The sequence below is a fragment of the Bubalus kerabau genome, chromosome 2 (assembly GCF_029407905.1).
Source record: "Bubalus kerabau isolate K-KA32 ecotype Philippines breed swamp buffalo chromosome 2, PCC_UOA_SB_1v2, whole genome shotgun sequence".
Classification (NCBI taxonomy): Eukaryota; Metazoa; Chordata; class Mammalia; order Artiodactyla; family Bovidae; genus Bubalus; species Bubalus kerabau.
In genome coordinates, this window is record NC_073625.1 from 177,065,986 (window position 1) to 177,354,343 (window position 288,358).

General features: G+C 41.8%; 4 protein-coding genes, 1 long non-coding RNA gene and 1 other non-coding gene across 19 annotated transcripts; 3 read left to right on the top strand and 3 right to left on the bottom strand.

Annotated features, from left to right (window-relative positions):
• Positions 1–204: 204 nt before the first annotated feature.
• Positions 205–110,546, bottom strand: ARMC8 (armadillo repeat containing 8). Of its 8 annotated transcripts, none has more exons than XM_055569574.1 (23): positions 110,281–110,536; positions 77,936–78,012; positions 65,990–66,061; positions 64,501–64,643; positions 64,299–64,396; positions 60,910–61,002; positions 56,989–57,069; positions 54,315–54,390; positions 54,128–54,218; positions 52,441–52,501; positions 49,912–50,112; positions 46,663–46,758; positions 27,301–27,383; positions 26,908–26,989; positions 23,101–23,187; positions 20,730–20,822; positions 20,340–20,381; positions 18,174–18,323; positions 16,682–16,777; positions 12,860–12,955; positions 8,291–8,363; positions 6,844–6,937; positions 2,606–2,780 (listed from the first exon to the last, which is right to left on the bottom strand). In XM_055569574.1, the coding sequence occupies exons 1-23, from the start codon at positions 110,323–110,325 to the stop codon at positions 2,747–2,749; spliced, it is 2,064 nt and encodes a 687-aa protein (XP_055425549.1). In that variant the 5' UTR covers positions 110,326–110,536; the 3' UTR covers positions 2,606–2,746. The 8 variants fall into 8 exon arrangements, with proteins under 8 accessions (XP_055425548.1, XP_055425554.1, XP_055425553.1 ...); XM_055569577.1 differs by lacking the exon at positions 2,606–2,780 and adding an exon at positions 8,014–8,099 and having other exon boundaries at positions 6,877–6,937; positions 110,281–110,537; XM_055569573.1 differs by lacking the exon at positions 6,844–6,937 and having other exon boundaries at positions 205–2,780; positions 110,281–110,537.
• Positions 110,547–122,512: 11,966 nt separating this feature from the next.
• LOC129644140 (uncharacterized) lies at positions 122,513–124,065 on the bottom strand. 3 transcript variants are annotated; one of them, XR_008710757.1, is made up of 3 exons: positions 123,928–124,065; positions 123,205–123,300; positions 122,513–122,684 (listed from the first exon to the last, which is right to left on the bottom strand). It is a non-coding gene; the product is annotated as an uncharacterized LOC129644140 (long non-coding RNA). The 3 variants fall into 3 exon arrangements; XR_008710756.1 differs by lacking the exon at positions 123,928–124,065 and adding an exon at positions 123,553–123,912; XR_008710755.1 differs by lacking the exon at positions 123,928–124,065 and having other exon boundaries at positions 123,205–123,910.
• Positions 123,924–135,674, top strand: DBR1 (debranching RNA lariats 1). 3 transcript variants are annotated; one of them, XM_055569581.1, is made up of 8 exons: positions 123,924–124,261; positions 125,110–125,234; positions 127,144–127,224; positions 128,983–129,068; positions 130,173–130,397; positions 133,844–133,924; positions 134,175–134,320; positions 134,789–135,674. In XM_055569581.1, exons 1-8 carry the CDS (start codon positions 124,065–124,067, stop codon positions 135,480–135,482), a joined length of 1,635 nt encoding a protein of 544 aa, XP_055425556.1. In that variant the 5' UTR covers positions 123,924–124,064; the 3' UTR covers positions 135,483–135,674. The 3 variants fall into 3 exon arrangements, with proteins under 3 accessions (XP_055425556.1, XP_055425558.1, XP_055425557.1); XM_055569583.1 differs by lacking the exon at positions 130,173–130,397; XM_055569582.1 differs by lacking the exon at positions 127,144–127,224.
• A 48,429-nt stretch (positions 135,675–184,103) lies between these two features.
• Positions 184,104–193,540, top strand: A4GNT (alpha-1,4-N-acetylglucosaminyltransferase). Of its 2 annotated transcripts, XM_055570374.1 has the most exons (4): positions 184,104–184,223; positions 185,957–186,394; positions 190,035–190,197; positions 190,426–193,540. In XM_055570374.1, the coding sequence occupies exons 2-4, from the start codon at positions 185,984–185,986 to the stop codon at positions 190,647–190,649; spliced, it is 798 nt and encodes a 265-aa protein (XP_055426349.1). In that variant the 5' UTR covers positions 184,104–184,223; positions 185,957–185,983; the 3' UTR covers positions 190,650–193,540. The 2 variants fall into 2 exon arrangements, with proteins under 2 accessions (XP_055426349.1, XP_055426348.1); XM_055570373.1 differs by having other exon boundaries at positions 190,035–193,540.
• A 6,108-nt stretch (positions 193,541–199,648) lies between these two features.
• Positions 199,649–257,130, top strand: DZIP1L (DAZ interacting zinc finger protein 1 like). Of its 2 annotated transcripts, XM_055569585.1 has the most exons (17): positions 199,649–199,984; positions 203,082–203,158; positions 224,003–224,584; positions 226,639–226,723; positions 230,106–230,227; positions 230,866–231,027; positions 235,042–235,170; positions 238,811–238,873; positions 240,196–240,336; positions 242,786–242,816; positions 244,183–244,236; positions 247,492–247,625; positions 249,515–249,707; positions 252,642–252,858; positions 253,286–253,473; positions 254,521–254,660; positions 256,203–257,130. In XM_055569585.1, the coding sequence occupies exons 3-17, from the start codon at positions 224,084–224,086 to the stop codon at positions 256,362–256,364; spliced, it is 2,322 nt and encodes a 773-aa protein (XP_055425560.1). In that variant the 5' UTR covers positions 199,649–199,984; positions 203,082–203,158; positions 224,003–224,083; the 3' UTR covers positions 256,365–257,130. The 2 variants fall into 2 exon arrangements, with proteins under 2 accessions (XP_055425560.1, XP_055425561.1); XM_055569586.1 differs by lacking the exon at positions 240,196–240,336 and having other exon boundaries at positions 199,650–199,984.
• On the bottom strand, positions 220,785–220,857 carry TRNAW-CCA (transfer RNA tryptophan (anticodon CCA)). The gene has a single exon. It is a non-coding gene; the product is annotated as a tRNA-Trp (tRNA).
• Positions 257,131–288,358: the final 31,228 nt, after the last annotated feature.

Here is a 288,358-nt window from a genome sequence, read left to right on the forward strand (position 1 = left end):
AGTGTGCACCTGTCAGTGGGAAAGGGGGCTGCAGACGGCTGCAGAGGCTCCCGGAAGCCACAGTTATCCTAGGGTCCTAGCTCTGTCTCTGAAATGCAGTCACTTCCCAGCCTCTAAATCATCAAGAATCCCGGGTTTTGAAAGTCAGTCCACATCATCTTCTAATGTTTCCTACTGTTCTAGATATTTGGAAAACAGACTCCTTTTTAGAAGTTGCATGCTTTTTTCTTGGCTTTTATTAGCATGTGTTAAAAATCATATTATCCAAACACTACCAGAAGAACATGTATTGTTCTGCATAAAGTGCTTAAGGAAAAAAAATGCAACTTATTAAATTGGACATTCTTTTCTAGTTCATAAATTTTGGGTTACAATCAGGGCACAAAAGGAGAAACAGAATGCAGTATTAGAGAGAGCGAGAAGCTTAGTTAAGAACTTGGGTGGAGATACAAGCCCACATTCCATTCCCCCCACTTCCTTGCAGACAGAACACTGCATCTGCATAAAGCAGCAAACAGCTTTGTTTTAATAAATACATTTTCCTTCATTCAAATCAGAAAAGTTAATTATCATAAAGCACTTTTCCTCTGACCATCTGTTTATAGCCACAGGCAAGATTTATCCACAGAGTTTAAGTGTCAAAGTGTCATTTCATTGGGCTTTCAGCTTTCTAATGCTATCTGGGTTCAAGATTGTCTCAGCAATTCATTACTGGTTTATTATATTTACCTGGTACTTAAAAATACCAACTCTATAGTGTTTTGTGTTACAAATGCCAACCAAGGATATTTTCTCAGTACTAGAAATGTCAGTGAGTGGGCCTAAATAAGGCTTTTACCCTCAGAACACTCCATTTTCTTTAAACTGGCTTCTGCACATTAGCACTCTGATGGTTGCACAAAACCCAAGTCCCTGTTGGGACAGATTTTAAAATCATTAATGTTCTGAAAGAAAAAATACAACTTGGAAATCTCTGTGTTTGAATCTTGGGTGGTCATGTTGAGAACAGAAAAAAAAATGGCATTAAATACATTTTAAAAACATTCATTTGCAATCAAACATATTTAAATCTTCCAAGGAAGGAGCAAGTTGGTGATGGAGTGGCTGCACCACCGGCAGCTCTGTCAGGAATGGCAGGCAGGTTTGGGAGCCCATCAGGTGCACAAACTCAGGGCAAGCTTCTGAGCATAGACCCTGCTTCCTGGCCACGATGCCTCTGAACTTCTTATAGCCAAGGGAAAAGGCAGGTTGGTTGTACCTTCAAACAGTCAGGAGTAATCATGTTGAGTTCACCTTGAAGCTGACCCAGAAGTTGGAGCAGGTACCAAGCTAAGGGCTGCCAAAGGGCAAAGCAGTCCTGACTGGAAAAAGCTGTCATCTTCGGTCCTCCCAAGGGGACCCCTTTCCCTTCTCTCAAACTTCAGTGCTTTGGGCTTCATGCAGGAAAAGATCTTAGCCACATCATTTACTAAAATTTCCATCTCACTTTACGAAAGCACACTGAATAGCAGTCCTGAGTGACAAGTATATAGAATTTGCTGAGTACAGCCGAGAGAAAAACAGCTTTCTAAACTATTCTGTTCTCTGCTTCTTCCTACAGATGCGTCTGTAGGACATTCTTTAGTTTCACAGTGATATATGCTGTTTCAGGAAGCACAAGGTGATTGGACGTTGTTTCCAGGAAGCGGTGACCTACTTCCGCTGGAGCACAAGTTTCCATGACTGGATCTAAATCCTGCCATCTATTGCTACACCAGTGACAGGGTTTAGGGCAGCTGGGAGGCTCCTGGTGCCCAGTTCCTGCCGAGCGGAGTCCACCAGTCGTGGCTGGGTTTCACTATCAGTAGTTACCTTTCCCTTTGATGTCTGTATTTGTCGCCTCACTCCACTCCAACCTGTCCATCTGACTTGGAAGCCTGAGAGCTTATTGAATTAGTCTGAAAAGAGGCTCTGTACCTGCTGATATTGACGGCAGTAAGATGCTAGCTTACTATTTTGCACAGCACCATATATCATGCCTGTTACTCAGGCCAACTATAGCCAACCTTTTCTTTTTAATTTTTTTTTCTTTTCTTTTTTTTTTTTTTTTATAAAGAAAATCTATGTAAGTTGAGGTTCAGAAATGCATATATTTTTTTACTTACAAATATTCATCTGACCAAAGTTCAACATAACCTTTATGGAACACTTAACAATTGTTTTGTTTTTAAAATAACATTTCATTCAAACTGTATATAATTCAGTAAATTTTTTTTTTTTAATACAGCAAGCAATGCTTAAACCCTGGAAAATCTGTAGAAAAGAGATTTTCACACAAAATAAGAAAAGAAAACTCTGAGGTATCCCTCACACACACACATTCATTCATTCTGACCTTCATCCACACACGCGTACACACACACACATCTGTGTGTGTGCGCAGACATACATCCATTCTCACTCACAAAGTGGCTGCAGCATAGGCAAAAAACTGTAGGTCCAAAGGAAAATAATTGATTGTTCTAATAAAGAGTCCAGGTAGCTCAGAAAGAAACAAAACAAAACACAATAGTCCTCTGAGGAAATTACTACCTCAAAAAAATGTTCTCAAGATGAATTTGAGATCTAAGCCTACCAAATTGCTTTTGCAAAACAGCTCCCTGCAGTCCAAGGTGACTTGTGCAAATAGAAGGAATCAAATGAGGCTAGTTCCTGTACTTCCTTTATCAAGGATGTGGGATGCCCGCAGGTGCCCCGGGTGTTCTCATCACGCCAGGTACTGCTGCAGTGCCGTCTTTGCCCTGGAATCACAGAGTTCCTGTTAGCTATCATCTCAGAAGTGTAATCAAGGCTCAAAGATGGCAGCTGGGAAAGTAAAAAAATAGGTTCCCCCAAGGGAACTGGGGTGAGCCCAGCGGAGTGCCTACTATATAAGGGACAAAGATCTGTGGTCAGCACACACTGCAAACTCATGCTGGCTACATCCCCTTCCTGTAGTCCTGCTCTTGTCCTTACAGCTGCTGCAACTCACAGACATGCTATAGTTCTCCTCTGTCAAACCTGACCTAGGCAGGGGTGAGTAGGTGCTGATTAGAAAGTGCATGGGAGGGGCCAAGAGCTCATGGGATGAGTCTGTTGCATGGCTCAAAACTGTGGGAGGTAGGTTACGATTTTATCCTGTCCTTCACATCATGCCTGATGACACTGACTGATGTGGGTTGTTATGGTGACTGGGGAAGGTAGCTAGTTGAAGAAGAAACTGTGTGTGCAATGTAGGCCATGCCTTAACCTGTCCCAAAGAAGTGCCCTCCTTTGGCCTGGGACTGAGAAGGCCTCCTTTACTCTCCCATCATGCGCTTGGTGAAAGCTGCACCTGTGGAAGTCAGGTTTTAGCAATGGTCTCTTTCCCCTTCTAAGTTACGGGAAGAAAAGGCTAAAATTTTCTGTTACTATTAGCTACATACCAAAGCAGACAGGGCATGCAAAAAGCTGGACTTAAGCACAGTTTCTTTGGTGGTGTAATGGATACAATCTATAGTCTTAAAAGGAATCAGCTCAGGGATACTCCTGCAATTATTTAAGACTCTATAAAGATGATAGTTGCAAGCAGTCCAATCCATTAGAACAGAAAGCTCCATAAAAACCGTTCCAAGTTATGAGCGAGTTGGGTTCTATGAGGTCGTTTTCCTAGGAAACAGTTTCTGAATAATGCCATAGGCTACCTCTCATTGGCCATAACTTCACAAACCCGAGGCCCTCTGAGCCTGGGGTGGAGAGGTCTAGTTGGCAATAACTCCACATCTGTTAAGTGTCTGAAAGTCAAAAGGTCACACAGCCTTGACTACAGAAAGAAACTTAGAGATGTTGCTGTTAGGTCACAGACTGTGCCATGGTGGGAATGTCTACATGAGGGTCTTGATCAAAATTCTGCATTACTCTTAAAACTGCCAAATCAGACTCCTTGTGGATCTTTCCAAGGGTTTGGCTATATTGGACCTCAAAGACTGTGCCCCCGTGATCTTTCTGCTACCTATGACTATCTACGGAGCCTTTCCAATGGATGGCTTTAAGGCAAGGTCACCTTTCCTTAAATGGACTGAGGTAGAGTAGCTTGGACCTTGATTCTTTTCATGGGGTTTAAGAAATGCTGAAAACATATGTGCCATGCAGATTTTGGGAAACAATACTGCTGCTGCTGCTGCTGCTAAGTCACTTCAGTCGTGTCCGACTCTGTGCGACCCCAGAGATGGCAGCCCACCAGGCTCCCCCGTCCCGGGGATTCTCCAGGCAAGAATACTGGAGTGGGTTGCCATTTCCTTCTCCAAGTAATGTTAGGCCAGAACTTAAACCTACCTCACTTCGTGCTGGTGAGGTCTCTTTTCAGGTCGTTCCAGAGAGGGTTTTAAGCAGAACTATTTTAATTTCTGAACAAACACAAGAAAAAACCCTGGGAACAGCCTGGCTTTTGGCCAGAAGAGATGGGCTGACAGAGTCTGTTACTGCTGCTGTGGAGGTGGAGGTTCCCGCTCTCAAGGTGGAGCTCAAATCCCGCCTTCAGCATGCGCCGCCCTGACTTCAGTGTGCCTTCGACAGGACACTCATCTGAGCAGCAGTTTGGGGATCTGTTTTCTTTAACCCAGTGGATAGCAAGCTTCAGGAAGGCAGGAGCCCAGCTCTGTGTGCTCTATCTGGCCCAGCCATTTACTCGAGGAGCCATTAAACAAGTTCCTTCCCTGGAGCAGATAAGCAAGCTGACAGCCATGACACAGTGTGGTGTGTCCTCTGGGCGCTATGGGAGCACAGAGGGGTCCCTAGCAAAGTCTGGGGGCCAGGGTGGACAATGGATCTGGCAAGACTTTTCCACAGAGGTGATAACCTGATTTGAAGGATGGATGGTCACTGTCCAAGCGTTCTCTGCCTTTGCTTTTAGGACACCTATGTGCCCAGGTCTCTGCCTCTCCCAGTGGTTGTTCTTTCTGACCTTTTGCTGGACATTTTTCATTCTCTTCTAAATGCTGGGGTGGAGGTGGGGTATCCCAGTCCATAGTCCTTAGCCTTCTGTCTTCTCTCCTCTTGTTTATTCTCCCTAGGTGACTCCAGGCAGCTCCATGGTTGATATACTATCCCAATTCATATCTTCAGCCCCTCTCCTCTGAGTCCCTTGGACGGCTAAAAGCATCCAAAAGCTGGCACACCAAATGACAACTCTTGATTCTCCAAGACTTGATTATCCTTCTCTTCTCTTCTTCTTGGCATCTTGGCAAATGACCTTCTTGGTAGACCTCTCTTCAGTTGCTCAGGCTAAAACTCTAGGCATTTTCCTTTCCTCTCTTTAATATCCTACATCGAATCCATGAGCAAATCTGTTGGCTCTGCCTTTATATTAAATCTTGAATCCAACTACTTCTCAATACTCCCATCACTACCTCCCTCCCTTCTCACCTAACACAACTGCAACAGCCTTGACTGGTCTCCCCGCTTCCATTCCTGCCCTACTGCGAACCATTCTCCACAAAGCCACCAGAACCAGCTTCTAAAAATTCACAATACTATCTCTTCCATTCAAAACCCTCCAATGACCTCCTATTAAACTGAATAAAAGCCAAAGTTCATGCTACAGGCTCAAGGCTCTTACTGCCTCCCTGCGTCTACTTCTTCTCACTCTCCCGCCCATTTATTTTTCCCCATTCCACTGGTCTTCTTGCTGTTTCTTGAATGCTCAAGCTCACTCCTGCCTCAGGACCTTGAACCCCCTGTCCCCTTTGTCTGGAATACTATTCTTCTAAACATCTGCTGGGCAGACCCTCTCATTTCACCGAGGTCTTAGATCAAATAATGTCACATCCTCAGAGAAGCTTTTACTGACTAATCTATATGACAAGAAACTTTCTTACTTTCCATCCCTTCATTTTGGTTATACCTTCAGTACCTCTCACTATCTGTGATCACATTACATATTCATTTGCTTATTGTCTGTCTTCTGTACTAGAATGTTAGTTCCACGAGGGCAAAGACTTCATCAATTTTATTCACCCTTATATCTTTGATGCCTGAAGCAATGCTTGGAAGAGGTCAGTATTAAAAAAAAAAAGTACTTGTTGAATGAATGGGAAGTCAGAGGAGAGAGGCCTGGGATGGCAAATCTGGTGGAACAGAATGTGTAAACACATGAAGGTGTGATCCTATAGAGGGCAGGTGTGGCTGCAGCACAGAGTAGGCATGGGGGCAGGGGGGCATGAGGAAGGCAGGGCCAGACCACGGAGCACTCTGAGACCTGCTCAAGAGTCTGCAGGATGAAAGTGAGCTGGAATGTGGAGGCTGTATTATAAGTGTTCACAGCCAGAAAAAACATTCTTGGCTATCTAGAGGTTAGAGGGGTCTCAGACTGTACTCTCGCCTCCTCTAGTAAATGGTGAGCTCACTAAGGACAGGGACTCCCTCCTGGTCACGGCTGCAGCCCCAGCAGCCAGGCTGGGCTGGCACAAGGCAGGCACTTAGTGAGGTTCTGAGCTAATGAATGCTTTTATAATTGGTCCTCATTTCTGCTCTCCAAAAGGCCACATGCTTTTCTATTCTAAAGATCAAAAGACTGAAAGGGAATGGCCTTAGGATCCTTTCTAGATTCCCATGACGGTGGTCCAGGCTCACATTCATTCACAGTGAGATGAAAATCTTTAATAATCTGCCAATTATTGGTTTATCTCTTACTCAGATGTCACACAGTTGGCTCACAGATTACTAAAAAGGGAAGCCAAGAATCTAAAAGACTTTTGAGTTTGACCCTGTGGCTTACTAAGCAATTTAAACTCTTTCAACAAGAGAATTCAACACCACAAAGCAAGGACCTTTAACTTTGATACTCACTTGTCACAAAGATTTGAATCTGGTGACTGACTCAGTTTGTGTAGAATATCTACGATGCCCATGTCTCGTAATTTATCCTGGCGTTCTTGTGAGCCTGAGAGATGAAAGCTAGCAGGTTACTGGGAATATTACCCAGGCCATTGCTCTCTTTAATGTACAGCCAACAGTCTGGAGCCTTACCAGTGTTCTTGCCCCCTCCATCCCCCCCAAACCAGCTCCCCCAGTGTAACCCAATCTCCTCATGCTGGGATTCTCTAACAGTGTTCTAACTGGTCTCTTGGCCTCTTGGACCCTGCTCTCTGGGTTCTGCTGCTGGATCAGTTTCTCCACAGACCACAGGGTCAAGGCCAGAGTCTTCAGCTGGGCACAAGGTCCTGCCATCAGGCCTCATTTTCATCATTTTTTTTTCTGGACAGACTTAGCCAGGCTCTTCCTACTCCAAACCAGTCTCATTTCCCACCCCCTCTATTCCCACCCACTCTCCTCTGATTTCCCAGCACTTCCTGCTGCCTCTCAGACCATGGCACCTCCAACTCCACATTGCTTTGTCCCATCTTCCAACTAGATTAGGACCTCCTTGAGGGCAGCTTGTTTCCCTGGCATCTGGGCCCGCAAGTGGTCTCTTGGCCCACACACTGAACCCAGCTCCTCCTCTTTCTGCTTTGTTCTGGACCCACTGCAAAGTGTTAATTCCTCCAGATTCTCTCCTCCTCACTGAGGCGCTCACAGTGACTCACTCATGCACTGACCTCCTTGAGACTCAGTGAACCAGAATCTCCAGGGGTGGTGCGCAGAAATCTGCATTTTACAAAGTCCCTCAGGTGATGCTCATGCAGCCAATCCAACACTGAGGCCCACTGCGCTCCTCACTACCTTGGCTGTTCATTGGAATCACATGGGGAATTTTAAAAACCCACTTATGCCTGGAGCCCGCCCCAGGGATTCTGACTTAACTGGCTGATTCGAATGCACAGTCAAGGTGGAGCGCTGTAGAGGCCTGCTCACACTCACCGCCTCGCCAGGCACGGTGTAGTTCTCCCTTCTCACCAGCCACCCTCTTCTCCACCGAGCTTACCTGCCTGTGGTCCTTCCGTGTGCTCCCCCTGCACACAGTGAAAGATCAGCCCTCCCGCCCACCCTCACCTCTCATCTTCTTCAAGTGCATCTCACCATCCTCCTCCTCAGCTCTCAAGGGCAAGGGCTGTCACTTCTCTAGGGTCTCCTCCAATCCCCACGCTCAGTACTCCGGAACAGTGCTGACTCCAAGGTAGGGACTCCATGTTAGCTAGGCCAGCAGATTCTCATTCATACCTAGGAGACTTTGTTGGGTGCTTGGGGCCCAATGAGTGGTGCCTCTACCCAGGATTTTGAGGCAGTTGATGCCATTCCTGTTTGACACCTTCTTCTCCATAATTTTTTTTCAGAACAAATCTCACCAATCTCTTACCTTCCTCTTCATTCCATACGAGGTTTGATATACAAAACATAGCGGCAAGTTGCAACTTGACATGTGAATGACCCTATTTGATGCAGAAACAGAAAAAAAAAAAAAAAAAAAAAGGAGGTACTCTCATTTGAGGTAATTTTTGTAACATACCACAGACAATTCCAATGAGGCAGGGGCCTCAAATCCAAATGTCTTAAGGGGTACAAAGTTAGTGCTAATGGGTGAACAGGTTGGGCTAAAGACAACAGAGAGTGGTGGGAAATCTGGTACACTGGGGAGTGAAGGCTTGCCAGGACTCCATACTCAAATTTTAGAGACCCTGGGGCTGGCCAAACAAAACACCTCAAGGGCCACGGGAGCAGTCTGCAAAACTCAACCCATACACACAGGAACACTGGCCTAGGACAAGTCTATGCTTCTGACTATTCTCTGTCTACATCAGGAAGCGTTCAGGGCCAATAAACTGGATGGATGTGCACTTAATATTTATCCCTTTGGCTACTGATTATCTGATTCAAATTGCTCGTTTCTTTAGGAACAGCATAAAAAACTTGACTGAGTCTCTACTATTATTAAGGAGTCTCCTTATTCTTCTAAAACACAGTCTCATTTATTTCTCTTAATAATGTACTGAAAGTACAACCATTTTTGCTTGTTATTGTTTATCCATATAGAGTGCTTTTTCTTAAATGAAAGAGGACCCTAAACATCTTTACAGATGATTTTTTTGGCTGCACCATGTGGTATGTGGGATGTTAGTTCCCTGCCCGGAGGTCAGATCTGCAACCTGCACTGAACACATGGAGTCCTAACCACTGGTAACCACTGGACCGCCAGGGAAGTTCATACAGGTGATTTTTCAATTGGTCAATTAAAAAAATAAAGTTCTCAGTACACTTAAATAACTCATGCATATCTGGGAAAAAACATGACATAATATATGCTCAACAGTTTCTTGAAGGCTAGGACAGACTCTTCTTGCCACATAAAACTGTATCTGAACTAAGCAGAGACAAAGGATATGGTTTCCTTCATTAGAATTCTATGGCTGGTGATTCTTTTTCCTTCCTACCTGCCAAGGCTTTTACACAGCTGTCCAGTTTGGGCTCCACTAAGACAAAACAGAATAAAATGCACCATCTACTCCCAGCATCAGGCCATGAATGAGTATTTGTTGAATAAACAAACTTATTTATATTGCAACACTAAGTATTTACATCCAGCATTCACTCAATGAATTTTTTTTGAGAAAACAAATTGCTTGATAGAGAAAACTGAAGGGTGAAGTTTTCACTAATTTTAAGTGAAACGTACAGAAAAGATCTCTTTAAAGGAGGCAATACTTATGCAGAGGAAGAATAAAAAATAGGAAGGTGCCAGGTATACAAAGATCAAGAGGCACCAAGAAGAAGGAAAAGTTACTGAAAGGGTTTGAGGTAAGAAGAAATTGTAAAGCTGTGCATATTGAGAAGGAAAAGCAGAGTAAAATGTGGAGAAGCAGGCATGGCTAACTGTGGGCCCCTGTAGGCCAGAGTAAGGATGGATTTCACTGAGTCGACAGGAAGCCCTGAAGGATTTAAGCAGTGGAGGGACAACATCTGATTTACATTTTTAGAAGATCATGCAGGCTGAAGGGATTGGAATGACAGTGCAGAGGTGTCTAGGAGGCTATCATGGTCCACAGGGCATGAGTAGCTGTGGCCTGAACTAGGGTGAGGGTTGTGGTCACAGAAAAAAGTCAACAGCATACAGATCGGTCTTGGGGAAGGCTAATAGGACCTACTGACAAACCGGATTAATGAGGTGAAGGAGCTGGAGAAATCAAAATTGACTCCTAGAGGTGAGCAACAGGGTAGATGGCAGTGCCACTGTACCAAGACAGAAAAGGTCAGGAGAGGGAAATTCAGGGTTAGGGGAAATACTTAAGAACTGATTTTTAAGCATCAATGTCAAGAGGCTTCAGACAGCCACATGGAGATGCAGAGGAGGCAGGAGGATATGTGAGTCCTGAGCTCTGACGAGAGGTCTAGGCTGGAGGTGTACCCTCCATGTGGGCCTTGGATCTTGCTCCCCTCATGAAGAAAGAACCAGCATTTGTAAAACTGTAGACACCATCGGAGTAGCTTCTTGTCAAGGCTTTTGAAGGCCATGTTGTGTTTTGCATTGCTTGGTATCAATGTAAATACTATAATGACTATAATACTATAATGTCAGTGTAAAAACTATAATGACTAATCTATCAGAACTGACTACTGAACTGGAGCCCAGAAACCAAACAAAGAACAGAGATGACAGTCAAAGCCATGGGAGTGGATGAGGTTCCCTAAACCAATGGTTCTCAACTCTGGTCAAACATAAGAACCACCTGGGAGTTGGTTAAAAAAAACACTGATGCCCAGGCTACACCCCAGAACTATTAAATAAATCAGAATCTCGTGAGGAAAGGGGCCAAACAACAGTCTTTGCAAGCTCCCTCCGCTATGCAACAGAGGCACTGAAACATCAATCTCAGGACCATACGAGGAAGAAGAGAGAAGAGGGTCCAGGGCTAAGAAGGGAGGCATAATGTCATGGAAACCAGGGGAAAAGAATGTTTCCAGGAGGAGGAAACAGCCAGCTGAGTTGAAATCTGCTGTGAATGAGGTAAGATGAGGAAAGAAAACTAGCCCTTGGACTTGGCATCATGGAATCAATGGTGACATTAACCACAACAGTTTGAGTTGAGCAATGGGGGCAGAGGCCAGATGAAGTGGGTTAGAGAGTGAATTTAGAGGTGAGGAAGGAGGGAGCACATTCAGAAGATGCTCTTGAGAAGTCTGGCTCTGAACAGCAGCAGAGAGACAGGTGTCCTTGATGGGCGTGGGAAGTCCAGAGAAACCTTTAAAAGATTATGGCGATCCTACATGGATCTGGTATTGGAAAGGTAGTGGAGTTCCTGGTTGAAGTTGTACTTTTCTATTCATCGAACACTTACCAAGCATATACTTAAAGGCTAGGCACTCTACAGGTGATAGATATACAATTATACACAGAACTGACACAATTATTGCCCTCGTGAAGCTTATGCTCAGTAGGTTCACTAACAAACAACTATAAGGGGTGATAATTGAGCTAAGTGCTCTGAAGGGAATAGGATGCAGTAACAAAGAATAACCTGCGCAGACAAGAGTCCAGAAGGAAGTGTCAGCTGAGCTAAGATCCAACAGGTGAGAAGGAACCCCATGAAGGAATGGAGAGCAGAGTGCTCCAGGCAAAGGGGCGGGCATGTGTGATGGTCCTGAGGAAGGAAAGAACTTGCACGGCCTCTCTGAAGAACCCAAGGAGGCCACGCTAGTGAACAAAGGTATGAGGGGAAAGAAAGGAGCTGGGGGCACAGATGAGCCAGGTCATGCAGGACTTCACAGGCAGCAAAAGGTGGGGGGAGGATGGATTTTATTCAAGGTGTAATAGGCAACCACTGAAGGACTTTGGCTTCTATTTCCTTCATAAAAAAAAAGGTGAGGTCGCCCCTAGGAGTGATGAAGGAAAGAGAAGGTGAGGTCTAAACCATGAGAAGGTAAGAGCCTATTCTTGTGGAGGATGGAGGTGCCAGCATGCTGGAGAAGCAGAGGGGACACTAAGCAGTTCTGAGTGCACATGTGGGTGTGCATTTAACAAGAAACCAGTCCGTCTGGTTTTGTGCCTTTCTCTATAGTTGTTAACTCCACCATGCAGACAAAGAAAAGACAGGTTCATCCACAGTTAGGGTTTCCCTAGGAGACACTGCGGAGAAGGCAACAGCACCCCATTCCAGTACTCTTGCCTGGAAAATCCCATGGACAGAGGAGCCTGGTAGGCTGCAGTCCACGGGGTCGCTAAGAGTCAGACACGACTGAGCGACTTCACTTTCACTTTCCACTTTCATGCATTGGGGAAGGAAATGGCAACCCACTCCAGTGTTCTTGCCTGGAGAATCCCAGGGACGGGGGAGCCTGATGGGCTACCGTCTATGGGGTTGCACAGAGTCAGACATGACTGAAGCGACTTAGCAGCAGCAGCAGCAGGAGACACTGACAGAATGAAGAGAGGAAGCATGTCTAACTTCCAGATTTTGGCAAGGGGCAGTTTCTGGTGATGACAAGATCCCGGTAAGGCTTTGGCAGTACATAGCTGAGGTGTCTACAGGTAGGTAGCAGATTATGATTGAAAACAAACTGGTCAAAGAATAAGAGCCAGAGGTACCAGAGACTAGAGGGTTCATCTGCACAGGATTGAAGCTTTGAGAGGGAAGACAGGATTAGGGGCGCTGAGAGAAGGCCAAGGGCCCAAGTTCTTCACTGCATAAGAAGGCTGCAATCAGGTGACAGGGTGAAAAATGGGGTGATGAGTGAGAACACTGCCCAGTGGTACAAGCCTCAAGGGCTTGGTGTTGTTTCAGTTTTCAGGATGGAAGAGGATTTCTGGGATTGGTTACAGAGGACTGTATCCTTTGTTTAATTTCTGCACAATTTGTTTCGAGCTAGCAGCGCTACCTGTCCTCGCCTTCTAATGTGCAGCTAGTGTAGAGTCATGCAAGGGACAAAGGCCTACCATATAATACTTGATTTTCTGTAGGATGTCATCATTGGTCATAATAAGTTCTTTTGCTGTTGTCCCATCTGCTATGTTGGCTAAGATGCACAGTGTCTGGAAAAGAACAAAGGGCGGGAGGAGGTCAGGAAAGTTCTGAAGTCCCCAGACTCAAGCTCTTTCAAGAACCTGGGCAATTTCCCACCTGCAGTACATGTTCCTGATTCTCACATGTTCCCCTGTGAATGCCCTGATTTCTTATCCCCTAACATCACTGCCTAGAAAAGTAACCACACCTAAAAAAGTCTGCCTTAGGTAGACGAGAACCCAAATGCTTCAGAGGCTTCTTTCTAGGCATAAGCCATCACTGCTAGGCAAAGGCAGCCACGGTCATGTTATCACATAAATCAAAGGGAAAATGTAATTTATTATTTTCTTGAAATTTTCATTTTTAAGAGGCGCTCTTACTACTAACCCACAAGGTTTCTTCAAAGCAGTAGTCTCTTGAGTAGAAGCTTTGTAGGTGTTATAATTCCTCCTACGCCTCCTTCTAGATGCTACTTATTTCCAAGCCCATGACCTTCTAGATAAAGACCTGACCCTGTCCATTAGCCTCATGAGATGAGGACCTCTTGACTTTTTGGAACCCTACAAGAGGAACAGAAAGGGAAGCACAATGTGTGCAGGAGCTGGTCCAGGTTGGCCTAATGTGCAGGGTGGAGGGAGCCTGTGCCAGCTGGCACTCTTGAGGACAGTGCCCACCTTGGTACTGGAAGAAGAGCCTGCTCTTGTCAGCTGTTACATTCTCACAGCCAAACCAGCAGGTAGCAGGCATTAAGGTAAAGGTGAAGGGCCTGTGGCAGGAATACTGAGCCAGTGCCAGCCCCAGCAATTCCACAAACACTGGCCGAGCACCTGTAATGTGCCTGAACTCCGCCCACTCCACTGGGCAACAGGCTGAGATAGGAACAGGACACACTCCCTAACTCCAAAGGCGAACACACAGTTACATTTCACTGTGGTGCAACTGAGGTGAAAACAGAACTGAGAAAGCACCAAGTCCATCCGTGTGACAACACAAAGGCAGGGAAGGGCCAGGGAAGGTTTCTTGCAGGAAGTGACACCAAGTCCACGAGCACAGTGAGGAGTCACTCAAAGAAAAGGGACCAGAGGCGGGGACGGGATCTGAATTCAAATATATTTTCTCCAGTTTTAACCTTTTTCTTTGCTAGACTTTAGTTTGTTAAGCTTACAGGTTATAGCTAATTGAAGAGGATGTTTTCTTCCTATGGCCCAAACCCTCAAATATCTTAAAGGGTATATGGTCTTATTTTTCCTGGGTTAACAACACCACAGTGATTAGACTGTTAAGGAGTGAGTACTGAGGTTGTCCCTAGGATACAGGAAACAGAAAATGGACCATTTATGATCCAAGGCATTGGGGGACTATTATTCCAGGGTGCTTAGATCATAATGAGGAGACCCTGATATGCCCCACAAGTGGGAGAGAGATGACCTGAGGAAGATGTCAGATTTCAGTGACCTGAAATCTGGTACATGGTGTGTCTGTCAGAAGTGTTGACAGGCACAACATCCTTGAATTTTTCAGGACTGAGGAGACAGCAAAGAGGAAAAACAGGATTGGACTCTTGACTATGGACAAGAATTTAGACTCACCTAGGGAAGAACTACCTCTCTCTTACCTACTAGGACAAGGGATAGAAGGGAGGATTTCATGAAACAGCCCTCAGAATAGACTAGGCCAGCAAGATAGGCAAGTGATTCCCTTTCTTGCAGGTTAGAATACACCCATGCATCCTCAGGCTTGTCCAGCATGGCAGAGTGAGCTAGAGTTCTGCTCTCAAGCCCGCACACTCCTCCTGTGAGTATTCTGATGGAGACAAGAAACCAAATCTTAAAGAGACTAAGTTAGTTCTTGGGCCAAGCCTATTTAACACATGAGCTAGGGAGCAGAGATAAAAGCAACACACACACACACATACAAGCTTTCATGTGAACAACTGGAAATCAATGATACAGAGTAGTAATCGGCAAATTATGGACTGTAGGCGGAATCCAACCCAACCCAATACCTGTTTTGGTAAATAAAGTTTTACTGGAAGACAGCCACATCTACTTGCTTACATAATGTTTATACCTGAATTCAGGTTACAATATCGCAGTTAAGAAGTTGCTACAGAGACTGTATAGCCTGCCAACTTAAAATATTTACCTTGCCCTTTGTAGAAACAGTGTGCTAAACCCCTGAAATGAATAATGCAGTTTTAGTATGATGCTCAATAGGAGAGGTTAGAATGGACCACTTGTGTTCCTGTTTTAAGGTCAGATATGTTCACTATCTTGATCACAGTGATTGTTTCATGGCATATACATATGTCAACTTATCACACTGTATGCTTTAAATATATGTACCTTATTGTATATTAATATACCTCAATAAAATAGAAAAAGAGAATGTATCTTTGATTCTTTTGAGAAGAATGAAACGTCTAGCTAAAAAGCAGGCAGTTTAAGCCTCCCCATAGTCACCCACACTTCCCATTACCCAAACCTGTGTGAGTAGGTATCACTGGATTCTACCAAAACACCTTACTGTTGTTGGTCTTTTCTTTTGCCCCCATCCGAATCTTGCCTCACCTTTCTACCTTGCTTCGCTTTTCAAGTTAGTGGAATTCTATCTAGGTGAGCTGTCTTTACAGACAAATTTCTATGCTCTCCATGTAGAATAGTTTATTTTGACCACTGACTGCGTCTTTATTGTGTTCTAGAAATGAATCTCATTTACACTAACTTCAGTGATGCCTACAAATCATAGTTTTTCTGTGTTCAAATTTTGTTCATCATAAAACATAGTTGTTCATTACTGAATTTCAATAAGAATCACCTAAAATGTCTGTCTAAAATCACTTTGTCAAATCTATCACCTTCTTTGCTCACAAATTCCAACAGAGCTCCCAAGTCCTACTACTCTTGCCTCCTGGACTGCTCTTCTGAAGCCTGATGAATTGCTTTAACTCAGGAACACAGAGGGTAAGGAAGTGGGCCCAACTCTCCACAGATGATCTTGGGCAAGTTTCTTCCATATATGTAAGTGTAGAGCTCAATGAACTGTGAAATGAACACACCCATAGAGCCAACATTTAAGTCAGAAAGTTGAACATTACCATTATCTCAGATCTTGTGTTAAAAATATGTGTGCAGGTGACTTTTTCTTTTACGACAAAATGTCATATATACTATGTTAAAAATCTTGTAATAAACCCCAGGAACTAGAGAAAAGTAATTCCAAAACTGTTCCCTAATGAACATACAGCCTCTGTACTTTCATGTCTATCCTAAACTTGCCCTATTGAAACACAACAGAAAGAAGGGGTATGGGATAGAAATAAGGAAGAGGGATGTATGAGAGTAAAGAAATAAAAGATGTCTTCAGCATAAGGGGGTTTTCATCAGGAAGTTGCAGGAATCTGGTTCAGAGCATAGTGATACGGAGGGCTAGAAATGTGAATCCTGGGAAAAGGATTCATTCTAAGATGGTCAGAGGCATCCATCCCCATAGTGACAGACAGTGTATATAGTGCATGACACAGGGTAAAACTATAGACTCTGCTCATGTCTTCTTCCATTCCAGGAGGAGGAATTCTTGAAAAGAGTTTCAGGGATGGTGGAGGGTCTTTTCCTTCAGACCCTTCCTGTGTCTACAGCACTTCTGAACTCAGCACTGTCTTTTGCAACAGAGTGACTCAGGAGGTTCCTAACTACTATTCCTCTTGGTACTCACACTCAAAAGATATTCCTCAAAAAAAAAGGGGGAACACATACCTGCTCTTTGACTTCAATGTTATGCTCCCCTTCCAAAATAAGAGTGACAGCTTGCATAATTTGCTTTCCGTGAGTGCTCATTATTTTATCTATGTGCTGCAAAACAATGGGAAATCCACAATTATCATCTGGAGAACAAAGAAAAAGACAATAGGAAAGAACAGAAGGCTTCTAAAAGTTAAACATTACAGGGCAGTACACAATTGCTTCATAGAGAACACCATGAGTATAGGACCAGAGGCCACAGAACCCTGTTTACAAGTATGTTGTTGCTGTTCAGTCGTTGTGTCCAACTCTTTGCAACCTCATGGACTGCAGCATTCCAGGCTTCTCTGTCCTCCATTATCTCCCAGAGTTTGCTCAAATTCAAGTCAATTTATTGCATGCTGACGATATATTGTTTTTTTTTTTTTTTTTAATAAAAAAAAAATTGAAGGTTTGTAGTAACCGTGTGGAGCAAGTCTATTGGTGCCACTTTTCCAACAGCATTATTTTTTAATTAGGGCATGTTAACAATACATTTTCTTCTTAAGACATAATGCTTATTACATGCTTAACAGACTATAGCACAGTGTAAATGTAACTTTTACATGCACTGGGAAATCAAAAAAATTCTTGTGACTTGTTTTATTGCAGTGGTCTGGAAACCAAAACCAGCAGTATCTCCAAGGTGTGCCTGTATTATGTTGTGAAGCTATATTTTGCCTTCAATTTTTTGCTGTTGATGACTTCAAGATGAAGATAGCAGACACTTGGCCTGACAGAATATAGAACTGCAATCACTGAGGATTCTTGAGCCCAAAGATACTAAATAGTAAGGAAGCTAAAAAATGGATTGGGGAGGGGGAGAAGCCAGGGACCTGGAAAATATGGTGTAGATTTACTAATACGCTTTTGGGGCACAAATGTACAGAAAGGACTCAGAACAAAAATGATGCACACAGAAGGGAACCACCCATGTTTATCTGCCTGAAGGCCACTGACCCTGCTGCTTGGGGAACATTAGAGAACAGCAAGAAAGACACCACAACAAGGCTCAGCCTCTCCTGCTCTGACATATGCCCACTGCTCTCCAGGCTGACACCTCTAGAGGTCAGTCCAGTCAATGTGGCCAAGGAGATGGCACTGAGGAGTCTACCAAGGGACAGAAGCTCAGGCCCCAGAGATTAAGAGATTTAGGCAGATGAGAAAACCCATTCTGGCCGGCAAACCAAGTCAGAATAAAGCAACAAAGGCAGGCTCCCATCTAGCATGTAGGACCAAGAGGGGGAGACAGGACAGGCAGTGCAGGAGTGGAGGCCACATGGTGAAGCAGCTCCAGAACATCTAGGAAGGTGACAGGTCTAAATATCAACTCCTGGCCTTTCTGGCAAGGAGCATGCCTTGGATCATAACTTCTGGGCAGATATTGATGGGAGCAGAGAGGCAGGGCAGTGCTCTGTAATGTATATGCCAGGCTAGTTAATCTGGAAACTAGGGTGATTTTACTTACAGGGCGAGTAGAGAGTAGGTTTCTAAGAAGTCCCAATGTCTTCATCAGCACATTCAAATCTGAATCTGATAATAACCGGAAGAGCTGTTCAGTACTCAAGCTTCGCAAAATATCTGCTTTTATTTTTTGTTCAGCCTGAAATGCCATATTCTGGAAGGATTAAAGAAGTTTCAAGAATCACGTCTACATTTGCTTTATTAAATTATATTTTAATAGTAATTCTAATAATTTTCAAGTATAAACAGAATCTGCAGAAAATCCTTAAGGATAAGCCACATTATTTTTCTAATTCCTGTTAATCACCTATAATTCTGTCTGTCAAGAGAAAAGTTAACTGTCACTCCTATACATACTCCTCAATGAGAAATACAACCACTTTCTGACATGGCATCTTCATGTCTTAAGACTTTTCCAATAAATACAAAACCTACTATTATAATTTTTAAATTTTCATTTACTTAGTTCAATTTATTTAAACTACAAAAACAAAACAGTTCACCCATTTCTCCCACCCCCACCCCCACCTCTGGAACCACCAATCTGTTCTCTGTATCTATGAGCTTGGTTATTATTTTCGAGAATACCCTTCTGGCTATCAAGTTGCTTTCCGTGTACTTCAATAACAAAATGACTGCTAACAACTATACTGTGACAAGTACTTTGAGAAAGACTTTAAGCTACTCCTCTATTATGCATGAAATAAACAGCAGGTTTTGTTAACTTTACTGGCACAAACCACCTACTGCATTCACAGTTCTCCGGTACTGCTGATATGGCTGGCCATACCATGCAGGAGGTTCTCAGGGGCGGAGGGGAGAGATGTACCCAAGACCAGCAGCCCCAGATGGCCAGGAGCTATTTTGCTCCTTTTTCTCCTTTCTGGACATATTATAGATTACCCTAGCTTAACCTGAAGCAATAACAACATGTCTGAAGGAAAAAAAAAAAAAAAAAAAGGCAAATTCCAAATAATTCATAAATCAACTTCTGGTTTAAAAATCGCTTGTAACTTGAGCCCCACAGAACACACACACACACACACACACACACACACACACACACACACACACACAAAATCTCTTGTAAACTAGAGACTTAATATAATATGTGGTTATTGCCCTCCAGGAACTTTTTGAAATTAAGGATCTAAGACATATGAAAGATGAAATTCTGAATATAGGCAACACGTCAGAGCAAAAAGAGTACTGGGTTGGGTGTCAAGAAACCCAGGCCAAAGAGAATTCCAAGGGTTTATATTCTGTGAACGAGAACATAACAGCTGGTAATAAGGAGATTGATGAGAATAAGACAGTTAATATGAATTTGAAGAGTGGGGTAAGTTTAGTTTTCAGCATTAAAACTGTACTTGTCAGAGAGCCCTCAAATGAAGTCCCATTAGCCACTGAAGTGACAACCTGGGAAACGGAACAATTCTACCTGGATATGCATATTCCAAAGCAACCTCTTCTGTGAGGGGAGCTGAAACCATGAGCGCAGATGAAGTCCCTGAAACTATAGTGTAAAGGGAAGTGGAAACTGGGAAACGAAACTTGGGGGAGTGTCTCTTGAGAAAAAGCTTGAAAAGGAGGCTGAGTACAAAGTGAGGGGGAAAAAAATTCCTGGGAAAGAGTTTCAAGAAAGAGAAGTCCAAAAGCTGTTAAGTTAAGAAGAAAAATAACTGAATCTGATACACTCAGTGCTTTCCTGAAAGACGAGTATTTCCATCCCAAAATTTGGGTGAAAAGACAGCAGACACAGCACAGTACCAGAGGATGAACACGGGCCGGGGACAGGCCCAGAACCCGTTTCTAGCATGTATTAGCTGTGAGGCCTTAGATGATTCATTTACCCTCTAAATTCCATTTTCTCAATTGCAAGGTGGATCAATACCAATATAATGTAAAATAAAAATTACAGATAGCAAATATAAACTCTTAGCTTAGTTTCTGGCATATTGGATTGAATTATTAACTGCTATAATTATGTTTTAAAAACTCATGTAGAATTATGCTTTATTTTCAATTTCAATAGATTTTATTTGAAAAAATTTTAAGGAAAAATGGTTTTCTGACTTCATAGTTACACAGTTTTAGAATTCAGATTATTACAAGTTATTCACTAGACACTGCTAAGAAATTATTGAGCATGTATACCTAACTCTCTTACCTTGGGCAAGCTGTTCAACCACTCTGTGCTTAGTTTTCTCATCTGTAAAATACGTATACTCTAGCTTACTTCACAAAGACGTTTTAAAGGAGACACAAAACCACCCTGCAAAGTACGTAGCTCTACACAGATATCAATGAGTTCATGATGAGGAAAACTTTTTCCCCCAAATTCTACTTTTCTTAATAAATAGGAGAACCAAGGAACACAGTGGCCATGAAACTTGCTTATATTCAAATCTGAAAGGTGAATGAAATCTTTTAGGTCCTAAGTCTTTATAAAACTGAGCCAAAAGAGTTAAGATTTTAAAAAAGAAAATTTCAGACATTCCAAATAAAACATTCTTTAGAAAACATTCAGTAACTGCTTTCTCCTCTTTGTGAAACATACCATTAAAGCCCAAATTCCATTCACTCGTAAAGCAGGATTTTCACTTTGGGTTAGTCCACAAAGTAGCTCTACAGCTCCTGATTCTAAAATTGGCTGCGATTGGAAAGGAGAAAAAACAGTTTTAAAGACAGGTTTGTAAATGAAGTGTATATAATAACACAGCCTGGCACTCTGCCTACGATTTCTTTCCTCCTGTTACCAATTCCAAGCAACCTTCACAAGGCAGGGAGTGAGGTGGCTACAAAAATCACCTTGAGAAGGGCAAGTGTAGGGACAATGACTCTGTCACAGATCCAAAAGCCAAAGTAAAGCCTGTTGTCTCCTTTTTCCCTGTAGTCCTGAGAGTCTCAGGAGATATCCCACTTCTGTGTATGTTCACTCTTGCCCTTATGATCTGTTACCTAGTTCCGCACTCTCCCTGCCCTCCTCTGAGACAGCCACTCCCTGCTCTGCTGCAGCATGTGTCCCAGTGTTCCTCACAAACTGTGACTATGAAGCGACATGGTTGGTTTAGAACAGAACTAACTTCCTTCCAAATTGTTAATCTTACTCGTCAATGTGCTGCAGAATTCAGCTTTTGGAACTACTTTCAGGACTACCTATCAATTATACAAGCAAAATACTCTTGTACTTTTATAGTCAAGTATAAGTATAAATATTTAGTCAAATATTTTAGGTATTAAATGTGATACATTTTATACCTAAAATAGCATGCGTTAGTCTGACGACTTGCTTTATTTATGATATTTGGCTGAAAATAGGTTTTGATAGTTTCTAAAAAATTCAAACCTTAGAGGACTGATTTACCATCACCAGCGAATGCTTGAAAGGTCTATTTTTGAAGTGGGTTCTAGAAATGTCTTAAGCAATTCAGACTTGCATACCAAGACAAAGGTCAGTGCCCTTCAAGATGACATTTTTGAAGGAAAATACACTTTACTAGAACAAACTGTACAGTTAAAAAAACCATTTTATTTTAAAATAAGTTTAAACTTATAAGGTAGCAAGACCAATTTAAGGAACTTCCATATATTCTTCTCCCAGATTCACCAATTTTTAACATGCTGCCATATTTGTTTTATCATTATGTCTCACATTCTACACACCCATATCCACATTATTTACCCTTTTACTGAACCATTTAAAAGTAGAATGAAAACATCATGCCACTTTACCCTGAATACCTCAATGAGTATTCCTAAGAACAAGGATATTCTCTTAGATAACCATAGAACAGTTACCAAATTCAGAAAAACTGAAAGTAAAACAATACTTTTATTGAAACTACTCCATATTCCAGTTGTGTCAACTAGCCCAATAAACGCTTATACCATTTCCTTCCCTTCCAGTTAAGAATCCAGTTTACTTTTAATACTAAAAAAAATCAATCATGTTAATGACTCTACACCAGAGCCCATCTACCTTCCTTTCTAGCTAAATATTCTGAAGGTAGCTGTTCAGGATGATTAAAAGTGTCACACTGACTGCAACCACATCATCCTCAGCAGAGACAGGCGCTCTGGTGCCCTATCCTGCCTCCCCTTCTTTCAGAACAATTACCAGTCTCTCCACTTTGTCCCAAGATTTCCGCTTGCTGAATGACGGTCTCTGAACCACCACCTCATTACTAATGTCTTCCTAAACACCAGTCAAAAGCCTGAAGTATTACAGTGCAGGAAAGAAATTCACCAAAATGGGACACTAAATGCACTTAATATCGGATGGTGTCCAAACCTAGCTCATGACTAGGCAGACCATAGATATTTCAACACTGTAAAACTAATTCTATCAGGTAACCTCTTCCCTTTATTAAAATTTATTTCCATTTTCTCTATCATAAAAACAATGCATGCACAAACAATGTATAAAATGCATATAAGGTGAAAAAAAAATCCCAAATGTAAACCCTCCCTAAATAAGTACCATTAACATTAAAAAGATTACTTTTCAAAATAAAGCTTAAAAAAAAAAAAAAAAAGATTACTTTTCAGTGCCAGCAGTTATCTCCTTGCAATGCCATGTAATCTTGGTTTACAAAATTGGGTCTTAATTCATTCTTTAGTAAATATAATTTGAAAATAGTCTATTACTTGTGTAATTATTTTCTATATTTACAATTTTAGACATTCAGATTGACTATAAGCTATAGTCTCTTTAAAATAAGCTGCATATGCCAGGCAGAGAAGGGCTAACAGGGAATGACAACTATATTTTAAAATTAATTTAATGCCCCCCAACACCCAACATCCAAACAATTCAGAAGTAGTGTTAAACCCCAAGCCTCAAATTTTAATGTCAACTACTGTGAAAATTATTTAACTAAGCTCTAGACTGGGCAGAAGTCATCTAGGAAGAGAAAATCAACACTAACCTCTTTGCTTGGAGAAAATTCAAGAAGGAGATTACATAGCATGGACGATGCTACTACTAGGATTTCATCTGGTGCATTCTGTAAAACCTATGGAATTAAAAAAAAGGATACTATTAATAGTTTGCAATTGTGCAGGTGAGATCATCAGAATCAATGAGAACAAAAACAATTTATCTTTTAATCTGATTTCTCATCTTGGAGAGACAGGAAAGATCCACCTGACGCTGAGTGAGACTTCACCTAGTGCTGTCATGATGACTGACAAGGCCCTCAGGTCTGTCTTGCTGGAGAACTACAGCTCACCACTACATGGAAAAGGAGACAGACACGAGTCAGGGATGGGGTGCTCTATGCAAAAAGTCTGAAGACCAGAGAACTGCTCTGAGGCAAGTTAACCCAATTGATTCCACCACATCAGGCACTTAGGAAACCACAGAACTGCCCGAGGGCCTGAGCCTTTCCGTTGCTTCTGGAAGGACCTGTCTGAACAGGAATGTGGATGGATCAAACTATGACACAGGAAGAGCAAGGTGAAGAACTGGTTCTCAGGACTGGAATCACATGGTCCTGACCGTCACTCCTCCACTTATTACGTGTGAAAATGTAAGCACATTTCTTAACCTCTCTGAGACTTCACAACACTTCCTGATAGGAATATTTAAGATTAAATGTCATTTGCTGAATAAGGGAAGTGGCATAGCATGGAAATAAGAATGTAGAATGCCTGAATGCAAATTTCAGTTCAATTACTTAATAAGTTTATGAATTTCTTGCCTGTAAAATGAGGATAATAACAGAGTCTGCTTCAGGGATTTGTATAAAAATTAATATATAAAAAGATTTTAGAGCAGAAACTATCACACAGTAATGGCTACATAAAAATAAGGTTTTAAAAAAAGGTAACTCCTTGCCATAATTGCTATTAGGCACAATATCAGACTCATACAAGTTATACAGCAAACTATCATGGACTCTTGCTGAACTTAGAGAAGACAACACAGCATGATGACAAAGGTTAATTGCTGTTAGCTATTATCAGAACCCCTTCCTTCTAGATTCAAAGAGAGAAGGCTTCATAAGCACCACCAGTTATATGCCATATCCACTTCAGAGAAATCCTTTGCACTTGGAATCAGACCAGGATCAGGCTTATGACCCCAAAAGGAATCCTAGGAGTTCTAGTTACACAAAATGAAAATGGATCATTAAAAAAAAGAAAAAATTCAGAGAGTTAAATGATTATCTGCTTTCTTCAGCTAAATCAAGTCTGAAGTTCCCATGTTAAGAATAAACAAGAATTACAAAATCGAAGCAATTCTCCTAAAATACTGTGTTTTAAGTCTCCTGTGAATTTTTAGCTGGGTGATAAAGATCAAATCTCATATACTATGCTGGCCAATCTCTGTGTTCGCCATAATCTACTCTAAGACTCTGTTCACCCTTCCCTTCCCTTGCCATGTCCTTCCTACATCTCTATCCATGCTTTAAAGTCATCTTCTTCCAGAAGCCTTCTTGAAGCCCTTCCAAAAAGAAGTCATTCTATCTTCCTGAATCCACTGCTATTGTCTGTGACCTCTCTTAGGGCCCGTATTACTGTCCACTATTCAAATTCTTTGTGCAGCCCTGCCAATCTCCTTTCCTACTTACAAACTAAAGCTTTTTGAAAGAATAATCTACAATAATATCTATAGTTTAATTTATCCAGGCCTAAGTGGCACTGCACAAAGTGGGCACTCAAAGAATGCTTATGAATTAAGAGAAATAATGATTTTCCAAAATTATACTACTTAGAATCATTGGTTGAAATAAGTGAATGCCAAACAAGGCTTTAAAAAGTTGCTTTGTTTCTTGTCTATGTGTTCAGGAATTTACAATAATATGAATTCAGGGTAGTGTATTTTGGGAGGAAGGGACATTCTGTGTCTTGTTAAGAAAAAAAAAAAAAGACTTTCAAAATGTGTATTTTTTAAACAAGAACCATTAATAAATAGTTACTACTTGTTTCACAAAGTTGCTTTACTTTTATGATTCATTTTAAAAAATATTATTTGTTTTACAGAGATTCATGTGCTTTTACCAAATTTTATTCTCAAATTAGATAACACTAAATGATAAAACAGAAGACATGCTAGAAAAATTCAAGAAATTCTTGAAAGCATTTACTCAGTACAGTATCAGATATAACATACGAAATTTAGAAGCTGACATCCAACACTGACCAAATAGAATTTCACCAAAATAAGAACAAAAAATAATCCACAAATGAAAGTTTTAGTTAAAACTGAATGCCTACTCTTCTACAGTTTGCTAATCAACATTTAAAAACACAGACAAGAAAAAGGGGGAAAAGAATCAATAGATATGCAAGCAATCTCTGAACTAAGAAAAACCTAAAAGTACCTGAAATAAATCACTCATTTACTTTCAGGGATTTAATACTATACTTTAAATGTGCAAACACAGTAATAGTTTGATGGTAATTATACCCACATGTACCCAAGTGCACAAATCCTTTTAGACTGCTCACCCAACTTGTGCCCAGGCAGAACTAGTCAGAAACCACTTCTGATTCATATGATAGAGGGGTTCTGAGCTGAGCAATCAGAATGAGCAATGAGCAATGGCTCCAGAGAAAATATCTGGAAGCTATTTTGGGAAATAGGAGAGCACTTAAAAAAAAATCTTGAATGGACAGAATCAATAAACTAAGATGAAGCTGCTACAAAAAAAGGTGCAATCTAAGAACAAGAAAGAGTGGCAACAGTAAACTTCCTTTCCTGGGGAAGGCAGTGGCCCAACCCTTCCAGCTGGTGCCCGCCTTCCACCCAGTGCCCACGGCGCACCCTCCACCACAGTCCTGAAGGCGGCTCAGTCCTCCTTCACACACCACACGTAATGTTTCTGCTCTTCAGGCTATTCCTCTCTAGGAAATCCTCCTGCCTTCCTTCTGCCTTCAAAGTCACTTTATAATCTGACAGAAGCCTCTCCCAATTATTCTGACTAAGTCTACCACACAGAAGCCTCTACTGTAACCGAGGCTTTAAGCTGAGGGCAAGAGCTCCGTAGTACAAATTTTTGGTAGACTTACTGTGCCCGGAGGCTTTCACAGTAGGTACTAAAAAGCAAAACAAAAAGCCAAAAACTTAGACAAAAAAAATCTGCAGATCAAACGCAAAGTATACAGTTGCTTAAAAAAAAAAGAAAAAAGATGGTGAGACCACAGTGACCTGTGGTTCTGTAATGTATGAGGGATAACATTATTAGCAGAAACCTGATGCATATTCTAAGTCTCAATTCAGATACTTCTTTGACCTAAACCACCCTTTTTTGTGTGTGTACCCTCAAAGGAAAGACCTTTAGGTCTTAACAAAGAAGTCTTTCTGGAATGGAGAGGCAGGAAGTAGCAACTTTTTAAAAATATTAAGGGAGTGCCAAAAGACTAAGAACAGGTTATATCTGTAAATGGCTGATTCCGTTCTTTTTTAACAACTAAAAATCACAAAGATGACTCTGGATATAAGTCTAAAGTATAATACTAGTCACAAAGGAAGATCAGATGAGTAACTGAAGTTTTATTTCATGAAAGAAAGCCAGGTGTGTACTTCCCTTGTCACACATGAGATGCTGACCTCAGAAACACAGTCCGCGTGTTCTAAAGAGGCTTAGAACATCAGATCGGAGGAGATCAATGTTCACAACGCTTTAACATAAAAATGAGACACACTCCTAGATCAGGGAGAGCTGTCAGCTACCTTGCCCACTAATGGCTCTGCGGGAATAGGTGTGGACTTGATGTTTTCTTCTTACCTTCATTAAAGGTTTCCACACGGCATGATCCTGGAAACTGGTTCGAAGCTGCTGCACAGATCTAGATAAACTGTGCAAACATCTACAAAGAATAATCAAAATTAGCTTCACAAGAAGCCAAAACTTTTCTTTTTAAAACACACTGCTGGGCATTGCACAATTACTAATATACATTTCAAGTTTATCTACACACAGCGTTAATTCAACTACTTCAGGACTTCATGGGCTTTTCAAGCTAGTTTCTCTGTTAAATAGTGTTACACACTGTATGAATTCACCTGAGAATACTGTCAAGTAACATTTGGATTCTGTGCTTACTTGGTGAAGGTCCGGAAAGGAAAAAGGTTAAACACATGGCAAAGGATTTTTATTCAGGCCATTTAAAGCTCATACCTGACGGCAGCTAACCGCACCTTGACACTAGACTCAGACAAGCCAGTCACAATTCGGTCCATCATATTTTCAGTGTCAATGATCTGGAGAAAAAGGTTAATGCTGCATAAATAACAACACGAAGATGACAAACTTCACTGCTTGTAAATGCAAGTATGTTAATGTCCATTTTACGTTTAATGCTGTTTTTAGCAAGAGTTTTGGCCTCTGGAACAATCACTTTGCAGTGGGGGCAGACAGCTGATCAGAAAGGTGTGACTACCCCACCAAGGAACTGCCAGGCGGAATGGTAGGCGTAAAGGGCAGATTATGTTTTCTTTATTTTTAAAGACACTTAAAACAATAATTACATGTGATAAATATTGTGGTGGTGTTGCATAAATAGTTTTGAGAAAAAGCAAGATATAACTGAACTACCATTGGGCAGGTTCCTGCCAGAGTGAATTTCTCGAAAAATTATGGTCCACACTCAGTCCTTAAGAAATCTGTGGGTTTCTGACAGAGCCATCCTGTGGCCACTCTCTTACCAAGCAAACTGAAACTAAGCTAAATATTTAGAAAAGTAATCTTTGCCAACTTTCACTGTAGCACTAAGTCCTGCTACTTGTAATTATTACAGTCATGAAGCTTTATTATTTTTTAAATTTAGGAAAAAGAAAGCCTATGATTGTCCAATGTAGAGGCACAAAATAGTATGTGGAAGAAATTAATTTGTGTGGTCCTATGAAAAAACAGCATATTAGAAAAAAAGCTAATGCAATCACAACACAAATATTAACAAAAACAACTATTTGTTGAGCACTTCTATGTGGCAGGCATTGTGCTAGTAAGTATGTTACATTCTGAGAATTAAGCCTTTTGTAGGCATTATTATTCCCCATCAGCACATTAGGAAATTGAGGATTCTAGATAACTGAGAGTTCGCCTAGCATCACAGAGCTGAGATAGGAATCCAGGCATCAGACTCTGGAGTCCTCATGCGCAGCCACACTTGTCATACTGCCATGGTTAGAGAAGGGCTGGGTCTGTGCTCATCAGGTAGCTCCCAGTGCGGGCAACACAACTGGAGTCATTATTTTCACCCGGGAGAACACCCGGTTGGGCAAACATGTACAAAGATCACCTGTGGAGTTTAACAAATTCCCAGGCCAATTAAATCGGATTCTCTGTGCTGGGCCCAGGCACCCGTATGTTTTTAGAAAGCTCCTCAGAGTCCAGTGTGCAGCAAGGTTGAGGGCCACTGACCTAGGCTAAAATGAGAGGCGTTAGAAGCCTGACCTCAGAACAGGAGAGGATGGGAAATCTCAGGATGTTCAAGCCAAATGGGACGAGAAGAATTGAAATGAACGGTGCCTGGGGGAAATCTGAGGATGTTCAAGCCAAACGGGAAGAGAAGAATTGAAATGAACAATGCCTGGGAGAAAGACCATCGACTATTTAAGAACAGGCAACCACACTGCAGTCATAGGGCAGGAGGAATGCTCATTTTAAAAAAGAAAAAAAAAGTAATGATTTGCAGGTTCCAAAGTAGCTGATGAAAACTTACATGTTGATCTATTTCTCAGCCTAGACCAAACCTCATCTCATCCTTTCCTTTGTGCACATCCGCCCTCTGTCCTCCCTGTCATCTCCAGCCCCTGAACACCACCCTTCTCACTGTCTATCAACCTGACCCTCATATATCTTCTCTTTGACCTGGATGTCATGCTCAGATACTCCACATATTAATTAGACTCCTTTCCACTGTCCTCCCACCACTCAGTTCTGTTGCAGATCCCAAAATGCTGACTATTTACAATAGCTAGGACATGGAAGCAACTTAGATGTTCACAGAAAGATGAATGGATAAAGAAGATATGGTACATATATACAATGGAATATTACTCAGCCGTAAAAAGGAACAAATTTGAGTCAGTGGTAGTGAGGTGGATGAGCCTAGAGCCTGTTATACAGAGTGAAATAAATCAGAAAGACAAAAACAAATACTGTATATTAACACATAAATATGGAATCTAGAAAAATGGTACTGATGAAAACTATTTGCAGGGAAGCAGTGGAGATGCAGATGTAGAGAACAGACTTGCAGACACAGAGAGGAAAGGAGTGGGTGGGACGAATGGAAAAAGTAACACTGACATATACATTCTATTATGTGTAAAACAGATTACTAGTGGGAAGCTGCTGTATAGCACAGGGACCCCAGCCTGGCACTCTGTGATGGCTGAGAGGGGTGGAATGCGGGGAGGAGAGAGAGACTCAGGAGGGAGGCGACTTATGTATACTTAATGGCTGATTCTTGTTGTTGTATGGCAGAAACCAAGAACATTGTAAAGCAATTTTCTGCCAATTAAAAATAAATAAACAAAAAACCCTGCTGATATTAGAATAAAAAAACCACCAAGCCTGCCTGCCTGGTCCCAGGGCATGCCACCCTGCTCACTGTGGGCCCATGAGCCTTGCACTCTGCTGCAGGAGACACCGTTTTTCTCACAATGTTTCTCTCCTCCTTCTAGTGCTTCTATTCTCCCTGATCCCCTCAGTCCATCTGCGCTCACCTCATTCTCCAGGGTCACTGCTTTCTTTCTGGGACACAAGTTGCCTTAACTTCCTTCTTCTCATTAACATGTCTCCATACTTTTCTTCACTCCTGTTGAGGCTGGGTACTTCCAGCTCAAAGCCCTTCTCGCTTCTCCACTCCTCTTCTTCAATCTTTACTCTGCTCTAACCAACTGAGTCCCCTTCCTACGTCTGCCTCACTTCCCATTCCCACTTCTATTTAAAAGACTTAAGTGCCCAAACTTTAGACTTTTCACCCCTTCCCTTCCTTAAATGGACATGCATCCTAAAGTTCTGTTCATTCTCACTCTACATAAATGAAAAGGCTGGGACTTTGAAATCAGCTTGATATGGATACTTCCTTTTCCTGAACTCTAGCTTCATATTCCTAACTGCCTGCTCAATGCAAACTTAGTTTCCATGAAATCTAACCCATTATGTCCCACACTGAGTTAATCTTCCCTCCTAAATGTGCTCTTTCTCCATGTCTGTCTCTGTCACTCTGTTAAAGGTGTTATTATTCTCCCCATCACCAAGGCACTACATTTGTTAATTCTGATTTCATCTCTTCCTGAACACCCCATCAAGTGATTTTGCACTCTACACCTTTTATTCATCCTCTTACTGATCTCACTCCAATAAACTTATTAGGACCTTATTATTATTTCTTTGGGATTACAGCCTTTCCCAAGTTACCTAATCTTCTGTGCTACAGCAACTGTCAAAGACTGCTTGACTGACAGGTTCCTTCAATCAAGCACTAGCCATTGTTCTCGAAAAAGGCAAGGCCAAACCATGGGCCTTCGGCACGGGAAGGAAATTAAAAGCTGGGGCAAAAATCTGGGCACTGAATAGCTAGATGCAGAAGTCTGAAAGCTCCTCCATGACTTGGGAAATAATTCCTACTTAAGAATAAGAAGGGATAACTTGGGAGAAACAGTTCCCTGTATTGAGTGTAATCACATTACCAGAAAATAAAGTGTTGAGGGCTAGGAAAGGCACAGGGGCAGGGACACCTGATTACGCTCCAAGACCTGAGAAATACTATTAGACTGGCTCTGCTGCTTAAGAAACCTGGGCACAGTAAATACAGACATGCAAGAGGCTCCTGGACAATATTTACCGGCCACATCCCACCAAAGATGGAAATCTGCCAAGGCACAGGACAGGTGTAGTAGTCATGTAGACATACAGATCCATTCCTGCGTCTGAGCAACTCGCTTGACCTCTCTGGGCCTTCAGGAAAACGAGGGGATACAGCAATAATTATTTTACTTCCAATTCTTTGAAGTCAGGGAAATAAAAATCGTGTAAGTCTGTCTGGGCAAAACTGCTGTGATGTTCAGAAATGACATGGGGAGCCAGGTTGGTTAGAAGAGAATGGAGATAGTGCAGGACAGGGGGACAAAATCAGGGAGCAGGCAAGGAAGGGCAAACAGGACACAGCTCCGATTTACATGCCCACATTTATCTATTCAGCAAATATCTGCGTGCCCCCTGAGTGCTAGGCATGGTGTTAAAACTTGAAGATACAGTAATGGAGGAGAGAGAGCCCTTGTTCCCAATAAACTTATAGTGTTGAATAAGCAAGTGCAATCAACTATTTAATGAGTGCTATGGCACTTGAATCTATGTCAGTAAGAGCACTTTAGGAATGACACAAGTCATGGGGCTAAGGCAAACAGAGTGAAATAAGTACAAAAGGTAAGTAGGAAAAACGCCCATTCTCAAGAGTGGGAGTTCTATTATCAACTGGGAAGTGGACATTTAATTCAAGAAGAAAATGTTCTGGCTCAGACCAGAGAACACTGGAGAACTGTGCTAGTGGTCAGTCACTGAAACACAGAGTGGAGCTTTGAACTTTCTTTCAAGTTTCCTGGGGGGTGTGATGGCTAACACTTCGGGGATAGAGGGGAGCTATAAGGTAGATGGAAAACCTCGCTCCTGATTTAGGATATCAAGTAGTAGAACTATCTGGAAGTATATTCCCTTCAGACTATTGGTCATATTCTATCAACATGTCTGCAGTAGGAGGCCCAGATTTGTAACTAAATTCATCATAGCGGAACCCTCCTAGGGTTCCAGAAAGCACACTACTTAAGTGTCTGATCTACCTTTTCCATTAAGGTATCAGTCGGGGAGCAAGTGGGTAAAAATGATGCAAAGTCAGAATGTGAATGAATTTAGGTTTCAAACCCCAAAGAGTGCCCTGAGAGGCTACATGAATGAGCAACAGGATCTAACTGCAATTGTAGCCTTGAGCAGACTGAGACATCTATGCAGGGATAAAAGGAGCACTGTAGTGAATACACTAACCAAAATGAGGATTAAAATGTGATTCAGTTCAGTTCAGTTGCTCAGTTGTGTCTGACTCTGCAACCCCATGGACTGTGGCACACCAGGCTTCCCTGTCCATCACCAACTCCCGGAGCTTACTCAAACTCATGTCCATTGAATCGGTGATGCCAGACAACCATCTCAACCTCTGTCACCTCCTTCTCCTCCCACCTTCAATCTTTCCCAGGATCAGGGTCTTTTCCAGTGAATCAGTTCTTCGCATCAGGTGGCCAAAGTATTGGAGTTTCAGCTTCAACATCAGTCCTTCCAATGAATATTCAGGACTCGTTTCCTTTAGGATTGACTGGTTGGATCTCCTTGTTGTCCAAGGGACTTTCAAGAGTCTTCTCCAACAGCACAGTTCAAAAGCAACAATTCTTCAGCGCTCAGCTTTCTTTATAGTCCAACTCTACTGAAAAAACCATAGCTTTCACTAGACGGACCTTTGCTGGCAAAGTAATGTCTCTGCTTTTTAATATGTTGTCTAGGTTGGTCATAGCTTTTCTTCCAAAGAGTTAAGTGTTTTCATTTCATGGCTGCAGTCACGATCTACAGTGATTTTGGAGCCCAAGAAAATAAAGTCTGTCACTGTTTCCATTGCTTCCCCATCTATTTGCCATGAAGTGATGGGACCGGATGCCATGATCTTCGTTTTCTGAATGTTGAGTTTTAAGCCAGCTTTTTCACTCTCCTCTTTCACTTTCATCAAGAGGCTCTTTAGTTCTTCTTCACTTTCTGCCGTAAGGATGGTGTCATCTCTGTATTCGAGGTTATTGATATTTCTCCCAGGAATCTTGATTCCAGCTTGTGCTTCACCCAGCCTGGCATTTTTCATGATGCACTCTGCATATAAGTTAAATAAGCAGGGTGACAATATACAGCCTTGACGTACTCCTTTTCCAATTTGGAACCAGTCTGTTGTTCCATGTCTGGGTCTAACTGTTGCTTCTTGGAGGTAGGAAAAAGTTTGGAATCAAATCCAGAGAAACAATTTTCAGGTCACCTGGGAAGGAGCCGGCAGTGGCCACTGCCACAGTAGCTCTCTGACCCACGTGAAGTCTAACAGAGCACTGGATAGCTTCTCAGATGTGGGGCTGGAAAGCCAAATACAATAAAACACATTCTCCAAGGTGTCTTTCAACAACCCTAGTACTGTGCTGTAAAGTTAATAATGATGGACAGCCAGTCCTAGTCCCTGCAAAGGATCTTTACGTCTTTCCAGGTATAAGAGCAATGACAAGTGGGGTCTGAAGTTGTTCTACCCCATGGTTCTTGGAGATTCCTCACCATAGCTCAGCAAATATGCCCTGTGGCATAGCTTGTTGAATCTGCTCTAAGAGAGAGATCACAGACATTGCGTCTGGCCAGGAGGAATATTAGTAACAGACTGAATTCTCAGAGTGGAGTCATCTCTCTTTCCCTGCTCTTCAAGGGGACTGGTTTGTACCTTTAACTACAGAATTAAAGCATATAAAAAATGCTATACCCCAAACTGACCACATTTGAGGTCAGTGGGCTAGGTGCTATGTACCCTCTGCTGGTGTCTTCATCACTACATGCTTTTGATAAGCTTTTTGTCTCTGACATTGGAGCTCTCATAGGGACGGATGAAGATCTATTGGAATAGCATGTGAGGCCCCTGTTTTGGGACAGGAGATCCCTATGGCCTGGCGGAGAGAAGGGGTCAGCCTAGAGGGTCAGGGGGAAAATGTGGAACCCAGGTTATCCTAAGGCAGAGGTGCATGGCATACATGGGAATATTACTAAGTTAAAGGTGAAAGTAAAAGTCGCTCAGTCGTGTCAGACTCTTTGCAACCCCACGTGGCCTTGGCTTAAAAGGGTATTCCCCAGCCCTCCATGAGCTCTAGTGGATCTATGACTTAGTTGTGGCCAAGTCATAAACCACCTCTTTCTCAGAAAACTGAAGAACTGAAGGGTCAGAGAGCTAAAAACGAAACAAAAACAAAACAAGACACAGCTACTCTTCCAGCACGATCCAGGATGAAACATTTTCCAAGTACTGCAAACTTCAGAGTGGACTTTGAACTTGATGAAATTAGATGAAGATGTGGAAATGGAAACCAGGCAGATTCTTAGCGGCGTCACCAAACTTCTTAGACAATTCAAAGCAGGTGGGCTCAGTTATTTATGCTAATGTGCACAATGGCCAGATAAACACAAGTTAATTCCAAATGGGCTTCTGTTAAAGGTTCCTAGAAAGAGTTCCAACAGAGGATAACAAAACAGAACTGTCCAGAAAGAGTGAAGACTTGGAATCAAACTTTAAGTCAGAAGACACTGCCATCTAAGATGATAAAGTATCAAATCCAGAAAGTCTAGTTAAAGCAGCAAGGACTAAGCAGTCAAGCAGACTGTAGCACAAGGAGGTCAGGGAGAAAAAGTAGGTCTGGCAAGGAGAAAGGATCTACAAGAGCCCTGAACCTGCTATGTCAACACTTCAGTCTCACAAGTGTCAGTCTCAGGGCACACACTTGGGCCTTCCTACTTGGGGCCATTTACATAAGGTCCAGCCCCTCATCTAAGTTATCTTTTTAAAAGATGAGCCCTGTGAACACAAGATCAGATGACAGTGCAGTTGGCTGGCTTTGGAAATGAGGTAAAGGCTAGGAGGATGAAGAGGGGTTAAGAGATAACAAAGTAAACACTGGAGTGAGGTAAGTACAGCCAGCTGATCTGGTAGACTGAGTAGCATTTGCAGCGGACTGGGGAGGGATCTATTCCTACAAGTAGAAAATCAAACTTTTCCTAGGTTTTAGGATGTGAGCATACTGATTTTGCCACAGAATACTTAACTAAAGGATATGCTGCCATGCATATCATGGAAATGCTCGAGCACTTAATATTTATAACTCCTGAGTACATCCTCATGCCATTACTCCTTTATTAAAACAAAGCAAAACAAACTAAATCCCCCAACAGTACATGGTCTTCCATGAATCAAGCAAGGACAGCTGCAATGCTAGCTCTTAAACAGGTTCAACTGGAAACCCAACCCTCTTACTGAATTCTCATGGCATTAATGGCAGCAGACATAACTCTCTGAAAGAACTAAATGAACTTATGGCTGTTAATTTCTACTTGAATAATATTCAAATCTACACAGGTTTTGGAAATAAACTCTGTAAAGGTTTTAAAATCTACAGAGGTCTTAGAAATAAACTTCTTTATTGACAATGAGGTCTTCAAAGTTCAGAAAGATTAAGTCACTGATTCAGGTTCTCTAGGCAAATTTGGGGCAGGGCCGACAAGACAACTCCACCTGATTTTCTGGCTTCTAGTTTGAGGGCCTTTCTGCTCACTGTGCTTAAGGATGAGATATTTTCTTAGCCTCAGTTATGAGGTTGAGGCCTGAGTTTGAAAATTAGGAATGAAGAGAACTTAAAAGTCTTCAGGGTTGTAGGAACTACAGATTACCCACTGACATTCTAAGCCAATAAAGATTAGTATATACTACACAATGCAAGAGAGGGCATTGCTAATAAGCTAGACAAAGATAACAGAAAAGGTCCAATTCACAACACCTACATGAAAGAAAAATGACAAATCATTCAGCCTGGGTTGGGAGTATAAATGCCAAGGGTCAGAGAGGTTGCAAGTCAATGAAGAAAAGTTAAGAGAACACTGAAGAAACCACAAGAGTGAGTTGTACTGACTGTGAAATTCAATTCCCTTATAACCTGCTCTCCATTCTAGAAGCAGGACCCAGCTTCAGCAGATACCAACCAAACGGACTAATATTCTACTGTTCTCAGGCTGCAAGCCCTTAAGTGCTCTGGATGAGACCTGCAGGTTTTCCCCAACTACAGCCTATTCTGTCATATTTTTGCCACTGCTCCATACACGATTTTCTGACATTTTCCTCTAGCAAATATTTAAAGAATAAAGGGTAATTTTTTTACCGGAGACTTTTTTCCTCTAAAATATACACAGTTTCAGCTCAGATGGTAAAGCGTCTGCCTACAATGTGGGAGACCTGGGTTCGATCCCTGGGTTGGGAAGATCCCCTGGAGAAGGAAATGGCAACCCACTCCAGTATTCTTGCCTGGAAAATCCCACGGACTGAGGAGCCTGGTAGGCTACAGTCCACAGGGTCACAAAGAGTCAGACACGACTGAGCGACTTCACTTTCACTTTCTCTAAAGACAGATTACTGATCAAAACTATATCCTGGAGTCTCAGTAAACATTTTACAAGGCATTTCTTCCCTTCTCTCAGTCTCCCATGGCTCTTCATTTCCACATTCATACCAAACTTCTCTAACCCCACAATCTTGGGAGACAGGGGGTTGGGGGAATAGTATACGTCCTCTCAGCCAGAGAAACTGAAAAACCAAACATCATAAGAGTTGACCTGCAGGGCCTCCTTTTGGTCCTTTCTCTTGAAGGCATTGAACTAAATTAACATCTAAGCTCTCCTGCAGGTCCAAGCCTGGGAGCAGTATCACTGCTTTAGGAGTGGAGGACAAAGAGGAGGAGTTCTTAGGGTGGGCCTTCTGTATTTCATTCTTGTTTTTAAGCCTCTTTAAGTGGCATTTTGTAATTTCTACCTCTGGACCTTTTTATCTTCTTAAAGTGAAAGTAGCTCAGTCATGTCCGACTCTTTGTGACCCCATAGATTGTAGCCCACAAGGCTCCAGTGTCCATGGAATTCTCCAGGCAAGAATACTGGAGTGGGTAGCTGTTCCCTTCTCCAAGGGATCTTCCCAACCCAGGGACTGAATTCACGTCTCCCATACTGCAGGCAGATTCTTTATCGTCTGAGCCACCAGTGAAGCCCCAGAATACTGGAATGGATAGCCTATCCCTTCTCCGGGGAATCTTCCCGATCCAGCAATTGAACCAGGGTCTCCTGCATTGCAGGCGGATTCTTAACAGCTGTGAAACTTCATTTATGTTAAGTGTTTAAGAGAAACACTCAAAAGTTCTAAACTTTTCCACACTGTAGAGAAGAAAATAGGAGAACTCTCTTGGCCCAAACTGTCCTTCTCTTGAAACCAAAAATATAAATACAGCATGTGAGAAATACTTACAACATCTAAAAATCGATCAACACTTCCTCAGTTAAAAACATAATTCTCTATACGTAAGAGTTCAATTTTAAAAGTTCAACCACTAGCTTTATGGCAGAACAAAACCTAAACAGCTGCTGAATTACACTTTTATTTTAGCATATAGACAAAACCTTTATAAGTGACTATTCAAACAACAGAACTAGAAACTTCCCCTCCATCTCCTACTGTTTTTCAGGGGTCTGAATGACGTGCTGTCCCAAGAACCATGCAACACAATGGCTTGCTCAGCCCCTGCTCCTCAGCACAAAGCTGTGCATGCAACAGTCTTAAATATCCTACAGGTTGGCTGGCTGACTTCTGATGTCCAGACATACACAGTTTACTCAATAAATACAAGCACAGTTATCTATCAAGTACTGCGTTTATGGAGCTTACATTCTAGTTATGAACATTATAGCTTGATAAGAGATAACTACTAAAAGATTTCAAAATGCTGCCTCAAGTTCAAATCTATTCCATAAGGAAGCCATCTACAAAATAAAATTCTGAGATGATATCATTAACTCTGGATGCTTCCTTTCCAGAATATTAATTTACAGTGTAGTCATATCAAGATAGTGGCCTTAGAAACTAACATCTTCAGTGGATGCAGAAGGAAAACAGATATGGAGATCTTTTATTTCTTAATATCTTAGAAGGAAAGGATGAGAATGCTTTTAAGTAAACTTCTTTATAATATATAAATGGACTTCAACTACAGCCTTATTTTAATCATATCTAGGTAGATCACAGCAAAACTGGCTTTCAATGCAGATGAGACTTTTTACACACACGAGGCGCTAGAATTACTACACAGCAATTTAGTGTCTCGTTCCTTAACTGCTTTAAGTTGTAGGCTCCCATAAGCTACATACAAGTCTAGTGCTTTATTCTTGGGAATACAGGAGGAGGTATACCATAAATGCCACATGAATAAATGGATATGATTAATGCATCTCATTATTCACTCTGTACCAAAAACTATGTGAGAGAAAAAACACATTTTCTGAATCTTATACTTTGCAACCACTTAATACAGATGATTAAGTTTTCTGAATTCATAGCACTTTTTTTTCAGACTATCACATATCTCCCAGTGAAATTTCTTGCCATTTCATAATTTGGCTCTAGTGGGCATTTAATTTTAGATGAGTAAAGTAATGAAGTGGTTAACAGCACAGGCTTTGGAGTGAGAGAGACTGGAACACAATTTAGGGGCTACCACTTATTGGCTGGATGGTCTTGGTCAAACCACTTGTTTCCTGATCTGCAACAGCTTACCTTACAAGGTTGTATAAGGTTTAAGGGAGATAATGTGCTAATGCACCTTTATCAGCACAGTGCCCAGCACACAGTAAGTGCTCAATAAATGGTAGTTCTGCTAAGTTTGGTTTCCCAAATAGATTATCTCTTGATGTAAATATCTGAATTACATGATTTTTACATGCCCCGTACCACGGTGCTGCAGTCTATGGTGTCGCAGAGTCAGACATGACTAGGTGACTGACCAACAACACCTAACACAATGTTTCATATGTAGTAAAGGCTAAATAGATATTTACTTAAAAATGGAACTGGATGGACCTTAATTTTTCTCTTTGACAAGGTGAAAAATCTTATTCTGACAACTCTGCTAATCAATACACAGAATCTTAGGTTTCCTATCATAACCAAAAGCCGTAATTACCATCCAATTTGTCTGGGATCTGTCACATGGCAAAATCATTCAAACAAGGGAAACAGCATGTAGGACAGCATCCAGTGGCAATGTCATACTGTCAACACTTGACAATGCCACTCTTTCAGGAAGTCAGACAACTGATCTCCAAGTCACCCCCCCACCAACCTCCCCGCCTCCCCTCTGGTTTTGGTAGGGCCCCATTTCTTTCTACAGTCCAGTATGAAGAGGAGAATGAGAAATACAGTTTTTCATCAAACTGGTTTATGGGTGTTTCTATTTAGCTATGCACTTTTAGCACAGGGTGAGCAAAGTTTTTCTGCAAAGGGCCAAATAGTAAACTTTAAGGTTTTCTGGGCCATGTGATTGTGCAAAATAGCCACAGGTAATGCATAAACAAGTCAACATGGCTATATTCCAATAAAACTTGATAGATATTTCATCAATTATACCTCAATAAAGCTGAAAAGAGATACAGAGGAAGAAAAACTTTATGGACACAAATTAGAATTTAATTTACTTTTCATGTCAGGAAATATTACTCTTCTTTTGGTTTTCTTCTTCCAACCATTTAAAACTGCAAAAACCATTTTTAGCTCACAGGCTACAGAATTATTACACAGGTGATAAGTACCCACAGGATATAGTTTTGCCAACTCCTGTGCTAGTATCAATATAGCGAAGTGTGTAGCACTGATTCTGGTTCTTCATCACAAACTCAATCTTCTCAAGGTCTACTTCTGCACAAATATTTTATCATCCCAAACAATTCATTCATTGCTAGATAGAACATTCTTGAAAATCAAACCAAGTCACTAATTTTAGCTCTACATAGACCATAATGTAATATGGTCTTTAATATATACCATATTTTAGCCAATTTCTTGGTTTATTAGACATCTGTCTTAATTATATTATAAACAACTAATGAAACAACCAGTTTGTACTTCTTATGAAAAAAAAGAACAAGAACTGTAATTCAATGATTTATGTAACTACAATACCACAAAAACAGTATAACTCTCAATTTTATGTCTCCATTTAATGAAAGTCTAAACTATAAGTTCATTGCTTGATTGTATAAATACCTCTATTCTGTATATAGCATTATCGCTCCCAGGTTTGCTTCTTTCAGTATGTTGAAGGCCAAGGGTCTTAATACTGTGGGCAAGTGGCAAAACCTGGTCCTGTCATGGTGAACTCTTTAAAAATACTTACCATCATGAATCAGTGTTGCAGAGTTCATTTAAAATTCTTTAGTAGATTAGCTTTCAGATGATAACTAACAATTTAACCACAGATTAAATCAAGTAATTCTGAATTCTGAATGAATTGTTGTTATTCAGTAGCAGAACCAAGTCCTGAAGGGTGCTATTTCTGTGATACCGTCGAAAACCTTCAAAATGTTCAAGGCATTTGTTTCAACATGTAGACTAATGCTTAGAAAGAATTCTCTGCATCTGCCTGATTTCATGGCAGAGACAAATACAGAATTTTGACAGTATACCTTTTAGATAACCATTTAGAATTACTGAACTTCACAAAATATTTAAAAATATAAACTCATGATACAATTATACTGTTACACAGAAGACCAATAATAAAATAAAATAAAGCTACAACAAATGAGTAAAAAAGTTCAAAGTGAAGTGCTTATTAAATCTTTGAGATATTAAAAAGATAGTAAGAAAAACTGGCCTAAATTTACAAATATACTTTAAAATCATATAACTTCAAAAACACAGAAGATTTACATTTGTTCAAAATTTGAACATGTGCATTTGGGATATGGTTTCAGAAGAATGATGATTCTTTGGAGAAATGACATCTATGGTAATCATAGACAGTAATAATTAATACTTAGATAAAGTTAGATAGAATTTGGTCTCCTTACTTTGCTCAAGACATCTACTACCTATGATTTTAACCAATTATTGATTTATATTGTGAATTCTATTTCACTCCAAGAAAAACAAAAGTGTTTTTGTGCTTCAGAGGGCATGGTATAGCAACAAAAAGGTTTTGAAAATGAGTATTTTAAATATATTTTAAAATATAAGAGTAGGAAGACAACTTATTAATAAAAGATAAACTAAGGAAAGACCTATGCTTCTGAATTATAAATATTCTTTTTACTAAAACAAATAACTAATAGTCTTGGAAATTTATAGTACAAAAGCAGTCTTCACTATAAACCTTTTTATTTATGTCCCAATAGCATTCAATTTTTTTCCCTAATACACTTAAAAATATATTTATCTTTAATCTTCAAATAAAATTATTCATGGAAGGTATTCTAACAAATGCTTCCATTTATTGAGCACCTACATGCACCATGCTAGATATTTCAAATACATTGTATCTCAAACTAAAATGTCCCTGCAGATAAAACTTCCTCTGCTAGGAAAAAGAGGGTATAAGACAAAGTCTCAATCTTCTTTTTGCTTTCCTTTCCTCATTTTTCTCTGCCTATACTTCTCAAAAAAACTGTCCAAGAAAAAAAATTGCTCAGTTAAAAAGAAAATATATCTCACCCTTGGCTACCTTCTTCACATGTGTTATATAAAAACCACTGTGACTAGTCTTTTTCCCCTTACAAAGAACAGAAACTTAAGATTTCATGTTTTTGATTCTTGAAGATAGAACAGGCATTTAGAAAACATCAAAATATTAAATTATTCATTTCCAAATTGATTCAAGGATAGGTCCACTGGTATCACCATGTCTACTTTAATTGGTTCCAAATAATTCTTTGAGCCCCTTGCAAATTCTTACTGGCATTTCCTTACTTTTCTCTGACTTACTAAGGTTTTATTATAAATTCTGAATATTAAGGCTGTGTCTTTACTTCTCTTTATCACACCTGCTGTTTTCCCCCCTCTCTCCACCGATCTAACATTATTTATACAATGTGGGCAGTTCAATCAATCTATGTAGAATTAAATTACTGACCTTCATTAATTATGATTTTCATAAAAATCTGACATTCATTAATTGGGAATTATTTTATCCAGTTGTATATCACTTTACAGAATAGGCTGATTTCTAAGAGTTGGGCTAATTTCTATAAACCAAATCATACTTTTATCCCTAGGGGAAAAAATTGTGCAGATTCACGTTTGCGAGTGCTATATATCTTTAAAAATCACACATTTAGAAAGGAAAAAACTAAGAAATGGTAAAAAATTATTTCAAAATTAAACAAGTACCATATCATAAAACATATTCTCTTTGATCTGTATCAAAGTAAGTAGAAGACATGCCCTTGGAATTGTTTGCCTCTTGAAAATAGAAAATTCCTATATCCCCTCTATGCTAAGTATAGTGAAACCCCTTGACTATATGATCAGATGTAGGTTTTCTCTATTTTAAATCTCCTCTTCACATACCCGTAGAATTGCTAGTAAAGTTATGAAAGTTCTTAATGCAGAGAGGTCCATTTATAATACAATTAACAGTGCTTATCAATCCAATTTTGCAATATGGTTCAATTATCTGCTTGTTTTTGTTTTTGTTTTCCCATTCATCCATTTATTCTTCAAATACTAGTTAAGTGTCAACTATGCACTCAATAGTATTGTAGATGCTGGGACTACAGTGAGGAACAAAATATTTTAAAAAATCCCTGCCCTCGTGGGGCTTACAGTCTAGTTCCTTAAAGGGGATCTCTAACTAAAATAAAGGTACTCAAAATCCAAGAGGAAAGCTTTCTGAAAGGCTCCATTAGTCTGATATCTCAAAGGAGCAAAGGCTACAATAAGTACTACATTAACATTTGTAACATGTTTTATCAAAAATAAAAACAACATCTAGTTAAGTTTATTAATTTCCTTAAATTTTAATTTATTCATATTTAATATACTCCTAATTTTCCTCAATTTACACTTCCTAGCTATTTCTGATAAATTCTATAACCTCCTTGAAGAAAGTAAGAGAGACAATCCTTTTAAATTTCCAACCTAATTGATGATCAATAGATACCAATCAAGAGATGGTCTTCAAAAAAGCAGTTCTTTGTTATAAAACAATGGACTTCACAATTACAGGACTGTTTGCCACTGCTGCTTCTGCATGACTTAACCAACTGACTGGGGTTTTGATTGGGATACCAGTACTTGAAATAATTTGTTAGTTTTCTAACTTGTTTGTTACCATCCCATTAACTGAACTTATACTTCTTAGTCAGCATTACTATGTGGTAAAGAAGAAGGCAATGGCACCCCACTCCAGTACTCTTGCCTGGAGAGTCCCATGGACGGAGAAGCCTGGTAGGCTGCAGTCCATGGGGTCGCTGGGAGTCGGACACGACTGAGCGACTTCACTTTCACTTTTCACTTTCATGCATTGGAGAAGGAAATGGCAACCCACTCCAGTGTTCTTGCCTGGAGAATCCCAGGGACGGGGGAGCCTGGTGGGCTGTCGTCTCTGGGGTTGCAGAGTCAGACATGACTGAAGCAACTTAGCAGCAGCAGCATGTGGTAAAGGTTATCATTAGAAACTAGACTTTCCCCATGGCAAAGATTACCTGGCATTTTACTTCATTTTTACCTGGCATAGTTGTCAGTGCAGGCACTGCTATTGTGCTCTGGACCCTTCTTTCACCGAGCTCTCAATTCCTACTCTGCCCTTGCTTTCTCTAAACAAAATCGTGAATTATCTAAGTTTAATATGGCCAGTCCACATCTGCTGTCAAGCTGAGCGGTCCTTCATCTTTTCTTGGGCTTCTTCTCCCTCTTCACGTCACAGCTAATGGTAATGGTTTCCACTTTCACCGCAGGACACTTTCCACCCTCTTTCACTGACAGGACACCACAGGAAATCAGGAAATTTGTAGGTATGCCACAGAGTGATAACGGATGCCAAGCTAGGAATAAGGATACCGACTTTGCTCTGCACAGGATACCAAAAGATCCAGAGGTATTAAAGGAAATGTCACTCTGCATATGATTTCTGCATTTTCATTTCTATATTTCTCTCTCTATATATTCATTCAACAATATTCATTGAGTGCTTATGAGGTTCTGGGACTGTTACACAGTTACTTTTAATGGGAACACACCAACACTGCTTCAAAGCAGGACTGGTACATCTCTGACCTATAGATCATATTCAGTCTTCAGCTTAATTTTGTGTGGCCCAGAGAGAAGGTATCAAGAAATGAAATCACAGCAGGCCTTAAGAGGTCTTTAGAAGCAGTAAGATAGAGAGAGCCATAATTCCATGAAGAGAGGAGGCCTGTAACTTTCTCCTTTACTTCTGTGTATACCTCTCACTGTCTCTAGTTCTCTGGTCTAGTTTTCTCTTCTTCATTCTGCCTCATTTCCTTAACTGGTCATAAAAAGGCAATGGGATATATGTTACTTCCTATATTTATTGAATCGCATTCCTATCTTCAATTTAAAGGGCAGACCAATTGAACACCTCTTATTTGTATCCTGGAGCAAACATAAAGCCTTTTTGTTGCTTTTATTTGGGGTGAGGGAAAAGGAGGGGGTGGAAATAGGTCTACAGTCCTTGAAATCTCTTTCAGAGATTACCCACTCATTAACTCAGTAAACTAAAATTCCATCTTGGCATGTATGAAAATTGCATCAAAAATAAAACAATAATAAACATTGTACTTCAAGAATCTACACCAAAAAATGAAATACAATCAAAGCTCATTAAGGCATAAGTGCAAAAAGTAAATAAATATTTCAGAGAGAAAGTAAATAAAAATCTATCCAAATAATTATTTCAACAAAAAATAGAATAGAAATAAATGCATTCAAAGGAAGAGTTATCATTTATCATTTTTTATACACTGAAAATAAGAATTCTCCACTAGGAACTGTTTTCATGCAGATTTTATCACAAAATTATTTTATATTTTTCAGTTTACAATTTCTCTCTTCAGTAGTTGCTATGAACTGTAAATTATTCACTTAATTCCCCAGAAGTTAAATATCTTCCTAAAAACTCTATAGAATCCCCATTACATCAGCATACCACAGTATCTTTTCTTCAGCACACACAAAAAAAACTATAATAATTATAACTTATTCTTTATTTGTCATCTTTCTACAGCAATTATCAGGATTTAGCCTTACCAGGAAATTATACACATTATAAATACAAGTTTAGACTACTAATCACCAGACTGTTATGTTGTATTTCTAGAACACGATATCACAAATTAAAGTCATTAATTCCAAAACAATAGTTTATTAACAAAAAAGTACAAAGAAGTACAAATGGACATCCTATTTCCCCTCATTATGGTCCATCTATCTATCTCCCTTTCAGTCCATGGCATGGCCTTCTTGAGCTAAAAGAATGGGTAAAATACTTCTCTTTCCATTGGGCCCTACTAAACCATCCCCAAACAAATCATTATGTATTTAAGTTACATAGTCCATGTCAATTTTTAAAATGTTTTATCTATATGAATTGCCATAGAAGCCTCTCCCCTTGGCAACATACCATGTTCCTAAACTGAATGAAACATATGAACATCAATATCCATAAATCATGCTTAGACAGAGGGAATATCGTATCACTAGTATGTCTGCCTTGAAGTAACAGTTTACAAATTAAAGCTTAGAGGTGTTGAAAAGGATTTTCATAGATATTTACTAAAACATATCAAGTCAAAAACATCTTGTTAACTGAACTAAATTGAGGTACATGGAAAACATTCAGCTTAGTTGTGTTTTCTGCACAGATTTTAAATCAAAGCTACTTATATATCTAATCTTACTGCTATTAATTTCAATTATCTCCAACAGTGGTCCAATTTATTTTAATAAACCTATAGTTAATTACATACTTCTCTCTCTACAAGCCCAAATTACCTCTCTAAATCATGTTAAAGTCCCAACACTTGTGATTTCTTTCTCAGGGCTCCTTAAAATACCAATATACAGGATGGGAAGATTGAGTAAACTGCCACATTTTGCTTTCTGCTATGGTTCATCAAGACAGAATATATGAATTAATTTACTGATGTTCCTAAAGTCTTGTGTATAATTTATTAGATTATACATTATTGTGTGTAGTAAGCTCCAGCATTTTGGTCTGCAGAGGGAGCCAGATCAGAGCTTACAATACTTTACTCCCTGCTTAGAACTATTCTCATGAAGAACATGAGCTCAGTGTTGGACTAGACTGCAATAACATAAGGTGCTATATCAGTGATACATTTTTTGGGAGCTGGAAAATTCAGATGACCACTCACTAAACATAAAATCATTATTCCACAAAGATTTTATTCACATCAAACTTGCACAGTAGCAAAAAAAATCAAAACATAACTAAGCCACATATCAAAGAACAATATACAATAGAGATATGAATTTCTCAATGGCATTGGAAAGGATTTCCATAAATAACATTTACAATTCTAGTGTTAGGTCTTTCAAGGTATCTGAAGCTTCACAGTGCTAGAACTGGTTTTTATCAGAACACATGCAAAAATGTGCAACATAATAATCCATATTAATGACACAAAAAAGCACGCCGGTTATTTGTCATTCCAGCACGGCCATGCCACTCTATGTTCTAAAAAAACAAACAACCCCCCAAATCCGGGTCCCATTCATTCTTCAATTATGCCTTTAGTCACTCTGTTTTATTATATTCAAACAGTCACTGTTAGTGCTCTTCACCACGACTTTCAGGTTGACGTCACTCCCTGCCTGCTGGCTGTCAGGACTGGGGGACGCCCCTCTCCCAGACTCACCTTCTTCCGGATGTCTTCATCGTTTGCTCCAAGAGAGGCATAGAGCTTGAATGCAGCCTGGCGAAGTTCATGAGCATGCTTTAAGTCATGATCAAGCTACAGGAGGAAAAAAAGATGTGTTCCAACCCAGTCCACAAATTAAATTTTCAATAAAACTAATAGAGTTGAAGAAAAAAAAAATGCTTAACAGCTACTAACATATTAGTGCTGGTTATTTTGGGGTTTGGCTCACATATGACTAAGACCTTGCTGGGTCTGTGTCAGGAAGACCTGGAATTCTTGCAGTTTGCTTCTGTCTAAAATGTGATAATACTGGTATATGAAAAACCTTTGTGATCTTTGAGCCCTAAAAATTCAGTGTTTCTTTAGTGGCACCGATGCTTGCTTGCACCAATTGGTTTTTTTTGGCCATGGCATGTGGAATCGTAGTTCCCCAACCAGAGATTGACTCTGTGCCCCCAGCAATGGAAGCGTGGAGTTCTAACCACTGGACAACCAGAGAATTCCCCACCAGCTCTTTGAAACGCTCTCACCAACACGGCACACGCAGGCCTTTCCAGACCTAGAACACAGCTGATAACTTGAGTGCTGCTGCAATCTTTGAGAAGGTTTTCCCAAACATTAATAGTGCTAGCCAAATTTCAGCATTTATAACGCTTTTTAGAAGCAGGAAAATCTTTGTAAAAATACTTAATAAACAACACAAAATGGTAATCATTAGTATCTGTCTATTACAGCTATCTGAGAGTTGTTTTCAGGAGACTTTTTTGGGATACATTTATTAAAATTACTGGTAAGAAATAATTAATGCTGTCTTTCACATGCATAACTGGCTTTCTCAGTTATCAGTTCTTCCAAATACCTGATTTATCACCAAACTACCAAAAAGATAAAAAAGAAGTATGTTCTTAGGACACTTTCAGTGACTAAATATGAACCAGTAAATTTATAAGGCATATCAATAAATAATTTCACAACTAAGGGATATAACTTATTCATCCAAATGATGGCAACTTTTTCCAAATAAGTTGCCTTGGAAAACCTCAGCCTTATGCAAAGATATAGGTGTTGTTCATAATATTCTGAGACCCTCTTTTGAAAATTCCTAAAGAACTGAATGGCATACTAGCAAGCAAATCTTGACAATAACATATTTTCATCAACTAAGAGAGTTTTAATTGTCATTGTGTGTGAAGTTGGAGAAACCCAGCTGGGTAATGTCATTTAGAGTAATAACAACAACAAAAACTCCACAGTAAAAAAAAAACTGAAACTCAGATGGGGTGGTTCTAAAGGCAATTCTTTTTTTTTTTTTTTCTAAAGGCAATTCTTAACGTAGCTCCAAAAATATCTTGATCAAAGCAGGCACAGATGGTTTATGGGAGGAATCTCCCAATATACAATATTCATTTTGATGTGTAAGTTCTAAAATATGTGTTCTTATGTCTTAACTACTTTCCAGTCATAACTCACTAGAATACTGACTTGGACTTAAATAAAGTATTGTAAAAATCACACATTTATTAATATGCAAAAAGTCCCTTTTCGGTCTAGTATGCACACTTCTATGTCAGAAACCATTGTATCAAAAATAAAGATGACAAAACAAACTAATACTCAGGTTTAGGAGATTTTTAAAAGTCATTATTATTCCAGTTTTACTGTGATGGAAAAACCCTAGGAGAAGGGATAATCTATATACCAGTTAGTTTTGCACATACGTAGGCTAGAAGTTCTTATAACTGTTTCTTCACTCTCGTATCCATCAAAGTGTTCTATTTGCCTTGCTGGGATGGTCAACTAAAGGGGTTCATGAGGCTATAGTTAGGACTTGCTCATATATGTTTGTACTGAGAAGTACTGTGTCAGTTTGAGCAAGTGGTCAGAGGGAAAACAGACAAGGCAAGATGGCTCAATATAACCTACCACTTCTGCCAGAAAAACAATACTATTGAAGGGAATGAAAGTGAAAGTGGCTCAGTCGTGTCCGATTCTTTGCGACCCCATGGATTATACAGTCCATAGAATTCTCTAGGCCAGAATACTGGAGTGGGTAGCCTTTCCCTTCTCCAGGGGATCATCCCAACCCAGGGATAGAACCCAAGTCTGCCATATTGCAGGTGGATTCTTTACCAGCTGAGCCACAAGGGAAGTCCAAGAATACTGGAGTGGGTAGCCTATCCCTTTTCCAGCGGATCTTCCTGACCCAGGAATTGAACTGGGGTCTCCTGCATTGCAGGTGAATTCTTTATCAACTGAGCTATACTGAAGGAAGGGTGGGCACAAAACTTTAATATATAAAGGGAAGAGTACATTAATACAAATATCAATGAAAGTTATTCTAGGCCCTTTCTGAGACAGAGAAAGGTATACCCTTAATAGTTTGTTTTATTTTTAGTGTTAAATGCCAAAAGAACAGTTGCCTACCAGATGAAGTTTTTTGAAACCCAAGGGCAGGGGAGAGGTCAAAAGAATAGTTTTAAAAATTTACCACTGGGACCAGTGGCATTAAAAACACAGTCACATATGTGAAACAGTACTGGTTACCATTTAAGAGGCAATGCTCTCTCTACTATGACCTCCTTAAATAAACTTTCTCTAACAGAATGTTTATCTCTCCCGCTTAGAGAAGTGCATATGACAAACAGGTTGAGAAAAACAAAGCCAAAAAGAACATCTACCATTCTAAGGCACTGATAGTTTGAGAAAAAGTTAGCACAATTTGGTCTTTGATGCTTTCAAACTAGAGGTTAGGTGGTGCTTTACTGTCAACTACCAGGCCCAAAATACAGTATGAAACTGCAGAAAAGAAAGAGGAGATGGCAAAAATTAGAAGAAAAGATAGGAAAAAACAGTGGCAGAGAGTAAAATAAAGCCACTCAGTCTCCTGGAACAGAAGATTATCTTTGTTCTAAAGAATGAGAATATAGCAACAGAGATGATTCTGGAACCTTGAAAAGGATGAGGATGTTGATATAATGTCAATAACCCTAGCTTAGAGACCCTACTATTTTGGGGTTAGGTGGGAATCAGGGATGAAATTTCTTGATTACCTCCTTACTAAAAAACTTAACAGACTGAATTCAAAAATTCATAAAGCAACATCATCTTTCTTACCAGAAGTAAAAGATTTCTTTATTTATAAGGGCTTTGAACTGTAATTTATCAAGTGGTTCAAAGTAGTGAACAGTAAGAAAATCTTTTTAAAAATCCCTCTCTCGAGTTGCTGAAAAGGAAAAGAGAACATACCCTTTTAATATCAGTGATGGCACTCACAGAGCTGGGATACTTGAAGTAATCAGCAAGCATGGCAATGAGGTGATCAGTAATGCTAGCAATTCTCTGCAGCTCAACATCTGGTTCAATCAGATAGGCGAGTGTCTCAGCTCCTTCAACTCTCTCCTCTAGTAACCTCTCCTTACTGCACATTCGAACCAAACAAGGCAATGTCTGGAAGGAGTGAAATTAATTATTTGCTTTTTTGGTAAAGGGAAAAAGCATGATGGAGATCATACAGTAACTAAATTAACCCAATGGTTTTTACTGGGAGTCATGTTGGTAATCAAATATTTCAATAAAGACTTTCAGAGAATAAAAGGATTTGTTTTGGAATGTAAAAACAAAATTCAGTGTGCATTAATCATTTACACTGGCACACTAAACTCACATATATTCAAAGCACTTTAGGCTTTTGTGATTGATGAGACTGAAGCTTTATCATAAAACCTTACAAAAGACATTCAAGAATCCCTAATATATCACTGCTGATGCTTCTGCCCTGTCTATGTATTTATTTACCTAAAATAATTCAGCAGTTTAATTAGGAAAAATTTTGCCATAGAAAAAGCATGCTATCTTTTCCTTGTGCTCAGTCGTGTCCGACTCTTTGTGACCCCATGGACTGCAGTCTGCCAGGCTCCTCTCGCCATGGAATTTTCTGGGCAAGAATACTGGAGTGGGTTGCCATTTCCTACTCCAGAATCTTTTCCTTAATGAGTGTGATATGGCTGGGATGACTTTCAATTTTTTGTTTAGAGATTACAAAAACAAAATACAGCTTTAAAAATTCAGTGATCTTCCCAATTGCTCAGATTCTACCAGTTCTCCTCTAATCCAAGTGAACTGTACCAATCACAGTTCCTTGGTTCTCCAAAGAACTCCCTGGAATGACTGTGATATCAGTTTTACTTCTGAGGTCCTTTGAAAATCTTGGCTTGGTAATTAACCTACCTTAAGATAAAGATAAAGATAGTGCTAAGTCATGTCCAACTTTGGCAATCCCAGGAACTGTAGCCTGCCAGGCTCCTCTGTCCATGGGATTCTCCAGGTAAGAATACTGGAGTAAGTTGCCATTTCCTTCTCCAGGGGAACTTCCTGATGCAGGAATTGAACCCAGGTCTCCCACATTGCAGGCAGATGCTTTACTGACTGAGCTACGTGGGAAGCCCTACATTAGGTTCTCACTAAAAATATCCCATGTTTATATTTCTAAGGCTGAAGAATTAACTTTAAAGGTTGATATGGAAATAGAAACTGAAACATTAGAATTATATGAAGCTTTCCTCTACAGCCACAGTCAACTATGTTTTGTTCTAAGTTCCTATCATAGCTTTACCACAGAGTTCAGCACTTCATTGTTCACTACTGATCTCTTATCAGGCTGGTTCCATCTTTAAGATACAACCCTAGGCTTCCAAGAAGAAAGCCTTATTCTTATTTTCCTTTGAATAGTTACCAACATTTTCAATACCATAAATTCATGGATTATTGAATTTAATACTCACAACTACTATCCAAAGAAGATACTATTAAACAAGTTTATCAATGAGAAAGAAAAGTAGGGATAGAGCAGTTAAGTAAGGATGTGGAAGCCCTCAGTGCTCTATGCAGGGCTACCTACTTAGGGGTCCTCAGATCTCATTACATCAACTGTCTGCTTCACCAAAGACTAAAGGAAACATTAATCTTCTTAATGGTCTTTTATCCTTGGGTTCATTTTGAACACAGATAATGAGAGATTTCACACTCACAAAATGACACACTATTTACAGCTATTCTGTTCTTTAGAGTTAATAAGAAGTTTAATGCATTTAATGTATTATTATTATTATTCTCAACTCTGTGGGATAGATGAGCAGGAATTATTGCTCCCATTTTCATAACTAGGACTCTAAAGCACCAAAAGAATAAGGGATGTGCCCAAGGCTACCAACCCAGTCACTGGTGGAAGTGCTAAAACCAGAATCCAGGTCTTAGGACTTTTAGGGCCAGTCTTTCATCTGGGCTTTTCTGAGTTCTAGTTGCATCTGACACACCACAATAATGATGATTGCTTTCAAGTGTTATTTTCTTATTCTTTCTCATTATGTCTTTTTATTATCTGCCATTAGGGTGAAATTAAGTCTTCATCTGAAGAGTTAGCAAACTGCTTGCCTACAAAACTGTGTTGAAAACAATGAAAATCAAGTATTAAAATATATTTTCTATTTAACGTGAATCTTACATATTTTTATAGTATTTACATCCTTCTAATTACCATAAAAGTGAAAAATTTGACACGTACAGATTTACTTTGACTTTCAAAACACATCTAAAACCCATTTCTAAAAACTACAAGTCATCCCATTGAAGAGCGTTATGTTTTAATATTATTTCTTGCTGTGTTCAAATGCCGTAGTGATAAATATGTAAAAGGAAAAAGGAATATCAATATTTACAGTCAACGCTTAAATAGCTGGGTAATTTTCACATGTTTTTAGGAAGAATCAATTAGCTCACCTTTAATACAATACAGTTGTCATCTGTCCGAATTGCTCCAGCTCTACACATGTAAGTTAAACTGGAATAGGATGGCAGAAAGTAAGTTTTTGCTAGTATTTTAAAATTAAAAAAAAAAACAAAAAAACTCTACTTGCTTTTAAGATATTATAGAGGAGAAAAAAAGACAACTACTCTTAGTTATTGTGAGGGAGAAGGTTTTGACACTTTCTTACCTGAGATTCTATTAATTAAACAAAACTATCTGATATATGCAGACAGTAAGCCAGATACTTTTTAAATACCTACAAAACTGTTTCAAAATTAAATGGCCAAATGAGTGGATAAACATTAAAGCGAGGTGTTGGGCACACTTGAGTCCTTTATACCTTTCTCTATACTTCTTATGTTTGAAATTTTCCACAACAAAAAGGAAAAAATTTTTAAGTAAAATATAAAGTCAACAAAGTATCTAAGTTTAAATGAGGTTAAATTTGGATATTTCAAATCCAATAACAGTAGAATTATCACAGAAGAAGCATTTAACTTGTAATACTTACAGCTCTCCCTAAGATATTAACTAACTAGTCAGATGCTAACAGTAGTGGCTTTGAGAATTAGTTAATGATTTGGTTCTTTTGAAAAACAATTTACCTTCACAATTATATCTGACTTTGAATAAGAATAAAATTACTTTCTCCTCTCTAAGCAAGTACGGAATATTAAGCACTTAAATTAATGAATGTCCATTTTGAATTAGATTCCTTTTCAGGAGGGAAAAAAATAAAATAAAATATCCCATGTTATGGCTTTGAGGGAAAGCTTTAAACAAATCAGTAAAATTCCTTACTTATATTGTAGGAGTTAAATTCTTTATTACTGTTATCATTATCTTAAGATTTGTTACTGCATTGTTGTTTGAAGCCAGTTGCATGAGACCATTACCTTACTAACAAAAAGGCAAATGCTGCTTTGAAGACAAAAAGCAGATGAACAAAAAATACAAACCACATACATAAATAGAAAACAGAAAATTCATGATGCAAGGATGATTCACTGAAAATTCCTCATCTGGGCCAAAATATTAGAGCCCTAGCTTCTTAAATATTGGAACTAAACCATTCACTTAGCACAGAACCCTACACAACAGGTATTAACTCTATCTGGTAATGAATTGATAATTACAGAATTAACATGTATTGAATGCTTACATGAGCCAGGAACTGTGCTAATAAGAACTTTAAATAACTATTTTATAAATGGTCTCTATGAGAATCTTTGTTTTGTTTTTCTAAAGAGAAAGAAGTCACATTCTCTGAAATCATGCCTTGGTTATCAACTTCAACTAATTCTGTTTCTTTATATTCTCCTGACAATACTTAGCATAATCTGTGTTGGTTAAATCTGATCTAATTCTGTCTTATTTCAACTGAAATACAAGGAGAAGGGAATGTACTGAAGTAATTTCCTGTAGGCAATCTTAGATGTTATGAGAGTTCTTGTTCTGCATGCAAACTGAGTACAAAACTCATAACCATTTAAGAAGATGACATAATCCCATGACTGTCGAACTTCAAAATCCCCAAACAAGATGGTGATTGAGAGTGAGCTGACTAGGCCGTCCACAGTAGACAGGTAAAGCGCTGTCTCTCTCCCCACAGTAGACAGGTAAAGCTGTGTCGTTCTCCCACACCATCTTCACTTTTACCATTTTGCCGATGTCAGCTGCATCTCAATGGGCTTATCCCTCTGTAACATCTTCACAAAAATCTGTGGTAACAACTCTCCATCAACCAAAACTAGAAATAGAACAAGTAACAAGGAGTAAGGAATTTTTTAAATCTACAAAGTTCATAAATTAAATCATGTAGGTGCCACTGAAAGTTCCAGCCTACCATTTACCAGGGTCATCGATACCTGGGGGTTTTCAAAAGCTAAAACTGAGAAGCATTTCAGTGCTTGCATTCGAACCTATAAAAATAAACAAAGTATTTATTTTAATTTTGCAAATATGAATTTTAATCTTTCAGATTCTAAACTCTTCTGAAGAAATAACTATTTAAATCTGCTTAGAGTACTAAAGGAAGGGTTTGAGGGAATAAAAATAAGACTTGTATACCTGAAGAGTACAGTAAATTAAAATTAATTATAAAAAGTTAAAATTAATTTTGAAATAATGGTAAAGAAAGAACAGGAAAGAAGTAGCAACTAAAACTGAACTAGATAGATCCCAATCAAATTTAAAAAGAATGCTGTAAAAAATACAATGTTGATAAGGCAAAGGGAACTTAATAACAATAATAACTAATTGCTTTTCAAGTGAGACATTTCTTCTTCCCAAATTGCAAACCAGAGAACTGAAGAGAAGACCAAAAAAAGTACTCTTATAGTTTGAAGTGGGGGAAGAGAACAGGAAAGAAAGTTATAAAAAAGTTCAAAAGAGGACTAATTCAACTTTAGAAATACTTATGATTTGTGTTTTGTTGTTTTTGTTTGGTTGCTAAGTCATGTCCGACTCTTTGCGATCCCATGGACAGTAGCCTGACAGGCTCCTCTGTCCATGGGATTTCCCAGATAAGAATACTGGAATGGGTTGCCATTTCCTTCTCCAGGGGATCTTCCCAACTCAGGGATCAAACTTGTATCTTCTGCATTAGCAGGTGGATTCTTTACCACTGAGCCATCAGGGAAGCCTGTATGAATTATGCTGCTGCTGCTGCTGCTAAGTCGCTTCAGTTGTGTCTGACTCTGTGCGACCCCAGAGACAGCAGCCAACCAGGCTCCCCATCCCTGGGATTCTCCAGGCAAAAACACTGGAGTGGGTTGCCATTTCCTTCTCCAATGCATGAAAGTGAAAAGTGAAAGTGAAGTCACTCAGTCGTGTCCGACTCTTAGCGATCCCATGGACTGCAGCCCACCAGGCTCCTCCATCCATGGGATTTTCTAGGCAAGAGTACTGGAGTGGGTTACGATTTCCTTCTCCATGAATTATGCTACTATACCTCAAAACTAGGTAATTGGTCTGGGATGACACCAAGGCTCAAATTTTTGACCATACACAACATAGTTTATTAAGTTGTTAGTTTTCATTCTTTCTGTTCAGTTTTCACCAAATGACCTAATCCTTACTTCTAAGTCTGACTAAGGTTTTTCTGTGGAGCCTGAGAGTGGCAGGATAGGTAGCTGGGATGTGAGGAAGCCCTGTCCTTCACTTGGGTGATGCTCTGCAGCACAAGCACAAGCCCACAGGTGGAACCTAGAATATGTTCATGACACTTTGTCAGTGGAGCAAACCTTGGCAAGAGTAGTTATCAAAACCCTTTTCCTTCCACAACCTGTAACTTGTCGTAGTAGATAAGGAAGTCTAGTGTGGAAAAGAAAAGAAAGAAATGGAGGAAGAACTAGGGGAATTAATGAAGCTAGAGGATGGAAAAGACGAGCAGTAGATCACCACCCCAGCAACTGTTTGTTGATGTGTAAGTGCTGACTGGTCTCAGCCTATAATGCTCTGTGCAGAGCAGAGGAAGCAGTTCTAGCATATACTTCTTCCCCTTGCCTCTAGCTAGTTTCAAGCTGGTTCCAGTCCCCATTCCTACCCTTGCGAGATCTTCACCAAGATCTATTAATAACTTTGGATGTCTGGGGTAGGGAAAACACATGTTAGCAGGCCATACCTTCAATAAAGCTAAGGACCACAACAGCAGACTAGGATCAGCATAAATGGATAGAAAACAAGAACGACTGCTTCTCTGCTCTAAAAGCAATTCCTACCATACTTAGTTCTAATGTGACACAAGAAAGACAACGTCCCAATATTTGCTACAACTTACCAGTGGGACAATAATGAAACGATCAAAGTTTTAACTAAATGCCTGACAGAGTATCATGATACTGCTTACCTGTATATAAAAGATAGTAAAGAAATTAACACACCTGAAAACCCTTGATTTTTTTTTTAACTCAAAATAAAAAATAGAACACATTTTAAATGTTGATGTATATGTGGGTATATGCTATAAGTTTTGGAGAAGGAAACAGCAACCCACTTCAGTATGCCTGCCTGGGAAATCCCACAGATAGAGGAGCCTGGCAGGCTACAGTCCATGGGGTTGCAAGAGTTGGACATGACTTAGCAATTAAACTACCACCACCATGCTGGAAGTGTGAGTCAATGTGGTTAAATAAAGATTTAAAATAGGAAATCAATCCAAAGTCTTTCCTAATCTAGCAAGTGAGCCAGTGCTCCTACATATTTCAAGGTACATGCAACTTTGGCACTGACACCATACCAGAAGAGATTACTAATGATCACAAGTAAAACTCAGTAGCAATTTATACCACAACCATATCCTAAAAAAAGAAAAAAAAAAAAAGGAAAAGCAAGGTAGATTGCTTTTAAAAGCATTCTGTAGAAAAAACAATGCCTCACAACATTTTACTGGTAAAATACGATTCTTGATCACAATATCTATCAAAGAAACAACAAAATATGTGGGCCTCTTTCCAGACCAAGACTCTAAAAACCAAAAATAAAACATAAAAATCAGGCCATAATTTTTAACATCTTACTTTGTAAGATACTGAGGTTAGTAGGTGAGCAATATTCTGAACTGCACCATGGTTAAATAAAATTGTTTGATGATCTGGACCCTGTAAGAAAAGAGAAAATACATTAAGAAGAGTAATAATTCATTCCAATAATACATTTACTTAAAAGGGGAAAACCACATTCATTGCAATGTAGGATTTTCAGTTCTACATTTGTATAAACCCATTCCCAAAGAGCAGGGTAGACACTGTTTTTAGTCCTGCAAAGGGCTGTCACAGTTTACCTCTCATCTCAGTTCTCTAGAACGGCTCGCTGGCCCCTTACCTCCCCAGAATAAGGAAGCGGGCACAGAATATTCTGACGTTGGCCCTCATCATTACAGCAATAGAAGCACTCCAAATTTTGCATTTCACTTGCACACCCTTATCCCCTATGCCCAAGGAGACAGTGTAGTCATTCTTAAAACTTAAGACTGATGACTTAGTCAGAGGAAGTCTAAAACTAATCAGCTGCAAGAGAAACTGGACCAGAGCCCAAGCTACCTCAACACATCAGGGAGGTCTGAGCAGTGGATGGTGGGAAACAACACTCTGTAACTGGGAAGTAAACATGTTTTAGTTCTCTTTCTCTCTCATTTCTTTTAAAATTACTACTTCTTAGAGTTAGTAGGTGAAGAAATAGGAAAATTCAGGTATTTTATTCTTTACTGACTCTGTTTTCTACTAATCAATTTATTGAAGATCTTCAAAGTGACTAAAGGTTAATGCAAGGCTTCAATTTTCCCAGTACTTAATTCATTTCTTTTATATCCCACCCATCCACTCAAATAATGAAAAGTCAATTAAAGCCAAACAAGGATGGTATTTCATGTTTATCATTATTTAGGAGATAAAAGTGTAGCATCAAAAAGTAGGCTATCTGTCTGGATTCAACAGAAGAAACCAGTTCCTAGTGTAGAAAAAGAGCTCTTAAACTAGCTTCTCTAATTCACTGTTTAGCTAATAACGATCTTACAGATGCTCATTCTTTCTTAGACCAAAATATCCATCATTTGAAGTGGAAAGATTAGCATTTTCTTACCTCTGAGTAGTAAAAGAGCCATATTCTATTTTATAGGCTCCTAAACATTTTATCTATTATTGCTGCTGCTGCTACTGCTAAGTCACTTCAGTCGTGTCCGACTCTGTGCGACCCCATAGACGGCAGCCCACCAGGCTCCCCCGTCCCTGGGATTCTCCAGGCAAGAACACTGGAGTGGGTTGCCATTTCCTTCTCCAATGCATGAAAGTGAAAAGTGAAAGGGAAATTGCTCAGTCGTGTCCGACCCTCAGCGACCTCATGGACTGCAGCCTTCCAGGCTCCTCCATCCATGGGATCTTCCAGGCAAGAGTACTGGAGTGGGGTGCCATTGCCTTCTCCGTATCTATTATTAAGAGTATTTAAAAAAAACAAACAAACAGCAATTTCTGTCTTAATTTTCACACATTTAAAAAATTGAAGTTTAATTGATCCTATATATTTTCTAACTTCTAATCACCACATAATATTCCACAGTTTACTCATGCAAACCCCCATTACATATTTTAAGTAGTTTCTAATGTCTCACTATTATAAACAATGTTTTGTTGAATATTAGTAAAGCTACATCTCAGTGCAGATTCTTAGGGTATGAGGACAAATTCCCAGAGTACAACTTCTTGATATTATTTATCAGTATATATCCACTCAGAACAGTACAAACTTGCTTTTATAATAACTGAAAATACTGACATTCCCAGGGCACAGGCTTGAAGTGTATTCTTTTCCTACCTCATTCTCACCCATGCATCTGCAGTTACAATTACAGGCACTCCTTATTGGGTACCTGCTACCTGTGGGGCCCTGCTCTAAATGCTCTATTTGAATTGACTCATTTGAAACATGAGTCTCTGGCTTATTCATTATAACGGTAGTGGTGGAGACTACGATGGGGAAGCCAAAGAAAAGAAGGGTCTTCTAAGAATCTGATCCATTTTTTTCTTACCTATTAATAAATACATTACTAGAATAAATTATGAAGATAAGCCTCAGTTAGCCTTGGCTTACAAATTTTAACATGCTGACTTATATACAGGTAATGTTCAGCAGAACAGCTAAGTGGGCAGGGGGCTGCCTTTACTCCCTGTACTTCACTGCTCTCCCATTGTATTCAGCCAATCTGTCCCCGCTTTCAGGTGACCTAATACTTATAGATTATTTTATACTCTTCAAGACATTTCACATCTATACAAACAAATACCCAAGTATATTCTTTCCCCCATTTTAACACAAATGGTAAACTAATACTATATATTTATATATAAAAAATACTATATGTAAATACTTGTTGTATAGTTGCTAAGTTGTATCTGATTCTTTTGTGACCCCATGGACTGTAGCCTGCCAGACTCTTCTGTCCATGGGATTTCCCAGGCAAGAAAACTGGAATGGTTGCCAGTTTCCTTCTCCAGGGGACCTTCTCAACCCAGAGATTGAACCCGTGATGTCTACATTGGCAGGTGGATTCTTTACCACTGAGCCACCAGGGAGGCCCCATATAAATACTACATATATACACAGATAGTTAGACATTTAGATTGTTTTCAGTCTTGGAGTTATGTTTAGAAATTATGGTGAAACACAAAGCAATTCTCTGTACATACTGTTCTCCATCACTTACAAGATATTGTACCTTTTAATTCCTCACATTCTTTGTCCAAATTGCAGCAAATATGTTACAAAAGAACCTCTTCCTTCTGTGGTTGTAGACAGGATTGTGTAAAAACAATTACAATGAAGGAATTAGTGGCTGAGCCAACCAAAGAGGAGGAACTATTGTTCTATTCTTTTTAAGTCTCTCTTGAATCTCTCCAAAGCAACCTGCATGAACCTGGAGTTAGTGAAGCAGTCTCCTCAAGGTAGGAAGTACATAAGCCCTCATGTTCCTAAACTAAACACCAAATAATTGGTCTCAAAATCTGAATAACTGCTTAGGAAGTGGCAACAACTTAGAAGTTAGGGTTTCAATCAATATTCTTACTAGCCTTCTTTTGCTTCTTAATAAATCAAGGAGAGACTTTCAAAACTTTAATGATGATTAGCTTAGAACACAAACGTTTTAGAAACCTCTTTATCTCCCCTGACCAAAGTATGTAAATTTATTTCATATTGATACTGGTATATGCAAATTTGTAGATCAGTCTTCAAATGCTATTACAAATCTTACTTCAGGCTTGTATGTAAACAATACAAAAATAAAAAGTTTTTATAATTAATGACAATACAGATCATCAGATCAGTTGTTTTCAAAGACACATGTTGTTAGTGTATCAGTAGGGAAATCAATACTGTATTTCAGGCTATTGCTATTGTCACTGCTACATGGGTTTATACATGCTACAATGTTTCCTGAAGTCTAGTTATAGTTAACTATTTAAACTGATGGATAATCCTGAGCAGAGCTAGCAAATGCTACTTATCAGGCTAAAAGAAAGCTGAGTTCTGTTAGTGGCATGAGGGTGCTTGTGAATTATAAAAATGTCTTGCATACAGGGTATTTGCTGCAGCACTGACTGCACAAGACCGGAAACAAGCTAAATGCCCAATGGTAGAAAAAAAGTTGAATAAATTATCGTACATCTATACAATAAAATACTATTCATCTGTTTTTTAAAAAAGAAAGAGGAAGCTCCTTATGTACTGATATGGAACATCCCTCAAAATGTTAAGTAAAAAATGCAAGGTACAGAACAGTATGTATGGTCTGTTACTATTTGTGTCAAAAAAAAAAAAAGAGGGGAAATTATATACATAGGTCTGCTTAAATGTGTATAGATTAGCTCCAGGAGGACATACCTAGAAGGCACATCTCCTGAGGGCATACAAGTGTTTACATTATAGAGAACAGTTATCCTGGTTCTTACTTTACAGCAGTGTGAGAAGATCTGACAGATGTACTCCTGGGTATAGCGGGACCTGCTAAGCAGCGCCATGAGGTGCGGTATCACCGTGGCATCCTGCAGTGAAAGGGAAGCAGAGCAGAGCAACAGGGAACTCAGACTTGGTGAGTGTCTTTAACACTGATTTCCAAGGACAGGTACACATGTAAGCCTCTTATCTTAATGACAGTAAATCAAGTCTGTTTAAGGAACATAGCAACACAAAAGCAACATGTAATCAAAACTGTCTAGGCAAAGGACAAGGAAAGGGGCTTCAATTTTCATGCTTGATAATAAAATACAAGAACAAGAAATTCTCAATCTCTCTCCCATAAACATCCCCACAATAAAACAAAATCATTTTAATAAGACTTGACATAATCTATTCCAAAATCAAAATGTGACATAATTAATAAGATAAATACTTATTACATAGCTTATAAGGAGGAATTACTGTATTAAAATAAAAGTTCACAATTTTGAAGTCTGAGACGTTATGGTAAGTATCAGTAACAGATTAACACTTCTAATAACTGTAGTGAGCTAATTTCAGTCTTCACAAGACAAGACAGTTTATATAATAGCAGCTTCTCACTTACAGCCCACTCTCTGCCTACTACTGACACTTCACAACATACATGATGGTACAGAAGAAAGAAGAATCCACCCAATCTGCCTCAGGGCTCTCAAAAAATCTGCTCTTTCATGATTTAAACATGAGAGGATATTTGGCCCAAACCACAGATGGAAAAGGAGACTTAGCTTGAGTGCCCTAGTCAATGCTGTTGTAGGTCCTGCAGCAATGCTTTTCAGATATGAACGCACATTGCAGGTATGTTCTCAGGGGATATTTTGTATGTATAGACTGATTCTGTAGGTCTGAAGTACGACTTATGATTTGGCATTCTATCAATCTCCCAACTAATGGTTGATGTTGCTGGTCCACAGACCACACTTTGACAAAAGACAACAGAGAGCAAGGAAGGAAACGTAAAAGAATACCACTGTTGGGATAAACAGGGTTTGGGGTTTCCCTCAGTATGAAAAGAATGCCCAAGACACATAAAAGCTAAGTAGGAAAACAGTAGGCTATTTTTGTAGAAGATGCCTACAAATAGAATCTTTTCCCCTTGCTTGTTATAACCCTGTGTTGTCATAAACAGTTTAAACACAAAATGAGGGAACTTCCTGGCAGTCCAGCGGTTATGACTCAGGGTGTCCACTACTGTGGGCCCAACGTTCAATCCCTGGCCAGGGAACTAAGATACTGCAAGCTGCTGTGTTACATATCTGCAGTTTCTGGTTGATTAAACAAGGCAAAGAACAGTTACATAATTTCCCCCAAAGTCACTCATCTTATAAACAATTTAAAACTAGACATTCTGCCCTCTTCAACAGGATTGTGTGCTTGTTAGTTTAGTGCCTGAGTTGCTATGGCAGCTGGTCTCTATACAATCCTACCCACAGATGTCAGTTAGTTACACTGAAATACTACTCTCTGTCATTATCCCACCCAACATTTTTCAGTCTCCACGGTCTCTGAGGCATAAAATTGTTTCATAATTTAGGTATCCTATGAAAGTCTCTTAAGTCCCTGTGTCTTAATTTTTCTTGCAAAAAGAAGCTAAGTTTGTATATAACAGCATTCTCCAAATTATGCACCACAATCCATTAGTAGATCATGAAATCAATTTAGAGAGAGAGAAGGAAGGAGCTGAATAAGTTGACCAGGGTCAATTCCTTCCCATTACTGGGCTGAGGGTTGGGGAAAAACTTCTAGGGTAAAGAAGAGGAGTGATTGGCTTAATTTCTTTGTAAAAATGACAATCGGAAATCCTTAAGTAAACAGACTCATATTCAGATGGAGAGTTCTATATAGAATGCTATGAGAATGCTTCCTCAATTTAGAAGGGCTTACGGTAAACCAGTGGTTCTCAAAGAGAGGTTCATGGACCAGTAGCATCTGGTTTACCAGATACTAAAGTTTACCAGTTATTGGTAAACTTATTCAGTCCAGTTCAGTCAACTTATTAGAAATGCATATTCTCAGGCCCCATCCCACACTGACTGAATCAGAAACTCTGGAGGTAGGGTCCAGGATTCTGTGTTTAATAAGCTCTCCAGGTAATTTTGATGCCTGCTCAAGTCTGAGAACCACTGTAGTAAATGGTCTGGATTTATGAGGCATGGCTCCCCAAAGAATGTTACACAAATCCTTGAGGTACAAATTCGAGATGCTTCATAATTTAGCTTCCTGCTGTGTGCGATGACCCACAAGCCTCATTTACAGACCTTAGGCATCATTACAGGCCAGAGGAGCAAGTGTCTAATGTAGGAAAAACAAACTCTGGAGGCACGTGACATGTCCCTCTCCCTGCTTGCTTTGCCTGTGCCTCCTGACTACTTATATTCTTGAAGTATTTGTAAAACATGACCCTGGACAAGATCTCTGATACATATGTGTCCACTTTGAAACTATAATTCTACATCTCAGCTCAGAGAATCACAACCAGCATTTTTTAAAATGAAAAAGAATAAAATAGAAGTCAGAAGGCACCACATTTATGCAATTGTTTTGTGAAGACTATCTCAAGATACTCCCACCACCACTCTGCGCCCCCACCTCCCACCCCCCACACACAGTGTAGCAGTGGAAAATATAATTCTTACTGTGAATTGTAGGTAAGGGAGTTTAAAAAATACTAGCCTTGATAATTTTATTAAGAAAGCCCCAGATAAGCAACAGATAAAAATACACCCTAATAATCCCTGAAGTTTTTGAAAATCAATGAATGACTCTGAAGATCTTTAGATTCTCTCACATGTATTCTCTGATCCTAGCCTGGTAAGTAAGCCTCTAACAAGTGCTTCTGGTTCACCTCTCCAGCTGAAATGAACAATGATTCCCTTCCTGCATTAAACTGTTCTGTCCACTATCCTGCATATTCTCTTTTTCAAAGATACGTCCTAGAACAGCTTCTTTTCTCTACACTTTTTGAAATCTTTTCCATTATTCAAGACCAGGTCAAATTCTACCTTCTCCATAAAGCCTCTTCTACCAGATTTAACCTATAGTGAGTGCATTAAATGTGTTTCCTTTATGTGTACATATTAAGAAATTAAGAAGGGTCTTTACAAAACAAAAAACAACAAAAAAACCCCAGCTTATAAATTTCTCAAGGTCTGGGACTATCTTTCACTGCTTTACAAAGCCTAGAACATTTGATATTTGCAAATTAGCAATTCAAATACTTCTTGAGACTTTTCTATAACATAGTTATCACAGCTAAGATCAGTTATGAGATGCTAAGTAAATCAAAAGTATGCTGTTAGTAAAAATGTAAGTTGATGATTGAAAAACACCTAAAACTCACTGTATACAGTAGTTCCTCTGGAGTGACGGGACTGGTGAAGATGGTGCGCAGGCATCGGAGGCAAGCTTCAATGAACTTCAGGTCTGGGGACAGTAGTCCTGTTAAGAGAAAACAGATTTGAGACTCATGCTTTCAACTCATATTTAAAACGCTGCAAACTGATTCTACTTTTTACCTGTATAAAAGTGACTTCCTTACATACCTTGCAGTAAGGCAGGGATAATATGGCAATCTAGTAGAGACTTAACATTGTTTTCAGTACCCATAGCAAGACTTCCCAATACCACTGCACATTCAGTTTTCAATTCTGTGCTTGAGGTTTCTTGCTGAAGCAAGTACAATAATCTAAAAAGAAAGAACTTGATAAACAGAAGAGACTAAAAAACTTAAAAGTAAACATTAGCTAAAAGTAATGTCACAGAAAAAGGCTACCAATACATCCTACACACTGAAAATACGGTAGGTGAGTTTACAGGCTGCTAGGAAATGGTCATATCTTTATATAAGCTGTTAATTTAATAAAGGAACATCAGCAGGGCGGAGAACCAAAAGAGATTTTCTTCTTTTTGAACAACAGAATTATCATATAATCTTAGTGTATCAGAACTTCAAATCTGAGAGTTGTCCACAAGTGATGTCTGTGCAAACAGCCAGCACGACAGTCCACATTATCTGCCACTCCAAGATATGAAGACTCCCAAAGCCAAGTGCTGGTGGATCTTAAGGACCCTGAATATCCACTACTACAGTTCAGAGATCACAGACGTCTAGCCTAGAGGGAATACTCAGAGTTCTTGTGCAGTTCTTCAAACAAGGGAAGTTCTCTTCTTTCTCTAGTTCTCCTATTTGGGGCATCAAAAGATCCTATTCTATTCTAGGCTAGCCTGTCAAAAAACTACTCCCCAAATTCCAATTGTCTACAACATATGACTATCTCCTTTATGTTCTAAGGTACATCCTTCATGCTCCCTAAAGCGTATTTATATATACTGAGCACTAGTCCCCTAAGAAAGGCTGCTGACAGCTTTACAGTTACCAATGGTTGATTATAATATAAACAACAAAACCATTAAATAATCCTACATTAAAAGACAGGAAAGAAAAAAGAGAAGAGAGAAAACCAAAACATTTAAAAATTTAGAATGAAAAATTTATAACTGCACATAAAACTTAATTCTGGGTAGCAAAGGCAAAGAAGCAGTTAAACAATTGTCACTGTCTGCCAAAAAGAAGCTTAATAGCTTCATCAGAAGACATGAAACTTTCTATGTTAATTTAAATGCCAGCAAATTCTAAAACTAGAAAAGCAGGGTCAAAAAAAAATTTTTTTTTTTTTTTTAATTTTAAAAAAGGTTTTGAGAATCCTAAGAAATTATTATCCAATCATATAAAAGTTGCTAGAGCTCTGAGGAGACAGGGAAGAATCAGGTTGATGTACACTGCTTATCTATCCAACGTGTCCTTTTATGGCAGGGTCAATGATTTTCCCAAACCTCTAAAAGGTATTCATATATTCCACTCCCTGGTACCTTATTTTTTTTAAAGAGATGCTTCATATACTTCAAAGCATTTATTTAAAAAAAAAAATGTAGGACAGACAATACAGAAAAAAGATGAGTCTTATGATTGAGGATGAGAACACATCTGAAACTTCATATGAACAGCAGAAAAGGGGATGGTAGCAAACTTACCTTGGAACAGCTCCTAAAACAATGAGGTTGGCTTTCTGCTTGTTGTTTCCAATCACAGCATTTTTCATGTCTCTGAATTCAAGGAAAAGAGAAAAGGTAAGATGTGTTGAGATACTAATTTATCTTTATTTTACAGCATCTTGGATTGTCAAGTACAGATGTTAGTGACAAAGTAAAACCCTGACGCTTCTCCACTTGCAGTGCTAACCAGAAGGGACAAAGACAGGGCTGTGCAAACCTGGGGCTATGAAACAGGAGGGCAGTGGAGGGGGAGTAAGAGACAGCTTGCGAATCAGCAAAAGACTTTCAATACAAAGAAAGCCGAGTTCTTCAAAAAAAAGGCCACCAATCCTTTGAATAAAAAGAAACACAGGCCTCTTCTCATGCATAGCTCTGGGAGTAGGCAGTAAAAGCAGCCAGCCCAAGGAATGGACCTGACCTTGCTTCAGGGACCATGATTTTACTTTCTTGTTTTTCTGACTTCCTTGGACTGAATATTTCTGTGATTCCATTTTATCTCCTTTATTGTCTGACTAGCTGTACCTCTTTGGGTTTTGTTTTGTTGTTTTGTAGTGGTAGATTTACAGTTTACAATATGTACCTTTTAACTTATCACAGTCTTCAAGGGATAGTGTCCTACTTCATGTGAACTATAAGAGCCTTGCAAACATACTTCCATCTTCCCATTCATTCTTTGACCTGCTGTTATACATCTTTAAACTAGTTAGAAACAACATGATATACTGTACTATTTTTTTTGGCTGCATCATGAGGTTTGTGGGATTTTAAGTTTCCCCACCAGGGATTGGACCCCTGCAGTGAAAGTACAGAGTCCTAACCACTGGACAGCCAGGGAATTTTCTATATTGTACAGTTTTTGCTTAAACAGTCACTTTTAAGGACATTAAAAAATACGAAAATATCTTTTATTTAAAGATATTTACTTGTGGCTGCACCAGGTCTTAGTTGTGGCATGTGAGATCAAGTTCCCTGAACAGGTATTGAACTGCAGCCCCCTGCAATGGGAGCACAGAGTCTTAGCCACTGGACCACCAGGGAAGTCCCAGAAAATATCTTTTATATTTCCCATTTATTCACCAGTATTTTTTACTCTTGCTACACTCAGATCTCCATTTCTCTGGGAGTGAAACTCTTTTCCACAATAAGAGTATCTCTATCAATGACCAGTTGGTTTACAAACACATGGTTGTTCTCAAAGGACAGGCAGAGAAAAAATAAATAGCTCAAAATAAGCCCAGTACTTGGAGAAGGAAATGGCAACCCACTCCAGTATTCTTGCCTAGAGAATCCCGTGGATGGAGGAGCCTGTCGGGCTGCTGTCCATAGGGTCGCACACAGTCGGACACGACTGCAGCAACTTAGCATGCATGCATTCATTGGAGAAGGAAATGGCAACCCACTCCAGTATTCTTGCTGGAGAATCCCAGAGACGGAGGAGCCTGGTGGGCTGCCGTCTATAGGGTCGCACAGAGTCGGACACGACTGAAGGACTTAGCAGCAGCAGCAGCAACCCCAGTACTAATAAAATGTTTAATAAAAAAAAAAAACTTAAGGTAATAGGTCAGTAGTGCTATCTTAATATAAAAACACTATGGTTCTCAAACCTTCTTCTTGTGGAAGAAGGCATCAGAGCCTCCCAGGGACACTTCAGAAGTTTATGAAGGTGTCTGGAAATTTCTGGCCATAGTTTTAAAACAGAAAGCAGTTTTTGCACAATCTTCAAGAAAACTGTACTTTTCAGTATTGTACCTGCCTTGTAAATAAAAGGGAGATTATACTTTTTATTAAAAGTTACTTCATTTTGAAAATCAAATAAGTGGCACTTATGGTAGATGGGGTCATCAATACCACACCAATATTAGTCCACAGTTTCAGCTCTTGCTTTCATACCTCATTTGAGTTTTCTAACATGATCATGCTTAAGCACTAACATATTGAAACATTATAAGTTATCTTTCTTTCATATGCCAAAATACTTGCTGAGCATCTCTCCTAACTTCTCTTTTAGGTGGCAGAGCTCTACAACATATAGAAATTTTTTGCCAACCATTAAAGTTATACTCCTAAAAAAGTCCTGTAATTGGCAAACTATGATCTTATAGAAAAACAGGATAGAAAACCAGGGGGTAGGGTTGGGGGGTGGGGGTGGAGAGGGAGTTATTAAAATCAATGACTTCATGTTATTGTCAGCTTGTGTTTCCAATACCAACCAATTTCATCAGCATTAAAAACCCTGGTAACGATAATACCCCTCTCCTTAATTATCCTTTTTGATTATTACAAGAAAGTGCTGTTATGATGTGGTGGTCTGCTGAAAGCTGATTCTCCCCATAAGGCTTTGAATAGCATTTTCACAAGTCTTGAGCCAAACACTGTACTTGTTAGCCTTCTTCCTTTAGCTCAGTGCTTGAAGGCCTTCTCTCTCTCTCTAGAATATCCCTGAGATCTTCCATATGATTTATAGTGGATAAGCAGGAGTATTTTGTTCGTTTGTTTGCTCATGAGGACTAAACTGAATGAAGCTTACTATGGTTTTAACCAAGCTTTTAAAATTCATGTGATATCAAGCTTCACTGAGCAAAACATAGTTAATAAGAGACTGTACATCTAGGCTCCTGCTTCCTTATAGATGCCTGCTGTTTTCTTAGAGACTTACTTCCCAATTGTCAGCTTATAGACTCTAACCTAGCAGTCTGTCATTTTCTTTCTTCTCTTAATGTGTTCTGCCTATACTAACGCAGCACATTCATGCATCCGGTAGCTTACTGAAAGTTTATTTTTGCCAGGAGCCATTCTAGAGGCTTTCTATTATGGAATTTCTAATTCTAACATTTTCCCAGATTTCTCCCCATTCTTCCTAAACTGAGCAGAAATGAGTGTCCCTAACCTTATAAATACAACCCAAATATCTGAAACCATGCCAGAGTAAATGTTTTTATAGACAAAAGCAAACAAAACTCCTCCAAAACCAATTTTCCAATTTCCTTACTAGTTTGAAAAATGGACATGAAGGAGGGAGCTGGTAGTTATAGAGTAACTGCAGACTAAAGAGAACACAATTAATAAAACATACCAATGGGGCTTCTCTGGTGGTCCAGTGGTTGAGACTCCGCCAGCCAATACAGCAGACATGGGTTCAACCCCTGGTCTGGGAAGATCCTGCATGCCATGGGGCAACCAAGCCCATGCGCCACAACTACTGAGCCTGCGTGCTGCCACGACGGAAGCCTCTGCACCTAGAGCCTGTGATCAGCAACAGAGGCCACTGCGATGAGCAGCCCACGCACTGTGACGAAGAGTAGTCCCCGCTCGCCACAACTAGGGAAAAGCCTGAGTGCAACAACGAAGGCTCAGTATAGCCAAAAAATGAATAAATAGATAAATTTAAAAATAATTAAATGGACCAACGTCTAAAGAAAACAATTCTTGCTCTAGTTCTAATAAGTAAATATTATCTATACTAAAGAAGAGATGTTAATGCCCTGCAAATAAATTATATTTAGTCATTAATATAAAAGGATACCAGAAGATCATTTCTATGAAAGAGTTAAAAACTGCAAGAGACAATAATCAACACATATACTCATTTTTAGCAGACCTAAGTACAGTGTTAGATTCAATTTCAGAGCCGGCCAAATGAAGCTTCTTTCAGTTTCCAGAGTGTAGCTATTCTCTCTCTCATTTCCTTATCATCCCCTCCCTATATCATTCCTTGGCTAACTTTACTCGTCTTTCAGGTCTGAGCTTATATGTCAGTGTCATTCTCCAGGAAGCATGCCCTGACAACTCCCAGGTCTGGGTAAGTATCCTTTCTAGTGCTCTTTATCATAGCACACTCATTACTTTTTTCCTCTTCAGAGGCAAGAAACCAGTATGATCTGGAAATATCAGAGAAATTACTATCAATAGATCACAAAACGTACCATACAGAAATCCATATTTTTGTAAACTAGAAACTCACAATTATAAAGATGGGAGCACAACAAAACTATGCAAGATTTATACATTGCTCTGAAGTTTACAAAGCATTCCATACCTATTATTTAATCTTCATCACAACCTTAAGTAATATTAACCCCATTTTACAGATGAGGAAGCTAAGACTCAGGTTTGGGGCACTTCTCAGAGCCCCATAATAAATAACAGAGCCATTCTCAACCCATGTCTTTTATGCCAAGTGTTTTTTTCCATCACCTCCAGCATATCAGGCATTCAGAACAAACTGACTGAAAAGACAAAAGAACTCAGTAAATGTATTTCTTTTTTCTTCTGTCTTTCAATTTACATAAAATAAAAGCCTGTCTTTTAGTCAAAGACATCCTTTTACTAGTAGATCAAAAAAATATAATCTCATGTCCGCCAGTCTTTAATACTGATGGTGGGAGGGGAATGTCCTGCTTATACACTACTGAAATTCAATGATTTTTTTTTGGGGGGGGCGGCACTCAGCACTGTGCAAGGCTCTATAAGGATACAAAAGTATCACATAATGAGATGCCTGACCTGAAGAGTTTACAATCTTCTTGAGGAGACAAAAGTAACACTAACAACTAATCACTAAGGCAGTGACATTTTATAAACAGTGTGCTTAGAGGGTTGAGAAAAGGAGATAAGACAAGCTTAACAGGTTTTGAGGCAATGATAGAAACTAAGATGAACTAGCCTAGGAAATGGCTAGGATTTAGATAAGTGGATGAGGAGGGCAAAGGGGATCATATTGGAAATGGAATATGGCATATTTCTGGGGCAGTACGTAGGAGCCAGGACTGAAAAGAAGATTCCCTTTAAGGTGGGAACATTAAGCCTGGAACAAAGTTAGAAAAGTGACAGGGAGAAGAGACAAACTAAAGGGAGATGAATTTAAGAGAAATCATGGTCTTGATCAGAAAAAGGACATGAAGGAAGCAATGACAAAGGAGGATAAGCTGAATGTGGAACAGATTGGAATACAATAATTCTAGAGCCAAGAGTGGCAATTAAATGGCTGATGCCCTTCCTTTGTGGCCCCAAGACCCCCTGTGCTTATCATTACCACAGCATTCACTAATCAGACTGTGGTGAACTATCTCTTTAGCTATCTGGTTCCTGCATTAGACATTCCCCAGAGCAGCGACCACATGCACAATGCACAATGCCTACCTAGCACCTGATTGGCACTCAGGGTTTGTTACAGGAATTACTCCACCCAGGTATCCGGTTATATGAGACTGACTAAGTAGCAGCCACAGGAATCATTAATAGAGAGGACATTTTAAGGAAGCAGTTAACAAGATGATTTTATAAGCAGAGAGAAAGTGACATATGACATGTCTTAAATGACTACTTCAAGTCTGGGTGCCTGGGTGCAGGGAACACAGAAAGCTTGGAGAATAATTCCCTTAGCAAGACAAGGATCTATCTTGACTTTATACATACTGAATTATCTTTGAAGATAAGAATATCCAGATAGAAAAGCTAAAATGCAAGCCTTGGGGACAGTCTACTCTTTGAGGATGGGAGAAAAGCAGCCAATATTAAGATGTTATAGAAACACATTTGTCAGGGAACATTTTCAGCTAACATCTAGCTTAAATCTTAAACTTGCCCACTAATAAGTAGACTCAAATTGTGGCCACTTTTACATGGAGGCTAATCTTTCAAATCCCTTTCTTTGCTCTTTTGGTGAATAATTTTTAGTGTGGTAGAGAAAAAGATCTTGAATATGAAAGCAACATATATAATGCCTACTATAGCATACATGTAAACCAGAGTATTATGATATGTGATCAAAACCAAGAGAGAAAATAAAACCACATGTTGCCATTAAAATAGTAGAAAAAGCAAAATAATAATAATAATAATTGGAATCTAGACCCGTTGGAAAACAAAGTCTACGTCAATCAAGTATGAGCATATGTATTCCTAAAAAGTCAAAATAGCATAAATTTTAACTGAAAACCTAATTAGCATCTAAAAATAGAAAATTATCTTTAAAATCATTGAAGGCTAGAGCCAAAAACTAAAGATCAATGATGTCATTTTCACTCTGAACCAGTATGACTTTTCACTTACCTGAAAGCAGCTCTTATTTAGAATATGTACATTCATTCTTGATCTAATTAGTGTGAAATAGCCAAAAAGTGGGAGAAGGCAATGGCACCCCACTCCAGTACTCTTGCCTGGAAAATCCCATGGGCGGAGGAGCCTGGTAGGCTGCAGTCCATGGGGTCGCTAAGAGTCAGACACGACTGAGCGACTTCCCTTTCACTTTTCACTTTCATGCATTGGAGAAGGAAATGGCAACCCACTCCAGTGTTCTTGCCTGGAGAATCCCAGGGACAGGGGAGCCTGGTGGGTCGCACACAGTCGGACATGACTGAAGCCACTTAGCAGCAGCAGCAGCCAAAAAGTACAGTAGATATGGAAAACTACAATCTCAGTATAAAGTCTGACCAATTTATGAAAACTAACTTTTTACAAGACATAAGGAAAAAAATACATATTTGTGGGTAGCTACAATAAGGTAACAGGGTAAACACACTAACAAAATTATTTGGACTTGAAAAATTACAAACATACTCACTGTTCTGACCCTGTAATAATAATTGCTATGATGTTCTTTCTGGAGAATGTAATATCCGAATATCCAAGTACAATAAGCATTCTGATAACCAATATGGTTAAGGAATGAGAGTCTTCATATTCCAATTAGAATCACCATTACCGCATGTAAACTGTCAATTTTAAAAGGATTAGATAATGATGATCTATTATTCAAACTAAAGTTATTTTTAATATAAGGCTTTGATTCAGCAGGCACTTGAGACTTAGAGTGAACTTCAACTCAAGGCATTTATTATGCAACTGCTGCTGCTGCTGCTGCTAAGTCGCTTCAGTCGTGTCCGACTCTGTGCGACCCCAGAGACGGCAGCCCACCAGGCTCCCCCATCCCTGGGATTCTCCAGGCAAGAACACTGGAGTGGGTTGCCATTTCCTTCTCTCTACTGTATGTATAAACTGAACAAAATTAAGAACTGACGGTAATTTAGTTCATTCTTATAAACAAATTACTCTGAGGTGTATATTTTTGGAATGTAAGGGGTATCAGCTACAGTTTTGATTTGTATAAATACTAGTTCAGAAATTAAGAGCTGTATTTAACTCTGTCTTCTCAATATATGATCACAAATCACCTTACATTCTCCAAAAATGAAAAGTGCAATGTAATAACTGCACTAATAAATGCCAAAATATTTTTACAGTACATTAATAAATATTTTTAATATATGTAATCATGCCAAAGAACATAAAAAATGTGTTAGAACATTATGAATATGCAGGCATACAGTTAAGTGGCTTATAAATATGAAAAGATATATATACACATATGCGTACAAATATTCCACTATTTTTTATGTCCAAAGTTAATATAACATACATATATAAACAGCTTAAATATCTGGACACAAAACTATGTCAATTTGTTCTCATAATGTCTGGAAAATCTTGCTACTCTTTTAACCAGACTAAACTGTCTCAGGATACAAAGTTTTAAACAAGTAACTCTCAGGAATCACTCCATTGCATTTGGTATTAAGGTCATCTTCACTCCTGTTTACCTGTAACACCTTTAAAAGTTCAAAGTTAACTTTTAACTGTTAAGATTAACAGGATATTTCTTTTGAATTATCCTAAAACTTATCCTTTAACTTGAAATTTCCAAAAACCAGAGGCTTCATTTTTATGGCAGCTCATATTTTTAGCTCATGCAAGAAAATGGAAAGTGTCTATATTCTACTGAAACCAGAGGTATATATTTCCCTGAAACCAGAAAATGATGTACAGAAAAATCATTACCAAATGATTTCAGCAGTACATTAAAACACTTCAGAAGACACTTTTTAAAAACAGATACTTGATGAAAACCACACAATTCTACAGTATCCACAACTGCCTGCCTTAGTTTATCAGAAGGAGTTTGATTACCTAGTTATCTAGTTCTCTACTTTGATTCAACTTTGAAACTATAAAGCTAGCCACATTTGCTTATACTATCTTTTGCCTTTCAACATAGGAATATCATCAACATAAGGCCGCATAGGGATACCTATTTTTTTCATGGAGAATCACTAATGTAAAAACAAGATTCAGGTGCTCTAACTTAGGTATGTCAAAAAGCACAATGTTTAAGCAGCTTTGACCTAAGATCTACAAAAATATTTCAACAGCTATTCTTCTGCAACTATGAGATTTAACATGGTTGAGCTAACACCAGAGTAACTGCACCAAAAACATCTGTAACTGTTTTAAGTCACACACAGATCACCACACTAGAGGAAGCTCAAAATCTGCAATACAATGTAGCTTATCTGATGTACCTACTCTCTGTTGTAGTTGCAAAGGCTATACATTTATGACCTACACAGCTGACCTCCCTGTTCTCTCTGACTCCAAACTACTCAGTTATGCATTTGAAACCTTGCTTTTCAGGACCGAATTCTGTTTTCAAAGCTTTAATATACCCTCGTTGGTGGTCTAGTGGTTAAGAGCCAGTGCTCTCAACCTTTAATATAATAGGACCATTCAAATATATGCTAAATACTGCACTATTAACAACAACAAAAAGTTGTTCTACGATGAATCCTCAATCATCACTAACTAGGTAAAATGGTCCTTCACAACACAAGTTATCTACAAAGTTCCCTCTGTTTACAGCTAGGGCTATGGCTCTAACTCAGCTGAGCAATTAGCTACTGGTCATGATGGAAAGTTATAATTCATCTTTAATTTCTTCAATTTTGTTTTTCCCACTAGTGAAAAATCAGATAAATATTGCTAGAAAAATGATAGAACTCTTATAGCTAAAGCTAGTCAATTCTTTTATGTCTTTCTCATTGGATATTTTAGATTCAAAGCAGATTACTTCAGCCTCTGTTCTTTTCCTTCTCTAAAATTAGAAATCTACCTTTGGTTGTTTACGATCTGTGGCCACCTCCCTTCTACCTGCTTATTTTGGTCTAGTAATGGTCTCTGTATGAATGACTCAACAGTGGCTGTGTAATGTGTATTAAAAAAAAAGAACTGGTCAACTCTCTATTCCTAAACATCATTTTGGTTCCCTCTTTTTGTCTATCAATACTGTATTATTCTTATATTAGATAAGGTTACTTAAAAATGAATAAAATGTTAAAAATGTGATTCACTTTTCATTCTCTTGACTATACACAATTAATTTTCAGGCAGTAACAAAGTTCAGGCAAGAATTAAGTCAGAAAAATAATTTTTTCTCTCTGAGGTAAAGAAAGCTTTATCAAATCATACTACACACACCTCTAAAGGCCATAAAGTGAAAGGACTTGAGTTGATCGGTCCATTTCAAGCTAAAAATAGATTTTAAAACTATAGGTAGCAATCAGGTTTACTGGAAAATGTTATCATTCACATTTTCTTATCTGAATCAAAAACTTCTAGCTCCTCTCCCTCTTCTTTCGGTGGGAATTGTTTTATCTCTTTGATATTTTTAAAATTTTTCTTTCACTTCTTTGAAAAGAATCATCTTACTTTTGAAGTTGTTTTAAATTAGGGCTGGTAACTACTAACCACTGAAGTGCCAATTTGTGGGTATCCACAACATACCAGGTACTGAATTTTATATTTCTGACTTAATCCTTTAACAACTTGGCAAGATGGGCAGTATTACTCTCCCTTTACAGATGATAAAGTTGAGGCTCAAGGAAATGAGATAACTTGCCCAAGCATTACACTAGGAAAGGACTCTACTAGGAAATATCAGAGGCAGGTATTTAACTTACAGTTGAACAGCTTGAAAGCCCGTATTCTTTCCACTCTACTACCCCTCCCTCCCCCAAAACCTTTCTTATCTTCTTAGCTGACAGCTAAGTGTCTGAGACTTAACAATTTCTTAAGAGGCATTAAGTTTATCAAGCTATATGTTAGTTGGTTTGTAATAATACAGTCTTCCCAGTGTTTTTTATGCTTTATTTGATATTTTATCACCTTTCAAGAAGCTATGATATCTTTGGGTAAATGAGAAATTTCTAACAGTGACAATTAACACTTGAATTAGCTACATATATGAGACACAAATCAAGATACAAGTCTTTCATGATGAATCCTTAACCGAGAAATTTAGCTTTCCTCCTAAACAACCATAGTAGCAGAAATAATTAAAACAACAACAACAATAACATCTATCATTTACTGAACACTTAATGAGTTTGACATTTCCAACTGAACTGTTTATTGAGGAATCTTAAGTGATATCTAGGATTATCAATTGGCTTTGTATGGGGGGAGTGTCTGCTTGTCTAAGAAAGCATATCAATTTGACCTATCCCTTCAACTAATATGTGTGTGTGAAGTGAAGTGAAGTGAAGTCGCTCAGTTGTGTCCGACTCTTTGCGACCCCATGGACAGTAGCCTACCAGGCTCTGCCGTCCATGGGATTTTCCAGGCCAGAATACTGGAGTGGGCTGCCATTTCCTTCTCCAGATTTAACAGATGGATTTAATACCATTACCCTGGCATTAGTCAAACTAGACTTACAGGGGTTGATTAAATCATTATAAAGTCTAGCCTAGTTAAGAAGATAAAGGCAAAGTTAACATAATGAGAAAACAAGAAATACCATCTCTTGTCTCTGTAAACTGAGAAGACATGAAAAGAAGGTGTTAAGTATCCCATGTTGGTCTCCATTCAGCTCCTCCTCACCTTTCCTTCTAGCTCAGTTTGAATAGTTAAGCAGCCTTGCTTGTTTATCTTGCCTCTACTTTAGAAATAAACCACTCCCTCCAAGACATCCCTTATATACAGCCTTTTTTTTTTTTTTGGAAAGTGGGGGGTGGGCATCCAATAAGAATTAACAGTCAGTAGAAACTTCCATAAACAAAGCATCCTAGCTGTGCCAAGGTTGAGCAAGAGTTAAGCTAAAGATGCTATCTTGCTGATAACACTAACAGGGTAAGAAGAAGAAAGGGACAAATGAGTGCCTCACTGCTATCCCAAATGTATCTCATCCTCCTATTTCTGGGGTCCTCCTTTCCCAGGACACAGCTCACTGCTATGGGTGCTCTGTGTTTCCCAACCCAATGAGTTGTCTTAGGCTAGACCTTCAATGCAAGAGACCTGGGTTTGATCCCTGGGTTGGGAAGAATCTCTGGAGAAGGGAAAGGCTACCCACTTCAGTATTCTGGCCTGGAGAATTCCATGGACTATATAGTCCATGGGGTCGCAAAGAGTCAGACACGACTGAGCAACTTTCATTTTCACTTTTTTCTTTCTTAGAAGTGGTGTGATAAGAGCATAAAAACCTGCTCTTAGGAGAAAGAATTCTTTCAATCATTTGCAATCTTACTGCACTCGTACCACTTAATTATTTTTAAGTATAATCACCTCAGATATGTTGCTTAAAAACATTTCGTCTCATTAAACATGAGGCAATTCTAGAGAAAAGATGGACATTAAGGTTATCAAGAGTTTACTTAAATTTTCTAATGACTGCTTTCTAAATCCTGATATTTAAAACATCACTAGGAAATCCAAACTTTAGAGACCGTCAATGAGTTAACCAAAAACAAAACAAAACCACCTCTAGCCCCAATGACCTATTCTCCAGGCCTTTTCAAATGATAAAAGATCACCAATTTTACTCTCTTGCTTTTGCTAGATATTAAAGTAACAAAAACCTTCTCCAAACTAAACATTTTAAAAAATGTAAAGCAAGTATTCTACAAAAAAAATGAAGCTAACCATGTTAACTACCCAACAGACAATTCTTTTCAGTATCATATTAAAGTCATGAATGTCAAGGAGTCTTTTCAAAACAGAAAAGTTATAACCCTGCATTTTCAGAATTATAATACTTAACAGATTCAAACATAAAACAAACAAGATTTTTTGATAGACTCTTAAATACATACTACTTACATGACACCTTGTAGAACTTTCTGGGGATCAGGGTCAAATAGCCTGTCAACATAGTGGCGACTGCTAGCTGTTACTTCCTAGAAAGTGGGGGGAAAAATTATGACATCTGAAGCCATGCAAATCACAAATTCACAGTATCACCTATAACATCAAATAGCTATATAATCTAACTTAAAGCAGAAGCATTCAAATTTTTATATATGCTTATCATATTAAATCAATCTGAGAAAATCTTGTGACAAGATAAAAAATAAGATGAGCAAGAAAGAGACACCCAGTTCTTACTAGCATAACTAGACAGTGAAACCTTTGTAGTGAGCACTGCAAGCTTTGCCAACAGAATTGAGCCTAAGTATTAAGAGGCAAGCAAGCTAAGTTTCTTAATTAAGTGCTGGATGTCACCTACATACGAAAAAAAGATAGGAATGTTGTTTCTGTTTATATCCACTAAAGGGAGGGAAAATCTGTTCTCATCAAGGAAAAATGGGAAAGGACTTTATGAACAGTTTATGAAGGGTAGTCTTGGTGCAAGAGGAAGACCCTCAGAGTGACAGAGAGGAGCTCTATTGCTAAGAAGCAGACATATGTAAAAAATAAAAACTAATATAAAGGAGTTGTTATCACACTTTCTGTGAGGAAAAAAAAAAATTAAAAATTAGGGTGATTTATCAGGTCCAAAAGAGTTACCCAGTCTGAATTGGCTAAAGCTGACCAGAAGGGGGAGGAATTAGAATATGAAGAACAAGGGAGACACTTACCTTCTTTTATTTGTATTTTGGGGTTTGCTCTATTATGTTATTTCCTGTAATACTTATTTGGGGGGTATACTTATTTTTATATTTAATTTTCAATGCTTAACATTATTTAAAACAACGAACATATGTTTAAGAACCAGGAAGAAAGAACTTTTATCCCTTGCTATTTCTTTCTGATGCCTGCTGGAATATGCTGCTCATATACTATCAACCATTAGCAATAAATTTTTATAGAGAGGAAGAAACACTTTTCCAGTTTACCCAGAATCCCTGATCAGAAAAGAGTTAACTGCCAAGACACAGTGTCAGCTTAAAATTCTGAGTCTCTGAAAATAACTCTGGAAAAAATTTCAGACAATATAGTTAAGCTAAAAATCAAAGTGTATGTTCATATTATGGGTTTGCAACAAAAATATCCTTGTAGGCAACACAAATACCTATTTTTAATACATACTCCATTTATAAAGAACAAACTGGCAGCAAATAAAGACACACTGATGAAAATTCCTATGCCTAACAGGTAACATAAAGTACTTGCTAACAGGTCTGGTTTCCTCAAAATAATATACCCAAGAGCAAAATCCAGGATAAAACTGAAAACAGCATTCCCATAATACAGATACGTCCTCTCACTTCATCTGAGCACATGGGCTTTCCTGGCTTTCCAACAATGCTAAGTCCATCTGAGAACTTCAGACTCTTAAGATTCCCTGCTATGTAAGGACTGATCTTTGATTTTACTGTTTGTCTCCACAGGTCTATATCTCTTGCCTCTCAATGTGGTTTTTAAAAAGGTACTTGGGTTTAAAACCTATAATTAAAATAAAAATAAATATAATAAAATATAAAATATAATATATAAAATAAAATATAAAATAAAAAATAAAAAATAAAAAAATAAAATAAAAATAAAAATAAAATAAAAATAAAACCCTCACCTACAGCCAGACATCCTGGAATGTGAAGTCAAGTGGGCCTTAGAAAGCATCACTATGAACAAAGCTAGTGGAGGTGATGGAATTCCAGTTGAGCTATTCCAAATCCTGAAAGATGATGCTGTGAAAGTGCTACACTCAATATGCCAGCAAATTTGGAAAACTCAGCAGTGGCCACAGGACTGGAAAAGGTCCATTTTCATTCCAATCCCAAAGGAAGGCAATCCAAAGAATGCTCAAACTACCACACAATTGCACTCATCTCACACGCTAGTAAAGTAATGCTCAAAATTCTCCAAGCCAGGCTTCAGCTATATGTGAACTGTGAACTTCCAAATATTCAAGCTGGTTTTAGAAAAAGCAGAGGAACCAGAGATCAAATGGCCAACATCTGCTGGACCATCGAAAAAGCAAGAGAGTTCCAGAAAAACATCTATTTCTGCTTGATAGACTATGCCAAAGCCTTTGACTGTGTGGATCACAATAAACTGTGAAAAATTCTTCAAGAGGTGGGAATACCAGACCACTTGACCTGCCTCTTGAGAAACCTATATGCAGGTCAGGAAGCAACAGTTAGAACTGTTGAACCAGTTAGAACCAGAACAACTGACTGGTTCCAAATCAGGAAAGGAATACGTCAAGGCTGTATATTGTCACCGTGCTTATTTAACTTATATGCAGAGTATATCATGAGAAATTCTGGGCTGGAAGAAGCACAAGCTGGAGTCAAGATTGCCAGAAGAAATATTAAAAAATAAAATAAAATAAAATAAAATAAAACCTATAATTTAAATAACAAATTTCTCCCATTAACAACATGTCTACTTCTCTGTACATTCATTTAATAAGCACTGCCTATCTATTAATAAGATATGCAAGCTACAAAGGAAAGCATTAAAGTTAAAAAAAAAAAAAAGGCACGGTCTCTCCCCTCAAAAATTCATATTCTATTGTAACTATGTTTACATGTTTATATTCCCTGTTAGAATATAAAACAGAAGTATACACAAATAAAGGTAGCACTTAGTTCAGTTCAGTCACTCAGTAGTGTCCGACTCTTTGTGACCCCATGAATCGAAGCACGCCAGGCCTCCCTGTCCAACACCAACCCCCGGAGTTCAGTGAGACTCACGTCCTTCGAGTCAGTGATGCCATCCAGCCATCTCATCCTCTGGCGTCCCCTTCTCCTCCTGCCCCCAATCCCTCCCAGCATCAGAGTCTTTTCCAATGAGTCAACTCTTCGCATGAGGTGGCCAAAGGACTGGAGTTTCAGCTTTAGCATCATTCCTTCCAAAGAAATCCCAGGGCTGATCTCCTTCACAATGGACTGGTTGGATCTCCTGGCAGTCCAAGGGACTCTCAAGAGTCTTCTCCAATACCACAGTTCAAAAGCATCAATTCTTCAGCACTCAGCCTTCTTCACAGTCCAACTCTCACATCCATACATGACCACAGGAAAAACCATAGCCTTGACTAGCCGGACCTTTGTTGGCAAAGAAATGTCTCTGCTTTTGAATATGCTATCTAGGTTGGTCATAACTTTCCTTCCAAGGAGTAAGCGTCTTTTAATTTCATGGCTGCAGTCACCATCTGCAGTGATTTTGGAGCCCAGAAAAATAGAGTCTGACACTGTTTCCACTGCTTCCCCATCTATTTCCCATGAAGTGATGGGACCAGATGCCATGATCTTCGTTTTCTGAATGTTGAGCTTTAAGCCAACTTTTTCACTCTCCTCTTTCACTTTCATCAAGAGGCTTTTGAGTTCCTCTTCACTTTCTGCCATAAGGGTGGTGTCATCTGCATATCTGAGGTTATTGCTATTTCTCCCGGCAATCTTGATTCCAGCTTGTGTTTCTTCCAGCCCAGCGTTTCTCATGATGTACTCTGCATAGAAGTTAAATAAGCAGGGTGACAATACGCAGCCGTGACGTACTCCTTTTCCTATTTGGAACCAGTCTGTTGTTCCATGTCCAGTTCTGACTGTTGCTTCCTGACCCGCATACAGATTTCTCAGGAGGCAGGTCAGGTGGTCTGGTATTCCCATCTCTTGACGAATTTTCCACAGTTGATTGTGATCCACACAGTCAAAGGCTTTGGCATAGTCAATAAAGCAGAAATAGATGTTTTTCTGGAACTCTCTTGCTTTTTCCATGACCCAGCGGATGTTGGCAATTTGATCTCTGGTTCCTCTGCCTTTTCTAAAACCAGCTGGAACATCAGGAAGTTCACGGTTCACGTATTGCTGAAGCCTGGCTTGGAGAATTTTGAGCATGACTTTACTAGCGTGTGAGATGAGTGCAATTGTGCGGTAGTAGCACTTAGGAGAGTATTAATAAACTGAGAGAATCAGTGAAGACTTCTTAGAGGAGTTGGTTTTAGAAGATGAGTTAAGAGTGCACAAGAATAGATAAGGAAAGAATCAGGGTCACAACGACACCCATAAGGTGAGAGAAGCCAACACCCAAATACCATCAGCAAGGATACCAGTTGGCGGCACTGAAAAAGAAGGGGAGAGGGTAGAAAGGTAACTGCAGACTATAAAGCACGGAAGGTCAATCAATACGTAGCCAATAAGTGAAACGTTACACTGCCTTTGGGTCAAAGTTCTATGCTAGGTGCCAAAGAGATATAAGAGGGAGCTAAGGCAGAATTGTATAGACCTTACACCTATAAAGGTGTCGGTCATATGTACAAAAATGGATCCTCTGAGCTGCCTACATAGTAGCAAGCTGAGAGGATATAGTCTGTTGTTCAAAGTGACTTTACTCTATGCTTCTGCTTAACATATTCATTTAGTTGTTTGTACGGGACATTTCTCATATTTCACTGCTTTCCTTTGTAGATCAAGCCATCTCTCCACTTTCAGCCCTGTTCTCTTGTCTTTCAAAAGGCAGCCTGGAGGGACTCCCCTGGTGGTCCAGTGGCTAAGACTCTTAAGCTCTCTCAACGCTGGGACCCTGAGTTTGATCCCTGATTGGGGAACTAGATCCCACATGCCACAACTAAGACCGTGCACAGCCAAATAAATAAATAAAAATAAATATTTAAAAAAAAAGGCAGCCTGAAAATAAAAGACTTTGAGAGAGAAGGCAATTGGTACAGATACTAAATAGGTGCTCAGAGAAAAAGTGACACTTGAGCAAAGAGTTGAAAAAGGTCAAGGAGTAAGTCATGCAGCTATCTGGGAGCAAAGCTTGTTAAGCAAAGAGAACAACAAATGCAAAGGCTCTGAAACGGGAAGTGTCTGAGGGGATCAAAGAACAGGAGGCTGTGACAGCTGGAGCAGAATGAGCAAAGGAGAAAACAGTAGGAGATAAGTTCAGAGAAGAGGGGCCAGATGGTAAAGAGCTGCGGTGTCCAATATGATAGCCACTAGCCTCATATGGCTATTGGACATTTGAAATGTGGCTAGAAGTTGAATTTAAATTTTTTAAATTTTAATTAATTAAAATTAAATATGTAAAAACCAATGCTGGATTCAATTATTAGAAAACTTTTAAGACTGTTTAGAAATACTTGGGTATGTAAATCTACTTTCAACTGTAAATTTCATGAAACCTAAATACCAATCAAGTATTTCCAACCAAAATTTGGCATCAAAATTGTGTAAAATACATACCAGATTTTTGAAGACTTGATATAAAAAAGTAAAACAATTTCATTAACAATTTCCTACATTAACTGTATGTTCAAATAATATTCTGTATATAGGTTTAAATTAGATTTAACATTAAAATTAACTTCATCTGTTTTCTTTTTATTTTTACAGCATGGTTGCTAGAAAATTTAAAATTATGTAAGTGGCTTGCATTATTTTTCCACTGGACAACATTGGTATAGAGTCTTGTTGGTCACTATAAGAATTTTTATTTTTATGGTGTGATTTGGGAAGCCATTAGACATGAACTGACTTGCTTTAAAAGGACTGCTCTAGTTGCAACTATAGAAACAGACAAATATGTGGGCTGGGCTAGAGAACAAAGCAGAGAGACTAGGTAAGAGGCTGTTTCAATAATCAGAAATGCTATTATTTGAGAGAGATAAAGGAAGTCTGGACTAGGGCAAGAGTTTTGGAGGTAGTAAGAGTCACTCAGATTCCAGATAAATGTTAAAGTTGAAATGACTATCAAATTGGATATGCTGTTGGAATAGATGAGGGACGTGAAAGAATAGAGGAGCCAAGGATAATACTTAAAGTTTCTGCCTGAGCATCCAGAAAGACTGAGCTGCCAGTTACTGAGATGGGGAAGACTGTGGGAGATATAACTCTGAGTGAGAAGATCAAAAGTTCAGTTTTTGTTAGAACTGAAAATTTTATTAGCCTTCCAAGTGAGACTGTCAAGTTACAGTTGAATATATGTCAAGAGGTTAGGAGAGACCTATTGAGTGGGAGATACAAATTAGGGAGATGAGTATAAACAGGAGTAGTATAAACAGGATAAATTCACTTAGGATAAAGCAGAGCCCAAGACTGAACTCTGAAGCACCTGAACAAGCAGCCAGTGTGATGGGAAGAAGTCTAAGAAGCCAGATAAGGTAATGTTTTAAGAAGGGAGTAATTAATTATGCCAAATGCCATGGATGTGTAGCATAAGATAATAACTAAGACCTAAACGTTGGGTTGATGAGCTGACTATGGCTCAGATCATCAGCTTCTCATAGCAAGACTCAGGCTTAAACTAAAGAGAGTGGGGAAAACCACTAGGCCAGTCAGATACAACTTAAATCAAATCCCCTATGAATATGCAGTGGAGGAGACAAATAGATTCAAGGGATTAGATCTGGTAAACAGTGTGCCTGAAGAACTATGGATGGAGGTCCATAATATTGTACAGGAGGCAGCGAACAAAACCATCCCAAAGAAAAAGAAAAGCAAGAAGGCAAAGTGGTCATCTGAGGAGGCTTTACAAATAGCTGAAGAAAGAGGAGAAGCAGAGCAAGGGAGAAAGGGAAAGGTACACCTAACTAAACGCAGAATTCCAAAGAACAGCAATGAGAGACAAGAAGGGCTTCTTCAACAAACAGTGCACAAAAACAGAGGAAAATAACAGAAGGGGAGAGACTAGAGGTCTCTTCAGGAAAACGAGATATCAAGGGAACATTTTGCCCAGAGATGGGCACAATAAGGGACAGAAACAGTAGAGATCTAGTAGACGCTGACGAGATCAAGAAGAGATGGTAAGAATACACAGAACTGTACAAAAAATAATCTTACTGAACCAGATAACTATGATGGTGTGGTTAGTCACCCACAGCGAGACATCCAGAAGTGTGAAGTCAAATGGGCCTTAGGAAGCACTGCTGTTAATAAAGCTAGTGGATGTGATAGAATTCCAATAGAGCTATTCAAAATCCTAAAGGATGACGCTATCAAAGCATTGCACTCAATATGTCAGCGAATCTGGAAGACCCAACAGTGGTCACAGGACTGGAAAAGGTCAATCATCATCCAAATTCCCAAGAAGAGTAGCACTAAAGAATGTGCTAACCATCAAACAATTGCACTCATCTCCCACGCTAGTAAGGCCATGCTGAAAATCCTACATACTAGGCTTCAGCACTATGTGAACCAAGAACTTCCAGATGTCCAAACTGGGTTTAGAAAAGGAAAAGGAACCAGAGATCAATTGCCAACATTCACTGGATCATAGAGAAAGCTAGAGAATTCCAGAAAAACATCTACCTGTTTCATTAATGATGCTAAAGCCTTTGACTGTGTGGATCATAACAACTTCAGAAAGCTCTTAAAGAGATGGGACTACCAGACCATCTTACCTGTCTCCTGAGAAACCTGTAAGTGCGTCAAGAAGCAACAGTTAGAACTCTGAATAGAACAACTGATTGGCTCAGGACTGAAAAAGGAGTACAACAAGGCTGTCTGCTGTCACCCTGTTTATTTAACCTATATGCTGAATACATCATGAGATATGCCAGGCTGGATGAGTTACAAGCTGGGAATAGAGATACGTAGGAGAAACATCAATAACCTCAGATATGCAGATGATATCACTCTAAATGGCAGAAAGCGAAGAGGAACTAAAGAGCCTCTTGGTGAGGGTGAAGGAGGAGAGTGAAAGAGTCTGCTTAAAACTAAATATTAAAAAAAACTAAGATCATGGCACCTGGCCCCATTACTTCATGGCAAATAGAAGGGGAAAAGGTAGAAAGCAGTGACAGATTTCCTCTTTTGGGCTCTAAAATCACTGCAGATGGTGACTGCAGCCATGAAATTAGAGATGATTGCTTCTTGGCAGGAAAGTTATGACAAACCTAGACAGTGTATTGAAAAAAAGAGACATTACTCTGCCAACAAAGGTCCATATAATCAAGGCTATGGTCTTCCCAGTGGTCACACACGTTTGTGAGAACTGGACTGTGAAGAAGGCAGAGCGCCAAAGAATCGATGAATTCAAACTCTGGTGCTGGAGAAGACTCCTGAGAGTCCCCTGGACAAGAAGGAGATCAAACCAGTCAATCTTAAGGGAAATCAACCCTGAATACTCATTGGAAGGACTGATGCTGGAGCTGAAGCTCCAGTATTCTGGTCACCTGATGCAAACAGCTGACTCACTGGAAAAGTCTCTGATGCTGGGAAAGGTTGAGGGCAGAAGAAGAAGAGGGCGTCAGAGGATGAGATGGCTGGATGGCATCAATGATGCAATGGACATGAACTTGGGCAAACTTCGGGAGATGGTGAGGGACGGGAAACCTGGCATGCTGCAGTCCATGGGGTACGAAAGAGTCAGACACGACTGGGCAACTGAACAACAATAACAAAAGTTGGATTCAGGAACATGGAGATCATCAAATGATCTTGACAACAACAGTATGTGCAGAGTGGTGGGGCCAAAGCTTGCTTGGGGAGGGTTAAGAGAGAATGGGTAAAGAGGAATTAGAAAAGTAAATACAGACAACTCTTTCAAGGATTTTCACTGTAAAGGAGAGAGAAGAGAGAAGTAGTTAGAAAGGTGAAGTCAGGAGAAGTTTTTTTTTTTTAAGAAGGAATACATTAAAGCATATTTATTCATTGAGGGAATTTTTTTTTATATAAAGAAAAACATGCTGCATTGGGGTAGGGGAAGAACTTCTGGAACAATGTTCATGAATAATTGAGAAGAAAGTGGATTTACTGATGAAGTAAAGCATGGAAAGTACAATCAGTTCACTTCAGTTCAGTCGCTGAGTTGTGTCCGACTCTTTTCGACTCCATGAATCGCAGCACGCCAGGCCTCCCTGTATATCACCAACTCCCGGAGTTCACTCAGACTCACGTCCATCGAGTCAGTGATGCCATCCAGCCATCTCATCCTCTGGCGTCCCCTTCTCCTCCTGCCCACAATCCCTCCCAGCATCAGTGTCTTTTCCAATGAGTCAACTCTTCGCATGAGGAGGCCAAAGTACTGGAGTTTCAGCTTCAGCATCATTCCCTCCAAAGAAATCCCAGGGCTGATTTCTTTCAGAATGGACTGGTTGGATCTCCTTGCAGTCCAAGGGACTCTCAAGAGTCTTCTCCAACACCACACAGTTCAAAAGCATCAATTCTCCGGCGCTCAGCCTTCTTCACAGTCCAACTCTCACATCCATACATGACCACAGGAAAAACCATAGCCTTGACTAGCCGGACCTTTGTTGGCAAAGAAATGTCTCTGCTTTTGAATATGCTATCTAGGTTGGTCATAACTTTCCTTCCAAGGAGTAAGCGTCTTTTAATTTCATGGCTGCAGTCACCATCTACAGTGATTTTGGAGCCCAGAAAAATAAAGTCTGACAATGTTTCCCCATCTATTTCCCATGAAGTGATGGGACCGGATGCCATGATCTTAGTTTTCTGAATGTTGAGCTTTAAGCCAACTTTTTCACTCTCCTCTTTCACTTTCATCAAGAGGCTCTTTAGTTCCTCTTCACTTTCTGCCATAAGGGTGGTGTCATCTGCATATCTGAGGTTATTGATATTTCTCCCAGCAATCTTGATTCCAGCTTGTGTTTCTTCCAGTCCAGCGTTTCTCATGATGTACTCTGCATAGAAATTAAATAAGCAGGGTGACAACAGACAGCCTTGATGAACTCCTTTTCCTATTTGGAACCAGTCTGTTGTTCCATGTCCAGTTCTAACTGTTGCTTCCTGACCTGCATACAGATTTCTCAAGAGGCAGGTCAGGTAATCTGGTATTCCCATCTCTTGAAGAATTTTCCACAGTTGATTGTGGTCCACACAGTCAAAGGCTTTGGCATAGTCAATAAAGCAGAAATAGATGTTTTTCTGGAACTCTCTTGCTTTTTCCATGATCCAGCGGATGTTGGCAATTTGATCTCTGGTTCCTCTGCCTTTTCTAAAACCAGCTTGAACATCAGGAAGTTCATGATTCACGTATTGCTGAAGTCTAGCTTGGAGAATTTTGAGCATTACTTTACTAGTGTGTGAGATGAGTGCAATTGTGTGGGAGTTTGAGCATTCTTTGGCATTGCCTTTCTTTGGGATTGGAATGAAAACTGACCTTTTCCAGTCCTGTGGCCACTGCTGAGTTTTCCAAATTTGCTGGCATATTGAGTGCAGCACTTTCACAGCATCATCTTTCAGGATTTGAAATAGCTCAACTGGAATTCCATCACCTCCACTAGCTTTGTTTGTAGTGATGCTTTCTAAGGCCCACTTGACTTTACAATCCAGGATGTCTGGCTCTAGGTCAGTGATCACACCATCGTGATTATCTGGGCCGTGAAGATCTTTTTTGTACAGTTCTTCTGTGTATTCTTGCCATCTCTTCTTAATCTCTTCTGCTTCTGTTAAGTCCATACGATTTCTGTCCTTTATCGAGCCCATCTTTGCATGAAATGTTCCCTTGGTATCTCTAATTTTCTTGAAGAGATCTCTAGTCTTTCCCATTCTGTTGTCTTCCCCTATTTCTTTGCATTGATTGCTGAGGAAGGCTTTCTTATCTCTTATTGTTATTCTTTGGAATTCTGCATTCAGATGCTTATATCTTTCCTTTTCTCCTTTGCTTTTCACTTCTCTTCTTTTCACAGCTATTTCTAAGGCCTCCCCAGACAGCCATTTTGCTTTTTTGCATTTCTTTCCCATGGGGATGGTCTTGATCCCTGTCTCCTGTACAATGTCACGAACCTCATTCCATAGTTCATCAGGCACTCTATCTATCAGATCTAGGCCCTTAAATCTATTTCTCACTTCCACTGTATAATCATAAGGGATTTGATTTAGGTCATACCTGAATTGTCTAGTGGTTTTCCCTACTTTCTTCAATTTAAGTCTTAATCTGGTAATAAGGAGTTCATGATCTGAGCCACAGTCAGCTCCTGGTCTTGTTTTTGCTGACTGTATAGAGCTTCTCCATCTTTGGCTGCAAAGAATATAATCAATCTGATTTCGGTGTTGACCATCTGGTGATGTCCATGTGTAGAGTCTTCTCTTGTGTTGTTGGAAGAGGGTGTCTGCTATGACCAGTGCATTTTCTTGGCAAAACTCTTATTAGTTTTTGCCCTGCTTCATTCCATATTCCAAGGCCATATTTGCCTGTTACTCCAGGTGTTTCTTGACTTCCTACTTTTGCATTCCAGTCCCCTATAATGAAAAGGACATCTTTTTTGGGTGTTAGTTCTAAAAGGTCTTGTAGGTCTTCATAGAATGGTTCAACTTCAGCTTCTTCAGCATTACTGGTTAGGGCATAGACTTGGATCACTGTGATATTGATTGGTTTGCCATGGAAACTACCAGAGATCATTCTGTCATTTTTGAGACTGCATCCAAGTACTGCATTTCAGACTCTTTTGTTGACCATGATGGCTACTCCATTTCTTCTGAAGGATTCCTGCCCGCACAATAGCCAGAGGCAATTAATCAGGTGGATATGGTGGTGAAAGCTTGTGGACATTCTGTCCGATTATTTCTATTTTTTTAAAGTTAAAATGGTGGAGATGGATGGGAGGGTGGGTGAAGAAAAAGACGAGAATAAGACACTGTATGGACCAGAAAATATATCAGCGCTGCCAGGCAGCACTTAACCTTCCTGAGGCTCATGATTATGAATTTATTTATTTATTTATTTTTTTCACGATTATGAATTTAAAGTGAGACCAGTCAGCATGGCTGTGTTCTTCTCCAACTACATTTAAATATACAGAAGTAGGCATGAATAAGAGAGCTGGGTTTAATCAGAGCTGGAATTTCACCAGGCAAGGATGACAAAGCCAGAGGAAGAGGTCAGCTGAGTTGAGAGTATATGCAAGATTGTGATTATGACAGGCCTCCTGAAGACCAGTGAAAGAGTGGTAGAATTAATACAATGCAGGTAACAAGGGAACTGAGAAGGGTTGCAGGTGTTCGGGTGGTAGAAGGAATCGTTAGGGAGGACAGAAGGTGGTGGCCAGGATGTGAAAAATTGAGATTATGAAGGGATTTTAGTTAGTGAAGGGATTTAGTTATTACATCAAGGTCAAGGTCTAGGAAAAAACCATGAGGGCAAATACCTCAAGGTAGGACAGAGGATATGATCACTGGAGAAGTCTAGAATTTTAGAAAAATTGTCTATATAGTTAGTGAAATTTGCATAAATTACCACAGAAATAATGCTAGGGAAAAAGTGATCACAAGCTAGGAGCTCAAATCTTAAAAGATATGAGGGGGACTGATCCAGAAGATCTATGCTCATATTCAGTCACTCAGTTGTGTCTGACTCTTTGCAACCCCATGACCTGTAGCCCACCAGGCTCCTCTGTCCACGGAATTTTCCAGGCAAGAATACTGGAGGGGGTAGCCATTCCCTTCTCTAGGGGATTTTCCCAACCCAGGGATGAAACCCACATCTCCTGTGTCTCCTACATGGGCAGGAGGATTCTTTAGCACTGTGCCACCTGGGAAGCCAGGGGATCTATCGATGACTACAACAAGGTAGAGTCTGATGAGATGCAGAGCTGGAACATTCAGAAAAAGGGAAGAGAGGGGTCTGAAAAGATCCATGAGAACAATTCTCTCCTGGAGATATGAGGGACATGGGAAGGAAAAGAGCCACCAGCTGAGAAGACTGCAGGAGAAAACTGAGGAAAGGGATGTCAACAAGTGAAAAGCTCAGTTTCAGTCGAAACAGAAGGATGAGGGAAATGTTTGGAGAAGAGGCTGAGGACAAGGGAAATCCCATGAAAGAAGGAGAGAGGCAAGGAATCTGGCTAGAAAAGTAAATGGAGATACATGGGCAAGAGGAAGGACCCCAGAGTCCTGGGCTTCTTGTGGAGGTTAATGTAAATAGAGAATAAGAGTTTAATCTTGATGAGCTGGAGGGAAGGATGAGTGTGGCTGTGATACTGGGGTCGGCAGGGGTGAAGAGAACCTGGGGGCTCTTTCATTCTTGCCAGCAACAGCGTGGATTTTGGTGAGGGACAGTTTCATCTGGGCACGTACTTACTCCTGAAATATGAAAAGCACTAGAGTTCCTTCCTCCCTCCTTCCCACAGAAGCCAAAAGGCTAGAGTTTCCGATGATCTGTCCTTTCAAGAAGTAGCTTCACCCTCACTTCAAAACACCAATACCCTTTCAACTGTAGTTATAGCTTTCAGGAGCTGGAAGGGATTGTACACAGTGATGCTCCATCCTCCCCACCAAGAGAGCAGATGTGCCAGGGAGCCAGCTGAAGCTCAGGGTACAGTCTGTACCCATGAAGGAGAGCAATGCTAGCCAGGGTCACACTACGACCTCTGCCTTTTGGCACAAGGCTTCAAACAAATGGCCTAGTAAGCCCTCAAAACCTAGCTCTAAACTCCTTTTACCCATTCAAAGCTTCAGAAGCCACCGCAAATGTATTAAAAACCTGTTCCATTTCTATGCTTAATAGCACCCCTCCAAATTATGTGAATATGGACACAGATCCCTTCAAGCGGAAAGTTTATATATGCCAAATCTGTGAACTAGTTTAATTCTAAGTAGAGCTGAATGTACATATGTATGAACAGGTATTAAACATTAAAGAAAGATGAGACGCTTGAAACAAATTTCTTTTTGAAGGAAGACAGAAACAAATAAGTTGTATTCCACTGTGGAGAACTATTATGTGGAAGCAATTTTCCTTTTATTAGGTGACAGGCAGTCTCTGAGATCGCCCCAGTGATCCCACTTTCTCAAATTCAAGTCCTGTGTGATGTCTCCCCTTGAGTGAAGACTGGTCATAGTGACTTGATTCTAGCAAGAAAGCAGCGGAAGTGATATAATGGCATTGCAGAGCTCTCCCTCTCTGTGTGTCCATGTCTGTGTCTGTCTGTCCCCCTCTCTGTCAACAGCCAGCTGCCTTGTTGCAAGCTGCCCCATGGAGAGGTCCACATGGCATGGAACTAAGGGGAGCACCTGGCCAAGAGCCAGTAAGGAACTGAGGCCCTCAGTTCAACAGCCCATGTGGAACTAAATCCTGCCAAAAACCCTGTGAGTGAGCTTGGAAGTGTATGCCCCCTCAATTCAGTCTTCGGGTGAGAAGAGGTGCTCCTGTTGATACCCTGACTGCAACCTCACAAGGAACTCTGGGGCCGAGGCACTAGCTAAGCCACATCTGAATCCTGACCTACAGAAACTGAGATGCCAAATGTTTTAAGCAGATAAGTTTTGGGGTAATTTGTTACATAACAATAAACAGACAATGAACAGACATTCAAATTTACCATCCAAACCAGGATACTTTTAGGACTGAAAGACAGCACTATTAATACTTGTCACAGATAACACGCATAAATGCAGAGTGTTGGAGACAAACCAGGCTATATGCTCACCCTACCTTTTATTCCTCTTTGGTAGCACAAAAGAGGAAAAACTTAATGATAGCTCGGAAAACTGGTCAGACATGCTGAAAAGGCACACTAGAACATTCTCTACTTGCCCTTCTGAATAAACTACCCATGGCTGGGGTGAATAAAACCCTAACTTCAGGGGAAAAAAAAATTCTTTGGGGAAGGTCTTGAATACTAAATTACTAAGTCCTAGACTTGAATGGGATTTAACTCAAAGATTAGAAGTAAATGTGTTCAACTGAAGTTTTAAAACCTGAAATGAAACAATGGGTTTATTAGACAATGAACAGTGAACTCATTGTCTTCATTAACATTTCTTAAATGTTAATAAGAAAATATCAATTTCATTTCATTAAAATCTTGCTCTATGTATATTTCATTAAAATAGTATGTTCTTTATTTTTACTATATTCAGGCACTGAGTGGTAGAATAGAAAACATGATCCAGCATTAGAAGATGGGTTTGAAACCTAATTCTACTACTTCACGACTCAGGGCAAAAACAAAATTTTGAGACTGTTGTCTTCAAGTATAAAATGGTGATGTCACCGCATAGTTCAGAGTATGGAGCAAATGAGATAACACATTTGCATGTATTACAGGAAAAACTCCTGTAATGATCCATACAAATACTGATTTCAGGAAAATTCTATTTTTGAATTAAAAAAAATATTTTTTTAAAGTGTAACAAATGCTCTTCTCGGGTATTGATATTCATATTCATGGTTAAAGCTTAATTATTCAGACAGATGGGCTTCCCTGGTGGCTCAGATGGTAAAGAATCTGCCTGCAAAGTGGGAGACCTGGGTTCAATTCCTGGGTTGGGAAAATCCTCTGCAGGAGGGCATGGTAACCCACTCCAGTATTCTTGCCTGGAGAATCCCCATGGACAGAGGAGCCTAGCAGGATCTCTTTGAGATCCATGGGGTCTCAAAGAGTGAGACATGACTGAGTGACCAAGCATAGCACATTCAGAAAGATACCTGTCCTCACCTGATAACAGCCTTATTGTCAGAGCAAACTAAGCACTTAGCAAGAAATAAATATGCATTCGAGTGCTGAACTTAAAACTCTAACCTTTCATTACTTGAGATTTTTTAAAAACTTAAAAATGTAGAAAAGATTCATTAAAAGCAATCATCAGTGCACTTTTTATTACTTTCATTATAACTGCAGGTATAACAACAGACTCAGAAAATATTTGATCACAGTTAAGAATACCAATACATAGGTCAAGGAGTAATCTTTCTTTTTTTTCTGGCCACAGTGCACAGCATGCAGGATCTTAGTTCTCCAAACAGAAATCAAACCCGCACGCACTGCAGTGCAGTGCAGAGTCTTAACCACTGGGGAAGTTCCAAGGAGTAATCATCTCTAGTGTTCTCGTTCCCATGCAACCAACCCAGAAAGAAAAGGTAGACAGAATATAAATATTTTTATAATACCTGATACTTGTTTAGCAAGTTATAGTTTACAAAGCATTTTCATATCTATTTTCTCATTTAATTCATGTGTTCTTTAGAAATTAAAATATTCTAATTCTCAATGGGGAATTCTGACCCCTAAGAAATGAATTTTAAACTGGTTATTGCCAATCAAACTTTCGTATGTCAATTATTCCACAAACTACTAGGAACTCCAAGATAAAATTACTCATAATGTTGATCATTCAGCATTGTCAGGGAAAACCTTGGTTTAGGGGAGAGATGAAAGGAATACAACCCCAAAAATAGAATGTCTGAGCTCTACAAAGATTCATTTAAAACCTATTTCATGCTGAAATTCAACATGTGAATATCTTTAATTTACTAGGTGCTGGTAACAGAGATAAGATACAGTCCCTTACCCTCAAGGCATTCAACACAGAAAGGAAACAGGTAAGTAAGTTACAGTTGTTATTTCTACCAGAGGATAAGTATAACCATAAAAATGAACACAAAATAAAAAGAAAGTTGAAGATATAATTAACTGAAGTACAGAAGGTAGAGGTGGAATGGGAGATGGTATCTAAGCAGCAGGATGATTAATCTGAAAGACTAATATATTATTGTTAGGTGAAAAGGGAAGGAAAAAAGACAAGGACTAGAGGTAGAGACCATAGCACATGCAAAAGAGTTCTGAAGCAATGTGGTGTGTTTGAGAAATGTAGTTTAGTACTACCGTGATTATAATATACACTCAGGACTACAAAAAAAAGCTAAAGTTGTACTCTTTAATTCAGTCAACAGTTAAACAACCACACAGCCTAGGCAATGACCAAAAAAAGCCCACCTTTGCAGAACTGACATTTCAGCAAGGGGAGTATGATAAAAAGCAATAAACATAATAAATAAATGATGCCTGATATTAGAGGGCTATACATGCTATGGGGGGAAATGTTTAACAGCACATTTTATTTCCATCTCATACTATACACTTCACAAGCTGGGGGAAGGGAGGAGTGCAGAGGAAAAAGAGGAAGGCATACTAATACACACACATCACCAGAGAACCGTTCTCAACATGGACAGCCTAAAATATGTTCTGTAAATCTATGGAAGTGATTTGGGACTGTCAGAATGACAGTAGATGCTACTAATATCTAGTGGGCAATTGTCCTGTGAGTGGGACAATAGGCCCACATTCCAAAAGACTTTCCATTATAGAGTCATGTCGCAAAATAAATTTTAATATCCTGAGCCTAGACTCTAACTCCATTTTACATACAAACACAAGATATGTTCAACATCATTTTATTATAACATTTTCAAAAAATGCAATTCCCAAAAGAATATAGAAAAGGTTAGACTTGAACTTTGTCTTGTTAGGTACTTTACCAAAAGTACCTTTTGTTTCAGAAAGTCACATCAAAATTAATATAATTTATTGTATTTAGGTAACCATCACATCATACTTATATCAATCTGTCATACAACAGTCATATTTATAGCTAAACTAACCTTACTTGCAAATATATCACCTCTTTATTCAGCTTCCTGGGTAGCTCAGCTCGTAAAGAATCCACCTGCAATGCAGGAGACCCCAGCTAGATTCTCGGGTCAAGAAGTTCTTCTGGAGAAGGGATAGGCTGCCCATTCCAGTATTCTTGGGCTCCCCTGGTGGTTCAGACAGTAAAGAATCTGACTGCAATGCAGGAGACCTGCATTCGATCCCTGGGTTGGGAAGATCCCCCGAAGGAGGACATGGCCACCCACTCTAGTATTCCTGCCTGGAGAATCCCCATGGACAGAAGAGCCTGGTGGGCTACAGTCCATGGGGTCTCAAGAGTAGGACATGACTTAGCACAGCACAGCACTACTTTATTACTTCTTCCCATTACCTGAGTATTTACTCATTTAAATGGCATAGTTTCCTACTCTTTCTCCCTTAACACAGCTGGGGCATCATGCCAACCCTTAAAAATTTACATGTGAGAACAGTTACTAATGAATTTCACTTCAGGAGAGCCAAAGAGGTGCTTCTAAATATGTTTTAAGAAGAGGGTGTGGAGTCTGGTAGAGTTGAGAACCACTAAATGAAACAGTTCTTAAAATTCCACTCAACTGCGAGCTTCAGATCTTCTTCTCCATCCCAGTTTAAAATCAAGATTTGGCACTGGGATGACCCAGAGGGATGGTATGGGGAGGGAGGGGGGAGGAGGGTTCAGGATGGGGAACACATGTATACCTGTGGCGGATTCATTTTGATGTTTGGCAAAACTAATACAATTATGTAAAGTTTAAAAATAAAATAAAATTAAAAAAAAATAAATAAATAAAACCAAGATTTGATTTTCTGATGTCTCCAAAACTCTCAGTCCAAACAAATGCTTCCCAATTTTCTGAACTCCCAAATAACTGTACTGCTTAGATCAGTCACAGATTCACAATTATTCATTTTAAAGTCCAAGAACACTTGATGTGTTTGTGCACACGTTGTGTGCTAAGTCCCTTCACTCGTGTCCGACTCTCTGCGACCCTATGGACTGTAGCTGGCCAGGCTCGTCTGTCCATGGGATTCTCCAGGGAAGAATCCTGGAGTGGGTTGCCATGCCCTCCCCCAGGGTATCTTCCTGACCCCAGGGATCGAACCAGTGTCTCTTAGGTCTCCTGCATTGGCAGGTGGGTTCTTTACCATTAGCACCACCTGGGAAGTCCCTGATGTGTTTCTATAGTATCACTAAAGAGATTCGGGCTGTCACAATCCAGAACATCAGAAATCTGGTACTTTGAAATTTTACTCAACTGTGCTTTACTTTCAAATCATATGTCACCCCTTCCCCATGTTTTGACTGTGTTCTGGTGAGATAAAGTCACAATATCCTAAATACTGCCTCACTGCTGCTTGAAGAGTTCTAGTGACACTGTATTTCTCTGCCATAATTTCACCATTAAATAAAACTAACTGCTGGAGAATTTTTTTCCCTAATATTGATGGGGTAAAATCTACCGCCCTCTGGAACAGTACAAAAAAGGATAATATCAACAGTTCAGTTCAGTTCAGTTGCTCAGTGGTGTCCGACTCTTTGAGACCCCATGGATTGCAGCACACCAGGCCTCCCTGTCCATCACCAATTCCCAGAGCTTACTCAAACTCATGTCCATCGAGTCGGTGATGCCATCCAACCATCTCATCCTCTGTCGTCCCCTTCTCCTCCCGCCTTCAATCTGTCCCAGTATCAGGGTCTTTTCAAATGAGTCAGTTCTTCGAATCAGGTGGCCAAAGTATTGGAGTTTCAGCTCCAATCAACAACGACTGACCTTTTCCTTGCAGCTATCATACCCTCCTGTGTATTAAAAAATTCCCACCTGCCTCCAAAAGGAAGAAAAATTAGAAGAAAATGCCTAAGTAAACTCAAACTTTCATATATATTTTGGTTTTTCTTTTACTTTTCTGTATTCTAGTAAACTTTTAGCCTGATTAGACTCAATCAGATTCTCATTCAATTTTTGCAGACCTATCACATGGTATTTTTTAAACTACTTTTATCTTTACTTTTTAAAAAATCATGGGATTCATTCTTTGGTGATTCTAGAAGTTTGAAGCATTCTCCTTCCCAAAATTCACCAAAGCCCTTCTTTTCTGCAGTCTCTAGCAACTTTCAAAGTTTATAAAATGGCACTTGAGTCTGGCCAGATCCCATCTGCATAGAATATAACATACTTATGACAGCCAAAATTCCTAGAATTTAATCTGTTTCAATCTCATAAACACAATCATGAAAATACTTAAATATGTAATTGTTAACTTAATCTACTTGGATAAGAGGCAGCTTGCTGCTGCTGCTGCTAAGTCGCTTCAGTTGTGTCCGACTCTGTGCAATCCCAACCAGGCACCCTCTTAGTAAATGATTAAGACTGAAAATCAGATTTTACATGTTAAAAGAACTTATTTTAAAATAAGTAGCAAATAAGTCAGTACTCACAGAAAGTCTTCAAATAAAATACTAAAATGTAAGGTCGTGCACACAAAAAATATTTTTCTAATTACATGTTTGGAAACCTGACTCTGACACTTTATAGATGATAGTATATGACAGTGGACAGGTCAACCTCTCTGGTTCTCAGTTTTTCCCAATAAGAAAGTGACTAGGACAAACTAAAGACTGTCTGCAAGCTTCTTTCACACCAAGACTCCATAATTTTACTCACACAAAGAGGATTCTTTTTTACAACAGGAAAATCAGATGACAGTTTAAAAGAAATATGAAGAACAGCCTCTACTTTTTCTGTGAAAGTGAAGTCGCTTAGTCGTGTCCGACTCTTTGTGACCCCATGGACTGTAGCCTACCAGGCTCCTCCATCCATGGGATTTTCCAGGCAAGAGTACTGGAGTGGGGTGCCATTTTCTTCTCCAGGGGATCTTTCTGACCCAGGGATCGAACCCGGGTGTCCTGCATTGTAGGCAGATGCTTTACCGTCTGAGCTACCAAAAAAGCCCACTTTTTCTGTAGTGAGTTTCTAATGTAATAAAATATTACAGCTCTTGCATACAGGTGGTCTGAAGAACTGGAAGCAATTTAATATGCACACTGTAATGTTTATCTTTTTAAAGTATGGTACAAATCACAAACAGCTATTTGAGTCTCAGTTCAGTTCAGTCACTCAGTCGTGTCCAACTCTGTGACCCCATGGACTCCAGTACGCCAGGCTTCCCTATCCATCACCAACTCCCGGAGCTTATTCAAACTCATGTCCATTGAGTCGGTGATGCCACCCAACCATCTCATCCTCTGTTGTCCCCTTCTCCTCCCGCCTTCAATCCTTCCCAGCATCAGGGTCTTTTCTAGTGAGTCACTTCTTTGCACCAGGTGGCCAAAGTATTGGAGTTTCAGCTTCAGCATCAGTCCTTCCAATGAATATTCAGGACTGATTTCTTCAGGATGAACTGGTTGGATCTCCATGCAGTCCAAGGGACTCTCAAGAGTCTTCTCCAACACCACAGTTCAAAAGCATCAATTCTTCAGCACTCAGCTTTCTTTATATATTTGAGTCTAGATGATTTTTAGGATTCCTTCTCACTATTAAATTATATTCACTCTTCAATAGACAAAAATGTCTGAAGACTGAGGGCCAAGAAGAGATCCCTCTGGACAGAATAAATGAATCATGTGAGGATTTATGGTGCCAAACAGGAGAATCTGGAAGTTCAAGGGAACAAGAACCTTCTCATTGGAGTGACAAGGGTTGTGAGGAGTTTTACAGAGATTGAGACATCCTCTGGGTTGGCAAAGGTTTATTTAGATGCCTTCTACAATGTTAAGATAGACCAGGAAATCCACTAGGGTGCATTGAAATGCCGACTTCTCAATCCTGACATAACAGAATGAGGCTACTCAGACATGGGTGTGATATTGTCCTTGACCATAAAAATAGTTTGAATTATTCTTCAAGACTACAGTCATGTAATGACTTAGAGATCCAGTGTACCATCATTCATGGTACACCTCAGAGGTGACACAGTCCAGACAGGCTACCTGCCTCCTTATTTAAAAAAGGAAAAAAAAGGGCTTTCTTTGTTTCAGTTTTAGAGGCAGTAAATACCCTTGCCTTGGAGCTATCCATGGTGCTTGACCCACACTCAGTCTGTCTCTTCCAGCAATTGGTATGTTAACTTTCCGATCATAGTATACCACTCAGGATCTGCCTGACCCATCATCCACATTGAGGTCTGTGACTATTATGCCAATATCATGGGCCACTTGTGATTTCAATCTATTCCACTTTGCCTGTGTCCAGACCTTACTTTCGGAGAAGGTGATGGCACCCCACTCCAATACTCTTGCCTGGAAAATCCCATGGACGGAGGAGCCTAGTAGGCTGCAGTCCATGGGGTTTCGAAGAGTCGGACACGACTGAGCAACTTCACTTTCACCTTTCACTTTCATGCACTAGAGAAGAAAATGGCAACCCACTCCAGTGTTCTTGCCTGGAGAATCCCAGGGACGGGGGAGCCTGGTGGGCTGCCATCCATGGGGTCGCACAGAGTCAGACACGACTGAAGTGACTTAGCAGCAGCAGCAGACCTTACTTTGTCCTACTGAAATTTCTCACTTAGCTCTGTCTCCCAGGTCTGCTACATCATCTGCTACAACAAAGTCCTTTCTGTAGATACAATACACCTTGGGGAAGATCACTGGTATATTCTGGGAAAAAGATTATAGTTCTTCAGAGCCAAGTCTCCCACATGGTACCTTACATGACTTTTAAAACCTTGTGTTATATTTTGTTATCATTCTAAAATTATTTTAAATGAGTTTTAAATTTTTGTGATATGTTTTTCTGGCTGACTGGAATGAATAAAGAATAGGAACTGTTAACTCAAGATTTTTGTGTGGGTTTCAGGGAATTCATGAGCCTCTTGAAATTATGTGATTCTTTAGGCAGATGCATGTTTTTCTGGGGAAGATGGTGTTGAGCCTCTTAAACCTAAAAGGCTAAGATCCACAGATCAATGTACTGATGATTCCCAATAATAATCATCTCCCCAGGTTTAAGCACTAGACCTTTATGTATGTTCAATCACTAAATCATGTCCAACTCTTCATGACCCCATGAACTGTAGCCTGCCAAGCTCATCTGTCCACAGGATTTTCCCAGCAAGAATATTGGACTTGGTTGCCATTTTCTTCTTCAGGGAATCTTTCCAACCCAGGGATCAAACCCATGTCTCCTGCATCGCCTGCATTGGGAGGCAGATTCTTTACCACTGTGCCACCTGGAAAGCCCATTAGATCTTTATCAGTTCAGTTCAGTTCAGTCGCTCCGTCATGTCCAGCTCTTTGCGATCCCATGAATTGCAGCACTCCAGGCCTCCCTGTCCATCACCAACTCCCGGAATTCACTCAAACTCACGTCCATCGAGTCGGTGATGCCATCCAGCCATCTCATTCTCTGTCGTCCCCTTCTCCTGCTGCCCCCAATCCCTCCCAGCATCAGAGTCTTTTCCAATGAGTCAACTCTTCACATGAGGTGGCCAAAGTACTTGGAGTTTTAGCTTTAGCATCATTCCTTCCAAAGAAATCCCAGGGCTGATCTCCTTTAGAATGGACTGGTTGGATCTCCTTGCAGTCCAAGGCATTCTCAAGAGTCTTCTCCAACACCACAGTTCAAAAGCATCAATTCTTCGGCACTCAGCTTTCTTCACAGTCCAACTCTCACATCCATACATGACTACTGGAAAAACCATAGCCTTGACTAGACAGACCTTTGTTGGCAAAGTAATGTCTCTGTTTTTGAATATGTTATCTAGGTTGGTCATAACTTTCCTTCCAAGGAGTAAGTGTCTTTTAATTTCATGGCTGCAATCATAAATCTTTATATCTGTAGTTTAATAAAGAATGGGTTAACCGAAAAGTTCATTCAGGTTTTCCATTCCTGAATGAACTTTTTGGTCAGCCTAGTATATTCAGTCTTTCTTCCAGTTCCTAGCACAAAGCTCCTGAAACTCTTGAAAAATTTCCTGCATTATATGAGTATCTTTACTTCTTCATAAGGCATACTTTTCAAGAGCTTATGCTAATAAATGATCAGGCTGGGGCCTGGGACTCAAGTTGGGACTGGTTACCAAAAAGACCAAGTGATTAGAGGGCTGGAAGTTTCAGTCCCAGCCACCAACCTCTGGGAAATGGGAGAGAGGGAGGCTGGAGATTAAAGCTCTATAAACATTCCTAAATAAAATGTGATGAGTTTCCAGGTAGGTGAATGGATCCACAGGCCAGGAAGATTTTGCACCCCAGTTCCACAGGGACAGAAGTTCCTGAACTTGGGACCTTTCTAGATCTTGACCTATGTACCTCTTCGCCTGGCTATTCATCTATCCTTTAAAATAAACTGGTAAACATAAATAAATGTTTTGCTGAGTTTTGTGAACCATTCTGACAAATAACTGAATCCAAGAAGGGAGTAGTACAATCCCTTGATTTATATCTGGTCAGTCAGAGGACAGGAGAACAATGTGGACTTGCAACTGCTGTCTGAAGCAGGGACAGTCTTGCAGGACTTAACCTGTGGAATCAAATACTATTTCCAAGTAAACAGTATCAGAACTGGGCTAAACTGTAGGGCACCCAGCTGATATCCACAGAGGACTAGAGAAAACTGCCTGGTGCTGTGGAAAACATTCCAGAATATCCAACTGCTTATTGGACACCTCTAAATGAATTTCCAGAAAACGCAGCATGTCCAAAATGAAACTCATTTTTCTTCCTTATTCCTCTAACACAGGCTTCCCTGGTAGCTCAGCTGGTAAAGAATCTGCCTACAATGCAGGAGACCCTGGTTCGATTCCTAGGTTAGGAGGATCTGCTGGAAAAGGGATAGGCTACCCATTCCAGTATTCTTGGGCTTCCCTGGTGACTCAGCTGGCAAAGAATTCGCCTGCAACGTGGGAGACCTGGGTTTGATCCCTGGGTTGGGAAGATTCCCTGGAGAAGGGAACAGCTACTCACTGCAGTATTCTGGCCTGGAGAATTCCATGGACTGTATAGTCTATGAGGTCACAAAGAGTCGGATGAGACTGAGAGAGTTTCACTTTCACTTTCCTCTAACATGTCTGCTTCTAATCCTCACCATATCAGTAGAGGATACCACCTAGATATAAAGCTAAAAATCTTGCCAGTCATACTTGATCATGATTATGACTCTCCTTTTCTTCATTCTCCTTATTCAATCAGTCATGTCTTACAACTTATTGAAAGCCTAATAAATTCTTCCTGAAACAAAATAATTGTGTATTCTGTAATCATTTTGCAGGTGGTAAAGACTTCCAACAGAGAAGGCAATGGCACCCCACTCCAGTACTCTTGCCTGGAAAATCCCATGGACGGAGGAGCCTGTTAGGCTGCAATCCATGGGGTCGCTAAGAGTCGGACATGACTGAGCAACTTCACTTTTACTTTTCACTTTCATGCATTGGAGAAGGAAATGGCAGCCCACTCCAGTGTTCTTGCCTGGAGAATCCCAGGGACGGGGGAGCCTGGTGGGCTGCCGTCTATGGGGTCGCACAGAGTCGGACACGACTGAAGTGACTTAGCATAGCATAGCATAAAGACTTCCAAATATTAATAGATTCTACAGGCTGGAATCTGAACTTTTCATTTTTAATAGAAAGCACAACTCTGTCTCATCATTCCCCTCCCCCAATAACTTTTTTATGACTATACCAGAGAATGCAGCTAATTCTTTATTTTTCTGAGTTTATGAAATGAGATCAAAACAGTTTTCTTTTACCGAAGTGACAAGTGGGAGCTGCTTCTGCAAAACAGCTCTTATTTGGAATACTTTTCATTCCTATCTAAACAGTCCTAAGGATCACAGCGCTACTGCTCAGTGAGGGTAGCTGTTCTCCAATTTCCAGATAATAACCGAAATCCTCCTTTGTCAATAATTCCATACCTTTACTTAGAAGCCAACACGATACACAGCACTGCAAAACAACTGTCGAAATCAAAAAGCTAAAAATCAAAGTAACTGAAATTCCTGGCTCTTGGCACTACTTTAAAAATTCTTGGTGAGAATGGGAGGAAATAAGACCAGATCTCCAAGTGAAACTGAAAGACCCTACCTAATTCTTGGTAAAGCATAAATGACTTCTTGACCATTTGATGTCTGAATTCAGGTGGCAATCTTTCCTTAAAAAGACAGCAAGATGTCCAGAAACATACAATGAGCATCTTCTGTTCTTCACACATTCCCATTAAAGATTAGGAAGTTCATACTGATTTTCTTTTAGCACCAACTCCTGACATACCCTGTCTTCACAGGTGTTTTGTAGAGTAAACAAAGAGAAAACTTTAAAATGCGCTTATGAGATTTTACTTTGCATTTACTACTAAAAACCAAGAGAGACCAAATTCATACTTATAGGATGGCTGGGCTTAACTTCACAGAAAAGAACAACTTTTAAAAACTCTTGTTAGTTGTCCATGTAAAAAGGTAAATCACTATGCACTTTAAGACCAACTAATGTTTATAATCGTCAAGAACAGAACAAAATCAAGGAATATCCAGACTTGGAATATCCTATACAGTTCAAAGAGCTGCTTGTCAAATAGGCATAATGGCACTGGAAAAAGAATGTAAGGAAGGCCTTAGCTGTCTCTGCAGCCTACAGTATGATTCAAAGGTATTTTATCATTTTGTCTCTCAAACCATTACAAAGTGACCAAAGTGTAATCATCCTCTTAACGGGGTCTTTCAAAAAGCATAAATTTTCATTTTAAGTCCAGTTATCAATTAAAAAAAAAACAGATCATGCTTTTGATGTTATATCTAAGAATTTGTTACCAAACCCAAGGTTCTGGAAATTTTCTGTTTATTCTAGAAGTTTTATTTGATATTTTACAATTAAATCTATGATCCATTTTGAATTAATTTCTGGTGTGAAATTGAGATCAAAGTTCATTTTCTAAACTATGTTTAAGAGGATGAAAAGATAAGCTACACACTGGGAGAAAATATTCTTGAAGTATCTATCTGACCAAGGACTCATATCTAGAATATACAAAGAACTTTCAAAACCCTACAGTCAAAAACCAAATAGTCCAATTAGAAAGTGGGCAAAAGGACATGAAAAAATACTTCACTAAAATATTTTATTCATATTTCAATAAAATAAGAATGGCAAGTAATGAAAATATTACTAAAAATGTATATTAAAACCATGATGAGATATCACTATACATCTATTAGAACAGCTAGAATAAAAACTAATGCCAAATGCTAGTGATCACACAAAGAAACTGGGTCTTTCCTATGTTACTCATGGGAATGTAAAATGGTACAGTCACTCTGGAAGTTTGTCAGTTTAAGAACTAAACATACATTGACCACAGAACCTAAAATTGCGCTACTGGGCATTTATCTCAGAGGTACAAAAAGTTATGTCCACGGAAAAGCCTGTACCTGTTTGTTCATTGCAGGCTTTAACAGCCAAAAACTGCAACAACTGAAATTTCTAATAGGAGAACAGTTAAGCAAACTATCTTTCAGATATCCAAATCATAAATCCATATCATGGGATACTACTCAGCAATTAAAAGGAAGAAACTATTGACACATCTACAACAGCTTAGATGGATCTCCAGGGCATTACACTGAATGACAAAACCCAATCTCAAAAGGTCACACGCCATATGACTCCACTTATGTAACACTATAGAAAAATGACAAAATCATAGAGATGGAGAAGAGATTAATTGTTGCTCAGGGTTAGAGATACCGGGTGTGGGGGAGTAGGAAGGTGTGACTGTAAAAAAGTAGCATGAGGGAGATCTTGACTGTGTCACAAATATACACATGTGATAACATGATAGAGAGATACATACATATTTATACCAATAACGGTTATGTGGTTTTGATATTATACAATAGTTAAATAAAATGTGACCAAAAGGGGGAACTGGGCATAGTATACATAACGATCTCTTTGTACTTTCTTTGCAACTTCCTGTGAATCTGTAGCTATCTCAAAATAAAAACTTTTAAAAAATGCAATCAATGTAAAATCACCCAAAAGTTTGGGAAAACGTATAAATGTGTTGAAAACAGTGACATTGTAATGCTAAATGCAAACGAAAGAGGGATAGGGTGATCATGTCTATGACCAAGAAAGACACCTGGAGATTTCCTCCAATTCCTCCAAATACACAGTTCAATCAAATATTTATTGAGAATCTAGCATACAAAAAACATAGTGTTATAAAGAGTGAAAGTGTGTGAGTGGCTCAGTTGTGTCCAACTCTTTGCCACCACATTGACTGTAGCCTGCCAGGTTCCTCTGTGCAGGTTCTCCAGGCAAGAATACTGGAGTGCCATGCCCTCCTCCAGGGGATCTTCCCCACCCAGGGATCGAACCTGGGTGTCCAGCATTGCCATCAGATTCTTCACTGTCTGAGACACCAGGGAAGCTCTATAAAGAATAGCTAGATTAAAAAGAAGGAAAGGTCCAGCATTTATCTCTGAATTACTTTACTCTCTAAGAAGATAAAACAGAATAATTACTAAAAGCCTCAGGGCCTCTGCAACACAAGTTTCCTTTGCCTGGAATCAGTTCAGTTCAGTTGCTTAGTCATGTCCAACTCTTTATGACCCTGTGGACTGCAGCACACCAGGCCTCCCTGTCCATCACCAATTCCCGGAGCTTACTCAAACTCATGTCCATCGAGTCGGTGATGCCATCCAACCATCTCATCCTCTGTCACCCCCTTCCCTTCACTCTTTCCCAGCATCAGGGTCTTTTCTAAGGGTCAGTTCTTTGCATCAGGTGGCCAAAGTACTGGAGTTTCAGCTTCAGCATCAGTCCTTGCAATGAATATTCAGGACTCATTTCCTTTAGGATTGACTGGTTTGATCTCCTTGCTGTCCAAGGGACTCTCAAGAGTTTCTCCAATACCACAGTTCAAAAGCATCAATTCTTCGGCACTCAGCTTTCTTTATAGTCCAACTCTCACATCCATACATGACTACTGGAAAAACCATAGTTTTGACTAGACAACCTTTGTTGGCAAAGTAATGTCTCTGCTTTTTAATATGCTGTCTCGGTTGGTCATAGCTTTTCTTCGAAGAAACAAGTGTCTTTTAATTTCATGGCTGTCACCATCTGCAGTGATTCTGGAGCCCAAGAAAATAAAATTTGTCACTGTTTCCATTGTTTTCCCATCTATTCATCATGAAGTGATCTTAGTTTTTTGAATGTTGAGTTTTAAGCCAACTCTTTCACTCTCTTTCACTTTCATCAAGAGCCTCTTTAGCTCTTCTTTGCTTTCTGCCATAAAGTGAAAGTCACTCAGTTGTGTCTGACACTTATGACCCCATGGACTATACAGCCCACAGAATTCTCCAGGCCAGAATACTGGAGTGGGTAGCCTTTCCCTTCTCCAGGGGATCTTCCCAACCCAGGAATTGAACCGGGGTCTCCTGCATTGCAGGTGGATTCTTTACCAACTGAGCTATCAGGGAGGTGATGTCATCTGCGTATCTGAGGTTATTGATATTTCTCCTGGCAATCTTGATTCCAGCTTGATTTCAATCTTAATTTCAGCTGGATTCCAGCTTGCCTGGAATGCTCTTGTTTTTCTAGTTAGTTCTTACTTGTCCTTGAACTATTAACTCATTGTCACTCCTTCAGGGAAACCTTTCCTAGCTCACTGACCTCTATACTTGAACACATTCCTCTATTACATGCTGGTACAGCATCCTATATTTTTCATTCGTAACACTAATCATCGTTCACAAAGACCTCTGTGACATTTTGATCTGTGACATCTCTCCCCCATTAGACTAATCTCCAAGAAGGCAGAGACAGTCTGTGCAGTTCACCACTGTATTCTCAAACCCAATGCCATGCTCGGCAAATGACAAAAGCTCAAAATATGTTACATACAAAGCTAGAATTCATGTGTGCAAATGGGCAGGCAGACAAGGGCTACTGAGGTTGGTAAGAATCCAAGATCACTCTACCTTGAGAAAGCCATTTTATATGGGATAGGAGGTTCATGCAGAGGATAAAGAATCTTATATCCAAAGTTGAATAGGAATAGCATCCTTTCATCAACAGGAATCCACTGAAGAATTGAAACAAGGAAACTGTGTGTCCTGTGTGCTAGGAAAATTAATGTGGAGAACTGGACTACTAGAGGCAGTAAAATAAACGGCAAGGAACTGTGGCAATGCAGGCATAAAATGATAAGGTCCTGAAAGAGAAGACGGTCACAGGAATAGACAGATGTGCGAAACACTGAGAATGAAGAGCCAAAAGAACTTAAGGACTGATTAGCTTCAGGGGCATGAAAGAGGGAAGAGTCAAAGATGATTCAAGCGGTTTAATGGTGGGTGATCCATGAAAGACAGTACCATTAACAGAAATGGGAAGTCAGGACTAAGTTCTCTTAAGGGAAGGAATGTGCTTTGTTGGAAGTGATGGCTAACATCCACACAACTGAAGACATGAGACCAGATAGAGAACAGTCAAGGCTGACAATGTAGATGTGTGAGTTGACTACAGGTAACGTTTTAGAATGAATGAGATCTCTCAGAGAGGTTGTGGTTAGTCGCTCAGTTATGTCTGACTCTTTGTGACCCCATGGACTGTATTCCATCAGGCTCCTCTGTCTATGGAATTCTCCAGGCAAGAATATTGGAGTGGGTTGCCATTCCCTTCTCCAGGGGATCTTCCCAACCCAGGGATAGAACCCAGGTCTCATGCATTGCAAGTAGATTTCTTTACCATCTGAGCCACCAGAGAGGAGAAGATATAAAGGGCCTTGAAGGGAAATTCTCTAAACCATTTGATTTGCCCCTGGTGTGAATTATGTTTTTCAAGCTATGGAGTCATTCAGACCAGTGAGTTCCCTGAGGGTATAGCTGAGCTCAATCGTGCATTCCCTAAAGCATACATTAAAGAGTGTTGTACACAGCTGGTGCAAAATAAGTAGCCTATTAAAGGGGTCAATTATTTTCAAGATAATTTTTGATTATTAATTCCTGTTCCATCTGCATTTTGTATTTCAAAAAGTGGTGCCCTAGGTAGAACTTTGAAAGATCCAGGCTTCAGTTGAAATTATTATTATCAATAAGGCTAGACAGTTTAAATCATTTATCCAAAGCTCCGATTTCCCAAGGCTCCAGAACTGATGAACTGAAAGACCAGACCCTGAGACTCTGAAAACCTTAAAACAACAACAACAACAACAAACAGGTGGTTGGAGGTGAAGGGGAAGAGAGGCCCAATGAGACTGGGGCTAAAGCAAATCCCAACTAGAAGTACAGAACACTCGTCAAGAAGTTTTTGCACAAAGTTTAATAGGAAATATTACTAAGGGAGTGAAAACAAAACAAAACAAAACATTCAACTGTACCCTACATGAGTTGACAACGTACAAAAATAAAGACGCTTCAAGTGAAGTTAAGGATAAATGAGAATAATTAAAGGGAATTGAGAAAAGCGACTTAAAAACAACAACAGCATAATGATGGAAAAGTCATTGGCCTGTTCGCCCATAAAATGTTCCTAGGTGTCAGTCAGAGGCGCGGTAACTGAATTTAAATTCAATGCTTAGGTGAACATTATTTACCCAGTCACAGTTTAAAAATTTTAAAAAGGGATTACTAAAATGGATCAGAGAAAATATTTCTGTACGGCTCCCCTCCTTCCAGAAAAATTATCAAGGTAGAATATACCACAATTCTGTAACTGCAACAATGCTCTAACTGCAACAATGCTCTAACCGCAACAATGTTCTAACTGCAACAATGCTCTAAACGCGAATTGTTGCAAACGTGCTAACTGCTAAGATAGGTGAGTGTGTTTATGGGAGAAGTCACCGAAAAGAAAAGAAACCAGTTGAAGCCACAGACTCACGGAACCTGACAAGTCATCTACAATCCAGCCACCCTCTCAACATCGGACTGACTTCCACGACAAGTCTAAAAGATGGTCAACCAGTCTTTGCCGGCTGGTTTCCAACTACAACAAATGGGCCTCTGGTAAACTGACTTTTCTCAGTTGCACAGCTCTCATTTGTTGCAAAACCCTTCTAAGGTACCTTCTAGTAACTTTCACCCCTGGTCCTGGTTCTCTCAAGAGCAACACAGTACACGATGAAAGTCGCGTTCTGGTTTTATTTTTAAACTTCAACAAGCAAACTAGGTTTGCTTTCTGGCATGTCAATACATTCCTTTTTTTTTTTTTTTTTTAAAAAAAACATTTGACTCCCCTTGAAGGAAAAAGGAATGCCAGGCACAGGTTCCTTCAGACTCACAGGGCTGAGACCTCCACAGCAGAGCGGAGAAAGGGAGCTTAAAGAACTACACACACTAGGAGACGTTGCAACTGATATGAAATCTCCGTTGCCAAGAAGCAAGCAGCTCCAGCCCGTGACCAGGTGCTGGGAAGAGATAGAAGCCACACAGATCTGGCGTGGTAGCCCCAAGTCTGTGGGGGCCAAGGACCCTCTATCTCTTTTTGCCACAGCGGCCGGGGGGAGGGGTGGCTAAGTGGGCACTCATCTCCAGGTCAGCGGCAAGCCCGGCGCCTCACGGAGCAGAGTGCTCGGCCCCGGGGAACCGGCATCGCTAAGAGGAGGGCTCGGTGAAACAACTGGCAAAGCCCAAGCCGCGCCGCTGGGCCAGCTGCCCGTATGCCCAACCACCCCGCCCGCCGGACGCCGTCCTGAGAGCCGGCACCGGTGAGCGCTCCGCGAGTTGGAGACGTCTCGAGCTCGGCTGGGATCCAGTCTATCCCGCCCGCCCACCCTCTCTCACTCGCCGGCCCCGAGCTGAGCCAGAGGCCACCCCAAGGGGTGGTGCCCAAGAGGCAGACGGCGTTGGTGGTGAATGGCGCGGGCTGGGCCCGAGCTCCCGCGCGGGCAAGCGAGCGGCTGCGACGGGTCACTCACCGAGAGGACGCTCATGCGGATTGGGGTCTCCAACAGGCACGCCATCTTGAGCCTTCCCACCCGGCTGCAGCCGGCGCCGGCGCGGGGGCCGGCACTTTCGACAGCCGACTACTGGGCCAACCACAGGTACCTCTGCAGAAAGTCAGGCAGGTAGACGAGAACAGACCACCCTCTAGACACCGCTGAACTATGGCCAAAGCCCGCAGAGGGACGAGCAATGGGAAACCGCGCCAGGGGCCTCCTTACGAATCGTCCTCTCAGAAACGGCAGCTACTCTCAGCCTGGGTTAGAGATGGGCAGCGGTTCCCGCATGCGCAAAGAAGACCTGCCGGCCCCACCTGCGGCTCGCGGAGGGAGGAGCGTCAGGGGCGGAGTCGGGAGCTTCATAGACTGATTCGTTACAATTTCTTGAGTTCCCGTTCTCATTATTCCAAAAGACTGGTGTGTGGAGCCACCTACATAATTTGAAGTTCACTTTCGCATTCATTATCTCGCTCCTTTGCACCGAACTCCTAGCGTCGTTATTATCTCCATCTTACAGAAGGAGAAACTGTGATCCCAGAGCCAAGTGTTCTGCCACCAGTAAGAGTATTTCACGATCCGACGCTGAAGGGTGAGCTGTTTCAGCATTTTCCGACTCTTTTATTCTAGTGTAAAGAATAGATACTCTAGAGCCAGAACGCCTGAGTTTAATCCTTGCTGTTTCACAGAGCTGCATTACCTGGGCATCTCCTATGCTTCAGTTTCCTCCTGTGTCAAATCAAGGGTTAGAAGAATGGAAAATGTAAAGCTCTTATAACATGCCTGAGACATAGAAAGCGCTGTATATGTGTTAGTGTTTCTCGAGCCTCTGAGTCAAGTAGAAAAAAAAAAAAAATGGTGGCAAGAATCTGACTAATTCACACTACCGCTCTGATCGTTGAAGCCAAATAAAAATATGCTTCTAATTCTATTTTCTGACTGACGAGTTCAGCTCTCTCATTCCATTTGTGTGGTTGTGTATATATGTGGACAAAGCTGCTCTGGATTTGGCTGAACAGGTTTCAACTTCATGCTGTTCGCAACCAGCGAGGTTTTCACAGCATGATTGCAATGAACCTATTATATTACTCGTCCTTATGCCATTGCTGAAGACACTCCCTAACGCAGGCTGGTATTACCTCTCCCCTGATCTAGGGTAATAGCCTTCCGATGGAGGTTGTAGCTCTAGCGTAGCTTTCACTTTGCTCCTCACTGTTTTCCTATCTTATTCCTGTATTTGGTTTCCAAATTTATTGTGGTACTAATCATTCTTGCTTGTGGGCCAGTGTTCCCTCACTGTTGACCTTCTAGAAAGCAGGGATTTCATTTTAGGTTTTCTTCCTGCAGCAACATTATTCCCCAAATTTCATTACCCTGCATACCACCCACACAATGTTTGCCAATCTGCACCCAGGTATTATTCCCTCAATGTTTTTCTTTAAAACCAATTTCAACTCATTAATTTTAGCCTCATCCTAAACCATAAGGCTCTGAAAAGTCAAGTATATTTTTAGTCTAGTACACATTAATAACTACAAAAATGTTTAAATGTCCATCCATGTATCACCTAGGATCATATCATATACCACTACAAACCACAAAAGAGCAGATCATAGCCCTTGTACAGAGCGTGCCTGCTAAGCTACTTCAGTCGTGTCCGACTGTGCGACTCTATGGACTGTAGGCTGCCAGGCTCCTCTGTCCACAGGATTCTCCAGGCAAGAAAACTGGAATGGGTTGCCATGCCCTCCTCCAGGTGGCTTAGTTTGGGCACTCCCAAAGGTAGATCTTGGGGACGATGATTTGGGTGCAGCTAGTTTATTTAGAAAGGGTTTCCGTGGAACAGAATTGATGGATCAGCAAGAGTGAGACAAGAAAGAAGAAAAAGTCGGTATAAGGGTCCATTGTTGAAGTCACTGCTTATTCCTTAAGGACCCCTGAAAAACATACAGCATGCCTCCAATCCTGGATAGCCATCGTGAGGTTGGAGCGTTAATTCACCACTCCCATCCTGTACTGAGAGTTTCCCACAGCTTTTAATTCTCTACCCTCCTGGATTGTACTTCTGCATAGAACAGAGAGGGCTTCCCTAACCTGATGTAGAAAAGCAGAATGTGAAGGCTCACATTTGGGGTAGAATGCAGAGAACATCTCCCTGATGGGTCAGCTGTAAAGAATCTACCTGCAGTGCAGGAGATGAAGGAGTCATAGGTTTGATCCCTGGGTTGGGAAGTTCCTCTGGAGGAGGGCCTGACAACCCACTCCAGTATTCTTGCCTGGAGAATCGCATGGTCAGAGGAGGCTGGTGGGCTACAGTCCATGGGGTCACAAAGAGTTGGACATGACTGAAGCAACTGAGCATGCATGCATTTAGATAGCATGCATCTAAACTTGCAATAGAACCCTCATTACAGCTGTGGCTAAAATCAAAGCATCCAGGCTTTTCTGTTTTATTTCCAGAATATGACACGACTGTTTTACAGGAAGGAAGTATTGATTAGCAAAGCCCTAAGCTCTGGGATCAGGTATCCCATTTCTAGTCCAAATTTTGCTAATAAATAATCTTAAGTGAGAGGAGAAGGGGATGACAGAGAATGAGATGGTTGGATGGCATCACCAACTCAATGGACATGAGTTTGAGTAAGCTCTGGGAGTTGGTGATGGACAGGAAAGCCTGGCATGCTGCAGTCCACGGGGCCATAGTCAGACATGACTAAGCAATTGAACTGAGCTGAAGTGAATCTTAAGTACATCCTTCAAACCTAAATAATGAGTAGAAATTGAGGGGTAATTTAAAAAATTTGTTTCAGCCTCCATGGAACAGCAACAACAAAACAGTTAACTTTGGGAATAGCCACACAGACTCCTCAACAAACAGGAATGAAATTTCACCCCATCCTTCCCTTTCTCAGAGCAGTATTAATTTATGAACAAAAAATCACAACAAAGTGTGAGTTTAATAAAGAAAAAGTAGGAATACACAACAGAAAGTAAGGGTGGCTCAGCTGGTAAAGCATCCTCCTGCAATGCAGGAGACCCTGGTTCGATTCCTGGGTCAGGAAGTTCCCCTAGAGAAGGGATAGGCTACCCACTCCAGTATTCTTGGGTTTCCCAGGTGACTCAGATGGTAAAGAATCTGCTTGCAATGCAGTTTGATCTTTGGGTTGGGAAGATACCCTGGAGGAGGGCATGGCAACCCACTCCAGTATTCTTGCCTGGAGAATCCCCCAGGGACAGAGAAACTTGGTGGGCTACAGTCCATGGGGTCAGAAAGAGTTGGACATGACTGAGTAACTAAGAACAGCACAGCAGGAAAGAAATCTGAAAAGTATTTATAAACGTCTAAAGGGAATTGCCAGGGTAGAGAAATAAAGCCATATTTTTGAAAGTAGAAGCATGTGAAAAGAAAAAAAATGTGAAAGAAAAAAAAATAATAAGGAAAGCTTATGGTGTAGAAAGAGCTTTCCTCATAGCTCAGCTGGTAAAGAATCTGCCTGCAATCCAGGAGACCTGGGTTCAATTCCTGGGTTGGGAAGATCCCCTGGAGAAGGAAATGGCAACCCATTCCGGTATTCTTGCCTGGAGAATCCCGTGGACAGAGGAGCCTGGCAGGCTACAGTCCATGGAGCTGCAAGAGTTGGACATGACTTTGCGACTAAACAAAAAAGGAATGATCCCAAAAGGAATTTAGAGGACCCTTTAAAAGATTTGAAAATAGAAGCGATTTCTTAAATCAATTAAAAAGAAAAAAATGGACTAACAGTGGTACAGAGGAGATATAGTTTGGTTCAACAGACACTAACTGTGGGTTTACTTTGCACACATTGTCCTAGGGATTCAAAGTGAATAAAGATATGGCTCCTGCCTTCAAGCAGACAGGAAAAGAGTGAGTCTCTGAGAGGTTCAATACTTTGCTCTCTAATACATAGTGCTCTGTGACCCAATAGGACTCTCCCACATGGGATTACAGAGCACTTAAGCAAGCAACCTATTAAAGAAAATCTACAAGAGCTTTGCAATGAGAAATAATGCATCCATAATTCAGGTGCTTGGAGGATGTAAAATATGTATACACATAAAGCAGAATTAGTAAGATATTCAAAAAGTCTCTTAATAGAAGCAACAGTAAAATAGAAAGTGTACTTTTTGTTTTTTATGTATTTATTTGGTTGCACTGGGTCTTAGTTGTGGCATGTGGAATCTTTTAGGTGTGGCCTGGCCCATGGGATCTTGTTCCCTAGCCACAGATTGAACCCAGGCCCCCTGCACTGGGAGCACAGTCTTAGCCACCGGACAATCAGGGAAGTTCACAAAATGCACTTTTTATAACTAGGTAACTGCTATGGCTGGATTTCAACTTACAAATATAGAAGAAATGATGAATTTGAAAACCACTCTTTTGACAACCATAGGAGTTATAATTGAGGCAAGAATCAACAATGAATGCTCAAACTAATTGGGAGAAATATGATGAGAAACAGAACCTCCCCACAAGTTACTAATGATAGTAGATAAACTTGATAGATGGGCTTCCCTGGTGGCTCAGACGGTAAAGCGTCTGCCTGCAGTGTGGGAGACCTGGGTTCGATCCCTGGGTTGGGAAGATCCCCTGGAGAAGGAAATGGCAACCCACTCCAGTACTCTTGCCTGGAAAATTCCATGGACTGAGGAACCTGGTAGGCTACAGTCCATGGGGTCTCAAAGAGTCGGACACGACTGAGCAACTTCACTTTCAAACTTGATAGATACCACTTTATTATAGTGATTATAATTAATAATACCACTAGTGGGATAAATAGACATCCCATGGTATTATTCACTGAAAGGGATATAACATCAGTTCTGTAGTATTCCTGCCAATATCAAACACACCTTGAGGGACATACAATAAAATAACACATCTACATCCTTCAAAACTGGCATGAACGACAAGAAAAGCTGAACAACTGTTACAGATTAAAGGAAACTAAAGTGACATGGCACTTAACTAAATGCAATTTGTGTTCTGGGATTGAATCCTGAAAAAAAATTCCCCTCTTGCTACATAGAACATAAATGGGAACACTGGCTAGGTGGGAACAAATTCTGTGGATGAGGTATCATTGTTAATGTACTGATTTTGATAACTGTACTGTTATGAAAAAAATATCTTTGTTCTTAGAAAACACAGAGTGAAGAATTTAAGTGTAAAAATGGAGTCACTGTGGGTTAAGCAACTGTTTTTTCTTTAATAATGAGAAAAGAACTCCTTTAGAGAATGATAATTAGAAGACCAAGGATCCTGGAAATTAATTCACTCAACAAAATGTATTTACTAGGTACCTACTATGTGCCAGGAACTGTGGTCAGGGGTGGTAATATAATTAACAAGAGAGACACATTCCCTGTTATCACAGAGCTTTCAAAAAAGGAAAGAGAGGAACTTCCCTGGCAGTCCAGTGGTTAGGACTCTGCTTCCACTTTCCACTGCAGGGGACATGAGTTCAATCTTAGGGAACTAAGATCACACCTGTGACACTGGGGGAGGGTGGGGAAGAAGAGAGACAAGTCATTAGAATGTAGGATGACTAGTGAAAGGGTATGGGGCTAAGAGAGGGTCTACGAGGAAACCTCATCAGGACTAAAGTCATAAGAAGTCCTTCTGGTAGAGGTGGCTTCCAAGCTCTGACCTAAAGGGTCAACAGAAACAGACCAGGCAAAGCTCTGTGTGCTGCTCCACACAGAGCTTAGCTTTTCCATAAATATTTGTCTAACGAAACAATTAAGACACCACTTCTCTGCATTTAGTTGTGGAAACACTGACAGATCTTCCAAGATCATTGCTAGGACAAAGACCTCAATTATTTATAGGAAAAGAGACACTATAAAACCAGCAGGGCTTCAGATGGCTTACCATCTTCTGGATTACTGGGGACTCCAAATTCAGACTTAAATTTAAGAAAGTGGGGGAAACTACTGGATCATTCAGCTATCACCTAAATCAAATCCCTTATGACTACACAGTGGAAGTGAGAAGTAGATTTAAGGGACTAGATCTGATAGAGTGCCTGATCAACTATGGACGGAGGTTCGTGACATTGTACAGGAGAGAGGGAGCAAGACCATCCACAAGAAAAAGAAATGCAAAACAGCAAAATGGCTGTGTGAGGAGGCCTTACAAATAGCTGTGAAAAGAAGAGAAGTGAAAAGCAAAGGAGAAAAAGAAAGATACACCCATTTGAATGCAGAGTTCCAAAGAATAGCAAGGAGAGATAAGAAAGCCTTCCTTAGCAATCAACGCAAAGAAATAGAGGAAAACAATAGAATAAGAAAGACTAGATAGAGATCTCTTCAAGAAAATTAGGGATACCAAGGGAACATTTCATGCAAAGATGGGCTCAATAAAGGACAGAAATGGTATGGACCTAACAGAAGCAGAAGATATTAAGAAGAGGTGGCAAGAATACACAGAAGAACTATACCAAAAAGATCTTCACGACCCAGATAACTATGATGGTGTGATCACTCACCTAGAGCCAGACATCCTGGAATGTGAAGTCAAGTGGGCCTTAGGAAGTATCACTACGAACAAAGCTAGGGGAGGTGACAGAATACCAGTTGAGCTATTTCAAATCCTGAAAGATGATGCTGTGAAAGTGCTGCACTCAATATGTCAGCAAATTTGGAAAACTCAGCAGTGGCCACAGGACTGGAAAAGGTCAGTTTTCATTCCAATCTCAAAGAAAGGCAATGCCAAAGAATGCTCAAACTACCACACAATTGCACTCATTTCAAAGGCTAGTAAAGTAATGCTCAAAATTCTCCAAGCCAAGCTTCAGCAATACATGAACCATGAACTTCCAGATGTTCAAGCTGGTTTTAGAAAAGGCAGAGGAACCAGAGACCAAATTGCCAAAATCCGCTGGATCATGGAAAAAGCAAGAGAATTCCAGAAAAAACATCTATTTCTGCTTTATTGACTATGCCAAGCCTTTAACTGTGTGGATCACAATAAACCGTGGAAAATTCTGAAAGAGATGGGAATACCAGATCACCTGACCTGCCTCTTGAGAAACTTGTATACAGGTCAGGAAGTAACAGTTAGAACTGGACATGGAACAACAGACTGGTTCCAAAGAGGAAAAGGAGTACATCAAGGCTGTATATTGTCACCCTGCCTATTTAACTTATATGCAGAGTACATCATGAGAAACACTGGGCTGGAGGAAGCACAAGCTGAAATCAAGATTGCCGGGAGAAATATCAATAACCTCAGATATGCAAATGACACCACCCTTATGGCAGAAAGTGAAGAACTAAAGAGCCTCTTGATGAAAGTGAAAGTGGAGAGTGAAAAAGTTGGCTTAAAACTCAACATTCAGAAAACTGAGATCATGGGATCCAGTCCCATTACTTCATGGCAAATAGATGGGGAAACAGTGGCTGACTTTATTTTTCTGGGCTCCAAAATACTGCGGATGGTGATTGCAGCCATGAAATTAAAAGACACTTACTCCTTGGAAGGAAAGTTATGACCAACCTAAACAGCATATTCAAAAGCAGAGACATTACTTTGCCAACAAAGGTCCATCTAGTCAAGGCTATGGTTTTTCCTGTGGTCATGTATGGATGTGAGAGTTAGACTATAAAGCATGCTGAGCACAGAAGAATTGATACTTTTGAATTGTGGTGTTGGAGAAGACCCTTGAGAGTCCCTTGGACTGCAAGGAGATCCAACCAGTTCATCCTAAAGGAGATTAGTCCTGGGTGTTCATTGGAGGGACTGATGTTGAAGCTGAAACTCCAGTACTTTGGCCACCTGATGCAGAGAACTGACTCATTTGAAAAGACCCTGATGCTGAGAAAGTAGAGGGCAGGAGAAGGGATGACGAAGGATGAGATGGTTGGATGGCATCACCAACACAATGGACATGGGTTTGGGTGGACTCTGGGAGTTGGTGATGGACAGGGAGGCCTGGCATGCTGAGGTTCATGGGGTCGCAAAGAGTCGGACATGACTAAGTGACTGAACTGAACTGAAAAGACACCCACACCCCCACTCCAAGCAATAATGACCATAGTAGGCAAATGAGTTTGAAAATGGAGATGTAAAGGTGACAAGTTAGGCAAAGTAAATTCAATCTTCACCATTTACAAGACAGGAATGGAATCTGGAATGACATCAAACCTATAAACAAGAGATATTGCTAGCTTTAAATAAAAAAGTCTGATGAAATTAGGAAGTCTGATGGAATGTCTGACAAGTTAAAAATGCAGAGCCTAGAGTCGCCACAGAACTCTTTTTATTAATATATCTCTGTGATGTTTGCCTCTCTAGTCTTCCCACGGCAGACTTGCTCACTTGTTTCTTGCAATTAGTGTACTGTCTGGAGAAGGCAATGGCACCCCACTCCAGTAGTCTTGCCTGGAAAATCCCATGGACGGAGGAGCCTGGTGGGCTGCAGTCCATGGGGTCGCTAGGAGTCGGACACGACTGAGCGACTTCACTTTGACTTTTCACTTTCATGCATTGGAGGAGGAAATGGCAACCCACTCCAGTGTTCTTGCCTGGAGAATCCCATGGACAGAGGAGCCTGGTGGGCTGCTGTCTAAGGGGTCGCACAGAGTCGGACACGACTGAAGTGACTTAGCAGCAGCAGCAGCATCAGGTGTGGTAGGTACCACAACCACTTAGTTCAATTACAAGATACAGATAGCAGGGATGGATGTTTTATCTTGATGTTTATAACATTTTATTTATAAATTGACTAGAAAACTCACTGCCCAGATAGCTCCGTAGCTCATTCCCTTATTTCATGAAGCTCAATGTCACCCTATCCACATAGTCTTGCAGAACCACCCTACATTCATTAAGTGCCCTATCCCTACCACAGCACTTCCGATTCCCTCACTCTGTTCTAAATCATCCATCTTTTAAATGCAGTTCTTCTTTCCTGTGTTATTTATTTTTATTCAACTCTTACTTGGCTGGATTTCATTGTCAAGTCATATTTTTTCAAGAGGGGCTCATGGGTATTGTCTCCTTGGAGGCCTTTCATGGCTGAAAATATCTTGCTTCTTGCCTTTTGCTTGAATGATATCTAGGCTGGTATAACACACAAGAATACAGAACCCATTTTAGGTATTTTAAGCAAAAAGATTATAAAGTTATTGGGTAAACAGGGAGGGAATAGTTTACTCCGGATCAGGAACAGCAAGAAGTGTGCCATCACTAAAGGAGCTGGGGTGCTGAGCTGCCACAACTGCTGCCAGAGCCAGAAGAGAAAAGAAATGGTTTTTACTTTTCTTCTACCTCCTAACTTTACACAAATGTTTCTCATTTGCAAAACCTAATCCAGACTTCAGCTGGCAAGGGACTCTAAGAAATGTAGTTTCTTAGCTTCTAGCCCCTGCAACACATGAATGGGCAGATATATATGTTTCCAAATATTTCAGTGTGTGTTTTCTAAAAACAAGGGAATCCTTTATGTAGCCATAGTAAAATGATCAAGATCAGGAAATTAACACTGATACAGTGCTACCTAATGTACCGATTTTATTCAGATTTTGCAATTATCTTAATAATGTATTTTTATAGCAGCACATAGCATTCAGTTCTCACAAATCTTCAGTATCCTTTAGTTTTTAATCTTTCTCAGTCTGTCCTTGTATTTCACAACAATCATATTAAAAATAAAAGACAGGCCAGGTAGTTTAATATTTTTTGTCAATTTCAATTTATCTCCTATCTTTGAAGATTAGATTCAGGTTATGCATTTTTTGCAGGAATACCACAGAAATAATGTAAGTCATCTCAGGAGGCACATGATGTGGATTTGTCCATTCCTAGTGAGATTAACTTTGATCACTCTATTAAGTGGTGTCTGCAAGGTTTCTCTAGTGTAAAATCCCTATTTGTCTCTTTGTTAAAAAAAAAAAAAAGTATCTTTTGGAAAGAAACTTTGAGATGATACAAGTGAAGTGCAAGTCGCTCAGTCCTGTCTGACTCTTTGTGACCCCATGGATTGCAGCCAGTCAGGCTCCTCTGTCAGTGGAATTCTCCAGGCAAGAATAAATGAGTGGGTTGCTATTTTCTTCTCCAATAATTGAGATCATATAAATAACTTCAAATAATAGATACGTTGAGACTATATAAAAAAAGAACTATATAAAAAAAAGACTATATAAAAAAAGAACTATATAAGTATCCTGTGTGTGTGTGTATGTGCGTGTGTGCTCAGTCGCTTCAGTCGTGTCTGAGTCTTTGTGACCTCATGGACGGTAGCTCCCCAGGCTCCTCTGTCCATGGAATCCTCCAGGCAAGAATACTGGAGTGGGTTGCCATGCCCTCCTCCAGGGGATCTTCCTGACCTAGGGATTGAACCCAGGTCTCCTGTGTCTCCTGTATTGCAGGTGGATTCTTTACCGCTGAGTTACCATGGAAGCCCTATAAATATCCTATTACTCTTCAACATTTTTCCCAGTTGTTTTAACATTCATTGAGAATTCTTACTTGAAACAATGATGATGATGATGGTAAATGGTAATTTATAACTCCAACTTTACTTCTACATTATCAATCAGCATTCTTATGTAAATGTGAGCTCTCTTTTCCTACTTACTTGTTTATTCACTTACTTCTGCCAGGATGAAATAGTGTATTCTTACTTTATTCAATGGGCTAATGTCTGTTACTACAATTCTGCATTTTGATGCTGAAATTGTTTCAGATTTGGCCTGTAAGAAAGCCTTCAGTCAACGTCATTTTGATGTTCCAGATTCTTTGAGTACTTCCTGTTTTCATTTTCTTTTTGTCTCTTTTTTTTATTTTTTAAATTATGAAAATATGATAACACATTTATAGGAGACTTGGAAAATATAGAACAATTACATACAGTTCCACTATATATTACAATTATTTTTTAAGTAGATTAATTAAGACTTTTAGTTGGAATTTCACTATCAAACTCCTAAAAACTAATAGAATGAATATACAGAAAGGTAGAAGCATATAGTAGGCCTAAAAAGCACAATTAGGTGAAAATACAATTTTCATACAACAGTAGGATACAAATTCTATTCCAGTTCCCATAGACTATAAAATAGGGGACATATCCAGGGACATAAAACAAGGTGCAAAAATTTCATGGTTTAAGGTATTGAAATCCTATAGAGTCTGTTCTCTTATCACTGTGAAATTATGTTAGAAACTAATATCAAAAGATATTGGAAAATAACTCACATATTTTCAAGGAGCACACCTTTGTTTTATGGCACAAGATGATCCAGGCTCATGTTGTACTTTCTCTGCCTTGGAATCAACCATTTCAACAAGCAGACTTGATTTAGAGGAGAAAGGTCTGGTTGTATCTACAAAGTTTTAATTAATATCTGCTCAGCTTTACCCTAGATTAGGCTTTTTTTTTTAAGCATGTTTCCATAGTTCACATGTGGTTTCTTTTTTCATCTTGCTCATCATTGAGTATCGGCTTCCCTGGTGGCTCAGAGGCAAAGAATCTGCCTGCCAAGCAGGAGACACAGGTTCAATCCTTGGGTCAGGAAGATCCCCTGGAGAAGGAAATGGCAACCCACTCCAGTATTCTTGCCTGGGAAATTCCATGAACAGAGAAGCCTGGTGGGCTACAGTCCATTGAGTCACAAAAGAATGGACATGACTTAGCAACTAAACAAAATGAGTGCCTCTATCTAGATACTGTCTTTACTCTAACAGAATCAGTATTCTTGACTGGAGAATTCCACTGGTGGGCTACAGTCCATGGTGTCGTGAAGAGTCAGACACAACTGAGGGACTAATATATACCTACCACATTACCCAGAGATTCCATTCCTGACCATAATCCAAGGAGAAAAAGTGCTATGTCCACCAAAAGATTTTACAAAAATGTGCATGGTGGCTTTATTCATAACAGCCCTAAGTTCGAAACAATCTGAATGTCCTTCAACAGAAAAATAGATCCATGGACTGTGGTATGTTCACACAATGGAATGCTACACAGTAATACGAAACAGCATACTACGGCTGTATCTATCCATAGTAAAGATGATACCAAACCAAACTTGGGTCTGCTTGCCCGTTTCTACTAAAGCCAAATCTATTGGTTGTGATGAAGGAAAGAGCAGCAATTATTGCAGGGCGCCAAGCTGGGAGTCCAGATAGCTAGTGCTCAAAAGATCCGAACTCCCTGATGGCTTTCGGGGAAAGGTTTTTAAAGACAGGGTGAGGGAGAGGGTTGTGGGGTGCATGATTAGCTCGTGGACATTCTGACTGGTTGGTGGTGAAGCAATCAGGAGACATATCATCAACCTTCTGGTTCCAACCAGCCTGAGGTCTCTGTGCTAGTGGGCAGCATACAGTTAACTTCTTCCACCCAAGGTTTCAGTATCTGCAAAACAGTTCAAAGGATATAGATCAAGATATTATCTATAATAGTTCTTGGGGAACTAAAGGTCCTTGACTTTGTTTAACAGCTAAACAATTATTATTTTGTCTTGTTTGATTGCTTCCCTTTGCTTCCACATTTTCTCACTTTAATTAAATGTATTCTTTGGAATTTGGGGTAGACCTAGGAGGCTAGCATCTCTACAAACAAGGTGCAGGTGGAGGACATTGTGGGGGTTGGGGGTGGGGTGGTGGTGGTGTGGTGCTCTGCCCTAGGAAGACCCCATAGTGTCCTCCTGCTTGGCTACATAAGATTCATGAATGAATTTCACAGGTATTATGTTAAAGAAGCCAGACTTAAAAGAATACATAATATACACTGACATTTCTATGAAATTTAAAAATAAGTAAAGCTGATGCATGGTGATAGAGGTTAGAATAGAGTCTTAACTACTGGATCGCCAGAGAAGTTCGATTAGATTAATTTCTTGATTAACTTTGCCATAAGGGTTTTATTTGCTTACTTGTCTCTGCCTTGGGAAGATCCCCTGGAAAAGGAATAGGCTACCCACTCCAGTATTCTTGGGCTTCCCTGGTGGCTCAGACGGTCAAGAATCCGCCTGCAATGCAAGAAACCTGGGTTTGATCTCCGGAAGTTCGATTCTTTTCTTGATTACATTTGCCATAAGGGTTTTATTTGTTTATTTGTTTCTGCCTTGGCCACAAATTCATCAATTGTCAGTCTGGTCCTTTTCCCTCCTGGATGTTTTCGAGACATTCTTCCGCTTTCATTGAGTTTGCTGTCTAGTTATGCAAACAACTAGTAGGAAAATGAAGAGTCCCCGGCCCCCTTTAAAAAAAAAAAAAACAACCTGATAATTTTAGAAACTCTTCGAAGAGATAATTTCAAAATCGTCAGTGGGTTTTTCAGGTTTATTTTAAATTTGTTTTTATCTTGGAGTGTCTTTTAGAAACCTTTTAATTTCTAATCACTTTCAGGCAACTATCTTTGCCGTGAGGGTTACACCCTAAGTTTGGTTTCATATTATCAAACTACACTATTTTCGGGAATGTTTATTTTACTATTCTGGTTTTAATTTCTAGCATCTGTCAATCTGTTCGGACTCAAAACCCCGCCAAAACAGGCAAAATCCGAGTCTTTTAACTTTCCCTGCAATCCCTGAGTGGATTTTGCCCTTCCGATCCCTTTCTCGCGAGATTTGAAAACCGGAAGTGAATTATACTACTGGAGACTCGATTGCAGGAGGCGGCATGTCAGGAAAGGCGGGCGGCTGCTGAGCTCAGTCTGGTCTTGGCTTGTCTGTCCTGGGCTGGTTCTGGCTAAGGGGTTGCGGGCAGCGCTCCCCTCTTCGGACCGGCAGGGATGCGCGTGGCTGTGGCCGGCTGCTGCCACGGCGAGCTGGACAAGATCTATGAGACGCTGGCGCTGGCTGAGCGGCGCGGCCCGGGGCGGATAGACCTTCTGCTCTGCTGCGGCGACTTCCAGGCAGTGCGCAACGAGGCCGACCTGCGTTGCATGGCCGTGCCGCCCAAGTACCGCCACATGCAAACCTTCTACAGGTGAGGGACGCGGCCCAACCCGCGGTACGAGGTGTGGGGCAGCCAGCGGTGGGGGCTGGGTTCTAATCCGTTCTGCCTACCACTGACCAGCTGTCTCTCTTAGTTCTCGTTTCTCGTCTTTGTTCACGCTGTGTGTCTAGGAACTGGCGCTTAGTAAATGTCAGTCACTTTTCTTCTTTCCATTCATCTGTTTTATTTGTTTCGAAAGGGATCTCAGCCTGTGAGGGACACCTGGAGAAAGAAAGTGACAGGTTCCTCTACCTTAATGCTTGATAAGACTCTGGGACTTTTTCATTTAATGATCCAAGAGTTTTTATTGGATCCTTGCTGTGTGCTAGTCCTCGTTCAGGGCTTGCCCGATGGCTCAGACGGTGAAGAATCCGCCCGCAATGCAGGAGACCTGGGTTCGATCTCTGGGTTGGGAAGATCTCCTGGAGGAGAGCATGGCAATTCACTCCATTATTCTTGCCTGGAGAATTCCATGGACAGAGGATCCTGGCGGGCTACAGTCCATGGGGTCACAAAGAGTCGGACACGACTGAGGACTAAACACAGCACACACACAGCAGTCCTCATTCTAGAAACTAAGGCTTTAGCAGTGAACTGACAAAAGTTTTTGACTTCACTGAACATACTTTGGCTTGAAACCCAAAGTGGCAGCTCTTCATTCTTAAGGAAAGGATGGGGATTAGGAAGAACTTTTAAAGTTTTTATGATGAGCTCAGATTTTTTTTCCTTGAGATCATTTTGCTTTTCTGCTGTGATTAATTGTATAGGCGTGCCCATTTGCTTTTCTCTGTGTCTCATTTCTGCAATACCAATTGACAACTTTTAACCTTATGTTCTAGGTATTACTCTGGGGAGAAGAAGGCCCCAGTTCTCACGATTTTCATTGGGGGAAACCATGAAGCCTCAAATCATTTGCAAGAGTTACCCTACGGTGGCTGGGTAGCACCAAACATTTATTATTTAGGTATGTGTTTATGGGTAATTTCTTGGTCTGATGGCATGGAAGAGCCTGCCAGGATTTGTATATCAGTTGATCAGCATCTTGAGATGTGTGGTGTTTGGGGACTGTCTTGATTTAAATAGTTAATTATGAAAATTTAACTAGAATAAATCACATAAGTAGGCAGTCTTGAGAATATGCCCATGCATCATTTAGTGCTTTAAGCAATACTTAATGTAACTGCAAAGAGCTTCCACACTGTTTGCGTTCTCTTTATTTTCTTCCTATTCCTCTTATTAAATTAAAGAAATAAACTTTTAATAATGGAAATTGTTAAACATTGATAAAATAGAGAATAGTATAATGAATATCTGTACCTATTAACCAGCTGTAACAACGATTATCATTCTGTGTTCCTTCTTTTAACCCACTCCCCACTAAATTCTTTCGTGGAAGGAGGTGATTGTAGTATTTTAAAGCAAATCTTAGCCATCAGATTATTTCACCTGTAAATACTTTAGCATGTATTTTTAAGTGATGAAGATTTTTTAAAATACCACTACTACAGTACCAGGATTATACCAATTATCTATTATTATCTGTTACCTAGTTTATGTTCATATTTCCCTGATTATCACAAAGAAGTCTGTTTTACAGTTGACTTATTCACATAGGATCCAAACAAGGTCTGCGCATTTTATTTGATTGTCATGATTCCGAAATCTCATAATTGTCCCTTTTCACTTTCTTCCCCACTCCCCATGCTATTTATTTGTTGAAGAAAATGGGGAATTTATCTGGCAGTAATAGACTTTCCTGCTTTCTAGGTTTAGCTGACTGGATTCCCTCATGTTGTTTAGCACTCCTTTTATCCTGTGTGTTGCCTGTAATTTGTATTTAGGTTTATAGTCCTGATTAGGTTCAGGTTCATTTTTAATCCTTTTGAACTGTACAGTCCTTTCATGTCTTTATTTAAATGTTTACAGATGTTTCTAAACTTTAGAAACTTCATTCTTCTTCTTTATTACTGATTGATCTTCTTTTGACAATTGTAGTATTGTGAAAGGGTGAAATTGAAGATGATCAATCAGAAATGAAATACAGAAAGTGCAGGTTCTTTATACTTTACACCTTTGACTTTCAGGTTTACAACATATAAATCCATCATAGAACATTTTCCCCTATTTCCCCAACCCCCTCCCCATATTCCATTAGGTACCAAGCTTCCCAGGTGACTCAGTGGTAAAGAATCTGCCTGCCAATGCAGGAGACACGAATTTGATCCCTGGGTGGGAAAGACCCCTTGGAGAAGGAAATGGCAACCCACTCCAGTATTCTTGCCTGGAAAATCATATGGACAGAGGAGCCTGGCAGGCTATAGTCCATGGGGTCACAAAACAGTCGAACAGGACTTAATGACTGATGCTGCTACTAAGTCGCTTCAGTTGTGTCCGACTCTGTGCGACCCCACAGACAGCAGCCCAGCAGGCTGCTCTGTCCCTGGGATTCTCCAGGCAAGAATACTGGAGTGGATTGCCATTTCCTTCTCCAATGCATGAAAGTGAAGTCGTTCAGTAATGTTTGACTCTTCGAGACCCCATGGACTGTAGCCTACCAGGCTCCTCCATCCATGGGATTTTCCAGGCAAGAGTACTGGAGTGACTGACAAAACAACAGTTTCCCTCTTCACACACCCTGTCTCATTTGTTCCTCCCTCTCCGCTCAGTCTCTTGCCTGATTTGCTTCTAGTCCCCTCTCCCTCGTCCACCTTATATATTGTTGGCATATTTCTATGTAAAAGGGTAACCTCATCATGATACTTAATTTTCACATAATTTTAGGACTGAATGGTATTCTTGGCCTCTAAACCGTTAAGTTAGTAAAGAGATTGCTTTTTCCTATAGTAATTTTATTTAATTGTGTAATTTTTCAGGTTTGGCAGGAGTAGTAAAATACCGAGGAGTAAGGATTGGTGGAATCTCTGGTATCTTTAAGTCTCATGACTATCGAAAAGGTATTATCCTTTTTTAAAAAAAAAACAACAAAAAGGTTACATTCTTTTTTTAAAAATTGAAGTATACTTGACTTACATTGTTACATTAATTTCAGGTGTACAACAAAGTGGGTATTGTTATTCTGAAAATTGTTTTAATTTCTTGTTATTTATTTTTATTATTATTTTAAAGTTTTTATTTCATTTTTGGCGGTGCTAGTCTTTGTTGTGGTGGGAGGATGTCTCTAGTTTCATTGTAGGGGCTTCTCTGGTTGTGGCTTGTGGGCTTAGGTGCCTCATGGCTGTGAGGACTTACTTCCCCTTAGATCCCCAGAGGGATCAAATCTATGTCTCCTGCTTTGGAAGGTGGATTCTTAACCACTGGACCACTAGGGTGGTCCCCTGAGAATTGTTTTTAAACTTTAGAACTTGTATGCCACAGAGTAACTTAAACGTAATATATAGTTTGACTTTTTCATTGAATTTCTTCTATGAATAGATTTGTTAAATTTATAAAATATTATATACATATGAAAACATACAGACATTAGAATGTATCGTCTGTGTATCCACCATTTAGTTTTATTTGGTATTTTGCCATTTTTAGTTTTGATTTTTAAGAAGAAAAGGAGTGCAGATACAATCAAAATTCATTGTCTGTCTGTCCTCAGTCCCATCTCTCCCCTTTTTTCCTCTCTTACTTCACCAGGCAGTCACTAGTCTGAATTTGGTATTTATCATTCACTTGATTATTTTATGTCATTACCATATCAGTTAATAGCTTTAAACAATGTATTATATAGAATACTTTAAACTTCATTATAAGTGTATCATTTTACATATATTTTTCTGCCACGTTTGTTTATATGTTTTTGACATCCATGTTAATACATGTAACTGTATTCATTTTAATTTGTGAATAGTATTCCATTGTATAAGTATACCACACTGAATCTGAATGAATCATACCTTGATTTTAAAGAAATAGCTTGGATTCCCATTGATTTTAAACTTTCATGAATTGAATTGGCAGCTAAAATTTATATCCTCAGTATAACTGTTAAATTCAAGTCTGTTCTTTGCTGCCCTGCTCCCTGTTGTAAACTGTTGGAACAGGTCTACAAAAATAGGCCATCTCATATGTAGCAGGTATAGATGCAAATAGAAACCATTCTTGCTAGGATAATTGGTAATATCATGGAAATCATACAAGTATTTTGACTAAGGAATTCCACTTCTAGGAATTTATCTACAGATATAGTCCACAAGTGCAAAATGATATAAACAAATTTATTTATTTCAGTCTTCTTTGTAATAGCAAAAGATGGGAACTAGTTAAGTATATCATGATATAGGGACTTCTTTGGCGATCCAGTGGTTAAGACTCCAAGCTTCCGCTGTAGGGGGCTTAGGTTTAATCCCTGGTCAGGGAACTAAGATCCCACATGCCAAATTCCCCATCCATCCTTCCCTCACTCTTCTTTCGCCTTCCCCTATACCTTTCAGATGGTATCTTTCAAATCTTAAACTATGTGAATAAGCAGTGTATTCCAAAATTAAATATAATTTAATTTTAAAAATCAGAAGCCCCTCTAGTCATTTAGATTTATACTTTGTAATTACTTATTAGAAAATACCAGCATTTAGAGAGCAAGGTTTTTCAAATAAAATTTTTAAAAACTGAAAGTATTGATGACAAACATCAGTTTTGGAGCAGTGTATGTATGTATTTATGTTTTCAGCATTTAAAGGAGTTGAATACAACTTCTCTTCTTTAAGGTCATTTTGAGTGCCCCCCTTATAATGCAGCTACAATAAGGAGTATATATCATGTGAGAAATATTGAAGTCTACAAATTAAAACAGGTATGTAAAAACTAGACTATGGCAGACTTGAAAAAATGTAAAGAAATTGTGTACCAGAATGTATTTTGATCAGTTTAGTCTACTACTTCCAAGAAGAGCTTAATTCTGTATTTCTAAAATTTGGATCTTGAGTTGTTTTTAGGAGGTTCACAAATGAACATTTATAAATTTTTAATGGCTATACATTTATTTTAGTGATTAATAATAAAATGTTTGATCCATGATTTCAGCTACTATTCCTGAAGGTAAAGCTGAAGAATATATATTGGAAAAAAGTGATAGTTCACAGAAAGTATTACTTGTTTATTTTAAATAGTGATATTAAATAGAAAATAATAGTGATAATAGAGGATATGGGAAAATCATGAAGGTCGTATTGAAACACTGGCTTAACTGGAGAGTGGGTGAAACTAGGTTTTTGTTTGTGATCCCATTCAGTGCCTGGGCTTCCCTTGTGGCTCAGCTAGTAAAGAATCTGCCTGCAATTCGGGAGACCTGGGTTGGATCCCTGGGTTGGGAGGATCCCCCAGAGAAGGGAAAGGCTACCCACTCCAGTGTTCTGGCCTGGAGAATTCCATGGACTGTGTAGCCCATGAGGTCACAGAGTTGGACATGACTGGGTGACTTTCACTTTCACTTTTCAGTGCTTAACTGGGTTAGCAATTTTCATCTGTGATAGTTCATATAAATGTCACTCAGATTCTGTGAGATAGGTATTGCTCAACTTTGTCACACTAAGGGTGAGTGGCCAAGGCTCAGTTAGGTAAAGTCACCTGCTGGAGACTTCCCACACTGTTCAGTGGTAGAGTCGGCAGGCTGAACTGAGCCTGGCAGTCTAATCAAAGTGTGTCTCTACTGAGCTGCTTTGCCATAGAAAATAAGGATCATTTATGAGGTAGAGAGAAAGTTATTTCTCTTTGCCTTGATGAGTGAGTAGCTCAGTATTTCTGTAATTTCATTAAATAAAGAGTCCCTAGGATGAATTACACTGAAATCTAGAGAACTCTGTGGGTAAGTGGTTGTGTGATAGCGGAAGGAAGGCAGGGGATTCCTTTTGTTTAATCTCTTTTTAAGAGCTTGCTTTCTTTTCTTTTTCTGTTAAAGCTGAAGCAGCCTATGGACATATTCTTATCTCATGATTGGCCAAGAAGTATCTATCATTATGGAAACAAGAAGCAACTTCTTAAGGCTAAATCTTTTTTCCGACAAGAAGTGGAAAATAACACACTAGGAAGTCCTGCTGCCTCTGAGCTTTTAGAGCACTTAAAACCTACTTACTGGTTTTCCGCCCACCTACATGTAAAGTTTGCAGCCTTGATGCAGCACCAGGTAGGAACCAAAATGTTTATTCTTTGATTTAATAAATGCTTACTGAACATCTATGGGCACCATTGGCACAGTTGGGAAGTTAGCGAAAGAAATCAAAGATAAGTTTCCTTTTGTGAGTAACTCAGCATCCAATCGGGAGAAGGGACAAGCAGTCAATTATAGAATAGTGTAGTAGGTCTGTGACAAAAGTGCTAGGTACTGTGGGAACACCTGAACCAGGCCACGGTAAGATGGGGATGTGGACAGAGAGATGAAGGGATAGAGGAGGTCTTCTAAAGGAATTGATGTTGCCAGGAAGAAGCAGGTTATCAGGGTAATCTAGGCCAAGGGACCAGTGTGTGCACAGGGTGTAAGTCTGAGTGTGGCGTCTTTCAGTTCAGTTCAGTCGCTTAGTCATGTCCAACTCTTTGAGACCCCATGATTTGCAGCACGCCAGGCTTCCCTGTCCATCACCAACTCCCGGAGTTCATTCAAACTCAGTCCATTGAGTCAGTGATGCCATCCAGCCATCTCATCCTCTGTCGTCCCCTTCTCCTCCTGCCTCCAATCCCTCCCAGCATCAGAGTCTTTTCCAATGAGTCAGTTCTTCGCATGAGGTGGCCAAAGTACTGGAGTTTCAGCTTTAGCAACATTCCTTCCAAAGAACACCCAGGACTGATCTCCTTTAGAATGGACTGGTTGGATCTCCTTGCAGTCCAAGGGACTCTCAAGAGTCTTCTCCAACACCACAGTTCAAAGGCATCAATTCTTCGGCACTCAGCATGGTGTCTTTGGGGAAGTGCAATTGGTCTCTGGGGCTGAGGCACAGGGAGAGAGAAACCTGGAGCAAGATCATAGCTGCCTTCTAGCCATGCTCTGCAGTTTGGGAAAGTTGGGAGATAGTGACATCAGAGTTTCATTTCAGAAGGATTAGTTTGGCCACAGTTTTGTGTGTGGGTTGGAGTAATGTAAAGTGGGAGACAGCGGGCTATGTAAGTAAAAGATGAGGTTCTAACCTATGGCAAAGAGGGAACACAGAATGAAGCAGGCTCCAGAGAGATTTTGGAAGCAGAACCATCAGAATTTAGTGACAGAGGGAGGAAAACTTCCAGAGTGCTCCTTGGGTAACTGCATAGCTGATTGTGCTTGATGGCAGGTAGATAATATAGACTTTAGAGCTAGGCTTTTATGGAAATACATGGATCTTCCTTTCACCTCCAATTCTGACTTAATTCTGACTTTCCCATAAAGTATTCCCTAGGGAAAATGTTTAGAAAACACTGGGTTAACAGAGATACCGTCTCAGAAGCTTCTCTAGAATTTCTGAGCACCTTTATTATTTATTCGGCTGCACTGGGTCTTAGTTGCAACACGTGGGATCGCGCGTGGCACTTGGGCTTCTCCCTGGTTGTGGTGCATGGGCCCCAGAGCCTGCTCTCAGGCTCAGTGGTTGCAGTGTGGGCTTAGTTGCCCCATGCATGTGGGATCTTATTTCCCTAACCCTAATGCCTGTGTCCCCTGCATTGGAGGGTGGATTTTTTAACCACTGGACCACCTGGGAAGTCAACCTGAGAGTCTTTAATGTCCTAATGGGCATCACCTTACTCCAGGATCGGGGATGGGGTATGCAGTGCTTCCTGAACTTACTGGACCAAACCTTCTTTTTTGGTAGAGGTGTACTTCAGTGATGCTCCTCAAACACAGTCTGGAATGTTCTGTCTGAAAACATGCCTGTGGGCCCTCTCTTATTCTCACTCCCCAGCTTCACTGGGGGAAGGAAGCAAGGTGACCTCTTTCATCTTCCTTTGGGCTGTTGCCAACGTGATTATCCTCACCTCCAAGTCTTCTGTTTCTGTCAGTCACCTGCCCCACATCGTTGTTAATCTCTTTTGGGCTTGTGACTTTCTTGGACTGTTACTGAAGCACCTGACTTGATACTCCACCCCCGCCCCCACCTGCCCAACTCAGTCTTCTGGTATCAACCTCAGGAGCTTGTGTCTCTGAATTAAGGCTATGTTTGATCCCCTTTTTCTTGGCACCTCTGACTTCACCAGTCTTCTGTTTGAGCTCTTTACCAACACCAGAGATCACCTTTCCTCAGAACCACTGTGCTTCCCAAATCTGCTCGTGGTCTCTGTGCCTCCCACTGGCCACTCCCTCCCTACCACGGAGTCAGAACTCTCAGCAGGGTGTCGAAGAGCTTGCTTCCTTGCTGTTCTTAGTGAGTCACTTTTTACTGCTTCCAGTGTGACTTTAATGTTTGTGATCCCCCCATGTTGCTTTCTGCCAGTTCACTTTTTAAAAAGAGCTTTATTGGATTTTTATTTTCATATCAAAAAATTCACCTGTTTTAAGTGTAGAATTCAATGATTCTTAGTAAATTTCCAGAGTTGTGCAAACATCATATATAATCCAATTTTAGAACATTTCCATCACCCCAAAAGATCCTGTGTGCCTCTTTGATGTCAGTCTGTGTTCCTGCCCTCAGCCCCAGCCAACCACTGCTTTTTATCTCTGTGGACTTACCTTTTCTGAACATTATGTATAAGTGGAATCATAAAATAAATAGTCTTTGGTTTCTGATTTCTTTCTTTTACTTGCTTTGAGGATAATTTTTGTAGCGTGTGTCACTATTTCTTTCATTTTTATTGGTAAATATCTACTTTGGTGTTATATCTAAGAATCTTTGCCTAACCCAGGGTTACAAAAGTTTTCTCCTATTAATTCTTCTACAAGTTTTATGGTTTTAGCTCTGCCAATTTACTTTTAAGCTCTTCACTTGTCTGTTCTTTAACCTTTGTGTTATACACTTTGGTTTGTGTGTAATATTTGCTTTAACATTATCATTACCACCATTACTTTCTGCTGTGACTTTTATAAGGACTTTTTTTTCTTTTGTCTGTGCTGGGTCTTCGTTGCTTTGCCTGGACTTCTCTAATTGCAGTGCACAGCTCTAGTTGAGGTGTGTGGGCTTCAGTGGCTGCAGTGTGTGGGCTCAGTAATTGTAGCACCCGGCTTAGCTGCTCTGTGGCATATGAGATCTTCCTGGACCAGGAATCAAACCTGTGTCCCCGGCACTGGCAAGCAGACTCTTAATCACTGGACCACCAGGGAAGTCCCCTTGTGAGGAAATTGAAACGCAGAGAATTTAAGTGCCTTGCTTGCCATTGTACAAGTAGAAATAGAGCTAAGTTGTTTTGGAAAAGTAACAGTTGTTCCTTTAACACACAACTTATAGGTATGGGTAATAAAGATTATTTCTAACCTATTCAATGTATGACTTGCCTGAGATGATTTTTTTTTTTTAATTTTTAATTGGAGGCTAATTGCTTTACAATGTTGTGTTGGTTTCTTCCATAATGAACATTAATCAGCCATAGGTATACATATGACCTCTCCCTCCCCACCCCACCCATCTGAGGTGATGTTTTAACAGTCTTTATTAAATCATGGTTCATATTTTCTAGACCATGGATAAAGGACAGTCAACCAAAGCAACCAAATTTCTAGCCTTGGACAAGTGCTTACCACACAGAGACTTTCTTCAGGTAAAGAGAAAATGAAATAACTTTGCCATGTAGTTTGCTCTTCCAATGATTAAAAAAGAAATTACTAACCTTTCAGAATTTATTGTTGCTGTTTGTAATTTATATATTCTGAGATTTCTTGGGGAATGTTTAAGTTACATTAATGGTTTTAAGCTACTAAATTAAATTCCTAAACTGTATTGTTATATTGACATTCCTAGAATATAAGAACAGGTATGTATTTCTTAAAATTACCGATTTCTTCCTGTAGGTAATAGAAGTAGAACATGACCCCAGTGCTCCTGATTACTTGGAATATGATGCTGAATGGCTCACTGTTCTCAGGGCTACTGATGATCTTATTAATGTGACTGAGCGCCTATGGAATATGCCTGAGAATAATGGCCTGCATACAAGGTAAGTCTGGCCTTATTTAGGATTTGCTGTCTCCATTGTATGCACAGTTTTTGTCCCCTCCACCTTGTTATAATGTTTTTAGTCAAAGGAGTTATTGTTAAATGACTGTCAGAACAATTCAGAGTTTACCGACTGGTATGAAAACTGTTTTCCATCTAAGAAATCCAAGAAAATGGACTGCTGAGCACCAGCTCTAATAAGTGTATAAGTGCATCAAACTTTAAGATGGTGGAGATTTGGTTCGCACATTAAAATAATTTGTACTTGTTTTAGGGCATGAGTTAAGGACAGCTTTTTCTAAAAATTGTTTTAATTTCAAAAATGGCCCTTTGCTAAGTTAACTATAATTTTATTAATTTTGCAATGTGGTTAATTTTTTAATTCTTTCACCTGCAGTCCATAGTTATATCTCATTATTTATTGCTGAGGTGGATAAAATGTAAAAAGCTATTGTTTTTGACTTTTTAGATGGGATTACAGTGCAACAAAAGAAGCTATTAACGAAGTACTGGAGAAATTGAATCATGACCTCAAAGTTCCAAATAACTTTAGTATAACAGCTGCTTGTTATGACCCTAGCAAGTCACAGACACAGATGCAGTTGGTTCATAGGATCAGTCCTCAGACAACTGAATTTTGTGCCCAACTTGGCATCACAGACATTAACGTCAGGCTTCAGAAGGCCAAGGAAGACCAGCACTTGTGTGGTGACTATGAAGGGCAGGATGACACGGAGGGTAATGACTCTGGAGAAGACCCTAGTGAATATAACACAGACACATCTGCCCTGTCCTCTATTAATCCAGATGAGATCATGTTAGATGAAGAAGAGGAGTATGATGATAGTATTGTAAGTGCACACAGTGACATGAATACACCGTCTGTAGAACCGTCTTGTGATCAAGCTTCTGACTTTTCTGCAAGCTTCTCTGACATCAGGATCTTGCCAAGTTCCATGACTGTATCTTCTGATGATACATCGGGTTCCCCAGTGTGCAAGGAGGGGAATTCTGGTGACCCTGTGGACTTGGGGGATGGAAAGGACTTAACCACGGTGCCATTGAAGAGGCTGAGTGATGAACATGAACCTGAACAAAGAAAGAAAATCAAGAGAAGGAATCAAGCCATCTATGCCACAGTGGATGATAATGATACAGCCTGAGACAGTTTACTTCTCTTAGTATTATATGTAGATACATGATTTTTAAGACTATATTTTTAGAATTGGATCTTTGACTCAAGACTTAAGTTTGTAATAATGAAGTTACATAAGAAGATTTTAGTTCAGTATAGACTTTATCTTTAGCACTTTGTATATTTCAGATGAAATAGATATTAAAATTTCATATATTTACTTGATTGAGTACCCCTTTTTCTGAGAACTTAATTCACTTTAATTTTTTTCAGCAAGCACTTAACTGAACACATGCTTCGTACCAGGTACTCTTCTATAAGATGGCACTACAAGGATGAGTAAGACCAGGATTCTTGCCTTCAGAGAGTTACTACCACTATAAGTATTTTGGTGTATAAAATGTGGCATATTTATATATTTTTTTACAGAGTTAAGTCATTATTGTATCTATACTTATATGTGCTCTCTTTTCATTTGTTATAAATATTTTCTCTAGTCAGCTCTTCAGTTCGGTTCAGTCAATCAGTCATGTCTGACTCTTTGGGACCCCATAGACTGCAGTACGCCAGGCCTCCCTGTCCATCACCAATTCCCGGAGTTTACTCAAACTCGTGTCCATTGAGTCGATGATGCCATCCAACCATCTCATCCTCTGTCATCCCCTTCTCTTCCTGTCTTCAGTCTTTCCCAGCATCAGGGTCTTTTCAAATGAGTCAGTTCTTCACATCAGGTGGCCAAAGTATTTGAATTTCAGCTTCAACATCAGTCCTTCCAGTGAACACTCAGGACCAATTTGCTTAAGGATGGACTGGTTGAATCATCTTGCAGTCCAAGGGACTCTCAAGAGTCTTCTGCAACACCACAGTTCAAAAGCATCAATTCATTGGCACTCAGCTTTCTTTATAGTCCAACTCTCACATCCATACATGACTGCTGGAAAAACCATAGCTTTGACTAGATGGACTTTTGTTGGCAAAGTAATGTCTCTGCTTTATAATATGCTGTCTTAGGTTGGTCATAACTTTCCTTCCAAGGAGTAGCGTCTTTTAATTTCATGGCTGCAGTCACCATCTGCAGTGATTTTGGAGCCCCCCAAAAATAAAGTCTTCCACTGTTTCCCCATCAATGTCTGTCAAATATAATTGAAACTGAAGAGGGTAGATAAGATTTCAGGAAATAAGTACTCAACATTGGCAAACATAAAATCGTATACTTATTTGCTGAGATTAATATAAACCTGTTGACATTTACATATTATATTTAACTTTAGCTTTAATTTTAAGGTAACTAAGCTCACACGTTACAACTATTGAGCTTATGCCGTAGAGCCTGGGAGCCGCAACTACTGAAGCCTGTGTGTCCTAGAGCCCGTGCTCTGCAACAAGAGAAGCCACCACAGTGAGAAACCCTTGCACTGTAACTATAGAATAGCTCCCACTCTCCACAACTAGAGAAACAAGCCTGCCCAGCAAAGATCTCACAGCCAAAAATAAAATTACTTAGAAAAAATTTTTGTAATAACCTATAAAGGAATTTTAAATAGAATATATATATATATATATATATATATGTATGTATGTACATACATGAAGTGAAGTGAAAATCACTCAGTCGTGTCCAACTCTTTGCGACCCCATGGACTATACAGTCCATGGAATTCTCCAGGCCAGAATACTGGAGTTGGTAGCCTTTCCCTTCTCCAGGGGATCTTCCCAACCCAGGGATCGAACCCAGGTCTCCTGCATCGCAGACGGATTCTTTACCAGCTGAACCACAAGGGAAGCATATATATGCAAAACTGAATCACTGTGTTGTAAACCTGAGACTAACATGACACTGTAAATCAACTATACTTGAATTATAAAAATAAAAAAATGTATGCTCTAACACCACATTTAAAAAGACAAAAGTTATTAGTAGGGATCAAGTTGCATCGGTGCTGCCTCTCATGCTACATAACAGGTTACTAATATTAAAGAGTGTATAAAGATCCATGTGGAGAAGCCGCATTCTGTTCTGTCTCTGGTTAGAATGCCTGGGCCACCAGAGGAGATTGTCACCCAGCACTTGGGTCAGAACTCATGGAACCCAAAGACTGTTCCAGGATCCCATCCTCCCACAGCAGTTGAAGTTCAGGAGCTAATCTAGGAGAATGTGCTGGCACTTGGCTTCCGTCTTGTCAACATCTGACTTGAAAAATGTCTTAGACTTTGGGGGTTTTATTTTTATTGCTTTCCATCTTCTTGTTTACTTTCTTTTTTGAGTTGAATAATTCACTGATTTTAATTCTCACATAAAATATTTAAAAACTATGGATTTTCCCCATCACTGATTTGATTGAATTTCCATAAACTCTGACAATTATTCTTTTTCAGAAATTTTTAATAAAGTTTAAAGCAGAAAGTAATTAGATATAAAATAAATAATAGAGTTGATAAGTGCTTTTTCTCAAGGAAAAAAAAAAGATAATCCCTAGCTTACCCAGTCAAGAAAGAGTAAGCACAAATACGAAAAAAATAAAAGGGAGAAATGGCCACTAAAACAGGATATTCAAGCAAACTAATAGGATTACTCTACACAGCTTGGTACAAGTGAATTTGATAAGTAAATGATTAATTTTGTAGGAAAATAGAATTTACTGAAATCCTAGTAGAGGCAGAAAGTGAAAATAATTTCTGGAGAAGGAATAGTTAACAAGGGACTACTTGTTACATGGTTTCAGGAGAAACTACCAAATCTTTTAAAGGCCAGGTAATCCTAACATTATGTAAAGTGTTCCAAAATTTAAAAAATGAAGGAAAATTCAGTTTCTTTTCATGAAGCTAATATAACATTGATACCTAAATCTGACAAAGATTGCACAAAAATACTACAAACCAATCTTACATATGAAAATCGAATCCTAAGTAAAGTCCTAAATAAAATATTAATAAACAGAATCTATAGCACATTTTTAAGATACAGCATGACTGATACAAAGATGGTTCAATATTAGGAAGTCTGTTCATAGAGTTTACACAGTAATATTAATAGATCTAAGGACAAATATGATCATGGATGATGAAAAGGCCTTTGACAAAGGTGAACACTCTGATTTTTTGAAAAGTAAAATCTAGCATCTTGTTTAACAGGGAAATACTATAAGCATTCCCATCAAAGGAAAGTAAGAACAAAATCAAGGAATAAGATACCTACTATCCCCATTACATTTTAATATTGGTGAAAAGAGCAAAACAATCAGATAAAACTACGAGGGGGATCAGAATTGCAAAGGCAAAAACATCTTTATATGGATGACCTGAATGTTTCCATGGGATAGCAAAACATCAGAATATCAAAACTAAACCTAATATATCAATATTACTAAAGTAATATATAAATAAAGCAGTACAGCAAAGTAATAAGATATAAAATTAACATGCAAATCAATGGTTTTCACATACGAAATTACCAATGAGTGGCATGGTATAAGCAAAACAATAAAAAGAAATAATGAGAAATGTGCAAAGTCTACAATGAAATCCTTAAAACGTACCCCCAAAATGCAAAAGTTGTCTTGAATACAAAACCATCTCTTATTCTTGGATAGATAAACTCAATACTATAAAGATGCCAATTCTCAATACATAAATTTAGCATTAGTTAGAAATCAATACATGCTTTTTTGTTTGCTTTTCTGGAGCTGGACAAGTTGATTTTAAAGTGCATATGGATAAAAAAGTTAAAAGAGACAGGAAAATCCCACCCCTCAAAGAGTAATGGACGTATCCTGGCCACATCAGTTACTAAAACATACCATAAAACCATGGCACCCCACTCCAGTACTCTTGCTTGGAAAATCCCATGGACGGAGGAGCCTGGTAGGCTGCAGTCCATGGAGTCGCTAAGAGTCGGACACGACTGAGCGACTTCACTTTCACCTTTCACTTTCATGCATTGGAGAAGGAAATGGCAACCCACTCCAGTGTTCTTGCCTGGAGAATCCCAGGGAAGGTGGAGCCTGGTGGGCTGCCGTCTATGGGGTCGCATAGAGTTGGACACGACTGAAGCGACTTAGCAGCAGCAGCAGCAGCAGCACCATAAAGCCTCTATAGTAATTAAACAACATAGTACTATTCCATTAGTGGACAGGCCAGTGGAACAGAAAGACAAGAAATAGGCCCAAACATATATAAGAGTTTAATATATTATTCAAGTGGCATCTCAAATCAGTGAGGAAAAAGATGACATTTTAAATAAATAAGATTGGATCTCGGGATATCCCCTTGGAAAGAAACATTTTTTTTAATATAGCAAAATTCAATCTAAAAATACGAGAGATAAATGTAAAGAATCAAACGATAAAAATATCAGATGAAAACATGGGTACATTTTCTTATAGTCTGGAACTGAGGAAAACCTTTGTAACTCTGTCTCTGAATCCAGAAACAAAGACTGACACGTGACTATATACAAAATAGATACCTTTCTCATGGCAAACAAAACGCCGTAAACAATGTTAAAAGATAAACGACAAGAATGGAAGAATATATTTACGCTCATATCACAGATAAAGGGCTCATCTTTGCAAAATACAAATAACTCTTTATATAGACCCAGTAATTACACTTGTAGGATAGGTCCTGCTGCTGCTGCTGCTGCTAAGTCGCTTCAGTCGTGTCCGACTCTGTGCGACCCCATAGACCGCAGCCCACCAAGCTCACCCGTCCCGGGGATTCTCCAGGGAAGAACACTGGAGTGGGTTGCCATTTCCTTCTCCAATGCATGAAAGTGAAAAGTGAAAGTGAAGTCGCTCAGTTGTGTCCAACTCCTAGTGACCCCATGGACTGCAGCCCACCAGGCTCCTCCACACATGGGATCCTCCAGGCAAGAGTACTGGAGTGGGCTGCCATTGCCTTCTCCGAGGATAGGTCCTAAAGATGTAGTTCAGTTGCTAAGTTGTGTCTGACTCTTTATAACCCCATGGACTGTAACCCACTATGCTCCTTTGTCCATGGGCTTCCCAGACAAGAATACTTGAGTGGGTTGCCATTCTGTCTTCAAAATAAAAGGAAGCATAAGTACAGGAGTATTCATTGTAGCATTATTTGTAATAACAAACTATTGGAAACTTTCTAAATGTTCACCAGGAGAGGACTGATGGAACAAATACCCAATGGAGTAATACACAGGTTTAAAAAAGAATGTGACTCTATTGAGATGATCATATGGTTTTTATTCTTCTTTGTTGATATAGTGTATTACACACTGATTTGCAGATACTGAAAAATCTTTGCATCCCTGGGGATGAATCTCACTTGATCATGGTGTATGATCCTTTTAATGTGTTGTTGGATTTGGTTTGCTAGTATTTTGTTGAGGATTTTTGCATCTATATAATGGATACAGAGGCTTCCCTGGTGGCTCAGATGGTAAAGAATCAATGTGGTACACATAAAGTATTACTCAGCCATTAAAAGGAATGAAATAATGCCATTTGCACCAACATGAAGGGACCTAGAGATTGTCATACTGAATGAAATGAAAAGTGAAAGTTGCTCAGTCACGTTCATCTGACTCTTCCTGACCCCATGGACTATACAGTCCATGGAATTCTCCAGGCCAAAATACTGGAGTGGGAAGCTCTTCCCTTCTCCAGAAGATCTTCCCAACCCAGGGATCGAAACCAGGTCTCCTGCACTGGAGGCAGATTCTTTATGAACTGAGCCACAAGGGAAGCCCAAGAATACTGGAGTGGGTAGCCTACCCCTTCTCCAGAGGATCTTCCCTACCCAGGAATCGAATCAGGTTCTTCTGAATTGCAAGTGTTTTGTTTACCAGCTGAGCTACAGGGAAGCCCACTAAGTGAAATAAGCCAGACAAAGAGAAATATTGCATCGCTTATATGGAAAAGGTAAAATAAAAAGGATACAAAAGAACTTATTTACAAAACACAAACAGACTCACAGACTTAGAGAATGAATTTATGGTTGGAGGGAGGGCGTAATAATTAGGGAGTTTGAGATTGACATGTGATTCTGTGTGTGCTCAGTCACTAAAGTTGTGTCTGACTCATTGTGACTCCTTGAACTGTATCCCACCAGGCTCCTCTGTCCATAAAGTTTTCACAGCAAGACTACTGGAGCAGGTTGCCATTTCCTTCTCCAGGGGATCTTCCTGATGCAGGGATCAAACCCACATCTCCTGCATTGGCAGGCGAGTTTTTTCACCACTGAGCCACCAGGGAAGCCCGAGACTGAACATATACACATTGTCATATTTAAAATAAATAACCAACAAGGACCTACTGTATAGCACTGGGGACTCTGCTCCATATTATATAACAACCTAAAAGGGAAGAGAATTTGAAAAATAGATACACGTATATGTATAACTGAATCACATTGCTGTACACCTGAAACTAACACAACATTGTTAATCAACTATACTCCCATGTAAAATAAAAAGTTTAAAAAATCTGTTTCACTAATAAAAGTTTGAGAGATTAGTACAAAAAATGTGGAACACAAAAACAGGTACACAAATGTTTATAGCAACATTATTCATGATAGCCAGAAGTAGAGATCACCCAAATGTCCATCAGCTGATGAATGAATACATAAAATACATATCGACACAATGGAATATTATTCACCAATAAAGAGGAATGAAGTACTGACATATGCTACAACATGGGTGAAACTTGAAAACATTGTGATAAATGAAGGAAACCAGATACAAAAAGAATTGTTTGTTAATTGATTTCCACTTATATGAGATGTCCTCAATAGACAAATCCATAGAAACAGAAAGTAGATTATTGGTTGCTTAGGACTTGGGGAATGGAGTCTGTAATAATGAGGAATGACTGCTAATGGATATATGATTTCTTTCTGGGGTGACAGAAGTGTTCTAAAATTAGATTATGGTAACAGTTATACAACTCTGTGAATATACTGTGAACATAAAAACAATTGAATTGTACACTAAAAAAAAGGGAGATTCATGAACTGATACAGAATGAATTTTAGGTTATATTAAGTTAAAAAAAATCAATGTAGAGAGCAGTGTATATTTTCTGTGTGAGAAGGAAAAATTCACTACCTTGCTCTCTTGTTTCTCTTTTAGGTTTGAATTTGTAAAACATTTACATGTCTCAAAAGTCAAAACTTTGTAAAAAAATTGAAGTGTAGTTGATTTAACAATATTGTGTTAGTATCAGGTGTATAGCAAAGTGATTTGTATATATATATATATGTATATATATTCAGATTATTTTCTATTATAGGTTATTATAAGATACTGAATATAGTTTCCCATGCTATACAGTAAATCCTTGTTATTTATTTTACATATAGTCGTGTGTAACTGTTAATCCTATACTCTTAACTTATCTCTCCCCCTCCTTCCTTTTCCCTTTGGTAAACATAAATTTGTTTTCTGTATCTGTGAGTTTGTTTCTGTTTTGTCAATAAATTAATTTGTATTATTTTTTAGATTCCACTTATCAGTAATATCATATAACATTTGTCATTCTCTGTCTGACTTACTTCACTTGGTATGATATTCTCTAGGTCCATCCGCTTATTGCAAATGGCAGTATTTCATTCTTTTTCTATGGCTGAGTAATATTCCATTATATATATATATATATATATATATATATATATATGTATGTATGTATGTATACACCACATCTTCTTTATCCATTCATCTGTTGATGGACACTTAGGGTGCATCCATGTCCTGGCTATTGTAAATAGTGATGTTATGAACATTGGGGTGCAAATATCTTTTTAATTGAAGCTTTCATCTTTTCTGGATATATGCCCAGGAGTGGAATTGCTGGATAATATGTGGCTGTTTTTATTTTTTTAAGGAACCTCCATACTGTCTTCCATATCGACTGCACCAATTTGTATTCTCACCAACAGTATAGGAGGGTTCCCTTTTCTCCACACCCTCTCCAGCACTTATTACTGATAGACTTTGATAATGGCCATTCTGACCAGTGCAAGGTGACACCTTAATGTAGCTGTCAAACTATATTTAAAAGGTGTACTCAGAGATGTCTTCCTTCAGTCTTGAGCCCCTTCACCCTACTCCCTCCTTTTTTTTTTTCTTCCCCAACTCTTTTTGTTAGTTTCTATTTTATCCTAGTGTCTGAAATGGTGGTATTGCAGGTAGATCTTTAAAGTGGTAGACGCCCAAAACTTGTAAGTTGTGGAGGCCATTGATTTATGGCCTGCAAGCATCCCGTCCTCTCTCTGGTAGTAGCACCACACATTCTTTCTTTGGGAATCACCACGACTGCACTGGTGCCCTGCCCTCACCTGTCCAAAGGCAGTCATGTGACTCAAGTTCCACTAGTTGGATGCTCCCTCCTTGGAATATGGCTCTTGATTAGAGAGATAAAAGGAAGAAAACAGTTGTTCCCGTGGCAGTACCCAGACAATACTCTGGAGCAGTTTCTACTATCTGCTCCACACCCTCAGAATTGCTCTTTTCTTAACCTAGTGTTTCAGCCTTCCTTTCCTCTTCTAATCCCAACCGCCTATTTGATCTTCTTCCACTAAATTCTCCACTTATTTAATTTAGTCAGTATGAGGTTTGGTACTTGCAGTGCAAATATCCTGACGGATACATATGCTCTTGGATGTTAATGGAGTTCTAACTGGAATAGGCAAAGAAAAAGCAAAATAAGAAAAGTCAGGCCATCTATTATGCATTTCTTTATCAACTTATGCCATTTCTTTATTTATTCATTCAAGAAATATTTATTGAGATAAATATGTCCTAGTCACCACACCTGGTTATAACTCCAGCTTTCATGGAGCTCAAAGTACAATGAGGGAATTTAACATTAATTAAATAATCACATTAATACCTGAGTTCCAACTATGGCAGTGTGACAAATGAGAGGAACAAGGTACCATAAAAGCAAATCAAAAGGACAGATATATTCACAGTATAATATAAATGACCAGGGTCTTGGTTGAAGCTATAAAATAAGGAAGGTTGTATAACATGGGGAATATAGCCAATATTTTATAACCACTGTAAATGGAAAGTAACCTTTAAAAATTATATAAAAATAAAAAAGGCTTTGCCATTTAAAAAAAGATAAGCAAATGAATGTATATTTATGCTTTAAGTAGATATAAAATAATAGACGTATCTTTAAAAAAAGAAAAAATATATGAAATTTGGAAAGGAAACATCATTATTTGCAGACCATCTATATCGAGATCATCTATACAGAAAGGAAAAAAGCAAAATAGATTTATAGAAATGAACAAGATCAATGAAAGTTGCTAGTTCAAAGAAAACTTTAAAAATCATAGCTTTTAAAAAAACTTTTTTTGGCCATGTGGCATATGGGATCCCACTTCTCCAGCTGTGCTCTCTGCATTGGGAGCACGGAGTCTTAACCACCAGACCACCAATATTTATTTTCGAAAACAGCAATAATCAGTAAGCAAAAATGAAAGATATAACAGCACAGCAACAAGAAAAGTGAAAACACTTATGAGAAATAGTTTATCAAAATTGCACAAGGCTTCAGTAGGGAAAAACTGAAAACTGTTTTAAAGTAAATAATTTAAGATTTAAATGAATGAGAGAATGGTCTAGGATTCCAGATGTGAGAGCTTAACATTGTAAAGATGTCAATTTTTGCTGTATCAACAGCTACCAATTATCCCAAACCACTGGGAGAAAATGTTGACTCCATCCTGGGAATTTAACAAATGCTGGCAAATTAAATTTTAATATAAATTATTGTACTGAAATTGTAAAGAAGATTCAGAATCAGCTTCTAACAGTATATAAAACTATGGTAACAAGAATGCTGTGAATTATTGATGTGACCATTATTTTTATTTTTAATGTATAAAACATGAAGAGGAAAGGTTCATTTTAGTCCAGTTCAGTCGCTCAGTTGTATCCAACTCTCTGTGATCCCATGGACTGCAGCATGCCAGGCTTCCCTGTCCATCACCAACTCCCGGAGCTTACTCAAACTCATGTCCATTGAGTCAGTGATGCCATCCAACCATCTCATCCTCTGTCGTCCCCTTCACCTCCCACCTTCAATCTTTCCCAGCATCAGGGTCTTTTCAAATGAGTCGGTTCTTCGCATCAGGTGGCCAAAGTATTGGAGTTTCAGCTTCAATATCAGTCCTTCCAAAGAATATTCAGGACTCATTTCCTTTTGGATTGACAGGTTGGATTTCCTTGCAGTCCAAGGGACTCTCAAGAGTCTTCGGCAACACCACAGTTCAAAAGCATCAATTCATTGGCACTCAGCTTTCCTTATAGTCCAACTCTCACATCCATACATGACTACTGGAAAAACCATAGTTTTGACTAGATGGACTTTTGTTGGCAAAGCAATGTCTCTGCTTTTTAATATGCTGTCTAGGTTTGTCATAACTTTTCTTCCCAGGAGTAAGCGTCTTTTAATTTCATGGCTGCAGTCACCATCTGCAGTGATTTTGGAGCCCCCCAAAATAGAGTCTGTCACTGTTTCCACTGTTTCCCCATCTATTTTCCATGAAGTCATGAGGCCAGATGCCATGATCTTAGTTTTCTGAATGTTGAGTTTCAAGCCAGCTTTTTCACTCTCCTCTTTCATTTTCATCAAGAGGCTCTTTAGCTCCTCTTCACTGTCTGCCATAAGGGTGGTATCATCTGCATATCTGAGGTTACTGATATTTCTCCCGGCAATCTTGATTGCAGCTTGTGCTTCATCCAGTTCAGCATTTCACTGATGTACTCTGCATATAAGTTAAATAAGCAAGGTGACACTATACAGCCTTGACGTAGTCCTTTCTCAATTTGGAACCAGTCTGTTGAGGAAAGGTTAGGGAAGAATATCAAAGGATTCCAAAGCATTTCAGTTGCTTTCCTTTGTCCACTTTGGACTTCTCTACCTATTGACTTACTGAATCCAAGATAGGAAGTTCCTGATGATTTCCTGAATTCTTCACTAGTAATTGTATCAAACTTTTGAACCCTCATCATAAAATCTGTTCATCACTCTGTTGGGATACTCAATTGCTCTTACTCAAACATTTTTTGGGGGAATTGCTTGTATATTTATATAGAACTGAATTTATAGTACTAGGTGCACATGATAAAAAAATCTCTTTGTGTCTCTATTTCCAAGTCACTTGATTGCTTTGTTTTCTTTTAAGAATGATAGTGGTTCTCTTCTTTATCGTGTTTTTTTAATCACTTAAAGTATATATCTTGGAGATGATTCCATGTCTGTATATAAAATGTTTTCCTTGTTTTTTTTTTTATGGAAGCTCATTATTCCATTGTATGTGTGTATGCTCAGTTGTGTCCAATTCTGTAACACCATGGACTGTAGCCCACCAGGCTCCTCTGTTCATGGGATTTCTCAAGCAAGAATACTGAAGTGGTTTGCCATTTCCTCCTCCAATTCCATTGTATGCTGCTGCTGCTGCTGCTGCTAAGTCGCTTCAGTCGTGTCTGACTCTGTGCGACCCCATAGACGGCAGCCCACCAGGCTCCCCTGTCCCTGGGATTCTCAAGGCAAGAACACTGGAGTGGGTTGCCATTTTCTTCTCCAATGCGTGAAAGTGAAAAGTGAAAGTGAAGTCGCTCAGTTGTGTCTGACTCTTGGCGACCCTATGGATGCAACTAAATTTACGAAAGTGTTTTGCTCAGTCGTGTCTGACTCTTTGCGACCCCATGGACACTAGCCCGCCAGGCTCCTCTCTCCATGGAATTCTCCAGGCAAGAATACTAGAGTGGATTTCTAATTCCTTCTCCAGGGGATCTTCCCAACCCAGGGATTGGCCCTGGTCTCCTGCATTGCAGGCAGATTCTTTAGTGTCTGAGCCACCATGTCATTTGATGGACATTAAGTTTTTCACAACCTTTTGAACATAAACTCAACAAAAATGAAAACATGTAATTTCTCTCAGGGGCACCTAGATCTCTAGGACAAATTCCTGGAAATAGAATTCCTGGACATAAGATATATTGGTTTATAATTTTGATAAGTAGAGCTTGACTGTGGAGAAGGCAACGGAACCCCACTCCAGTACTCTTGCCTGGAAAATCCCATGGACGGAGGAGCCTGGTGGGCTGCAGTCCATGGGGTCGCTAAGAGTCGGGCACGACTGAGCGATTTCACTTTCACGCATTGGAGAAGAAAATGGCAATCCACTCCAGTGTTCTTGCCTGGAGAATCCCAGGGACGGAGGAGCCTGGTGGGCTGCCGTCTATGGGGTTGCACAAAGTCGGACATGACTGAAGCAACTTAGCAGCAACAGCAGCAGCAGCAGAGTTTGACTGTCCTCGATACCTTGACTGTATTGCTGAAGCTATACAGATTTATGCTCCCAGCAATTTGTGAGTGACTGTTTCTCCACACCTTTCCCAACACCTTATGTTATTAAACTTAATAGGCTTTGAGAGATGAAAAATGGTATCTCAGGGCAGCTTTTAATTATCTTATGAGTAAGACTGTCTTCGTATATTGCAATCTATTTAGATTTCTCTTACTGTAGACTTCCTGGTCATAGTTTTTCCCTAATTTTCCACTGAATTGAAGTTTAATTTCTTACTTATTTATAAAATTTATATATAACAGGCAATTTTTAACTTTACTATTTGATTATCTCTGACTTACTATTAAGGAGTTTGTAATCACTGTAGGGTCTGTAGGTCTTTTTATAAAATAAAATTATAAAATCAAATAAAACACAGAATCAGAATACCTCATAAGACAATGTGTTGTTACTGAATTATTATTAGGTGAACACCCTTGTAAGTGTAATGCAGGACACTCAGGTGACTAGAACCTTGCCATTTACTCCAGAAGCTCCATTCCGTGGCTCCATTCTGATCTCAATACCCTTCCTTCTTCCAGAAGTATCCATTAGCCTGTCTTTTATAGTAATCACTCTCTTGTGTTTCTTTGTAGTTTTTCATCTGTGAGCAATCCTAGATACTACAGTTTTGTCCATTCAAAACTTATGTGTTTAAGGGGCTTTCAAGCTTCAGGACTTCAGTCTGTTTTTTCTTTTATTTACAATATTTCAGATGAAAAATCTGTGACTTTGATGTGTAGTTTCCCACAGTGTGGATTTGGTTTTTGGTGCAGTTCAACAGACTCCCCTATGTTTTTCCTGCAAATTGGCAGCTGAAGCCAGATGCTTTATCAGACTTAGGGGAAATTCCTTTGAAAAGACCATAGGTGGTGCTGTGTTCCCTCATCAGCAGGTATGCATGCCTGGTTTTCATTCTTTTTGTGATATTAGCAGTGTTTCATGCCCAAAGTGTAGATCCAGTCATTTATTGGGTGTTGAAAAATAGTGATATTCTAATTCAATAATGTATTTTGCATTTATTACTTGGAATATCTTTTATAACAATGCTATCTGTATAGCCAATAACCAACAGTGCAATTGTATATGGGAAATAAAGGATGAATATTTGATTCTTTCTCTTACAAGTCTTCACATAGTGAATAGATTCTCTATCACAATCTAAAGTAGAAGTAGAAGCAGTGATAGACTATTTTCTTGGGCTCCAAAATCACCGCAGACAGTGACTGTAGCCATGAAATTAAAAAACACTTGCTCCTTTGAAGGAAAGCTATGACAAACCTGGACAGTGTATTAAAAAGCAGAGACATCACTTTACTGCCAAAGGACTGTATAGTCAAAGCTATTTCCAGTAGTCATATATAAATGGGAGAGCTGGACCATAGAAAAGACTGAATGCCTTTTCTATGAAAGAATTGATGCTTTCAAATTGTGGTGCTGGAGAAGCCTCTTGAGAGTCCCTTGGTCTGCAAGGAGATCAAACCAGTCAATCCTAAAGGAATTAACTCTGAATATTCATTAGCAGGACTGATGCTGAAGTTGAAACTCCGATACTTTGGCTACCTGATGGGAAGAGCTGACTCATTGGAAAAGACCCTAATGCTGAGAATGATTGAGGGCAGAAAAAGAAGAGGGGCACAGAGAATTAGATGGTTAGAGAGCATCACTGACTCAATGGACATGAGTTTGAGCAAACTCTGGGAGATAGTGAAGTACAGGGAAGCCTGGTTGCTGCAGTCCATGGATCCGCAAGGAGTTGGACATGACTCAGAGATGAACAACAACAACACAATCCAAAACTGGTCAATAAGTTTTTAAAACCTATGGGTTAAAACATATTGAGTTTCAATCAGTTTCATTTATGCCTTGTAAATCAAAGAGTATCCTATTTCTGTTAGTAGAAACCCCTATCACTGAATCATTTTGCATGACTCTTTCCTTGCTATCTGGTATGAAAATATATTTCAGACTTACCTTATACGTTTTTCTGCCTCAGGCATGAAATCAATCTTTTTCCCCCAAAAGTCCTTGTTTCTCTTGGTGAGACATATTTCAAGACCATAATCTGAGTGCAAGGATAGTTACTTACAATTGAATTGGTCATTGTTTCTAGGTCTCTTAAATGGACAGAGCTAGGAAAAGTGTACACACACACACAAACACACACATCAAAACACCTCACACATTCACACTGATACTTCCAATTCAAAGTCAAGGATTGCAGGATGTTTCCCTTAACCTCTTGGATGTAGGTTTTTTTCTCTTGTTAGTTTGATTTTCTCATGCCATTCCCTTCTGGCCTATAAAGTCTCTGCTGAAAAGTCAGCTTATTGGAGTTTCCATGTATATTGTTGTTGCTGTTCAGTAGCTCAGTAATGTCTGACTCTTGGCAACCTGGTAGACTGCAGCACACTCCAGGCTTCCCTGTCCTTCACCATCTCTTGGAGCTTGTTCGAACTCATGTCCATTAAGTTGGTGGTGCCATCCAACCATCTCATCTTTTGTTGTCCCCTTCTCCTCCTGCCTTCAATCTTTCCCAGAATCAAGGTCTTTTCTAATGAGTCGGCCCTATGCATCAGGTGGCCAAAGTATTGGAGCTTCAGCTTCAGCATCAGTTCTTCCAAAGAGTATTTAGGATTGATTTCCTTTAAGATTGACTGGTTTGATCTTGCTTTCCAAGGGACTCTCAAGAGTCTTCTCCAACACCACAGTTCAAAAGCATCAATTCTTCAGTTCTCAGCCTTCTTTATGGTCCAACTCTCACATCCATACATGACTACTGGAAAAACTTTGTCAGCAAAGTAATGTTTCTGCTTTTTAATATGCTGTCTAGGTTTGTCATAGCTTTTCTTCCAAGGAGCAAGTGCCTTTTAATTTCATGGCTAGAGTCACCATCTGCAGTGATTTTCTGCTGCTGCTGCTGCTAAGTCGCTTTAGTTGTGTCCGACTCTGCGACCCCACAGACGGCAGCCCACCAGGTTCCCCCGTTCCTGGGATTCTCCAGGCAAGAACGCTGGAGTGGGTTGCCATTTCCTTCTCCAATGCATGAAAGTGAAAAGTGAAAGTGAAGTCGCTCAGTCATGTCTGACTCTTAGCGACCCCATGGACTGCAGCCTACCAGGCTCCTCCGTCCATGGGATTTTCCAGGCAAGAGTACTGGAGTGGGGTGCCATCGCCTTCTCCGGCAGTGATTTTAGAGCCCCCTAATATAGAGTCTGTCACTGTTTCCACTGTTTCCCCACTATTTGCCATGAATTGATGGGACCAGATGCCATGATCTTGGTTTTTGGAATGTTGAGTTTTACACCAGCTTTTCTACTCTCCTCTTTCACTTTCATCAAGAGGCTCTTTAGTTCCTCTTCACTTTCTGCCATAAGGGTGGTATCATCTGCATATCTGAGGTTATTGATATTTCTCCCAGCAATCTTGATTGCAGCTTGTGCTTCATCCAGTCTGGAATTTCTCTTTATGTACTCTGCATGTAAGTTAAATAAGCAGGGTGACAATATACAGCCTTAACACTCCTTTCCCAATTTGGAGCCAGTCTGTTGTTCCATGTCCAGTTTTAACTGTTGATTCTTGACCTGCACACAGGTTTTGCAGGAGGCAGGTCAGGTGGTCTGGTATTCCCATCTCTTTTAAGAATTTTCTACAAATTTGTCATGATCCACACAATCAAAGGCTTTACCATAGTCAATGACGCAGAAATAGATGTTTTTCTGGAATCATCTTGCTTTTTTTATGATCCAATGGATATTGGCAATTTGATCTCTGGTTCCTCTGCCTTTTCTAAATCCAGTTTGTACATCTAGAAGTTCTCAGTTCAGGTGCTGTTGAAGCCTAGCTTGGAGGATTTTGAGAATGATCTTGCTAGCATTTAAAAAAAATTTTTTTTTCTCTTCTCCTTGATTGGTTTCCATTACTCTGTCTTCCAGTTCACTGATCTATTCCTCTTTATCATCTAACCTAGTGTTGATTCCCTGCAGTGTATTTTTTATTTCAGTTACTTTTTTCTTCAAATCTATTTGGCTCTTCTTTGTGTTTCTTAACTCTTTGTTAAGCTTCTCACTGTGTTCAGCAAGTCGTCTCCTGAGCATCTTTATGGTCATGACCTTGAATGCTTTATTGGTTAGACTGCTTATCTCCAGTTTGCTTAGTCCTTCTTCTGGGATTTTGTTTTGTTCCTTCATCTGGAACATATTCCAGATGAGAATGTCTCCTCATTTTGCCAAATTTTCTGTGCTTTTTTTCTATGTATTAGGTAGGTTGGTTATGTTTACTTATCTTGGAGAAGTGGTCTTATGTAGGGGACTTCCTAGGGGATCCAGAAGCACATTCCCCTCTGCTCACCAGAGCTATATGCTCTAGGAGTGCCAGCTATTGGGCTGAGAGAGCCTTCTGCTGTGATTGGGCTGACTACTGTGGGTGCACTGGTAGGTGGGGCTGGGTCCTGTTATGTCTGATTGTGTGGCCCAGGATATCCAAGGCTGGTACTGGCCTTCTACAGGGTAGGCTGGGTCCTGGTGTGGCTAGGTACATAATCTGTGGGTGGGGTAGTATCCCAGGGCTGGCCCACTGGTGTGCAGGGTTGGGCCCTGTGTGTCTGGCCACAGAGCCAGGGGTTCTGGGATTGGAGCTTACCTGCTGGGAAATGGGCCAGAACCTGGGGCATTTAGCTGGGGGCCTGAGTGGACTGGCACTGATGCTGGCCCGCTGATCAGAAGGGCTTGGTCTTGTATGGCTGGGGAGGTCCAGGACTGCTTCTGGGCTGCTAGTGAGCAGGTAGGCCCCCAGCACTCATAGGCTAGAGGGAGGACTCCAGTATGGAACTTGCTAGAACCTGTGTTCTAGCTGTGTCCCACCAGCATTTATGTCCCCAAGGGGAGTCCTGGTTGCCTCCTGTCTCTCCAGGAGGATATCCAAGAGCAGCAAGTCAGTCTGACTGAGTGCTGTTTCAAGCTACTGCCTCTGTGCTGATTCTTAGAGAGTGTTAGATTTGTGTGCAGTTTAAGAGTGGAGTCTCTGTTTCCCACAGACCTCTGGCTCTCCCAGAGCCAGAAGTCCCACTGGCCTTCCAAGCTAGATGTTCTGGGAATCATCTTCCTGGTGCAGGACCCCCTAGCCGGGAAGCCTGATTGAGGCTTGGACCCCTCCCTCGGGGAGAACCCTTCATATTTTGGTTATCCTCTTGTGGGTTGCCTTCCCAGGGGTGTGGGTCTTGACTATACTCCATCTCACCTCTGTTACCCGACTCACTGTGTTTCTTCTTTATGTCTTTAGTTGTGGAAATTTTTTTAAAAAATCGATTAAAAATTTTTTTTCAAAGATTTACTTATTTATATTTTGGCTGTGGTGAGTCTTCATTGCTGCATGCAAGCTTTCTCTAGTTGTGGAGAATGGGGTTTACTTGCTAGTTGCAGTGCATGGGCTTCTCATTACAGCGGTTTCTTTTCTTGCAGAGCACAGGCTCTAGGGTATGCAGGTGCGTAGTTGCAGCACATGGTCTCAGAGTTGCACCTTGTGGGGCTCTAGAGCGCAGGCTCAGTAATTCTGGTGCCACAGCATGTGGGATCTTCCAGGACTCAAGGGTTGAACAGGGTGTCCCTTCCACTGCAAGGCAGATTCTGAACCACTGGACCACCAGGGAAGCCCTGACCATCTCTTCTGTTAGTTTCCACGTCATTCTCAGCGATAGTTCCTCTGTACATAGTTGCGATGTTTGCGTGCCTGCGAGAAGGGTTGAGCTCAGGGTCCTCCAACTCTGCCATCTTGGCCACCTCCTCTGCTCCATCCTCTCAGGTGTTGCTTTTAGAATTTGTTAGGCAGAAAAAAAATCTGTTTGGCAGCATCAGAGCTGTGTTTAGTGTAAGGCTAATTTTTTTTCCCCAGTACTGAGACAAGAGCATTCTGAGTTTTCTACCCCATACCCTATGAATTATCAGGTTTCTCAGCCTGACTGGTGGGCCTGGGCGCTATTTCTGGCCCTGTGTGAGTGCCACATACTCTTCTTCTGATCCCTTTTGGTGGTTCTTTCCTCAGCCTCAGATGGTTATCTCACACGCCTGCTCTGATTATTGCTTTGCAGAATTCTCAAACATAGCCCTGTCTGTTCAGTTCAGTTCAGTTGCTCAGTCGTGTCTGACTCTTTGCAACTCCATGAATCACAGCACACCAGGCCTCCCTGTCCATCACCATCTCCTGGAATTCACTCAAACTCACGTCCATTGAGTCAGTGATGCCATCCAGCCATCTCATCCTTTGTCGTCCCCTTCTCCTCCTGCCCCCAATCCCTCCCAGCATCAGAGTCTTTTCCAATGAGTCAACTCTTCACATGAGGTGGCCAAAGTACTGGAGTTTCAGCTTTAGCATCAGTCCTTCCAAAGAAATCCCAGGGCTAATCTCCTTTAGAATGGACTGGTTGGATCTCCTGGCAGTCCAAGGGACTCTCAAGAGTCTTCAACACCACAGTTCAAAAGCATCAATTCTTCAGCGCTCAGCCTTCTTCACAGTCCAACTCTCACATCCATACATGACTACAGGAAAAACCATAGCCTTGACTAGACAGACCTTTGTTGGCAAAGTAATGTCTCTGCTTTTGAATATGCTATCTAGGTTGGTCATAACTTTCCTTCCAAGGAGTAAGTGTCTTTTAATTTCATGGCTGCAGTCACCATCTGCAGTGATTCTGGAGCCCCCCCAAATAAAGTCTGACACTGTTTCCATTGTTTCCCCATCTATTTCCCATGAAATGATGGGACCAGATGCCATGATTTGTTTTCTGAATGTTGAGCTTTAAGCCTACTTTTTCACTCTCCTCTTTCACTTTCATCAAGAGGCTTTTTAGTTCCTCTTCACTTTCTGCCATAAGGGTGGTGTCATCTGCATATCTGAGGTTATTGATATTTCTCCCGGCAATCTTGATTCCAGCTTGTGCTTCTTCCAGCCCAGCATTTCTCATGATGTACTCTGCATAGAAGTTAAATAAGTAGGGGTGACAATATACAGCCTTGACGAACTCCTTTTCCTATTTGGAACCAGTCTGTTGTTCCATGTCCCGTTCTAACTGTTACTTCCTGACCTGCATAGAGGTTTCTCAAGAGGCAGGTCAGGTGGTCTGATGTTCCCATCTCTTGAAGAATTTTCAACAGTTTATTGTGATCCACACAGTCAAAGGCTTTGGCATAGTCAATAAAGCAGAAATAGATGTTTTTCTGGAACTCTCTTGCTTTTTTGATGATCCAGTGGATGTTGGCAATTTGTAGGTCTCTGGAATTTTTGCTCTGTGACTCTCTCTTCTCTAGTACTCTGCTTACCTCAGGCTTTTGGATTCTCAGATCTCTTTTTTTCTCCCCAGTACAAAATGTGGGTTCCACCTGAGCTCCCACTCTCTGCACTGAGGCTAGAAATTCTCAGGAAGCTGGGTTAACCAGAAGGCTTACCTTGTTTGTTTCCCATCAATCAGGGATGATTGTCCTTTATTGCCTGATGCTCAGTGTCTTGAAAATCACTGTTTCATATGTTCTACATTTTGTTTGTTTCAGGTGGGAGGATAAGCCTGGTTCCTTTATTCTGCCTCTGGAAGTGGAATTCCTTATCCTGTACGTTTTTGATTGTTCCATTCATATCAGTATCTCCTCTGTGTGAGGCTCTATGTTGAAGAGAAAGCTCACAGAGCTATGTCACATGCTTCATATCTTACTGGAAGCCCTCATCCACTGTTTTTATTTATTTATTTGGCTGTGGCAGGTCTTAGTTGAGGCATGTGGGGTCTAGTTCCCTGAGTAGGGATTGAAACTGGGCCCCTTATATCAGGAATGTGGAGTCTTAGCCACTGGACCACCAGGGAAATCCCGCCTCACCTATACTGGATGAAACACCTCCCTGTTTCAGTGTGGCCACACTTTCCAGTAAATTACAATTGGCTGCTTTGATTTCTCCCTCCTCTCAGGTTTGGCTGCTTCTCTCTGCTTTCTCTAGTGCAGAAGCTGAAACCATGGAGTTCTTGGGGCTATTGGTGATTTGTTACCATCTTTGGGATTTAAGGAGATACCGTGTCACCTAGTTTTGCTGTAAATGTTGTCTGTGGGATTTTTGACTTTATAATTTAGTTGTTCTGCCTGTTTTTACATAGAGATTTGGATTTAGATTTTATACTGCTGCTATTATCATTTTCCCAGAATCCTGCTGAAATCCCTCAAGAGAAATTTATGTTTTTATCATGTCATGTACTTCTTTTGGACCACTGCTTTTCACTAATAGTTCACCAATGTTTTCTTCTCCTACACTAATTTAAATTCTTCTGCAAATTCTCCCCTCGCCCCAAGAAGATATGGTTGCTTGCTCTTTTTTCTCCTTTTCCGCCCGCTCCTCTTTTCTCTTTCATTTCCTCCAAGAATATGTTCCATCCAGTCACAACTTTTTTTGCCTGTCTCTTAACTCTTTATTTCCATCAATTTATTCTAAGGACAAGTTTCACCATCATTCTTCCAGCTATTTTGTGCTGCCAGTGCAGCTTCTCCAAAGGCTTGTGGGGAAATCAGAAAAGGGAGTACTTCTTCAATGCCTACCACAGATAAAACAAACAAACAAACAAACAAAAAAAACGCCAATAGAATTTAACAAGTACAGTTATAGGAACAGAAGAATCAGACCAGTGGAACAAAAGGGAAAATTCAAAGACAGGTGTGCACGTATATATATGGGGACATAATATGGTGACTTGCTACCTGACAGCGCTGATATCACCCGATGGAGAAAGCGCATCTGTACTGTAGATGATGTTGGAGAAACCAGGTCACTACATGGAGAAAAAAGAACAATCAATCTTTATATCCTACCACGAACAAATGTATGCTCCAGGTGGATGAATAAACTTAATGTGAACTATGACATAATGAAAAAAAATTTTTTAATGTGGGAAAATATCTTTGTCACTTAGGAATGGAGAAGGTTTTCTTTAATAGGATTCCCCAAGAGCAAATCATTCAACAAAATATAACTGCTGTATTTATTGCATCAAGATGAGAATATCTGTTAAATAGAGGACATCAAAGAAAATTAATCCAGATGACATTTTGGGAAAAGAGAATTACAGTATTTAAAACAACACAAAACTAATATCTAGATTCTACAATGGATTTGTAGATTTATAAGAAGAAGGCAGAGCAAAAACAAATGACAGACAAACCAGCAAAGCATATGGAAAAGCAATTTATATGAGAGGAAAACAAATAGCTAACATATGTGTGGAGGTACTCAAACTCATTAGTTATCAGAGAAGTGCAATTTACAGCAATGGTGAGATACCTCACAGAATGCTGGTATACTGATGACAATCTAACAATTGGTTACCAGCCTAGAACTGGCATGATGGGCACATGAATGGGCACACTAATAGAATGGATATGGTAACAAAAATAGAGGCCATATATTGTCCAATAGTATAGACTCTCACTTCCCAAGATTGATCCAACTTGTCAGCAACGGAGATCACCACCGAGTCCTTGGTTTGGCATTATTTCTTGAGACCAGCTGGCTCCTTGGTGCCCAGTTGGTTGGCTATATCAAGCACTTTCCATTGGAAGTGCTAATGCTTCATTGTCATAGGAATGAATAGTCCAGGTATGAATTTGCCTTTCCTGTCTGTCGGCTTCAGCTACAACACTATTTGGGGTTATGTACTGCATGATCCACAGGCATGGGATCTCATATAGCGTAGCATTTGAAAAGGGGACTCACTCTGCTGTTATGGAGGTGCAGGAGTGGCTCCAGTATTGTGGAATCTACTGGTTGTATCATATTTTGCACCATCCAAGGACGGTTTTCTGAAAAGACATTCTTAAAGGTGCAGTTGAAGTGCTAGCTTGGAGAAAACACTCCCAGAGAATTGAATATTATCCTTCAGTACACAGCATGTTCATGTCAATTCAGAGACGTGTGTATGATGCTCTGTTCCTAATAGAAAGAGTAGATGGATCTGGGAATTGAGGGCTGTAAATAGGAGTGGCCCCACTGACCACCACTCCGAATAACCTCATTAGAGGATTTTGTGCTTCTGGCCCTGTAAATCTGGACTCTTCAGTGTTATAGGTTCTGGTCCCCAGTAAAGCCGATTCTTGCCAGGTGATACAGCAAGTGTCTCATTGAATTACAAACTGCTGCAAGAGCACGTTGAACTTCTCGTGTCCAGGGACCAGCAAGTAAAGGGAACAATTACACTGGTGAAGGTAATTGACTCTAATCAGAAGGAGGAGGTCAGGCTACTTTTACATAACGGTACCAGGGAAGACTATGTACTGAACTCAGGAGATTCAGTTTGGGGCTTCCTGGTATTCCCTGGCCCCACGATAAATTAACAGGCATGTGCAGCATCCCTGACCTGAGGAAGAGTATGACTATGAAAGGCTCAGGCACTTCAGGGAAATAAGTTGCACAACCAGCTAAATTATGATGAGGTGATCTCTGAGGGTGAAGGCAATGGACATTAGAGGAGGGAGAGGATGAGTTGCAGCCCTGAGATCAACTCCAACCACAGTGACAGGGCCTGTAGTTCACTCCTCTAACCTGCTACTTGTTAGTTTCCCCTCAGTAAGCGAGGTCCGTGCGAACCATGGAAACACTGTTCCCCAAAACTATCTGGAAAAGTAAATGTGTGCATCTCAAGGGGTGCACTGGGGCAGTCATGAGACTGTGCCTCATGCCTCTCCAACTGGAGGGAGCATAAGTGACCAACAGCCCCAGCTACTGCACTATGAAATGTATCACTGAGTGGTGCTGAGGCCACTCTTGCCACAGGCTTTTCCCAGAAGTCACTGTGTGTGGCAAGAATACTGAGGTAGACTCATTCCCGGGAGACACAAGACTCCTCTAGTGGCTGACTTTGGTTTGAGGACTCTGATGACTTTGCTGAGCCTTCCTTAAACAATGACAGCCTTGGGCAAGACAGCCTAGGACAATTCCACTCCAGCTTCTCTCAGATTTGCCCTGTGATTTGACAGCTCTCCCAGCTGTACACATTTTCCTTCCTATTTTTATGCTGGCATTTCTCCTAATAAAATCTTTGCACAGTTAACCTCATCTCATCTCAGTCTCATCTCATCTTGTGGTCTGCTTCTGAATCAACTTGAGATTTGCCCCTGCTCCCAATAGGGTGGTGATGGCCCCTGAGCAGAGGGGAAGCACTGCCTCACACCTGGTTCTACTCCCTCCATCTCCTGCCCTACCCCCTACCAAGGTGATAGCTGCCAGCACACCCTGAGGAGAGATGTGACTCCTGCTCACATCAAATCTAGCTGATGTGACTCTTGTTCACATCAAATCTCCTGTTCACATCAAGGACAGGGAAGCCTGGCGTGCGTAGGGTCACAAAGAGTTGGGCACAACATAGCAACTGAACAGCAACACACAGATTGCATAGGGATGCCCTCAAAGAATACCCCTTCAAGAATACCCCTGCAATTGGTGACTGTTTCACCTAAATTCATGGAGACAGAGAAAGTTAAGCAAAATGAAAAGACAGAGGAACCGATCTCAATTGAATGAGCAAGAGAAAACCCCTGAAAAAATAATGAAACAGAAATAAACAATTTACAAGATAAAGAAACCAAAGCACTAGTAATAAGAAAGCTAACTGAATTATGGAAAAGAACAGATGAAACAGTGAGAATTTTAATAAGGAACTAGAAAATATAAAAAGGAATGAATTAGGACTGAAGAATACAATAGCTGAAGTGAAAAGCACACTAGAAGGAATGAATAGCTGACTAAGTGATATCGAAGAACACACAAGTGATTTGGAAATCTTCCAAATCTGGCTGGAAATCATCCAACCAGAACAGCAAGAAAAAAAAAAAAAAAAAAAACCAACCAAACAAAAATAACTGTTTAAAGGGTCTCTAATAAAGTAATGCTCAAAATTCTCCAAGCCAGGCTTCAGCAACATGTGAACTGTAAACTTCTAGATGTTCAAGCTGGTTTTAGAAAAGACAGAGGAACCAGAGATCAAATTGCCAACATTCGCTAGATCATCAAAAAAGCAGAGAGCTCCAGAAAAACATCTATTTCTGCTTGATTGACTATGCCAAAGCCTTTGACTGTGTGGATCACAATAAACTGTGGAAAATTCTGAAAGCTAGGGGAATCCCAGACCACCTGACCTGCCTCTTGAGAAACCTATATGCAGGTCAGGAAGCAACAGTTAGAACTGGACGTGGAACAACAGACTGGTTCCAAATAGGAAAAGGAGTATGTCAAGGCTGTCTATTGTCACCCTGCTTATTTACCTTCTATGCAGAGTACATCATGAGAAAAGCTGGGCTGGAGGAAGCACAGACTGGAATCAAGATAGCTGGGAGAAATATCAATAACCTCAGATATGCAGATGACACCACCCTTATGGCAGAAAGTGAAGAGGAACTCAAAAGCCTCTTGATGAAAGTGAAAGAGGAGAGTGAAAAAGTTGGCTTAAAGCTCAACATTCAGAAAACTAAGATCATGGCATCTGGTCCCATCACTTCATGGGAAATAGATGGGGAAACAGTGGAAATAGTGTCAGACTTTATTTTGGGGGGCTCCAAAATCACTGTGGATGGTGATTGCAGCCATGAAATTAACAGATGCTTACTCCTTGGAAGGAAAGTTATGACCAACCTAGACAGAATATTCAAAAGCAGAGACATTAATTTGCCTACAAAGGTCCATCTAGTCAAGGCTATGGTTTTTCCTGTGGTCATGTATGGATGTGAGAGTTGGACTGTGAAGAAGGCTGAACGCCGAAGAATTGATGCTTTTGAACTGTGGTGTTGGAGAAGACTCTTGAGAGTCCCTTGGACTGCAAGGAGATCCAACCAGTCTGTTCTAAAGGAGATCAGTCCTGGGATTTCTTTGGAAGGAATGATGCTAAAGCTGAAACTCCAGTACTTTGGCCACCTCATGTGAAGAGTTGACTCATTGGAAAAGACTCTGATGTTGGGAGGGATTGGGGGCAGGAGGAGAAGGGGACAGAGCATGGGATGGCTGGATAGCATCACCGACTCGATGGGCATGAGTTTGAGTGAACTCAGGGAGTTGGTGATGGACAGGGAGGCCTGGCATGCTGCAATTCATGGGGTCGCAAAGAGTCAGACATGACTGAGGGACTGAACTGAACTGAACTGAAGGATAACATCAAGTATACCAACACTTGCATTGTAGAGGTCCTAGAAGGAAAAGAGAGAGAGAAGGGGGTCAAAAATGTGTTTGAGGACATTATGGCTGTAAAATTCTCAAATTTAAAGAAGGAAACACCTATCCAGGTATCATAGGAAGCACAGAAGGTCCCGAACAAGATGAATCCAAACAGAACCATACCAATAAAGTCATAATTAAAATGGCAAAAGTTAGAAATCTAAAGGCAGCAAGAGAAAAACAGAGTTATGTAAAAGGGGATCCCCAGAAGGCTATCAGCTGATTTCTACGCAGAAACTTCACAAGTAGAAGGAAGTGGCATGATATATTCAAAGTGCTGAAAGGGAAAAACCTGCAACCTAGGATACCCTACCCAGGAAGATTATCATAAGAATGGAAGGAGAGACAATTTCTTAGACAAGCCCAAAGGAAAACAGTTCATCAGTACTAAATTTACCCTAAAATAAATGTTAAAGAGTCTTCTCTAAGCGGAAAAGAAGTAAGAAGTAGTAGGAAAGGGGAAAATCCCAGTAGAAAAGGGTAATACATAGCTAGCTTTGAGGCTCAACCACTTAAAAGAGCCAGTGTGAAGATCAAAAGACAAAAAATTGTTAAAGTAACTATAACTACAATAAGCAGTTAAAGGATAAACACAAAGATGTAAAATAGATCAAAAACACAAAATTGGGAGGGGAGTAAAAAAGGTAGATCTTTTGAACTTAGTGTGTTTGAACTTAAATGACTATAGTTAGAGCAAACAGATATAGTTATAGGCCAACATATATGAACCCTATGGTAATTACAAATTAAAAATGTGTAATAGATACAGAGAAACTTAAAGGAGATAAACACAAGTATACTACTGAAGAAAATCATCAAGCCACAAGGGAAGAAACGAACAAATGAAAAAGACATGAAGCACAGAACTACAAAAACAATCAGAAAGTGTTGAGGTCCTTTAATGGACTGGAACCTGGTGGTCTGGAGTCGACGATAAGAAAGTAAAGGAGAGAGAAAGAGGCTGATATTCCTTGGTTTACGCAGAAAACCAATAAAGTCCCTGACACGGGGCTTGCTCTGTTCACGAAGGCCTCAGGCACCCTCTCGATGGGGTGAAGGTGCAGAGCGCTTTCTCAAGAGGGTCTTAGAAGCCTGGGCAGCAAAGTGAACCCAGAGGGCCTCTGCGCTCCAAAGAAAGAGCCTGAGAGAGAGAGAGAGAGAGAGAGAGAGAAAGCAAGACAGGGGGACCAAAGCTCTGATGGAGCAAAGGTGTTTTAATCAACATGGTGTGGGCATATATACTGTCTTACAAGGTAGTTATTCTTCAGCAAAGATAAAGATTAAAATTCCAGACTTACAAAACATAGGTGATCCATATCAAAGAGAGAGAGTTGTAAACACTTTTACCGTATGGTTCATAAGAAGGAAGAGGGTACTTATCACCGTATTGAAAAACTAACGAAGGAAATGCCTGGATTCCTCAGCCCCGGGAGATGCTTGTCTCTCCTCTTAATTCCTGAATATTCAGGAATTAATAAGGAACAGAGGATTCCTGTGGAGAAGGCAATGGCACCCCACTCCAGCACTCTTGCCTGGAAAATCCCATGGATGGAGGAGCCTGGTGGGCTGCAGTCCATGGTGTCGCTAAGAGTCGGACACAACTGAGCGACTTCACTTTCACTTTTTCACTTTCATGCATTGGAGAAGGAAATGGCAACCTACTCCACTGTTCTTGCCTGGAGAATCCCAGGGGCCGGAGAGCCTGGTGGGCTGACGTCTATGGGGTCACACAGAGTCGGACACGACTGAAGTGACTTAGCAGAGGATTCCTGACAGAGCCAAAACAGCACACGGGAAGCCTCCTGTTAAATGCTTCCTGACAATTCCCCCTATGTTATTATATTTGTAAAATGAAATTTGATTTGTTTCCAGTTGTAGGCACTATGATTAAAATGAATCAAGAGTAACTCAAAATTGAAGTAATCTGGGAGCAAGTCCAGCCATGGGACCTTCTTCCCAGGGTCGTTGGAGATTTACTGCTAACCACACATTACGTCGAGATCAAAGAATCAAAAGGGAATCATTTCTTAAAGAGATAGAGGAATTAAGACAAGTACATAATTTACAATTAATACAAGTTACATAAAATCTTATTAAATTGTAAATTTCCTATGGCTATAACAAAAGGAAGTGGGACATAGGCCTGTATAAAATATGACTGATTATAGAAATAGTTACTATGACCACAATTGGTCCCTGTAAAATGTCCGGTCCAAGTTCCAAGTTTTTCGGTGCTTGCAGCAAGTTTCCAAATGTCCCATTGTTCAGGCCCACTCTGTTTATTGAGGACGATCCTAGGATGAGGTGGGGCTAATCCACTGGTGGGGCTAATCCACCGTCAAGCCACCCAAGAAGTCCTTTGTCATGGTAATATTCCATCATAGTGTCAGTGACCTTCCATATCACACACAGTGTTGTTAATATCATCTGAGCAGTCAGATAACCACATACTATGGGGTCTGCAATCAACAATCGTATGATTAGCCACAAACATTAATTTTCTTGATTTGGTTTGACATTTGGCCCAACGAACAGGAGTATATGTAAAGTTTTTATAAGTAAACCCTTTGCATAATGTTCTTTGTTCTTTCCCTAACTCTTTCCCTAAAGTCTCAGTAGTATAAACATGGTTCACAGACAAAGAAAGGGCAGTAAATAGTTGAAGCAACATCCAAAAATCCTTTTTGGGAGGCAGGGCGAGAGCCCAAGTTTGTTGGCTGATGTTTATGCTCAATTGTGCTGGCCCATGCACAAGGGAAGGACTTCATAGCCTAAAGAAATGTTAGTTTTCCCTCTTCCCCAGGGTGTGAAGGCCCTTTCACATTCCAGGGAGGCGGCATATGGGTGGAGTCATTGGTTGATCAGTTCAGTTCAGTTTAGTCACTCAGTCGTGTCCAACTCTTTGTGAACCCATGAATTGCAGCACGCCAGGCCTCCCTGTCCATCACCAAATTCCGGAATTCACCCAAACTCTTGCCCATCGAGTCGGTGATGCCATCCAGCCATCTCATCCTCTGTCATCCCCTTCTCCTCCTGCCCCCAATCCCTCCCAGTATCAGAGTCTTTTCCAATGAGTCAATTCTTCGCATGAGGTGGCCAAAGTACTGGAGTTTCAGCTTTAGCATCATTCCTTCCAAAGAAATCCCAGGACTGATCTCCTTTAGAATGGACTGGTTGGATCTCCGTGCAGTCCAAGGGACTCTCAAGAGTCTTCTCCAACACCACAGTTCAAAAGCATCAATTCTTCGGCTCTCAGCCTTCTTCACAGTCCAACTCTCACATCCATCCATACATGACTACTGGAAAAAACCATAGCCTTGACAAGACAGACCTTTGTTGGCAAAGCAATGTCTCTGCTTTTGAATACACTACCTAGGTTGGTCATAACTTTGCTTCCAAGGAGCTAGTGTCTTTTAATTTCATGGCTGCAATCACCATCTGCAATGATTTTGGGGCCCAGAAAAATAAAGTCTGACACTATTTCCACTGTTTCCCCATCTATTTCCCATGAAGTGATGGGACCGGATGCCATGATCTTAATTTTCTGAATGTTGAGTTTTAAGCCAACTTTTTCACTGTCCTCTTTCACTTTCATCAAGAGGCTTTTGAGTTCCTCTTCACTTTCTGCCATAAGGGTGGTGTCATCTGCATATCTGAGGTTACTCATATTTTCCCGGCAATCTTGATTCCAGCTTGTGCTTCTTCCAGTCCAGCGTTTCTCATGATGTACTCTGCATAGAAGTTAAATAAGCAGGGTGACAATATACAGCCTTGACGTACTCCTTTTCCTATTTGGAACCAGTCTGTTGTTCCATGTCAAGTTCTAACTGTTGCTTCCTGACCTGCATACAGGTTTCTCAAGAGGTAGGTCAGGTGGTCTGGTATTCCCATCTCTTTCAGAATTTTCCACAATTTATTGTTATCCACAGAGTCAAAGACTTTGGCATAGTCAATAAAGCAGAAATAGATGTTTTTCTGGAACTCTTTTGCTTTTTCCATGATCCAGAGGATGTTGGCAATTTGATCTCTGGTTCCTCTGTCTTTTCTAAAACCAGCTTGAACATCTGGAAGTTCACAGTTCACATATTGCTGAAGCCTGGCTTGGAGAATTTTGAGCATTACTTTACTAGCATGTGAGATGAGTGCAATTGTGCGGTAGTTTGAGCATTCTTTGGCATTGCCTTTCTTTGGGATTGGAATGAAACTGACCTTTTTCAGTCCTGTGGTCACTGCTGAGTTTTCCAAATTTGCTGGCATATTGAGTGCAGCACTTTCACAGCATCATCTTTCAGGATTTGAAATAGCTCAACTGGAATTCCATCACCTCCACTAGCTTTGTTCATAGTGATGCTTTCTAAAGCTCACTTGACTTCACAAATGGCCAAGAGAACGCACTGGTCATAGCAAACACCCTCTTCCAACAACACAAGAGAAGACTCTACGCATGGACATCACCAGATGGTCAACACCGAAATCAGATTGGTTATATTCTTTGCAGCCAAAGATGGAGAAGCTCTATACAGTCAGCAAAAACAAGACCGGGAGCTGACTGTGGCTCAGATCATGAACTCCTTATTGCCAAATTCAGACTTAAATTGAAGAAAGTAGGGAAAACCACTAGACCATTCAGGTATGACTTAAATCAAATCCCTTATGATTATACAGTGGAAGTGAGAAATAGATTTAAGGGACTAGATCTGATAGATAGAGTGTCTGATGAACTATGGACGGAAGTTCATGACATTGTACAGGAGACAGGGATCAAGACCATCCCTATGGAAAAGAATTTCAAAAAAGCAAAATGGCTGTCTGGGGAGGCCTTAGAAATAGCTGTGAAAAGAAGAGAAGTGAAAAGCAAAGGAGAAAAGGAAAGACGTAAGCATCTGAATGCAGAGTTCCAAAGAATAGCAAGAAGAGATAAGAAAGCCTTCCTCAGCGATGAATGCAAAGAAAGAGGACAACAACAGAATGGGAAAGACTAGAGATCTCTTCAAGAACATTAGAGATACCAAGGGAACATTTCATGCAAAGATGGGCTCGATAAAGGACAGAAATGGTATGGACCTAACAGAAGCAGAAGATATTAAGAAGAGGTGGCAAGAATACACAGAAGAAATGTACAAAAAAGATTTTCACGACCAAGATAATCACGATGGTGTGATCACTCACCTAGAGCCCGACATTGGTTGATAAGATCAGTCTTTTCTCTGTCCATTCTACAACATGCAATAGAGGGGGTTGGGTATTAATCAGAGCTCGAGTGGGTAGAGGTACAGGTCAAAAGACTGAGCATTGTCAGGAAAATGTATTCAGAACTCTGAGGCGTTCCCTGTTGAGAGACCAAATTTTCAGCTCGATTAGTAAGGGTTTTTATTGTCCCCAGGTGGGGAGATCATAGTGGTGATGCCGCTGAGGGCAGTGCTTCCTAGAGATCTTAAAGCCGCTATGGCCCGTATTGGAATTTCTTCCTCCTGGGGTCCTTGTTGTCCTGTCTCCATTTTGAAGGCCGGGGGCCCCCTTGGGTCGAATCTTCTGAAGAGGAAGCCATGTGAGTTCGTTGGATCCATCTGGGGAAATACAAGCATACTCCCTTCCCTGTAAGATTGGTTTCCCAGATTTTCATTGTTTTGTTAACCCATCTTGGTACCAAATGGGCAGAGGAAGAGAAGTGTCCTTCAATTCCTCGAAATACTTTTCTGTTCTCGTTAAGATATCTCCCTGTTTTAAGTTTAAAAAATTTAAAACAAATAAAGCTGTATTAACAATAGTTATAGGTTTAGAAAATATCTTATGTTGGAATCTAGTAAAGTCTGCTTTAGATAAGGAAGACAGTAGTGTTTCTGTGTATTCCCCCTTTATAAATTTTTTTTATTTGCAACTTTACTGTGTGATGTGCTCGTTCGACTATGCCTTGTGCCTGTGGATTATAAGGAATACCTGTAATATGTTTAATAGAAAAAGATTGTAAAATTGTTTAAAGTTTCTAGAAATATAGGCAGGGCCATTGTCTGTTTTTATAGAACTAGGAGTTCCCATTACAGCAAAACAAGCTAATAAGTGAGTTATAGCGTGTTGTGTAGCCTCACTGTGAAGAGGTGTGGCCCAAATAAAAGAAGAATTAGTGTCGATACAGACATGCAAGAAAGAAGCTGGCGAGAGTTCAGGGCAATGAGTTACATCCATTTGCCATAGTTCATTAGGCTTCAAACCACGAGGATTAATGCCTTGTGTGATGGGTCGAAGATGTAGGGGTCTACAAGTAGAACAATTACTAATAATTTCTTTAGCCCGGCAGTATGGGATTTTCCATAGCTGGTGTAGGGAGCCAGCATTGTTATGCAACAGAGCATGCTGTTCCTCTGGAGTAGCAAAGGAAACCAGTTTATCAGCTTGCTCATTACCATAAGTCATCGGGCCTGGAAGACAAGAATATGCTCGAATATGTGTAATATAAATGGAAGAATTGCGGTTTCTAACAACAGATTGTAGTTCGAAAAAGAGTTGTTGAATAATAGGTTGATTGGAGTTTATGGTGGAGGTTGCTATATTTTTTAATACAAAAACAGAATATATAGAGTCAGAGACTATATTAATGGGGTAAGGAGGTAGGCAAATAACTTGAATAAGAGCATATAATTAATTTTATTGAGCAGAATGAAATTTAGTATAAAAGACTTTATATTCCTTAAGAGACCAAAATGAAGCTTTGGCATTTTTAGTCCCATCTATATAAAAAAATCTTGGCCTGTGGTATAGGTTGTGAGCTGATAATGCGAGAAATAATAAATTCAGTATTTTTGAAGAAATTCCACAGCTTACCAGAAGGATAATGAAATGAAATTTCTCAAAAATATTCCAGAAAATCTATTTGGAAATTGGTAGAAGTTTGTAAAGCGTTCTCAAATTGAGATTTATTGATAGGTATTATAATTTTATGAGGATTGGAGCTAATTAGAGTTCTAGTCCTATTTCTTCCGTTGATAATCATTAGAGCAATTAACTCCAGGTAGGGTGTAAGTGACTTTATTCCCCTAAAACAGCTATATGTCCAGTCTACTGGGTGTTCTTGTTGGGCAAGAAGTCCTGTGGAAGAATAAGGAGAGGGGAGTATAAACAATTCTAGAGGTAAATCTAGTTCGATGCGAGTAAGAAATTGTTTTTGTAATTTGTTTTGCACCAAATAGAGTTCCTCTCGTGCATCTTGAGAAAGTGGACGAAGGCTATTTAAATCAGGATCTCCTTTTAAAGTATTAAATAAGTTATTCAGTTGATAATTAGCAATGCCTAAAGAAGGTCTAATCCAATTAATATCACCTAAGAGCTTTTGCAGCCATGAAATTAAAAGACACTTACTCCTTGGAAGAAAAGTTATGACAAACCTAGACAGCATATTGAAAAGCAGAGACATTACTTTGCCAACAAAGGTCCGTCTAGTCAAGGATATGGTTTTTGCAGTGGTCATGTATGGATGTGAGAGTTGGACTGTGAAGAGAGCTGAGTGCCGAAGAACTGATGCTTTTGAACTGTGGTGTTGGAGAAGACTCTTGAGAGTCCCTTGGACTGCAAGGAGATCCAACCAGTCCATTCTGAAGGAGATCAGCCCTGGGATTTCTTTGGAAGGAATGGTGCTAAAGCTGAAACTCCAGTATTTTGCCCACCTTATGCGAAGAGTTGACTCATTGGAAAAGACTCTGATGCTGGGAGGGACTGGGGGCAGGAGGACAAGGGGACGACAGGGGATGAGATGGCTGGATGGCATCACTGACTCGATGGATGTGAGTCTGAGTGAACTCCGGGAGTTGGTGATGGACAGGGAGGCCTGGCATGCTGCGATTCATGGGGTCGAAAAGAGTCAGACACGACTGAGCAACAGAACTGAACTCAAGAACTTTTGAAAATCATTTAAGGTTGATAATTTATCAGTACGGATCTGAGTTAGTTGGGGAGTAATACGTTGTCTATTAACAACAAACCCCAAGTAATGGTAAGGTGTAGAGGTTTGAATTTTTTCAGGGGCAATGATTAATCCAGAATTTTTAAGCATAGTTGAGCTGTATCAAATATATGTTGAGTTTCTAAGATAGATGGAGCTGAAAACAATATATCATTCATATAGTGAATAACAAGAAAGTTAGGAAATTGCTTTCTCACAGGCTCAAGGGCTTTGGCTACATAGTACTGACACATGGTGGGAGAATTCATCATCCCTTGTGGCTGTAGAATCCATTGGTACCGTTTATGAGGTCCAATATGGTTAGGATAAGGGAAAGAGAAAGCGAATCTCTCTCGGTCTAAAGGTAAATTAAAAAAGCAATCTTGTAAATCAATAACAATAATATGCCAATTTTGAGGAATAGTGGTAGGTGATGGAATTCCTGGCTGTAATGCACCCATAGGTTCCATAGATACATTAACTTTTCTAAGGTCTGTTAGGAGACGCCATTTGTTAGATTTCTTTTTTATAACAAAAATAGGAGAGTTCCAAGGAGAACAAGATTCCTCAATATGCTTTAATCCTAGTTGTGTATCTATAAGTTCCTTAGCTGCCTGTAATTTCTCTTTAATGAGGGGCCACTGCTCTGTCCAAATAGGCTCATCATTCTTCCAAGTTATTTTAATAATTGTATTGTTTGTTAAATGAGCAGTGGCCCCTACAAAAAATGTGGGATGTATATCTGAGTTTGCCATTGCATAAGTAAGTCCCTTCCTATTAGATTAAGGGGTGCATCTATCTCATAAGGTTTTAATGTTGCAAGTTGGCCTTCCGGTCCCTCACATGGATAAATCTGAGTACTCTGATAAATCTCTTGTGCTTTGGTTTGAGAAATCCCTGAAATTTGGCAAGAAATTTTTTGTACAGGTCAGGATTTGGGCCATAAATGTTTGGAAAATATCAGATCCAGTGTTGAGGAGACCAGAAAATCTTTTACCATTAATTTTGATATTTATAGTGGGTCAGGTGAATTCAGATACTGATGATGTCCAAAAGGACCGTTTTTGATCTGTACTGCCGAATCCACCCGTCTGTACATCATTAGAGGAGTTAATAGAAATATAAGGTAAAAGGAGTAATTGAGCGATTTTACCCCCCTTTTTGAATTGCCATAAAATCTGAGATGACATCATAATTTGAATTTCTCCTTTATGATCTGAATCAATTACTCCAGGGTGAACAGTAATTCCTTTAGAAGTCAAACTAGATTGCCCAAGTAAAAGACCGAAGTTTTGTGGGGGCGGGGGTCAAAAAAGTCCGGTAGGTATTCTAGAGGGGACTGCCTGGGGGTAAAGGAGAAAGTCATTTAAGGCTGGTATATCAATGGCAGCACTGCCGGATGTTGAGGTTTGAGGGAAAAGATGGAATTTGCCCCTGGTTTTTGTTGAAGGGGACCTGCTTGGAGTTTCCCGGAATAGGTTTCCCTTCAATGTCAAATTTAGATTTACAATTTTTGGCCCAATGCGTTCCTCTATGGCAGCGAGGGCAGATTTTTGGAGGTTTTCTTAATTAACTTTCTTAGGGCAGTCCCTTTTTAAATGGTTCTTATCTCCACATGTAAAGCATCCTTCATTTTCCTTTCTTTAGGCAGCAACCATTGTTTCAGCTAGCATTTGCATCTTTTGAGTTTCTGATCCTAGGTTGCGACAAGCCTTTGGAATAATCAATAATGGTCCCTGTCTCACGAATTGGAGCTATAGCTTTTTGACATTCCTGATTTGCATTTTCATAAGCAAGTAATTTCTCTAGTTGCCTTTTGGCTTCTTCTCCAGTTACAGTACAGGAAATAGCAGTTTGTAATCTAGCTAAAAAATCAGCATACGTTTCATTGGGCCCCTGTAATATTTTAGTATAGCTACCTGTAGGCTCCCCTTGAGGAGTAATTCGATCCCAAGCTTCGAGGGCCATTGTTTTTAATTGTTCATGTAACAAGGGAGGGCACTGTATTTAAGCCTCTATAGTGTCAGATTGTCCTGTGCCAGTTAGCATTTCAAAAGTAATTTGATTTTGGGGAGCACCAGCTCGAGCATTTCTGTTAGCACGTTCTCTGGCTGTATCATGAAACCACATCATCCATTGAAGATATTCTCCTGGTTTAAGGAGAGCTTTTATTAAAGTTCGCCAATCATGGGGAATAAAACCTCTAATAGAGGATGTTACAGAATTTAGAAGTGCTTTAGTAAAAGGTGAATGTGGGCTGTACATAGTTACAGCTTTTTAAATTTGTTGCACGTGAAAAAGTTAATACTCTCATGAAAAGTGAAGTCGCTCAGTTGTGTCTGACTCTTTGCGACCCCATGGACTATAGCCTATCAGGCTCCTCTGTCCATGGATTTTCCAGGCAAGTGTGCTGGAGCGGATTGCCATTTCCTTCTCCAGGGGTCTTCCCGACCCAGGAATCGAACCCTGGTCTCCCGCATTGCAGGCAGACGCTTTACCATCTGAGTCACCAGAGAAGCCCAATACTCTCATAATGAGGTATTATGTTCCCTTGATCGTCAGGATTTCTAAAAACTGGAAAGGCGGACAAACCATCAGCTTCAGAGACTTGTGTTTGCAAAGCCAGCAATTCAGAGAGCCTCTGTTGTGAAGGAGAGTGAGTAGGTAGATTATTGCTATTCAGAAAGGTGTTGTTGGTTTTAATATCAAAAGGTGTTTTAGGGGAGTAGTTTCCAGAATCATTAGGTTCTAGCAAGGGAGAGACTTTGGAATTTGTGCCTGCTGGCAGGGGAGGAGTGCTTGGAGCAACCAGGGCAGGGCTTGTAGGAAAATTCTGAAATATTTTATGTTGTTCTACTTGGGCCTTTCATAAGGTATCATCATCTAATTCATATTCATGTAATAAGTGTTCTGCCTGTTGCTGAATATTAGGAGGGCTAGAATTACCTTGTAATGGCAAAATCACGGCTTCAATAAGAGCCCACAGGGGCCAAAAATCTATCGGGATATTTTTTCCCTGTCTGGTGGCACGTTCAACATTCTCTTTAGCCGGGTGCCAAATTTCTAAATCAAAACTACCTTCTTCAGGGAACCAAGGGTTGCATTCAACCACTGTCTCAAGGCAAGCCTCTATTTGCTGAGGCGAAACTGAAAATCCCTGAACTTTAAATAAGTGCTGAAGTAAAGTAGAAAAGTGATGGGGCTTTCCAGCCATTTGACCCATGTCTTAGTACTCATCAGCCTCAACAGGCCCTCAGGGTCACTCTGTCCGAATCTGCCAAGTGTACCAGGCTCCTATTCTGGGCACCACTTGTTAAGGTCTTTTAATGGACCAGAACCTGGTGGTCTGGAGTCGACGATAAGAAAGTAAAGGAGAGAGAAAGAGGCTGATATTCCTTGGTTTATGCAGAAAACCAATAAAGTCCCTGACACGGGGCTTGCTCTGTTCATGAAGGCCTCAGGCGCTCTCTCCATGGGGTGAAGGTGCAGAGCGCCTTCTCGAGAGGGTCTTAGAAGCCCAGGCAGGAAAGTGAACCCAGAGGGCCTCTGTGCTCCAAAGAAAGAGCCTGAGAGAGAGAGAGAGAGAAAGCAAGACATGGGGACCAAAGCTCTGATGGAGCTGCTGCTGCTGCTACTGCTAAGTCGCTTCAGTCGTGTCCGACTCTGTGCAACCCCATAGACAGCAGCCCACCAGGCCCCGCCGTCCCTGGAATTCTCCAGGCAAGAACACTGGAGTGGGTTGCCATTTCCTCCTCCAATGCATGAAAGTGAAAAGTGAAAGTGAAGTCGCTCAGTCGTGTCCAACTCTTCACGACACCATGGACTGCAGCCTACCAGGCTCCTCCATCCATGGGATTTTCCAGGCAAGAGTACTGGAGTGGGATGCCATTGCCTTCTCCATCTGATGGAGCAAAGGTGTTTTAATCAACATGGTGTGGGCATATATACTGTCTTACAAAGTAGTTATTCTTCAACAAAGATAAAGATTAAAATTTCAGACTTACAAAACATAGGTGATCCATATCAAAGAGAGAGAGTTGTAAACAATCACTTTTACCATATGGTTCACAAGAAGGAAGAGGGTACTTATCACCGTATTGAAAAACTAAGGAAGCAAATATCTGCATCCCTCAGCCCCGGGAGAGGCTTGCCTCTCCTCTTAATTCCTGAATATTCAGGAATTAATAAGGAACAGAGGATTCCTGACAGATCCAAAACAGTACACGGAAAGCCTCCTGTTAAATGCTTCCTGACAAGAAAGCAAGTAATAAAATGGTAATAAGTACACACCTACCAATGATTACTTAAGTGTCAATGGACTCAATGCTCCAATCAAAAGATACAGAATGACTAACTGCATAAGAAAGTAAGAATCTTCTACATGCTGCCTCCGAAAGACACATTTCAGAGCTAAAGACACACACAGACTGAAAATGAGGGGCTGGAAAAAGATACTTCATGAAAACAGAAAGGACAAGAAGACAGGGGTAGGAATACTCATATCAGATAAAGTAGATTTTAAAACAAAAACTATAACAAAAGATAAAGGAGGGCATTATATAATGATAAAGGGGTCAATATAAGAAGAAGCTATTACACTCATTAACATATATGCACTTAAAAGAGGAGCACCTTAATATGTAAAGCAGATACTAACAGACATAAAGGTAGAAATTGACAATAACACAATAACTGTAGGGGACTCTGAGAGCCCACTTACTATGGGGCTATCAATGGACAGATCATCTAGAAAGAAAATCAATAGGGACTTCCCTGGAGGTCCAGTGGTTAAGACTCTGTGCTTCCAATGCCAGGGGCATGGGTTTGATCCCTGGTTGGGGATCCCACATGCCATGCAGCATGGCCAAAAAATTAAAAAAAAAAATCAATAAAGCAACAGTCTTAAATGACACAACAGACCAGTTGGGCTTAATAGAAAAGATGAGTTAAGCTAATAGCTGAATTTTTGAAAAGATAAACAAAATTGATAAACTTTTAGTCAGACTTACCAAGAAGAAGAGAGAGGACCCCCAAAAATAAGATATGAAAGAACAAAAATAGCAACTATTTCCACAGAGAGGCAAAAAATCATAAGAGAATTCTATGAATAGGTATATGGCAACATATTGGACAACCTAGAAGAAATGGATAATTTCTAGAAAAATGCAACCTGCCAAAAAGAAATACAATTTGAACAGACTGACTATTAGTAGTGAAACTGAGTTTGTAGTAAAAAGAACTCACAGCAAACCAAAGTCCAGAACTGGATGTCTTCACAGGTAAATTCTACCAAACATATAGAGAATAGCTAATATCTATTCTCCTCAAGCTATTCCTAAAAATAGAAGAGATGGAACACACCGAAATTCATTCTATAAGGCCACCATAACCCTGTACCAAGACCAGAAAATGATACTACAAAAATAGAGAAAACTGGGGGCCAATATTCTTGATGAATATAGAAGCAAAAATCCTCAAAAAAAATTAGCAAATCAAATCCAACAATACATAAAAAGAGGTATACACCATGATCAATTCCAGGGATGGCTCAACATTTGCAAATCAATCAATGAGATAACCACATTAGCATAGGAAGGATAAAAATCACATGATTATCTCGATAGACACAGAAAAAGTCTTTGACAAAATTCAACATTATTCCATGATAAGAACTCTCATCTCAGTTGGCAAAGAGGGAACATATCTCAACATAATAAAGGCCACTTATGACAAACCCACAGCTAATATCATACTCAATGATGAAAAACTGAAAGCCTTTCCTTTGAAATCTGGAATGAAGCAAGAATTCTTATTCTTGCCATTTCTATTTAACGTAGTACTGGAAGCCATGGCCACAGCAATCAGGTAAGAAAAAGAAATGAAAGGCATCCAGATTGGAAGAGAAGTAAAACTGTCACTGTTTGCAGATGATATGATACTGTATATAGAAAGTATCCAAGAAAAAGCTGTAAGAACTATTAAATGATTTCAGTAAGGCTTCAGGATATAAGATTAATATAAAAAAATCTGTTGATTTTTCTATACACTAATAATGAACTGTTAGAAAGAGAAAGCAAAAAGCCAATCTTGTTTAAAATCAGATTCAGTTCAGTTCAGTTCACTCACTCAGTTGTGTTCATCTCTTTGCGACCCCATGGACTGCAGCACACCAGGCTTCCCTGTCCATCACCAACTCCTGGAGCTTACTCAGATTCATATCCATTGAGTCAGTGATGCCATCCAACCATCTTATCCTCTGTTGTCCCCTTCTCCTCCAGCCCTCAATCTTTCCCAGCATGAGGGTCTTTTCAAATCAGTCAGCTCTGCGTATCAAGTGGCCAAAGTATTGGAGTTTCAGCTTCAACATCAGTCCTTCCAGTGAATATTCAGGACTGATTTCCTTTAGGACGGACTGGTTGGATCTCTTTGCAGTCCAAGGGACTCTCAAGAGTCTTCTCTAACACCACAGTTCAAAAGCATCAATTCATTGGCACTCAGCTTTCTTTATAGTCCAATTCTCACATCCATACATGACTACTGGAAAAACCATAGCTTTCACTAGATGGACCTTCGTAGGCAAAGTAATGTCTCTGCTTTTCAATACACTGTCTAGGTTGGTCATAACTTTTCTTCCAAGGAGCAAGAGTCTTTTAATTTCATCGCTGCAGTCACCATATGCAGTGATTTTGGAGCCCCCAAAAATAAAGTCTGCCCCTGTTTCCACTGTTTCTCCATCTACTTGCCATGAATTGATGGGACCGGATGCCATGATCTTTAATAAAATATCTAGGAATAAACTTAACCAAGGAGATGAAAAATCTATACTCTGAAAACTATAAAACAGTGATGAAGGAAATCAAAGATAATAAGAAGAAACAGAAAAGTATCTTGTGCTCCTGGAATGGAAGAATTAATATTGTGAAAATGTCCATACTACCCAAAGCAATCTACAGATTTAATATGATCTCTACCAAAAGAAGAAAGTTTTCATAGAACTAGAACATATAATCCTTAGATTTATATGAAACCACAAAAGACCCTGAATTGCCAAAGCAATTTTGAGAATAAAAGGACAAAGCTGTTGGTATCATACGCCCTGATTTCAGACTATACTACAAAGCTACGTTAATCAAAACAGCATTGTACTGGCACAAAAACAGATTAAATGGAATAGAATAGAGAGCTCAGAAATCAACCTACACATCCATGCTCAATTCATCTACAATAACGGAGGCAAGAATATGCAAAGGAGAAAAGACAGTCTCCTCAATAAGTCATGCTGGGAAAACTGGACAGCTATACATGAAAGAATGTAATTAGAACATTTCTTCACACCACATACAAAAATAAACTCGAAGTGCATTAAAAATCTAAATGTAACACCTGAAACCACAAAACTCCTGGAAGAAAATATAGGCAGAACACTCTTTGACATAAATTGTAGCAATATTATTCTGGATCTGTCTCCTAAGGCAAAAGAAATAAAAGCAAAAATAAATAAATGGGCCCAATCAAACTTAAAAGCTTTTGCATAGCAAAGGAAACCACCAAGAAAAAAAAAAGACAACATACTAAATGGGGGAAAATATTTGCAAATATTATGATCAGTAAGGGGTTAACATCCAAAATATATGAACAGTTCATACAACTCAGTACCAAAAAACAAATACCATATAAATTGTGTTCATAAAATGGCCAGAATACCTGAATAGGCAGTTTTCCAAAGAGGACATACAGATTTTTAACAGGCAAAGATGCTAAATATAATTAATTATTAAAGCAATGCATATCAAAACCACATCTATCACTTCATGCCCATCAGAATGGCTAACATCAGAAAGTCTACAAATAACAAATGTTGGCAAGGATGTGGAAAAAAAGGGAATCCAAGCACACTGCTGGTGGGAATGTAAATTGGTACAGCCATTGTAGAAAATAGTATGGCAGTTCCTCATAAATAAAAGTAGAACTATCATACAATCCAGCAAGTTCACTCCTGGGTATATACATCTAAAAAAACCTAAAACCTTAACTCAAAGAGATACATGCATCTCAGTGTTCATAGCAGCATTATTTACAATAGCTAAGATATGGAAGTAACACATATCCATCAATAGATGAATAGATAAAGAAGATGTGATGTATCTATATGTGTGCATATATATTATATATAATATATATTAAATATATAATGTATAATATATAGTATTATTGCATTTTGTATACAGACATATACACAATGTAATATTACTCATCCATTAAAAGGAAGGAAATTCTGCCGCATTTGCAGTAATGTGAATGGACCTAGAGAATATTATGATTAGTGTAATGTCAGAGAAAGACAAATACTGTATGATACTGTTTATATGTGGAATCTGAAAAATAAATGAATGTATATAACAAAACAGACTCACAGGTATAGAGAACAAAGTAGTGGCTACCAGCGAAATGGTGGAAGGCAGGAGGGGCAAGATAGGGGTAGGGTACGAAGAGGTACAGGATTTCCAGGTGGAGCTAGTGGTAAAGAATCTGCCTGCTAAGGCAGGAGACATGTGGGTTCAATCTCTGAGTTGGGAAGATCCCCTGGAGCGGGGCATGGCAACCCACGCCAGTATTCTTGTCTGGAGAAGACCATGGAATAGGGTCGCAAAGAGTTGGACATGACTGAAGCAATTTAGCATGCATGCACATTAAAAGGTGGAAATTACTGTGTATAAAATTGATAAGCAACAAGGATATATTGTACAGCAGAGGGAAATATATCTATTATTTGTAATAACTTTAAATGGAGTATAATCTATAAAAATGTTGTACACCTGAAACTAAAGTAATATTGTAAATCAATTATACTTCAATTTAAAAAAGAATATTAAAAAAAAAGAATGAGTCCCTGATTTCTGACTTGGATGATGGGTGCCCGGTGACTGTCAGGCACAAGATGAGGGAGACCAGGGATTTCCATTTAAAAAGAGAAGTTGTAAAAAGGGCAGATTATGGGGTGCATGGAAAGACAAAAGGAAGGGAAGGCAGAGAAAGAGAAGTCATAAAAAGAGGGCAGATTGTGGGGTATGTGGAAGGACAAAAGGAAGGGAAGGCAGAGAAGTCTCAGGTAAGGAGGACACTTCCACCTGGTACAGGTTTCTGTTGCAGATGAATTTGCCCTTTCCACACAGGAGGCTTGGTGTCGGTTCTCCAAACCTTAAGAGTAGCTCCAACTGCAAAAACATATTCTCAGGAAAACATATGGATGGAGATCAGAGAGCAGCAGCTTACTGCGAGGTTTCTGTCTTAGTCAGCTTGGGCTGCTACACGAAATGCTGCCCACTGGTGGTTTCTTCAACAGAAACTTGCTGCTCACAGTTCTGGAGGCTGGGAAGCCCAAGATCAAGGTACAGACTGGATTCCTGGCATGGACCCTCGTTGAGGTTTGTAGACTGCTGCCTTCTTGCTGCGTCCTCACATAGCCTTTCCTTGTGCGTGCTTGTGGAGACAGGGAACTCTCCATCTTCCTCTCCTTAGAAGGATCCCACCCTCATGATCTCATCTAAACCTGATGACTTCTGAAAGGTCCTACCTCCAAATACCATCACATTGGGCTTAGGGCTTCAACATATGAGTTTTGGTGATGTGGGAGTTTGTGGCACAAATATTCAGTCCATAACAGTTTCTTTCAGAATGGGAAGTGTTCACTCTCAAGGCCATAGTCTTTATAAAGGTCCTGTGTCATGTAGACTCTTGGCATATGTGGCTCCAAGATGTCCCCAATTCCTTACAGGAAGAAGAAATTAAGCATTGACTTATAGAGCTTAATGGGGTTTCCCTGGTGGCTCAGTGATAATGAATCCACCTGCCAATGCAGGAGACAGTTTCGATCCTTGGGTGGGGAAGATCCCCTGGAGAAGGAAATGGCAACCCTTGCCAGTATTCTTGCCTGGGAAACCCCATAGACAGAGGAACCTAGTGGGCTACAGTCTAAGGGGTTGCAAAAGAGTCAGACACGACTTAGGGACTAAACAACAACAAATAGAATTTAACAGCAAAGCCCCTTTGAACAACCTGCCAGGATCAGGTTGGTTCCACTGACTTTTGTGGGCTTATTGCAGATCCTGTTCTCTAGCCTGGAAGAGTGGCGTCTGTGGCACAGCTTATTTATGGAGAACGATTATTTCCCCTTGTATCCCTGCCCTTATTCCCCACCCCTTTTATCTGCAAGTAAATTTAAAAAGGGGGGAAATTACATGTGTGAATAGAGTAATTTCCAGGATAAACCCAGAAGCACATTCTTGGTAGCTATATAAGGTTTTGTCAACAGGAGCATGTTTGACTAGTATGGCTGTGTGGAGAACAAAAACGATTATCTCCAGAAACACGAGGTTAGAAGCATTTTTCTTGGAAATGCAGAATAGTTTAAATTATTGCCATGGGAAAAGGAGATTTTACTCTGGCATGAACTCACTGATTTTTAGTAACAAAAAATTTTTTCAAGATTTGATGTTGACAATGTCACTCCTCAGTGTGTGCCAAGGGTTAGGCTGTGGATTCTTTCTCAGTCTGCAGCAGTGAACTACCTCTGTCCAGCGATCTGCTCTCCAGTCATGGAAAACCAACACACCAGCCTGTTTCAGCTTCAGAAGAGTGCTGAAAGGAATTGGCAAGGTTGATAAGATATCACTCTGTGTATTGGTTTTGCCCTGCTAATAGCTAAATTGTTTAACAAGTTTATCAGTCCCACTGGTCTGACACATATGTTAAAAACAGGAACTGGGGTTCCAACGGCTCCAAAGAAAACAGGACACGTATTGTTGGCTTGAATATTTCCTTCTCGCAATAAATCAGAGTTCAAAGAAAGTACAGAATTAAGAGGTAGGCTTTTCATGTGTAATTGCACTCAACAAACATTTATTGTTTAAAAATTCCTTTAATGTTTCCTTCTTGACACAGTGGATCTTTTACAACAGAGGTAGTTCAGATCCAAACACCAAACTATTTCCAATTGAGGTGATCAGAGGTTATCTGTAGGGCCAACAAGTTGGGGAAAACTAGGCTTTTCTTTGATTTTCTTCCCTGTACTCCCTTTTCTTTGCACTAGCTTCAAGCATCCAAAGAACAGCCTTGTAAAATAAAAAGAACATGGATTCAGAGTTTCTACCCATCCTGTTAGCTTATTGCAGGCAGATTCTTTACCGTCTGAGCTATCTTGGAAGCTCCAAGAATACTGGAGTGGGTAGCCATTCCCTTCTCTAGGGTGTCCTCCCAACCTGGGGTTTGAACCCAGGTTTCCTGCATTGTTGGCAGATTCTGTACCATCTGAGCCACCAGGGAAGCCCCATTTGAGGCTACACCAATCCACATGTCCTAAGGTCTCATCACTGAGCAACAATTACCCAGGCTCCATAATCCACTGGATTGACCAAGTCTGGCTTACATTACAGTGTAGGAAGTAAGAACTCCCTTACAGGAGGCCAAAACTCTAGGCAAGGAGACCAAATAGACCTGGATGCATATGTGACCGTCACCAGTGCATTCAGACCCAACCGTTGCGTAAAGATAAAGAACTCTGGGACCATCTCTACTCAGATATCTGTATTGAGGTTCCCAAGGATTGTTTGGCTGGTTGGAGAAGACCTGAGATTGGATGGTGAAGACATCTTCAGGAATTTTAAACAGAATTAATGTCAGAGAGGGTCAAAGAGTAGGGACGTTCCTTAGGTGATAGGTAGGAGAAGCTGTGGATAAGTGGCATCCAGGGTAAAGGTACTGATGGAAGTTGTGGCTTCAGCATCTAGAGTCTCCTGAAGCCCATCCTTGAGCCCCTAAGGGTCTGTGGAGTTCAGGATAGGAGCTGTCGCTGTGGCAGCTGCCTGCACAGACAGAAAGTTAGTGTGGTACAGGCCAGAGAAGGCAGACATGGGAGCAGACAGAAGGGAAGGCAGTTCTGCTCTGAACATGAGAGGGAAGGCTGGAAGAATCTGGGGATGTTCCTGGTAGAGCAGCTCAGATGACAGGAGACATCCTTGGAAAGACTCTACAAGGATATCAGGCTGTGATCCTAAAAAGACCGCAGGCACCAGAGGCTGACTGCTGGCCTCTGCACCCATTTCAACAATTGTCACACAGGGCTGAGAATTTCCTTCTTAACTGTTCACTGGAAAGAATGAAGATTTCATTCATCTGAAAACAGTAACGACTTAATGTTTATCATCAGGGAATCATGCCATCTATAGTACTAGTGTTCTAGTTTTCTCTTCTTAGCCTTTGGCTTTTAGAGGCTTCTGTCTTCACAATGGGCCTGAGATCAGCACTGCAGAGAGGAGCAGAGGCTCTGGGCAGCTTGGGAACTTGCCCTGGCCCCCTCGACCTATAGTGGGTAGAGGCATGATTCCAAGCTCAGTGCTTTTTCTGTTACACCCTCTACTTGGTCCCTGGTCAGACAGGTCCTATGTTTTGTGCTGAAGGTTTTCCTGCATCAGGGCAGGAATACAGATGCAGATGTAGAGAATGGAGTTGTGGATACAGGCTGGAGAAGGAGAGGGTGGGATGAATTGAGAGAGTAGCATTGGCATATATATACTACCATGAGTAAAATAGATAGCTAGTGGGACGCTGTCATACAGCACAAGGGAGCTTAGCTCAGTGCTCTGTGATAACCTAGAGGGGAGGAAGGGAGGCTCAAGAGGAAGGGGATGTATGTATACTTGTAGCTGATTCATGTTGCTGTACATGAGAAACAACATTGTAAAACTATTATCCTCCAATTAAAAATTAAAAAAATTTATAAAATATGAGCCTAATAGATGGGTTTACTGCAAGGAGGTCCAACCAGTCCATTCTAAAGGAGATCAGTCCTGGGATTTCTTTGGAAGGACTGATGCTAAAGCTGAAACTCCAGTACTTTGGCCACCTCATGAGAAGAGTTGACTCATTGGAAAAGACTCTGATGCTGGGTGGGATTGGGGGCAGGAGTAGAAGGGGACGACAGAGGATGAGATGGCTGGATGGCATCACCGACTCAATGGACGTGAGTTTGAGTGAGCTCTGGGAGTTGGTGATGGACAGGGAGGCCTGGCATGCTGCAATTCATGGGGTCAGAGTCGGACATGGCTGAGCCACTGAACTGAACGGAACTGAATAGATGGGTAGAATACTAGACTTGTAAAGGTGTAATGAATTGATGTTTACACTTTTCCAATATTAAATAAAATTTCTTGAGTGAGAAAAAAAAGATGTAACCGCATCACTCATGCTCACTTTCATCCCTGTGACTGTGACAAAGATCACCAACTACTTCCAGGCTCCACCTCGACCACTTCTGTGATGGTGTTGGCTATCTTGCAAACAGCTAGAAGGCACCAGGATTCGTGATCCCCCTGAAATGTGGGCACTAGGAATGCATCACTCCCACTAATGGAGTCCTTTCTTTACCCCAGAGTGAGGACCAGGAGCTCTGCTTCCTCCACCCCTCCATGAGGAAGGAACAACCCATCTACCCAGGGCTAGGGAACTTTGGAAAGATTCCAAGGACTCTGACCCTAGACCTGACAAGGTCCAAAGAAGAAATTCAGTTCCAAAGGGAAGAGGGGTGTGTAGAGACCCAAAGAACTGCTCCTGGGGAGCCTCGGGCACATAGTGAGTTGAATAAAAGTTCATTCAGGTTTTTCTGTACGATGTTATGGAAAAACCCAAATGAACTTTTTGGCCTACCAAATAGAAAACAAGAAACCATCGATGAGTGGGACAGCTTTATTTCCCTTGAGCTGCTATATCAGGATCCAAAGTCTGCTTAGGAGGGAGCCTCTCCGTCCATACCAGAACATCCAGTGGATACCTATTCATGGCTGAAAGAAGGTTCTGGATGAAGATAGAGCAAAGGATAGCTCAAAAGAGGATTACTACACATGCCTGTTTGCCTTCCCAGGTGGTGCTAGTGGTAAAGAACCCACCTGCCAATGTAGGTAGACATAAGAGACGTGGGTTCAATCCCTGGGTTGGGAAGATCCCCTGGAGGAGGGCATTGCAACCCACTCCAGAATTCTTACCTGGAGAATCCTCATGGACAGAGGATTCTGGTGGGCTACAGTCCATAGGGTCACAACGAGTTGGACGTGACTGAAACAACTTAGCATGCATAAAATTACACCTGTCAGGGGTGATGGGGAGCAGACCACAGGAGAGTCACACTGTCTGGGGAAATGTGGGGATTACCACATCAGCGGAGGGTGTTGACACTGACCTCATGAGACTGAGAGGAAGCCCAGGGACCTCTGGGCAAAGGCACCCTTCTCTTTGTGACCCCATGGACTGCAGCCTGCCAGGCTCCTCTGTCCATGGGGATTCTCCAGGCAAGAATACTGGAGTGGGTTGCCATGCCCTACTCCCGGGGTTCTTCCCAACCCAGGGATCAAACCCATGTCTCCTGCATTGCAGGCAGATTCTTTACCATCTGAGCCACCAGGGAAGCCCTTCCTGAAGCCACCATAACTGAAATCAGGAAATCAATTCTAGTTCCAGACCACCAGGCCTTGGACTACTGGGGTTTGCATGTGTGAGCTCAGTTGCTCAGTCATGACTCTTGCAACCCCATGGACTGTAGCCCACCAGGCTCCTCTGTCCTTGGGATTCTTCAGGCAAGAATACTGGAGTGGGTTGTCATTTCCTCCTTTAGGGGATCTTTCTGGCTCAGGGATCACACCCTCATTTCTTGCATCTCCTGCATTGGCAGGCAGATTCTTAACCACTGAGCCATGTGGGCAGCCCTTGGGGTTTGAACACTACTTACCTATTTGTGGAGGTGGATTTTCTTTTCCTTCAACAAAACCTTTTGTTTGCAGAGCTTGGACAAACAGGGTTGTGTGTTGAAGAAATTTCCCAAGTCTCTGCCCATGATCTTGACTGAGGCCAAACTACTTGGGTGCACACTTTGTTGGCTCCAAGACTATACTACAGATTCAGTTTTCCCCAGGTGAAACTGTTGCCTTGTAACACCCTGACAGGCCCACCAACAGGTAGGATTAGTGTGTGGGTCACCTGAAAAATCATGTGAATCCCTTGATCTGCAAGTCTCTGTGTTTGGGGCAACTTAGTAAATAAAGGGAGGAGCTTCCTGGGAAGTTCTGGTGTTTAGCATTAATCTTCTGCCAATGATTTACTTCCCTTGGCACTGTTGAATTGAAGATTAGGTGGTCATTTATCAGAAAGTGCAGTAGGAAAACACTTGTCGTTGCTTCTAAGGCCACAGGTATTGGCCAACTACAAGTTTCTGGCTAGAAGGTAAGCTCTGATTTATTGGATTTGTATTTTCTGAAAGAGTTATATGTAAAGCAAAAAACTAACCGCTAATGAATGAGATGTCTGCTCTCCTGGTGTTGGCTGGAGTTAGAGCTTATGTTGAAGGAGAGGGAGGTGCTGCAGGTATCCGCTCAGAGCCTAGGTTTTGGGGACAGGTAGACCCAAGTTAAAGTCATGGGTCTGCTAACTGTGTAATCTTGGCAAGTGATTTAACCTTCAGTTTGCTTCTTCCTAATTCTATTAGTTTTTCGGTAAGTTGTCTTGGATTTTCTCTGTAGGCAATCAAATTTTCTACAACTAGTGATATTTTTGTCTCTTCCTTTCTAATATTCATAGTAGAAATTCTTTTATCTTGTTTCATTGCATTGGTTAGACTTAGCAGAATGATGGGGAAAGTAACATTGATAATGGACATCCATACTACATTCCTGGTCTTAATGGGGAGGTTTCAAATGCTTCATATTAAGCATGATCATTGCTATATGTTCTGGTAGACACTGTCAGCTTAGGAAAGTTTCCTTGTGCTTTTAAAAAATCATAAATGGATATCAAATTTATCTTGTTGTCAGCATCTATTGAGCTAAAATGATCATACAGTTTTTCTTTTTTAATCTGTTAAAAGAATGCATTTCATTAATAGTTTTCCTACTAATTAATTATTTTCCTATTGCAAATCATCCTTAAATTCCTCAGGTAAAACCTAATCAATGCACCTTTCTTTTGAACATTGCTGGATTTGATTGGATCACATTTTATTTAGAATTTTAAAAATGAAAGCTTATTATTATTAAAGAAATGCAAATAAAAACCACAAAGACCTATCACCTCACACCTGTCAGAATGGCTAGCATCAAAAAGTCTATAGATAACAAATGTTGGTGAGGAGGTACAGAATAGAGAACTCTCATACAGGGTCCGTTGGAATGTAAATTGGTACAGCTTCTATGGAAAACAGTATGCAGATTCCTCAAAAAACTAAAAACAGAATTACCATATGATCTAGCAATTCTATTCCTTGGTATGTAGCCAAAGAAAACAAAACCATGAATTTGAAAAGACACATGTACCCCAAAGTACATAGCAGTACTATTTACAGCAGGCAAGATATGGAAGCAACCCAAGTGCCGGTCAATAAATGAATGGCTATATATATATATATACACACACACACAATGGAATTATTACTCAGCCATAAAAATAATGAAATTCTGTCATGTCAGATGGACCTAGAGCAATGTCAATGGACCTAGAGAATATTATGCTTAGTGAAACAAATCAGACAAATACTGTATGATATCACTAACATGGGGAATGTAAAAAGTAATATAAATGAATGTGTATGCAACACTAAAACAGACCCAAAGAAAGAGAAAACAAACTAGTGGTGATCAAAGAGTAGAAGGAAGGGGTCAGGGGGAGATGGGGGAGGGGATTAACAAATATGAACTACACTAGATATAAAATTGATAAGCAACAAGGATATATCGTCTTGCAAGGGAATTATAGTCATTACTTTGTGATAACTTTTATTGGCATCTAATCTATTAAAATACTGAATCACTATGCTGTACACCTGAAAGTAATCTGATATTATAAATCAACTATACTTCAATTAAAAAACTAGCTTGAAAGTGATATTCATATATTATCTTCTTGTGTACTATATCTTATCAAGTTTTATGAATATAATTTTTAATGAATGGTGTTGATTTTAGGGAGCAGACCAGGAGAGAGGGGTGGACATGCTGACGAAGCTCCAGTTCTCCCTGTCGGTCACCCTGCTGTTTGCTTGTGGCTTCCTCTACCAGTTCACCCTGAAACCCAGCTGCCTCATCTGCTACCTACCTTCCTACAAGTCCCATCAGGGCCTGGAAGCCCTCCTGGGCCGTGGGCGCAGCATCGTGTTCCTAGAAACCTCCGAGAGAATGGAGCCAACTCTGCTGGTCTCCTGTGCTGTGGAGTCAGCTGCAAAGGTTTACCCTGAGCAGCCTGTGCTGTTTCTTATGAAAGGGCTCAATAATTCCATGCAGCTGCCCCCAAATTCCACTTCCCCAGCCCTTTCCCTCCTCTCAGCAATTGACAACGTTTTCCTCTTCCCTTTGGATATGAAAAGCCTGTTTGAAGACACACCGTTGTTTTCGTGGTACACTCAAGTAAGTGTTTTGAGAACCTCAGAATCCCAGTGTTGGGAGGGACCATAGAAATTGGATCCAACCTACTCATTTTATAGATGGGTACACTGAGGATAGATGGGTGGGGAAGATCCCCTGGAGAAGGAATAACAACCCACTCCAGTACTCTTGCTTGGAGAATTCCATGGATGGAGGAGACTCGTAGGCTACAGTCCATGGGGTCGCAACGACTGAGCGATTTCACTTTCACTTTTCACTTTCACACTGAGGATAAGGGCTCAGAAATAGGCTGAGACAGGGTATCAAAGATAAGCAAGAACCCAGATCTTTTGACTCTTGCCTGGTCTTCTTTCTACGGTGTTGAGTCCCAATTCAAGGAAACAGGAGAGTCTTGATTTAAGCTTACCTCTACCCTGCTGCCTTTTACTTTCATTTTATTTCTTAGGATGTCTTGAGACTACTCTTAATTGAATGAGTTTCTGTATTTTTTCTAAGTGTATAGACCACTCATTTTTCACTGAGAGTTTTAAACCCATCTATGTTAAACTTTTTTTGCACCTGAGGGGGGGAAATTAGGCAATATTGAACTTGAAAATGATTTAAATAGATAATTCATGAAAGATCAGGTGGGTGCAGCTATATAGGATTGTGTAATATTGAGAGATGATCAAGAAACTCCTGGGGTTCTTAGGACTTTTATAATTTTGTGTGAAATCTCTCTTTACCTTTCCCTTTAAAGGACACTTGGGGTGGCATTTAGGGCCCATGGTAATCCAGGCTAATCTCCTCGGCTCAAGGTCCTTAAGTTAATCACATCTGCAAAGACCCTTTTTCTAAAGGAGGTAATTGTAGGTTTCAGGAATTAGGACCATTGAGTGGCTGTTATCCAATCTACTACAGTATTTGTATAAAAAAAGAGAAAACTTCTGTCCCACACCCTCTCTCAGTCACCTAGGGACTGGGTGGGGTGTCCTGGATGGGGGACATGCTTGCATCTTGGGGGAGCTGGGCAGTGGCATTTTCTGCCCCAGTTAGCCACCGTAGGATAGCTGGAGGCCAGCTGTAAGGATGACTGAGTGTGCCATCACCTGCTGATGATCACTGGATTCGCTGCACTGATTTGAGCAACTGTAGCCCTTGAAGAAGAGAAGGCAATGGCACCCCACTCCAGTACTCTTGCCTGGAAAATCCCATGGATGGTGGAGCCTGGTAGGCTACAGTCCATGGGGTTGCTAAGAGTCGGACATGACTGAGTGACTTCACTTTCATGCATTGGAGAAGGAAATGGCAACCCACTCCAGTGTTCTTGCCTGGAGAATCTCAAGGATGGTGGAGCCTGGTAGGCTGCTGTCTACGGGGTCGCACAGAGTCGCACACGACTGAAGCGACTTAGCAGCAGCAGCAGCAGTAGCCCTTGAAGATGCCCAGAGATGAATACTGTGAACTTGGGGAGGGAATGAGCAACCAGAATCTGATTCCCCTTTCTGGTGCTCACCTCCAGGGAAAGTTTTATTTTACCTTGATGTCAGTCCAATGTCCACATCAAGGCAGGCTTCCTCCTCCTGGTTCTGTGTGGCTTCTGATATCTGGGTCTGTTCATTAATAATCACCAATTTACTAACAATCAACTTCAGTTATTTTTACTGAAAATAAGTGAGCCTCCAGAGTTAGACTGCCTGGGTTAAAATCCAACCTCTGCCTCTCTTACCTTGGACAAAGGATTGAACTTCTTGTTCCTTCCTTTCAATTTTTCACTTGAAAAACAGGAATAATCGTAGTATATAGGTACTATAAGATTTATTATTATTTTTTTATATTTGGCTGAGATGGGTCTTGGTTGCTGTGCTTGGGCTTTCTCTAGTTGCAGCAAGCAGGTGGCTACTCTCTAGTTGTCGTGTGCCAGCATATCATGGCAGTGGCTTCTCTTGCTGTAGAGCACGGGCTCCAGGGTGCGTGGGCTCAGTAGTGGTGGTGTATGGGCACAGGCTTAGTTGCTCCTCAACATGTGGGATCTTCCCATACCAGGGATCAAACCCATGTTCCCTGCACTGGCAGGCAGATTCCTAACCACTGGACCACGAGGGAAGCCAGGTACTATGATTTTTGAGGATTTGTGTAGATTAGAAATTATAACAGTTATTGATAAATTTTAGCTATTATTATTCATGAGATTTTTGGCAATTGTATACAATATAATGCTATTAATAGTTCAGGTGAGGATTTTGGCAGTCTTAGCTGACTTTCTTTTGTTTGGTTTTAGAGCAGAATTTAAAAAAAAAAAAGTTTATTTTGTCAAAAGCCAAGGGTCACGGTTTAATCTTTTAATCAACATGTTTAAATTTAGAAAAATCTATTTTGTTTTCTGTATTCAAAATCTTAGCATTCCACTTGGGAACATGGATATTTAATTTACAATGGTTTATTTTTATTCATTTCAAAGTCATTTTCTGTTCTGCTCACATTTTAGCATTTTTCAGTTGTCCTTGACTCCTTGGTCTCCAGTTCCATATCCAATTCATCAGCAAATACTGACCAGCTTTATCATTCCCATGTGCTCAGAATCTGACTACTTCTGTCATCTCCTTTATTGTCACCCTGGTCTAAACCGTCATCATCTCCTGCCTGGATTATTTCAACAGCTTTCAAATTTGCCTCTTTGCTCCTGCCCCCATCTATTTTCCATACTATAGCCAGGGTGACCCTTTTTAGACTAATTCAGGTCATATCTCCTTTCTTCCAAACCTTCCAAATCATTTCGGTCTCTACCCCAGCATAGCATCCGCCCTCACTCCTGCCCTGCCCCTTCTCTGATCTTGTTTCCTATCCCTCTTCCTTCACTACTCTGCACTGCGGTTTTCCTGTTCCTACACACCATGAGTGTGTTCCTGCCCCAGGGCCCTTGCACTTATGTTTCCTCTACCTAGAACCCTCCTCTCAGAGTTCATCCATTCGCTTCATCCAGGGTTCTGTCTGAACTGAAGATAGTGCTCCATCCTGTCTCCTTCATAACCCCCTTGCCTGACTTTCTTTCCAAGGCCTTATGAAAACCCAACATATGATGTATTTGTTTGTTTATTGTCTATATTCTGCCAGTAAAGATTTTTGTCTATTTGTTCACTTTTGTATCCTTAACAGCTTAGAGCTATGTGAATGGTAAGTAGGCCTTTGATGAATGTTACTAAATGAATTAATCAGTGGACAAAGGCATGGATGCATTTTAAGATTCTTTTACCAACTTTTCAAAGAACATAGATATTAATATGTCCTATAGTTTCAGAGTTCATTTTTTCCTTTATCAGTTCTCAGCATTTTTAGGATGTACAAAAAATTCTTTCTTCACAGTTTGATATTTGTGGTTAATTTCTATCCTGTTGAAAGCGACTCATGAAATCCCTTCTGGGTTTCATCTTTCTACTGCTTTTATAAAAAAAACGATTTCATGAAATCTTTAGAAGCTGCTAAAAATCTTCCTATTGATACTACTGCTGTAAACTTTTCACTTAAAGGCAACTTTTTTGGGTTGAAGGTAATTTTGATAAATTTGCAACATTGGGCTTTTGGAAAATAGATTTTTGGGAGGTCGACTTGCTTCCTCCTTAGCTACCTGTGCCAGGCCTCCCCTTTCCCCTTTCTGGGGGCTGATTTGTACCTGCTCCTGCAGATCAACAGCAGTACCGAGAGATTCTGGCTCCATATCAGCTCAGATGCATCCCGCTTGGCCTTCATCTGGAAGTACGGCGGTGTCTACATGGATACAGATGTCATCTCCATCAGACCCATCCCTGAGGACAACTTTCTGGCTGCACAGAAATCTCGGTTCTCAAGTAATGGGGTGTTTGGATTCCTTCCCCACCACCCTTTCCTGTGGCAGTGCATGGAAAACTTTGTGGAAAATTACAATCCAAATATTTGGGGCCACCAGGGTCCCGAATTGATGACGAGGCTTTTGAGAGTATGGTGCAAACTCAGAGACTTCCAGGAGGTGAGTGACCTCAAGTGTTTAAACTTTTCCTTCCTACACCCCCAAAGATTTTACCCCATCTCTTTTCTAGCCTGGCGGCGCTACTATGAAGTCTGGGATACGGAACCAAGCTTCAACAATTCCTATGCCCTGCATCTGTGGAACCACATGAACCAGGAAGGGAAGGCTGTGGTCAGAGGAAGCAATACACTGGTGGAACATCTCTACCGTAAGCACTGTCCCAAGACTTACAGGGACCTGCTTCAAGGTCCAGAGGGGTCAGTGACTAGGGAGCAGAGTCCAGGTAACAAATAAGCCAATGCTGGGTTGTTGGTGCAACACTGCGGATTTAGCCACTTCCTAGAGTGCCAGGCTTTCACCTGATCTCCACTTCCCTGGAGTGCAGAGGCTCATCCACATATCACTTACAGTCACAATTTTCCATGTTGTTTCACCAAGAAACCATTAGAACTAAAAAATGAATTCAGTAAGGCGACAAAATCAATACACAAAAATCAGCTACATTTCTAACCACTAATAATGAACCATCAGAAAGAAAAAGAAAACAATTCTATTTACATTTGCATCAAAAAGAACAAAACACCTAGGAATAAATTTAACCAAGGATGTGAAAGGCCTGCACATTGAAAACTTTAGGACACTGATGAAGAAACTGAAGAAAGATACAATGAAACAGAAAGATATCATATGCTCATGACGGATGAATATTGTTAAAATGTTCATTCTACCCAAAGCAATGTGCACACTGAAAGCAATTTATACCAAAATTCCAGTGGCGTTTTTTTCAGAAATAGAGCAAAGAATCCTGATATTTATGTGGAGCAACAAAGGACCAGGAATAGCCAAAGCTGTCCTCAAAAAGGAGAACAGGTTGGAGGTATCTTGCTCCTTGACTTCAAACTGTATTTCGAAGCTGCAGTAACCAGAACAATTGTGAGGTCAAAGACAGACCCACAGGCCAGAGGACCAGAAGAGAGAGCCCAGAAATAAACCTACATGGATGTGGTCAGTTTATTTATAGCCAAAGGGTCAAGAACATACAGCCGGGCAAGTGCAATCCCCTCAGTAAACAATGCAAGGAAAACTGGACTCCATACTAAAGAATGACACTGGACACAGTATACATTGCACATACCACGGGCTAGAAACCTACACTTTTCCATGTCAAGACCTTCCTTTCCTGGGTCCTCTGAAGATGGACTCCCCCCAACCACCACCAACCTTCAACTCCTGGCAGTCAGCTGCACAGAAGAAGTTTCTCCCCTCCTTCCCTCACTTCACTTTTCCCTCACCGTTTTCTCCCCATGGGACCTCCTGGGGCGTGTCCTGAGAAAACTGTTCCTATCTGCATGGACACAGTGTCATGTTGTCCTCAAGTTGAAACCTCAGCAGGTCCTCAGAAGACCGAGCACTGACAGCGCTGACCTGTGGTATGCGGAAGTGGAACCTGTATGGTGCTGAAGGAGGCTGAGCTCTGCAACAGAGCGAGATGAAACCTCTCGCGAGTCCCCTCTTACTGCTCCCCGCAGGCAGTGGCGGAATTGCAGGCCCCGCTTGTCAGTTGGGATGGGTGGACTGTGTCTACAATAGAAATCCCGAAGACCATTGGTATTAAAATATAGAAGTTTCTCTCTCATGTAAAAGTAGTCTGAAGGTAGGCAGATCAGGGTGGGTATGGTCACTGCAGTGAAAAGGGACCCTGGCTTCTTGGATCTTTCTGCTTACCATCCTTAGCATCCACAGCCCATGGTTCATACTGCAGCTTGGTCTCCAGCCCATCATTTCTGCGTTTCAGGCAGCAGGATGAAGGAAAGAGGAAAGGTGCACTTTCCTTGTTTTATAAACGCTTCCTGCAACTTACCATATAACATTTAACCTTACATTTCAGTGACCAGCGTGTAGCTGCAAGAGAGGCTGGGACATTTAAGGAGGAAGAAAAAGTGGGTGTTATATAGGTGGCTGACAGTTTTACTACATGTTAAATTTACTTGGTCTCCAGCCCATCATTTCTGCGTTTCAGGCAGCAGGATGAAGGAAAGAGGAAAGGTGCACTTTCCTTGTTTTATAAACGCTTCCTGCAACTTACCATATAACATTTAACCTTACATTTCAGTGACCAGCGTGTAGCTGCAAGAGAGGCTGGGACATTTAAGGAGGAAGAAAAAGTGGGTGTTATGATAGGTGGCTGACAGTTTTACTACATGTTAAATTTACTTCTGTAAGATTAATTATAGAGTCCGATAGAGCATTAAATTTACTTCTGTAAAATTAATTACATAATCTGATAGAGCAGGGGTCCCCAAACTCTGGGCTGTGGATAGGTATCTCCTGTCAAATCATTGGTGGAATTAGATTGAAGTACACTTGAATCTTCTGAAACCATCCCCCTCCCCCCAACCCCTGGTTCGAGGAAGAATTGTCTTCCACGAAATCTGTCCTTGGTGACATATAGGTTGAGGACAGCTGTGTTAGAGAATTGGCTGGGGGAAAAAAGAGGCTTGATTTCTACCCTTTAATATGATACTCATTAAAGCATTCAGTCAGTAATATTAATTCTGTCTCTCTGTGTGCCAAGCACTGATGTAGATGCTGAAGATTCAGCTGGATGAAGCAGACAAGGTCCTAAGTCAGCTTGGACTGCAATAACAAAGTACTATAGATGGAATGGTTAAACAACACAAATGTATTTGTCACAGTTCTGGAGGCTGGGAAGCCCAAGATCAGGGTGCCAGCGTGGCTGAGCTCTATTAAAGATCCTCTTCCAAGTGGCAGATAGCACATTTCTTGTTGAAGCCTCAGATGGTGGAAAGAGGCAAGAGAGATCTCCAGGGTCCCTTTTATACGGGAACTAATCCCATCCATGAGTGTTCTGCCCTCATGACCCAATTACCTCCCAAAGGTCCCACTTCCTAATATGATCACTTTGAGGTAGTAGGATTTCAACATATGAATTTTGGGGGGATCACATTCAGTCAATTGGAGGTCCCCAGTACTTAAATCTAATGACTGGCCATATCCCCCCTGGGATAGTCTCCTCTGCTCCTTAGGGTGCCTGCTATTCCCTTTTCTACCCCAGTTGTCTTAAAAAAGCAAATCACTCACTCAAATTTTAAAAACAGCTGCCCCTTCTACAGTCACATAAAAATTTACTTCCTCTTCCTAGGAGGTATGAGAATTAATATTTCTTCCATAGTCATCAGTCAAGATTTTCTAGAAAATTTTTTTGATAGTTTGCTTTTAAAGAAAGCATAAATTTATGTTTTTATCCAGATATAAAGTGATGATGCTTTTCAAACTACATCCACCCATCCCCTTTCATTCTGATATTTTCCCCTTTGAGAATCACTGCTCTGACTGACTGTCTTACTGAAAAAGAATCGCAAGTCATGTCTCCTGCCCTAGGTTTGTTTATTCCCAGCTAATTGCTCTGGATTCTTAGGTCCAGTCTGACACTAGAGTGAGACTTTGCGACCTGCTGCTGCTCACCGTGGCGGCCCTCTGACCAGTGTCCCCAGAGTCCCTGCTGGGTTTCAGCTCACCTGCGTGTCTCCACAGGCGTGTCTCCTAGCACTAGCAGTTTGAGGGTGGAGCAGGGTCACACATTGAACCTAATTTCCACATCTGGAGAATGCATGGCAAATGCATAACTAACGTTCCCAATCACTAGGGTTTTGAAAAGTTTGATTAGAAATATTTTCAATATTTCAAAAATATATGAACTGTTTTATATGATGGGATCAAATAGGTCAAGCTGAATGTCACATTTCTTTATGCTGGGCTGTGATTATATGAATTCACTGTAGCAATATTGATAGTTTGATGGTTATAGAGTTTTACCTGGCAGCAAGATGTTTTTGATTGATAAGACGTCAGGCAGAAATTAATAATGCATTACTTAATAAATGCAGTTTGTGTAGTAGAAAAGAATATTTCAAAGCTTGGCGGCGATGGGAAAAATGCATAGACTAAAAGGTATGTAATTAAAAAATAAGTACTAGAGATGTAACGTACGTGATGATTACAGCTAACACTGCTGTGTAAAACACAGGAAAGATGTTAAGAGAGTAAATACTGGAGTTTGCATCGCAAGGAGAAACATTGTTTCCTTTTTTCTTTTTATTGTATCTATATGAGAAGACGGATGTTAGTTGAAACCATTGTGGTTGTCATTTCACAATATGTGTAAACCATGTTGTATACCTGAAATTTATAGAGTGATAAATAACAATTACTTCTCAATAAAGCTGGAAAGAAAACATGGTGGTGAGGACGGTACTGGGCAAAATAAAAAGAGTAATGAGCCATCAGAAATGTGGATTCCAGATGACCCTGGGTTCCTTCTGGCCTTTGGTGAATATATTGCACATGTTTACATCATGATACAGTTTGAAATTAGGTCATGCTAGTGTTTCCCCCATGTTAATTTTTCTTTTTTCAAATCTGACAACTCATTCTTAGAATTTCAAATGATAAGATTGCATGGAATAAAAGATGAAAGTCCCTCTTGTACCACTGTCAAGTTTGGTATGTCTCTCACTTTTCTCTGAGTATATGTCCATGCTATTTGTAAGTAGTTTTGGCCGTAGTCTTCCCAGTATCCCCCACTATCAGCTTATCTGCCCTAACTCTTCTCTCCAGGACCTCCATGATGCAGCAACCAACGTGTGAAGATTTGCCCCAGAGGGCTAATGACTGTGTGAGCATAATGGTTAAATATTTTGAATATCACCCCTGAATTTCTTATAGGTATAATTAAAAAACATAAATGGATACATATAATACATAGTATTATGTTAGTTGTTTTTTAATTTAACAATGCATATGTCTTGGACACCTTTTTTCATTAACAAAATATATTCTTCATAAGGGCTGCAGAGTGTTTTATTGTAGGATATATCATAATCTATTTACTTAAAACCCAATTGGTGGACATTTAAGATGATTCTAATTTTAATCATACAAGTGGTACTGTAGTTCTGATTACCACATTTTGAAGACTTTAAAATTTGATATGTGCTGTGAAATTGTTTTCCAAAAGGCTGTTTGAAATTTCTCATTTTCCCATCCTTCACCAGTGCCAACATTCTACTTAATTTTAGCCAATATGATTGTTTAAAAATGTATCTAGTTATTTTACTTTTGGTGAAGTTGAGTGTTTCATATGTTTGCTGCTGCTAGGTCGCTTCAATCGTGTCCGACTCTGAGCGACCCTATAGACGGAAGCCCACCAGGCTCCCCCGTCCCTGGGATCCTCCAGGCAAGAACACTGGAGTGGGTTGTCATTTCCTTCTCCAATGCATGAAAGTGAAAAGTGAAAGGGAAGTCGCTCAGTCGTGTCTGACTCTTAGCGACCCCATGGACTGCAGCCTACCAGGCTCCTCCATCCATGGGATTTTCCAGGCAAGAGTACTGGAGTGGAGTGCCATATGTTTAACTGGTATGTTTTCTTATTCTATGACTTGCCTAATCTTTTGTTCACTTTTCTATGGAATTGCTTTTCTATTTCTTATTGATTTTTAACTGGTCTTTGTATATCATGGACACAAACATTTTATTATTTTGTTGCATTTTTTTTTTCAATCTGTCTCAGCCCGCCCCACCTAGTGTTTGTTTCTAGACTCAGAGAGTGGGTCCTGGTTAAACTGATCCTGCATCTCATTCTGCAATAGAGGAGAGAGTTTTCCTGAGAAAAGAGGTCTTTCTCTAAGCGCACAGACTTCTTCAAAGTAATCTTTTTCAGGGAATGGGTTAGAGAGTAGGTAAGAGGTTCCCCCTCAGTTCCAGCCAATTCTTGATGTGGATATGTGAGTGCAGGCTTTATGGTGCCAGATCCTCAGATTTTTCAAGAAGAAACTAGCAAACCAGGTTTTCATGTAAAATGTCCTTATAACTATATGCCTGTCTATATACATTAATACAGTGAGAACCCAACAGTACACCTTTGACCTCAAATCACTGCTGGGACCATCAGTGGTCAGCAGCCCAGCCCTGGGAGACCTGCACCCAACACACCAGAAGCCCTTTGAAAAATTGGGATCTGGAACCCGGCTGGCTTCCAAAGTGTGATGCCAGCAGTTGACGGCAGAGGGCACTCCAACTGTGGACTCCTTAGAGTCTAAAGTGGGCTTCCCCGGTGGCTCAGTGGTAAAGAATCCACCTGCCAATGCAGGAGATACAGGTTTGATCCCTGGGTGGGGAACATCCCCCGGAGAAGGAAATGGCAAACCCACTCCAGTATTCTTGCCTGGGAAATCCCATGGACGGAGGAGCCTGGTGGGTTACAGTCCCTGGGGTTGCAAAAGAGTCAGACACAACAACTAAACAATAACAACAGAGTCTAAAGTAGACCTTCAAGCAGCAGACAAGTCCCACTGACACATCCCCAAGTGTAGGAAGGAGACCAGTTGTGCTGGTGTCTATGCCTCTCAGACAGCGGGTATCTGACACTGGCCTGAGGAAGTGGTGAGGGGCTACAGGGCAAAATGGAAACCACGGATATTGAGAACCTACCCTCTGTCCTCCCATTCTATGGTTATGGTGACAGGATGTCCCCTGGAGTAGGCGTCTAGGGCAGTCTCCTTTGGCCTGTTCCTGTGTTTTGCATTGCATACCTGTCGTCACTTGTGCCACCACGCCTTGTGTGTGCTGTGGCACAGGGGACACAGCAGAGGTGACGGCTTCCTAGCGCTACATGATCTAGTGGGTCTTAGAACACAGCCTATCTCCTAGCAGGCACTCGGAAACTCTTGGCGCTATTGAATGTCAAACTGTGGCCCAGTAAAGGGAGAGTGTGTGGGTTCCATGCATGGAAGGTCTTGGTCAGCTGAAGATGGAGTCTTTAGCTTTTGGCATTACTGAGAAGGTGGATCCGGGTGCATGTCAAGTTCATTTTCCCACAACAGCCCTGCAACAGATAGCACATGTGCACACACACACACACACACACACACACACACACACACACACACACGTGGGCGTGCACAGAGCTACTTTTTATATACTTCAGGGAATTGAGTTGAGAAGCCTCCCAGCCCTCACACTTGACGGAACTTGTGAAGACATGCTAGCAACTGCGAGGCCCTTTGGCTGAGACGTTTTAACTAAGTTGGTTCTCATAATGACCTGCTAGGTAAAGTTTGGGCTTCCCAGGTGGTGCTAATGGTAAAGAACCCGCCTGCCAATTCAGGAGACATAAGAGATGCAAGTTTGATCCCTAGGTGGGAAAGATCGCCTGGAGAAGAAAATGGCTACCCACTCCAGCATTCTTGCCTGGAGAATCCCATGGACAGAAGAACCCGGTGAGCTACAGTCCATAGGATCAGAAAGAGTTGGACACGACTGAAGCAACTTAGCACGTAGGTAGTTTATTTTCCCCACTTCATAGAGAGGGTAAGTGACTTCCTAGGGTTACACAGCCTGGGAAGGTGGAATATAAGTGCGTCTTTGACTCCACAGTCTGGATTATTCTCTGCCTTTCTGCAGGAAGTCCTGGAGGGAAAAGGGTGCCCTGGCCAGGAAAGCTTGGGAACAAGGCTTCCCATGAGAGCTGGTGGCTCACAGATACTCCTGCTTGGGCCAGGAGTCCCTGGAGTCCCTGTCCACCGTTTTTGTTTTTTTTTTAACATTTAAAAAAATTGTGGTAAAATGCACATACCATAAATGTGCACTTACACATTTACAATTTACATTTACACATTTACGATTTTAGCCATTTTCATGTATACCATTCAATGGCATTAAGTACATTCATGTTGTTGTGCAACCAGCTCCACCATCCACCTCTCTAATTTTTCCATCATCCCAGACTGAAACTCTATATCCATTAGACAATAATTTCCATTCCCTCCTTTCCCTAGCCCTGGCAATCACCATACTACTTTCTGTTTCTATGAATTTGACTATTCTAGGTACATTATATAAATGGAATCATATCATCTATGTCCTTTTGTGCCTGACATTTCATTTAGCATAATGTTTTCATGATTCACTCGTGTGGTAGCATGTATCAGAATTTCATTCCTTTTTAAGGACTTATATATATATGTGTGTGTGTGTGTGTGCATATATGAATGTATATATAACATTTTGTTTTCTGTTCGTTAACGGACACTTCGGTTATTTCCACCTTTTGGCTATTGTGAATAATGTTTTTATGAACATGGGTGTACAAATATCTTTTTGAGTCTCTGCTTTTAATTCTTTAGTGTCTATACACAGAAGTAGAATTGCTGAATCATATGGTAATTCTGTGTTTAATTTTTTGAGAAGTGACCATTTTCTTTTCCGCAATGGCTATGCCATTTTACACTTTCACAGCAGTGTACAGGGGTTCTAATTTCTCCACATTATTGCCAACACTTTTCCTCATGCAGTTTTGCTTTGAATATCCCCTCACACAGCTTGGTAGCTGGGGTGGGAAGAAGGCTTAAAGGGGGGAAAAAACAAACAAACCCAGAAATCCGAGTCTCAGTAAAACAACAAATGGCTATAGGAAGGGGTCAAAGACCGTTACCCAAAAAGAGCTTTTTATGGTACTGGATTTCCCAACTGGATTCCCGGGGCTGACCAGATGGTTAGGGGTTGGGGGGAAAGTGGTTGCCATCTGAACAGGCCTGGGATTTACTCAAAGGACTAGCATGGGTTCGGATCAGAAACCAAGTGGCTGCGTGCGTGCTAAGTCGCTTCAGTCGTGTCCGACTCTTTGCGACCCCATGGACTACAGCCCCCTTCCCAGGCTCCTCTCTCCATGGGATTCTCCAGGCAAGAATACTGGAGTGGATTGTCATTTCCTTCTCCATCAGAAAACAAGAAGGTCCCTTTAGTTTTGTACTGGTGGACCCCAGCATTCAGCAGGTCAGGCGACTGTACCAGGTGGGGTGTAGGGGGCTGTGTGTGTGTGTGTGTGTGTGTGTGTAGACGGGAGAGAGTCCCTGCTTCTCAGCAAGGCCTGGGAGCCACTCACTAGGATCCTGGATTTTCCTGAAGGATTAAACGTGGCATTCCCTCCTTCCCGCTTCCGTAACGGACCTAAAAATAGCTTGTCCCGGAGGGACTGGGGAGAGGCTCCGCCCCTCCTTGGGGTCGGGTGGGGTGGCTCTCGCGGGAGCAGGAGGCAGCGGAGACCCCAGCCTCCAGCTGCGGGCGCCCAGAGGTTTTTCTGTGCCCCCGGTCCCGCAGGTTGGCAGCAGGTGGCCGGGCGGCTCTGCCCGGCGCCGTTCAGAGCCCGAGCTGCCGCGCCGGGTAGGGGTGGGGGGGCCGGGGAGCGGAGGAAGCATCCCAGGCCGGCGCGGCGGCGAGGATTCCGGGAACAGCCTCGGTCCAGGGCGGTGGAGCGAGTCGGGAGGCGGGGCCGGGGCGGAGGGGCGGAGCCGCTCTCTAGCGACCTCTGCCCACTGCCTGGGTTCCGAGGACCCCCAGGTGAGCCGGGCCGCGTGGGAAAACTATGCCCGGAATTTGGCCCTAGCGGGAGCGGCGTGCAGTCCAAGTGACGCGAGCCTCGATCGCAGTAGGCTCAACAGCAGCGCCTCCGACGCCCAGCGGGGTCCGGCGGGGAGCTCCGCCTCGGGACGCACCGCCCCTTGCGCCCGGCGGCTTCCCCATCCCCGGTGCCTGGCCCACTCCGGACCGAGGTACTCGAGGGCGGGGGAGAAGGAATGACTGAACCCGCAGGACTGGGCTTCCCTGGGAGGACGGCCTCGGATTTTCACTTTTTGGAAAAAGTAAAATGATTGGGGTGGGGGTGGGGTTGCTGCTTTGCGTTCTGGGGGATCTTCTAGTAATGAGGTGATGTAAAAACAAACGGATTAGCATCTCTGGTTCCTCCGCCTTGCTTCCCGAGGCTGGAGTGTAGGAGGAGGCAGCAACCATGTTTTTCGTTTGGGGTGGCTGCAGATAAAAGCCCAGGGGAACTCGCTTAGTACCGGACAAGTGTCCAGGAGGCCCGTCAGAGGAGGGGTCCGGGACCTGGGAAGGAGTTATCCAGGCCTGTTCCTTAAGGCCCTGCCCCTGCAGGGTCTCTTGGAACGTTTCTAACCAGACTTTGAAGAGAGGCCTGATGAAGGGGCGGTGCTCTGACCGGCCTCCCACAGAGGCAGACTGGGTGGGTGGTCTTTCTCTCCTTTGCCTCAGTTTCTCACACCTCCTCCTGGGGCTGAGGACTGGCCAGTGAGGACAACCCCACCTAGAGAAGGCCGGTTCTGCAGTCAAGTGGCTGATAAGAGGTATTCCGTCGTCTCTGTCAGCACCAATCCTCTGGAGACGTTTCCCTCACGTGGAAATCTTTCTGGATACCATCCAACTTGATAAGATGGTCACATGAAGCTATTTGCTTTAGGTGGAAACAGAAACCTGAATTCACTTGTGCAGCATAACTGGGTTCTGCCAAGGAACTGAAGTTTGGTCCAACTTCTTGGTTGCTCAGCTGAAACTGACAGAAAGAGGGAAGGAAGTAACTTGATGGGCTCTCCTTGTGGGCCCCTTGCAGGGAGGGCCAGTCCTGATCAGCAGGCTAACCGCTTGCAATGCCGTCTGTCACTGGACCTCCTACCTCTAGGGAGGATTTTAAGGGGATCTGGTGTCCCAGGATCTGAAGTTGTAAAAACTCTACTGAGAAGCAATGGCTTCTCCATGGAGAAGAAAAACACCAGTATGTTCTAAGAAAGAAGAAAAAAGTTGATCAGTCATGTCCGACTCTTTTCGACCGCATGGACTGTAGCCCGCCAGGTTCCTCTGTACATGGAGTTCTCCAGGCAAGAATACTGGAATGGATTTCCACGCGCTTCTCCAGGGGATCTTCCTGACTGAGGGATCGAACCTGGGTCTCCTACATTGCAGGCAGATTCTTTACCATCTGAGCCGCCAGGGAAGCCCAGTATGTTCTAAACTGCTGTTCTTTTAGATGTGAAAAGTTGTGTTGGTTTTTGACGGTTTTGCACCTGGGAAGATAAATCTTATCAGTATGTAGTCATGTCTAAAATACTTCAAAGAGATGTCAATCAAATCCTTATCTCCCATTTTTATTTTATATTTTACTTTATTTATTTATTTCTATTTTTTGACCGAGCTGCGTAGCATGCGGGCTCTTAGTTCCCTGAAGCATGCGGGCTCTTAGTTCCCTGACGAGGGATCGAACACATGTTTACTGCAGTGGAAGTGCAGTGTCTTAACCACTGGATCTCCGTGGAAGTCCCATCCCATTTTTATTTTAAAGACAATTCTTTTGTGGCAAACTTAAAATAAGCTTTAACCAAAACAAGGAATCGTCTCTTAAAAATTGGAGATGTTCTATAAAGGGAGAGCTGTGTGCCTGGTGGAGTGGATCTCTCTCTTGCTACATAATGGGCAAGAAAGACTGAAAAGGGGAGGGAAGTCTCCTTTTTTTTTAGAAAAAAGCAGAAACAGAGAGCAAGCAGAACAAGGTCTGTAATGGTAGTGCTCCAAAAGTGCTCCTGGGTCACTCTTGTCTCCACTGGGGTCTTTAGCGCTCCCTTGCCTACCATGTATGCACAGCCTGTTTGCAAACTCTGCCAGGGTTTCCTTGGCAGCCAGAACAATTAGTGCTAATGACACACCTGAGTTCCCCCGGGGCCTGCACTGCCAAGTTAGCTGGTAGTCAGGGCAGGCTTGTAAATGATTGCCAGGCAGTTGCCTTGGAAGCTTGGCTCCTCCAAATGCTCCTCTTGGCTTGACAGCATTCTTTAAAAAAAAAAAAAAATTGTCGAGAGGTTGTTTCTTATTTATTTTTATTTTTGTCTGCACTGGGTCTTCATTGCTGCTCGCGGCCTTTTTCTAGTTGCAGAGCCTGGGCTCTAGGGCACGTTGCGGTGTGTGGGCTGGTCCAGGGATCAAACCCCAGTCTTCTGTGTTGGCAGGTAGATTCTTAATCACTGGACTTCCCTGGTAGCTGGTAAAGAATCTGCCTACAATGCAGGAGACCCTGGTTTGATTCCTGGGTCGGGAAGATCCCCTGGAGAAGGAATAGGCTACCCACTCCAGTTTTCTTGGGCTTCCCTGGTGGCTCAGACAGTAAAGAATCCACCTGCAATGCCAGAGATCTGGGTTAGATCCCTGGGTTGGGCAGATCCCCTGGAGAAGGCTACCCACTCCAGTATTCCTGCTTGGAGAATTTCATGGACAGAGGAGCCTGGAGGGCCACAGTCCATGGGGTCACAGAGTTGGACATGACTGAGTGACTTTCACTTTCGCCTCTTAATCACTGGACCACCAGGGAAGTGCTGGCAGCATCCTTGAAGAAGCAGAACAGACAGCAAGATGGCATTGGTGGTGGTGTACACTAATTGTTAATTTATGTTAAAAAAAATCAGAATTTTATTTTGAAAAAATAAACTGGTCGTTTTTGTGGAAACCATCTTTGACAGTTGATAGGTGGCAGGTTTCAGAAGAATTTTAAAGTTTCCAGGAGTTGTTTCACTGAGAGGTGGCTCCCTTTTGAGGTAGTGAGCATCCCATCATTGGGAGTGTGCAAAGATAGGTGGTAGATGGGCTTGCCATCTCAGCTGTGAGGCTACTCCAGGTAGAAACTGTCTCTTCAATGATGAATGATTTGGAATGCTAGCATAAATATCATTCTTTTGGATCCCACTAGTTAATGATAGTGGTCTAGTATTGGGAAGTTCCTGGGACCCCATTGAAACATCTAGAGATGGTTAATAGTTCCTGATTTCCTAATGATGGGGAGTCATTTTTGCTTTGCATTTCTGTTCTCAGGTGTGGGAAAGCAGTCTGCTGATAATTCAGTTTGAAGAAAACACAGCGTTCCTGCCTCTGGGGTGTGTGGTCTCCAGGTAACCAGAAGCACTCTCACTTGGCTTTGTCTTCCGCCCATCTGAACCAGGATGCAAGCTGAGGAGCTGAGTTGTGTTTGGCTAAATTCTACAAGGAGACAGGGAAACGTTAGGGTCTCCAGCACTGATCTGTTATGATGTGCTGTAAACTCTTTCAGTCCTTGCCGTTTGATCAAGAAATCTCAGGTATTATAATTTACAAAATGGGAAAGGATTTTTTGTATTATCATCATCACCAATGGGAGGTAGTTTGGCAAAATTCAGAAGCTTTGGACTCAGAACTTGATTTCGATCTTGGCTTCCTAACTTGGTAACTGAAGGACTCGGGGCAGGTCCCTTAGTCTCTCTGAGCCTCAGTTTCTACATCTATCAGATGAGGCAAATCATAGCCACATACAAGGCTGTATGATGGTTAGAAATAGAACTATAAAATGCTGGCACAGTGCCTGGCACATGGGTAGTTAATAAGTAATAGCTGCTGTCATCTTAATCAACTTCAGATTTCCACAGTTCTGCTCACCTTTTAAAATACATAAATAAATTTTTCTGTGCTAGGTCTTCACTGCTGTGCGTGGGCTCTCTCTAGTTGCAGCAAGCAGGGGGTCTTCTTTAGTGCGGCACTTGGGCTTCTCATTGTGGTGGCATCTCTTGTTGTGGAGAGTACATGGCCTTCAGCAGTTGCACCTCTTGAGGTCTAGAGCTCCGGCTCAGTAGATGTGGCTCATGGGCTTAGTTGCCCTGCGGCATGTGGAATCTTCCTGGACCAGGCATCAAACCCGTGTCCCCTGCATTGGCAGTCAGATTCTTAACCAGTTGACCACCAGGGAATTCTGCTCATCTTTTTATGTCAGAGCCCTGGGACTTCTGAGAACTGGACTCTTAGGGTTTCAGTGACAAACAAGGATGATACTTTTGTGGTTCAGTAAAAACTCACGAGGGGCTTCCTAGGTGGTGCAGTGGTAAAGAATCCGTCTGCCAATGCAGGATAGGTGGGTTCAATCCCTGGGTTGGGAAGATCCCTTGGAGTAAGAAGTGACAACCCAGTCCAGTATTCTTGCTTGGAAAATTCCATGGACAGAGGAGCCTGCCGGACTATAGTCCATGTGGTTGCAGAGTCAGATATGGCTGAGCATGGCACACAATGCAAAAACTCATGAACACAGACCCCCTAATTCAGTATTTTCTTAACTGGGATTGGGGCTGCCACCTTGGGTATTTACAGAGTGTGCTCAGAGTGTAAACATGAGGGTTTAAGGGCTGCTTAGGAGGCCAACTAGAACACAGCTGTTACCTCTTGACAGTCAATGTGTACCCTGGGGCATCTCCCTGATGAGCCTGCACCCACCCATAAGGGTTCCTGCATGCTAAGCTTTCATTAGCAGCCTGGGGGATTAGGCTGAGGACACAGATGGTCAACAAATCGAGCATTTTACTGTCCAAATGGCATTTCTCTCCAAGGAGTCCAGATTAACTTACCCTAACTCAATTCTTGGGCTTCCCTGGTGGCTCAGTCAGTAAAGATTCCGTTTGCAATGCTGGAGACCTGGGTTCAATCCCTGGATTGGGAAAATCCCCTGGAGGAGGGCATAGAAATCCACTCCAGTATTCTTGCCTGGAGAAAACCCACGGACAGAGGAGCTTGGTGGGCTACAGTCCATGTGGTTGCAAAGAGCAACCAAGTACAATTCCATTCTTACTCTTTGTCCTAATTCTTTTTTTCCTTTTTTGATAGGAAAGTAGGATTTATTGGTGGGCATGAGTAAGGAGGGGACAGTGCCAAGGCTCTCATGAGTGTGGGGTCTGCTGTTTGTCCAGAGGGTTGTGATTAGGGTTATATTTGACCTCTGGGATGAGCCATGTTTTCATATTCATCTGCATCAAACTTGAACTCAGCCTTGCAGAGGGCCTCAAGGCTCCTCGTTCATGTGCTCCTTGTTCAATCACACATATATATATATATATATATATATATATATGCATACAAAAGTTTTTCTACTACACTTGATAAAGGCTTGAGAAGAACATCAGAAAAAAAAAAAGAAGAGATGGAGAAATTGGAGAGCATAAACTTAATGAAATTGGTGCACTGAATATGAAATAGAAAAAGTGAAATAAACTAAATAAAAGTAAAAGATCATCATATAGTGCAGTTGTTTTTAAACATGACTGCTCATTAGAAACATATCTGGAGCTCTGGAGAAAATAAGCAATACCTGAGCATTAGCATTTTTCAAAAAATTTCAAGATATTTCTGATATGCATCTGGATTTTAATAAATGATTACAGGCTTTTCTATTAGATCCTAGTTTTGGTGAGATGGAGTTCTATAATTTTTCTGTTGATCAATAATGATACAATGGTATTAAGTGAGTAATAATTACATAATTACAAGAGTAAGAGATGTTTGTCAGTTTTCATAATCAATAGCCAGACAAAAATTAAAAGACAATTATAATTGCAAGCCATAATGGGAACACGATTAACTTAACACTATAAAATAATTACATACAGTTATTTGGGGGCGTCAAGCAGAGTGATGTGGTAATTGGAAGTGCATACTTACACATGTTTTTATCTACCCAGTAATTCTGTGTCTTTTGGCTGGTGCATTTAATCCATTTACATTTTGTGTGTGTGTGTGTAGCAGAGTTTTATTAAAGTAAGAAAAGGGACAGAGAAAGTTTCTGACATAGATATCAGAAAGGGATTGGAGAATGCCCCCTCACTAGTGATAGCAAGGGAGTTATATACTTTTTAATTAATTATTACAATAAATCAAAAGAATGTCTCAAGGTTGTAAAGATCTTACTAGACCCACTCCCATAATTTACATTTTAAGATAACAGGATTAGCTGGAAGGTTTTCAGGAAGGAGAAACTGTCCTCAAGCAGGATACATTGTTGTTATATAATCCTTGCTGCTAAGTCACTTCAATCGTGTCCAACTCTGTGCAACCCCATAGACGGCAGCCCACCAGGCTCCCCCGTCCCTGGGATTCTCCAGGCAAGAATAACTAGAGTGGGTTGCCATTTCCTTCTCCAATGCATGAAAGTGAAAAGTCAAAGTGAAGTCGCTCAGTTGTGTCAGACTCTTAGCGACGTCATGGACTGCAGCCTACCAGGCTCCTCCATCCATGGGATTTTCCAGGCAAGAGTACTGGAGTGGGGTGCCATTGCCTTCTCCGATATAATCCTTAGTATGGAGTTTATAAACTGAGTTGTTTGTTGTGTTATCATCAGTTCCAGGCTTAAAGAAAAAAAAAAGTTTTATGTGACTAAGACTAAGGAATGTAGAGGAAAAAAAAACATTTGTTCTTTCCTCCTCCTTGAGAGTACCAGACCCCTCTCTTCTCAGGGACCCCTGGTAATCCATTTACATTTAAGGTAATTATTGATATGTATGATCCTACTACCATTTTCTAAATTGTTTTGGGTTTGCTTTCTGTAGGTCTTACCCTTGTCTTGTGTTTCCTGCCTAGAGAGGTTCCTTTAGCATTTGTTGTAAAACTGGTTTGATGATGTTGAATTCTCTTAACTTTTGCTTGTCTGGAAAACTTTTGATTTCTCCTTCAAATGTGAAGGAGAGTCTTGCTGGGTAGGGTATTCTTGGTTGTGGGTTCCTCCCTTTCATCACTTTAAATATATTGTGCCATTCCCTTCTGGCTTGTCGAGTTTCTGTTGAGAAATCAGCTGATAGCCTGATTGGGAGTTCCCTTGTATATTATTTGTTGTTTTTCCCTGGTTTCTTTTAATATTTTATCTCTGTCTTTAATTTTTGTCAGTTTGATTACTATGTGTCTGGGTGTGTTCCTCCTTGGGTTTATGCTTCCTGGGACTTTGTGCTTCCTGGATTTGTTTGACTATTTCCTTTCTCATGTTCTGGAAGTTTTCAGTTATTATCTCTTCAAATATTTTTTTCAGGTCCTTTCTCTCTCTCTTCTCCTTTTGGGACCCCTATATTGTTGGTGGATTTAATCTTGTGGAGGTTTCTTAGGCTGTCTTCATTTCTTTTCATTCTTTTTTCTATATTCTCTTCTGTGGCAGTGATTTCCACTATTCTGTCCTCCAGGCGATTTATCCCTTCTTCTGCCTCAGTTATTCTTCTATTGATTCCTTCTAGTGTATTATTCATCTCTTGTTTGTTTGTTCTTTAGTTCTTCTAGGTCTTTGGTAAACATTTCTTGCATCTTCTTAATCTTTGCCTCCAATCTTGTCCCTAGATCCTGGTTTATTTTCACTATCATTATTTTTTTTCTGGAAGGTTGCCTGTCTCCCCTTCATTTAGTTGTTTTTCTGGGATTTTATCTTATCCCTTCATCTGAGACATAACCTTCTGCTTTTTCATCATGATTAACTTTCTGTAACATGGTTTTTGTTTTAGCTGCTTCTTGCTTCTTCTGTCTGCCCTCTGATGGATGAGGCTAAAGAGGCTTGTGTAAGCTTCTTGATGGGAGGCACTGGTGGTGGGAAAAACTGGGTCTTGCTCTGATAGGCAGGGCCTTGCTCAGTAAAGCTTGAATCTAATTATCTGTTGATAGGTGGGATTGTTTCCCTTCTTGGTAGTTGTTTGGCCTGAGATGACCCAGCCCTAGGGTCTAAGGGCTCTATGGTAAGGTTAATGGTGACCTCCAAGAGGACATTAGGGAAAACCACTAGACCATTCAAGTATGATCTAAATTGAATCCCTTATGATTATACAGTGGAAGTGGCAAATAGATTTAAGGGATTAGATCTGATAGAGTGCTTGAAGAACTATGGACAGAGGTTTGTGACACTGTACAGGAGACAGTGATCAAGGCCATTCCCAAGAAAAAGAAATGCACAAAGGCAAAATGGTTGTCTGAGGAGGCCTTAAAAATAGCTGGAGAAAAAAAGAGAAACAAAGGTAAAGGAGAAAAGGAAAGATAAACCCATTTGAATGCAGAGTTCCAAAGAACAGCAAGGAGAGATAAGAAAGCCTTCCTCAGTGATGAATGCAAAGAAATAAAGGAAAACAGTAGAATGGGAAAGATTAGAGATCTCTTCAAGAAATTGGAGCTACCCCACACCTGAGGCCAGGGGCAGCAGCCAGGAGGAGCAACCCCACGCCGGAGGCCAGGGGCAGTGGCTGCGCAGGCGCAGGAGGTCCTAGAGGAGCTATTCCATGTTGAAGGTCAGGAAGGGCGGCGGTGAGGAGATACCCCTCATCCAAGGTAAGGAGCAGCTGTGAAGAGATACCCCACGCCCAAGGTAAGAGAAACCCAAGTAAGACGGTTGGTGTTGCAAGAGGGCATCAGAGGGCAGACACATTGAAACCATATTCATAGAAAACTAGTCAATCTAATCACACTAGGACCACAGCCTTGTCTAACTCAAGAAACTAAGCCATGCCCGTGGGGCAACCCAAGACGGGCGGGTCATGGTGGAGAGATATGACAGAATGTGGTCCACTGGAGAAGGGAATGGCAAACCACTTCAGTATTCTTACCTTGAGAACCCCATGAACAGTATGAAAAGGCAAAATGAGAGGATACTGAAAGAGGAACTCCCCAGGTCAGTAGGTGCCCAATATGCTACTGGAGATCAGTGGAGAAATAACTCCAGAAAGAATGAAGGGATGGAGCCAAAGCAAAAAGAATACCCAGCTGTGGATGTGACTGGTGATAGAAGCAAGGTCCGATGCTGTAAAGAGCAATATTGCATAGGAACCTGGAATGTCAGGCCCATGAATCAAGGGAAATTGGAAGAGGTCAAACAAGAGATGGCAAGAGTGAATGTCAACATTCTAGGAATCAGCAAACTAAAATGGACTGGAATGGGTGAATTTAACTCAGATGACCATTATATCTACTACTGCGGGCAGGAATCCCTCAGAAGAAATGGAGTAGCCATCATGGTCAACAAAACAGTCCATAATGCAGTACTTGGATGCAATCTAAAAAACAACAGAATGATCTCTGTTCATTTCCAAGGCAAACCATTCAATGTCACAGTGATCCAAGTCTGTGCCCCAACCAGTAACGCTGAAGAAGCTGAAGTTGAACGGTTCTATGAAGACCTACAAGACCTTTTAGAACTAACACCCAAAAAAGATGTCCTTTTCATTATATGGGACTGGAATGCAAAAGTAGGAAGTCAAGAAACACCTGGAGTAACAGGCAAATTTGGCCTTGGAATATGAAATGAAGCAGGGCAAAGACTAATAGCGTTTTGCCAAGAAAATGCACTGGTTATAGCAAACACCCTCTTCCAACAACACAAGAGAAGACTCTACACATGGACATCACCAGATGGTCAACACCGAAATCAGATTGATTGTATTCTTTGCAGCCAAAGATGGAGAAGCTCTGACATTTATTACCAAATTCAGACTCAAATGGAAGAAAGTAGAGAAAACCACTAGACCATTCAGGTATGACCTAAATCAAATCCCTTATGATTATACAGTGAAAGTGAGAAGTAGATTTAAGGGCCTAGATCTGATAGATAGAGTGCCTGATGAACTATGGAATGAGGTTCGTGACATTGTACAGGAGACAGGGATCAAGACCATCCCCATGGAAAAGAAATGCAAAAAAGCAAAATGGCTATCTGGGGAGGTCTTACAAATAGCTGTGAAAAGAAAAGTGAAAAGCAAAGGAGAAAAGGAAAGATATTAGCATCTGAATGCAGAATTCCAAAGAATAGCAAGAAGAGATAAGAAAGCCTTCCTCAGCGATCAATGCAAAGAAATAGAGGAAAACAGCAGAATGGGAAAGACTAGAGATCTCTTCAAGAAAATTAGAGATACCAAGGGAACATTTCATGCAAAGATGGGCTTGATAAAGGACAGAAATGGTATGGACCTAACAGAAGCAAGAAGATATTAAGAAGAGGTGGCAAGAATACACAGAAGAACTATACGAAAAAAGATCTTCACGACCCAGATAATCACGATGGCGTGATCACTCACCTAGAGCCAGACATCCTGGAATGTGAAGTCAAGTGGGCCTTAGAAAGCATCACTATGAACAAAGCTAGTGGAGGTGATGGAATTCCAGTTGAGCTATTTCAAATCCTGAAAGATGATGCTGTGAAAGTGCTGCACTCAATATGCCAGCAAATTTGGAAAACTCAGCAGTGGCCACAGAACTGGGAAAGGTCAGTTTTCATTCCAACCCCAAAGAAAGGCAATGCCAAAGAATGCTCAAACTCCCGCACAATTGCACTCATCTCACACTCTAGTAAAGTAATGCTCAAAATTCTCCAAGCCAGGCTTCAGCAACACGTGAACGGTGAACTTTCAGATGTTCAAGCTGGTTTTAGAAAAGGCAGAGGAACCAAAGATCAAATTGCCAACATCCGCTGGATCATGGAAAAAGCAAGAGAGTTCCAGAAAAACATCTATTTCTGCCTTATTGACTATGCCAAAGCCTTTGACTGTGTGGATCACAATAAATTGTGGAAAATTCTGAAAGAGATGGGAATACCAGACCACCTGACCTGCCTCTTGAGAAATCTGTATGCAGGTCAGGAAGCAACAGTTAGAACTGGACATGGAACAACAGACTGGTTCCAAATAGGAAAAGGAGTATGTCAAGGCTATATATTGTCACCCTGCTTATTTAACTTATATGCAGAGTACATCATGAGAAACGCTGGACTGGAAGAAACACAAGCTAGAATCAAGATTGCTGGGAGAAATATCAATAATCTCAAATATGCAGATGACATCACCCTTATGGCAGAAAGTGAAGAGGAACTAAAAAGCCTCTTGATGAAAGTGGAGAGTGAAAAAGTTGGCTTAAAGCTCAACATTCAGAAAACAAAGATCATGGCATCTGGTCCCATCACTTCATGGCAAATAGATGGGGAAACAATGTAAACATTGTCAGACTTTATTTTTCTGGGCTCCAAAATCACTACAGATGGTGACTGCAGCCATGAAATTAAAAGACACTTACTCCTTGGAAGGAAAGTTATGACCAACCTAGATAGCATATTCAAAAGCATAGACATTACTCTGCCAACAAAGGTCCGTCTAGTCAAGGCTATGGTTTTTCCAGTAGTCATGTATGGATGTGAGAGTTGGACTGTGAAGAAGGCTGAGAGCCGAAGAATTGATGCTTTTGAACTGTGGTGTTGGAGAAGACTCTTGAGAGTCCCTTGGACTGCAAGGAGATCCAACCAGTCCATTGTGAAGGAGATCAGCCCTGGGATTTCTTTGGAAGGAATGATGCTAAAGCTGAAACTCCAGTCCTTTGGCCACCTCATGCAAAGAGTTGACTCATTGGAAAAGACTCTGATGCTGGGAGGGATTGGGGGCAGGAGGAGAAGGGGACGCCAGAGGATGAGATGGCTGGACGGTATCACTGACTCGATGGACGTGAGTCTCAGTGAACTCCAGGAGTTGGTGATGGACAGGGAGACCTGGCATGCTGGGATTCATGGGGTCGCAAAGAGTCGGACACGACTGAGCGACTGAACGGAACTGAACTGAACTGAACTGAAGGGAATATTTCATGAAAAGATGGTCACAATAAAGGACAGAAATGGTATGGACCTAACAGAAGCAGAAGATATTAAGAAGAAGTGGCAAGAATATACTGTGGCAAGAAGAACTATACAAAAAAGATCTTCATAACTCAGATAACCTCAATGGTGTGATAACTCACCTTGAGCCAGACATCCTGGAATGCAAAGTCAAGTGGGCCTTAGGAGGCATCACTAGTGGAGGTGATGGAATTCCAGTTGAGCTATTTCAAATCCTAAAAGATGATGCTGTGAAAGTGCTGCACTCAATATGCCAGCAAATTTGGAAAACTCAGCAGTGACCACAGGACTGGAAAAGGTCAATTTTCATTTCAATCCCAAAGAAAGGCAATGCCAAAGAATGTTCAGACTACCACACAATTGCACTCATCTCACAAGGTAGCAAAGTAATGCTCAAAATTCTTCAACAGTACATGAACTGTAAACTTCCTGGAGTTCGAGCTGGGTTTAGAAAAGGCAGAGGAACCAGAGATCAAATTGCCAACATCCATTGGATCATTGAAAAAACAAGAGAGTTCCAGAAAAACATGTACTTCTTTATTGACTATGCCAAAGCCTTTGACTGTCTGGATAACAACAAAGTGTGGAAAATTCTTAGAGAGATGGGAATATTAGACCACCTGACCTGCCTCCTGAGAATTCTGTATTCAGGGCGAGAAGCAGCAGTAGAACTGAACATGGAACACTGGTTCCAAATAGGGAAAGGAGTATGTCAAGGCTGTATATTGTTACTCTGCTTATTTAACTTATATGCAGAGTACATCATGTGAAATGGTGGGCTGGGTGTAACACAAGCTGGAATCAAGAATGCTTGGAGAAATATCAATAATCTCAGATATGCAGATGACACCACTCTTGTGGCAGAAAGTGAAGAAGAACTAAAGAGCCTCTTGATGAAAGTGAAAGAGGAGGGTGAAAAAGCTGGCTTAAAACTCAACATTCAGAAAATAAGATCATGGCATCCAGTCCCATCACTTCATGGCAAATAGATGGGGAAACAATGTAAACAGTTTGAGAGACTTTATTTTTTGGGGCTCCAAAATCACTGCAGATGGTAACTGCGGCTGTGAAATTAAAAGACACTTGCTCCTTGGAAGAAAAGCTATGACCAACCTAGACAGCATATTAAAAAACAGAGACATTACTTTGCCAACAAAGGTCTGTCTAGTCAAAGCTATGGTTTTTCCAGTAGTCATATATGGATGTGAGAGTTGGATTATAAAGAAAGCTGAACGCTGAAGAATTGATGCTTTTAAACTGTGGTGTTGGGCTCCCAGGAGATCCAACCAGTCAATTGTAAAGGAAATGGGTCCTGAATATTCACTTGAAGGTCTGACCCTGAAGCTGAAACTTCAATACTTTGGCCACCTGATGCAAAGAACTGACTCATTTGAAAAGACCCTGATGGTGGGAAAGATTGAAGGTGGGAAGAGAAGGGGACGACAGAGGATGTGATGGTTGCATGGCATCACCGTCTTGATCGACATGAGTTTGAGTAAGCTCCGGGAGCTGGTGATGGACAGGGAAGCCTGGTGAGATCACAGAGTCAGACGTGACTGAGTGACTGACCAAGAGGAGTTAGGCCAAGGGGCACCTGCCAGTGCCCCATCCCTGTGGTGAGCCCCTGCCGACCCATGCCTGCAGGAGGCCCTCCAATACTAGCAGGTAGTTTTGGTTCCGTCTCCTGTGGGATCACTGCTCCTCTCCTCTGGGTTTTGGTGCACGCAAAATTTTGTTTATGCCTTCCAAGACTAGAGTCTCTGTTTCCCTCAGTCCTCTAGAAGGTCAATAGTCAAATCTCTCTGGCCCTCAAGGCCAGATTCCCTGGGGATTCCCAGTCCTTTGTCAGATCCCTAGGCTGGGAAACCTGATGTGGGGTTCAGAACCTTCACAGTAGTGTGAGAACTTCTTTGGTATTATGGTCCAGGCTGTAGGTCATCCATCCAGCAGCTGTGAGAGTTGTTGTTATCATGATTGTGTCCCTTCTACCATCTTGCTGAAATGAGAATCTGAGCTCTTGTTTGTGGAACATGAACTTCACAAACATGCAAACACAGTAAGTGAATAGGATTTATTAAAGAGAAGGAAAGTACAAAGCTCTCAGCATAGGCACTGAGAGGGGGTAAAGAGTCTCCCAAAGGGTGGGTATTACAGCAGTTTTATATCCTTACCAGTATTAATTTGTCCATTTTTTGTTGGCTCCTGTCCTTAAAATACATCATTTTTAACCAATCAGTCTAAAGGTCACAATGTTTAATTTAACATCTTTATGAATTTTCTTGATCCTTGGATTAAATCATCATCCTTTTTCATGCCCCCTGGCCATTTTAAAATAGACTAGATGTATTGCAAACATCATTGAAAAGGCAAGAGAGTTCCAGAAAAGCATCTACTTCTGCTTTATTGCCTTTGACTGTGTGGATCACAACAAACTGTGGAAAATTCTTAAAGAGATGGGAATACCAGACTACCTGACCTGCCTCTTGAGAAATCTGTATGCAGGTCAGGAAGCAACAGTTAGAATGGGACATGGAACAACAGACTGGTTCCAAATAGGGAAAGAAGTATGTCAAGGCTGTATATTGTCAATCTGCTTATTTAACTAAATGCAGAGTACATCATGAGAAATGGTGGGCTGAGTGAAGCACAAGCTGGAACCAAGATTGCTGGGAGAAATATCAATAACCTCAGATATGCAGATGACACCACTCTTATGGTAGAAAGTGAAGAACTAAAGAGCCTCTTGATGAAAGTGAAAGACGAGAGTGAAAAAGTTGGCTTAAAACTCAACATTTAAAACATGAAGATCATGGCATCCGGTCCCATGACTTCATGGCAAAGAGATGGGGAAACAGTGGACACAATGACAGACTTTGTTTTCTTGGGCTCCAAAATCACTGCAGATGGTGACTGCAGTCATGAAATTAAAAGACTCTTGCTCCTTGGAAGAAAAGTTATCACCAACCTACTACTACTATTACTACTAAGTCGCTTCAGTCGTGTCTGACTCTGTGCAACCCCACAGACGGCAGCCCACCAGGCCTCCCTGTCCCTGGGATTCTCCAGGCAAGAACACTGGAGTGGGTTGCCATTTCCTTCTCCAATGCAAGAAAGTCAAAAGTGAAAGTGAAGTCGCTGAGTCATGTCCGACTCTAGTGACCCTATTGACTGCAGCCTACCAGGCTCCTCCGTCCGTGGGATTTTCTAGGCAAAAGTACTGAAGTGGGGTGCCATTGCCTAGACAGCACATTAAAAAGCAGAGACATTACTTTGCCAACAAAGGTCTGTCTAGTCAAGACTATGGGTTTTTCAGTAGTCTTGTATGGATGTGAGAGTTGGACTAGAAAGAAAGCTGAGTGCTGAAGAATTGATGCTTTTGAACTGTGGTGTTGGAGAAGACTCTTGAGAGTCTCTTGGACTCCAAGGAGATCCAACCAGTCAATCATAAAGGAAATGAGTCCTGAATATTCATTGGAAGGACTGATGCTGAAGCTGAAACTCCAGTACTTTGGCTACCTGATGCAAAGAACTGTCTCATTTGAAAAGACCCTGATGGTGGGAAAGATTGAAGGTGGGAGGAGAAGGAGACGATGGAGGATGAGACGGTTGGATGGCATCACTGACTCAATGGACGTGAGTTTGAGTAAACTCTGGGAATTGGTGATGGACAGGGAGGCCTGGCGTGCTGCAGTTCATAGGTTCTCAAAGAGTCGGAAATGACTGAGACTGAACTGATCTGAATGGCCTTAAGATTAATGATCTCGGGTTGTTTTTTTTCTCAGACAAATGGATGGGAAGTTAATTACTGCTCTTCCCTGGATCCCACTGCTGATAATTTATCAGACCAAGGACACATTCCAGGAATTTGTGACAACAGGTGTAGCTTCAGACTAATGGAGTGAGATGTTTATTGAAAACAAAACCGAGGTCTCAGAGTCCTTCACTGACTGCCTAGCAATTTCTGTCTCATTCCTGTGGCTTCTTCTTTGTCTTTGGACATGGAGTTTCTTTTTTTGGTGGATTCCAGTGTCCTTCTGTTACTGAAAGGTGTGCGTTAGGGATCTGGCTGCTTGCCATTCAAAAGTCAGTAAATAGGCCAGGTTGGTGGAAAGGAAAGTTTGGTTTATTTCACATGCTGGCAACTGGGGGTGGGTGGCCCCCTTGCCCAAGCAGAGGGTGAGAGCTTTTATGGACAAAGTGTGTGTCTGGGAAAGATGCAGTACCAGTATAGTCATTTCTAACAGTCATCTTCCAAATGGTCATCAGTTGTCTGAGTAGCATCATCTTGATTGTTTTAGGTCAGGAAGCAACAGTTAGAACTGGACATGGAACAATAGACTGGTTCCAAATAGGAAAAGGAGTTCATCAAGGCTGTATATTGTCACCCTGTTTATTTAACCTCTATGCAGAGCACATCATGAGAAACGCTGGACTGGAAGAAACACAAGCTGGAATCAAGATTGCTGGGAGAAATATCAGTAACCTCAGATATGCAGATGACACCACCCTTATGGCAGAAAGTGAAGAGGAACTCAAAAGCCTCTTGATGAAAGTGAAAGAGGAGAGTGAAAAAGTTGGCTTAAAGCTCAACATTCAGAAAATGAAGATCATGGCATCCGGTCCCACCACTTCATGGGAAATAGATGGGGAAACAGTGGAAACAGTGTCAGACTTTATTTTTCTGGGCTCCAGAATCACTGCAGATGGTGACTGCAGCCATGAAATTAAAAGACGCTTACTCCTTGGAAGGAAAGTTATGACCAACCTAGATAGCATATTCAAAAGCAGACATTACTTTGCCAACAAAGGTTCGTCTAGTCAAGGCTATGGTTTTTCCTGTGGTCATGTATGGATGTAAGAGTTGGACTGTGAAGAAGGCTGAGCGCCGAAGAACTGATGCTTTTGAACTGTGGTGTTGGAGAAGACTCTTGAGAGTCCCTTGGACTGCAAGGAGATCCAACCAGTCCATTGTGAAGGAGATCAGCCCTGGGATTTCTTTGGAAGGAATGATGCTAAAGCTGAAACTCCAGTCCTTTGGCCACCTCATGCGAAGAGTTGACTCATTGGAAAAGACTCTGATGCTGGGAGGGATTGGGGGCAGGAGGAGAAGGGGACGCCAGAGGATGAGATGGCTGGATGGCATCACTGACTCGATGGACGTGAGTCTGGTTGAACTCCGGGAGTTGGTGATGGACAGGGAGGCCTGGCATGCTGCGATTCATGGGTTCGCAAAGAGTCAGACACGACTGAGCGACTGATCTGATCTGAATCTTCAGTTCCTGGCTGCACTTGTTCCCATTTCTTTGCATCAGTTCCCTGAATTGTGGCAACTCATGTCCTGGGTAGTCTGGTCATCAAGTAGTTAACTTCTCCACCTGGTGTTTTGGTATATCTATAAGACAGCTCACAGGATATGGCTCAGAATATTATCTTTAGCCCTTGAGAAAGAACTAAAGGTCCTTGACTCTACTTAATGACTACATTATTATTACTTAGTTTCCTTAGACGGTTTTCCTTTGTTTCAGCATTTCTCACTTCTCTGATTAAACTTATTTTTTGACTAAAGTTTTCCGCAGGCAAAAGGCAGGCAGAGGACATGGTGCAGGCTGGGGAAGGACCATATAGTCCTGCTCTGCTCCACTCCTGTGGACAATTGTTCAACAACTAGTTGCAATTTTGGTGCTCTTGGAGGAGGAGACGAACACACTTCCTTCTACTCCACCATCTTGAACTGGAAGTCTCGAGTTATTCCTTGTAAAGCATTAAAAACTGTGCCTATTGATAAATAACCCAGAGATATGAAAGTTTGGACAGCAAGTAAATGGTAGGTGGGGAATTCAGTTAGAAAGGTAGTTGGGAAACAGTTTGTAGAAGTGTTTGAATATCTTAATTTTTATTGACATATATTTGACTTACAGTAGTATATTGGTTTTAGGGGTACAACATAGTGATTCAATAGTTTTATACTTTACTGAATGATTACCACTATAAGTCTAGTTACCATCTGTCACCATACAAAGGTATTATAATTTTATTGACTGTGTTCTCAATGCTCTACATGACATCTTAGTGCTTATTTATTTTGTAACTGAAAGTTTGTACCTCTTAATCTCCCTCACCTGCTGTACTCATTCCTCCGCCCCACTCCCCTCTGGCAATCACCAGTTTTTTTCTCTGTATCTATAAGTCTGTTTCTGTTTTATGTTTTTTCACTTGTTTTGTTTTTTAGATTCCATACTAAGTGAGATCATACGGTATTTGTCTTTCTGTGTCTGACTTATTTCACTTAGCATAATACCCTCTATGCCCATCGATATTGTTGTAAGTGGCAAGATTTCATTCTTTTTTATGGCTGAGTAATACATACATACATACATATATATATATATATATATATATTTATCTCCTTTATCCATTCATATGTTGATGGACACTTAGGTTGCTTCCATATCTTGACTGTTGTAAATAATGCTCTAGTGAACACAGGAGTGCAGGTATCTTTTTGAATTAGTGCTTTTGTTTTCCTTAGAAAAATACCCAGAAGTGGAATTTCGGGACTGTATGGTAGTTTTATTTTTAATTTTTTGAAGACTCTCCTCCATACTGTTTTCCATAGAGTTGTACTAGTTTACAATCTCACCAACAGAGCTTGAGGGCTCACTTTTCTCTACTTCTTAACACTTGTTATTTCTTGTCTTCTTGATGATAGCCATTCTGACAGGTGAGAGGTGATATCTCACTGTAGTTTTAGTTTGCATTTCCGTGATGATGAGTGATTCTGAGCATCTTTTCATGTCATGCCACTCCCTTCTGGCCTGAAAAGTTTTATTGAAAAGTCAGCTCATAGTTTTATGTGAGTTCCCTGTACCTAACTAGTTGCTTACCTTTTGCCACTTTCAAGATTCTCTTGTTATCTTGAATGTTTTTCATTTTTAAGTTTAATGTGTCTTGGTATGGAACTCTTTGGGTTCGTCTTGTTTATGACTCTTTGTGCTTCCAGGACTTGGATGTCTGCTTTCTTTCACAGGCTAGGGAAGTTTTCAACTTTTATTTCTTCAAATAAATTCTCTTCCCTTTTCTCTCTCTTCTTCTGGGATCTTTATAATACGAATGTTAGTATAATTGATTTTGTCCCAGAGATCACTTAAACTTCCCTCACTTAAAAATTAAAAAAAAATTTATTATTTTTTGGCTGTCCTGGGTCTTTGTTGCTGCATGGCCGTTTCTCTCGTTTCTGTGAGCAGGCACTGCTCTCTGGTTGTGGTGCGTGGGCTCCTCATTGTAGTGGCTTCACTTGTTGCTGAGCGCTGGCTCTTGGGCGGGCAGACTTCAGTAGTTGTGTTTCCTGGTCTCTGGAGCACAGGCTTGATACTTGTGGCACATGGGCTTAGTTGTTCCTTGGCATGTGGGATCTTCTCAGACCAGGGATTGAACCCACATCTCTTGTATTGGCAGGCAGATTCTTTACCACTGAGCCACCAGGGAAGCCCTGCACTCACTTTAAAAAATTCATTCTTCTTTTCACTTTGGGTGATTTCTACTATTCTAATAGTAGAATTAGATTAGTAGAATGGATTAGTTCACTAATCCATTCATCTGTATCATCTAACCTACTATTGATTCCTTCAAGTGTAGCAGTCCCCAACCTTTACGGCACCAGGAACTGGTTTCATGGAAGACAGTTTCCTTGACTCGGTCAGAATGGTTCAGGCAGTAATGTGAGTGGTGGGGAACAGTAGATGAAGTTTCATTAGATCGCCTGCCGCTCACCTCCTGCTGTGCAGTCTGGTTCCTATCGGACTGTGGATCAGTACTGGGGTCCACTGGGGAGTTGGGGACCCCTGTTCTAGTATATATTTTATTTCAGTTGTTAAATTCTTCAGATCTGTTTGGTTCTCCTTTATATTTTATAACTCTTTGTTAAACTTCTCAATGTGTTCATGCATTCTTTTCCTGAGTTTGTGGAGCATCTTTATGATCATGACCTTGAATTCTTCATTGGGTAGATTGCGAATCTCCACTTGATTCTTTTGGGGTTTGATCTTGTTCCTTCATTTGAAACTCATTTCAAATGAGTTTTGAAATGAGTCTTCCTCATTTTGTCTAATTCTCTGTTTATTTCTTGTATTAGGTAGGTCAGGTTTTGTTTCCAGATCTTGGAGAAGTGGCATTACACAGGACACGTCCATGGAGCCTAACACTGAACTCCCCCCTGGTCACCAGAGCTATTTGCTCTAGGGGTGCCAGCTATGTGGGCTGAGTGGGCCTTTCTGTGTGGCTGGGCTAGCTGCTGTGAGTGTGCTGGTAGGCGTGGGTGGCCCTGCCTCCCATGGTGGCTGCCAGCCCCCTGGTGAGCAGGGGTGAGTCCTGGAACAGCTGGCTATGGGGCTCAGGGCTAGTGGCAGCTCTCCCATATGCAAGCATGCAAGCCCCGCTGGCCTTCAGAGTCAGATGTTCTGGGAACTCATCTTCATGGTGCATTACCCCTGGGCTGGGAGCCGTGAGGTGGGGCTCAGACCCCTTCTTCCTTGGGGAGAACCTCCGCAATTGTCATTATCCTCTTGTTTGTGGGTCACTCATCCACTGCCCCCAATCCCTTTACCTAGCTTATAGTTTCTTCTTTATATCTTTAGTTGTGGAAAATCTTTTCTGCTAGTGTTCAGGTCATTCCTGTAAATAATTATTCCTGTAAATAGTTGTAATTTTGGTGTGTCTGTGGGAGGAGGTGAGCTGGGGTCTTCCTACTTCACCGTATTGCCCATACCTACTTGAATATCTTCTTAATGAATTTGGAATTAGCCCACAAGGAACACAGAACATCCCTTCCCGTATGGCTGAAGCTCAGTGGTGGCTGCCCCTTGTAAACAGGGCATGCACTCCCTATTTTGCCAGTCCCTGATGCTTCCTATGCCAACACTCCCTGCAGTGGTTCTCAGTCAGTTAGTCTGAAGATCTGCATTTCTAATGAGTTTCTGGTTGATGCTGATGCTGCCGGCCAGCAACCACACTTGAGAACCACAGCCCAGTTGTATCTTTTAAATTATTTATTTGGCTACAGCTAGTTTTAGTGGTAGCACATAGGATCTTCAATCTTTCTTGCGGCATGTGGAATCTACTTCCCTGGCCAGGGTTCGAACCTGGGCCCCCTGCATTGGGAGCATGGAGTCTTAGCCCCTGGACTACCAGGGAAGTCCCTGCCCAGTTACATCTTGGACACTAAGTTAGGGAATTAGTTGCCAGTTATCATCAAACTTATGGTTTTTCTTATGCCTGGCATGTTTCCTACGTTTAACTAACATTACCTTCCTGGTCCTAATGGAATTTAGATTTTCTATTTCTGCTGCTGCTACTGCTGCTGCTAAGTCACTTCAGTCGTGTCCGACTCTATGCAACCCCATAGACGGGAGCCCACCAGGCTCCCCCGTCCCTGGGATTCTCCAGGCAAGAACACTGGAGTGGGTTGCCATTTCCTTCTCCAATGCATGAAAGTGAAAAGTGAAAGTGAAGACGCTCAGTCGTGTCCAACTTAGTGACCCCATGGACCGCAGCCTACCAGGCTCCTCCGTCCATGGGATTTTCCAGGCAGGGGTACTGGAGTGGGTTGTCATTGCCTTCTCCGTTGCTATTTCAGTATAATCAATTTTTTTTTTAAGTCACTCATTCGTGTCCAACTCTCTGCAACCCCATGGACTTTAAAGTGCATGGAATTCTCCAGGCCAGAATACTGGAGTGGGTAGCCTTTCCCTTCTCCAGGGATCTTCCCAACCCAGAGACTGAACCCAGGTCTCCCACATTGCAGGCGGATTCTTTACCAGCTGAGCCACAAGGGAAGCCCAAGAATACTAGAGTGGGTAGCCTATCCCTTCTCCAGCAGATCTTCCCAACCCAGGAATCGAGCTGGGGTCTCCTGCATTGCAGGCGGATTCTTTACCAACTGAGCTATTAGGGAAGCCAGAATAATCAATATTGGAAGGTCAATCTAAAGATATCAAGAGATAGGCCTGTGAAAAACAGATTTGGGAGTGGCTGAGGCTTATGGTAGCTGAAGCTAAGGGTATGTGTGAGCTCATCCCCAGGGAGCATGTCTGGGAGTGACAGGTTGGGGGTGGACAGCAGACTGTCACGGGAGCACAGCATACTCTGCCTTAAAGGAAGGGCAAAAAGAGTAACTGTTCAAGGGAGAGGCATTCAAAGAGGTGGGAGGCAAGCCGAGAGAGTGGCTGACGGAACTTTCTTGGCCTTATTATTAGAGAGGGGCTGTGGGCAGACATCTGAGGCCAAAGCTTAAATAGTTAAACAGCAGGTTCTCAGGTGAGCTCCTGGTCTGTGGGAAGACAGGAAGCAGGAGTCCTGTTACCCTCGCCCACAGCACGCCTGGTAACCTCTGTTGCTCCAAGGTACAGCTTGTTGTGGCAATTGTCTCTGAGGCTGTGGTGACAAGGTTGCAGCCAGCAGCTGAACATGGTGAGTGTCATGTCACCTGCCTTCTTTTTTTTTAAAAAATAATGTACCTTATTAAGAGAAACGTGCTAGTCTCCTCATGGCCATGGTTGGTATGCTTGTGGCTGGATTTTTTTTTTTCCTGGAGTTTGTGTTGAGGAGGAGTATCTGAGAAAGGGAAGTGTGGGAGCTGAAATGGGAAAGGTGGGTCAGTGGCATCCAGTGGCAGCTTCAAGACCAGGCTAAGGGTTTGCACTGGGTCCTGTGGCAGCAAGGAGCTGTGTGCTAAGCTGCTGGGGTGGGGAATGGGCGGCAGCTGTGTGGTTAATGCATCTCCGTGGCCCCAGTGCCTGGCACCAGGCCTGGCCAAGGTAGGCATGCTCTAAACGGGGGGAGGTTGAGTGAATGAGTGGATGAATTTGATGGATAAGGAGTGATGATCTGATCAAAGCAAAATTGTAGGACAGATAGCCTCAAGAATTGATATAGGGCAGTTCAAAGTCCACAAGCTTTGGAGCCTGTGTGTGTGTGTGTGTGTGTGTTCAGTCATGTCTGACTCTTTGCAACCACATGAACTGTAGCTTCTGTCCATAGAATTTTCCAGGCAAGAATACTGGAGTGGGTTGCCATTTCTTTCTCCAGTAGATCCTCCCTACCCAGGGATTGAACCCAGGTCTCCTGCATTGCAGGTGGATTCTTTACCACTAAACTATCTGGGAAGCTCATATATATATATATGTGTGTGTGTGTGTGTGTGTGTGTGTGTGTATACCCATACATATGTGAGATACATCGATCTCCTTTATTTTTACAAATTATTATTAAATGTCATGTTAATATATTATTTAAACAGAAATGCATATATATGTGTGTATATATAGTCATTATTCTCTATCAGTACATAAAAGGCTGCCTTCTTATTAATAGCTGCGTAGTATTTCATGTATAGAGATACCTTACTTTTGTACTTTCTTATAATTTTCTTGTACTTTACTATTACAAATAATACTACAATGACAATTTTTGCACAAGCACCTTTGCACACCTGTATGAGTTTATCTGTGGAATAAACTATAATTCTTAGTAGTGGAATGTTCATTTTAAATTGCAGTTGCTATTGTAAAGTTACAAAGAGAACAATTTCTTTGTCTAACAAGAGAGTGGCGAGTAGAATCTGAGTCTTTTAACAACAAACTGGAGCTGTTTTCTAAACCGTAAGGATTGGAAAAGAGACCATCGTGGACTGAACAAGATCTCTGTGCCGAGACCCAACTGCTGTCTTGAGCGCCACCTCGTGGCAGAGGTGGACATCATTTCACTCACATCCCACTAAAGAAAACATGATCATATGGGTCCACCTTACAGCTGGGGAAACTGGAAACTGTAGCCCATCCCATCCATTAAATTTTTGCAGTTACCGAAGGAGAACCATTTAATGTCCACTGTTAAGTGGCTCTGCCTCCCAAGGCAAAGTTACTGGACTTTATCCTGAGATCAGTATAGGGTTGCAGAAAGGCTTCCATATACATTTGACAGCTCCCTCCTGACCCAGCCCTCTGGCAGGCACTCTTGCAGTGCACTTGGGCATGGTGGTGGTGGGGGGGTACACTGAGGACCTGCTGTGTGTCAGGCACTGGGCTGGGTGTTTTTCCTGCCTCATTTCTAACCACAGGCTTGCAGAGGAGGCACCATGATTCCCAGTACACATGGAGGCTTAATAATACAAAGGATCTTGCTCAAGGCTGAGGATCTGAACCCACATTTGTGTGTTGTAAAGCCCACAGCTTGCTTTGGCCATGTTGGCGCACGCTGCACACTAAGGCTCCTGCTGTCCAGTATGGTACACGCAGCCACATGCGGCAGGCCTAACTTCGACTCTCTTCTCATTTTCCAGGCCCTCTCTCAGCTCCTGTGCCTGTTGCCGTGGCCTTGGTGGCACCCTTCCCCGGTGGCCAGCCCAGGGCTTCCCCCACCCATGCAGTCTCCCACCACCACTGCCCAGGGCCTCAGTGGCCTCCTCTTTGGGGCCTACACTCTCCCCACCTTCAAGTTCCAGCCTCGCCGTGAGAGTGTGGACTGGAGGCGCATCAGTGCCCTGGATGTGGACCGCGTGGCACGGGAGCTGGACGTGGCTACCCTGCAGGAGAACATTGCCAGTGTCACTTTCTGCAACCTGGACCGGGAGGTGTGCGGCCGCTGCGGGCAGCCCGTGGACCCAGTGCTGCTCAAGGTGCTGCGGCTGGCGCAGCTCAGCATCGAGTACCTGCTGCACTGCCAGGACTGCCTCAGCACCAGCGTGGCCCAGCTGGAGGCACGGCTGCAGGCCAGCCTGGGCCAGCAGGAGCGCGGCCAGCAGGAGCTGGGCCGCCAGGCCGACGAGCTCAAGGGTGTGCGGGAGGAGAGCCGGCGGCGGCGCAAGATGATCAGTGCCCTGCAGCAGCTGCTCCTGCAGACGGGCGCCCACAGCTACCACACCGTGAGCACCGCTGTGGGGCGGGGACCCTGGGAGGGCTGTGTGCCCAGCCAGTGGCCACCTCTGTGGCACTGCTGCCTGGGCCCCGAGGCAGCTGTGGCCATTCTCACTGGGGCTGGGAGCAGGTTTTAGAGATGCCGTTCATCACCAGAGAGCCCCCTGCAGTCTGGTTAGGTCTACAATGCATGTGGAGTTGTGTGGCAGGTGTGTCTGAGTTCAGAGTATAGATGTCTTATGTGTTATGTCTCATGTGTGCATGTGTGAACATACGTAGGGTGTGTGTGAGTTTACAGATGGTGGGTAAACATACCTAAGGTGTGTATATGATTGCTTGGAGGGTTATGTCTGTGAATGGTGTGTGCATGTGTGTATGTAGAGTGTGTGGCATATAACACACTTATGTAAAATGTGCATGTAAAGATACACTTTTCTCGCATGTGTGGATGTATGAAGGGTGTGTATGTGTGTAGAGGCCTAAGTGTGTATGTGTGAAGGCTTTGTGTGTGTGTAGAGGTGTGATGTGATAAACATGTATAAGAGATGTGTGAGCGTATGTGTGAAATCAGTGTGTGACAAGGAACTGGTGAAGACAAGCCCGTTCTGGAAAAGTGACCCCATTAGTCAACCAAGTGACAGCTTATCACCCAAAGTGGCATTTGAGCATTTGTGTCTCTTTACATGAAAAGTGTAGATTGGGATCAGTTGCCCTTTAATGAATTGTTGGTGGCTAGATCCTCTGGCAGGCTCTGAGGATGAAGGCATCAATCATGCTGGTTCAGATTTTTCAGAAATTCACAGTGTAAGGGTGACTGGACAGAAGGAATCACTAAGATATGATGTAGAGACTAGAATGGTAATTGATGCAATTAATACAATGTTAATTATGATAAAAGGGCCAGATCTTTTCCAGTAGTAAATTACAAAACAGCAGTTTAACCTGGCTTAGGCCAATAAGGAATTTGTTGGTTAATTTAACTGAAAAATCCAGGATTATGGTGGACTCAGATAATGGCACCAGAATCTAGCTTCTCTCTCTGCAGCTCCTGGCAGTTCTTTGTCAGTGTGGATTCCATTCTCAGAAAGAGTCTGGCTGTGTGGTAGCAAGTTGGGCCACTGCAAAGCCAGTATTTCATTTTCCCAGGTTCAGAGCTGGCATGGCAGAGGGCCGTGTTTGGTGCCTGGTTTGTGAATGTGCTGCTTGCGGTGGGAAAGGGGAAGCAGGGAAGTGGGGGAGGAGGGGAAAATTATGGAAAATATCGAATGTATACAAAAGTAGAGAGAATAATATAACAAACCTTCATCTGCATACTACCCAGCCCAATAGTTTTCAGCTCATGGCCAATGTTGTTGCATTCGTTCCCCTACACACTTCCCCCCACCCCTGGATTATTTTGAAGTGTATCAGTCATATGACTTTATCTGTAAATATTTCACTTTGTATCTCTGAAAGGCAAGGACTCCCGCTTTTAAACCTAAGCATAATACCATCATCATGCCCTGAAAAACCAACAAAAATTCCTTAGTATCATCAAATGCCTAGTTTTTGTTCATAGCTCCCTACAGCACTGGTAGTGTTTTAAAGCTCAGAAAATAAATATTTTGAAGGGGCTGTATAAAAAATATATATGTGTATTTAATGGCTCAGTGGTAAAGTATCCGCCAGCAATGCAGGAGATGCAGGTTTGACCCCTGGGTTGGGAAGATTTCCTGGAGAAGGAAGTGGCAGCCCACTACAGTATTCTTGTCTGGAAAATCCCATGGACAGAGGTACCTGGGGGGCAATAGCTCATAGGGTTGCAAAAGAGTTGGACATGAGTTAGCAACTAAACAACAGCAACGTATATATGTATATATATATGTTTTATATATGTATACATATATGATATGTATATGTATATATATATGATTTGCATCACTACCTTACTTTGTAAATCAAACTCTTCATTTGTGAAGCAGCCCAGGGTTCCCAAGGAATGGGAGTGTTGATAGAGGTAGAATCATCCCAGGATGACTCAGGTGAGCTGATCCTGCACTTCCCACTGCTTCCCTCTGTGTAGTGCCACCTGTGTGACAAGACCTTCATGAACGCCACCTTTCTCCGGGGTCACATCCAGCGCAGGCACGCAGGCATGGTGGAAGGCGGTGAGTGGAAGGGCCTGGGCTTCTCTAGAAGGCTGGGAGGTAAGGGCCCTTCAGAGTCACTCAGTCTGTCCCATTCACAGTCAAGAACACTGAGACTCAGAGAGGAAACACTGACCATGGTCACATGATATAAGGGACAGAACAAAGCCTGGACGCTGCCTGTCTGACTCCCAGCCCAGCTCAGCAAGTGGAGGGCATGTACATAGGTCAGAACCTCATCGTCCAGTCGAGGAGCCGGTGATCCCACCATCCACGTGGAGGGATCCCACAGTGGGTAGGAACGTTTCTGACCCCATGTTTAGAGAAAAAGGGCTGGGAGTCAGACAGGTAGGTTCCAGCCTTCAGTTTGTCCCCTTCTCTTATGTGACCATGGCTAGGGTGGTTTCTCTCTCCGAATCTCAGTGTCCTTGCCTGTGACCGGGGCAATTAGACACAGTGACTTGGACCAGCCCTTACCTCCCAGCCTTCTGTGAATCTGGTGCTGACTGTGAATAAGCCTAACTGGGCCTAAGGAGCAGTCAGACCAGTTCTTTGACTTTTTAATGTACATGAATTCATTATGATTTAATCACTGTCATTTTACTGTTTCAAATTCCAAAACAAGTAGCAAGACTATATGTTTTCCCCTTTAAGAGATTTTTTTGAGGTTCAGTAAGAAATATCTGTTAATGCAAATATATTATGATAAAATGTAATATAAATTAAATATAAAATCTCATTGAATAAAACATTTTTCCCTTTATTTTAATTTCATTTTGAAAGAACAGAGTTTTAAAATAGCACTAGTCACCTAGTTACTATGCATTTATTATATATCTGATTCTTCTTGGATCTACATTGGAGGCAACTAAAGAAAAACAGATTTTCTATTTATTAAATACTTTTTTCTGGAAAAGATATATGTTTTTGAAGAGATAGTTGTACACTCATCTTCATAGGAGCATTATTCACAGTAACTAAAGGTGTAGAAGCAACCCAAATGTCCACTGACAGATGAATGAATAAGCAAAATGTGGTATATGTATGTATGTGTGTGTGTGTGTGTGTGTATATATATATATATATATATATATATATATATAGAGAGAGAGAGAGAGAGAGAGAGAGATACAAAGAAATATTTTTCAGCCTTAAAAAGAAAGGTCCTTCTGCAATTTACTACAATAGGTTATTTTGCTAAGTGAACTGTCAGTTAAAAAAGGACAAATACCATATGATTTCACTTATATGACGTACATAGAATAGCCAAATGCATAGAAACAGAAAGTAGAATGGAGGTTGCTAGGGGCTGGAGGAAGAGGGGATGGGAAGTTCGTGTTTAGTAAGGACAGAGATTCTGTTTTACAAGATGAAGAATGTCCTGAAGATGGGTGGTGGTGATGGTTGAACAACAATATGGATGTATTTAATCCTACCGAACTGTACATTTAAAAATGGCTAAGATGGTAAATTTTATGTTAGGTATATTTACCACAGTAAAAAATTGGAAAATATATGCCTTTGATATAGAAAATTTAAATGCAGAAAGGTAGAAAAGAGAAAATAAAAATCATGGACGATATCATCTGCAGCTAATATGTTGGTGTGTCCGTGGTCATTATTTTTTGTGTATGAATATTATCATATAGGATGCAGTTTTGATACTGCTTATTTTCAATTAAGAATATATCATATTTTCCCAAATCATTAAATCATCTTTGTAAATATGGTTTTTATGGTTGAATAGTATTTCATCATGTGCTGATCATAATTTATTTCAAAACTGAATTGTTTCTTAATTTATTTGGATAACTAAAACATTCCCCAATTATAAATCACATGGTGGCAACATTCTTGTGCATAAATCCTTGTGCATGATCCTTATTACTTCCTTAATGTACAGTGGTGGGAAAATACGGAGAGGAAAAATATGTTCATAAGGAAATCCCATGGACAGAGGAGCCTGGTAGGCTACAGTCCATGGGATCACAAAAGAGTTGGACGTGACTTAACAACTAAAACAACAACAATTAAGACAACTTTGGCTACATTAATGTTCAGTAATTTATTATCAGGCAGCTGACTTCTCAGATACTGCAGTTCTCCCATTCCAGACTCACCTCAAATCACTTTATTTTTATTTTATTATTTTATGTTTTTGGCGGTGCCACATGGCATGCCTAATCTTAGTTCCCCAACCAGGGTTCGAACCTGTGCCCCTGGCAGTGGAAGCCCTAAATCTTAACCACTGGATTTCCAGGGAAGTCCCTCAAATCACTTTATTAATCCAAATTAATTTTCACTGCATCTAAAAGTTGCTTGTTTCTAAAAAGCCCCATTTGAGAAAAGCCATATATCTTTTCAAAAAAAAGCTTGAAGTTTTAATAAAAGTACCATCTAATAATCCCTAAATGTACTTTTAAAAGTAACAGATGTCCAAGTACAATTGGTATCTTTTTCATTAACCTTTAACTCTTAGTTTATCAGTATGTGGTTTAGTTAGAAACCACACTTCTATAATTCAAGTTTTCTTCATAGTGCACAGTGCCTTTTTTTTTTGAAATTTAAAACTACACATTTGAACTGTACTACATTACTGAAAAGAATGAACTTAAAACTACAGTTCTTATCATTACTTTAAATTCCCCTCTTTGTATTAATAATCAGTGTGTACATACTATTTGGTATCCTGATTCTGTTACTCTACCAGTTTTGCATTCATATTTCCCATTTGTAAGTACTGTCAAAATAGTTATTTTAGGGACTTCCCTGGTAGTCCAGTGGTTAAGATTCCAGCTCCCAATACAAGGGGCCCAGATTCGATTCCTGGTCAGGGAACTAGATCCCACATACTGCAACCAAAGATCTGGTACAGCCAAATAAATAAACAAAAATAAATACATATTTAAAAAATAGTTATTTTAAATGACAACTATAGTTCACATGTATTGGGCTGTCCTGCCAGGTGCTATGCTAGGCACTTGGCATTATCACATTTCATCCTCACAGTGACCCTCTGGGTTCAATTCAGTTCAGTTCAGTTGTTCAGTCATGTCCGACTCTTTGCAACCCTATGGACTATAGCACGTCAGGCTTCCCTGTCCATCACCAACTCCCAGAGCTTGCTCAAACTCATATCCATTGAGTTGGTGATGCCATCCAACCATCTTATCCTCTGTCGTCCCCTTCTCCTCTTGACCCTCTGGGTTAGGTGCTGTTATTGCTTCCATTTTCCACTTTGGAGAAACAGAGGGTCAGGGAGGTTACGTCATTTGCCCAGAGTCAGTGTACAGTGGAAGTGGCAAAGCTGGTCTCAGACTGAGGTGTGACTGCACACAAGGAACTGTACACACCACTGACTCTGACTTATGCTGGTCACCCTCGCTTTGCATGGATCCCACAGGAAAGCAGAGGAAGCAGGAGCAGCCAGTGGAGGAGGTGTTAGAAGAGCTACGGGCCAAACTGAAGTGGACCCAAGGGGAGCTGGAAGCCCAGAGGGAGGCGGAGAGGCAGCGGCAGCTCCAGGTGGGCGTGGAGGAGGAATGCCAGGGGATTCAGTCACGGACTGGCCAGGGGACCCGTAATGTGCTCAGATCCCAGAGTTGACATTCTGGCTGTTTCCCAGAGCTGAGAGTCAGGGCTAGGATGGTGTCTTCCTGGATGTGCCAAGTGATTTTAGGTAGTCTGGGAAGGAAAATTCAATTATTTGACCAGAACTGTGTGGCCAAAAGAGAGCTGCAGCTTCCTGTGTTTGCACCCTCTGAGGGCATTTGAGCCTGAATTTTAACTTCTTACAACATACTGTTGGCTTTTGGAGGATAAAGACTGGGTAAACTCCAGAAGGCAGCTCAGAGGAGGCATTCAGTAAATATTTGTAGAATGAAAATACATACACTTGCGTCATGCCTTCCGTCATTTATTCATTCATCTCTCCTTGCCAGGCATCATGAAGAATATAAAGAGAGAAGAGACGTGATCCCCATCCTTTACAGTTCAGTTAAGACTAATTCCACTCCCAGTCCAAACACTGGGGACTGGGGGATAAATGTTCTTTGGGTCTCCATAGTGAGTTACATGGAAAAGGGGCCCTGGCAGTTTCTTAGTAAATATTTGCCATAGTGTAGAATTAATAATGATTCTCTTGTTCTTGCTTTTCTTTGTAGGAAGCAGAGATCATTCGCCAGAGGGAAGCAGAAGCTAAGAAAGAATTTGATGAATGGAAAGAAAAAGAGCGGGCCAAGCTATATGGGGAAATAGACAAGCTCAAAAAATTATTTTGGGATGAATTTAAAAGTGTTGCCAACCAGAACTCTACCTTAGAGGAGGTACCCAACCTAAAAGACTTCTCAGAGTTCTTTAGCTGAAAACCTGCTTATTTGTTCACGTTTATTTCTTTGTACTAGTTCTGAGTTCAGACACAAGAGGGCAGTGGCTGGTATTGAACCCATGCTTCATCACATACTGGCTGTGTGATCTTGGGCGTGTTACTTAACCTTCCTTTGCCTCAGTTTCCTTTCTGTAAGATAGATTTCTGAAAGGGTTAAATTAGCACATCAACAATACCTAACATTATCCGGCATATATTATAGTAAGAGCTCCAGAGATGTTATGCTTATTTTTGCAAAGGGCTTCACTGGACAAGAAATGAGGCAAAATGTAAATGGAAACATTTTTCTTCTAACAAGTATTTGCTGAGTGCTGGTTACAAGCAGGCACTCTGTTGGGGCCTGTGGAGTCACATAGTAACTAAGATTTACTGAAACATTTCTACCCTGTACAAAGTTCTTTATATACACTAGCTTTTAATTCTCATAACAACCAAACAACTCTGATATTCTAAAGGTAGGCATGTCGTTAGTTTGTTCATTTCTTTTTTTAAAAAAGATTTATTTATTTGGCTGTATCAAATCTTAGTTGCAGCACCCAGAGATCTTTTATTGTGGTGCAGATTCTCTAGTTGCAGCATGCAGGCTTAGTTGCTCTGTAGCCTATGGGATCTTAGTTCCCCAACCAGGGACTGAATCTGTGTCCCCTGTATTGCAAGGTGGATTCTTAACCACTGAACTACCAGGGAAGTCCCTAAGTTTGCTTTTAAAAAATTTATTTATTTTTGGCTGTGCTGAGTCTTCGTTGCTGCGTATGGGCTTTCTCTAGTTGCGGCGAGCAGGGGCTACTCTTCTTTGCCATGTGCAGGCTTCTTATCATGGAGGTTTCTCTTGTTGTGGAGCACGTGCTCTAGGGCATGCAAGCTTCAGTAGCTTGGGCACACAGTTTCAGTAGTTGTGATGCAGGGGCTTAGTTGCTCCTCGACATGTGGAATCTTCCTGGACCAGGGACTGAACTTATGTCCCCTGCATTGGCAGTGGATTCTTATCCACTGTACCACCAGGGAAATCCTCCCTAATTTATTTTTTAAAAGAATTCCCTGGTGGTCCAGTGGGTAAGGCTTCTACTGTACAGGGTGCATGTTTGATCCCCGATTGGGTATCTCACATGCCGCACAGTGAGTGCTGCTGCTGCTGAGTCACTTCAGTCGTGTCCTACTCTGTGTGACCCCATAGACGGCAGCCCACCAGGATGCCCCGTCCCTGGGATTCTCCAGGCAAGAACACTGGAGTGGGCTGCCATTTCCTTCTCCACAGTGAGTACAAAAGGTAAAAAATAAAATGCCTTTAAAAAAAAAAAAAAGAAAAGCTATTATCATTCCCCCTTTTCAAGCAAAGACGTTGAGGCCACATAACTTGCCCAAATAGCTGTTTTAAGAGGTAGACTGGGATTTGAACCCAGCTCCTTAAACTTCAAAGCTCTGCTCCTCTACTGGATATATTATCAAATTTATTTACGAAAAACTTATTAAAATTATCCCTGGACTGTATCTTCCCATATAAACCTGTGTAAGGGAAACATTTTGAAAAATATTTTCAGAATGTTGTTATGTTTTAGTCACTCAGTCATGTCTGACTCTGGGATCCCATGGACTGTAGCCTGCCAGGCTCCTCTGTCATGGAATTTCCCAGGCAAGAATACTGGAGTGGGTTGCCATTTCCTTCTCCAAGGGATCTTCCTGACCCAGAGATCAAGCGCTTTTCCTGAGTCTCCTGCATTGCAGGCAGATTCTTTACCGCTGAGTCACTGGGGGAGCTGTATCAGGGAAAAGGTTTGAGGAGAAGTATTTTCAGAATTGTCTAATAGTGTTTCTCACGATCATTCTACATTTTGCCTAAAGAAACACCTAGGCAGTTTTTCCATAAGGGGATTGTTGTAGGATATGCAGGGAGCCTTGAGTGATCCATCCTCTCAATCTGAGATGGAAAACCAAGGATGGAGGGTGGTGGGGTTGAAACAAGAGATAAGGGTGTGTGTGTGTGCATGCATGTATGTGTATGTGTAGGGACTTGAGCCCTCCCATCCTAAATGGTCCCCTAACGTGGACAGGGATGGTTTATGGAAGACAGGATGCTGCTCCACCATGTGGTCATGGTTCTGACCCCAGCTCCACACTCATCATCTCTGAGCTCATCTGAACCTCTGACTCCCACGCTTCCCCTGACATTGCTCACTGACTAGACACGTTCTGTAAATAGGAACTGATTTAAATTTGGAGTTGTTGTTCATAAGCCACGTACTCAAAATTTAAAAGGTTACATCTGTTAGGAAATTTTGAGTTGTGGTGAATAAGGACATAATTCTTATTACCACCCATGGTTTCCTTTTAACCAGGATTGCATTGTCTTAAACTGGAACATCCATTTTTTTGTCTTCCCCCGTAGGATGACTTCTGTTGAATTTTTGTGTTTGTGCGTCTCCCCTCATCTCCTCTCACCTGAAATTTTATTATTTTAATTTTATTAAAGTATAGGAACCAAACTGGATACAAAATTCTCAGTGTACTTGGATAATTATTTTGTTAGTTTACTTTTAAAAAATTCTGGGAGTGGGGGAAACAGGTAAGATTGCATTTAGAATGATTGTGTAAAACACTGTAAGTCTACTTTCAAAGCACAAGAGATGTTTGGAGTTCCAGTGAGAGCTAAGTGCATTTTGAAAATATTTGTTCTCATAACCTTTTCCCTGTTACAGAAGTCAGAGAGCTTACTTCGGCTAAATCATCTGACTAAAGAGAGAACTTTAGATTAGATGTAGGTTAAGTCCAGTTGTCAAAGGAGGCCCCAGTTGAAAGGAAAGCACCACAATGGTTTGTAACATCAAGAAAGCCGGTCTCTAATGTGTCATAAGCAGCTGTGTGAAGACAGAAGTGACACGTTGGAGGCTGAAAGTTGTGCATACATCTGATAAAGCATTTACTGCTACAAAAATATTCAAGGGGTTTAGAAATGATTTTCTCAGGTGGTGCCAGTGGTAAAGAATCCACCTGGTGATGCAGGAGACACAGGAGACATAGGTTTGATCCCTGGTTGAAGAAGATCCCCTGGAGAAGGAAATGGCAAACCACTCCAGTATTCTTGCCTGGGAAATCCCATGAACAGAGGAGCCTGGTGGGCTACAGTCCACAGGGTCTCAAAAAAGTCAGACATGACTGAGAACGCACTACTGTATTTTGTATGGGAAATGGTTAACATTTGGACCCAATATTGCTTTAGCAGAAGAGTTAAAGATAATAAGAACGTGAAGTTAAACTCAGGGGCTTAACAGTTCTCTAAAGCTGTAATAGGGTCTGTGAGTTTTGTATGGTAATAGAGATGTAGGTGATTGCTTTTGTCACTACAGTAGTGATCTATTTAAAAACATAACTATGGGGAGGAGGTGGAAAGGTATCTTCTCTTTGATCCACTTTTCCTTACCTTTGCCTTCACATTAGCTCAGGAACTGTTAACTCAGGAAGCACTCACTAGGCATTGGTGACATGACTCCAAGCTGTGAAAATTCCAGGCCTTCTTGGTGACAGCCAAGATTTTTTTCTTTGTTGGAAGAGGAGCAGGAGTCCTCAGGGAGTGGTCTGGAATGCCAGAGACCCTCCTCAAGGCTCTGAGAGTCTGATTCTCTTTAGCCTATTTGAGACTGAGGAAGAAATGGGAAAGTTGTCAGACAAGTTTTGGGCTTGAAGTACAGCAGAATTTCAGTGCAACGGAAATGACACTCTTGAATTGTGTTCTTTGATGGGATTTTCTTCTCCTGTGCAAGAGCTGAGCTTTTAGGAGAACCGTAGTGAAGGGGAGTGTGGACTTACGGGAATATTTGCAGGCATGCAGATACCCAGTAAGTTCAAGTTGGGGCTTTGTGGTTGGGGTAAGTATGCCCTTCTGACACCGCTCAGGATATAAAAGACAATGTCACGATTAGATCTTCATCCGAATGAAACTACACTTTGGCCTTTTCAGAAGCTGCAGGCACTGCAGTCCCACAGTGTGATGAAGTCCAACCTGGGGTCCCTGCGGGATGAGGAGCCTGAGGAGCGACTCAGGCAGGCTCAGGAGCTCTGGGCTCTGAAGGAGAAGATGGAAATTCAGGTGAGCCAAGATCCCATGCCTTTCTTCCTGAACCAGGGAAGAAATGTGCTGTCTCCCAACAGAGTTTCTTGTTTTCACTCTGGTTTTAGGGTGGTTGCTGTTGTTTAGTCCCTTGGCCGTGTCTGACTCTTTGTGACCCCATGAACTGCAGCATGCCAGGCTTCCCTGTCCTTCATCTCCCAGAGTTTGCTCAAACTCATGTCCATTGAGTTGGTGATGCCATCCAACCATCTCATCCTTTGTTGTCCCCTTCTCCTGCCCTCAGTCTTTCATAGCATCAAGGTCTTTTCCAATGACTCAACTCTTCGAATCAGGTGGCCAAAGAATTGGAGTTTCAGCTTCACCATCAGTCCTTCCAGTGAACACCCAGGACTGATTTCCTTTAGGATGGACTGGTTGGATCTCCTTGCAGTCCAAAGGACTCTCAAGAGTCTTCTCCAACACCACAGTTCAGAAGCATCAATTCTTTAGTGCTCAGCCTTCTTTATGGTGCAACTCTCACATCCATACATTGACTATTGGAAAAACCATAGCTTTGACTGTTTGAACCTTTGTTGGCAAAGTGATTTAGGGAGATTAAAGACATCACAGTTCTATATTTCAGACCTTGTGCCAATTAATGAAAGCATAGAGTGGAGTTCTTAGGGTTCTCAGGTGTGGCTGGTGACATTCAAATGTGCAGTGTCAGATTTTCCAGGGAGTTTTTTGAAAATACATACAGCCGTGTATCTTACTGGACACCATTGCCCTCACTGTGTCCAACCCAGTTGAAAACTATTCTTTGAAAGTATGACAGTCTCCTGGCTTTGAAGATATTTGGCATGGATCTAATGTTCAGTTCAGTCACTCAGTCGTGTCCGACTCTCTGTGACCCCATGAACCACAGCACACCAGGCCTCCCTGTCCATCACCAACTCCCGGAGTCTACTCAAACTCATGTCCATTGAGTCGGTGATACCATCCAGCCATCTCATCCTCTGTCGTCCCCTTCTCCTCCTGCCCCCAATCCCTCCCAGCATGAGGGTCTTTTCAAATGAGTCAGCTCTTCACATCAGGTGGCCAGTATTGGAGTTTCAGCTTCAACATCAGTCCTTCCAATGAACACCCAGGACTGATTTCCTTTAGGATGGACTGGTTGGATCTCCTTGCAGTCCAAGGGACTCTCAAGAGTCTTCTCCAACACCACAGTTCAAAAACATCAATTCTTTGGCGCTCAGCTTTCTTTGTAGTTCAACTCTCACATCCATACATGACCACTGAAAAAACCATAGCCTTGACTAGATGGACCTTTGTTGGCAAAGTAATGTCTCTGCTTTTTAATATGCTGTCTAAGTTGGTCATAACTTTCCTTCCAAGGAGTAAGCGTCTTTTAATTTCATGGCTGCAATCACCATCTGCAGTGATTTTGGAGCCCCAAAAAATAAAGTCTGACACTGTTTCCCCATCTATTTGCCATGAAGTGATGGGACCAGATGCCATGATCTTATTTTCTGAATGTTGAGCTTGAAGCCAACTTTTTCACTCTCCTCTTTCACCTTCATCAAGAGGCTCTTTAGTTCTTCTTCACTTTCTGCCATAAGGGTGGTGTCATCTGCATATCTGGTTATTGATATTTCTCCCGGCAATCTTGATTTCAGCTTGTGCTTCTACCAGCCCAGCATTTCTCATGATGTACTCTGCATATAAATTAAATAAGCAGGGTGACAATATACAGCCTTGACATACTCCTTTCCCTATTTGGAACCAGTCTGTTGTTCCATGTCCAGTTCTAACTGTTGCTTCCTGACCTGTATACAGGTGTCTCAAGAGGCAGGTCAGGTGGTCTGGTATTCCCATCTCTTGAAGAATTTTCCCCACTCAAGTGAGATGAGTGCAATTGTGCGGGAGTTTGAGCATTCTTTGGCACTGCCTTTCTTTGGGATTGGAATGAAAACTGACCTTTTCCAGTCCTGTGGCCACTGCTGAGTTTTCCAAATTTGCTGGCATATTGGGTGCAGCACTTCCACAGCATCATCTTTTAGGATTTGGAATAGCTCAACTGGAATTCCATCACCTCCACTAGCTTTGTTTGTAGTATTGCTTTCTAAGGCCCACTTGACTTCACATTCCAGGATGTCTGGCTCTAGGTGAGTGATCACACCATCGTGATTATCTTGGTTGTGAAGATCTTTTTTGTAGTTCCTCTTTTGTTTTCTGCCATTAAAGTGGTATCATCTGCATATCTGAAGTTATTGATGTCTGTCCCAGCAATCTTGATTCCAGCTTGTGAGTCATCCAACCTGGCATTTCTCATGATGTACTCTGCATATAAGTTAAATAAGCAGGGTGACAATATACAGCCTTGACGTACTCCTTTCCCAATTTTGAACCAGTCTGTTGTTCCATGTCTGGTTCTAACTGTTACTCTTGACCTGCATACAGGTTTCTCAGGAAGCAGGTAAAGTGTTGTGGTATTCCCATCTCATTAAGAATATTCCACAGTTTCTTGTGATCCACACACTCAAAGGCTTTTAGCATAGTCAATCAAGCAGAAGTAGATTTTTATTTTGGAATTCCCTTGCTTTTTCTATGATCCAGCATATACTGGCAATTTGATCTCTGGTTCCTCTGCCTTTTCTAAATCCAGCTTATACATCTGGAATTTCTTAGTTCATGTACTGCTGAAGCCTAGCTTGAAGGATTTTGAGCATAATATTGCTGGCATAGAAATGAGTGCAATTGTATGGTAATTTGAACAGTCTTTGGCGTTGTGTTTCTTTGGGATTTAAATGAAAACTGACCTTTTCCAGTCATAAAGCATCTTATAATTACAGCACTCTATTTTAAGCTGGAAACAACTTAACTTTGATTACATACAAATAGTCTACACTTTTCCTTCTCTTCCTCCACACCTTCTGGTGTCCACAAGCTAGCCAGTAGGATGTGAAGCTGGCGTTGAGATCTGTGTGCCAGCGCTGAAAACCGGTTCAGCTATGTCGATTCCCTCCGTTCTGGTGGAGTGAGACAGAAGTGGGCCTCCTGGGCAGCATCCTTCAAGCCCTGGGCAGTCAGGTGCTAGCTTGCACTCACTTTCCTTGTGGGAGAGACTGTGGGCTGAGGGGGTCTCTCTTAGCACCGAGCTGTGCTGTCTTGGGTGAGGGGTAACACAGGTAAGGTGAGACTATTCTTCCCCTCTTCAGTGTATCCACTCTTGGATTTTTTTGCTTCATCAAGGTGCTAGGACCTCTAGCTGCTTTCCCGAGCTCTCATAAAGGTATTCTCATCTGTGGGTATTTTGAGAACTGGAACCTACTAGTCCGTCATCTTGCTGACATCTCTTACATTTTTTAAGATGAAATCTTTGACCACCTAGAATTTGTTTTCATTTAAAATGTGAAATAAGGATACAAGTTCGTATTTTTTTGCAATCCAAGTTCAAGTAGTTAACTACTTGTTTGAACACCATTTGTCAATAATGCATCTTCCCCCAGAGTAGATTCCATTCCCCCCACCCCACCCCTGCCCTGTATCTTTGGGCTTTCTAGTCTTTTCACTGCTCTGTCTGCCTACTCTGTGAGCCAGTACATTTTAATTCTTTTAGCTTTGTACTATATTTTAATATCTAGAGGGGCCCATTTGATAAGCATTTAATCTTTTTCAGAAAACAGAATGGAGAAGGAAAATGAAGGCACTGCAGGAAGAGCATGCAGCTCAGAAGAGAGAGGTAGGTCTCACTGGACTGTCTTGGGGAGCCTGGTTTCCCGTGACTTCCTCTCATCCTTCAGCTCCCCATCCTTTGCCCCCTGCCTTGAACTGGTTGGCAGATATTTTGTTGCTGATACGGTTCCCCATTGCTGACCCCCGTCAATACACAGAGGGGTCAGCTGCCCAGAGGGCTGCTTCCCTGGCTGGGAGCAGGAGCCTCAAGGCCTTCTCTTCTGAATCCAGCACATCCTTCTCCATGGATTCCTCTTCAGTGACTGCTTAAGGCTTTCTAAGTAGGGCTGTGCTATAAAACTCAGAGAATAGCCTGGTCATTCAGTGTTTGGGCCCTCCTTTGAAACCCCACCCAGGAGAGATCCGGGTGGTTGTGGACCTCAGTGATAGTTCAGGGGTAGCTCAAATGGAAGGGTTCAGACACTGAGACCAGTGGGGAGAGAGCAGTAGTCCTCAGGACAGAGAAACCAGCTTATATAAAAATGTCCCTGAGGAGAAGGCAAGTGGAAGAAGAAGCCAGTTAAGAAGAGCCCTAGGTTCTGCTTCAGAAAGCTCAGAAGGTAAAGGTGCTTAGATCTGAGTCTGGTGCATGATGGATGGCCCCCCATTCAAGTGGTTCCCCTCTGATAAGTTTATCTTTTTAAAAAAATCTTTATGTATTTATTTTTTGGTTGTTCCATGTGGCTTATGGGATCTTAGCGTCTCAACCACTGGACCACCAAGGAAGTCCCTGATAGGTTTATCTTATTATTTGAAAAATTAAAAAATGGGAAATGCATTCAAGTTTATTCCAAAGAGCAGAAGAACTATATTAAGGTACATGGAGTAGTCTCACTTCTGCTCCATTTCCATCTACCTATCCCCGACACCCACCCCACAGGTGACCACTTTTATTGCTTTCTTGTATTCTTCTAGAGGTTCTTTATGCAGAAATAAGTGGTGTCATTTTCTCTCTGCTCTTACATCAGACGTGGCTTGTAACCACATTTCCTTCGTCTTTTGTCTTCACCTAAAAGCACCCATTTGATGATTTTTGAATGACCTCAGCTTACCTGACTGTCCTTCCATGGGTGACACAGCTGACAGAGAGCCTTTGCCCTGAGCTTAGGGGCCTGCAGTCAATTCTCACTTCTCAGGTACCACTTAACATGTCCTCAAATAGGAAGGAAGTCAGTCTTGTTGGAAAGCTACTCGCCCAGGTCTGGAAACCCTCCACCTACTTCAGGTGAAGCTCCGGCCAGCGTTTGCCTGCAGGTGCAGGTCCTGCAGGTACTGAGCTCTCAGAGGTCCCTGCAGACATGTGACTGACCGGCCACCCTGTGCCACCAGCTGCAGGAGCAGAACGAGAGACTCCAGGCTACCCTGTCTCAGGATCAGAGGAAAGCAGCCGCCCAGGCCCAGCGCCAGATCCATGCCCTCCGCACCCAGCTCCAGGAACAAGCCAGGCTCATTGCCTCCCAGGAGGAGATGGTAGGCGTGTCCCTCCTCGTAGGCGTGTCCCTCCTCCCAGCCGGGACCTGGAGCCGTAGACCCCTTCCCTGTGAGGATCTCCTTAGAGTCTCTTGGACTTGTTGGCTCCCGTCTCATTAGTTAGGGTCTCTGAGGAGAGGGAAGAGTCTTCAGACTTGAGGGGCAGAAAGCGATGAGAATGACGTGACTGCTGTCCTTAGGGGCTGTGTTGGTGGGTTCACAGTACCAGCAGAGACCATGTGAATGCCAGCGCCTGGTTAATACTTTGCTTATTCCTCCATGTAAACCTCACTGCTGCCTTTCAAGGTAGACATTACCTTCTCCCCAGCTTCCTTTGACAGATGATGAGGCAGGCTGGAGAACTTAAGCACCTCGCTTGAGTCTACACAATGCATGTTATAAATGACAGGGGTGAGACTCAACCCTAGCCAGGTAGGTGGAATGCGAAGCCTGTGCTCCTTTTGCTGTGTTCTCAGACACCATTTCTTAACTAATTCCTTTTTCCTAAGTTAACAGCCTCTGAGGAGGTTGTTAGATAAGCTAGTATGACGAGAAGACATCACTTACTAAGCACCCTTCTTCTAAAACCACCCCTCTGACTCGTCATCTAATGTGGACCATTCTCTGCCCAGTTCGGGTGCAGCTCCCCGTTCTGAGCCCCAGGTCAGTGGAGACGTGTATCTGTCCCCAGCTGGGCCCTGCTGTGGCCTCAGGTCCTTGCCGTGAACCACCCTGCCCATAGCTTTCCTGGGCGGAACACCCACTGTCACTATCTAATCCACTGTTCCTCTCGCTATTTGTCCCTTTCTCTTCTTCCAGCTGTCAACATATCTAACCCACTTCCTTGCTGCTTTTCTTTTTTACTACTTCCCCTAACACATTTAGCTCTTCAAAGCTGTGGCTGCCTGGAGGTTTCCTCCTTTTGTTACCAGAATTCTTATTTATAGTTGTTTCAGTTAGGAACCCACTGGCTAAATATAACAGAATAGGTTAACCGGTGTTTATTTTTATTGTAACACCAAAAGAGGTCACACTTGATTTAGCAGCAACATTATGCCATTGGAATTCTAGACTGTTATTATTATTATTTTTTTAATTGCCGTCTTTAGCATATTCCCTGGTGGCTCAGATGGTAAAGAATCTGCCTGCTATGCGACAGACCCCAGTTTGATCTATGGGTCAGGAAGATCCCCTGGAGAAGAGAATGGCAACCCACTCCAGCATTCTTGCCTGGAGAATCCCATGGACAGAGGAGCCTCATGGGCTATAGTCCATGGGGTTGCAGTGTCAGAGACTGAGTGACCAACACTTTCATTTTCACTTTGGCATATTGACTTAGGCTTGACTCTGATAGTTGCAGAATGGCTGCCATAGCCCCAACCATCACAACCATATTCAATGGAGAAAGTTGATGAAAGGCTCTTCTCAAGGCTTCTACTTATATTTTACTAGTCAAAACTGTGGAAACTATAGTTGTGAGGGAGGTTAGAAAAGAAATAATTGGCTCTATACTTTCTAGGATAGAGGTAAGCAAAGGAGGAATAGAAATGGACGTTGGATGAATCATTCATCAGTAAGTGGTGGAAAGTGACTCAGGCCTAAGCCGAAGAGGAGATTTGTCATAAGGTTCAACAAGGTCTCTCAGAAAGCTCAAGGCAGCGGAACAGCTAAGTCTAGGAATAAATTGAATCCAGAGACATGAAATGTGGTCAAGTCATTGCTCTGTGATATGTCTCTGTTCCTTCTTCTGTAACTGTTTTGATTTTCCCTGTGAAGGTCAGCTTCTACTCCATGTCTGCCCCATGTGGCAAAAGAAACAAACAAAGAAAATAAAAACTCAAACCAGTTAGCTGCCCAGAGCTCTTGAGTTGACATGTTACCAATCCAGAATTCTCTGCCCAAACCTGGACAGTCAGCTATGGCTGTGGTGTGGGGGTCACAAAGTCACAAGGGGCTGTCCTTTCTGTGTCTATGTAAACCAAGGAAGAAGAGGCACTTCCTGGAAAAGAGGGGTTGAACAGAGAGTCAGTGGCTGTTCACATCATGCCCCCTTCCCCCCAGGGGGCACTCAGCTCAGAGCCCACATCTCCGGGGGGGCGCCTCCCTTGTCCTTGCTGAGGTTACTTGTGTGCTTGTGCCCCTCTGCTTGCATGGGGTTCCTGTCCTTCAGGCCACAGTCCCTCTCTGTAGAGGGGCCTTCTTGCCTCCCCACCATGGGAAAGTGGAGCATGGTGCCAACCTGATTACCACTGTTCAGTCTTGACGCCATGCCCTCACATCTGCACAGCAGGAGGTATGTTGTGGGGCCAGGGCAGAGTATTCTGAGCTCCAGCTCACAGTGGATGGTGTGGAAACACTGGCCGTCCCTTCTTTATAGAGCTAGGCAGCCCCACCGCTCACAGCAGAGCCCCCTGCTGCCTATAACCTGCTTTGTTCCATGTCTTTGCAGATGCAGGCCATGTCTCTCCGGAAGGTGGAGGGTAAGTCTGTTGTCTCAGACTCTCCTGTCTCCTGTCTGTCCTGCCTCTGGTCCCCTCTCCTGTCTCTGTCATGCTATACCAGTCAATGTACAGGATGAGGACGGTGGCAGCTGCTCAGGGACCTGTGGCATCAGGCTCTCTGGCTGGACAAGGGAGGGTGAGAAGATGCTTGTTTCCAGGACAGACAGGGCTCCAGCCCAGGTTCATGCTGAAGGCATTCTGTGCAGGTAGCAGGGTTTCTTGCCTGGCCTGCTCTTCTCTGTAGGACGGTGGAGACATGAGGTGGGGTTGGGGGTGAGAACCCTGGGCGGGAGGTGATGGATGGAGAGGCAGGGCTCATGAACAGGCTCTTTCTAATTCACCACAACTGTGATTCAGTTCCATCCAACTTTACCTTGTTTCCATCCTGCAGCAAGTTGACCCCAAATCTCTGTGAATATGCCTGTCTAGAGTCTGCCCTCCTCATCTTGCGTGCGTGCTTCTTAGTGTGCGTGTCTGACAGATGCAGGTGCTGATGTCTAAAGGGCGACAGTAACCTATGGGGGACCAGCCTGCTTGGAGGACCTGGCTAGCCCCTTGTGAAACCTTCCGACTCCATCCCACCTCTGCTGCCCTATGCCTGTAGCTTCCCTTCTGCCTTTTCTGGCAAACCCACACACCTTCCCAGCCTCTGCCTTGAGGTTAGATGTTTCTTTTGCAGTCTTGCAACCAGTTCGGAGAGGCGCCATTCTAAGGCTGTGATCTGAGTGCTGGGGCTGGGGTGTGTGCGTGTGTGCTCAGTTGCACAGTCACGTCCGACTCTTTGCGACCCCACCAGGCTCCTCTGTTCATGGAATTCTTCAGGCAAGAATACCGGAGTGGGTAGGCCATTTCCTACTCTAGGAGACCTTCCCAACCCAGGGATCGAACACGCATCTCTTGCGTCTCCTGTATTGGCAAGCCAATTTTTTTTTTTTTTTTTTTTTTTACCACTGAGCCACCTGGGAAGCCCAGGGCTGGGGTGAGCCATTAATGAGAGCTGTGTGTCATAGACTTCAGATCCATTGTCTCAGCACTTTGTCCCCACACTTTAGTGTGGGGCGGGTATGACTGTCCACATTTTCTAGAAGAGGCACCTGAGGCTTAGAGAAGTTCAAGGGCTTCTGTCATGGGCAGCCAGTGAGGGACAGAGCTGGAATGTGGATTCTGATCTTGCTGCCTCCCAGGTCATGGTTGTGACCACTGCTTTGTCCTGCCCCTGTCTGCTAGAGGACCGACTCGAGTCCTTGCTGTCTCTGGCCTGCACTCACATGCTGTCCTGGCTCTTCTCTGAGGTGGGGGTGGGGCCCAAGGCCCTGGAGACACTAACTTCTGCTGCTCTCCTAAGGGATCTGTGAAGGCCCGAAGGCTGTGGATACAGATGAGGACTCTTCCGAGGAAGGTGAGGCTCCGATTTCTTCCCTGGGGGCTGCCCTCTTCATTGTTGAGTTTGTCTCTACTTAACTGGATCTGGCTGCCTGAATCTGGGTGCAGGGAACTAGGGATATGCGGTAAATATTTAACCACCCCGTGCTTGTCAGGCACGTGACATGAAGGCACACATGTGCAACCTCCTGGTTCTCCCTGGCTCAGAGAGGATCAGTGGCTTGCCCAGAGCCGCCTGCTGCGTCGCCCATCCCTGGTGCCCCCCCCACCGCCTCTCGCCTGGTATGACCCAGAGCAGTGGATGTGGCCTCACTGTGTGGGCTTAGGTGACCTTTGCAGTTTTCTTCTGCGTGGCGAGCAGGCAGCAGGCAGATCACACCTGCCAACCTGATGTGCAGGAATCCTCCTCGGCGCCCTCTGCGGAGCCCTGGGAGCCTGCCACTTTTATTCACTCTGTTCAGTGACTGACTCAGATTTGCAGAGCTCTCAACTGAATGTTTCCAGGGGATGCAAAGGAGAAGTGAAAAAAATAGACTCTCCTGGGTGAGTCGGGGAGGAGGAACTCCCAGGAAAGATCAGAGAGAGCTCACAGCCGGCCTGCTGACCAGGCTTGCACGCCCAGCCCGGCTGTGATGTGACAGTTCCAGAGTGACCCAACAGGTGAGCTGAGGAAAGGGTTTTATTTGTGTCACCAGAGAGTTCATCATGGGGCATTTTGTTGTTTTTTAATGTTTTTATTTTTAATGTTTTAATTTTAACTTTTGAGGCAGTCATCTATGCTTTTGGCAGAAAAAGAAGAAGGGTGCACAGTAGGTCTCCCTCCTGCCAGGCCATCCAGTCTCCGCCCAGAGATTCCATTGTTAATGGTTTGTCACGTTTCTTTCCAGAGACACTTGGTGCAAACACAGGCACATACATGTATGCGTTCTTTTCCTTTTTCCTAAATGGGAGCACAGTATACATATTGTTCTATGGTTGTTTCTTAACCATATGGGGGGTCATTTCTTATCCCTTTATATAGAGCTGCTCCATTATTTTTTCAGGACTTCAAAGTACTCCATTGGATGGATGAACCAAAATTTAATCAGTCCCCTGCTACCCTCCCACCCCAGTGCATTTAACCTTGGAATATAGTAGTAAAAATAAGTTATACAGGTAACCCTGAGTAACACAAGGTCCACAGTGAGGATGAGCCAAATCCTCCAGTGGGGCACAGAGTTCTAGGAGGCGGTCACCGAGTGAGGGGGACCCCTCCCCACCTCCTCCACACCCCATCCTGTTGCAGGGAGGACCCAGACCTTGGTCAGACTCTGCTGTTCCTCTTCACTTGCTTTTCTATTCTTCTAGTGTCAGACCAGCAGAAGCAGCATCCCCTGGGAACTTGGCTAGAAATGCAGATTTTCAGATTCTCAAGTCCCAGGCTGCACAGACTGAATCAGAACTTCTGGGGCAGGGCCTAGCCATTTCTGTCTGCACCTGCCCTCCCAGGCACTCTGGTGCTTGCTCAAGTTTGAGGACCTCTGTGGGTCCCACAGCTCTCTGCAATGGTCGCACACTAAGAATCTCCTGGGCTGCTTGCAACTCTGGAGGAGCAACCGGCTGCCTGCTGCCTAGATCACCACACAGGGGGCAGGGCTTCGGGCAGCAGTAGTACACAGAGCTCCAACGCTGATTTCAATATACAGCCCAGTTGGGGCTCATGCCCTGTGCAGACTCAGCAGAGAATTGACCCTGGGGGCGAGGGAGGACCTATTAAAACACAGACTGCTGGGCTCCACCTCCTAACGTTTTGATTCAGTCCGGTTGAAGTGGTGGAGTAGGAAATGGCAACTTCCCTGGGGAATTCCATGGACAGAAGAGCCTGGTGGGCTACTGTCCATGGGTTGCAAAGAGTCAGACATGGCTGAGTGACTAACTCACACACAGGTTGGAGTGGGGATCTGAGAATCTGGGTTTTTAATAAGTGACAGGTGGCTGCCATGCCATGGCTTACACTACACTTTGAGAACCGCTGCTCTAGACCAATTGGTCTTCAGGCGTGGCTGTTGTTAGAAGATCTGGGAAGTTTCACAAATAGATCTTAAGGCCTGGGGCTAACCCTCCAAGATTCTGATGTGCTTAGCTTGGGATGGAGCCCAGGTGTTTCAAATAAGCAACCAAGGGATAAGATTACTACTTGACTTTGAGCTCCTTGAGGGTTTTCTTTCGTGTCCCCAGTGCTGGCCTGTTCACACTCATATTACTTGTCAGTAGGCTGGTCCACCTCTAACCACAGTGGCCCCTGGCATTAGACCTGAAGAGCACTTCTGGGAGGTCTTCCCTGACTCACCCTGGACAGCCCCTTTATAGCAGTAATCACATTGTATTTTAATTGCCTGTTTCGTTACCCTCTGGGTCAGTAGGTCTTCCCTGGTGGCTAAGCGGTAAAGAATCAGCCTGCAATGCAGGAGTTGCAGGAGACGCAGGTTTGATGCCTGGGTCGGGAAGATCCCTTGGAGGAGGGCATGGCAACCCACTCCAATATTCTTGTCTGGAGAATCTCATGGACAGAGGAGCCTGGTGGGCTACAGTCCATGGGTCGCAAAGAGTTGGTCATGCCTAAAGCGACTTAGCGTGCACGCACACTGGGTCAGCATTTCTTAAGGCGTTGGTCTGTGGGTCACCTCCATCAGAATCATCTGAGCAAGTAAAAATGCAGATTCCAGGGCCCTTCTCCAGATCCGTGGAATCAGACGCTGGAAGGTGGGGCCAGAGAATCTGTACTTTAAACCCATGCAATTCTATTGTGTATAGTTGGAGGGAGAACGCCTAATTTAGACAGTGGACTCGAGGGGAGCAGGCAGCTGTCTGTCCACAGTATATATGTGTATACATATATCATGAATGTGAATCAAATCATTATGCTGTGCATCTTAAATGTATACAGTGCTGTATGTAAATTATACTCAATAAATTTGGGTGGGGAGAGAGGGGAGGAAGAATGGAGCCCAGGGAACAAGCTGCTGTCGGGAGTTAGAAGCCCGAAAGCTCTGAGTGAACCAGGGACAGGACTGAGCCAGATCTTGAAGGTCCGGGGATGAGGATCTCAAAGGTGGGTGGAGGGTCTGTTGCCTAGATTCCCAGAGGAACAACCTGGGGATGGACCCTCAGGTGAGGTCAGTGGCCCTGGGTCATAGGCTGGAGACCATGATTCCTGGCTGGGTGCACTGGGGCTTTGGGAGCGGAGGTTCTGGGCACCCCAGCTGACCTTGGTGGTTGTCTTGTGCTGCAGAGCTGGAGGACTCTCACAGTGGACAGCAGAAGGTGCTGGAAGCCCTGAGGCGAAACCCCACCTTGCTGAAGCAGTTCAGGCCAGTCCTGGAGGACACCTTGGAGGAGAAGCTGGAAAGCATGGGGATAAAGAAAGTGAGTTCCGGTACCACCGTGGCAGGGCCGCACCTACCACTTGGACGCAGGGCGTTCTTAAACCAACAAAGGGTCAATTGTTCTTTATAGCGTAGGCTTATTCATCTCATTCGTTCTGGTGGGGCACCCTTGGTGTCCGGGAACATAAACCCACACAGCTGGCACTGTGATCTCTTCTGTTTCCTCTAGTGGCTTCCTGAGATGTCATCCCATGTCCTGACCTCTCCGTGCTCTCCACTTACTGGCTGCTTTCTCTGTGTCTCTACTGCTTTTTCTTTGTTGTCGTTCACATATTCAACAAATATTTATTGAGTACCTTTATGCTAACTGTTGTACTAGGTTCTGAGAAAACTGGAGAAGGAAATGGCAACCCACTCCAGTATTCTTGCTTGGAGAATTCCATGGACAGAGGAGCCTGGTGGGCTATAGTTTATGGGGTCACAGAGTCGGACACAACTGAAGTGACTTAGCACACACACATGCTGAGAATACAACGATGAATTAGAACTGAAAATTTTTTTCATGGAGTTTATAGATGGTAGGGAACTCAGATACTAAACAATGCTTTTCCAGAATTTAATAATTTAACATTGTGAAATGCTCTGCAAGTGAAGTATTGGATACTATAAGAATGAATAATAAGGGGATGTGCCTTAGTTTGAAGGTCCAGGTCTGATGGTGGACATTAAGTGGACAAGGGATTCCCTGGTGGCTCAGATGGTAAAGAATCCGCCTGCAATGCAGGAGACCTGGGTTTGATCCCTGGGTTGGGAAGATCCCCTGAAAGGAGTGGCAACCCACTCCAGTATTCTTGCCTGGAGAATTCCATGGACAGAGGAGCTGCCTGGCAGGCTACAGTCCATAGGGTTGCCAAAAAACTCAACTGAGTGACTAATACTTTCACTTTTCATATTGATATTATTTTGACAAATTACAATTAGATAGTCTTGGTGGAACTATTAAACAAGATGTCCCATCTTCTATTGGACAAAGGGACCGTATTTTCTGACAAGAGGAATTTAATTGGCTCACTCTGGCCTTTGGAGCGGTGAAGTGTCTATCATCAGTAGCACCCTTGGCCATGCCCACTCAGCAGGTGGCTGTGGGTGGAGCAGGCTCTGAAAGCCCTATCTGGTACAAATTAATATTTGAACACCATTGTTTTCTCATGCTCCTGTTCAACCAGAGTATGGATATTATCATTAAAGGCATCAATGAAATCCATGATTAAAAACACCCACCTTATTACTAAGGCAGCTGGAATATCACATCATTGAGGATACTTTGTGTATAGAGTAAAATAAGAAAAAAACCCAAACACCTAGGTTTAATTTATCAAAGATGCTCCTTAATCATTGACTTTTTTCAACTACCACTCAATCTAACTTTGGCCTTATGTTCAGACTTGATTAAAACATTTCTTCTAATCTTAAATTATTCCTCAAGGGTGGATGTCAAAAGCCCAAGAAACTTCCATTAAGTGTTGGAAGGGTGCCTGGCTTCGATTTTTTGCAGTTGATGTTTTCAACCATTGTCAGCCACGGAGGACAATGTTTCCGGCCAGATGATGATGCAAGTACAGAAAGGAGCAAGCGGCAGTCTCCCGCAAGGATAGTGGAGAGGCACGTCCCATCTCAGCCTGTATGCTTGATGTTGATAGACCTGTGCGTAGCCCCTCTGCATCATCCCTCTGCTCGTGCTTTGCTGGGGCTCCCAAGCCCTAGCCCACCTTGCTTTCAGCAGCCTGCTCGCCCTGCCCTGATGCTCAGCTCATCTCTCCCAGAGGCACCAGCACGGATCCCAGCGACTCCCAGGCCAGCAGCAGGTGTGAGAGGCCGAGGGAAGGAGGAGGGGAGCCCATCTCTGAAGGGGACCTCTGTGTCTTCCAGGATGCCAAGGGAATTCCCGCTCAGACCCTCAGACACCTGGAGTCCATCCTGCAAGCCCAGCGGGAGCAGAAGGCCAGGAGGTTTTCTGAGTTTCTGAGCCTGAGGGAGAAGCTCATTAAGGAAGCCACCAGCAGAGTCAAGGACAGACAGAGGGACCGGGCCCTGGTGTCCCAGCCAGAGGGCGAGGTGCCAGGTGAGCTGGCAAGAGGGCCTGCTTGGGACTGGGAGCTGGGAGGGTTCAGGCTTGTGTGGAGGAGGGATATAATCCCTGTCCTCATCGGGGTGTTGCTCATTGCTCAGAAGGTCCAGACAATAGGGCTCTTGCAGGTGGCTGAGTCCAAAAAGTCCTCTGTTGGAAAAACAGGGTCTAGGGGTGGGGTGGTCACCTGGGTCCCTCAGGGAAGCAGAGGAGAACCAGGGCCATTGTCCCTGCTCAGACACAAGGCCTCCTCAGCAGCTCAGTTCTGCACTGTTTTGCTTGTTTGGACCACAGGCTGAACTTGGTTCCAACAGAGTATTGTCAGCACAGGGGCTGCAGATGGAAGCAAGGATCAATCAAATGGAATATTCTGCCCTAGAGCAGTGGGAGGGCATGAGAGGCTGGGCCAGTTCAGCAGGCAGACATATCCTCAGAGCTCAGACTCCTTCCCTGGGTGAGCCAGCTGCTTTGTCTCTGGGGGTTGTGACAAGGAAAGGCCCTGTGGTTCCTGTGGAAGACTGAAGTATGTGAGCGAGGACCCTCTGGTCTCTGTCCTCAAGGAACTTAGGGAGCAAGGGAATTGTGTCTTTGCACCGGAGCCCCCATCTCTAGAGGGGTCCCAGATCCTCATGCAGGGCGATGCCCTGGCTCCTTGCAGTCATGGGAGTATGTGGTCAGAGGAGGGTCACTTGTGTTATCTCCTCATGTCCAGGCAGACCCAACCTGAGCTCTTTGTGCAAAGGAAATTTCCAAAGTGTGGTCCACACATCTCTGGGAGGTATGCAAGATGATTTTAGTTATCTGTTATTTGGTACATGAATCAATAATTTTAAGATTTAATCTTTATTTTTCTTCATGTACATTGGAAAAATATTACTAACATAGCAACCCTGAAAGCTCCTGGAAATGATTACTTGGGTAAGTATAAAGTGGGAATTTTATGTTTAAAAGTGGTATCATTTTCTATAAAAATGTTACATAGAAAACAGGACAGTTGGTATGAGAATATGGTAAAAATTATATCAATGATCTGGGTAACTCTGTTCTATTTGGTTTAAACACCTGACCTTAAAATCTCTAAGGAAAGGATAGTTTTCAGTTTCACATAGAAAGAAATCTCAGACCGAAGGAAATTTGTCACAAAGCCCTCTGCCTCAAATGTTCCTTCATTCCTAATTTGTTTAATTTAGTGCAGTATTTACTGAGGTGCAGTATTTACCCTGGTTTGATTCCTGAGTCGGGAAGGTCTGCTGGAGAAAGGTTAGGCTACCCACTCCAGTATTCTTGCCTGGAGAATTCCATGGACAGAGGAGCCTGGTGGGCCACAGTCCAAGGGATCACAAAGAGTCAGACATGACTGAGAGACTTTCACTTTTCCCGTTACTGAAGTTGATCTGGGCCAGGGCCTGCCCCTCAGCTGGAAACCAGCCAGAACTAGGTGATGTGATGGGGCCCAGCACAGGCCGGGGCAGCTTAGAGGAGAGGGCACAGGCCCTGGGGCTGAGGGCTGGAGGGGTGGATGGAAGGCCCTCTGAGTCCTGGTTTCCAAGAGAAGAGAAAGGCTTCTTGCTCTCGTGGTGCCACCCCCTCCCCGGCGCTTGTGCCTGTGGCCCCAGAACCTGGGGTGGAAGCATCCCTGCCCCCACCGTCTCTCTCCCCTCCCCCACCGTCTCTCTCCCCTCCCCCACCGTCTCTCTCCCCTCCCCGGGGGGCTGTTCCTTCTCAGGGCCCGTTACTGACCTATGGGATGAGCTCCGTTCTCTTGGCATTTCTTAGGCCACTTTCTGGCTCTGCACCCCCATGTGCTGTCCTTCTAGTCCCCAGGAGTGTTGTACAAATGCGCACCTCCTGTCTGTGCTCAGACCATGCCTCTTTTGTCTGGAGGCAAAGGTGGGGGATGTAGTCTAGTCAGTGGCAAAAGCCTGAGATTTGGGGTGACTGACCACCTGGGTTTGCATCTGCCATGGATTCCCATGGAATCGTGGGTCTTGAGCAAGTTCCTGAAGCTCTGGAAGCCTGTCTGGGGCTAAATGGATGTTGGATGTAAAGTGCTTAGCTTGGTCTGTCCACTGTAACTGTAGCTATTATTATTTTCCCTCAGCAAGTTTACTTTAACAAGTTGCCTTTAGGTTACTCTTTCCTAGAAGGCCCACTTCTGTGCCAGTGCATCCTCCGAGAGTAGTGCATTTCAAACACCTTTAACTTTGAACTACAGGAAGAAATGCATTTTATGCTGTGGCTCAGTCCATACTTTGGAGTTTCATGAAACAGTACTTACTTTGCCTCCCTGTGATGTACTTTCTCTGCTCTTCTCTTTGCATAAAAAAATCGTGGGTCCTGCAGAACAGCCCCACTCCCCGCCCCCACCACAACCCACCCCCACGCTTGGCCCTCCTAGTAATTGGGAAGAGGGAGGGGCTGTGTCTGATTTCCTGCCTGAAACACTCCAGCTACAGGCCCCTTCTGGGAGGAGGTGTGTGGATCTTGACAGCCCAGGTGGTCCTACAGTGCCCTCTGGTGGCATCAGGGCCTTCCTGCAAGGCTGCCTGAACTCCAGTAGCAGCTGCTGGAGTTGGGTAGACAGGGTAGGTGGCCTTGGCAGGGCCAGCTTCTCGGATTGTGTCAGGGGTGGGCTGCAGACACGCTGGGCCTCCTTAGACCTGCTGCCTCCCCTGGGTCTCCTGGAATGATGACACGACCCCGGAACACCAGCTGCTCTCCTGGTCTTTGATAGAACCTGGTCCCCAGGCTTGGCTCGCCGTGGGATACTTGGGGTGGGGGAAATAATTAAATCTGCTGTGGTGATAGCAGCACACTGCACAGAGTGACTTGTTCTTTTCCAGTGTGTTGGAGCCTCTTTCTGCCTCCTCTCGGGCTTGAGGGTCCAGATGGATATGCCCTGAAACGCGTGCTTATCTGTGTTTCTAGTCAAAAGCCAGCAAAGCCCGCTGGTCACCAAAGAGGTCCAGCCAAAGGCCAGGACCCTGCATGTGGCACAGCCATCCAAGCCGGCAGAGCCCCCTGTGACAAGTCTTCAGAGCCGCAGCAGCCGTAGCCTGGGCCTGGCCCCGGGGCCCAGCCCTACTCCTCGCTCCAGAGCATCTGGACCCCCCGGCACCCCTGCTTCCCCAGGGCCTGGCCTGAGGTGAGCTGGGCTCTGCATTCTCACAGGGTCCGTGGTGCGACTCCCACCCTGTCCTGGGCCCCCCACTGGCTTCTGCAGACAGGTGAGGGGCAGAGAAAGAAGTGAACAGGAGGGGCCTCAGGTGGGGTCCAACCCATGAAGAGACTGGAGTCCCTTGCTCCTGGGACTCCAGGAGCCAGGCCAGAGCAAACCTCCCCTCCTCTTACGACTCATCCCCAAGCCCCAGTTGCCACCTGGGAGGGGCTGGGTCTTCATCTTCTAACAGAGGGTGGCTGCCCCTCTCCAGATGACTCCTGGCTGGTGTCTGGGTCCAGGGGTGCCAGGGGCAGGACCGGCTCTGGGCCAACCAGCTTGCAAGTGGTGAAGTGTGGCTTTGACCATCTTCCTTCCAGCTCACGCACTCCTCATTTCCTCTCCTTCTTGACAGTACGCCCCCGTTCAGTTCTGAAGAGGACTCGGAGGGAGATGCTGGGCCGCGTGCATCCCTGCAGCCCCCGAGAGTTCCTTCGAGGGTGGGGCCCCGGCCACAGGATGACTGGGACTGGTCTGACACTGAGACCTCGGAGGGGAGTGCCCAGTCCCCTGGCAAGGGCTCAGGCGGGCTGGCCTCCTCAGGTGAGGAAGGTTTTCTTATAAGACTATTAATGAGGCTTGTAGCTTCTGGGCTTCAGTTGCATTTTCTAGCCAAAGTTTAAAGAATATAGAGCTTAGGTTTTGTCTTTCCAAAGGCAGAAAGTGGACAAGCTGGGGGGTAATCCCAGTTCTGTGCCATCTGTCAAGTCTACAGTGTCATGAATTCTGCGGAACTTCATCTTGTCCATGGCATGGTCCCAGCCTGCCAGCCCATCTAACCCACCAGAACCAGATCTCTGGAGAAGAACTGACGACCTGCCAGGTGGATGATAGGGTGTAAACATCTAGGAACTGGGAGTGTGGAGTCCTTGAACACGCTTTGGGCTCTGTCACTTGCTCCCTGTGTGCTGGTGTGGAGAGTTTTGGTTCCTGTGTTGTAAAGGGAGGTATCTGGATAAGATGAGTGACGAGGGGCAAGGAACATAGTATGAATATAATAGACCCTTAACTAACTGGTTTTTAATCAATCAGTGAGCCAAGGGTCATCATCACTCTGGACCTCTACTCAGGCCCCGACATTTGAATCCTGGAAGGCCATGGCTGGCTCCCTGCTTCCTGGCCAGTCCTGAGGTCTGAACATCCACTTTGCTTTCTCACACTGAAAATGTAGTCACTGCTTAGCCCACTTCCTGTGAGGAGTTCATAGAAAGTGGATCTGGCCCCACAGCCCTGAGCAAATTTATATTGATGATATTTCTTCATTTCTCTGTGAAGATGTTGGAGGAAAAACTACATATTAATCTTGCAGTTCATGTACTGACTGGGCAGTGGTTCCTCCTGCTAAGAGGAAAGGGCAGCTTGCTAAGCTGCTGTGCCCAGCCGTGCCCTTCAGGACATAGTACATTTCTGGATGTTCCAAGCCTCTCTTCCCCGCCCATGCTGGCCTGAGCCTCTCTCTCTTTGCCTGTCTTCTACTGCTTTTGTCTTTCCTTTTTTCCCTTCGGACTCTTCTCCACGCTCCCTTTATCCACACTGGAGCTGGGACGTGACCCATGGGGATGATGCAGTCATACTCTGGTTGCCTTCCAGGAACACTGGTGCAATCGATGGTCAGAAACCTCGAGAAGCAGTTGGAGGCTCCAGCCAAGAAGCCTGCTGGAGGGGTCAGTCTGTTCCCAGTGCCTAGTGCCGGGCCACAGAGAGCTGCTGTGCCAGGAGGAAAGCCCCAGGTAGGCTGTAGGACCTAGGAGGCTCCCCTGCAGTCTCTTACCGAGCCAGCTTGAGTCTGGGGCCCTGGGCGGGGCCTGAGGGAGGGCCCGTGTGTGACACTACAGTTGACCTCATGCCCCTCGTCTCCTCTGCCCCTGCAGGAGTGGCACAATGCCCACCCTCCAGTGCTTGTTGTTTGTGTCCCTTGTTAACATCGAAAAGCCTTGTGGTTCATTACACGAACAACTGCTCGGTGCGTTGTTTCTCCCAGCCACGCACACCCCCACTTCTGGCTCTGATGGGGCCTGGACCTGGCTTTGTGCCTGGCTTCCAGCAGTAGCTGCTCTATTCGGGCTCCAGCTCATCCCACAGCCACGCTCTCCCCTTTCTTCACTCCCCGAGGACCCCAGCGCAGGACTGTGTGCAGAGCAGACTGCTCCACAGTACACAGTGGGGATATTAGGCACCTTTGTTCCAAATATCCAAGGCCATTTCCTCATGACTAAGAATGTCTTAGTGGCCTTGCCTCTCTCCAGCTCCAGCTGCCATCAGATTTATTGCTCAGATGCTCAGCCTCCCAGACCATTCCTGTTAGGATGTCCTTGCCACCTCCCCTCTCCCCATAAGGGAACCACTTCTGTATTCCTCTTGTGTTTTTTCTTAGGCAGAAACATTTCTGGCTCTTGTAATTTTACCCTCCCTTCTCAATCAGAAAGATGCATCCTAGGATGACCTATGTTATTGCTCTAAAGTTCAGAAATAATGGGCAATCACTTTTTGGTTTTTCCCAGCATACACCTCCCCTGGCAACCCCGACACCCACCCTGTGCTATGTGATATGTTCGGCTTATTATGTAGCTCATGTGTGTTTGTGAGTAATGAGTCTAAATGATTCAAAATATATTCAAAAAGAGTTCATCCTCAGTTGTGAGAGAGCACCAACCGCCCAATGCAGGTTGAGGCACTATCCAGAGCCTGCTTGCCACCTGGGGCCCTGGAGGTTTCTGATTGGTTGTCCTTACGTTCCAAGGCAGGTGGGGGTGGGGTGACCGTGATTCTGGTTCTGGGACAGCCTGGGAGTTTGGCCCACTCTTGGCTCCCCTGTTGGCCCTAGCTCAGACCTTTTCCAGGCTGAAGGATTCCTACACTTGGAGTTCCCCTCACACACCTTTGGTTAGAGTGTTTCCCAGCCCTGGACCAGCAGTCTGTGGCAGGTGGGGTGGGTATATTAGGCGCTGGTGCATCAGCTCAGGAGTTTGGAGAAGTTAAGTCCCTGGACTTCGTCACCATGGGCAGTTCAAAAATCTGGACAAAGTTTAAATTTTGACAAGAGAAACCTGATCTTCTACAGGCCTTGGGGCTGGCCTCAGTGTGGCCAGTGGAATTTCAGGGGTGTTTTGCAATGGCTGTGACCCCAGGTCTCTGAAGCAGGTTCTCAAAGACATGGACATGAGAAGATGGGAGGAGTAGCGCCCCTCCTGCTTTCTTCCAGATCTACATTTTCTCCCCATATCCGTCCTCCCTGGTCAGATGCATTTTCTTCTCCCCTGTTCTCCCTGCAGCTTTCTGAGGATGAGAGTGACTTGGAGATCTCTTCCTTGGAAGATCTCCCACAGGACCTAAACCAGAGAGAGAAACCGAAGCCCTTGTCTCGCTCAAAGCTCCCGGAGAAGTTTGATGCCAGCTCTTGGAGCCCCAGTCAATCCAGGGTCCCTGGCTGGTGAGCCCGCTTCTGATTCTGGCAGCCAGAGGACCAGCCTTGTCACCCAGCTGGGTGGGGCTGGCTCAGAACCCCCCATCAACGGGGCTGCTGGGCCTCTTGTCTTCCCCAGGAGCTGAGAGGTCTTCTCCTTGGACAGAAGCAGAGTAGAAGACAGATGTGATTTCTCCCATCCCCCGTGAGAGCCCTGGCAGTGTCCCATGGGTTCCAGGGCTGAGAAAGGGTTGTAACAGGACCTTGAAAGAGCATCCTTCCTACCTCCATGTTTGCTCCAGACTGAAAGGAGACACTTGGTCTCTGCAGCGTTTTGTAAACCTTGGCAACACTGTAGAGCTGGGTCTTTTATGGGGTCCTTTGGGGGACTTATGCCTGAGTCAACCATTCAGTAATTGACCCCAAGTCATTTACTGAGGTCGTCTGGCCTCTTACTGCTGAGCCAGGGTGTAGGCAGAGATGAGGGGGGAGACAAAAAGTACGGGGTCATAACAGAGATTGGGACGTTATGCGAGCACAGACAGAGCCTCTCAGTGCAGCTGGGTGTGAATGTGGAGTGCTGCCCGGAGCTGATGTCCTCAGGACCTGCTCATGGGTGAGAGGGAAGGCGGGCCACCTGGCTGGGGCCTCATATCCCCAAGGGACCACAAATTCAGTTTTGATAATATTTCTAAAATTAGGTTATATACATATACATACCTATAGTATTTTTTTTAATGTAAAGAGCATTAATTTATTATATATAAACCCTCAAATACAACATGTTTATCACTCTCTGGTATTTCTTCCTTGTTTTTGGAGTTTCAGCAGAGACTGGGTGGGGGCCAGAGCCATCTGTACCCCAGCTGTCAGTTTAGGACTTTGGGGTGAAGTTGCCAAGATGGTGGTGGCGGTACAATGGGTTTGTTGGGGAGTCACTCCTGTGAAAGGTGAAGGCAGAAGAAGTGGATCAGGGCAAGTGCTCAAATGCAGTGCGGGTCTGAGCCCCAAGAGAGGAGAAGAGCAGCCAGCAGGAATGGGCAAGGAGAGGCCAGACCGCTGTGTAGCTGACAGCCTCACCAAGTCAGTGGGAGCTCCAGAGCAGGCCCAGCCCACCAGGGAGTCCCCACTGGGCAGGATGGCCAGAGCCAGGCACCCCACCCTGCTTGGCCATGGGCTGCGGTGCCCAGGAGAGGGAGAACTAGTAGAGCAGCCATAGTTTTCCCTAAAGAGAAGCCCAGCCGTTCACCTCCAGGCCTCAGGAGTAGAGGGAGCAGAGAGATGAGCCCATGAGCAGAGCTCATGAGCCCATGAGCCCATCCCTGACGCCCAGCTTCAACCCTTATCAACTCAGCTCATGGCCAATCTGGCTTCATCTGTCTTTCCCCACTACCTCGGGTCTCTCCCCAGATCTCCATCCGGGCTTCTTTTGACCTCTGGGTAGTAAGCCCTGAGGTTCTAGCAGAAAGAACTAGGGGAAGTGAGGAGGAAAGGCATTGCCGAGGATAAAGGGGTCCGGGGATGGGGAGGCTTGGGGGTATCATGGTACCAAGCTGTTCAGTGAGGCCAGGGCATGGTTTATGAAGGGCCTTATGTGGGACCTGGGGTCAGTCCACCTTGCTGCTAGGGCGTAAATTCCCTTTGGGGATCTCATACCTTTGACCAGCTGAGAATATGTATGAATTATCCCAGTGACTCAGTGAGGAGGGGAAGGAAGGGGCAGTGAGTAGGGAGTGTTCGTGAGGTTCATCCCTTTCTCAGAATTCTGCCAACAAAGTCATGCTTTCCTATTCACAGGTTTTGGGCGAGGGAGGTTAAAAAAAAAGATGTTTGTGGGGTCCCTTGCCACCTCCTGGTTTCCTGTAACTCTGAGTGCACTACGGATGCCAGCTCCCCACATCACTGTGCACGCTGGGATCTCTGCTGCTTGTCCTCAGGGTTATTTCTGATGTGGGAGGCTGCACGGGCTACATGCAGGTACAGCCTGGAAGTGGCAGAGAGCTGACTCTACCAGGGCAGCCTGCACTCGAGGTGGAGTGGGAGTTGCTGAATAATTGCTCCAGTTTCCTGCACTTTGGTTTGACAATTCAGAGGTTTATTCCACAGTTTTTCAAAGTCCCCAGGGTAGGTGAATCCCAGTTGCCTTGAACATTACAACTTGTTAATGCATCCTTTATTGGCCTTTCTCCATCTGGTTTCACTTTTCTCACTCACATTTGCTTCTTGGGAGTACCTCTGAAATAAATTCACTTGTACCCAAATCTTTGCCTCAGGCTCTGCTTTCATGGTGACCCAAGTGAAATAGATGTGAAAGCCCATGTGTTTTCACACACACTGGTGATAATCACCCATGAAGAATGACTCTATTCCTGAATGTTCATAATTAAATTCTGTGTTTCCAAATCTGTTTTTCTACTTTGGAGACTAATGTATTAGTTTTTCATTTGCTAAGCTCTGAAGAATTGATTTTGAACCGTGGTGCTAGAGAAGACTCCTGAGAGTCCCTTGGACTGCAAGGAGATCAAACCAGCCAATCCTAAAGGAAATGAACCCTGAATATTCATTGGAAGCTCTAATACTGATGTTGAAACAGAAGCTCTAATACTTTGGTCACCTGATGCAAAGAGCCGACTCGTTGGAAAAGACCCTGATGCTGGGAAAATTGAAGGCAGGATGAGAAGGGGGCTATAGAGGATGAGATGGTTGGATGGCATTACCCACTCAATGGATATGAGTTTGAGCAACCTCAGGGAGATAGTGAAGGATAGGGAAGCCTGGTGTACTTCTGTCCATAGGGTCACAAAGAGTTGGACATGACTTAGCAACTGAGCAAATGCTGTTTACCCCTTCCCACTTTCAAATACATTGAAAAATTTAGGGGCAAGATTTATAAGAACTTTGGAACATGTGTATTAATCAGGGTTCTTGAGCTTCCCTTGTGGCTCAGCTGGTAAAGAATCTGCCTGCAATGCGGCAGACCTAGGTTCGATCCCTGGGTTGGGAAGATCCCCTGGGGAAGGGAAAGTCTACCCACTTCAGTGTTCTGGCCTGGAGAATTCCATGGATGACTGAGCAACTTTCACTTTTCCAGGGAAACAGAAGCAATAGGATATAGATACAGATACAGATGTAGATTTAACTACACAGAAGAAATTTATTATAGGAATTGGCTTATATAGTATGGAGGCCAGGAAGTCCCTTGATCTGCTGTATGCAGGGTGGGGAACCAGGAGAGCCCCTGGTGTTGGTCCTGGAGTGCGAAGGGCCAAGAACCAGGAGCTGGAATGCCCAAGGCCAGGAGAAGATGGACATCCCATTCAAGAAAAGAGAGCTAAGTCATGCTTCCTTCTTTTTCCTCCCTTTCCCTTCAATTTGGGCCCTTGGTGGACTGAATGATGCTCAGCCAGGCTGGTGAGAGTGGTTTTCTTTATTCTGTCTACTGATTCAAACGCTAATCTCTTTCAGAGGCACCCTGAGAGACATACCCAGAAATAAAGTTTTCCCAGCTATCTGAGCATTCCTTTGCCCAGTCAAGTCGACACATAAAATTAACCATCACAATATGTAATGTATTAAATTATTTTAAAATTATCCAAAAAAAAAAAATTATCCAAACAGTAAGATTGATGTAGAAAAATTAGAAAACACAGATGATCCAAAAGAAAAATAAATTTGAATAACCCCCAATTCCAGAGTCAACTACTAGATATACAAGCACTGATTAAAAAAAATATGTATGTCTCCTTCCTACAGTTCAACTATATTTATTCTTCTCTAACTTGATTTTCCTTCTTGAAAATAGATTATAAATGTCCTTACATCAGTACATATGTATCAACTTAATTATATTTAATGACCACATAGTATCACATGGAAAAGATTACAAAAATTTATTTAAGCAGGCATTTCTACTTTGAGCCTTTGATTAATCATGGAATGATAAACAAATGTGTATATACATCTTTGTGTGCTTAATTAAGATTTCCTTAGGATAAGTACTTAGAAGTGAGGTTGCTGAACCAACATGGTAATGAAAGCCAGCACTGTGTGCCAGGCACTGGTCCAAGCTTCTTATGAATATTCACTGAACTTCACAGCAACTCTTTGAGGTGGTGATGCTCTTACAGTCATTTGGGGACCAGGGGCTGAGACACAGAGCAGTTAAGAAACTTGCCTTGAATCCTGTCTCCAGTAAGTGGTATGACTGGGATCCAATGCGGCTGGCAAGCCCTGGAGCCCTGGCTCCTCAGCATGTATTTTAGGGAATTTTTGTTACATAAACGCCCTCCAGACAACCTGAGCCACTTGAGTCTAACGTTTGAGATGCTCCTTTTAGCATTCCCTTGCCACCAGGGGGTATCATTCGTCTTTAAATGCTTGGACAACGTGATATGTAAAAAATGAAACCTCATCTTTGAAAAAATTTACATTTTTTATTTTTCTCCTAAGGCAGGATTTTTTTTTTTCATTTTCTTATTGATTATTTCTATTTCTTCTTTCATTAATTGCCTGATTATATTCTTAGTGCTTTTTTGGTCAGTTGATGCAATTTTCCTAGTTGCTTTTTTCTTTATGTGTTTATTATGGAAAATTTCCAGCATATATAAAAATACAGGGAATGTATAATGGCCTTGATGTTCTTCTCATCACTCAGCTTTAATAATTATCAATATGTGATGACTCTTATTTCCTGCAAACCTCTTAGCAACCGCCCCCAAATAGTCATGTTATTATATCTACAAATACTTCATATGTATCTTCCATATGTACTTTCTTTCCAAAATAACCACTATACCACCACCACTAAAAAAAAAATGGTATCTTCTAAATATCGTCTAATATCTACTGTGCTCATGTGTCCTCTCTTTCCCTGTATATTTAAGACTCTTTTAATCCATAGATTCCTTCTTGGCTTTCCCTTTCCTTCCCTCCCTCCCACATTTTCTTCCTCACAATCTTTATTATTATTTTGTTTTTGTTGCTAAAGAGATTCGGTTATTTGCCTAGAAGAATTCCCCTGGTCTGGATTTTGCTACTACATTGCTATGATGGTGTCTAATGCATTCCTCTTTCCCCTGAACTATCTGTAAATTTATAGTTAGATCTAAATACATGATCAGGCCTCCCTAGTAGCTCAGTTGGTAAAGAATCTGCAGGCAGTTCAGGAGACCTAGATTGATCCCTGTGTTGGGAAGATCCCCTGGAGAAGGAAATGGCAAACCATTCCAGTATTCTTGCCTGGAGAATTCCATGGACAGAGGAGCCTGGTAGGCTGCAGTCCATGGGGTCGCAAAGAGTCGGGCATGACTGAGGGACTAACAAGGACCCAGTACGTGATCAGTTTCAACTTTTATGATTTTTTGATTCTTTTTTTGACAAGAACTTCTTACGTAGCACTATGCACCTCTGTTAGGAGGCACATAATGCCTGGTTCTCTCTTTTTATGGTGTTGGTGATGACATTGATGATATATTGAAGATCATTGCCTAAATCTATTGATTAGGGATTTCCAAAATTCCTTTGGCATTTACTAGCTGGAAAACTTCTATAAGGGGGAATTCCCCAAATAGAACTGCCTAGTTGCCTTAAGATATAGTTTATATAGGTAAGGCACCTAAGAAACTGATTCTTTCCTCTTTCAAAATAATAAGATGGTTTCCTAGCATTCTCCATGGTACCATATGAACTCCTACATTGAAATATATTTGATTTGTTGAAATTGATTGTAGTTGTTATCCTTATTGTTGCTGAATTTGTCCCATCTTTGGCCAATGGGTGCCTCTTCAAGTTGGTTCCTGGGTCCTTTTGAATGACCTTAGTAATCTGATAGCTTCCTTGCTATCTGTTATGAGAGATGATCCAGGCTCATAGTATACATTTCCTGCCTCAGATTTGAAATTAGTAATTTCTCTGGGTGAATCCTGATTTCTTTTAGAGGAAAATGGTATTTATAGACACAATCTGGGTGCAAGGGGTACTGATTACTATTGGTCTTGTCATTACTTCTAAGCCCTTTCAGTGGACAGAGACAGGAAATAAACAAGTAAGAAAAGATAAGTTCATACTGATATTTCCCATTCAAATTTATGACTACAGGATTTTTACTTTATTTCATTGATTTAATATCTATTTGTATCTTTTTTCTTCCACTCTAAAGAGTCTTGGCTCCCAACAGCACAATCTCAGTCTCAGAATAGCAACACCAACTTTATTGTCCACAGTGTGATAATTGGAAACAGTTTAACATTTATTGCTGTTACATTTTGGAGTTTTGGAGTCCTTAAGGTATATCCCACTGGAGATGTGCAGTTAAATTACTATGTTTTAAAATCACATCCAATAGTTTCTCTCTGTGGTTATGCTACTAAATGGCTATATAATTTGGTTTGCTTCTTCATTATACTTTTGATTTTTAGAGATTGTATCTTAATTAATTTGCTTCATATAGCTTATATATATGTATTGCTAATATATAAAAATATTAAAATTATTATATTAAAAGTCTATACATATTGAAAATATTAATCCATTGTCATATTGCTACTTTTTGTCTTTTTGTTTATAGGTTCCTTCTCATAGAGAGATATTTAAAATTCTTATATATCTAACTGATGTTTTCCTTTATATCCAACTGATGTATGTCTTTGGTGTCAGAATTAGAAAGGCTTTTTTCATTCCAGTATTCATACAGTTTCAAATATATTTTTCTTTTACTTCTTTTACAAAATTTAAAATTTGACTGTTAATATATCTGGACTTTGTGTGTGGAGGATTGATGGCTATAAGCTGTGAGTTAGGGATGTTACCTATTTTTTTCCAAAAAATTAGCCAGGGGTCTCACCAACATTATTTGACAATTTATTCTTTCTTCATTTTAAAAAATATCCCCTTTATCAAATGTAAATTATTGTATGTGCTTAAGTCTGTTTTTGGACTTTTTATTATTCCATTAATTGACAGTTTTGGCACTGGAATTGTACTGTTCTTAATCATTAAAATTCATCATCTTGCAGGACACAAAATTATTTTTACCTCTCGGAATTTTACTACTGGCTAATTTTCAAAGTTGAAATTATATCAGATTCTTATAAGTGAACAAATAAACATGGATGGCTCAACATGCAGCTTCATGAATCCTAATTACAACTCATTTGAAATCCTAATTACAACTCATTTGATAGCAAAGTGCTATCGTGAACCTTAATTGGGTATCTTTTGAATACTTCTAAGTAGAGTGTTCTGTTTCTCACGATTCTTCCTGGATCTCACAGTTCTTTCTAGATTTCCGTCAGGCTGATTCTTTGTAGAGGGGAGCATAGTCCATGTTAGTGTGGGGCGCCAGTGTACTGCAGGCTCAATCAACAAAATGTGATTCAAGGTTAACAGCTTTTATTTTGCCGATAACAGAAAGTATGCAACAGTTAACACACTAGCACCATTATTTTATAGAAGATTTTTAATACCAGAAGAATGAGATGGGGTGAATCTTGGAATAGAAAATGGAACTTCCCAAGAATAGGCCCCTTACAACGACATGCATCCCTCATTTCACTCATTCACTTTGAGATGTGGTGAACAAACAAAGACTTGGTTATGGACCAGCTCTGGTCCCCAGCCTGGCACTCGGGAAGCACAGTTTGTATCTGTGGACCATCCATTCCATGATTGCATGACTCAACATGAAAACAAAAGTGTAATAAGTTGTATCTTCTGATGTAACTTCAATAATAAGCTTAACTTATGCATATAGGGGGCTTCCCTGGTTACTCAGATGGTGAAGAATCTGTCTGCAATGTGGGAGACCTGGGTTCGATCCCTGGGTCAGGAAGATATCCTGGAGAAGGGAATGGCTACCCACTCCAGTACTCTTGCCTGGGAAATCCCATGGATAGAGGAGCCTGGTGGGCTACAGTCCATGGGGTCACTAAGAGTTGGACACGACTGAGCGACTAACATGCATGTAGGGATAACAATGACTGGAAGTTTGTAATAGGTTGATGGCTTCGTCCTGAAGAAGATTTTTTTTTTATCATCTAAAAATCTGAACCTACAATTTAGGAAATAGAAGATGCTTTGATATCATAGCTGGGATCTAATAGTGATGGGAACCTGCGATACACAGTAAGACCATTTTCAGTTTTGGAAAATCTAAAGCGAAATGACGTAAGTTGATTTATACACTGTTATCAATTTTCAGTTTATAGGGAATTGAAGTAAAGCAGACTCTAAAGTCAACAAAACTTCAGGTGTGATCCTGCGCTTTTCACTCTACCTGATGTGTGTCTCCTGCCAGCTTGTGAGGGGAGATACTGAGATCCTTCAAATCCTCTGTGGGAGGAAAGGATGTGGAAAGAATCATTCTGATCCATACGGCCTACTCTGTCTGTTCTCGTGCCTGTGGCTGTTACAGACATTTACACACCCGACTCCCTGCTGGACATAATGGTGCAGGTTCAGCATTAGAATAATAGAAGATAGAGCTGCCAGACACTAACATTTGCTAAGTTCTTTAGGGAGGGGGATGTGTCGCTGATCCTTGTACCATCTGTTTCTGCAGAGATTAGACACTCGCCATCTGATAAGCTGACGGGGCCGATTCCAAGTCAGTTATTGTGCCAGGGGTGTCTTCATATGTATGTCATGACGACATACCTAATGAGAGAGAAGAACCAACCTAGGCAAGGAAAGAAACATATTCCCAAAGGATAGAGAGGACCCAGAATAAAGGTCAGAGGGGAGTCAATGGGAGGACCTGGACCGGGATGAGGTAATAAACTGAACTGTTGCTGCCACTGCAGTAACTGGTCAGTGTCACGCCTTTGTAGGAATGAAGATGCGCTGCATACTTAACAGAGCCCATCGGTGGCATGGATCAAATGGATGGTCTAAAGGAGTGGAGACCTGCCCTCTGCTCATTAAGTCTATGATTCTTTTTTTTTAACATTAGCCACAATCTAACCTGAGGGAAAGCTCTATTTATTTATCTTTTAAATTAATATTTTTTTGTAATTTGGCCCTGCCGTGTGACCTGTGGAGTCTTAGTTCCCCAACCAGGGATTGAACCCATGCCCCATGCAGTGGATGTGCAGAGTCTTAACCAGTGGAAAACCAGGGAAGTCCTGATTCCATGATTTTGATCGTAATCAGAGATCTTATAGAGGCGATCCAGGAGAACTTGGGACCGATAGCTAAATCATAAAGGGTCCATCGAGCCCCAAGATTCAAGTGTCTTTTCTTTGCCATAGTTCAGCACTATAGTCATATAGAGAAAGTGCTTTGAGTTCCTGATCAGAAGTGGTATGTAGGCATAGCAGCTGCTACTGCTTGTTTTATTTTCTGCAAAATCAGCCCGCGGGTGCCTACCGTGCAGTGGCACTGTGGGCCACAGATTGGATGGCTCACGAGGACTTCTCAAGGGTATGTGGACCCCTCTGCAAGAGATAACCAGGGCTCTTCCATCCTTCACCACCACTCAGATCAGGTGGGCAGGACTTTGCAGATTGTCTTATTCAACTGGGCAACTGCCTCATCAATAAAAAAGCAAAAATCAAAAAGCTTTGAAGATTAGTGTAGAGCAGGGACTTGTCGTGTTTTCCTGCTTACCCTTGTGTTGCCAAAGCCCAGCAGAGAGCCTTGCATGGAAAAGGCAATCAATAGATACGGATGGGTTTTCACAACCTGTGTTCTCAAGGAGACTCACTCTCAGGAGGTTTCCCCAGCCTGGAAGTATCCAACACCAGGGGACAACCCTGCATAGAAAAGTCCTTACGACCTCACTGCTTCCTCAGTTCTTTCCCGTTTCTCTCAGTTTGTTTATAGATACATCTAATTGATTTGCCCATACCTGCCACATCCAGGCCTCATTCCATCAATCTGCTAGATAAACCCAGTCATAACTGAATCTCAGTCTGGGCTGACATGCCTTTGAGCTGCCGATGAATGTCCCCTACTTTTCAGTTTTTCCAGCGCGTACGCATACCTCCATCACCACACCTCCTCCACCATCACCACCATATTCACCATCACCACATCTCTTCCACCATCAACATCTCTTCCACCATCACCACCATCTTTTCTACCACCACCACCATGTCCATCATCATCACCACCTCCTCTGCCTCTGCCTCCTCACCACCACCACCATCACCTCCACAACCATCACCACTCTACAATAATTCTGGGAACAGTCATTCATTTGTAAACATAGCTTCTACTGTAGACTGAGCGGAAAGAGCCTGAAGCAGGGAACTAGGCAGCCCTGATTCAAATCCTGAAAGCCACAGACCTGTTTTGTGACCTTGGGAAAGTCATGTAACATTTGTTTTCTCACCTGTAAAGTGAGAAGCTTGGCAGTGACGATCTTCTAGACTTACAGTATTCTATAATCCCATGAATGCCTTAGGCTTTGGAAATTCACTTTTACCTTTAAAAAGGCTAGTCAATTTACTAATTATAACCTGAAAGTCCTTTTGATATTTAAAAGATCCTCTTGCTTTCTCTTTGTTCTTTGAAAATTTAGAGCTGCCTCATTTCGTAATGCCTAAGGCTTATATTTATAATCAACATCTATTTCATGGTTCTGAGCCGTTTTTCACATAATTGTCTTTTTTTTTTTTTTTTACTTTGGAATTAGTTCTTTTGTGGTTAATGTATAACAGAAACAAAATGACTTTTTAAAAAAGCCCTGTGGGAACTCTGGGGTTCATAACTGTGTCACTAGGGGCCCACACATCACGGAGAGAGAACTAGGTCTCAGAAAGGAGAGCATCCCATTCTGGGAAGAGAGAAGGGAGTAGTTGAGACCAGAGGCAGGTGGTGTCTGTAAGAAGTAGATAGTGGTTTAAGGGTGGCCTGGAAGAAGCTAGTAAATGGCAGTCTGTACTCCAGGGGAAGGGATGAATATGTCCAGTGAGACCAGCAGGGGGCAGCAGAGTTGAGCAAACTCTCCCATTCAGTTCAGTTTAGTCGCTCAGTCGTGTCTGACTGCAACCTCCTGCACCACAGCAGGTCCATCACCAACTCCTGGAGCTTACTTAAACTCACGTCCATCGAGTCGGTGATGCCATCCAACCATCTTATCCTCTGTCATCCCCTTCTCCTCCCGCCTTCAGTCTTTCCCAGCATCAGGGTATTTTCCAATGGGTCAGTTCTTCACATCACATGGCCAAAGTATTGGAGCTTCAGCTTCAGCATCGGTCCTTCCAATGAATATTCAGGACTGATTTCCTTTAGGATGGACTGGCTGTATCTCCTTGCAGTCCAAGGGACTCTCAAGAGTCTTCTCCAACACCACAGTACAAAAGCATCAATTCTTCAGTGCTTAGCCTTCTTTATGGTCCAACTCTTACATCCATACATGACTACTGGAAAAACCATACCTTTGACTAGACGGACCTTTGTCAGCAAAGTAATGTCTCTGTTTTTTAATATGCTGTCTAGGTTGTTCATAGCTTTTCTTCCAAGGAGCAAGCGTTCCTAATTCAGGTCCAGGAACCATTCTTCATGTTCTTCATGGCTGCAGTCAGCATCTGCAGTGATTTTGGAGCCCCCCCAAAATAAAGTCTGTCACTGTTTCCATTATTTTCCCATCTATTTGCCATGAAGTGATGGGACCAGATGCCATAATCTTAGTTTTCTGAATGTTGAGTTTTAAGCCAGCTTTTCCACTCTCCTCTTTCACTTTCATCAAGAGGCTCGTGTGTTCTTCACTTTCACCATAAGGGTGGTGTCATCTGTGCATCTGAGGTTATTGATATTTCTCCCAACAATCTTGATTCCAGCTTGTGCTTCACCCAGCCCAGCATTTCGCATGATGTACTCTGCATATAAGTTAAATAAACAGGGTGACAATATACAGCCTTGACTTACTCCTTTCCCGATTTGGAACCAGTCTGTTGTTCCATGTCCAGTTCTAACTGTTGCTTCTTGACCTGCATACAGATTTCTCAGAAGGCAGGTCAGGATTTTGCTCAAACTCAAGTCCATTGAGTCAATGATGCCATCCAACCATCTCATCCTGTGTTGTCCCCTTCTCCTCCTGCCTTAAATCTTTGCCAGGATCAGGGTCTTTTCTAATGAGTTGGCTCTTTGAATCAGATGGTCAAATTATTGGAGCTTCAGCTCTGGGAAGGTGAGAGCCAACAGTGGGTCAGGCAGAATTTCTGTGTTGATGCAGGGCACTCCGGGCCCTCCAGGAAGGAATAAGACCTCACCTGGTACCCACAGATGGGTAGATTTTGGTACATTTGGATTTCACATGTAAATTCTGAGAGATATGAAACATTTAGGGAGGATACTGCAGCAAAGCATGAGAATTCCTATTAGTCAAGGGCACAGGGTTTGGAGCATCCATGTCTGGTGTGTGGCTGTATATGAATGATCACATGATTCCTACTCATCAGCTGCTGCAGGTGAGGTGGCAAATACACTTGGGTTTAATGCTCCCTGATTGTGTCTATATTTCTCATTCTAGATGTGGATTCAGGCATTCCCAATATATTCTTTAGTTATATAGGTGGTTGCCAGTTTCCCTGTAGAAGGGGTTTAGGGGTGATGATCTGATTAGGTGACCAAAGCATTAGAGTCAGTGAAAATAGCAAATAAAAAGATTTCCCTCTCATTCTTAAATTATAGAATACTTAGGTGTAGAATTTGTTGTTGTTCAGTCGCTCAGTCATGTCTGACTCTTTACCACCCCATGGACTGCGGCACACTAGGCTTCCCTGTCCTCCATTATCTCCCAGAGTTTGCTCAGACTCATGTCCACTGAGTCGATGATGCCATCCAACCATCTCATCCTCTGTTGTCTGCTTCTCCTCCTGCCCTCAATCTTCCCCAGCATCAGGGTCTTTTCTAATGAGTTGGCTCTTTGCATCAGATGGTCAAAGTATTGGAGCTTCAGCTTCAACATCAGTCTTTCCAACGAATATTCAGAGTTGATTTCCTTTAGGATTGACTGGTTTGGTCTCCTTGCAGTCACTCTCAATAATCTTCTGCACCATGATGATTGTTTTCCATCATTACGTTAAAGATGTGATTCTACTGTGTTCTAGAAAATCTATTATCACTCTAAATGCTATTGCTTTGTAGTCAATCTGTCTTTTTTCTTCATTTAAACTTATGATCTTCTCTTTACTGCTGCAATTCTATAATTTAATTATGGTGTTTATAAATTTGGATTCATTTTGGAAAGTCTTTATTGAATTTATTACAATATTGTTTCTATTTGTATTTTGTTTTTTTGGCCATGAGTCATGTGAGATCTTAGCTCCTTGACCAGGGATCGAACATGCACCCCCTGCATTCAAAGGTGAAGTCTTAACCACTGGACTGCCAGGGAAGCCCCTGGATTCATTTGTTTTTGTCTGTCTTTACTAAGACACAGTATGATTTTAAGTGGGAGGATTTATATCTTTATATCTTTAAAATTTGAAGTATTCTAAATATAAAGATATAAATTGGACTTTATAGAAGCTGATCTAGGATTTTTTTTTTTTCTGCATATGGTTAGCTAGTTCCTTCCACAAACAAATAATAGCAGCTGACAGTGGTGGATAATTTATTGTGCAATAAGTGCCTTGATGAGAAGTACTATTATTCCCCCATGTTACAGAATGGAGCACTGAGGCCCAGGTAGGTTCAAGGTCACATGGCTATACATAGTAGAGGAAGAGTTTAAACGTGGGGCAATATGCTTTAGCAACTACTATTCTTGCTATGCTTCCTCTTGATATTAGCCTCAAGTTTTTAAACTTAGTATGTTTATTTTTCTTTTATAAAATTTATTTTTATTATATTTGGGGAAGCTCTTAGTGGGCTAATAAAGATTACTTAAAGGGGACAAAAGTCTCCACTCATAGCTAGGTTTTCCTGTTCTCACATTTGAATGCACTTTCCCAAGCATGTTTCTGCCCAGCTCTTTCCTCCTCTATCTTAGAAAGATGTATTCCTGGCAGGGAACCTTTAGCATGTGCAGGACTCTGAGCAAATATTTTTTTTGTAAAGCTGTCTATGAAACTATTTAAGACAAAGAATTGCAATAATTTAAAATTTAAATTAATTAATTTTAAAGAATTTAAAATCCATGGTCAGGGGCTTGTGTGTCATAGTGATTTGTTGTTGGAACACAGAAAAATGGATGAAGAGGTACTTATCGATGTGTTCATTGTCCAGTTGGTGCATGTGAAGACTGTGGTGGCCTGGCATCCTCCCATCCTGTTCAGGTCCAGGAACCATTCTTCATGTTCTTTATTGTCAAATGCACCATTCTTGGCTACTGTTCCCATTACTGTGGCTTTTTGTATTGAAGCAACATACATCTTCTAGTCCCTGAAATTCCCTGATACCTGCAATTAAATGCTTGTAACATGACATCACTGCTTACAACGCTACATATGCATCAGTTCAGTTGCTCAGTCATGTCCGACTCTTTGCGACCCCATGCACTGCAGCATGCCAGGTTTCCCTGTCCATCACCAACCCCCAGAGCTTGCTCAAACTTGTGTCTATTGAGTTGGTGATGCCATCCAACCATCTCATTCTCTGTCATCTCCTTCTCCTCCTGCCTTCAATCTTTCCCAGCATCAGAGTCTAGCAGGTGGCCAAAGTATTGGAGTTTTAGCTTCAGCGTTAGTTCTTCCTGTGAATATTCAGGACTGATTTCCTTTAGGATGGAATGGTTTGATTTCCTTGCAGTCCAAGGAACTCTCAAGAGTCTTCTCCAACACCACAGTTCAAAAGCATCAATTCTTCAGTGCTCAGCTTTCTTTATGGTCCAACTCTCACATCCATACATGACTACTGGAAAAACCATAGCTTTGATTAGACAGACCTTTGTCAGCAAAGTAATGTCTCTGCTTTTTAATATGCTGTCTAGGTTGGTCATAGCTTTTCTTCCAAGGAGCAAGCATCTTTTAATTTTATGGCTGCAGTCACCATCTGCAGTGAGTTTCAGTTCAGGTGAGTTCAGTCGCTCAGTTGTATCCGACTCTTTGTGACACCATGGACTGCAGCACACCAGGCTTCCCTGTCCATCACCAACTCCCAGAGTTTACCCAAACTCATGTCCATTGAGTCAATGATGCCATCCAACCATCTCATCCTCTGTTGTCCCCTTCTCTGCCTGCCTTCAATTTTTCCCAGCATCAGGGTCTTTTCAGATGAGTCAGGTCTTCACATCAGGTGGCCAAAGTATTGGAGTTTCAGCTTCAACATCAGTCCTTCTAGTGAACACTCAGGACTGATCTCCTTTAGGATGGACTGGTTGGATCTTCTTGCAGTCCAACAGACTCTCAAGAGTCTTCTCCAACACCTCAGTACAAAAGCCTCAATTTTTCGGCACTCAACTTTCTTTATAGTTCCATTCTCATATCCATACATGATTTCTGGTTCCTCTTCCTTTTCTACAGTAATTTTGGAGCCCCCCAAAATAAAAAGTCTGTCACTGTTTCCATTGCCTCCCCATCTATTTGCCATGAGGTGATAGGGCTGGATGCCAGGATCTTAGTTTTCTGAATGTTGAGTTTTAAGCTTTTTTACTCTTTTCTTTCACTTTTGTCAAGAGGCTCTTCAGTTCCTCTTCACTTTCTGCCATAAGGGTGGTGTCATCTGTGCATCTGAGGTTATTGATATTTCTCCTGGCAATCTTGATTCCAGCTTGTTCTTCACCCAGCCCACCATTTTGCATGATGTACTCTGCATATAAGTGAAATAAGCAGGGTGACAATATACAGCCTTGACTATAATTATCTTCATTACCTCCACCATAGTTTGGTCTCAGGTCAAATAACCAGGGAGGGAACACAGCCCCACCCATCAACAGAAAATTGGATTAAAGATTTACTGAGCATGGCCCTGCCTATCAGAACAAGACCCAGTCTCCCCCACAGTCAGTCTCTCCCATCAGGAAGCTTCCATAAGCCTCTTATCCTTATTAGAGGGTGGACAGAAATAAAACAACAATCACAGAAAACTAATAAAACTGATGACATGCACCACAGCCTTGTCTAACTCAATGAAACTGTGAGCCATGCCATGTATGGCCACTCAAGATGGATGGATCATGGTGGAGATTTCTGAGAAAACGTGGTCTACTGGAGAGGGGAATGGCAAGAATGGCAAACTACTTCAGTATTCTTGCCTTGAGAACCCCATAAACATTATGAAAAGGCAAAAAGATAGGACACTGAAAGATGAACTTTCCAGGTCGGTAGGTGCCCAATATGGTACTGGGGAAGAGTGGAGAAATAACTCCAGAAAGAGTGAAGAGACGGAGCCAAAGCAAAAACAATGCCCTGTTGTGGATGTGACTGGTGATGGAAGCAAGGTCCAATGCTGTAAAGAGCAATATTGCATAGGAACCTAGAATGTTAGGTCCATGAATCAAGGTAAATTGGAAGTGGTCAAACAGGAGATGGCAAGAGTGAACATCAACATTTTAGAAATCTGTGAACTAAAATCTGTGAATGGATGATGGGTGAATTTAATTCAGATGACCATTATATCTACTATGGTGGGCAAGAATCCTTTAGAAGAAATGGAGTAGCCCTCACAGTCAACATCTGCATCAGGCTATCTCTGAATCCTGGCTTTCAATGACTCTCTCAAATATTGCCATGCTTCGTGGTGGAGGAGCACAAAAATCTTACCCAGAGCATATAGGAAAATGAGAGCGATAGCTTTCTGGGCTTGTTGCCTTTACCATTTGGAATTTTTTTAACCTAAAGGTAGACCACATCCTTTCTTGAAATTTTTAGGCTTGAATCACTTCCTTCCTAGAATGTGGTCTCTTTCAATGTTGATAGACAATGTTGTCTGCAGGGAGGATGGGTGAGGGACCTAAGGGGCGAGTGAGAAGTGAAAGGTATGAGCATTGTGAGAGGCATGTCCATCTGTCTTCTAGAGCTGAAGACTGAGCAAGAGACGTCAATTAAAGCACCTGCTGATGTTGCAGAGTGGTGATCTGAAGACGTTTTAGAGGCTGTGGGTGAGCCCACCCCCAGAGGACCGCTGCATGTGTGGCGTAGAGCCTGTGAGGGCTTGGGAGACCTCCCTGGGCTCCAGCAGCAGGGACACATAGGGTAAGTCACACCTGCTGCTGCCTGATGTTGTAGATCCGAGGTGGGACTGGGCAGACTGCCTGATGTTGTAGATCTGAGGTGGGACTGGGCAGACTGCCTGATGTTGTAGATCTGAGGTGGGACTGGGCAGAGAACATGGGGGAGGGGGAGGGGGTGGCCCTGAACTTGTTTTGTGGAAAATGTGTCACCCCCAGATCAGTATGTTAGCACCATTTTAAGGGCCTGATCTTGCATGTCATCACAGAGAAATACTGTATTAAGTAGGAAGAGTGAGCTGCTAGCCCAACTGCTGGCCCGGGGACATATAGACACACACTCCAGAGCCCTCTGGGCATCCTCACATCCAGGGTAGAGAGTCAGTACTGAGGAGGGGAGAGATGGATGGAGTTCTCTGAGTCCTGGGCCTGGACCTGAGGTGCCTGGTCAGATGGAGCTGCTGGCCCCAGCAGATCCCAGGCCCCGAAGGGGACTTAGAAACTGTCAACGAAGGCACCTGAAGACACAGGGCCCCTTGCCTGCCCAGGGCTAAGCCCTGTACTGCTCCTGCTGGTCTCCTCATGACAGTGACCACCTCCACACTTGTGACTGTAGAGTCAGCCCTCGGCCTCTTCATACGGGCACAGGAAGGAAGTCAGGCTGAGTTCCAGTTTTGTGGGTGAGGATGGACCCAGGTCCTCTAAGTCTTCTCTTTGGAATCATCACTTCTTTTTATCATTTGATCTATTAGAGTGAACACTGTTGTGAAAATAAGCATTTATTTTGTTCTTGATGTACAGGTTGAACCTACAATGAGGAAAGGATGGTCCTTTCATCTGTAGAAGTCAGCCCTAAACTTTGCCTCACAGGGCTCCATTCCTGGATGGAGGAACTTTTCATTCTTGCTTCACCTGGAATTCTCCAGCTTCTGAATGTCACCTGTTGCTTATTATGCTCTTATTACAATAAAATTAACCTTACAGCTAAGAAGTACCCATCATGCACCAGTGCAATGACACTTCTGATCTAAGTTAAATAAAGACAGAAATCCCTCCACCCTTTGAAAAATGGAGCTGGGATGAAAATCAAGAAATAAGACATCCAAACTCCTCCTTCCCCAGTGAAGATTCCGTCCCTTCATTTGCATGCCCCTCATGACCAGCTTGCCAAAGAAACCCAGGGGGTCAGCTCCTCATCTATCTGCCTGCTCTCCCTCTGAGAGTGTATCCTTGCTTAAATAGACTCTCGCTTTACTTTCTTTATCTCTCTGCTTTGTCTCTGAATCCTTTTGCAACAGAGAAAGAAACTTGCATTCACTGGGAACAGAATCACACATTAGGACTGTCAACCAAAAAAAATGCAAACCTAAAAGTTGCAGGTTATGTTTTAATTCAGGGACCTTACTGAGGACTAAAGCCTGGGAGAAGGCGATGGCACCCCACTCCAGTACTCTTGCCTGGAAAATCCCGTGGAGGGAGGAGCCTGGTAGGCTGCAGTCTGTGGGGTCGCTAGAGTTGGACAGGACTGAGGGACTTCACTTTCACTTTTCACTTTCATGCACTGGAGAAGGAAATGGCAACCCACTCCAGTGTTCTTGCCTGGAGAATCCCAGGGACGGGGAAGCCTGGTGGGCTGCCGTCTATGGGGTCGCACAGAGTCGGACACAACTGAAGCGACTTAGCAGCAGTAGCAAAGCCTGGGAAGGCAGCCTCTCAGATAGCTCTGATGAATTGTTTCAAAGAGGTAAGAGATGAGCCTGGATATATAGAAACTTTTGCTGAAAAGCAAAATCAAACTTAGTTGAATATTGAAAGATTACTGCTAACCACAAAAGAAATCTCAAGTTAATAATAGTGCTTTTCTGTATATGTGAAAAGGCAAGAATTTGGACTCATCGAAATTATTCCTTAGATTTGCATCCTAACTATCTAGGATCAGGACCCCATCTTTCTTCGTCCAGAATTCCTTTCATAGAGCACCATTGGAGGTCGCTGCAGTGGCTGATGGCTTGATGGTGGGCAGTATTTGTTGTTTACTGGAACAGCAGACAACATTTTTTTGGTAAGCACTGGGATAGCATCCTGAGATCCTGGGATGCTAACACCTAGGATCACATCCTGGTAAGCCTGGCTGTCTTCTCACGGTTCTTAAGCCCATGGGCAAGTGGTGCTGCCACAAGGTTCTCCAAACAGCCAGGAAACCAAGGCACATCTTCCTGGGCTATCAATTTTATTCAAATATCTGAGGGGATAAAGGTTGAACATTTAAACTAGCTTTAACCCTTAAAACATTATAAGTATAGATATGTTGTGGAACAGAATGCAATGTGCAATGAGTCCCTACCTAGAGCTGTAACTGAGTCTGGGCTCTCTAGCTCTCTCAAGGACAAGTTTCCCTATGCTGAGTTTCTTTATTTTTAAAAACATGTTTAAAAAAATTGTTTTTTGAGATATAATTGTTGAAAAAAAATTGCACAATGTGAGAGCTGCAAGTTAAGCTTTCTTTGGGGCAAAATGAGGACTACAGCCTGGGAGACAGTGTTTCAGATAGCGCTGAGAAACTTCTCTGAGGAGGTGAGGGGAGAAGCTAGGATATTTAGGAGTTTTTACAACAAAAGGCAGGTAGTTGGGAACATAAAAAAGTTACTGTTAATTAGAGAAAACCAGATATCCCAAATTAAGGAATTTAGCACTTTTCTATGTATGAGAACATTCAAGAGTCTGGGATTACTGAAATTGTTCCTTTGATCTGCACCTCAGCTATCTGGGGCCAGTATCCTGTGCTGTCTCACCCTGAGTTTCCTTAGGGCTCTCCTTAGGGAGCGGCTGTAGTCTGATGGCTGCTAGATGGCAGGTATTCTTTCTTTCCTGGGTTCCTTCAGGGCTCACCAGCTCACCATCTGTGGTGGCTGCAATCTCTGAGGACCGTGCCATTCTTGTTTACTGATATGGAAGGAAATATCCTGTTTCTGAAATTTGTATAACATAATTGTCCCCACTTTAAAGTCTACAACTCAGTAGTTTTTAGTATATTCACAATTTTGTGCAACTGCCTCACTACTACCCTCTTTATGAGAAGTTCTTTCATGAAAACGTTTGGGGTGCTGCCTGCCAGCCACTTTGCCTCCAGGGGAGAATTCACAGTGTCAGTGACAGGAGGTAGGTAAAAATTCTTATTTTTTGGGATGGGTTTTGATGTCACGGGGATGCATTTTCATTCCTATCAAGTCCTTCCACTTAGGCAGTCGTCTCTATTTGAGAGGCAGCCCATTCTTTAAGTATTCATGCTGTGCTGTGGATAGATTATCCCTAGAAGAAACAAGGATGAAACTTCCTGCCATAGAAATGACTAAATCACAAAGGACTAAACAGCTTAGAAACTGTGAAGACTCCTGAGAATAGTAGGGGCTGGACTTGCTTTTAATCAGGTTTCAATGCAGAGACAGGTGTCCTGTCAATTCTCTCATTCAGGGACACATTTGTTGTGACATTAACAAACAAAATCAGCATTCCCTGGAGACCCATGAAAGCCTGATCCAACGTGAGTCTGTTTTTCTGTAAAGATTTGTGGTAGGATTCCAGGCAGTTTGGGGCTTCCCAGGTGGCTCAGTGGTAAAGAATCTGCCTGCCAATGCCGGAGGCACAAGAGATGTGGGTTCAATCTTGCTCCAGTATTCTTGCCTGGAGAACTCCATGGACAGAGAAGCCTGGTGGGCTACAGTTCACAGGGTTGCAAAGATTCTGACACGATTGAGCACACACACACTCCAGGCAGTTTAAATAATAGCCTTCCTCTCATGGCCCATGGCTACTCCAGGGGGCCAGACCACTTACAAGCAGGCTCCAACAATGGTGGGTCGTCTTGGCACTCTTGCTCAACATCTACCCTGAATAAGGATGTGAGTAGGAAATGAGTCTCTGAACTTACCTCTTATTTGGGCTTTTCTCTTCTTACAGACTTTCTGGGGATTCTTGAGACAAACACAGGCTTTCTCAAAGCCATATAGCAAAATCCTGTTATCTTAGATTCTAGAATTTATATCCATAAACTTGAGAACTTGGTATGTAGGAAAATGGCTCCTGTCTCTTTGAGAAATGATAATTTGCATAGCTATGAAAGTGTTTTCTATATTTATGTTTATAAGAAATGGCAATTTGCATAGCTCTGAAAGACACGGTGTCCCCGCACCTCTGCGTCTGAGGCCGGGGGCTGGGGGATGTTGGGGGGACATGCTGCCCGAGAGAGGGAAGAGGGAAAGAGAGCTTGTGCTGCGGCCCTGACCTGTGGGCCCCCGTGGCCAGTCCTCCTTTGGGAGCTCCCTCGTGCCAGCAAGCGGTCTTTTGGATGTGCCCCTGGGGCTTCCCTGGTGGCTCACAAGGTAAAGAATCCACGTGCAATGTGGGAAACCTGGGTTCGATCACTGGATTGGGAAGATCCCCTGGAAGACGCCATGTCAACCCACTCCAGTATTCCTGCCTGGGGAATCTCCATGAACAGAGGAGCCTGGAGGGTTACAGTCCATGGGGTCACAAAGAGCTGGACATGACTGAGAGACAAAGCATGTGAAAGTGTTAGTGCTCACTTGTGTCCGACTCTGCATAGCTATGAAGAGCAATAATGATTCTTTGTAGGCTAGTTCCATGTGCTAGTTGTTTTTATACATAATATTTTTAATCCTCAAAACAACCTTGCAAGGTAGGTGTTAGCCCACGTTGGCTGGGCTGCTGAGGCTGAGAAATGTTAGTAACTGGCTTGATTTTGTACAACTCACTAGTAAATAGTTTGGCTCCAAATTTCCCAGACCTCCTCCTCGATCTTTCCTTTGAGCTTCACCTCTCATTTGGCCGATTGTCCTGGTGCATTGAAACACTATGGGCTTTGAGTCTGTTGACTGAAAAAAAGTCCACACCCTAAAAACTGAGAATTATGTTTTATTCAGTACATTTACTGAGGACTTAAGCCCTGGAGACAGCTCCGAGGGACTGATCTGAAGGGGTAAGGCAGGAGCCATAACATACAAAAGTTCAAACAAAAATACCCAGATAGCTGGAGCATCAAAAGGTTACTGCTAATTAGAGAAAACCAGACTTCTCAGGTTAATGAATTTAGTGCTTTTCTATGTATGGGAAAATGTAAGAGTCTGGGCTTCTTTAAATCATTCCTTTGACATACACCTCAGTTATCTAGGGCCAGTGTCCTGTTTGTCTCCATCCTGAATCCCCTTAGGGTGCACAGTCAGGGACTGAGTTGGTTGATGGCTTGTTGGCTCCAACATACTTTTTTAATGATGTGACAGGCAACATTTTTTGTCCGTAAGTCAGACAGACATGATTCTAAAACCAACTCCACTAATCACTAGAAGAATGACTGGACAAGTCATGTGATCTCTTTGAGTCTCAATTTCCTCAGCTCTAATTGTGAGAATGAAGCTTTGGGATGTTGCTATGGGGATGAAATGAGCTGAAGCACTTCCAATTCCCTAACATGGCATTGGGGCATTACATATCACAGCAGAATCTCAACAAGTGATATTTTCTTTTCCTTCTTTATTCATCTCTGTATCTGCCATGGCACCTGGTACAAAGTAGGTACTAAAGAAATATTTGAGGAAGGTAAATCCATGGCCTTATTTCATAGGGACGCTGTGAAGTTGAACCCTCTCCAAAAGCTCCCTGAAAGAACAAAAGCAGTTTTGAAGCACGTCAAAGCTACTCATGGTTAAAATCTTTAGGATGAAAGCAGGAAGACAAGAAAAATCCTAAAATAACAATAATACTAAAATTCTGAAGTAAAATTCACTAGGTGGAGTGCTGTTGATCTTCAAGAAAGAGCAAGTTGAGGAGTGTCAAGTTGAGGATTGGCGAGGTGCAATAAATGTGATGAGAATGGCTCTTGCGCTTGAAGGATTGTTCAGTGATGCCTGAATTGGTTGGAGACAGTGCACTTTTGTAAGTGTATCCTTGTTTAAGAGCTTAAAGAATAAAATATAAGATTTTTGAATACATGATGTGTTGAAGGGAATGCATCCTCCCTGTGATGCAGGTGGTGGTTGGCTGAGGTCTTAAAAGGGATTTGGGAGGGCAGGCGTGTGGCATGGGTGCTGCCTGTCCCTAGCCAGTTCCTGACAGACACTGCTGACTGACCATGGGAGTCTCTCATGCCTGAGTCCTTCTCAGCAGGGGCATGCTGTCACTTCAGTTGTGTCTGATTCTTAGAGACCCTATGGACCATAGCCTGCCAGCCTCCTCTGTCAGTGGGATTCTCCAGCCAAGAATACTGGAGTGGATTGCCACGCTCTCCTCCAGGGGGTCTTCCCGACCCAGGGATCCAACTCACGTGTTTTACGTCTCCTGCTTTGGCAGGCAGGTTCTTTACCACTAGTACCACCTGGGAAGCCCTGGTTCTCAGCACAGTCAGTTGGAATCTGTCTGACTTTAATACCCAATCATTGTTGTCCCTGGCTCCAAACAGGAAGACATTTGTGCCCATTTAATACCCACAATTCAAAGACCTCTCTTGCCTCCAAGGAGGCTTCAGTCTAGTCTCCTGACATGGCTAGGTCATAGCACCAAACTACTAGAACTTCTCAGGATGCCATTAAGATTAGTCCCCTGTTATCCATGGGGATATGTTCCAAAACCCCCAGTGGATGCCTGAACCCTAGGATAGTTCTTAACCCTATGTATACTGTATTTTTTCTATACATACATGCCTAAGATAAAGTTTAATTTGTGAATTAGATGCAGTGAGATACTTGTTAAGATAACTAATAACAACATAGAGTAATTATAACAAGATACTAATAAAAGTACATTTATCATGCTCTGTGGCTATAAATTCTACATTTTGAGGTATGATAGCACAACCAGCACAAACTTCTTTTTCCTCCTCCACAATTTCACAGATAGAAAAATCATTCTAATCATAAGTCTTAGTGTATTTTTTCTTTTCTATGTCAAGAACTTTCACCTTTTCACTTAAAGGAAACACTTGATGCTTCTTTTTGGCACATCTGAATTTCATCAGTACTCTTGTGCATTGGAGTCATTATTAAGTAAAATAAAGGTTACTTGAATACAAGCACTTTTATATCAGGACAGTTGATCTGATAACCAGGATGGCTACTAAGTGACTAATGGGAGGAAAATGCTGGACAAAGGGGTGATTCACTTCCTGGAGAGGACAGAGTGGGACAGAGCGGGATGGCATGAGATTTCATCATGCTTCTCAGAATGGTGCATAATTTAAACTTTATGTATTGTTTACTTCCGGAATTTTCCTTTTAATATTTTTGGACCGTGGTTGATGGAGGATAACTGAAACCACAGAAGGTGAAACCATAGATAAGGGGAGGACTATTATTGTCATTAGTATATTTTGTTTGTTTTTGTAATGCACTTGCACTAGACTCAAACACAAGTATATGTGTGCACACTAGACTAGATGACAATCAAAATGACAGCCTTCACACTGCATCCAGAATCATCCTTACTCATGCTTCAAGCAAATCTGTTCCTTGTCACTTTTATTCTCTTGGGATGTCCTAGGACATTCCTCATGTTCCTCAAGTCTACCAAACCCACTTGGCACAGTGGATATTTCTGTGGGAACTGTACCCACTCAAGGCCTCTGAGAAAGCCTGGCCTGGGTGTCCATGTTTCTTTGGATTAAAATACATTGGCTTTGAAGTGAAGTGAAGTGAAGTGAAAGTTGCTCAGTCATGTCCGACTCTTTGTGATCCCATGGACTATACAGTCCATGGAATTCTTCAGGTCAGAATACTGGAGTGGGTAGCCATCCCCTTCTCCAGGGGATCTTCCCAACCCAGGGATCGAACCCAGGTCTCCTGCATCGCAGGCAGATTCTTTACCAGTTGAGCCACCAAGGAAGCCCAAGAATACTGGAGTGGGTAGCCTATCCATTCTCCAGTGGATCTTCCTGACTCAGGAATCAAACTAGGCTCTCCTGCATTGCAGGCAGATTCTTTACCAGCAGAGCTATCAGGGAGTAGTAGTAAATGTATACTGAAATTTAGTTATGTAATAAAAAAAGCTAACTATCATATATCACAAAGAGTTTAGAGATGGAATGTCTGCAAATGAGCAAAAATTTAGTGTTCTGGCTCCACTTTTCCTAGGCTTCTCTTCTGCTTTCCTTCATCTTCAGGCTGGTAGCAACCTAGCTTCAGTGTTTTCAATAAGCATTTTTAATCTTGATTATGCTTAGAGGAGGGGCTTCCCTGATAGCTCAGTTAGTAAAGGATCCACTTGCAATGCAGGAGACCCTGGTTCATTCCTGGGTTGGGAAGATCTGCTGGAGAAGAGATAGGCTACCCACTCCAGTATTCTTGGGCTTCTCTTGTGGCTCAGCTGGTAAAGAATCTGCGGGCAATGTGGGAGACCTGGGTTCCATCACTGGTTGGAAAGATACCCTGGAGAAGGGAAAGGCTACCTACTCCAGTATTCTGGCCTGGAGAATTCCATGGACTATACAGTCCATGGGGTCACAAAGAGTTGGACATGACTGAATGACTTTCATACCTTCTATGCTTAGAGAAGGAAAGGGGTGTGTGTGTGTGTGTGTGTGTGTGTGTGTGTATCTTGGGGCATGGTTCTGTAGATTTTGCTGTCTTCTCATTATGAGAGAAGAAATCTGTTTTAGAATCCTCCCACAGACTTTCTTTTAGGAATCACTAGTTGAAACTGGATCATATGCTCTTTTTTCTAAACCAATCACTGGGAAGGGCAATGAGCCACTATGATTGACTTACATCAATCAAAAAATATCCCGTGAGCGATGGATACACTTATTTAGCAAGAAAAAGTGATGGTAATAGATTGGATGTTGAATAGCCAAGTCTACTGCAGGGACAGATCTAATTGGATCACAGGTGAATCCTTCACAAAGGATTCTGACAAGCTTCAGACAAAGCTTTCTGTTGATTAGTGATTAGAAAAAGCAATCAGATTCTCATGAGAATAATTTAAACTAAGAGAAACATAGGTTTTGCTTAGAGTGTAATAGATACTTTAAAAGTTCATGCAGAGTGGGATCTGGGTGGTGCAACCATTTTTAGTTGAGGAGTAAGCAGCTGACAGAGAGGCCCCAAATTTTACAGTGGGTTTTCTGCTCCTGTATACAAAAAGACTTGATCAGGATATTCATGTATGTTTGCATCCGAGGTTGAGCACAGTGTAGATTTAGCTGGTCCCTCTACCTACCTAGGATGTGTTGTCATCTTTGTGCTTCTCAAACTAATGAAGTAATTTTGATGTGTAAAAAGCACTAAAGCTAAGATGATGCTTGATCTTTAAGGGCCCACTTGTTCTTGAGTGTCTGAGTATAATCCTCAGTAGTATTTTCTTGGGAATATTCGGAATATTTCTAGGGACTATTAGGTGGGAAAATACCCACCTAGTAAGGTCAACAAGATCTCTAGTTCCTCAGACATGACCCTTTTCCACTGGGGGAATTCTGGGTGGCTCATATAGTCACATCATGCTTTCTGAGCACAAGGACAGCTGGAATGGCTAGTATCATCTATGCTGGTCCCTGGAAAGCCTTCATCTTGTCCTTACTTTGAAATGATAGCCTAGCTGGATGTAAAATTCTAGCTTGAAAATTATTTTTCCTCTGAACTTTGAAGATATGATTACAAAGTCTTCTGGTATTTGTTGGTATTGATGTCAGTCTCATTGCCATGGATTTATAATAATTATTTTTTACTTATTTTAAGATGATTTTCTTATTTCTGATATTCTGAATTTTCATGACTGTGTCCCTGAGTATAACTTAATTCATTTCCTTTACTCAGCCTTCTGAGATACCGTGCTATATCTGCTGCTGCTGCTGCTGCGTCACTCCAGTTGTGTCCGAGTCAGTGTGACCCCAGAGATGGCAACCCACCAGGCTCCCCTGTCCCTGGGATTCTCCGAGCAAGAACACTGGAGTGGGTTGCCATTTCCTTCTCCAATGCATGAAGGTGAAAAGTGAAAGTGAAGTAGCTCAGTTGTGTCCGACTCCTAGCGACCCCATGGACTGCAGCCTATCAGGCTCCTCCACCCATGGGATTTGCCAGACAAGAGTACTGGAGTGGGGTGCCATTGCTTTCTCCAGTGCTATGTCTAGTCCACTATTTGATTTGACCATGATTCTTAGATCAACAACTAAGTCTTAAATTTCCAGCATTTTTATTTGATTCATTTTAAAATACCACCTGCTTCCCACCCCCCCCCCAATTCTTTTTTTGGAGGATACATTTAAAGTATCCTTATTTTACAGCCTCTTATATTTTTCTATTAGTCATAGACCCTGATTTCTGATTCCTCTTGGTTGTCAAATCTAGAGACTTTCTCATCATGATTTATTTCCTTACATGCTTTATAACTTTTGATAGTAAGCCTAACTTTAATGAAAGGTGTTTTTGTGAGGGAAGCCTGTGTATGGTGGGATGTGGATGCATCCATATGGAGTACCTGCTCTGGGACCCTATAGTTTCGATTATTTCAGGCCGTTTTCTTTCTTTCTCTCTTTCCACCTTCCTTCCTTCCTTTCTCTCCCTTTCTTTTTTCATTTCCAACACTTGTGGGTGCCCCACTCCAGTTTGGCTAAAGAGAAGAAAAAATTTTTGGTCAATTTTATATAGCATTTCTGTGTAATTGAACTGGTGGTGGTTGTGGATGAGTGTCCTGTGTCAGCTCAGCTTGCCACCTTGACTGAGCGGCAAGGGTTGCAACTCCAACTGACACAAGCATCAGTTTGCTTAGCTACTTCTGTCTGAGCTGGGAGGAGGCTGTCATCCAAGAAGAATGCCACCCACCCAGTTCCAAACTCCTCTGCCTAAACCTTGGCATAAGCTCCCAAGGGCTGAGACAAGGGGCTAGTGAGCAATGCCAGCCTGTGTCTGACTTAAAAATGTCCTGTGCCAGATATGCTGAATCACTGATCCAGGACCCACTGGGGCACTTAGCCTCTCTCCTGCCTCAGAGTGACTTTTTTCTCTTCATGTATAGCCCCTTCCTTTGTAAACTGGGAGACAGACTTTGTCTTCTCTTGTCGCTAAAGCCTTAACCTCGTGTGCCAGGATCTAAGTGTTAATCTCATAGACGTCTGTCATGTTTCTCCCAGATCCTCTGGCAAAAAGGTTTCCTGCATGGTGGATGTTCTGTTGTGTAAGAATTTCTGAATGGGTATATAGGCTCTACCCAACTCCGCTTCTCCTGTCCTCTCCTCTCCCATTCTGATCCCTTCATTTCCTCTAAGGTCCTATTTTCTTCTAGATACACACAAACAGAGGTGATTAATGTTTTTCCCTTCAAAGTTGTCTGAAATTTTACTTCCCTAAAGGACTTGCTGTGTGGGATTGGCACACTTGCTGCAGCAAAAAGGTTAAAAGAAGGGATTTAATATGTTCCTTTCCCATTCCTTCCTGGGATGTTGAGGCTGAGGGGGCTCCAGGTCCCAACCCTAGCCTGGGGAGAAGGGGGAGGGAGGAAGAGCCTGCTGCAAATGTGCATTGGATACTATTAGCTAGGTACATCAGAGAGGAGATAAAGCTAAAGGTTATGTGGGAAGGGTCTGACCTGGGAAAGTTCCATAGAGTCCTTCTTGGTCACAATACCAAAGCTGCTGGCCCATGGACCATACTTTGAGTGACAAGGCTTTTCAATTCAGAGGTATAGCCAGGTGCTGACCTCAAGGGAAGGGAGACTAGGGGCTGGACAAGGATGAGATGTGGGAGTTTTGCCATAGTTCCTGACCTTTGCCACAGGGGGCAGTACCAATGGAGGCATAGAGAAATGAGGTGTCATGTCTCGGCAATGAAATTGTACTTTTATATACTTCATAAATCTCTCTTTGCCTGGGTTTGATTTCAAAGGGAGAAAAGTCCACACAGAGAAACAGAAATATCTACATGACTACTATGTGCTGTGAAATTTTATTTTTTGCTTGTGTTTTCAGATTCTTGGGCCAGCCTTAAGAAACAGTAAAATCACATCAGTTAGGAATACATTCAACAGAAAACTCAATGACAGTGGGGTTTATTGGTTTTACATAATGGGAAGTCTGAACCACTGGGTAGTGGGCTGTTAGCTCAGACCTCCTTTTTCTATATGCCTCCAGAACTTGGTTCTCAACTCTGGCTGAATGAACTAGGGAATTAAAGAAAATCACCATGTCTAGAGCACAGCCCAGACCAGTTAAATCATAATTTCCTGGGTCAGGACCCAGGCATCAGTACTTATAAGATCTCCCCACATAAATCTAATGGTTGAGAACTTCTGCTCTTGGCCTTGCTGGTGCACAGCTTTCTCCAGCATTTTGCATCATGTTCTTAACAACTCTCAGCTGCTGGCATGGGTGCAGCACCCAACAGCATTACAGCCAGCATCTATGCGGGTCTCTTGGCCTTTTCAGCTTGGTTACCAGATGCTTGCTGCAGCCTCAGTCACTCCATTCTAGACAAGAAGGAGGAGGAAGGGGGAAAGGCAAGTCTCAGACTTCCACTCACATCTCACTTGTTAGAACTGTAACGTGCCTTCTGCTAGGTCAGAGGTGGCTGAAAAAGTGACCATTTGAGTTTTCCAGCCTCTTTAGTACAAACAGATAAGAGTAATGAGGGTTGGGAGTCGCTATGAGGTAAGAGACAATACTGAGTCTTTTAGAGTTGATTATTATTGAGAAAATAAAAATTACCTGCCTGTTATAGAAATTTTAGAAGAACAGAGTAGAAGAAAATAAACTTACCATAGTCGCAGCACTTCAGGACAAGAACTGTCAATAGCTGATGCATTTCCTTCCAGATTCTTGTTGGTTTCCCTATGATTCAGATCATATTGTATTTACAATGATGAATTTTACCTTTTCTTATAACATGAAAGCATGAGCATTTCCCTATCGGTTATGGTGATTTCTTAAACATCATTTTATTGTCTGTATCATACTTCACTATGCTACCACATCATAGTTTAATCTCTTCCTTGCTGTTAAGAATAAAGTTCCCTCACCCCACTTTTCTAGTCTTACAGAATTAAAAACAACCCTGAACTTCTTTGTACCCAAATCCTTTCCCTTCCTTTGTTCCTATCTATATACCTATTTTCTATCTATCATCAATAATCTATTTTGGTGGGAGAGGAAGAGGTTAAAAAGAAAGGTTTGGTTTCTGCTTCAAACAACTTTCCCAAAGAGTGGTGATTCATTTACATTACAAACACTCTTTTCCTGGCTTTCATGACAGTTTGAATTCCACTTAATGTGTGATGCTTTCTGAAGTCCAGTGTATTCATTTGGACCTATGTGGAGAAGGCGATGGCACCCCACTCCAGTACTCTTGCCTGGAAGATCCCATGGATGGAGGAGCCTGGTGGGCTATAGTCCATGGGGTCGCTGAGAGTTGGAAACAACTGAGCAACTTCTCTTTCACTTTTCACTTTCATGCATTGGAGAAGGAAATGGCAACCCACTCCAGTGTTCTTGCCTGGAGAATCCCAGGGACGGGGGAGCCTGGTGGTCTGCCGTCTCTGGGGTCGCACAAAGTCGGACGAAGCGACTTAGCAGCAGCAGCAGCAGCAAGAGTGTTCCTTGTGTTCTTGATCTCATGTGAAAGATATTGACATTTTGGCTTCAAGGACAAATTAAAAAATCATAAGTACAACTTCTGTTTGATTTGGGTCTGAGCAGATTACAAAGCAACTATTTAGCAATAATGGTCTCAAATATTTAAATACTCTGTGAAACTGTAATTAATTAAAGAACTGTTGATTCAAAGAACTGTGCAACCAAGGCAATGAGGAGACAGTTTTAAGTCTGGATGCCAAGTTCAGATCAAAATATTAATAATATCCTACTCACATCTGCAGTATCTGTAATAGAATAGAAGGAGAGGATAATAAGAATTACATGAATAATGTTAAATAAAAGTGTTTCTAAACCAGGAAATTTTTTCCATTAAATTTGCCACTTATTCTAGTTCAACAAAATGCTTGTAAGGAAAATAACTATTGAAAGCATTGTTACATTGTTGCTATTCAGAACTTCTTGAGAGGGCAAGAATGAACACCTATCAACTCTCCTGCTTTAAACTTAAGTATTTGTCTTAAAACATATTATTTTGTAACTTGAACATCTACTTAATGCCTCGAAAAGTCCAAGAAGAAAGTAAAATCATATTGACAGCCAGCAATGGCATCAATCATCTAGACAGATGTTCGCTGGTGGATTTTGGTATCTAAAGCCCTTTCCCCCCACATTGCACAGATGTTCTTTTTATAGACACAGCCCTGGCAGTAATGAGAACCTGGGTTGGTGCATAGAACTTTTGCAAATTCTGCAAGTGGAGGACTTATTCTCTCCATATGGACTGAATTTTGCTTGTTTAGAAGGTAAAGTTTTATTTTTGTTCAGCTTTCTCCCACCACTTTCAGTGGTATTTCTTGCACATGGAAATACATATATTGTCTGATACTAGTACCGGAAGTACTACCAAGTAGCTTCAGTTGATGGTTTCCTTAGCTGCAGACCAAGTTTTTTTAAGTCAGAATGATCCCCTTCTGGGGCTTCCCAGGTAGCACTAGTGGTAAAGAATCTGCCTGCAATGTAGGAGAAGCAAGAGACCTAGGTTCAATCCTAGGTGGGGAAGATCCCCTGGAGAAGGAAATGATAACCCACTTCAGTGTTTTTGCCTGAAAAATTCCATGGACCGAGGAACCTGACAGACTGCTGTCCATGGGGTCACAAAGAATCTGACGTGACTGAGAAACAGCCTCCACATGCATGATTCTCTTTGGGCAGGTTCCAGGAAGTGACCACTGGGTCACAGAGAATGAACCAGGTAGGGACTTGGAGTATGTTGCCAAAGTGGCCGTGAGGGTCATTCTGACATCAAGTCTCCAGTGTACTCTCCCCTGGCTTCTCTCTGCCCCTTTGGCTGTGCCTCTTTGCAGATGAATGGGGCTGGTCTGACTGCACA

What these genes read in the sequence shown, in the direction of transcription:
- ARMC8 (XM_055569573.1), bottom strand. Translation starts at nt 110,325, where the DNA reads ATGGCGTGCCTGTTGGAGACCCCAATCCGCATGAGCGTCCTCTCG. An exon ending in CAGCTGACATCGGCAAAATG is followed by an intron (nt 52,502 to 54,127) that starts GTAAAAGTGAAG and finishes ATCCTATTCCAG; the next exon opens with TTTAACTTACATGTGTAGAG. An exon ending in AATTTTCTCCAAGCAAAGAG is followed by an intron (nt 20,823 to 23,100) that starts GTTAGTGTTGAT and finishes TTCCAATCGCAG; the next exon opens with CCAATTTTAGAATCAGGAGC.
- DBR1 (XM_055569581.1), top strand. Translation starts at nt 124,065, where the DNA reads ATGCGCGTGGCTGTGGCCGGCTGCTGCCACGGCGAGCTGGACAAGATC. An exon ending in GTCTCATGACTATCGAAAAG is followed by an intron (nt 127,225 to 128,982) that starts GTATTATCCTTT and finishes CTCTTCTTTAAG; the next exon opens with GTCATTTTGAGTGCCCCCCT. An exon ending in AATAATGGCCTGCATACAAG is followed by an intron (nt 134,321 to 134,788) that starts GTAAGTCTGGCC and finishes TTGACTTTTTAG; the next exon opens with ATGGGATTACAGTGCAACAA.
- A4GNT (XM_055570373.1), top strand. Translation starts at nt 185,984, where the DNA reads ATGCTGACGAAGCTCCAGTTCTCCCTGTCGGTCACCCTGCTGTTTGCT. An exon ending in TGTTTTCGTGGTACACTCAA is followed by an intron (nt 186,395 to 190,034) that starts GTAAGTGTTTTG and finishes CTGCTCCTGCAG; the next exon opens with ATCAACAGCAGTACCGAGAG.
- DZIP1L (XM_055569585.1), top strand. Translation starts at nt 224,084, where the DNA reads ATGCAGTCTCCCACCACCACTGCCCAGGGCCTCAGTGGCCTCCTCTTT. An exon ending in AGAGGCAGCGGCAGCTCCAG is followed by an intron (nt 230,228 to 230,865) that starts GTGGGCGTGGAG and finishes TTTTCTTTGTAG; the next exon opens with GAAGCAGAGATCATTCGCCA. An exon ending in AGGAGAAGATGGAAATTCAG is followed by an intron (nt 235,171 to 238,810) that starts GTGAGCCAAGAT and finishes AATCTTTTTCAG; the next exon opens with AAAACAGAATGGAGAAGGAA.